The 288,358-nt window shown below is 40.2% G+C and overlaps 1 protein-coding gene across 1 annotated transcript; it reads left to right on the top strand.

Moving 5' to 3' along the window:
* The first annotated feature begins 133,910 nt into the window (after positions 1 to 133,910).
* Positions 133,911 to 276,653, top strand: LOC121961725 (pleckstrin homology domain-containing family A member 5-like). The gene is made up of 29 exons (XM_042511784.1): positions 133,911 to 134,356; positions 192,283 to 192,366; positions 201,691 to 201,744; positions 214,672 to 214,846; positions 216,689 to 216,793; positions 219,679 to 219,751; positions 226,089 to 226,189; positions 227,334 to 227,449; positions 229,716 to 230,837; positions 237,014 to 237,300; positions 238,960 to 239,198; positions 243,662 to 243,745; positions 246,475 to 246,594; positions 249,787 to 249,840; positions 253,226 to 253,306; positions 259,991 to 260,053; positions 260,134 to 260,214; positions 260,356 to 260,508; positions 261,246 to 261,347; positions 261,539 to 261,647; positions 261,810 to 261,856; positions 265,215 to 265,350; positions 267,683 to 267,804; positions 268,636 to 268,827; positions 269,039 to 269,155; positions 270,745 to 270,864; positions 272,294 to 272,439; positions 273,826 to 273,995; positions 275,131 to 276,653. Exons 1-29 carry the CDS (start codon positions 133,911 to 133,913, stop codon positions 275,196 to 275,198), a joined length of 4,767 nt encoding a protein of 1,588 aa, XP_042367718.1. The 3' UTR covers positions 275,199 to 276,653.
* Positions 276,654 to 288,358: the final 11,705 nt, after the last annotated feature.

Below are 288,358 nucleotides of genomic sequence, written 5' to 3'. Positions count from 1 at the left end.
CTTGCTTTGTCTAACTCAGCTGATGCCTCATATTATTTCTAATTGAACTGAAATTCACTTTTGCATGGACTGCTGCTGGACAGGTCCCCCAAATAACCAAAAGATAGACAACCATTCACACCCACATTCAAACTTAAGGCCACTTAGGTGTGCATGTGAGTGGCGAATACACTCCTTTCTGGGTCGGCTGTGGCTCAGAAGAAGAGTGGGCTGTCCTCTAAGCGGACGGTCAATGTTCCCATCCCCGGCTCCTCCAGGCAACATGTCGAAGTATCCTTGGGCGAGATCCTGAACACCAAATTGCTCTTGATGCTGCATCATCGGAGTGTTAGTCCATGTGAATGGTAACTGAGTAGCAGGTGGCCTCAGCCATCAGTGTGTGAATGTGCGTGCCCCTCCCTGACCTCCAGCCTGAGCCAACGTCTGACAGGCCTGTCTGTGCAGACATCCTCTCTAATCGGCTAAGGAGCTGCCGTTAACGCAGGGGCTTAATTAGGCTCCATGGAGGGCTCCTGGGGGGCACACACACACAGACACTCACACAAACAAATCTCCTGTTGTTGGGGCCCCTAACATGCACACAAACACAAAGTGTTTAACCATTTAATACAGACTTTGATGTGTGAGGCTGTTTTATGGTCATATCAGTGTAGTGTGTCATTTCATTTTCAAAGCAAAAAAAAATATTTCGATCAAAACAAGACTGATATACCTGGATGGAACCATTGAGGCTGAAATATTCATGTTTTAGTGTATTCTTTAGTGTTGAACTAAAGTTCTGTTTTTATTGCATCATTCAGTTGATCATAAAAGTTGAGAGTATGGAAGCTAAAGGCTGAAGCAGAATTCATGATGAGGACATCTTGCTGTGTCTTTTGAGTCTTCTGCAATGATTTAATGGCACCAGCTGTTTATCTTAATGTGCAGTTGTGGATGGAGATTAACATTATGTAACAATTAATTTCCAAAATGTCAATATTAAATAAATGTATTTAAAACAAGTAAATGACTAACAATTTATTAATAATAAATAGATAGATAAATAAAACCATTAAACAATACACATTTATCTATAATAAAAATAAATAAATAAATAAACACACATACATACATACATACAACATACATACATAGATGCATACAGAAAAAAGCACTTTGACTTGTTGGAAGAAAATTTCCTGAATTTTAGATCTGAATTTGAACACATAAAAAACCCACACAAAACACATTAGGTAAGAAATATAATTTTCACAGTAAAATATTTCACTACTTCAAATTCAGACGTCTAAACATCTAAATTCATCTAAATTTCAACACATTCTGTACTGATTAATCCTGTGAAACACGAGCAAGTAGGCCTGATTTCTTTCAAAAATATGGGAAGAAATGACCCAGAAATTAGTAAAAACGTCAAGAAAATTTACTGAAAATTTAGAGGAAAAAACAACAACTAAAAAAAAACAAACAAACAAAAACTGGGTGACGACCTGAAAACACTATTTAAAAATCATTATTAGTGTGTCACTATTTTTTTTGAATATACATTATAATTGTGATGATTTGAAGTGTGGTTCTTTTCCTGGCTTAAAAAAAATATTTTTCAAATTTTGCTTATTTCTTGCAATTTTAGGGACATCTCTTACTGAGTAGTTTTTTGCCGTTTTCCACGTTTTTAAAATAAATCAAACCAATGTGCCTAATATTGTGATTGATGGGAAACTAATTTTTTGAAAGAGTCTTTTTGAAAAAGGTGTTTTGTATATAAATTATCTTGTCAATGAAGAAGGAAAACTTGTTCATTATAACCAATTTTTGAAATGTATGGCACTATTTGTCCCCTCCAATTGTTCAGTCAATTGATTTCCACTCTTAAAATGCTCTTTAAATGTAAAAATACAGATGGGAATTTTAAACTATTAGCTTGTCAGCCAGCTATAAAAAATAGCTTATTTTTATAAAACAGGAAATGGGACTAGAAAATTTCGGTGGATATTTTGAAGGGTGCCTGCCGCTGAGGAGGAGGAGGGGGGTGGCCACACTTTCACACAGGGCCACAAGGCAGAGGGGCCAATTAATGGCCATTAATTACTTAATGGCATCTTTAATGGAACATAAGAGCCAATTTAGGGCCCCATCCACCTGAGGGGCCACAAGGGCCAATCAATGGTTCACTTGGTTCACTTGTGGGCCCTCCTTCAGAGGGCCCACAAGTGAACCCTTTGATTACTAACTGGCATCTTCAGTTGGCCACAAGGGTCAATAAAGGGCCCTCATCACCTGAGGGGCCGCAAGGGCCAATCAATGGCCCACGTGTGGCCCCACCTCCAGAGGGCACACAAGTGGACCATTGATTATTAACTGGCATCTTCAATTCGCCACAAGGGCCAATTAAGGGAGCTCTCTACCTGAGGGGCCAACGATGGAAATACAAAGGGTCAGTTAACCATTAATTACTAGTGGACAAGTGGACGAGGTATCACTTTGTATTGGAAAGGTCACACACGCATCACAATGGCTCTGTGTGTGTGTGTAAGTGTCCGTTGCTATAGTAATTAAGGTCCAACTGCACCCCACCCCCCCTCCTCTCAGGTCAGCACAAAGGAGGCAGTTGAATTTGATGGAAATGTCCCTGTCAAACTCGTCCATTTCACAGCCATACCTTTCACCAAATAGTCAAAATATTACAACAAGGAGAGAGAGGAGGTTGTAACGAACTCATCCCTACCATTTTTTTCTGGAAAAATACCTGCTACATATTCCAAATCAGTTTAAAGAACAGTTTGCGGCAGCCAATTTCCAGAAATTTCTAATCTCAGTTTGTATAGGAGTAAATGGGGAATTTTTTGGGTCTCCCTTCGTTTAGAGGTGCACTGAGACAGCTGTGTTGGGTTGTCAGTTTTCAAACCAAATTTTATCCGACCGCCACAAGTTGTTATGTTCAGATGTACAAATTGTGTATGACAACCTTAAACTGTGGGCAGCAGAAGACTTTGTTTGAGACATTTTTGTGAAAGAGCAGAGACAGAGATATCCAGAGTGCGGGAGCTTGTTAGTGATGTCACGTGCTCTGACCTCCAACATTCCGTCTCCATTTGACTCCATTATAAACGCAGAAATCTGAAATCTGAAAAGAGCATAAAACTTAAATCGCCAAAACTCCAAAACTGTAAAAGATACAAAAGAGCTGAATCATACCAGAATACCAGTTGAAGGCCTAATGAATGGAGTCTCTAGCTGAAAGTATGCTGAAGCAGTAGACTTTGAAAGTGGAGTTGGTTAAAGAGAATTTGAAAAATGTCCCCGTTCATTTAAATGGGAAAAAAAGTTTATAAAAGCTTAATATTTTAAAAAGTATAAAGAGTAGAAATGAGAAAAGTCACGGCAGTCGATTCCTGAAGAAGCTGAACATAATGATGACATAATGAATGCTGATAGTTTAATGGTTTAAATAGCACAAAGTATGCAGAACTAGTTGAACGAAAAATGTACGGAATTGAAATAAGAATAGAGAAAAGAAAAACAATAGCGTGACTGCTGAAGCATCCACACTGATAAAGAAAAGAAGAACAATAGTGTGACTGCTGAAGCATCCACACTAATAAGTATAAGTCAAATAAGTATGATGAATAACAGATAGCGACCCCTTCAGGACCAATTGTGGTTCAGTGAGACAGTCGGGGGGCACTAGTATACACGTTTAGTGTGTACTAATGCATGTGCACTTTGGGTTATGTGTTGCGCTGAATAGTAATAGGACGACAATTGGCCCCTGCAGGCACTTCGATGCAAGTATTGCGCCGAATAGTAATAGGTTCCTTGCACTGCTATGCAGTGCAGGCACCCTAATTATATATCATTTTTATTTGACAAACCGGCCTTTGAGAAATATTCCATACAATACCTTTAAAAAAGGGGAGGATATTCTAGACTGCCCTATACCATGGAAATTGGTCTTTGGTCTGATATATAAAACAACTGTTGACTCATATACAAGGTACTTTCAGATAAAATTCTTTATAATTTCCTGGCAACAGGAAAGATGGTAAACATATGGGGTCTCAGAAAATCAGATGAATGTCGGTTTTGTTGTATGGAACCTGAGTCAACAGTCTGTCTTTTTTGGTATTGTCAGGCTGTGTCTGCATTTTGGGGAGAGGAAATGTGTTCAAAAAAGACTTTGAACATGGAGTTGGATCTTTTCTCTGTGATGTTGGGAGATGTTACAGAAACAAAGACCTTTATTGCAAATTGAATTATCTTATTGGGGAAAATGTTTATTTACAAGGCAACTGAGGCAGAATCCTTAAACATCTACAGATTTAAGGGTTTCCTTAAACACCAGTTTATTTTGGAGGGATTCTGTACAAACAAGCAAGATAGATGGGGGAAGTTTATTGAGTCTGAGGGGTGGTGATTAAGGATATACTGCCCAAATGAGACGTTTATCAGTCCCTGTTTTCAGAAAGAATGTCTTTCTGTCAACCTTTTGTGACAAAATGTACATTTTGAGGTTAAACTAGCTTGGAATCTTTATGAAGTCCCTAGGGATGTTTTTTTGTTTATTTTATGTTTTGTTTGTATTTTTGTTTGTTTGTTTGCTCGTTTGTTTTTTTAAATATGAAGTGATGTGGTCTGTTTGTGTTTTGTTTGTCTTGCATGTAATTAATAAAAAAACAAACAAAAACAATATGCCCAGGGTTCAAAACGTTTAAAACACTTGTAAAAGGCACCTAAACACAGTACAAGAAAAGTGATGAAGATCCAGGTTTCAAAGGGTTAAACAAGGCACTCAGTAACTTTAAAGATTTAATCCTTACGGCCTTTCTTTGATTCTGTAGAGAGAGGCGTGTGTGTGTGTGTGTGTGTGTGTGTGTGTAAGCAGGGTGGAGGGCCGGAGGGGGGGGGTGACGAGTTGCGCAATATTTGCAGTATTTGGCCAAGACATCACAGAGGGAGGGGATCTCCTCCTCCTAGAAGAACATATGACCTCTGTGTGTGTGTGTGTGTGTGTGTGTGTGTGTGTGGAGGAGGGGGGGGGGGGGGTCTGTGTGAGCTATTTCTGACCTCGGAGATAGACTTAACAATCTGTGTGTTTTTGTCTGGCCTCATTAGGCAGTGTATGTGCACACTGTGGGACTGGGGGTGGGGTGGGGATTTGTTTGGGTGGTGGGGTGGATTTCCAGCCAGTTGAGTTTAAAGTGTGACCTCCCGCAGGACTGATCAATACTTGAGCAAACAATCAGGTCCAAAATAAGCTCCCTGTCATCAGAGGCGGGCAGGGCCCCTGAAGGAGCCCCTCATTACTGAGCATTAACGCTGCAATGAGCTCTCATTAGAGCTTTGCTGCAGAAAAGTGGGATTTTCAGATTAAACATCAGTGCTTTTGAAGGATATTGCTGATTGACTGCTGAGAAGTGGTTCTGCAATAAGACAGCTCTGCCCCTGACTGAAGATATGCGTAATTTGTGTTTGAATATTGGTAAATTGTACAAGAACTGTGAACTGCTGCATTTCCTTCATCAAGACAGACAATAATTCACTTTGAGAGAAACACGCTGGTACATGAACATACACAGCAGTGACAAATAGAATGAAAAATCTGAATATATAAAGTGTAGAAATGTAAATGGATGCTGGGTGCTTCTAATAATACAGTTAATGTATTTGTAAAGGCTGAACAGGAGCAGAGAGCACTGAAACTCCTTTTCTACCAAAATTAGGGCATGTAAGTTGATTATTTTCAAAACCTGGGTGAATCCACTAAATGTGTCCTTTCCAATTTCCAGTAGAGCAGAGCTTTGCACACGGCTCTTCAGCACTCAAGTAAACCTTTCTGTGTCTTGTCTGTGTTTCTGTTGTTTTGTTTTGTTTTGTTTTTGTAACAAGTGGAGTGTGGACCCAAATGCAGCACTCGAAAAACCGGGGCTAATTGGTAAAGAGCTTTAATGGCGTCATAGCGAAGTACAGAGCAAAACAGCAAAGAGGCAGAGTCTCTTCATTTCTTCACCGGGAGGCTGGAAGGTGAAATCAGCGATGTTGAACCCGGAAGCAGGTGAGTAATCACCACGAGTCCGGAATGCAGCAGATGTGATGACCAGGAACGTACCTCCGAAACAAAGGTAAGCACAGAAACACACAAACTGGAAATGTGTTTCTGGTGGAGATCTCCAAACAGCAGCAGGCAGACAACAAAGCCGAGTAGAGAGTTTGTAGTCGGGGACAGAAGACAGGTTCGTATCCCGGGAGCAGGCAGACACGATAGGATCAGAGGCAGGCAGGGTTGGCAACGAGAGATCAGTCCAGGAAGTGCTGGGGGGTATTCCAGAAAGAAGGTTCAACATACTCTGAGTGAAACCCTGAACTCTGAGTTGACTTACTCCGAGATAGGAAACTCTGAGTTTCCGGTTCCAGAACAACTGATCTGAATTAGTTCAATCAACTTGAATATGTTCACCCTGAGTTCAGCACGTGCACATCCTCAATAAGAAGCCATCATCAATGGAACCCACAATACCTCAATTCACTATGGCAACCACTGAGACACAGAAACCAAGCTACTTTACCCCACTGGAACTAGAGGTCCTCATGCTGCCTACAGAGAATATGAGCCCATATTTACGAAGAAAACCGTTGTAGCGGCTAAGAAGAGAAAAGCGGCATGGGAGAAAATCACTGCCCGTGTCATTTGTGTCAATGTGTAAGTTTGAATGCACGTGTCCATGGACTTAACATTAACCGCACTGTATTAAAATCGTAGTATACATCTGAAAAAGTGATGGATTGAATAAATTTGATTTTCATTGGGGTGCAATCCCACAGGGGGAAAATGCACTTTGAAGCAACTAAAAATTAAATATAAAAACGTAATTCAGAAAGGTAAGGCATATTTTGCTCGGCCATGATTGTAGGCAGACTTCACTTTGGTTTTATTCTTATTTGACGTTAAACAAAGTAAATATTCATTCAGTTGCTATATCAACATGCAGTCATTTAAACCCCCAACAGAATGCTGTTTTAACACATATATGTCCTCTCGCCTAATATCCTGCTGAGTAGATTATCATTTAATATTGATATAAGTCACACACCATGAACACATTATTAACTTTCTCTATGGGACTGAGAATTACTAAGATAAATGTGTATTAGATTGTGGTGCATATGTGGGGATGGTATTTTATTTCACTATATTTGATCATTGATTTTGTTTTATTTCTTTTATTTTATGTTGGTATGTTAGCCTGTTGGATGCTTTTTAAATTCAATTCATTACTGGAGTTTTGTTTTATTTTATTATTTTGAATATATTCATGTTATATTTCCTTCAAATTTTTATTTATTTTTCCTGTTGGAATCATTGATTGGTGTACTAAAATGTGGTGATGTGTATACAAAACTTCTATGAAATACTAATTATAAAAACGTAGCACGATGCACAAAATTTGCTCTGATGTGAGCGCACGTCTGCGGTGTGTGACATTGGATATTTACGGCCGCATAATGTTGTTAAGATAAATTATTGATTGTAATCAAAAAATGGTGCCATTCTAACAGATATTCATCAGAAAATGGGAGCACATCCAATTGAGATCTGTAATCCTCTCTTGACGATGCTTACTAATTCTGCTTGGATATCGATCGGATTGCAAAAGTACGGACAATCCATGTCTGACAGTTTGCTTCCTAGAAAACCTGCCAGCAAGCAGGTTATGTTCACAGAGTCAGTTACCATGGTGATTGACTCAGAGTTTGACTTAACTCTCTTTCTGGAATGGATAACACAGAGTATCCCTCCTCTCAGGGTTAACATACTCAGAGTTTTCACATAACCCATACCCCCCTGGAGAGTCTTGCATTAAGTCAAAGAACAATCCGGCAATGGGCGTCTTTTGAGCCGGGGAATATATAAAGGGTAGATTGGAGATGAGCTGCAGCTGTGTGTGCAGGTGGGAGGAGGAACTGATTGACTGATAGGCAGGTGACAGGGCAGGCAGAAAAAAGGGACTGACCTGCAGAAACCATGACAGTTTTGTTTTGTTTTGTTTTGTTTTGTTTTGTTTTGTTTTGTTTTGTTTTGTTTTGTTTTGTTTTGTTGACATCATAAACAGTCTGGGAAACAGATGAGTGAAAACTTTACAGAGTTTGGTTCTTTTTATGTATCTCTTATTTTTTCAGTCTCTCTTTCAAACTTGTGCAGACTGATCTGGATCAATGTTTGAGTGCTGCTTAGGAGGACAACAGCTCAGGGCCTCCCATGACTACAGCAGAGTCATTTGACCCAGGTGTGACTGAAGATTGTAACTGTTTCCATTACAGTAAAAAGCCAGTATTTGTTGTTGTTGTTTAAGCATTGATGGAAACACAACACCCACATGAACATGCTAATTTCAGCTTCTTATCTGGTAAGTTGCAATGACACACCATAACTAATTAACATCCGTCTCTACTCAAGCAGTGCTAAAACACAGCGATAATTAATTTATTCCCCAATATTTCTGCATCTGGAAATATGAACTTCATGTAGGATATTAAACTAAATTTGTTGAATTTTTACATTTTATGAAAAATAAAGTATATTGTATTCATGGCGTTGGTTTGAGAGTCTGTGAATGTAAGAGAAATCATTTTTCTGGAATGGAGAAGTTGTAATTTGAAGAAGTTGTGAAAGAATAATAATATCTTATGGATGAATGCTCTCCATTCCTGTTGTAAAGTTCCACTGATTTGGGAAATCTATAAAAAAAAGAGCACTGAGGCTGTTCTGGAGGCTCCTTGTGGAACAACAATTTCAAAACACATTGTTGATTTTAACTGTAGAAGTAACATATAAACCAGAGTTATGTGCATAGTTTAATGTATAAATAACACTTTGCTTACTTTTTCCCGTCCTCTGTGGCAGCCAGTTGTATTTAATACATAAATGAAAAACTGACAACAGAGGGAAAATGAATAAAATGGTAATAAAAATGATTATGGAAACTATACATGAACATATTGCATGTTACAACCCGTAACTCACCTGCTCACATTTTATTAAGTCTTGCAGTTATGCACATTTAGTGACAGGCGGGATGACAGGCTGTCTGTGGTGAATCTGTGAGTCAGATCCACCCCTCACTACTCCATAGCTCCACCCTCTTGTCCAAATATGGTCACTTCTGTCTCCAAAACAACAAGATAGTTACGCCTGAAATACCAAATTTGAGGCTTTACAATGGCAGTCCATGAACCAATGGGTGACATCATGGTCAACACAATATCATCCCAACTTGTCACATGTTGCAGCTTTGCAGTGGACTTTCACATACACATATTACAAGTTAAGTATCTTTCTGCATCTGATATTTATGTTCAGGGATGCTGCTATCGTGATGTCTAGTCTCTATTTGACCTGTCAAAGTACAGCAGTTTTTGATCTGGACCTGGTCCAATGTGGTCTACATGTTAAAATGCCATGAAATCTCCCTGTTTTGCATTTTCACAAATGGAATAAAGGTTTCATAAATGTGACAGTGGGTTACGGATAACGTTGAGGTTTTACTTAAAACATCTAAAATGATTTCACCACAGTAGGAAATGGAAAATGCTGAGAATCATTTGTTAAGCTTTGCAAATTACTTTTCCCTTAACTGCTGAATTGGAAGCTGTGAATCAGACACTAACTTCAGCATTAAACACTTTATGCTCTTAGATTTATACACATACTTACACAATACTATACACAATCCCTCTGTTTTTTATATATGTACAGCACATAATGTTTGTCATCATATTTACAGTCATTTTAGCTTCTCATTATGAACGTGTCTCCATTCTCTGCATTTTAATGATTAATTTGATTATTACATTTGGACTTATTTGTTGCAACGTAACTGACTGATTGATTGGTTGACTGATTATAAAACAAAATCCAGAGGTGGAAGAAGTATTCAGATTCTTTACTTAAGTAAAAGTACTAATACTGCACTGTAAAAATAGTCTGTTACAAGCAAAGGTCATGCACTCAAAATTTTAATTAAGCAAAAGTAAGTAACTATATTCAAGAAAGAGTACTTAATTAAAAGTAAAAGTATCCAATGCAGAATAATCTAAAAAATAAAAAACAATCCAAGAAACATGCAAGCAAGTAGGAAAACAACTAACCAAACAAAAAACTAACTAAAAGTCAAAAACCAACAAAAAATGTAAAAAAATGTTTTAATTCCCCAAATCCAAAATTATTAGAAAATTGAAAATACCCACCCCAAACGCAATATTATTCAAAAAAGGAAAAAAAATACCCCAAACTCAAAATTATGAAAAACAATAGAAACATTTGCAAAAGACAGAGGAATATTAAAAGCATCCCTCCAATCAAATGTATTTTTAAATAATATTAAAAATCACCCCAAAATAATAAAAAAAACAACTGTAAAAACTTAATTTTTTTTTTTTAAATAAGAAAAAACGACCCCAAACTCATTTTTTTTGAAGAAAAGGAACAAAAACCCCAAGACTCAAAATAAAACTAGAAAAAGGTTTAAATATGTATCAAAATTGCGGGAAATTAATTGTCTGTGTATCAAATGATTGATTAATCAACTAAGCAGTGCAGCTGCACTTGTTTAAACAGTTTGAAAATTAAATTAATTACAAAATATAATTTATAAACTGTTCTTATCTTTTTAATGCCAAATTCTAATTCTATAAAATAACTAAAGCTGTGAGATAAATGTACAATGTAAAAAAAAGTACAATAATTCCCACTGAAATGTAGTGGAGTCAAGTCAATTTTATGAATAAAGCCAATTATCACAAATCACAATTTGCCTCAGTGGGTTTTATTACAGCATATGACATCCCTCTGTCCTTAGATCCTCACATTGTCTTAGGAAAAACTGCCAACATCTGAGCCATAAGCCATAAGGCAAGTCCAGCAGCGTGTGCGGGAACACACTGATGGTAGCTGATTCGGTCCCTAAGTACAGAACGCCATTTTAATCAATATTAAATAAATTTTTAATACAACATAAATAAATAAATATGACTATGAAGTAAATCCATCAATAAATAAATGGGGGCATATACTGTATACATCCTCTTCTACTTCTCCTCCCCTTTCTTCCTCTCCCTCTTCCTCCTGGTGAGGAATTGCTTTGAGTCTGTGAATGTTGGGACCACGCCCACTTTATTTGCATATTGCTAATGCAAAATAAAGGAGTGTGTGTATATATATATTAATATATATATATATATATATATATATATATATATATACAATATATATATGCTATTTTTGATTAAAATAGCATTTCATACATAAGGACATGTGCCAAAAAAAAAGCCCTTCGCCTGCCCTCACTCGGCAGAAAATCCTTACTTGTGTCTTTATCCTCTCAGCGCGCTTTCGTCTTTCGCGGAGGACTGTGCGTGCGCGCGCTTGGCACGGCGCCGCGCACTCCAGCCCCTGTGTGTAGTAACCCAGAGCAGTGAGCTCTCATCTAGACATGGCGGCGGATCCGAAGCCGGACTGGCTCTCCTGCCTTCCCTCTTCTTGGAGTTATGGGGTGACTCGGGATGGACGCATATTCTTTATCAAGTAAATATCACGCGGACACATGGATTATGGATACGCACTGCTTACTTCTGCGACGTATTTTTGCTGTTTGTCTTTTTTCGCTGTTCACCTTTTCCCCCGTTTTTCTTCCACCAACAGCGAAGAAGCAAAGAGCACAACCTGGCTGCATCCTGTTACTGGAGAGGCTGTAATCACAGGGCATAGGAAAACTCCAGGTAAACAATCTGACAATATGTTTTTTCTTCAATCCTTGCACGCGCACGCAGCACCTGGGAATAGCGTCTCGGCGCGCCATGGTGGAGAAAAAAAGGGGCGACAAGTTGCGGAGAGCCGTGGAATACGCTGAGGGGAGATTTCTTCTCTGCAGCAAAGCAACAGCCTCCCCTGCTCCTCCGCTCCCCTATCTGCTCCCCTCTCCGCTCTACTCTGGCGGCCCATTACGCACGGCGCCCCCCCTCCCCACCTCCCCCCTGCTCGCTCCACCTGGACACTTTGCGACACACTTTTTAAAAGTTCCGTCACGTAGTCGTGAACCGATTTCGGAGCCGATTCCCTGCAGTGACATCTGACATCTGTCCCAGTCGGCTGCAGAAACACAGCGTTTATGAGCACGTACACACACCGAATCTGCACAGAGAACAATGCAGTGCGCCGAGCCTATATTCCAAAATAAAAGACATGACAGGAAAGACATGACGGGTGGGAGGGCATGGATCCATGCGCATCAGCAGTGTGTGCAAACAGCTGGAGGCTGAGCCGTGCACGAGACACGTTGATTGAGTAATCCTGCGATATCTGCTCTGGTTATTGGGGAGGGGGCGCGGAATTAAAGGGCACAAGCCCAGTGAGCTATTTGTGGTCCAAACACTGCATTGCTGTGCAGGTGTGCGTGTGCGTGCGTGTGCAATCAGCTTCATATCTGTGTGCACAGTTGCTGATTTCTCTGTTTTTTCTTTTCCCTTCTCCTGTCCTGGCAGATTTACAACAGGATGGGAGGAAGGATACACATTCGAGGGAGCTCGCTGCTTCATCAAGTGAGTTGGAATGTGTGCTGACAGACAAACACAGAGAGAGAGAAGAGACAGAGAGATGCAGAGAGGCAGAGATGCAGAGAGGCTGAGAGGCAGTTTGAATCTCAGGCAGTGAGGGGCTGCTTTGTTTGGTCGGCAGACACAGATATGTCCCTAAGCTCTCATCAACACCCACCACTTTGTCTCATTGCATCTCTGCTTCTTTTCTTCTCAGTCTCTTTGTCTCTCTGCCTATTTGCCTCTCTGTCTCTCTGTCCTGCTGGAGGAATCATGAATATACGTTTGCTCGTCCTGTTAAACACACACAGACAACCAGTGTGAATGGACAGCTACACCATCATGACTCTCTGCTTCTGAGGTCTTCTCCTTCTATCAGTTCTGCTCTCGTCCTTCACCTCTCTCCTCACACACACACACACACACACACACACACACACACACACACACACTCCAATAGAGGGATTTGTTCAGGAACAAGTCTTTGCTGTCAGTGGGACGCAAGTTTGACAAGCAAGTGTGACTCAGCGCTGCTCTCCTGTGCTGAACAGGCTCTACTTGTTGGGATGCCGCGTGTGCATGTGTGTGTGTGTGTGTGTGTGTGTGTGTGCGTGCGTGGGTGCGTGTGTGCGCCCAACCTTCCAGGGTTATTAAGAACAACAGCTCCGCGTGCACATTTGTGCTCATGTATGTTTTGTGGACCTGTTTGACAACAAAAATGCCCTGCAGCTCCCAGCCTTGCACACTCATGTCTGACACACACACACACACACACACACACACACACACACACACACACACACGCTGAAGTTGTGATCAGGCACTTTTGTTTGTTCTGCCTACTTTCCCACCTAGTTTTCCGGCTGTTGCTCGTGCTTTCTGTGGCCATTTTGAGAGCAGCAGCTGACACATACGATGAGCTAATATAGCCGCTCTATAAATAACCCCAGAACCGCTGCTCATTGGTATGTATGAATGCATGCAGAATGTGCACACGCACAGCCTACTTGCATGCGTGTACACAGACATGCAAATACACTGGCAGAGGTACACATGTTAAGTGCTCGCATGCAAACACAGACAGTCACGCGAATGAGTTGCTGGCAGTCCAATGTGACAAGTGGACAGCTGTGAATGCAGGTGTGAATGCAGCCAGAGGACACAGTGGGATCACAACAGGACATGTAGAGATGTGGTGCAGGGAGGCATCAGATTGTGTACAGCAGCAGGATGAACAAATTCAAATGGTCAAAGGCAAAAACACTCCGTTCGACTAGCACTGACCCCGACAGTTTCTGGCCCTTAGAGCACAGTGAATATCCTCGCCTCCAAGTTCCCAAAGTGCTACGTAAACAGCAGTCACAGACCATGACAGCTTCAAGACAGAGCCAGTACCCCTTACTGAATAATAACCCCCAGCCCCAAGTTTAGGGTGCTTTGATGAAACACAACTTTATTGAGCAATATTTGGGCCAAATATATTGTAAATTAAAACCGTTAAAACTAGGTTTTGACACAGGGCCTCTACAAGACAGACCCACATACTCATATAATAATGCAGGACTCATAGAAGTTGTTTTTTTTCTTTACTGGTGCAAATAACGTTAACTAATTTGCACCAGAGGAATTCACAAAACCTGGTTAATATGTAGAGCACCTGGGCCTTAAAGGGATACTTCCCCAATCTTTAACCAGCTTTATATCAAAACAGTGTTGGCAGTGTGTGCAGATGAGCTGTGCTAAACCCAGCGAAACTCCACTGGATGACACAAATTGGTGCAGAAGACATCATCGGGCTGAGTTTCACCAGCTCTTGAGACTGTTGCTCAAACTACAGGCTGTACTTCTTCTTTTCCATATCGCCCGCCACCCATGGCACCGCCGTGGACAAAAAGAGTAAACAAGCAGATTAAGAGACACACCTGGGGGCTATTGCACAAAAGTAGAAATTTAGAAATCCAGGATAACGCAAAAAGCGAGACCTGACCTAGTCTTATCAGTGAGTCCTGGCTTAATCCGTTGCACATTTGCTAAACCAGGATGAGGAGGTGTGACTATGCCAAGCCAAGGCTGATAAATGCATGTTCACTGCTGTCATGAGTAGACCACATCTGTCGATCACAGATCGACGTGATGCAGACGTGGTGAAAATGCGTGCAGCAGAGTTTCCAGTGAGTGAGCAGCAGCTTCTCATGGAAATGTATGGGCGGGTGCAAAAAGGTAAATATGGATGTTATAGTCAAACAGAGAAAAAACAGTAAAGCAGATAGTGGACTGACTTAATGCATAAGTAATGAGACTGATGATCAGTGTGCATTGAGAAATTATGGATGATGCAGTGCAGCGGATAATCACTAATCAATAATTTTCCGCATGCGGGTCCTGGGTTCGAGTCCCTATTAACGCGATCTTTGTCACTTTAGATTAAAACTTACATTGATTACTCATTACCTTTAACTTCAGCTGCACTGACACGTCCTTATTACCACACAAGGAGATACTTGTTTTTTTTTACAAATCAGTTGGACACTTTTCCTTAAAAGAAAGTAAGCAGTGGAAATTAATAATTAATTAAATCTACTATGAAGACTAATTACTAACACTTATAAAGGTAACAAGTATTTATCAGATGCTTTTATCCTCTTCCACCGCGCTCATCCACAATCTGTGTAGCTAGCCTGCTACCGACCAGGCTGACAGCCAGGCTTGTTTAATCCTGGAGCCGGATTTATTCAGTCAGCTGTCACTCTGATCAGAAATAAATATGTTTTATAATCCTTCCATGGTCTTTTTGGCCTCTTTATTTTTATTCATTTTTATTAGCCTGAATTAGAATAGATTCTGTAATTCATTAAAATGGGCCTGGTTTAAATCTCCCTCAGTGTGCATGTTACCTTTAACTTTACACTGAAAATGATAACAACAGGCCTATTTTAATGAATTACAGAATCTATTCTAATTCAGGCTAATAAAAATGAATAAAAATAAAGAGGCCAAAAAGACCATGGAAGGATTATAAAACATATTTATTTCTGATCAGAGTGACAGCTGACTGAATAAATCCGGCTCCAGGATTAAACAAGCCTGGCTGTCAGCCTGGTCGGTAGCAGGCTAGCTACACAGAATAAATCTCCATGGTAATTTATGTGCCTCTGCTTTCACGCAACTGAGTCAAGGCTAAATTCAGCCTGGATACCTGAAAAATCCTGGCTTAATCCACTATCCTAGAATTGTGCAATATCCCTCTGTCCCTCTCTCTGTCTGCCAGTCACCTATCTGATCAAATGGTAAAACTAGGCAGAGCTGATCTAATATAAATCAAGATGTTGTTACTGCACTGCCTTTCTCTCCTCAAATGTATTTAGAAACACATCTTAGTGTCCTGTTTAGCTGTGATGGTAAGAGTCAAAGGCCAAAAAAACAGATGAAACAGTAAAACTAAGCAGCGCTGATCAAATTCAATCAAGATTCTGTTATTGAGTTGCATATTTATCACCTTAAATGTTTTCAGAAATATGCTTTCGCTTACTGTTTAACTGGAATATGAGCATGTTTCTTGCCAGCTAGATGCCATGGCTTTACATGTAGGGCTGCAACAACGAATCGATAAAATTGATTATAATCACTTATTAAATCTGTTGACAACTAATAAAAATATCGATTCGTTGTGTCGCGCAATTATTACTCACAGTTTCTCTAGCAGTGCTTGTCAGGCGCATCTCAGCTGGGGGTCAGCTGCAGCACATCTAGAGAAATGGTGGTTTGCCAATTTTTTAAGCGTGATACACGCGGCAGAAATAGACCGTGGAGATGGTGTTTTGATGATTATATTGACTCTATACCACTTTTTACTGCAGTTTAAGAGTCACACTCTGTCACAGAGATGAGGAAATACAAAGACGGCTGTTTTACTCCAACTTCCCGCCTTCCCTTTCAAAACAAAAGCCTTCTGACAGGGTCTCTGTGGACAGAATCCCATCAGTTGCTGATATAAGGCATTTCATTTTGAAACATTTACAGGACTGTATTGTCGGCTGTGCTTTTTGGCAGGAGCTTGCATGACTGAGTGGAATTTGTGCTTATAAATGTGGAAATACATTACTATTATTTGCGGGCCGTGACGCAGCAGTGATGCAGTGACGCGGCAGCGACGTTGCAACAACGCTGCATGTGTGAACACCACAAGCATGAAACACGCTGCAGTTCGACCAGGCTGAAGTCAAACTAAACATATGTCGTTTTTTGTCGACTCAAAGTAAGGAAGCGTAACGGTATGTCAGCATTTAGTTTTTGAATTGTTTCATTTTTGATTTTGTAGTTATTTATAATGTATAATTTCATATCATTTTGACAGCTCAGGGATGTTCAAGCAACCGCTTGTTTTACACTGTTGTCACTGATAATGTTGACAGCTGTTTTTGAGAAAAGTGATGGGAGAAAAAAAATGCTTATTTTATTATTATTTCTGTTTTATTTTTTTAATCCAATTATTGATTAATCGAAAAAATAATTGACCGATTAATCGATTATCAAAATAATCATTAGTTGCAACCCTACTTACATGTACAAGTTTGCATTACATCACCCACCAGTGGGAGTGTTTATTGGTCTGGTGCGGCGCTGTACATTATGGTAGTTGTAGGTTTTCTACTGCTTAAAGCGAAAGTGTCCTTTTTCTCGGTTTCCTCTGCTCATGTAGCACCAGTTCCATCTTTTTACTGCAGAGACAGCCCAGTTTCATTAAAAGGCCATCTCTCCTGCAGTGAAATACCTCTTTAAACACAACTTTATTGAGGAATGTAAACTAAAAGCCTTAAAACTAGGTTTTAAAACAAGGGCTCTACTAGACAGTGCCACATAATTACATAATAATATAAGACTCATATAAGTGGCTATTATACCTTACTGATAAAAAAAAAATCCCTCAACTAGTTTGCAATTACAGTGTTTCCTCTAGGATTTTTTTCAGCAGCGGGGGCAGGCTCTCCGGGGAGCCGTGGCGGTGTAAACAAATGACGCTTTTTAAAGGCTGAATGTAAAAATAAAAAATAATAACAAAAATTCAACAATAAAATAATAAAAACAATAAATAATAATTTCTTGATGGGGCTGTAATCAGTGGCAAAGTTTGCACCCAGGCTCAGAACAATGGATTTTTCTTGTTTTTTTGTAGAACAGCTCTAAGGCTCTGTTGTACGGAAATTCCCCAAGAGGTGGCCCGCTGATGCTCAGCAGCATACATGCTGCAAGGTGATCCCCCTGCAGCCTGTTTCTCAAGTCAGTCTTCACCTACAAATAGAAACAATCATTTTTTTAATTTTTTTAATTTTTTTTTTCAACCCATTTAGGGTCCCAGCCTGATAGCCTGTGTTTCCCTTTATGTTTTTCTCCTCTACTCTCATCTCTCTCTCCTGCACCATCACTTTGCTCTCCTGCTCCTTCACTCGGCACTCCCCCTCCTGTACTCTGCTCTCCTTCACTTTGTTGCACTGCTCCTCCCTGTCTGTTACTTGTCTTATACGATTACATAAAACATTAACGTTAGATAATTTACACTCACGTCACATTTGATTACAAGTGTGAACATAATTTTTTACCTAACCATCATAATTTGAGTCAGTAAAAAGGCCAATGATACCTGACTAGCGCCATCCTCATCAGGTGTCTTTCTCTTCTTTGAAAAATATTTGAACAAGCTCATCTGAAAATGCAGTCAGCAGTTACATCATGGCGTGTATATCGCTTAATGCTATCGATTAGTTTACTCACGTTAGCGACACTGAGTTGAGTTGGCACCGGGCCCAATTAACTTAAGCTACGTAACCTTAGCTGGCCATCAATATTTTGCGAATGTTTATTTAACTAATAAAATCTATTATAAGTTTTCTTAAGCTAATAAGTCTACCTTTTCTCCGGTAAGTTGCACGCTATTTTCAAGCCGACACTCCTCTGACTCTCCGACCTGATGCCTGGATGCGAGTAGCTAATTAACGTCGGCACCAGTGAGTTCTGTTGGGGGGTGGGAGGGGGCGGTGGTATCTACCCCAAAGAGTAGATACGGAGCAAGATAGTTATCTGCCTCAGCACTCGCGACACCCAACGCAGTGCAGGACTGTGCTGTGATGCGGCGGTGGTGTATTTGCAATTTAAAAAAAAAAAACGACATTTGAAGGAGCGGCGGGTAGGATTTAGGAGTGGCGGGCCGCCACTCCTAAATGAGTGTAGAGGAAACACTGAATTAACCAAACCTGATCACTATGCAGTAAATCTGGGCCTTATGGCCTGACCTGATGAACTCAACTTGTACTGCCAAATTTGAAAACTCAACCTGAGACCTATGGGTGTAGTTTTGATTTATTCCAGCCGTTACTTATTTTCCAGGATAATTCAACACATTGGCTCTCTTCCGCTGATAAAAGCTCAAAGCTTTATGCAACAAAACAGCCCAAAGTCTTTATTATTACCACTATCGATACTTTTATATTATTTGGTAGGAAGACAAGGGCACATTTTTTAATTGTTAACATTTTGATTAAAATATTTACATTGAAAAATCTGTGCATCAGTAGTTTTAATTGTGTATTATTAGTTGAATAGAGCTCATGATAGGACATTTAACAGGTTGCAATTCCGTCTCTACTATCCCTTTTATATCACTGGGAAACAAGTTTCTCACCCAAATAGCTGTATTATTAAAGTTTCTCGCCAAAACTGTATTTGCTTTTTCGTGATGTTACATTTGACTCATCACAATGACATTTTATTTCCCTTTTGCCTTATAGTCATTGTACTGAGCTAACCTTGAACACCTCACAATGAAACCCTATTTAACCTTGTTTATTACATTAGATTACTATTTTTAACTCGTGGGACTTACTACAAAGTTTGGGTGTGCTTCCCGGATGATGATGAAGACTGTGCCGGCTGTGCTACAGCAGCAGCTGATGAAGTTGAAGGAGTTGTTTCAACCTGAAGACAGTTGAAGGTTCTGCATTCAGGTTGAATTTGATGCAAATTTTGACGTGCTTGGCCGTGCAGGATATGCCCCCCCCAGATTTCTTCTTCTCTTGGTTTAATACCTGCTACCTGGTCATTCAATTGTATTAAAAAACTTAATTGGACAATCGATGTATGCGGACCAGTGTTTTAAATTCAACTTGAGATGTGACGTTATGTTATAGGACTCATGAGATTCTACAAGAGTATCAGCAACTACAAATGTTATCGATTTTTGGGTGTTGGATAAAGTAGAACAGGGCCCTCAATAGAACCGGGTTTTGATCCCCATTCCTCGTGACTGTGAGGACAGGCCTTGATAGAGGACGTTAGTCCTGAACAGACAGGTCCTGGTCTTTCTCTGGTATTGGCTGACTCAGACTGGACTGAAGGCGAAGGATTCATGCAGCCACATCCATAGTCCTTAACACAATGAGCAGCATTTGACTGTGAACAATTGGGCTCAGTCTCATGTTTGCTGAACAACACTGAATCATCACCAGTCCTTCAAATCCTTAAAATTCCTCCCAAATTCCTGCTCAGTCACTTCTCTATCAGCCCATTATTGTAGTCCTGGCCCTGCTGCTCCCTGCATATCCATGTGTTGAAGGACACTGCTGCCCACTCAATAGTCCCCGGGCCTGGCCCTTCAGGGTACTGGTCAACCTGCCTCTGTGGGATCTCCAAGCTCCTGTTTGCAGTATGTTGATATCCTGGGTTTCATTGTAAAACCTGTGGGGATTCCTTTAAAGATGAGTAGCTGACATGTTGTTATAAAGCCCACTCGCAGCTAAACCGACTCAGCTGAAATGTCATCACGTGCTAACACTGAAGACTAAGCATTTGGTTTGAAACCACGCTGATTCAACAATAAACACTGAAGCTGTCCCGATTTCAGAGCGTGCAGAGCTCCAGTGGAATATGAGGAAGAGACATCACTGGCCTTGTGGCGACTGCGTCTTCAGTGCAAACCATGGTTGTTTCAGGGAGAACTCAAACATGGTGTGCTGGGCAACAGTGTCTTTCAAATGCCTTTCAAAACATTTTTTTTCTTTGATTGCAAAGAGTTTTAAGGTCTGCCAAAGTGTTTAGCTCTGCATGGCTAACTAACTGCTCCTGCACTCATCCGTGGCACGCCAAAGAAGTTTTTTTTGGAATGAAACGTAGCAGCTTCTTATGTGTGATTATACAATGTTTTTTACTTTCACTCAGGTGAACAAGCATTACAGCATGTTAGCTGCTCTTCCTACTGACTGCAGGACAACATGAAGTAACTGATGCTACGCACTGGTTATACTGGGCAAACATGTTGGGCTTAGTGCTCACTGCTGCATCAGACAAAAGAGTGGAGCTCTTGTGATAGACTGACACACCTGTCAGTCAAGGCAGCACACTCCTAAACCTTTTAAACCTCAGTATCTTCTTCATGAAAGAATAGCTATCAATCTTTTCAACTTGAGGCTATTTTGCTCTGCTTTTTTTTCCAGGCTTCTGGCACAATCACGACATGGCATATATTTTTTATTCTTAGAGTAATTTGAGTTATTCAAAAGCAGTTTAAAGATGTATATTTGAATGAATTGAAGGGAGTGTGCGGTATGGGATATGTTTTCAAAGGGGATCATGCATTAATCGAGTGTATACAGGTTTGTGTATGTGAGTGTATCTGGACCTTAGTCTAAAAATTGTGTGCGCATGCATGACACTATGCTCAAGGACCTCTTGTGGTTTCAATGATTCAGTATGTCAGTGTTTTATTGAGTGTTTTATACCATTATTGACTGCTGATTCCTTACTCCTTTTATCTGGCCGGTTGGGGCTGCAAGAGATAAAAAGAAATCACACTGCAAAAGCATTCTGCAAAAGAAGGCTTAAAACAAGAACATGTATGGTCTGATGCAGGACACATTTTGGCCTTTGTCATGGCCTAAAAACTGATATCCAGGGCACCCGGTAGCTCACCTAGTGGGGCATGCACCCTATGTAGGCCTGTGTCCTTGCTGCATTGACGGCAGGTTGATTCCAGCCTGTAGCCCTTTGCTGCATGTTGTCCCCGCTTTCTGCCCCTTTTATTCCAAAAGCTGTCCTATCAATCAAAGGCAAAAGCAAAAATATATAATTAAAAACAACTGACATCCATAGAAAAGTTTGGTCATATTTTGACCAGGAGCATCTGCAGACCCTCTTTTATTATCTTTGCCACATTCTTGACAGTAAGGGAGCCAGGAAGGACAATTCCACCCTACTGAGGTCATTTTTATGCCATGGTGTTGGTAGTAGCTGTAGCTGGAGGAATTATGTTTTCAGGTTGTCCATCCATCCATCCGTCTGTCCAAGTCTTTTGAATGAATCATCTCAATCAACTGCGACCATGTGTCTGTCACATGCTTGCGAATGTGATATCTCAAGAGCTTTTAAGAGAATTTACTCAAATTTGACACGATCAATGATAAACTGATTAGAATTTGGTGGTCAAAGGTGAAGGTCAATATGACTCACAGCATGTTTTTTTTGCCACATCTCAAGAATTCATATGCTTAAAATGATGAAATTTTACATAAATGTCTCATAGAATAAAATGAAGTTTCTATTTTATATCCATAAGATCAAAGATCATCTTTACTGTGACATTGTAATGCTCTGCAAAAATGTCATAACTCAGGAGCAGAAGGGTGAATTGGTGACACTAATCTGTAAACTGTGCTGATTGTCGAGATCTTCTTTGCTGCTGGGTGAAGATTTGTGTGAACCATCCATGTTTTCACTGACATGGATGAATGAAGTGTTGTGCAACTTGACTGATTCGCAAAGGCATACAACCTCAAGGCGGTTATTCTATTTCCAGTTCACACTGTTTTTCTAATTCCATTTGGTATACATGTGTTCTGTGCATGTTCATGCTTTGAGTTAGTGAGCTAGGTGAGGACTGTATTTGGTGACACTGCAGCAACATGACTTTCCATGGTTTGTCCAAGGATTCTGTGATTGAACATTGGGAGTTTTTTTTAATTTTTCTTGCAGACAGATTTTTGTGGTAGAAACTAGTAGTAACTTCCACATTGTTTTCACCACTCAGCTGGTGTTGTTGCTTCAGATTCTTCAAAAACATGGAAAAAAAAATGAAAAATGACTCCCACTTCCACCAAGTTTTATCTCAAACACTAAATCCAATGCACTATGTTTGTGCTGTAGTAGCAGTAAACTGCACTGTAGCTTTGGGTTGCTGTGGGCCACTTTTTGCTCACAAATAGAAGAAGAGAAAGTGGAGCTGGTTTGATCTTTCACCATCAGAAGGAACTGACAAAGGTTGTCATACAGTGATTTGAAAGATCATAGTTCTGTATCTCAGGATGCCTTCTCAGTACCACCCCCCACACATACAGTGCTACAGCTGTTGTTGCAGCAGAGAGTGATGGTGAGAGGATGCAGAATTGGGGATGTTATAGATGCGTAGTGTCAGGTAGAGTTCAGCAAATATTGGTAATGTTGAAGTTAAGCTGTACAAGAAACATGGCTGAATAAATTCACTGCAACAAAGCATGCAGTCAGTCCCAGCTCTCTGTAAAGTAACTTTAGCAATTGTTATGTTTTGTCATTGATTTATTCAGGTTCATCCTTCAGTCACCAGTGTGTATATAGCCTGCAAGAGCTGGTGAATTCTTTGTTGATCTGTCTTCTAACACTCTCTGTCTCGCAGAATTTCTCTCTACGATAAAAAGTGACACTCCGTGGACCATCTAATGAAGACCTGGTTGGGTCAAAAGGTTGGCAGATTTGGGAGCATTAATCCAGAGTGTGGATATCATCATTTTTCTTCTTTCAAAGTTGGTTTTATGTTTCGGAACCTTTACTACTACTCAGCCTGTGTGTCACTGTTTCTTGTGGCTCTGGTGGAGTTTTGTCAAGTCTGAGAAAATTTCTGAAGTGACATCACTTGCATATCTCATCTTGGCCTCAGAGGCTTCTAATTTGTAACAGAAAATCTGCATCAGAAACTGAGAGTGTGGAGTTTGACTGAAGAGGCAGAGCCTAATGCTCAGCTCCCATTACATGGAGTGGATGGTAGAGATGGAAAAGATTCAATGTTTATGACTTTGATGCATTTACATCAACAGACAATCCAAGATTGTAGGTTGATCTCAGAATTGGTCATGTGATGGTCAAAAATACTATGAATTGAGTATGATGGACTGCTTTTTAGTCACTCTGTATCATTGGCCCTTTTAACACAGAGATGATACTATAAATGCCACTACCAAGTCCCTTCTTTACACCACCTTTGCACTTTTACACAGAACAACAATGTTGACCTCTAGTGTGACATATACCATACCCATCTGTGGCACTTTATAAACAATAATAATGGCATAACATGACAATTACAAACTTTTAGCTTCCCTTATATGGTGGCTGATCTCGCCCCCTACATGGAGGTTAAGCAACTCCTGAATCTCATTGTTTACCCAATTTGCAGACATTTCAAGGTATGTTTTTGTCTGTCATAAATTTGTCACTTCCCTTTCTATTAAACTCATTGTGTGTAGTGCACAGCACACACCACTATAGCTCAATCTCTACTGGTGAAACAGGCAGCTGAGCTGAAATGCAACACGACAACTACTGGTGGACAGAGAAGTTACAGTACTTTAAACAGCCGGCAAAATGTAGAGTTGGGTCGATATCTGGTTATGCCTGTTCTGGTCCGGTTTACAAGCTTAAACCGGTTTGATTTTATTTAAACCGGTTGAATCATCATTTGTCCTTATGTCCCGATCTGGCAATTTTAAAAGTAGCCGTCATCAAAGCTCTAAATCCAAGTCAAATTGAATTAGCAATAAGCAGTATGACAGTGTGATAAATACAAGATAATGCTTCTTAACAGACTACTGGAGCCACGGGTGTCCAACTGTTTGTGTGTAATTTAATGACAAGCTGAGGCAGCGGTGTCTGCAACATTAAAGAGATCAAATTTCAGCTCTGTACACTCAGGCCGTCAGATAAGGTATACCATTGTATACCCATGCGATATTTTTGGAAGGTATGAAGTTATGATATATTAGATATTGCCCCAGCCTTCCAAGGCCCCTATAATTGTGTTTGTACACGAGAGGTCATTATTTTGGTCGTGTTCAGGATTAAGTTTTGAAGAAATCTCAGTTTCCTGTGAGAGTAGGCGTGTGTGCATTCCTTTTCAAATCTGAACTCTCTGTGTGTGTGTGTGTGTGTGTGTGTGTGTCAGTGGGAGCCATCCTGCCCTGCTCTCCTCTCAAGTCTAAAATCCCAGGAGAAATCTCTCTGCTGCTTCGTGCGTGCACGCGCGCGCGTGTGTGTGTGTGTGTGTGTGTGTGTGTGTGTGTGTGTCTCTTCTCCCTGGCTGGAGCTGTTTGATGTTTGCTCCCTGCTTCACCGAGCACTCCCTAAAGCCTTTACCAGCTCCTTGCATCTCTGTGAGTGTTTGTGTGTGTCTGTTAATATGTGTGTGTGTGTGTGTGTTTTGCACACTTTCAGCCTGACCTCGCCTCTGCATTTGTTTGTGTATGAGCCTGGCAGGTATCAGAAGTGTGACCTTGCTGCTCTCACACCGTGTGTGTGTGTGTTCACTGATGCAGATCCATTTTGTATACAGACTGTCACTTTGCTTGACTATATTCTCAATATATACAGTTGGATTTGATTAAATTAGATATGCACCAAGGAAGTTATTATTACACTCAGGACTTACATGTGCTCACACACACACACACCTCACAGTCATCAGCTGGTGTGTTGTAAAGCCCTGCCTCTCTGCGTGACTGGTGCAGTGTGTGTGTGTGTGTGTGTGTGTGTGTGTGTGTGTGTGTGTGTGTGGATGTGAGGAGTAAGGGACAGATTTCTAGCATCAGAGACACAGAGGACAGTTCCATGCGTGATGAGCACAGCTGATGAAGGATGGTGATGCGATATATCCCAGGGGGAAGGACACACACAGGAAGACCGCATAGCGACACGTTCAGTCATAACAGGCAGTCATGGAGGCAGCTGGCAGGCTCCTCACTGCAAACATGAATGATGGTAAAACAGCAAAACATAAAAACATACTTTATTCTGAAATTAGGAACATGTAACATCTTATTAGCTATTGGCTGGTGTATATGTTGGAGACTGAAGTCACTATCAAAACAGCAGCACTCGTCGTATGCTTGAACAATAAACACGCCGTGTGTTTGTGGTTTCCTGAGTTGTTTCTCATTTTGTTACTGTTGCAGAGGTAGCAGCAGAGTAACATTGTTGTCATAGCCCCATAAAGCCGTTTAGAGCGGATGTCAGGGGGATGGTCGGACATAAAAGTTCTGTTTGAATTCCATGTTCAACAGGCAATCGTAGATTCTTCTTACCCTGACTACAACTACAACTACTGGCAGTGGTGAGTGAGGTTGTAGTAAACTTTGCACCACTGTCCTCTCCTCTCTCCTCTGTGTAAGGCGTGGATCACCATGTGCTATGGTTGAAGGAAAAACTGAGCTGAAACAAGGGCTCATAACTTTGATAAACACAGTAAATAATCAGTCTCATACTGCATTTTTCTTTACGTTGTGTGGTGTTTTGCGGCAAGTGGGTCTCATCCACTGCTCTCTTATACACATGGAGCTTAACTGGAGGGAGACAGAGACAGCTGATTGGAGTGTTGGTGAAGGTTGCACTCCGTGTTGCTGTAGATGAAAGTAAAACATCTGTGTGACAGCTGGCATAAAACAAAGATTTGGCAAAGCTATATAATCCTGATCCCAATCACTCAAAAAATGCCTTGGTAGGCCTTGATACTTCATCCACACTGAGGTGTCATAATGGTGCAATATTCCTGCCTTGGAACAGTCAATGTAAGAAGGGCAATTGATGCTCCTATCAGGCCATTTTTGCCACAGGAACTTTAGGGCATTTAACCTGGAGCTTCCCATATTGTGTAAGTGGTAAGAGCCTCTCTAGTTTTTAGGTTCCACCATGTTTTTCACTGTTTTACAAACCAGAGCTTCTTAGATCAGTCAGTGAAAAGGCAGCACCAGGACAAACACTGTTTTGTTGCTGAATGCTGTTTAATGTTGTTTAATTTTTGTGATGACTTGTCCCACCCACTGTCTCTGCTCCATACTGTCATATAGAAGACAGAGAGGTGACAGTGTAGAAGCAGCTAGAGAACAGACTGTAGGATGCAGCCAATAATTTCTTCAAGGGAAAATAAAATATACTGATACTGGTACTTAGTGTAGAAAATAAACACTCACGAAACCTGAACCCAAAGAGGGAGATGTAATTAAACCAATAATGTTCTCCCAAACACTGCCAACCATCTCTGGTTTACAAGGGCAAATGCATAACACTGGTGCCAAACATGCTTTGGATAATCTGAATCAAAATACCACCTACTCAGTGCTGTGCAGTAGGGCACCCATGCATTTCCAAATGAGATATAGGATGAGACAATGCTGTTTATATATATATGTTGCAATATATAACCTTTCTCCTCTGTGAAGCCATGCCAGTGTTTGCATCTCTCTGTGCAGCCCTGCAGGGCCACCCCCACCTGCTCACAAATTCTCCTGTAACCGAGCACGGCTGCGATACAGCTGCTGGAGCTGATCGCTGCCTCGCTAGATAATGCTTGTGATACAACCAGACATGCTGCAGCGTCAGAGAAGCTGCTCTCTGCTCTGCTTTGCTAAAAGACTGAGCTCTGTGTTTTTTCTGCATAAACACCCTGTGCAAACTCCCAGTCACATATGACATCAATTAGCATACATCATCACAAAGGCAAACAGGCACCGTATGTGAAATATAGATCATTATGAGAATGAATGTATTTTTAACAACTTGTGAGTATGATGTTACATAGTTCAGAGTATTGTCCATGGTGACAGCTACAACTGCTTCTCAGGAGAATTCAAATTCCTCCAGTGTGCTGCTGATGTTTTCTGGACTGCTGTGTGGTTTCCTCTCAGCTCCTCAGTGCACCCAACATACTGTCAATTCCTCATGAGTCTGAAATACAGTGACCTGTGAGTATCTTCTGTGTGAGCAACTGTCCCTTTGTCTTTGGTGAGAACGAGTGTTTTTTACTTAAGTATAGTCTTTAAGTTTTCCTTTGTGATGTCACACAGCTGCACTAAGCGTTTTGAGATTGTGGCGTGACCAGTTCTATCATGTGATTCTGAAACCCCTCTGCTGAAACAATGGGCTGCAGATCCCTGCACGTAACTCTTGCTATCTTAGCAGTGATGTCATTTTTCTGAGCTTCTGGCCATGTGATATGTTCAGATGATCAAATTTTAAATAAAAAGTGACAACACTAATGTAAGAAGGGTTTATAAATAAAATAGAAGTAAAAGGTGTGTGGGTGAGTTGCATACCTGTCTGCAGAGGGCGATGATACTGACATGTTTCCATTAGGTGTATTTTATGATCACAATTTCAATTTTTACAATTTTAGGGTTAATGCAAACCCACCTATTGTCCCACCTTAAGAAGAGAAAAGCTTGTTTTGATTTGCTGAAACATTTTCTAATATTCTGAATACTCTGCACTGGAGGTTCTTAAAAGCATGGATTTTTATTATGGCACGCATTGAAAAGGAGATCAAATTTTGAAGTTTTTAGCTCAAGTGGAGCTCCCAAAGTTGCCAGAGTGAGACTGTATGTGAGAGTGAAGCATGGGAAAAGGTGGATAAACTGATGCACGAAGTTGCAAGGACTTCCTCTTTGATGTAACAATGCAGTTTGGATTGAACTGTTTCACTGTGTAAACCACATACAGCTTCAGCAAGCAGGTAGAGCATGAGACGTTCCTCGGTCTCTTGAAAGGAGCTAAGATAATGAATGTTATTATTATTACTGTGATAGGCTCGTGATCTGACCTGCCTCTCTCCCACTGGCTGCTGGGATAGGCTCCAGCCCCTGCCACCCTCTACAGGAGAAGCGGTTACGAATAATGGATGGATTATTATTGTTAGTGTCTTTCACTGTGGCTGGTTGGGATTCTGACTTACTGACTCTGACCTGCAGCTGACCTTTGACCTCTGCAGTGGGTCAGTTAACAAACAGAGTCTGGCTTATGGAGTTGTCATGTAGTCTGTGTGCGTGGAGATGAAAGAGGAATGAATAAAGAATGAAAAAGAATCCCAGTGAGGAGTGAGGACTTGTGATTGTGTCAGGCCACCACGGCTGTCTGCCGTTTTCTCTCGAACATTTTCAGTGTGTGTGTACATGTCATTCTTTCCCTTGTGCCTATATGTGTGTGTGTTTTTGGTTTAGCTCTGCAGCTGCTTAGTGTTTTGGGAACACCATGAAATAAACAGTTAGAGTAACATGAACGCAGTCTTGTTGCTCCCCGCCCACCAGAAGACACAAGTTGATCCATCCTGTGCAGCAGCAGCTGAATGTGAGTCACTGTGTGAAACTGAATGATGCTCAGACAGACAGTGAGACTCTGAATGAGTGCAGTTCTCCCTGATGTGTGTATGTGTGGAAGTGTTGGTGTGTGTGCAGACATGTGTATGAGGAATATGAGGAAGGATTTCTCAGAATTCATCTTGCGAACTTGATGAACTTGAACTAGAAAAATAGCCAGTCTTTGCGGTGTCCTACACTGTTGGCCTTCGTCAGTCCTTGTTGGCTTTTTTTCAGCACATTGAATTGGCAATGTCAGAGCCTGTCGGTGAATAAAATCACTCTGATTGGCTGTTCAGCTCAGCTCACGAAAGGAGAAAAAGAAGTGAGGAGAGTAAGCAGCGAGCTAAAGTCCAGAGGGAGTGAGCTGGAAATAAACTTCTTCTATAAGGCCAGATAGTTTTTTCTTTAACCTTTGAGCTCTTTAGCAGAAATGTTTCCTGATAGTTTGTGTTGTTGGTAAATAAACTTTTTTCTTCCAACACTGGATTGTGTTATTATCCTTTAGGGACTGTCTGGTGCATTTTACATGTTTTTCCTTCTTAATTTTTTGATAATTTTGGCTGTGACCATGCATATGGCATACATTTTGACAAGATTGTTTAAGTCTAATTAATCTTGGAATTTCCAGCCCAGCTGCTAGAAAAAAAAATGCTCCATTGAAACCCATACAAACTGCAATTGTTGGTCCAATGACAAAAAAAATGGCATTTAAAGGGTTAAAATTCTAAAGATGTATGAATATTTGATATATATTAATCATAAAAAAGATCTTTAAAAAAAATTAACTCAATGAAAGTAGAAAATAATATTAACGTATCATTTTTTAAAAGCTTGATTTTGAAAAGCATGTTTTGTGCTCAGAGCGGTATAATAGTTTGTAATATTACTCTGAGGGTCAATGTGTTAAATGGCATCAAAGTCTTCCTTTTTCCCTTTTTGAATGATGATTACAGACGACTGCTGCCTGCTGGTATGGACAGTTATTTCCTCTCACACGTGCAGACTGTATGTGTTGGTTGATGGTTGGCTGTTGTCATGGCAGTGTGTTCATGTGCAACTTTTTGGCTGAGACATGGTGACATGAGATGATGCAACAGTTGCCTTTTGTCACCGCCAGGTTTCTGAAGACTTAAAACTCTCTTCATGAGGCCGACAGTGTTATGAATGCAAAATTATCCAGTACGTTTTTTAAAGGGATAACATATCAGCACAGTTGCTCAGTGTTGGACAGGTGGTTCAGTGGGTTTATCAGAGCTTCTTCGCTGACAGCCACCTGCTGTTAGAATAAGATAGCAGATAATAATATTTATAATGAGTTTATTTTAGGAGGATATGGGCAGTTAAGCACTGTGGAAGTATTGTGTTCTGTTCTGTGTGTCTGTGCACCTGATCAAACTCTAACAGGGAAGCTCTCAAAGTGAAGTCACAGTTCCATACTTGTGTACAGTATGTCTGCTCAGAGGTATGATGGTTGTATGACTAATGAGTGGGCCCAGCAGCATGCTGGGACACATTCAGCAGCATAGAACAGGTTATGAGAGCAAACAACGACACAAGTGTAAGATAAATGGATGTGTGTGGCTTGAGCGAGTTTCGCTGTCTTTAGAGTTGCATGTTGTCATTGGTGGCCATTAGTACAGTATGTCATTTTTAAACAGATAGGCACAAAATTTAAAGCTACAGTACAATTAACAAGTTCAGTGTGTAACACATCCAATGGGAACAAAGGAGCTTTCCTAGCTAACTGCCAGACTGTTAGCTTCAGATGATCATCTGCCTCCCAAACTTACTTAACAGCTCTTTAAACTGGATTCTGCAGCTGCATGGCCCATGTTTCATCTCAGTTATTCACAAACTGATTTTGTTAGACATGGATGGGTGATATGTATGATATATACACACTGTGAAGTGCAAAAAGTTTGTCAACAGTCAGTGATTTCCAGGTCACCCACTGTGAGGCTTCTCAGTCTGAACTGTCTTGAAACTTTACCTCTGAAAACCTGACTCCATGCCTGGCCTCGCTCATTTAGGCGTTTTATTGATGTAGTTAAGTGACACATGATCAGACGTAAACATGGAGTGTTTTATTCTGAAAATTAACCGGATGTTTTAATGTTGTATCGCTGTCCGATTTCCTGTCTGTTGTGTCTTAAATTTGCCTAACTTTATGCGGAGTGATCCGGCGTCCAGCAAAAATAGGAGGCTTGCGTATCTGATCCGCAAGCCTCCGGACTGCGGGAGCTGAGACGGAGTCGATCTGCAACGCAGCGGAGCCAGTGGAAATTCACACATAGACTATCCTGCAATCTATTTGCTCTGTCTGCCATGACGGAGCGGAGCCGGACCGCACATGGATCTGGTGGAAATCCGGTGGAATAAAATAGAGGCGGATCAAGATAGAGACCCACCCCTCTTTTGCAGTCTTGCTCAAACTTGCATCAAAATCCACTAAAAGGTAAAACTAGCAGTGCTGATTAAATCAACATTATATTACTGCACTGCTTATTATGTTAAATATGTCTTCAGAAACATTTTTTACTGCCCTGTTTAGCTGTAATAACCATGGATGTGTTAAGAAAGCCTGGATACAGCATGTAGAGGCCCTGTTCATTCCTATGAGAGCTCATGAAGCAAAACAGCACTTTATTTCTGGGTATGAAAGTAGATGGATCTTCTGCATGATGGGACCCATAAGGCATGCACACTAGAGACCTACGACAGGTTAGTGTGCCCAAATGAGTAACTTTAGCTGGTGGAGTGGCTGACTTCGGCCAGACTTTTCATTTCCTCGCTCCTTGATTCTTACTTGGACCAGAAGTCGGTGTTGATGCGCCATCTTGAAGGACATCCCAAAGTGCATATTTGTGCCAAGGATCAAGAAACAAGAAAGCGTCTCTGAGGAGTGATGAGCGAGGATACTTGAGAGCAGTCTTTACGGAAGTCTTTTATCAACCGACATGCCTCCATCAGTTATCGATTGACAGTTTCACACCGGATTGAAGACATATCAAAGATTACACTCAAGTGTATCACTCCTGAGTTTAATATTTCATTTATCTCCGGATTCACTATCAGAACAACAAAAGGGCCAAAAACAACTGTCTTCACTTATTTTTTCACTATCGATTTGCCCCATCTATTTTTATGGAGACAGTTAAAGTCCGAGAGTCTGTCTGTCAGCATACAACACTTTTCACTCTCATGTACATTCAGTCACATGTGAGGCTAATTATCCCTGATCATTCGGTTTTAGCCCAGAAATAATTTCCAGCGTTCAAAAGACACCATGACCACACTCTGGGTTATTAAATAAAGAATTTACAGAAAAAAATCAGAAAATAAATAAATAGCCTGCACATTCACCTGTTCACACACACATTCACAAACTGGTGGCCGAGGCTACCGTACAGGTTGCCTCCTGCTACTCAGTAATCATTCGCATGCACTCACACTACGATGACATGGCATTGGGAGCAATTTGGGGTTCAGTATTTTGCCCAAGGACACTTCGACACGTTGCCCGGAGGAGCTGGGGATTGAACCACTGACCTTCCAAGTAGAGGACGACCTGCTCTACCTCTGAGCCACAGCCTAAATAAGATAAATGCACTCTGCTACTCTAAACGGGACACAGTACAGTATGAATACAGAGTGCAGGTTATGTGTTGGTGTTTGTTAAACAGAGAAACTCTGCTGCTGTGCCACTGACATTATTTATCTGTAAGTGTTGATGTGACATCAACTCTATCAAAAGTCTCCGCAGCTGTAAAAGGTGACTGACAGCTAATCCAGTTGTGGTCAACTGCAGTGCTGCCGCTACTGGCACGTGCAATCACGCGCTGTGCATATGGCATCAGTACCGAAGGGCGCACCAAAACAGCCCAATAGCATCATCATCAATTGTGATCTTAAGTATTGCATTAACTCTCTCAGTGAAGGCCCTCTCAGACACAATGCTGCGGCTGGTTCAGTGAACACAGCAGCTGCAGCGCCAGCTCCATTTTTGGCTAACATTATTGAAGTTGTTTGGGTCTATACAGTCTGTTGCCTCTGCAGAGCAAAGTTTTTTGGAAGCTCATTGAAACATACATGCGTTCATCAGTGAGACAGAAACATCAGTGGTCTTGCTGTCATCAGTGCAGAACTCTTTCAGAAAGTGTCATATAATCATATAATTACCTCATTAACGACCTGGCAGCAGGTAAAGTAGACGTGTTTCTCTGCAGAGCAGAGTAAAGTTTTGTGGCTTTTCTTCTGTTCTGATACATCAAATTATGCCTTCATCTGCGGCCTTCATCAGAGACAGGCATTGCTTCACATGAGGCTTCAAAGGTTTCCTTGTGTCTCTCCATGTATCCCTGGTGGGCGGGGCTCAGACTCAAGGAAAAGATGCAAGTGAGGGAAGCAAGGATGCAGTTTAAGGGACTTGGGATCAAGCCTTCAGTTGGGTGCTGAGATAGTTTGAATGGTGTCCAGATAATTTAATCTTGGCTATCTGGGTCTGATGGGCAAATTCTGATGTTAAAGTGACATTTCACAGAGGTTTTTTAACTCACAAAATGTATTTACTGATTTACAGACTTCTCTTTCCCAATGTAAGTCAATAGGAAAAAAGTCTTTCTGGTTCCCATGGCATTATGTGATGGACCCAAACAGAGTAATTCCACTTGTAGCCACTGTGTAAAAAAATTACTGTACTATGAGATTGTTTGTGACTAGCTGGCCGCCATTGTGTATAATAGACGAGTTCGCATTACGTCACCCACCAGCGGGAGCTTTTATTAGGTTTTGGTTAGTTAGTTAGTTAGTTTTCTCCCTCTTGAGCAAAAGTCTATACAGTCTCTTTCCTCTGTCGTCTTAGGTCATGTAGCACAGCATCTACTGCAGACAGCCCCGATTTATTAAAATACCATTTTTTAGTGGTGAAATACTTCTTTAAACTACACTCATTGAGTCTAACCCAATACGTTTCTTGTCAAAAAAGAAGACAGAGGTTAGACTTGCACTTTGCTTTGTGATCAGCAAGTCACAACCAAAAAACACCAAGGCACTCTGTTTTGCAAAGATTAAAAAGCCTTTAATAAATGGGCTGTGCGCATACACATACAACTCCCAGTCTTCATCATACACATATATCATGGCTGCTGTCAGCTGCAGTCAGAGGAACACACTAACCATCACAGGTACAGTGGGCACCAGGTCAACTCCAACACAGCATCAATATCTCCAAGACCAGCAAATCCATCATGTGACATCAGATATTTTGTCAAAGAGATGCTCCCATGGTGAGCACATCAGCAGATGCAGACAGAGACAGACAGAGGAGAGGACATAAAGAGAACGAAGACGCAGAGGGGGAGACAGACAGGTGAAGAGTCACTCAGTCAGCCACTCTGCAGGTGTTTCCATATTAATGCTGTGACAGCCAGGACACATGTTTGTATGTATGTGTGTGTGTGTGTGTCTGCTTTCCATAGTTTTACTAGCTCTGCAGTATGAGGAGTGCAGTGGGGGTTTTTGGGACAAAGAGTTTCTAAGTGGGTCGTTGACTGGGTGGGGCACATCTACTCATGAACAGTTTCCTGTACAATCTAAATACACACACACACACACACACACACACACACACACACACACACACACTCACACTCACTAATTACCACCATTACATCATACTACATTCTGACTGTACATTGATGATTTGAATAAATTCAATCCCTGCATTTGGCCTTCGCCTTCCGACAGCTCCTAGTTGTATGATTGGATCTTTATAAAATGACACACATGCTCTATATTTGTTCAAAATCATTAGCTATCAAAGGATTTGAAATACTTTGGCTTCACTCAGATGAGATATCAGCAGCTGGAATCATTCCTGAGGGGACACTGGGTCACTGCAGGATTAGGGAGGAACAGGAAAGGACACTGAAAACCAAACTCACAAACAATAGATTACGGTCGTTGATAGTAACATGACTTGCTTGCAACTGTTACCTGCCTCTTCTCAAAGTCTGATTCACAAACGATTTTTGCAATGATGATATTATGGCGCAAACATACCCATAAAGTTTTGAAGCTGAGTGCAATTTACCCCTTTTTTTTACATTTGCTTGCAATTATCCATGTGATAAAATCTAAATGTTGTCTTAGTTTGCGCCAAGAACACAGTTGGCAGAACAATGACAGAGAGAAAAAGAAAATGGACATTTTCAGACAGAGCTCCAGGTTCTGCCCGGCATGGTGCAGCCCCAGTAAGCAATTTTTGGTTCTAAAAACGTTCTGAGAACGGTACAATTCAACCAATACAATATTTAAGTAATGCTGTGAGGCAAGTTTTCTTTTACCTCCCAGAATGTACTTCTTAAATTTCGGTTAACATTATGTATAAACATAAATAAATGTACGTTTCTTCTTTTTTTTTTTATCACACTGCTTTAAAATTGTTTTTCTTTTGTTCTCATGTAACATTGTGGGAGCGTTGTATAAAATAGCATTGTATGATCTTTTACTTCAACATCACCAAAACATCCTGAGGATGTTGCAGTTCTAACGATATGTCTTCAGCATTTAACCTTACAGGGACATGATGTGAAATGATAAACACCCGTAAGATGTTCTTTGAACATTAGATGAAAGTATTTTCTTTAAAACATTATTGCAGCTTATAGGTAACATTAGCTAATGTCGTGGGAACATTCCCTGCTAGCTGAGGAGGTGTTCCTCCAAACTTCAGGGAAGGAATGTAGTGACAGAGAGAAACAGCACTGGGGTCAGTGCTGGGCATGCCACCCCTTAGAAATGTGCTTTAGTTCCAACTCTCTGAAGACATGAATAACTTCTCTGTGACTGTGGATGAGACAGGAAACGTCTGCCAGAAAATCAAGCAAGTCCAGTTCCCCACGATTTAGCACCTAGAATAACTCTCAGGAAATGATTAGAAAGACTGGGGGGGGGGGGGGGTCTTCATCCGCCTGCTGTGTTTCAACCCTAATCATGGTATCTCATTTCCTTGAGAGGGACCTTTCTGTCCAGTCTCTTATGATGTCTTTAAAGATCCTGCTCTCCTGTCATGCAAGACCTCTCTGCAGAGCTTGTGGGCTGAGAGAGAGATCCATGAGCGTCTGGTTTATAAAAGAAAACATCTTCAAGGAGTGACCTGCCTTCTAACTTTGTGTGACGACTTCTTACTGGAGAGACATCAGATAGTTTCAGAAGCTCTCTGCAGTCTCCTCACTGAAAAACTCAAGCTTATCTCTGTGAGCCACCAACAGCAGCTGTCAGTTGTCTGTTGAGATTTACAAAAGCACTGAGTACAGGTTCAGACCCAGCAATGAAGCTGCAAAGGACTGAATTCCTCACATCAGGAGACTGACCGAACAGTGGAAGACAAGGTTCAGACTCAGCCAGTAATGACGTAATATACGGAGCATAGAGGGCCCTATAGGGCAGGTGGGAGTGTTGGCGGATGGATCTAACAAACCTCTGACTTTCCTGCGAGAGTTTGTTGTTCGCTTCCCTTCTAAATGTGATGGGTTTTGTTTTTTACTCCTTACCTTGTGCCTCTTTTAACTAAACCTAAGCATCCGTGCCAGCATGTGCTTCAGTTGACAGCACAGTAGCGGCATCCCAGAATGCAAATGCAGAAGGATACCTAGAGCGTAATGCTACACTATACTACACTACACTGCAAAGCAGCAACATGTGACATCTTGGGATGTTGGTGATTCTGGACCCTCGCATTGCTGCTCCACAACTCCTCCGGTCTGAAAATCTTTGTGTTGTAGTAACGGTTTGCCACCAGGACTCTGTCAGAGAGCTGACTGGCTGTGCCGTATCCTGCTTTCTCAGCACATCCATGATTGAAGTACGTCAGAACTGAGAAATGGGACATATCAGATAACCTGACATGTTGACACCATGGGATAGCGTACATCAGGACACTGCTAAGTGTTAACATGCATCAGAGCAGCTATAACACTAAAATGCTATTTACATAGTATTTGATCCATCATAATCCGTCTGTCATTGTTCAATTAATATTCACTTGAGAATCAAAAAAACGATAAATTAAAAAACGTGTTGTTTTCCGTTTTTTCCTTTTTTAAATGAAAACAAATAAATGAAAATTAGTTTGTTTTTCAATATACAGTTTGTTAATCAGGATTAAATAAAGGAAAGTTGAAATACGGACCATGGGCCAAATTTAATTTTTTATTTAATTTGTCTGATCTGCATGACCTGGAAGTTAGTATTTTTTGTTGGCAAACTCAGAAACTAAGAGGAGAAATGTGACTGTGGGCAGTTAAGTTTAACACCATGGCCAAACTGTCTTCATCTCCAGCTATCTGTCTTCAGTGGGAGTGAGTGCAGGAGAGCGTCGAATTGGAAAAATTTTCAGAGACATTCATTAGCCGTATCATGATTTCTGACCACAGGCAAACAGAATAATAGACATTAAATGGAGCAGTGTACATTTTTATGATTTAATGAAGGTTCTGTCTTTGTCACATTGGACTACAGTATTTACAAACGTTTACAACAAGCAACATCACAGGGGCCGATTATAACAGTGCCATTATAACAACGCTACCAGCCGTTGGAAATCATGATAAGGCTTATTATTGTCTCTGAGAATTTTTCCAACTCGACCCTCTCCTGCATGCACTCCCATTGAAGACAGACAGCCAGTCATAAATTTGCGGCTATAAGATGGGCCCGTCTGTTATGAGAGAAATAGCCATTTAATCAGTGTTTTAATTTACAGACAGTAGGCTATGCACGGAACATCAGGTTAGCTGATTAACTGTAGACCTAAACAAACAAGAAAACTTACCTTATATATTGAGCCATGCACCTCCCTCTCCAGCTCTCAGTCCGATACGTGCCCTTTTCGCTTGGGTCCGTGCTGAGAACAGAATCTTCTGACACTAGTTTCAGAGCATTAAAAATACTAACTTCCGGGTCATGCAGATCAGACAAATTAAATAATAAAATCAAATTCCGCCCATGGCCCGTATTTCAACTTTTCTTTATCTGATCCTGATTAACAAATGATATATTGAAAAACAAACTAATTTTCATTTATTTGTTTTCATTTCAAAAAGGAAAAAAACAGAAAACAACCTGTTTTTTAATACATCGTTCTTTGTTTCTCAATTGAATATTAATTGAACGAATGATACACGGATTCATCATAAAGACACCATTATGTATTGAGAAAAAATCAAATTTCATCAAATCAAAATCGATTTTTAAAAAAAATCAAGAATTTAAAGACTTCCAAGTGTACTATCCAAATAATTTAGATAATGGTAATTTACACAATCATCCATCTATTTCATAATTGGGAATGCAAAAATATTGATTTTATGAATCAGCTATTAATCGTTTGCACCAAAAGGAGGATAATGCAGCAACAGATTTTCTCTGTGGCATGACTGTCAGGCTGTTTTTTTTTAAAATTATTTTCTCAGATAAAAAGTAACATATACTTCCAAGTAAGATCTAGTTGCATTCACATGTCTTTTAATAATTTTTTTCTGTCTGTCAGCTGGATATGTCAGATAGTGCATTACCAATACACTTGCAGGACTGGTAGGCCTTGACCCAAAGAAATGTCAATTAGAGTTTGGTGGTGATCCAGATCTGGGAGTTCCATTATTTAACAATTATTGATTGGTGTTGTAACTGTGAAACTAATGGAGATAGAGGCTTGATTGTAATTCCCAAGGGGATAATTGCAAAGTCAAGGAATTGATTGGACTTCAAATTGAAGTGGTAAGAATGATGTGTATGGTGGAACAGTAAATTGAATGAATTCTAAGTGCCTTCTTGTTTTGAAAGAGTGGGCTTTGCTTTTCCTTTCTGTGTGGGTATCTGATTTCAAAATGAAACTTGTCACAGAGTTGTTTTGCAGCCTGTTCTGTGTGTTCCATGTCTGGGTGACTCTGCATGCCTCTTACACCCTATCAAAATTCTAACCTTGAAACACGGACAGTCTGGTCCACTCTCACAGCAAAGGGAGTAATAGAGCCCGAAAGACTCGGCTAACCCCATTTAACCTCATGCTCTCTGAAGATGACCTTTCTGATTCTGCCTCGGCTGATCGCAGGCGCCTAGATATTTGCATGTAGGCTGCTGCTGCTCAGAGGGATTTAAATACTAAGTGACTTTCCGCCACGGGGCAGACTGGAATCAGGCCACAAATATCTCCAGCCACCACCATTTATGATCCTTTCCTTTACTGGTGATTTAGGGTCCTGATCCTAATTATGATCTTGTAGTTCAGAAGGTTCTGCAACTTCCGTGCCTCATACAACGCTTTTCTAATTGGGACAAAGGCAACCATCAACCATAAATAAGACTGAGACACTTATACACAGCTCTTTCTTTTTCTTATGTGTTTGCATGCATGTGATGGCCTTCAGAGTCTTTGTGATGCGCATCCTTAGTAATTTATAAAAAAAAAAAAACGTGGCAAAAAAAAAAAAACAGTGGCAGGGGCATGTCTAGGGAGTGGCCTGGGGTGGCACAAGCCACCCTTGAAATCTTGACTGGCCACCCAAGGTACCACCCCATTATGATTGGCTATCTGCTCAGTCAGTCTGAGTGTTGACAAGTAAACTGTCAGTCAGTCATTTTCTGTAACCGCTTGTCCTCGTAAGGGCCGCGGGGGGGCTGGACTATTATACTACCAGACTATTGCAGGGCCGACACATATAGACAGACAACCATACACGCTCACAGTCACACCTAAGGGGTGCAATTTAGAGTTAATGTCTTTGGACTGTGGGAGGAAGCCGGAGACCCCGGGGAGAACATACAAACTCCGCCCACGGACCGAACCCCGTTCCAACCGGGTTTCGAATCAGGGACCCTCTTGCTGTGAGGCAACAGTGCTAACCACGATGCCACCGTGCCGCCCACAAGTAAACTGAATTTTCATTTATCAGTGCAATTCAGTCTTAATCCTGAGAGGCAGTAATGTGCCAGGGTAATGTCTAACCGAACTAATTTACTTTTAATTTAATTAATTTCTTAAAAAAGAAGAAAAAGTATGGAAGCTTTATTTTGAATTTGTGTGATGTCATTGTGTTGTGTTGTTATTGGTAGGTCTATTTATCTTTTAAACTAAACTATAAGCAGGAATGTAAGACACTGCAATGTTAGTAATTAAAGTAGGCATGGATAGCAGAGACAAAAATGGTAAATTAAAGCTATGTCGATGTGTGTGCCTGCGGCAGTGCTTGCACCTCATGCCCCCCCTGCATATGTCAAAGCCCCACTTGGGCCACCCTAGTAAAAAACATCTATTTCTCACAATTCTTCTTACAATTGAAGCTAATTCAGCTGTGATCCTATCAATAATATAGAAATATTTTATTTAATTCACCAACATTTCGGCCAAAATAATGGATTTTGAACGTGAAATAGAAATTGATTTTTTTCATGTGAATTGTTCACAGATTAAGTCTACCATGCACCTAGAGCTGTGACATATTTAAGTCACTGTTGCAGAGATTGATAGGATAACAGAGAGACCCTAAATTGCCCTTGTTAAGGTGGGAAAGAAAGGGGTCCCAAATAGTCTGAAAGGCCTTGATCGAACCAGTTCTTAGAAACCTAAGTCTTTCCAGTTGAATAGCTGATATCATATTGGCAGCCCATTTTTGAAAAGGAGGGAGATTTCCAGTGTCTTAAGATGAGTCTCTTAGCAATTGTCATCCCCAGTGTCAGTGATTGTTTCACATGTGCAGGGACATTTTCAGTTGACTGTGAACAGCCAAGATAGTGAGTCAGCGTCTGGCTGAGTACCTGTCAAATATCTTGGACCACTTAGAATAGCGCAACCCGTGCACAACGTTAAACTGGATCAACTGGTGTTTACTGTTCACAGAACAAGAATGTATCATAGATAGGCTCCTGTTCTGTATAACCTCAGATAGTTCAGTGCCTAATTCCTCTGTCCAGTCGTCTCTGATCTTTGCTGTACATGCTGGAATGCTGTCATCAAATAAATACATAAACTTAGAAATGAGATGTCTGGAGTCAGGAGGGTTTTTCAAAATGTCAAATAAAGCATTTTCAACTGGGAGAGTACCGAAAATTTTTGATCGAACATAATGCCTAATTTGCAGGTAGCGAAAAAAGTGTGACTGAGACAAATTAAGCTTTTCTTTTAGTTGACTAAATGATGCAAATTGTCCGTCTATGTAAAAATTCTCGATGGAGGTTATACCCTTCTCCCTCCAGACACAGTAGGCTTTGTCCAGCTGTAGTGGTAAAAAAGAATGATTAAGACAGATTGGGGTTTGCACAGAGCTCTCTAGTAGATTTCGAAAGCTCCTAATCTGGTTTCAAATTTTGAGGCTGTGTTTTATGGTAAAACTCAAACTTTTGGAAAGCTCTCTTTCTCTAATTTAGAGAAGAGCAGGGTAGGCAGGGATGAGATGCGAACTGAGCTAGCCTCCATTCTAAGCCATGAAGGGGTTCCGGTGGGCAAAAAACCTGGAGCCCCCAGCTGCCAAAAAACAAGAGCCCTAGCGTTGGCAGCCCAGTAATAATGTCTAAAAACTGGTAAACCCAGCCCCTCCCCCTTCTGATCTGGACTTCTGCAGGTGCTTTTTTGAAATCCTGTGATTCTTGTTATTCCACTCAAAGGATAGGATCACAGAGTCCAATTCTTTAAAGAAGGCTAAGGTGAGAAAGATTGGGGGGTTCTGGCAGAGTTAAAGGAATTTGGGAAGGCAAATAATTTTAATTGCATTTACATGGTCTATCATGAAGAGGGGTAGGATCTTCCAATTGCCTATGTTCTTTTTAAGTTTCGAGATAAATTCAGCACGGTTAGGGTTAAAGTTCACTTTGAATAATAACTTAGGTATTGTCAATCCGAGATAAATTATTTGTTCCTGGACAACTCTGAATGGAACACTTTCTAGGAAGCCTACTGAATAATTATCTGAGAGCGGCATAAAGTCACTTTTTGCCCAGTTGATTGTGTACCCAGATAGCCTACCAAAAGAGGTGATCAATTCTAGAAGGAAGGGGATTGATTTTCCTGGATTGTGTAAACATAATATTATATTGTCCGCATATAGACTGATGATCGATTCTAGGCCTTCGACTTTTAGACCTTCTGTGCCTGGGTGGCGTCTTATTTTTAAAGCAAGGGACTCCAGCACAACGGCAAAAAGGGCTGGCAAAAGAGGGCAACCCTGCTGAAATGATCGATGCAAAGGAAATGAGACCGACTTGTCACCATTTGTTATACAGAGCATGTTGGACTAGTATACATCAGCTTTACCCAGGATATAAACGTTTCCCCAAATCCAAACCTATGCAATGATTCAAACATGTAAGGCCATTCAACCTGATCAAAAGCTTTGTGTGCATCTAGGGATAAAATATCTGTTCCGGAGACCTTACTATGGTCAGCGTACATAATATTAATAAGAGGCCTAACGTTTGAAAAGGAAAACCTGTCAGGTATGAACCTGTTTGATCAGGACAAATGGAAGACAAATGTTTATTCAATCTTCTTGCAAGTATTTTAGTAATAATCTTCCTATCAAAACTCTGAAGCTTGATTGGCCTGTCTCGGTCTGTTTCGTCCTTGCCTTTTTTTCAAAATAAGAGAAATATTAGCTTCATACAAAGATTTGGGCAAGGTCCTGTCTTTTTCAGAATGAGATATCATTCTAAGGAGAAGCAGGGCAAAGACGTCACAGAATCCTTTATAAAATTTACATCCAAAACTTGCCCGATGGAAAAGATTTTATGGCTGAAATAATTTAATTCAAAGTAACATTAGTATCAAGATCCTCCCTGGCAGTATTACTCAGCTTAGGCAGGGATAGTGAGTCAAAGAAATTGTTCAGGTGTGAATGGGTAAAATTGCATTTAGAGGAGTATAACTCTCAGTAAATTCCTTGAAACCATTATTTATATCCTTGGGATTATTTAGCAGAGTGTCATTCTTAGAGTTAATACAATGAATTGATCTTGCCGCTGGGCTCACTTGAGTTGCCGTGCTGGGAGTGCTCCAGGTTTGTCTCCAAGTTCAAATTGTTGTTGTCATAATTTTAAGAGAAGGTTATCAACTTGACCTCCCAGAATACAATTATACTCAGATTTGAGTTTCAATATTTTTCTGTAATCATCAGGGGATCTGACAGTTGGATATGCTGCTTCTAAGGGGAGGGGGTTCTCAATTTCTGTTAAACATCCTTCTCTTTCCTTCTTGACAGCAGTTTCATATGAAATCATTTTTCCACGGTTGACAGCCTTTAGTGTCTCTCAAAGTGTGGAGTCGGAGACTTCATTGTTGTCATTGACTTTTAATCTTGTGTTAATATATTTTATGAAATGGCATTGCTGAGTAAGGTAAGATAAGGTCACCTCTGATTATTATATTTGAATTGTCAACAGCAGCAGGTCAAATTTTTTTTTAAAGAAATTGGGCTCATCTGTACTTGGACCATAGATATTGAGAAAAACTAAAGGAAATTAATTAATATTGCCAGACCATAATGTACTTGCCGTAAGGATCAGTAACATAGAAGTAAGCTGGAATGGAATATTTTTTTTCTGAAAAAGCTTAGCCACGCCGTGGCACAGTGGTGTCGTGGTTAGCACTGTTGCCTCACAGCAAGAGGGTCCCTGGTTCAAACCCAGGTTGGAATGAGGTTTGGCCCGTGGGCGGGGGGCCTTCTGTGCGGAGTTTGTATGTTCTCCCCGTGTCTGCGTGGGTTCTCTCCAGAGTCTCTGGCTTCCTCCCACAGTCCAAAGACATGCAGGTCATGTTGATTGGTGACTCTAAATTACCCTTGTAATTTTTTTGTAACTGTGAGCGTGAAAGGTTGTCTGTCTAAATGTGTCGGGCTTACTATAGTCTGGCGACCTGTCCAGGGTGTACCCGCCTTCTGCCCAGTGACAGCTGGGATTGGCTCCAGCCCCCCCGTGACCCTTGCGAGGACAAGCGGTTACGGAAAATGAATGAATGAATGAATGAAGGAAGATTAGCCACGCCATGGGCATGAGGAGTAAATGAAGACTGGTATACTTGTGAGATCCAGCTACATCTCAGTTTGCTCTGCTCAGTTGCCTTAATATGTGTTTCTTGCAAGAAAACTTGCAAGAAACTGCTGACACAGATTTGAGGTATCTGAACACTTTCTCCCTCTTAAAACCATGTCCATTCATGACATTCCATGTGACTAATAAGATATCCCTTCCTCCCACCTCTGTTTTACCAGGAGACCTCTCCATCAAAAGGTATAAGAGTGATTGCCACAGTTGAGTTTATGCGTATTTACCAGTGTATAACGACTGCCAGTGTTGTACGAGTATAGTGTAACAAGGTTAACAATATAAACATGCCCAGGCCACAAACATATACAAATACAACCCCCCCGTGTCCCCCTGAACCTGACACGTAGCAACCCATTTCCATCTTAGTAAGAGCTCCCGGACAAGTAGTAAACTTCATCGCGGCGTTCCCTCTCAGTGACCGCTTTACAGCACACAAAAAATGTTTGTTACCACTAATAAAAGGAGCAGTAGTTATTGAACTTAAACCTTCTGACACCAAGAGCTTTGTTTGCCGTCTCAAGCACGGCTGCAATCCACTGCGGTCACAAATATATGCAGTATTTTGAGTTGCAAGAGGATTCTTGTGCAGTGAGTCGTGCTGTCACACCTTATGTAAGTGTCTCTCATCTTTTCTCACTGCGCACACAAGCATAACAAAAAAGGTTAGATGTGCAGATATATTTTACTCCCCTTCACATGTATTATCCTTTCCAGGAACCTTGCTACATCGTTTGGGTCATCGAAGATCATTGGCACTCCTCCATCATGCCGATGAATGCATAGCCGGGCAGGGTACCGCAGGGAGTGCTTGATTCAACTGCCTCACAGAGTTTGCATTACCTTCTGGAATGTACGCCGTTGGGCCATTACTTCAATGGTGTAGTCTGGGAAAATCAGGACTTTGCTCCCCTTATATTCCATGAGCTGTAGTCTGCCGTTACGTAGTGTCAGCTCTTCACCTGGAAACGGTAGTTGCAGGCTAAATTGGTGCAAGGCTTTGTGCCGGCGACTGGCGACGGCTGCAGCAGCGATGTGCACGGTCGACTTTGACCGGGTGAGGGAAATGTTCATCCCCTAATAGCTGGGGGATTAGCTTGGAAACAAATTTGGTTGGTTTGCCTTCTTCAGCGCCCTCTTGCACTCTGATGATTTTAATGTTGTGCCTCTGAGAGCGAGCTTCAAGGTCCTTCGCTTGTAGCTGGCTGTTTTGCTTAAATAGCTTGACATATTTAGCTTCAACCTCTTGCACATGTACATCAAGGTGACTTGTTGCTACCTCCTGGTTAGACAAACCAGTGACTGAACGTTAGCTTCAAAAGTGTCGAAGCGTTCATTAATGCCACGTAGGATAGACTCAGACATCTCTTTGCATAGTTCTTTACACATGGCACATGATTTGTTGGGTGGCTCCCTCGGCATGCCGACAGGGTCTTCTTGGTGGCTGCTAGCAGTTTGCATGTTAGCGTTAGCTTCGGTGGCCTGACATTCAGTGGTTCTGGCTCTGTTGGAAACATTCGGCCTTGGCATTGTTGAACGTTGTTGTGCGCGCATTAGGGATGGGGAAAGCCCACAGTTATCCCTACCAAAGAAGGTGATTGTTGCGTGGTAAAATATAAACTATCAAGGTTGCGGAGAGAACTGACTAAACATGTCTACATTTCACACTTGAGCACTAGCGCCCCCAGAGGGCTGCTTTCTTAAAAAAAATAATTAATTAATTATTAATAAATAAAATAAAAATTTTGACTTCTGTAAATGAACATAGAAAATTAATAAAGAAAAATACAACAAACATTTAAAGAAACATCAGTACTGTATGTCCGATAATAGTCGCTCGCTGACCACTTAAATTAGCAACAGTTAAAAATAAAGTAGCTACATTAACATCAGTAATGCATGCTTATTGTCCGTCAATTGCTGACCATTTAAATAAAGAATCAGTAGAGAAATAAACAGCAGCAGCAATGTAGTACTGTAATCTGCTTTACACATTCAGGGGAAATTTTAAACAACGCAAAGCCAGACTTAAAATTATAACTTTATATATTTAAATATAAATGCAAAGCGAGTCCTGAATAAAAGAGTTTGGTGATAAATAAATGAATGTGTAGAAGACCATGTTGCTATCAGGCCATGGTCAATCAGCATTCAGATTAGAGCCATTTGGTTTTGCAGGTATTGTTGAATTAGGGTTGGGTACTGAATCCACTGCTTGTAAAGTCACCAACTGAATTACATCTGCACCACCAAGTACGGATTCAGTTCAATCCAGTTGATGCCAGATGAGGATACATTTGGGTGAAAATGCTGGCAAGAGGTGAAAATGCTGCTAAACACCTTAAATCCTAGAAGCCAGCCTTGGAATTCTGAGGCCAGCAACAGAGCTCTGCCGAGCCGCCTGGTTTCCCCAGAGGTGGGAAGCTGACCACAGAGGCCTGTGGTGGCTCTGTGTGCTTCCCAATAAGTCCAAATTATCGCAGAGGTGATCTGCAGTGTTTTCAGCGTCTGTTTTCTATATTATATTAGTAAAAGCCAAGTTTTACTGCTAGATGAGCAGACACACACACGCACAAGCAAGCAGAAGATGGAAGATTAGCTCTATGTGAGATTAGAAAAGAGCAGAGGAGCAGGATTGCTTTTTAATCAGTCACCCCTGCAGTTTAGTCAAAAATTACATTTTTGTTATTACAGAGAAACTGTATTACTGAAAAAAGGTTTCATTGCTTAGCGATACTGGAATCCCAACCAATATAGGTTCAAACAGGAATGATATCCAACCCTATAATGAATAGACTTTCAACGGATACTCATGAATAATCCTGGCTGCAGCAGCCTACATTGTTGATGATTGAGAGAGATAACTTTGATTGACCTCTCCTGGGATCCTGCATTGTTTCCTTTGTAAGGCTGTGCGTAATGTATGATCAGAAGGTATGTTTGTGCCTGTACCTGCACCTCCTGGCATCATCATTACTCTTGTTTGTGTATGTTTGAGGGGTCCCACAGTGGAGGTCATTGTACCAAAGACAAAGACAGACATGAGGGAGAACAAAGCACACCGGGGGACCAGTACAGGGCTGGATAAGCAGACTGAGATGAAGCAAAGCTGGAACATTGAAATTCAGACGTAGTTTTTCTTATCTGCCCTCCTCGCCCTAGTCGTAAGATTTTCACATTTTTTGTTCTCAACTGACTGATAAGACCTTTCTTTGGGAAATGGATTATGAAACATGGCAGACTCTGAGCAACTCTGGGGAGGAGAGGCAGTCTGTGTGGAACTTTAGAGCTCTGTCTCTCAGCTTGCTGCTCAGTGTTCTCCACCCTAAAACTCAATGATGAATTTGTTTTGTCACTTAGTAATAAGTGTTAGGACAAGTGTCTCAGAGTGCATTCTCAGCCAAGGATTAGTCTCCCATTCAGTTTGGGTTTGGCCTGTTTGCTCACTGCTGGTGTGTACTTCATACTTTTCTTCTGCAGAATGCCAGGAATACAAAGAATTTATTTTCTGTTAATGCTTTTTAAAAACCTGATGTCAAGTTTTCCTGAAAAGTTGCCATTCATAGTTTCTAGAACTTTTTAACATTCAATTTGTAAAAATTGAATCAATATCTACTTCCTAGGCTACCCTAACACTACCCTCAAGAACAACTTGAGGGTAGGGTTTTCTTTCTTTTTTTTTTTTTTTTCTTTTCAAATTTGGCACAAATGTTCAAGTGGACTAAAGGATGAACAGATTAGTTTCGGTGGTCAAAGTTCAAGGTCATGGTGGCCTTAAACTTGTCTCATTGTGAAAATTATATCTCAAGAATACCTTAAAGGAATTTCTTCGAATTTGACACAACAAAGAGCCGTGCCATTCACACCTTGAAACTGTGGTGATTGCAGAGATCTTCTGTGCTGCTGGGGGGCAGGTGTGTGTGTGTGTGTGTGTGTGTGTGTGTGTGTGTGTGTGTGTGTGTATGTGTATGTGTGTGTGTGTGTGTGTGTGTGTGTGTGTGTGAAGCATTATGTTTTTACTGGCATGGATGTAAACTGTAAGTGCAACTTGACTGGTACATATATACTGTATTATTCACTGTACAGGCAAGAAATCATTTTATATTATAACCAAAGTCCAAAGTGTTCTGATGAAATGACATAAACTAATGCATGAGTTAATATAAAAAAACATCTTTATTTAACTATTGAACTGTATGACCCTTAAATCACAGTGGAATATTGTAGCTTTTAACTTCAAGCCATGTTAACATCTAACATAACCATCATGCCTTAACTGAAATAAAATCTGAAAGGAGAACATCAAACCACTGCAGAATGACTGGAGGTGATTAGCCATCATTACTGTTACCGCAATTCCACCTTAACTTTTTCTGCTATGATACCTCAAAGTGACTGCTGTGAAATAGGTCTTTACCTGCCTGGTTTGGTTGTGTGTGAATGTGTGTGTTAATGATTTATGGCTCCCCAAAGTGATCCTCAGGACGTGAGGTGAGAGGCTGCAGGGAACAGAGCAGAATCTTTCTCCTACCTTCCTCCACCTGTGCTGCTTCTCAATGCAGCATTCTTGTTCCCACACTGTTGTGTGTTGGTGTGTGTGTGTGTCCATTCAGGTCAGGACACAGTGGTTGTGCTTGCTGTCCAAACACACACACACACACACACACACACAGTGAGTATGTGTGTGTACAGCCTTTAAACTTGGCAGTCTGGGCTGTGCGTCCTTACCAAACTTCTGTCTTTGACTCTCTGCTTGTGAACATTCTCTAACACAGAATCCAGGTGTTAGTGTTCCTGACACTCCTCTGAGTCCAGACGCTGAATAAACATTGTGACTGTCTTTCTGTGATGGTAACTCACTGCTCTGAAACAGTACTTTAATTGGTACATAACAATTACATATGCATTATCTGAAATATTATCCCTCAAGTGGCACAACAGATCACCAGCAAGCGCCCTGGTTATTGAAAGTGTTGCCATAGCAACCACTCTGGTTGGGGAGTTACCAGTGTGATTTAAAAGAATCGTCGAGCAGTCTGAATCTTTGTCTCTCTGTCTATCCAGGATGACTGCTCTTATTGAATGTGTCAAATCTTACATGTGACACATTTGTAGATTCCAAACCTGCATTCTTGTCTGTGTCAGTAAGTAGCATAACACCAACAGAGGCTGAATGATGTCCCAGGAGGGGTGGGGGGGGGGCACTCAATCTCTTTTCCACACTCGTGCTGGCTTGGTTTGGTTCGGTTCCGTTTGGATTGGATTGGTTTGGATTGAACTGGTTTGGTTTGGTTTGGTTTGGTTTGGATGGGATTAGATTGGATTGGATTGGATTGGATTGGATTGGTTTGGTTTGTTTTGGTTCAGATTGAATTGAATTGGTTTGGTTTTGTCCATCAGCACAGTGAAGCAGGGACTTGTGTCTCCTTTACAACAGGGCTACCTTCTTAAAGGTGTGTCTTTCACAGATGACGACTTGTCTTGAGTTTTTTATTAAAGAAAAGCTGCTAACAAATTTCCGCTAACTCAGTAATCAGCCCATTTCATTTTCTGTAAGTTCTTCACTGTAAAAGTCCCTCATTATTTTGGCAAAAAAGGTCACAGCTCCCTGCTAAGAGGCAGTTGGGCGTCCTTTTGGCCCTACAGCAGAGAAGATCTATCTCTGGTGTGGCTCGGGGTGACTTGGCATGTTAAAACTAGCAAAGTAAACACAAATTGGTTTGACTTGGCAAGGCCATATGTGCCAAAGGAAAAAGCCGAGCTCCATACAGAACCTGCTTCACAGCTATGATTGCTTGTTCATCCACAGCACCTTTGCAGGTTAGGTCAGTCAGAAGGCTGGACAGCTCTGAAAAGGATAAAGAGCCTGTCAAAGCTGGCTGGTGAAGATAGCTTGCAGTCGCTGCTTTTTATCGAACTGAGGAGGTGCCAGTCCTCCTGGCCAAGTCTTACTGAGATACCAAGCCTCCTGCCATGCATCTGCACACTTTTTTGGGTTGGCTTCCCACCCCACCCACCTCAAGGATTCAAGTACTGCTGCCATCTGCCGCATGTGCTGCCCTCAGTTACTACTGTGATGGATGATGTACATCCAGATGATTATAAATATAGCAATTTGTTCCACCAGAGTTGGTTGAGTGAAACATTGGAAGTTGGCAGCACCTTAACCCTTTGAAACCTGGATCAACATCACTTCTCTTGTACTGCCCTCTGTTGCATTTCACAAGAATTCAAACCTTTGAACCCTGAGTAAATGAGTAAATTGGCAAGAAATGTCCCACAAATTGAAAAAAGTAGATTTAGAAAATAGTTTTTTAGAAAAGCTTAGGAAAAATTTGTTTGTTATACACTTTTTTGTTTGTTATACAGTTTTTTTTAAGCTATATTAGGGTTTTGGTCACAAGCCCCCCCCCCCTTGTTGTTTGATTTTTTAAATTTTTTTTTCTGGGTCATTTCTTCTTAAGTCACTCATAGGCTTCTTACCATGTTTTTGAAATAATCAAGCCAATTTTCACAGGTTTTCAAAGGTTACATTATCAGATGGGACATGTTGACTTAAACCAAACTCCACACATCCTGGCCTCCGCAGAGCCCTGTACATCCAAACCCACCCTGTCATGTTTATTACCACTGCAGCGCAGTGAGACAAGTTTAAAAAAGTTCTCATAGTGTGAAGATTCTCACATTGGGTCTTTGTACTTTTTCCCAATCCTATAAACATTTGAATATAACCTGTAGAAACTTGCACGTACCTGGAGGCGGACAGTTACATTTTCCTGCTGATCAGCAGCTGAGTCAACCTGCCAGGACACACACACACACACACACACACACACACACACACACACACATGTCCCTCACAGCAAAGACACACTCATCCTGGCAGTAACAACAGCATTTTGATGATTATAAGGTGTGTGTGTGTCTGATGAAGAGTCAGCAGCCTGATGCAGTCACAGTCATGTGTCATCAGCCTGATTGTGTGACAGGAGGAGATTGTGTCCTGAGACCTGACGTAACATTACTGACAAGAAAATGTACAGATTCAACCAACTGGCTGCTTCACTGCGGCCCTTATGCAAGAGCTGCTTTGTCTGTGTTTGGAGGGATGGAAGGAGCAGAAAAACACTCATCTGTGTGTCTGTGGAAGGGTGTGTTTGTACCAGTGAACGTATAAATATTAGGTTTGGAAATCAGAAAACTAGAAAATCAAATAAACTCAAAGGTTTTAAGAGTTTTTGCTTTGATATGTGTGCATCAGTACGCAAGTATCAAGTATCAGCTGCATCAGTTTTATTGGCGGCTTGTCACAGGTGGATGATTGTATGGATGCAACACTGAGCAGTATGCTAAACATGGCAGCTAACAGATTCTCATCGTGTCTTTTCTTTCTATGTCCATCTGCTGTACGACTGCATCACACCTCTGCTGCTTTTGTTTTGGTTTTTTAAAGTCAAGTCACATATATTGACCAGTCTGTTGCAGGATGCTGCTGTTGCTTCTATTGTGCGTGTGTATGTGTGTCTGTGTGTCTTTGTGTCTTTTGCATATCACGAGAACTGTTCATCTGATCTCCTTCACACTCAGTGGGTGTTTTGGACATGCAGTGTTGAATTTGGTGCACTTTGGAGACACACAACACATTCAGTATGAATAAAGTTTGAATTATCCAACAAACAGCACTGTGTGCAGCAGTGGGGGAGGGGCTTCAGCGCTTATGGACTGCAGTTCACTGTTGCTGGTGGATGCTGGATAAACAGACGTTACAACTCTAGATGTTGGTAAAGGGTTTATTTTGGGTTTATTTTGCTTTGTTAATGTTAATGTTTTGTGATGTAAATATTTGCCGTTTATTTCATATTCATATTCACCCCCCCCCCCCCCCGTCCACCCCCACGGGAATAAGCAGCTTCATTCTGAGCTGCAAAACCCTTTTAGCATTATTAACTTGGTTAGCACCACTAACTAGTGTCAAGACGTTCTTCCTGTTTACAGACGACTGCTGTTTGCTGGTTTGGAGTTATTTCCTCTCATGCAGACACAGAGCGTACATGTTGGATGGCCGTTAGTTTGGTGTGTTCTTATACTACGTTTTTGCTGAGACATGGCGGCGTGAGGGGATGCAGAAGGGGGTGCCATCACCACAAGTTCTCTGATGTCGATTGGTTATGTCTGGGGTCTTTTTTCCTCTTGCATCCAGTTTGACTCTGGAAATAACACACACACCCACACGATTCAGAGTTTGCATGTGAGTTCACAAGAGCTAATTACCAACACGTGAACAAAGTTTTTGAAGTTGGCTGGTTGTCAAGTGTGTCAAACACCTCTTCTGCTCTCCTACACACACACACATGCATGCACGACGCATCCATGTGCGTGCACACACACACACACACACACACACACACACACACACACGCACACGCACACACACACACACACACACAAGTTTGTAAGTAAACTTCAAACTATAGTTACTTTCTGCATTGCAGTGTTACAGTATCTTATATTATGTTATAGCGAGTTTAAGTTTTTACTGTGTGTCAGTTTGTTACTGTGTGTTGCAGGGTGTTGTAGTCTGTTATAATGTGTTAGAGTGTTGCAGTAGGTTGCATGGTATTACAGTGTGTTAAAGTGTGTTACAGTGTTACATTGTGCTGCAGTGTGTTCCAGTGTGTTACAGGGTCAGTGAGTTATAGTGAGTTATAGTGTGTTAGAGGGTTGCAGTGCGTTGCATGGTATTGCAGTGTGTTACAGTGGGTTACAGTATTATATTGTGCTGCAGCGTGTTAGTCTGTTGCAGTATGTTACAGTGTGCTACAGGATGTTACAATATGTAATAGTGTGTCACAGTATGTTACGGTGTTACATTGTGCTACAGTGTGTAACAGGGTGTTGCAGTGTGTTACAGTGTGTTACAGTGTGTTAGTGTATTGCATAATATTACAGTGTGTTGTAGTGTGTTACAGGGTGTTGCAGTGTGTTACAGTGTGTTACAGTGTGTTAGTGTATTGCATAGTATTACAGTGTGTTGTAGTGTGTGTTACAGGGTGTTGCAGTGTGTTACAGTGCGTTACGTGTGTTAGTGTGTTGCATGGTATTACAGTGAGTTGTAGTGTTACAGTGTGTTACATTGTGCTGCAGTGTTGCGGTGTGTTACAGGGTGTTGCAGTGTGTTTGAGCGTGTTAGAGTGTGTTAGAGTGTTGCAGTGCATTGCATGGTATTACAGTGTGTTACAGTATCACATTGTGCTACAGTGTGTTGCAGTATTTTTACAGTGTGTCACAGGATGTTGCAGTGTGTTAGTGTTACATTGTGTTGCAGTGTGTTACAGAGCGTTACAGTGTGTTAGTGAGTTACATAGTATTACAGTGTGGTGTTACAGGGTGTTGCAGTGTGTTACAGGGTCTTCCAGTATGTTACAGTGCATTACAGTGTGTTAGTATGTTGCACGGTATTACATTGTGTTGCAGTGTGTTACAGTCTTACATTGTGTTAGAGTGTGTTAGAGTGTGTTATATTGTGCGGTGATGCTCTCACACAGAGGCTGATTGTTAGCAGTACAAGTTGGTGTGACGCAAAGTGTGATTAATGGCTGCTGGCTGGAGAGAAAGGTGGACTTTTCTGCTGCGTTGGCTGTGGCTGTGCTTCCTCTGCCATCTGCTCGTGCTCTCCAGCTTCCTCACTTAGAGAGATGCAGGGAGGTTTGGCAAAAAGTGCGGCTCATTGCAGTAGTTCTATGTGTTTTAAGAAGGAATAGGTTAACCTATGTTGACCTATGTACATAACAGATGTGACATGGGTCAACATGCCGCTACTTGGCTTGTTTTCAGGGTTAAAGAGAGGAATGGTGGGTGCAGCTGCTGCTGGCTTTGTGTTGAGGGGATCAGATAAAGTTTATGCCTAGGAGCAGAGAGGCTCACCACAGGAGCTCAGGCTGCAGCTCCGACCTTCAGCTTACAGAAGAGACACTACAGAGGGAACAATTTGACATTTTGAGAAGAAAGTCACAATGGTGGTAGATATTACATTAAATTAATTTGGTTTTAAATTTGAAAAAGCCAGAAAGGTCAAAATTATAAGACAAATATATATTTAACCGTAAACAAGTCAGAACATTATAACATCAAGCTGTAAATCTTGATATATTAAAAATGATCTCCATTTCAACAAACAAAAATCATTATGAGGAAAAATTTCTAATTCATTTAGAAAGTAATGACATGGCATGACGTCAAAATTGACAAGAAACTGACTTATTATTAGAGGAAAAGAGTTATAACTTACAAAAATTACAGTTACAGTTAATCATAGTTGAGTTGAATCATAATCATCGAGTTGTAGCGATATGAAAAGGGCATGATATGAAGTTGTAATTTTACAGAGGTCGTATTGTTATGAACATGAAGTGGTACTTTCATGAGGAACATTTTACAAAAAAGTCTTATTTTAAAAGTATGATTTTATCCAATAAAACTGAAGTTCTAAATACACATTTTTTAAATCTAAATATTTGGAGAATTAAGTTTAATGTTTGCAGAAGAAAAAGTCATTGACAGGGCATAGTTTTTGGACGCTAACTTATGCTAGAATGAAATTAAAGATTTTAGAGAAAGACATAATATTAAAAGAATAAAGCTTTAACTAAGAGGCCATAATAATATATTAATAATATAGAGTTTTGTCCCTTAACCAGTGAGATGTGGTGATCCACCACCACAAAATACCATCCATCTCTGTCCAAGCAGCACTTAAACATTGATCCAAAGTAGTCTGCACAGAGTTTAAAAGAGAGACTGAATAAGTAAAATAAATATAAAAAGAAGTCACCACAGTAACATTTCCACTGGCCTCCATGCTGTTCTCTGAGTTTAAGTTTATGGACCTGTTTTGTAACTTGCGATCACAGAAAGGTGGGACAGAATGGCCTCGCCTCTAAGCCGGAGCCAGATGTAGTAACAGGGCCATAAAGGGTTGAAAGAAAAAGCTGGAAAGACATGTCCATGGGCCACACGGATGTGACATTTTGTTGACGTGTTTATGTGTGCCACTGCAAGAGATTAATAACGCAACTGCTAGCATAATTAATAATTAATTAAAAAAAGAAGAACAGCTGATGTTAATGTCCACAAACTGGAAAAACAAAAAGGTTTGGGGGCTTCTTACCCTCTGAGGAGAGGGAGAGATCAGCTGCCATGAAACAGGGAATGTAAATCATTGTGACTGACATACCATTGTTCGTGTTTTTATATATATAAAAATATATATATATATTATTATATATATAAATATATATATATATATTATATGCATGTATTATATGTCACGCTAAAGGCCTACGCTGTTGTGTTAAACATCACGCCCATCAGCCTCCTCGATTTGCAGGATATCACAATGCAGTGTATAATCACACAGTGAAGCGGAACGATGCCACTGTTATTTGGTTCTGTGTAAAAATGCACAGGAGGTATAAAGAAGGAACCTTGTTGCGGCCATGTAGCGCCATCTCTGTGTAAAGGCAGCCACACACACACACACACACACACACACACACATACACACAGAAAGAGGTTGCTGTCTGCTTCAGAGCATGTACACAGCTCTGCCCTACTGGCAAGAGAAAGCAGTCAGTAGTCTATTTTAGCAGGTTTGCTTGTGTTTAAAAGACTTGCATGAGCGTATTGTTGAAAAGGGGTATTAGCAAATTATAATATGTAACTTGAAGGAAAAGTCAATGCCAAAACATGCACATGTAGGCTGCTTTACTCATCTTATTTTGCCAGTTTTCAAGATATCACTAATATATCTTGTTTGTAAAAGCAGTGGTTTCATCAAACTGTTACTGCTGAGGGGTCTTTTTACAGTTTACAACCTCCAGAGGTGCAGCAGTGAGCTAGCAGGCTAATCCACACAGTGGCACCACGCTGCCTCAGAGCTGGCTCTGTGCCCTCTCTCTGCTCCGCCATCACTCTGCAGCAGGATGAATAGGTAATCTGGTGAGACTGCCCAGGATTACAATGATGGAGGGGATCGGAGCTGTTCTCTGCCAAGCTTCTGAAATTTTCTCAATCCAGGCTGGCAGCTGCCAGACCTTTCTCACTGCGCTAATGTTCTCAATCTGGGTTTGGAGAGCTGAGCTCCTCATTGTGTGTATGTGTATGTGTGCACATACAGGTGTGTGTGCAAAACAAACAAATGGATAACATGAATAGGATTTTGGAGGTGAGCCTGTATCTGTGGACTCAGTGGGGGTTTATGTTTGGTTTATGATTATAAATGTAAAAGCAGGAGATGGCAGCACAAAGAGCTGCTTCTGCGTGTGACACTTTCAACATGCAGCAGTTACACTGAGGAGCTGTGGTGGTCAGCGTGCAGGACGCTGCACGGCCACTAAAGAAAGGTTTTTCCTCTGACACAGAGAGACAAGAAAGACTGAAGACTGAGAGGGACAGGGAGGGACAGGAAGTCCTGAGAGGGTGTGAATGACATGAATCATGTTTTGGCCTGATGAGAGCTTGTTTTTCTGTGGACAAAACACACAAAGGCTTTTCAAACAGCCTGACATCACAGAGTGCTGAGACACAGTGAATCCTGCAGGTGGGTACAGTGTCAGTTTACTTGTTTACATAAAAAGTGAGCTGAAATAGTGAATAAAGAGAGAAGACCCTGCTCACACAGCTGGCCCTTTACCCTGTAAAGTGAGTGTGCATGCAAAAACTGTCTTAAGCCTGATGTCCAAAAGGTTGTTGTGGAAAAATAAAGTGATTGACACTGGGAATTGTTTTTGTACTTTTAGTATACACAAGGTGCCAGAGTGCATAAAATATTATCAAAATAGAACTTGTTGATCAAGAAAAAGTGCCAATGGAGGATCCCCCACACCCCTCGATAGAGGTCTTAAGGTCTTAAGACCTAATGTCCTAAAATCCTCGAAATGTCCTGAAATCATAGAAATATCTAAAAGTCCTAAAAACATCCTCAAATCCTCGAAACGTCCTAAAATCATAGAAATGCCCTAAAATCATAGAAATGTCCTGAAATCTTAGAAATGTCCTAAAATCATAGAAGTGTCCTGAAATCTTAGAAATGTATTGAAATCCCAGAAATGTTATACATTCCAAGAAATGTCCTAAATTCCTAAAAAAAATTCTAAAATTCTAGAAATGTCCAAAAAAGTGGAATGGCAGTTGTGGTCAGCAGCATGGAGAGAGAGGGCGACCTTCACTCTTGTGAACGTGCACTACTGTTGCTGAGCTGATGGTTGTTTTCCATCTTACTGCCATGGCAACCTCAGAGACGAAGTTTATCACATCGGTCGGCTACATTAGATATCCTCATATTCCCAAATATGACTTCTTCTGAAGCTGCACCCCCCTCTGGTTAACTTATGGTAGAGGTTGCTAACATAATCAGATGTACAGTTGCCATGGTAACAGAGTTGCACCCTGCTGCGGCACACACATGTAACTGTGTGCTGTCTAAAAGCACCTTAAAAGACAAGGTTCATGTATTCTGTATATTTCTTCTTGTTAACAAATCCCTGTCTCTCAGCCGGTTCCTGCTGAGAGCGTCTCTGTCTTCAGAGTTTTCCATTTCCACCTAAAGTCTCAGTTCTTCCCTTAAACAAATACTAATGAAGGAACATGTCACCTGTGTGTGCGTGCGTGCGTGCGTGCGTGCGTGCGTGCGTGCGTGCGTGAGTGCGTGCGTGCGTGTGTGAGAGAGAGAGAGAGAGAGAGAGAGAGAGAGAGCTCTGTGGCACACACTTAGTTAACATAGTAGTTAACATGTCATCACAGCATGAAAAGCATGATGGGAGGTTTGTAGAACAGCAGACTTTATATTTTTATGGGCCTAACTGTGTCACTTTGCTGCGTTTTTCCGATACAGAGTGGCTGTCAGATGGAAATGACCCTTCCATTTGATTCCTGGTGTCAAAATTATGTGAAAGAGTGGGTTCATTTGTTTTGACTGTTGTTGGCTTAGAAGTTTTAGAAACTGGTGTTTTTTGCCATTTGCGTGGATCAATTCAAGATGGCCAAAGCCAAACGAACCCCATGCGCCATGAGTTGACCTTGGCAACAAGTTTATAATAAGACGCATTTAGGGTCCTAAAAAACAGGTTTCAAAAACATTTAATGGTGGTACATGGGAACCTGTTTCTCCTGCTAGACTTTAAAGGAAACTTTACTTGGATGAATTTGTATGAGATTTCTCTTTGGCTGTGATGTCAGTTCATGTCTGACAGAATAACACTGTGATAATGATGTCATCAGGGTTATCTCAGTTTGGGTTCGGAGTCTGCAAATGTAGGCCACAAAATAAGCTCACCTTACAAACTGTAAGACGTGCAGTTTGCATGCACACACACAGACACATACTCAGTGAATTGTGCTCCGAGTGGAAAGAATGTGAGGTCACTGAGTGGAGGTAAAGTCATCATTTAGGAAGCAGAGCTGGTTCTGAAAGCAGACACAGAGAGCTCAGTGCTCTGGTACTCTGATGCCCATCATGTTTCACTACTCAAAGTGTAAAACACACTAATCCATTCATAATCTTTGACAGTGCATTTCAAATCCTGTCATATCTCATCTGTGCACAGATTAAGTGTGTTCACACACTCACAGGCTGATTTACAGTGGGGACAGGGCTCCTACGCTTTTCCACTGCCACTGGGAGTAAATGATTTCTGTCACCTTGAGTGAATAATTTTGACCAAGGACAATGTAAGTGACAAAGTGCATAGTCTTGCAGGCCCTGAGTCACTGCAGCCTGCTGCTGCTCACTGAAAAACATGTCCCTGATGTGCAGAGGGCCAGAGAGAACAAGGCAGAGATGACCCTGTAAAGAATGTGCTGTTGCCTGATCTGATCTCAGAGAGGTTTCATTATGTGCAGGAGATGAGAACATGTTTTTTGTGATGAGATAACAGAAAGGCTATTCATACAGTAATTTCTGTGATATTACTTCCATAAGTTATCCAAAACATTTTCTGCTCATATAATTATTTAATCATTAAAAAAAGCAATCAGTGAGAAATATTCATATCCTGTCTGGCCTTCATTCTGTATCTTACATTAACCCTTTGAAACCTGGAGCGACATCACTTATGCCGCTTTCAGATACCTTTCAGGTCATTTCCTCTTCTTTTTTATTTTAAACTTAATTTTCAGGTAATTTTCTTGTACTTTTTATTAATTTCCTGCTAAATTTGGGGTAATTTCTTCTTTGCTTTCTCATTTATTGCTTTCTTCCCATGTTTTCAAAAGAAATCAAGCCAGTTTCCTCAGGTTTCAAAGGGTTAGGCTGATGCGTTTGTCCAAAGAGTGTTATAAGAACTGAATTTAATCATGTGGATAACAACCAAAAAGTGCGAGGACAACCGTTTCATCCATTGTGCCGATCTACTGTGAGTGCTACATTAAGTGATAATAGGGAGAGATGTAACTGCAGAGAAATGCTTATATGAAAAGTAAATATGCTCAGTCTAATGCTGTGAAAAAAGGCGTTCAGAGAAGAGAGCTGTCGGTTCAACATTTATCCAGACTACGTTCATTTGAAATGTTAACCTCGGCAACCATCATTTAAATGCTTCTTAAACAGACTGAATAACATTTTTTACAATGTCTTCCAGATAGAAAATCCTCGCATCATGTCCATAAATTCAAACTGCGCTGATCAAAAGCTGCCTCAAAAGGTTCGTTTTTAGCCACCTTTAAAAGGCCAACTAATATCAGTTTAAGTATGCCTGAAATTCAGACTACTATATTCACCATTTCACCTTGACATCAGACGGCCCTTTCCAGCAGGGAACTGAAGCTGTTAATTCAAAGCCATCAGACTCCACTGACAAAAACAGGCATTTTAGGACAAGGGAGTTGCTGCTCTACCACTGCCTCCATCAGTCAGTGTTTAAGAATGGTGAAAATATTACAAATACTATGTACACTTAAACTGATATTGATTGTTAAGAGCAACTGTTGTCTTTGTTCCCACTGAGCTGCGTGTCAGTGTCAGAAAAATCATTTTTATGAAGAGAAATTGGGGTGTTACCTGTCTCACAGTGAAATACTGCAGGCCATTAGGTTAACTTTAACAAGTTGGACCCGGTGCAGCCATACTGTAGCTGTACTTTGGGGGGGGGGCACAGATCTGCCGCTCAGCACTTCAGCCAGGTGAAAAACAAATGTTGGCAAGCAATGCACTCATTAGCACTGACAAATTGAAAAAACAGCACTGCTTTAATAAGCACAACCCCACCTAGCTCCATCAGTACATCCTCCTTAGGGACCAGTTCATAACGCTTTGAGAGAGAAAAGATTTCTTTTACTTTGCCAAAGCATTAACTGATACAGTTTGCGCATCTCACACTTGAGATATAACATGACACCTTTGCAGTGAAAACAGGTTTTCTGATGTCTGTCCAGTATAGATTTTTGACCTCATTGTGGAAAGAGAAACCAGCTTAAAGGTGGAATATTTTTAAGCACACGTAGGATTACTATCTACTTTTGTCACAGGGCCTTAGTTACACTTCAGTATCATCTGTTTTTTTTTTCTAAATTACCCAAATGCATCCTAATTTGGTGTGTATTAGACACACTATGGAACACTGACACTGATTTTAATACATATGCTTGGCATTTCTGTTCCTCTGTAATTTGTCGACTGGCATACACACTGCTGCCGACACACAGTGTGTGCACTAACACGTCTGAGTGTGTCAGACTTCATGTGCAATAATGTGAGGTGGGAATAAGCATAGTAAAGCTGTTGTAACACATCCAGTAGAGAAAGGATGAAAGTGTCAGTGTTTCTGTAAAGATGATCTCCAGCTCAGCCCACGCTTGGCAGCTAATGTGAATGCAGCAGTGCTGGCCTATTGTTTGTATTCAATATGCTGAGACACACACACACACACACACACACACACACACGAATTTGAGGATGAGCAGAAAATCCACGGTGCAGGTAAGAATCCAAGCACACACTCCGTCCATCCAGTCTATAGATGAACATGACTCTGTCAACAGGATTTACAGGATTTATTCTGTTTAATAGTGTGTGTGTGTGTGTGTGTGTGTGTGTGTTGAAAAAAGTCTTCACTTGAAATCTTACTGTCTTTCTGCTTTGCAAACTATGTCAAAGATAACCAAGTGACATCATATGACCATATATAATTGTGATAGTGAATGTGGTTTTTAAAAAAATCTGTGTTCATATGATAACATTATGAGAAAGATCCTTGTGTACACCGATTCACAAAAATGCTGTATTACGTATGACAGGCCAGTAGTTGGTGGTGTAACTTCGTAATGACACACTATAGAGGAAGACCATGCACATGTGCAAAGTGCAGCTGTGATGTCACAGTTCTCACCATAGGTCTCACAGAATGTGAGCATTGTCAGTTTACACATTGACAGAAGGGGTGGCATTTTTAAAGGATTACACTCTGGAACCCAGTTACAAAAGTTTACATTTTTTCATGCCCCAGAAACGCCATTGTTGCATGAATGAAAGGCCAAACTGCAACAAAAGTTTATTGTTTCATGTAAGAACCGCTGCCATGTAAATGGCCTCTTAATGTAAAACTGATCTGTCAGTTTTATTTCTTTGATACAACCATAGACTGTATAGATAATGGATGTAGCTTGTCATTCGGGGGTTTATGGACTCCCGTGTTGAAGCCTCCAGGTCAGCATTTTGTCTGTCACCATCTTGGGTTGTTGGAGTCAGAAGTGACCATGTTTGCATGAGAGGGTAGAGCTATGGAGGAGGGAGGGGTGGATCTGACTAACAGACTGTGGTGAGAACTCACAGACAACCTGTCACCCAAGCTGCCCCACCCTTCATTATGCAGAACTTTGAGCCTTATTAAAACGTTAGTAGGTGAGTTATATAAAAATTCACCCCTTACAGGATTGTTGAAATTAGCTCCGTATATAAACCAAAACTGTTTTTGTACCAGGCCTTAAAGGTGTTTATTTCCACTATAAAGTTGGGAATTTTAAGATGGGAGTCTATGGCAGGCTTCGGTGGTATGTGATATTTTATACCTTCATACCTTCCTGAAATTTCATCAGGGTAAACATTATATGCAGTGCTAACATTTCCCCCCACGACGGCTAGAGTGCTACTTACTTTCAGCTTTTCATACTAATAAACATACACAATAGAGACCCACAAAATGTTAAGAGAAGTAATATTCTATATTCTCTATTTCCTTATGAAACAGCACCTTCTGAATTCAGCTTTCTCTCGGTCACAGAAGACTAAGAAGGCTTAATTGCCTCATTAACTTAATTAATAAATTCATCATAAAACACACTTCATTTAAACTAAACAAAAAAAACAAAAACAAAATAAAACTTAGCCAAACTTGGCTACTCTTGTTAGTAATCTCATCAGTAAGTCCACTGTTCCAACAATCAGCAGCTTCAGTTTTGTTGAAATATATCCTTACTTTAAAAAGTTAGATATAAAAAACATAATTGTTATTTACATGTTATGCAATTGTTATTGTTAAAGAGAGCCGCTGACACATATGTCATACATAAGACAGATGCCATTGTGTTAAATGTTAGACAGGTCTAAAAAATTTTTTGATTCCACGATGCCGGCATGCAGTTTAAAATCACACACTGGAGAGGAATGATGTTGTTTGGCTGTTTTGGTTGTTGTTTGGTTCTGTGTCAAAATGCAAAGGCAGAGCAGAAGGGACTTCACAACAGGCCTACGGTGCAATCTCTGTGTGAACAGAGCTAAAATGTCTGCGGTGAAAAAGTTCTATGATCCACAAAGATAGAGCATCACTGTAGCACCTAATAATGTCATAATGTACTGAAAATGGATTCACGCCTGGAATTTTAATAACATGGGCACTTAGCTTTATTGAAAATGTAAAATAACCCAAAATGTAAGAACTAATGCAATGTAATGTCCTGGCTAATAATGTAACCATTTTTTTCCTGGATATTGTAAAAAAGTAATCATCAGTATGGAATTTTTGTATACTAATAATGTAATACTTTATTACATAAGAATAATGCAATAGCATATACATTTTTGAAAATTTACCACATAAAATTATTATAACACAAAATGTAGGACTCTGGACATAAAATGAACATAGTGTTACATTATCTGTTAAGTATCATTAGCTTTAGGCAAAAAAACCCACCAGATAATATATTCAATTCTCAATAATGCAATAAGGCATTTTATGACATTGGTCAAGTTATTACATTATTGGGTTTTATTCCGCTTTTGATCAAATTATGTGTACATATTATTACATTTTCAGGCTTTATTTCGTTTTTTTAGGAAATTATTACACTGTCGGAGGCTACACACCACTAACTCGCAGGCTAGATATCTAATTAGCTTGTCAGCTGCTGAGTAGCTCAAAATACATATTAACCACTCCTAGTGTAACACACAAATGAGCCAACTGTCAGTGATCACGTGGAACATAATGTTATTTCCAGGTTTTGACAGAGAAGATAGGTACGGAGTAAAACAGATATATGTCGTTGTGCTTCATCGATTTTGATCCTTTTTTTCACTGTGAGTCTGCCAATTCAGTTTGATGCTAAATCACTGGTGAACCCCCCCATTCCAACCCGGTGCAGATGTATGTGGATCAGTGTTTTAGCGCTGCTCAGGAGGAGAGGTAAAGGAGGAGGATGGTGATTCGTGACAGCACGTCATTACACCGCGTTCACCTGGGTGTTGCATTCTCATCAATGCTGATCGGAGAAAGAAGCAATAAAAACCGGTGTCTGCTGCAGAGTTGCATTCCCATTGACTCAAAAAGCCAGATGTTAGCAGGTGTTAGCAGGATTTTTGTGTCGTGGAAATGAGGCCCTAGTTTCACGGCCTGGGGTGGGGGAATGGGTTGGGCTGGTAGAGGATGGTGTCACGTAGGACCCCTCCATGCAGCTCCTATTACCAGCTAAAAAGAAAACTTAAATAATTTCCCATTCATTTTCTATGTACTGTATTCCTCTGTACGCTCCGAGCTCCTCCCAGATGACCGAGCTTCTCACCCTATCTCTAAGGGAGAGCCCGGCCACCCTAAGGAGAAAGCTCATTTCGGCTACTTGTACCCGCGATCCTGTTCTTTCGGTCACTACCCAAAGCTTGTGACCATAGGTGAGGGTAGGAATGAAGATCGCACGGTAAATTGAGAGCTTTGCCTTTCGGTCAGCTCCCTCTTCACCACGACAGATCGGTGCAGAGTCCGCATTACTGCAGACGCTGCACCGATCCACCTGTCGATCTCCTGCTCCATCCTTCCCTCACTCGTGAACAAGACCCTGAGGTACTTAAACTCCTCCACTTGGGGCAGGATCTCATCCCCAATCTGGAGGGGGCACTCCACCCATGGGCACTCCATGGCCTTGGATTTGGAGGTGCTGATTCTCATCCCGGACGCTTCACACTCGGCTGCGAACCGATCCAGTGAGAGCTGGAGGTCACGGCCTGATGAAGCCAACAGGACCACATCATCTGCAAAAAGCAGGGACCCAATCCTGAGGTCACCAAACCAGAACCTTCAACACCCTGGCTGTGCCTAGAAATTCTGTCCATAAAAGTTATGAACAGAGTCAGTGACAAAGGGCAGCCCTGGAGGAGTCCAACCCTCACCGGGTTGTTGATTATTCTTATTTTCATTCATTCTTTTTTTTTTACCAATGTCAGTCTTGTAAAGCCAGGAGGAGCATTTCCTCTCTGACAGCCGAGTTGGTTAAAGCCTGTCATCCTCAACATGATTCCTGTGCTGCTTGTCAGGGGAGCCAGTTTCAGCAGGAGAGCTGGTTGTGTCTGCTCGGGTGTTTGACTTTCTAAATACATCCATGACTTGAACCGGCAGGAAGGCAGCTGCTGGCATTCTTGCTGGTAGGGCTAGCAGCAGGGCATTCTTGCTGCTGATGCTAGTTTCATGTTGTGTGTGCCTGAAGAATGCTGATATTTTTGCCAGCTTTTAGGATGGTTGGGGTCAGCGTCTCTCCTTTAATGATTAACTCATTGGCTTTTAGACTGTTGGTCTTTTTGAGGTGACATATCAAAAGCCGCAGTGCTTTGCAATACACTTAACATAACACATGTAGAAGTTCTCCTTTGGTCCGCTCTACGCTGTCTGATGGTGGGTGGGTGCAAACGTGTGTGTGTGTGCGCGCGCAAGCACGTGTGTGCGTGTGAGTGGAGGAGAATTGACAGTGTCGCAGTAGAGACTGAAACAGAAATTAGATAAATAACATAATATTTAGTTTATTTAATAAAAAAAAAAAACACGGACTAGACCTCTTCTATATGAAAAGTGACCTCAGATGGCTTCTGTTGTTATTTGGCACTGTATATAAAATTAAATAAAATTATTTGACTTTCCAGGGGATCTGATCTGTCTGGATGTGTAGTCAAAGACTGACCACACATCACTGACTGACCACTGACTGACTGATCTTTGAAGTCTGAATGTATGAATTGAAGAGTCATGCTTTTGCACTGGTGTCATACCGTATGTGGACTAAGCAGAAGACAGGAAGCAGAGCATCCGTAAGGAGCAGAGGAAGAACAATAAGAGGAGAGGAAAAGGAAGAGCTCTTCAGAGATGTGTGAATCAGTTTGATAGTGTTGATCTCTGTCAGCTTAGTGTCAGCGCCACTCTCTGCCTCCTCTATCTCTGGCTCCTCATCTCTCTTACTGAATCCTGTGTCTCTTTATTGTAATCTGTCCCATTTCCTCCTGCTGCTGGCTCCTCTGTGTTAAATTGCTCGTACTACATATTCCTGTGAGGCTGGACTTGTGCGTGGGCGTCTAAATATTGTGAAAAGGAACCCCCTTTACTGATGACTTTACATAAGAGAGTAAATCTGTGAGTAGGCAGTGAAACAGAGGAATGAAGAGAAGCAGAGAGGATCTAAGCATTGTTCTCAGCAGAAATGAACCACCTGTGCTAATGACTTTATGTAAGATGGTAAATCTGTGAGTGGGCAGCGACACAATAGTACTGCAGAGGTGAGGAGAGGAGCTGTTTGTAAGAGCAGAGGAGGTGCTCAGAGTGGACAAGGTTCGGAGGGGAGGAGGCACTGTTAATAAAGGAGCAGTTCCGTTGATTTCTAATTTACCAAAAAAGTGAGTTGAAGAGTCGGTTAGGAAGTTATGGACTCCAGCAGCTGTCAGGGCTGAAACTTTTTTTTTTTAACATCATGCACATGAATTAGTAAAACATCCTGTTGATATTGTGTTCATTACTCTATCAGGAACTGCTTCTATAATTTGATGTTTAAGGGCCATTTAAGATTTGGGGCTTAACTTTCTTAAAGAAAGAACAGAACAAAAAAGTAAAACAGGAGTATTTTTCGTTAGTAAGAAATTACATTGACATTTGGAATAAAACAATTTATTAAAAATCCAGCTTTGGAATACAACCTTGTCCAACAATAGCTAATTCAGTTTATTCAGTTTGTCAAGAAAGGAATTTGTACTTGAAAAAAACCAAAGTGCAACACACACGAGCCAAACATGCCACATAGTGTCAAGGCACTCATAGTAGCATCATAGTCTAGCATCATGTCCTAGCGTCACTGTCATATGGATTTTAGGATTTTAGGGCATTTTTAACCATGTTTTTGTGTAATGCATGTTTTATAATATTAGCCCTTTGAATCGTGGAGCAACATCAGTTTTCTTCTTTTCTGAGATGCACCTCACAAGCTATTTACCCATTTGAAACCTGAGCAAACTGGTTTAATTTCTTTAAAAGAAAAAAAAAGTGGAAACCTGGCAAAAAATGTCCCATAAATTCCAAGAAATTAGTAAAAGTTGACAAGAGAATGACCTCAAAATTGACTGTAAAAATAAGAGGGGGCTGTATATTAAAAAAAGGACAAAAATGTCCAGAAAACTGTTTTTTTTAATAATTTGTATAATTCTCCATTTAAAATCGTGTTACATTAAAAAATTAAAAAATTAAAAAAAATAATGTATTTAAAATATAAATGCCAGCATTTTGGGTAGATAATATTTTTTGTTTGTCCAGGTTTCAAAGGGTGAAATGATCAAAGGCCAGACAGTGTATTTCTAAAGTATGTTTCTTACACAGAGGCAGGTTCAAGATGCTGAACAGACAAGCTCAAACAAACACAATTTCAAAGAGCAAAATGAAAGACCATATAAGACTAAAAAAGAAGTGAGATAATAATACAAGGACGATAAGACCTTAGGTTTCATCAGATAGTTCCATTGCTGAGCTGCATAATGACAAAAAATTGAAATCTAAGAATATTTAGTTGACGTCTAGAGCTGAAACTAGTGTTATTTTTCCCTACAGACTCCTCAGCAATTGAAAGTTAAGATAGGAGAGACGTAGCTCTGAGAAGAGATGTGAAAGAAGAGGAAGATGAGGAGTACTTCTGAGATGATATTAGAGGACAGGGAATAGAATTAGTCATACCTGAGTAAAACAGAAGAGGAGAGGGGACACAAGTGACAAGATGAAGTACAGAAGGAAGCTGGAAGAGACGGAGGAGACACATACTTCTCTCAGGAGGGGAAGGTAGGAGAAGAGAGAAGAGAGTCAGCTGGCGAGCGGATGAGAAGGAAATGCAGAGCAGGGATACTTAACCTGCTTTGTTTGGGGGCCAATTTTGCAAAATGACTGGAGGCCAGGGGCCAGCCGCAGCAGCCCCATACGTGTTTCTAGGATTTCAGGATGTTTCTGGTATTTAAGGACATTACTTGGTTTTTGGGACGTTTCTAAGATTTTAGGACATTTCTAGAATTTAAGAACAGTTCTTGGTCTTTAGGATATTTCTTGGTTTTTAGCATGTTTCATGACATTTCCAGGATACATAGGATTTCTACATTTTTAGGATTTTTGGAATTTCTGTGATTTTAGGACATTACTAGGATTTTAGGATGTGTTTCATATTATAGCAGGTTTTGAGGATTTTAGCATGTTTCTGGGATTTTAGGATTTTTCTAGGATTTTGGGACTGTTATAAGACTGTGGGACATTTCTCAGATTTTTAGGATATTTCTTGGGTTTTAGCATGTTTTTGTTTAAAGACGTTTCTTGGAGTTGAGGACATTAAGGTCATAGCTACCTCTGTCAGGGGGTGCGGGGGATCATCTACTGGCACTTTTTCTGATTAACAAGCTCTGTTCAGATGCTGTTTTATGCACCTTGTGTAGGCACCTTGTGTATCCTAAAAGTATAAAAACAGTTCCCAGTGTGAATCACTTCATTTTTATTGTGAATTAGGAAATGGTTGAGGGGAGGCGCACCTGGCAGACTTGGACGGTTGAGAATCACTGATGTAGAAGACGAGAGGGGAACAGGAAGTACGTTAGTAAAAGTAGTTGGAGGAAGAGGACAGACTGAGAGACATGAGACATCAGAGGAGAGGAGAAGAAGAGGAGCAGTTCTTAAAAAGGAGGAGGTGGCTGAAGAAGATTTGAAAGAGGAGAGGGACTGATCAGAGAGGAGAGGAGTGTTTTCTGTCCACAGTAGCAGCAAAGCTTAACGAGGCTTCAGTGTGAAAAGGTTCTGAATATTCCATCCATCCAGAGAAAGCTGGCCCTGCTCTCTCTCTGGAGCATGTGCTGTGCTCAGGACCAGTCTCTCTGCCTTAATCCACTCAGCCGTTGTGTGTATTGGCATCACACTCTGCCAGAGCTGTGGAGGGGAGTTGGTGGGTGCAGGAGTTTTTGCTTCATTGTGGTGTGTGTATTCTTGGTTGACTGTTTACAGTATATAAAGACAATCTTGGCTCAGCTGGATGTCTTCTCTGCCAAGCATCTTCTCTGCAGTACACTCGAGGCCAGGAGCTGACGTAAATGTCCCAGATTTGCAGCCTGAGCACTGTACATTTTCTTCACTTCATGTGTTTAACATGTAGTTCAGAATCATTTGAGTGGTGGGTGGGAAATACGACTCTAGCATTCCTGCTGCAGAAAATGTAAAGCGATAGAAAGGAAAACATAAATCAGCTTTCATTTCTTCCTAAACATGTGGGCTTGGTGTGTAGAACCAGGGACTGTCTCAACAGAAAAACACTCTGGCATTACAAACTTAATCTGAGCCAAAGCAGGGAGGGCTGATGGATCCAAACCAAAAGTATGGTTACAGGAATAGTTCCACATTTTGGGAAATATGCTTAAAACTTAATATTTATCTTTCATTATATCTATTTTTTAATCTCTATGAAAAACAAAGTATAAAAACAGCATTGTAGATGTGTAGAACAGTGGTACTAATCTTCCCACTTAACAAGAACAGGCTTTCTGTAGTGCTTAAAAAGTCTTAAAAGGCATTTAATTCACTCATCTAAAAATGAGGCCTTAAAAATGTCTTAAATCAACCTTTTAAAAGTCTTAAAAATGCTAAAGTATGATTTTATTTGTAGTTTTTTACTGATAAATCAGAATAGTGAAACCGACAACACTCATCTTGTTTTTGGCTGAGATGCACAAATCCAACTGGCCTCGAGGTGTGAGAGCTCTGAAGAAAGCAAATACAGCGAGTGGATTTTCCAAAACACAAAACATGGATTGCTTCTTTAAAGCAGTTGAAGGAAAAAATCTGTTCTTCAACGCTTTTAAGAATCAGAGTCCTGGAAGGGACATGAGGAGTAGTTACTGATGGGAGGGGAACACGTCAGTGCTTTTTTCAGCATTTTCCTTGAAAAACTCACATCTGTCTCAACGTTGCTTTAGCGCACATAGCACACACTTGTTAATTAGCTGGGACAAAGAAGAAGTTGATGATGTTTTCTATGGCTGTGTGTGTTGCCCTTAAGGTTGTAACAATAATTACATTTTACATAATTCGGCATACTCCTGTTGTATTTGTTTGGGAGAATGTTACAGATGGTAGGGGAAATAAAATCCATATTCCTGTGCCATCTTTTGGCATTCTCCTGAAAACTCACCAGTGTACATGTATTGTTCAGTTTAAGGGTCTGAATGTTAAGCAGAAGCATCTCAGTAATAAATGATGTATTGAACAGTTTTGGTTCGTTCTTTCTCTGTCATATGCCTTTCTCTTTAAGAAACAAACTGAAAAGAGAAAGATGCTTGCCTCTTATGCGTCTGCTAGCACTCTGTAAGGTCTGTATTGCCACATGTAATACTCTTGTTGTTGGTTTTACTGCGGTGTGTAATACAATATTCAGGTTTCATCACCTGCATCAGTTTTATTGGCGGCTTGTCACAGGTGGATGATTGTATGGATGCTTTAACACTGAGCAGTATGCTAAACATGGCAGCTAACAGATTCTCATCATGTCTTTTCTTTCCATGTCCATCTGCTGTACAACTGCGTCACACCTCCTCACCAGGTAAGACGTGCTTTTTATTCTGTTTTTGCCCCAATGCTCAGATGTGTTGCATGCTAGGAGGGATTTTGGGGTTTATTTGTGGTGCTGCTGCTGCTTTTATTTCGGTTTTTAAAGTCAAGTCACATATATTGACCAGTCTGTTGCAGTATGCTGCTGTTGCTTCTACTATGTGTGTGTATATTTGTGCTTAAAACTTGCTACCTTGGTGTGCTCCTCTGATATCGGTGCAGAGATGAGCAGGACTTGTCTAACCCTGCTGTGACTCATGCACTCAGTGTAAGCCCGTTGGTCAAGAGTGAGATATCCAGTTAAATATTGGACGGTTGTCCTGAAATCTGGAACAGACATTCCTGGAGCAATTCATAACCAAATATCAAAACTAATGACATTCCACTCAACCTCAGCTGTGGCCTACTTTGTTTGGAGCTCTAATTAGCAAATGTTAGCAACGTAGTCAACTAAGATGGCCTTAAAATGGCCAGTGACAGCAAACTTTCTCTTTTTTTTTCCGTCTTGTAAACACAATTGTTTATCATGTTTTTGTCATGCTGTGTCCTCTCTCTAAATTCTGAGGTTTTTGCGGGTCTGTGAATGCAGCACAGGCAGAGCTAAGTTCTTGTTTTACTCAGTAGCAGTTTGTGACTTGCAAGGATAGATAATCTGTTGATCTGTTCAGAGCTGATCTGATCAGATTGATGGATGAAAAGAGCAGCTGTTTGTGAGTGAAAGTAAACTTTTAGACTCAGCAAAATGAAAATTTAAGTTTCACTTTTACTCTGTGCTCTGACGGTGTGGTGTCATATATAACTGAACAGTATACATGTATTCCTAAAGCGCTCCTAATCAGGGCTAGACCCAAATATTTAGCAATCCAGGTATTCCTTAATTGGGTAGGTATTCAGTTTTCAATTTAAGCACTCAGATATTCTTTTTTCTTCTTGTTGCAGAGAATTAATGCCATTTCAGTGTTGTTGATCCTGTTGCAGCGCCTGTCACACACACACAGTGACAGGAGTGATCATCTTACCCACCAGTTATCAGCGGGGTTATTGACTGAGTTGAGCCATTTCTGTGTCGTGTGAGCAGCACTGGAATGCAAATATGTGAGCTGGGACGCAAGTTGTTGGCATAGCCATTTGACTGTAGAATGACAATTTGTGAACAGGAAGTGGGCGCCATATTGTGTCCTGTATTGTAAAAGCAAAGGTTCAACATTCTGAGACTAAACAGTAAAACTAGCTGCGCTGATCAAATAGAAATCAAGATTCGGTCGCTGTGTTACATATATCCCACTTCAAATGTAATCAGAAACATGTTTTAGCTTACAGTTTAAATAGAATACAAGACTATTTGTAACCAGCTGGCTGCCATATTGATTTCTGTGGATAAACGTGCAAGATTGCATTATGTCATCCACCAGCAGGGGTATGTATCGGTCCTGTGTGGTGGGGTGCATTCTGGTACCCGTCGGTTTTCTAATTCTTGAGCAAAAACAAAAGCCACATTCCTTTTCCTCTGTTTTTCCTGGTCACATAACATCAATATGGACTAAACAGACCAGACCATCAGAGAGCAGACACCATGTAGCTGCTAATTAGCTAATCTCTTTTTGTTTCCCTCTCTCCCTGCCTACTAGAGGGAGGAGCGGAGCATAGCTATATTTAGGGCTGTTTGTAAGACTAGAGGAGTCACCTGACGGACGCTCGCCGGCGGGAACTGATTACCATGCACGCACAGCCGGCTAACAAAATGATTGAACTCTGGAATAGACTGCAGTGGGAGTGGAGAGACATCTGGCCAGATAAATTAATTAGTGTAATTACTCAGTGATAAATGATGCAGAGTTATTGCCTCTTACCTTGACTCTGGACTTTTTTTTTGCAGTCACCTTCAGGGAATGAAATGTTGCCTTTCAAGGTGGAGTTTGAGCTGATTATTATTTCAAGACTAAATTGTCCTAGAATAACTGAATTAATGTGGTGAGTCATGGCACGGTCGTGATTTATTCTGGCAGTGTGTGTTCTAAGCTTCCATCATTTGTGCTAACTGAAGCTTCAACTGAAGCTTCAACTCAGCAACCACTCTGCCAGCAGGCAGAGAAAGACTGTGGGGAATAACAGCATTTTTTAGTAGCTGAAGCCTACTAGTCATATCACCAACAAATTCACAGAGGATGCTCCTGTTGGCCAGAGGTTGGTGACTCCTGACCTTTAATCTAGGGCCACCACGTGCTAACATGTCTCTCTGTACCCAAGAACTGGGTGGGAATTCACTGAGCATATACATGCTCTGCAGTGTGAGATATTTTATTTTATTTTATTTTAACATGACTTTTTCTTTTCACTTTCAGTCCAAAATGTCTTTGCAGACAAAATAGCTCATAATCTAAAAGGCACACCATGAAATTAGCCAAGCATATTCATCCGTAGGGGGTAAACCCTTTAGATTTTAACAACCTTTCCTTTAGTGCTTCCCTTTTAGTCCTCTCTTCCTGTAAGATAAAAAGCATCACTATGCTGGTTGTTTTGTCGAACATGGTGTGTCATTTAGTGGAAAGAACTGCATCCGACAGAGGCTGATAAAGGGGTTTAAGACTGTAAGAGAAAACCACAACATCAGGCTTTTTTAAGTACTGTATGCCTAGCGTTTATGAAATGATACTCTGGTCTGTCTTATGGAACAGATACACTTCCATCTCAACATCTATCCCAGTGTGGACGAAGGTACTTTGAAACTGCATCTACAAGCAACTGCAGTTGAATGTGGATGAGCTACAGAAGCCAGTGTTTCAAGTGTTTGTGGCTGGTTCTTGGAAATAACAGTCAAGTGTCTGTAAGATAAACTGCTAAAGTCAGTTGAACAAGTGAAGTGAAGATAACACTGAACGACAGTGCTGAGGAATTCTATGTTTTTATATTTTAAGGAAGAGCAGAAAATATTTTGTGTTGTTTGTTTTGGTGTTGCTGTTTTGTCCCCATTACCAGATGTTGTGCTCGACTCTGTTTTATAAAAAACAGCCCTTTAAATGTGACATTGCTTGTCAGCAACAGGTCACCTGCCCACTCAGGGGGCAGCGTGGCTTTGTTTGCTCTGATTTATTTAGGAAGCTCAGGTGGTGGCACTTACTTGTAGTGTTCTTTACCAGTGTTTGAGAAGATCAGGAATAACAGGCGAACCAGCATTTAAAAAGACATATTGTCCTATTAAATGAGAGCAGTGTGGAGAATGTAATTTATGTCAATGTGAAGAGTGGTTCATGTGGACTGTTGAATATTGAAGGAAACTTTAAAAAAATTGAAAGTGTGAAATGTTTGAATGGAATATGATGTGGTGGTAGAATATGTATTTAACTGGGCTATTATATTTCCTTCCAAAACTGGTGAAGTCACCAAACAATTAATAGAAGTAATGAGCCCTATTTTACAATCAGAGTAAAGCAGCGCAGAGTGCAGCCAAACTGTCATTGGTAGTTTCAGACAGACACAGTTTTCATTTTCATAGCCAATACCCATGTTGTGTAAGTAGCAAATGTAGCTGTGCCCATTGATATAGAAATGTAGACACCTCATTGGCTGCTGCTCTATGCTCACCATGATGTGTCTGCGTGGGCACCATATTGGGGAGGTCAAGATGTGCTTTATTTTTAATATTGGAAAGTGAACATGACAGTGGTTAATTGTTTGAATGAATTTCAGTTACTGTAGGCAGTCTAATCAGTTCTATGACAAAACAGCCATCTTTTGAATACCCACAACATTGAGACATACAGGCTCTGACTTCTGAATGAGCAACCTCCAGTGATAGAGTGTAGCAAAGTACATTCATTAAAATACAGTACTTTAGTACAGTTTTGAGGTACTGGCACTTTCCTTGAGTATTTGCATTTTCTGATACCTTAAATTTAATGCAACTTAGCATAATTCAACTTCATGCTTCCACTACATTTCAGAAATGTCACACAGTATCTAATTTCTTTATTTATGGTCGTGCCCATCTGTGTGCCCACGAGTGTGTATGTCTTAACATGAGTGTGTTCAGGCACTTTGTTGGTGGATTGGTATTTTGAGGTGCAAAAAATCATGATCTTAAGTCAGAAAGGTGCAAAGAACAGCCTCTGTTAGTTCTTTGGAGGAAACATGCAGTGATCACATTTCTCAGACATTTTGTTGTTCCTTTTACTGAATAGAAGGTCTGTTGGTCTGAAATTCTAGTAGGCCTCTGAGTTACTGTATAATTTCTCTATAGTCAAGTGCATTCCCATTAAGAGAGCCGATGTGAGTATTTAAACACTACAAGCATAGAAACTTAATTGATTATTTCAGAAGCTAAACGTTGAATTCTGTTTTCTTCTGTCATGTTAATAACTACAGTTTCTAGATTTGTTTTTCAAACATTCCACAATATTTGCTGCAGTGACATCACTGCTCTTACAGCATCACTCTCACCAGAAAATTACTCACTTATGCAGTTTGTCGAAACCACTGTATAAACAGCAATGCACCAGGTGCAGGCACACCTGGCTTTTAAAGGGAATGGTAGAAACACTCTGATGGCTAAATTCAAGTCACTCCCAAAATACACTGATTAATTAAGGAAAAATTATAACTCCTTTATCTCTTGTTCCTAACTTTACGCTCAGATTATTCGTTGTTTAACAACCAAATGTGGTTGGACACATCCTAAATGTACTTGCGCCATTCACTTTAACCCTTTGAAACCTGAGCAAATTTAATTGATTTCTTTCAAAAACATGGGGAGAAGGCCGTGAGCAGCGAGAAAAGAAATTCCCCCAAATTTGGCAGGAAAATAGTTAAAAGTACAACAAAAATACCTGAATTGCCAAAAAAAAAGTACATGTAAAAGAAAGTTAATACATAATACATAATGTAGTGTAGTTTAATATATTTTATCTCTAGCATTTTCTTTCCCTGACATTTTTCCCTAGCTTTATTAAAGATAATTTTAGAAATATAATAATTTGAAAAATATTTTTTATCAAGTTGCTCATTGCCTTTTCACATGTTTTGGAAAGAAATTGCACCAGTTGTCTCAGGGCTCAATGTTTTAAATACTAGGGGTGTAACAATCCATTGAGCTATATTGATAAATCGATTAAATGAGCAACAATCACTTAGCACCGATGCAAAAAATGTTAAGATCGATACATATGATCCTCTTTCAGATGCGCTTTTATTTTGAAAGTCTGTGTCACTGTCACACAGGGTCAGGCAGATGATGGTGAGCAGCCCAGAGAAAGACAAGGAGGAGAACGTCATTAATTTGGTAATAAATCAGGGTGAAAATGTTTTGTTTTTTAGAGAAAGTCGGGGTTAACAGACAGAGCGCATGCCGTATATAAACAAAAGCCGTACTCCAGAAACACAACTTACATGTTGGCATCTTATTTCTCTAACTTCTTGCTAACGTCAGCAGCTGAAATTCATCTGTGTATAGGCTTATGCTAATGATGTTCGCATGTTGTATTTGAGTGGGAAACATGACTTACAAAAGATAGTTGTTTTGTCTATAATCCTTGGCAGTAATGATTTAGCTGATTTTAATACTTTTGTTTAAAGATCTCATTATTAGTCCTCGTTTGAGGATGTTTAATAAGATAATATTAAGATAATATCTGCTTATATCAATCGCAGACCACTAAATTGTCATTGCCCAAATTATCGATATAATATTGTATCATGACAAAACCAGTGATTTACACCCACATGTGAAAGGCGCCTGAATGCAGCACAAGAAAAAAGTGATTTTCCTACAGGTTTCAAAGGGTTAAACCATGCATTATAGATAGTTTAAGTCAAATCAAGTCAAGTCAGTTTTATTTATAAAGCCCATCATCACAAATAACAATTTGCCTCAGAGGGCTTTAGAGCATACAACATCAATCTGTACTTAGACCCTCACATCGACTAAGGAAAAAGTCTCCCAAAAACCCAATAATGGGGTGAAAAATGCTAGAAACCAGTGATTTATGCTAGAAACCTCAGGAAGAGCGACTGATGATGGATCCCTCTTCCAGGATAGACAGATGTGCTTTAGATGTCGTAAATATCAGTTATTTAACTTTATATCTAATTGTTAAATTTACTTAAAAATTAGCTATGTTTATTTTATTTTATTTTTGAAGTTGTTGCAACTTAAAAATGATGTGGAATTACCTTGTTCTTTCTTAGTGTTAGCAGCTTCACTAAATAGAGTTAGTCTGATTTAACTTGGTCATCACAAAGAGGATTTAGCCAATGATGACATTAGGAGATTGGCCAGTTTTGGTTTGTTAACGAGTTTAGGAAAATACAAATCTGACTAGTATCATACCAGCAGAATACAGATATACAGCACAGTAAACTTGGTTTACTGGAGTTAATTTAACTTAGAAAGATTGATTTAATTGAACTACATTTTTAATTTGCAATAACTTCACAGAATTGGTTAAATATAAGTAAATGTGTAGTATACTTAACAAATAGATATGAATTAATCATAAATCAAGACCAATAGTTATATTTATGTACATTTTCCAAGGCAATCTGTTTTCAAAGATTTTTTTTAAGATCAACTTTAACAGTGTGCTCACTCCCCATGGAGCCTACCTGAAGAGTATCTGTATGGATTGATTTGCTGAAATAAACCTGCCTGATAGTGAGTGGGGACAGTATATCAGCTGGATCTGAGGAGTGCGGTGCTGAGGAACGTTAGAGCAGGTGTCGATTAGATTGATTTGCACTCTTGCATCTCAAATCTGGTGTGAATTTTGGGGTTAGTCCAGCTGACTTTTAGATTTTCAGCCCTGAGTGTGTCCCTTGTCCTCTGCAGGAGTGTCCTCACAGCTCAGTGTGCTGCAGAATGTAAAGTATCTGTAAACCCAGCAGACAGGCCAAGCAGTTATTCAGCGAGCATTCCTTCCTGCGCCTGGCTGTCAGATACAAATGCTTCTGTTGGGCACTGCACATAAACATACAAAGATGTTTGTATTGTTGAAGCAGATGACTGCATCTGAGGGCCTCTCCCTCCCTCAGTTTCTCCCACAGAGCCATGAACACCGACTTCCAGGTAAAGAATGATGGAAAGTAGGAAATGAGGTTTCGGTGTCATGTCCCCTCTCTCATTTAGCTCTGATCAGGATTTACTGGGAAATAAAAGGTGGTGATTATCACGCTAGCGAGCCTGCCTTACTGAGAGCAACTGAGCTGTTATCTTGTCAGGAAATGGATTGCCCGTCACAATAGTCTAGACATAGTGGGTTTAAGGTCAGACCACAATGTGGAGACATATGAATTGTGTGATAGTTTAAATCCACGAGGTATGTGGCCTGCTCTGACCTGTTCAGCCGCGCTGCCTTCACTTCTGCCTGGTTCTCAAAGGCTCACATTCGTCATCAGAATGAATATCAGGGGGAGAGGAGGATTTCTGTTTAAGTTGAGCATTAGGAAAGAAGATGTTAGAATGGATGATTTTACAAACTTGATGGCAGCCTCGGAGTCATTGGGAAACTGGCTGCAGACTTAACTTATAGACGGAATGACTTCAAACAGAATGAGGACGGCAGTTAGACCTCATGAATAAGACTAATTCTTTGACATGTGGTTGGAGTGACTCCGCTTATATTTGACCTTCAGATGACTAAACTCTTTACCTGTACCTCCTCTAAGTGTGTATGTGAGGACTTGTTGCCCTTAGCTTTACTCAGCTGTGAACTGTGGTATTCTGAGGCCTGCAGAGGATACACTGCTTGTGTCTTTGAGCATTTAGCAAAAGATTGTCTCCTTTCTTGGCTACATTCAATCAAATCTTTGCAACTGGACAAACTTGTTGAGCAGTATGGACATGTGCAGTTTGTATGCAAAATGTGATGTGATAAAGATGGCCGCTAAAATGAAACACAGCTAAAGAGGAACTGCATCAGCACAAAGGAAGGTTGTCACAAGTTTAAACCAGAAGAGATATGAAAGACCTATGTTGCAAATAAGTTGATGTTCAAACGCTGTAGTTGGCATATACAAGACGTTTTCATCCCATGGCGTCACATTTTTTGCCATTAAACGTCCGTGTCTATAAATTACATTGTAGGTATCCTTCTGCATCTGCTGTTGATGTTTAGGGATACTGCTACTGATGCCAGCATGTCAGCCACAGCACATGGTAAAATTATGCTACAAAAACACGTGGTTATATTAAGACAATAAAAGTATGTAGCAACCAACCCTGAGACATCAACAAAAGCACATGCTCAGGATTACGCAACAAAGGCACAGATGTTTAAGATTCAGCAAAAGAGACACACGGTGATGTATAGGAAAAATAATCACATTCAGACAAGAAGTGAACAATGATGTCCTGCATGGAAGTCCATTTTGTTGGATCCATCCACCGGCCCTTCTGCCCACCCAATAGGGACCTTTGCCCTCCTCATGTCATTACCGAAGGCAACCTGATGCCATTCAGCGGTGTATCATAACACTGTGAATGGTTCAGTCCGGCTGCATTCTTAGCTGACGCTGCCCGGTGGCATATCACACAGCCATGAAAGCTTTTTGGTTTTTGGCATCAGTATCTTACGCCGCAATCACTGAAAAAGCATGGTATTTGACAACTTTGGATTTAAAATGTTAAATTTAATTTATACACCATAACTGAAATGACCCTTGGGGTGAAGTTTGGGCATTTTTTATTCTCTGTTTTTTTTTTAAGTCATTGTATTTGGGCTGGAAATGGACCTGCACTTCTGTCGCACTTTTCAAGTCTTGTGACCACTTTATTGTTTGGAACGTTTTGATCCTGGTGCCAGTGTGATACCTGAGTCTAGTTACAGATGCCAAAGCTATTTAATAGCTAATGCCATTTCATTACTTTAGTCTGGGGAATATTAACACATTTGAACCCTCCCAGCTAGCTTTTGGTTTTATTTAGCTATTGGTTCTAAAAATGTTACAGAATGGTACAATGCAACCAATGCAGTCTTTTAGTAACGTTTTCCTTGGCAAGTTTTCTTTTAGTTCCTAAAAGTAGTTCTTAATGTTCGGGTAACACTCTCTATGAACATCAAAAAATGTATTTTATTTATTTTTGGTAAAAAATCACATTACATTACATTTTTATTTAACAAATGGCACATAATCTCTGGCCTTAATAACATTTTCTGAACGTTGCTTTAAAAACGTTCTGCCTTTGTTGTCATGTTATGTTTTTTAGAAGAACATTCTATGATTCGTCACCTCTCAACATCACCAAAACATCCTCAGAATGTTGCTGTTAAAACGTAATGTCTTAGTCAGCAGTTACCTTAAAGGGACATTATTTGAACGTTATATTGAAATGTTTTCTTTAAAACATTATTCCAACTTGTCCCCTGTTAGGTGGGCAATCTGTCATTCATGGAAATGACAGAGCAAACTCTGCAGTGAAGTTTAAGAGTTTAAAGTTAGCAAAATAAGATCTGGAATATTTGATTTGAGATTAAACAAATAAGCAAGAATCTGAGCAGACTGTGATTTCATTGTTCCATACTTGATGTGTGCAATGCTCTGCTGACAGTTTGGGCAGGATGAGGTTTGACCCACAGTCCTATAGTGGTAATTACAGAAGTGGCACCTTATAGCATGAACTTCATCAACCAGCCCTGCTGGTATTCTGTTTGTTGACTTTGCAGTGCTAATTCAGTTAGATAAAGCCTTATGTTCCAGCTGTTGCTCTAATAGCTGAGTGTAACTTGCTAGATGTTGATATCTGTATGACAGTGACAGGTGGATCGAGTGGAATTTGTAGTTTGATTTAATTAACACGCCTTTTCAGTTCTCCCTTTCTTGTTGAACCTCCCTCTGTAGCTGTGCTTTGCTTTTTCCTCACCTGTAGTCTATTTTTTCCGCTGTCTCTTTCATTCGCCCCTCTGCTCCCTGTGTATATATGTGCTCCATTAAAGCTGGCATGTCTCTGCAGACTCACGGCCTTACATGGAGAGAGAGAGCCAGAGAGAGGCGAGCACACAGGTAGACAAAAACAAGACACTTGACCTCTGCTAGCTGCAGCAGTCTGCTTTTGTAGCGGGCAGCTCCCGAGAGGGACTTTGTCTTAACTGTGTGAAACTGCAAGAAAAAGAGGATTAATGCTTAGTCAGCCGTCCCTGGATCAATAAAGACCAAAACTGTAAAACCAGACAGGAAGAGCATCAAAACAAAGGAAGATAAATGTAGGATTGAGTTCTTAGCATTGCTGTTAGCACGTAGATACAGAGCTGCTGCTGCCAGAGCAGTTCCTTATCAAAGCCTGAATCAACCAATAAGCCTTTAACACTGGCTACAAGATCTGTGATGGGAAAATCCTCTGCTGCTCAACAAGTGATAAGTTTTCTGTCATCTGAAGTTAGTTTTTTATCCAAAATCATAACAGTGTTGTGCAGTCAGTTGGACTGCACCTCTGCAAGCCGCTCTCAAGAAATCAGTGTGCAGAGTCAGACTCCTCAGAGGATGATTCCTAATAAACTGTTTTGCCCGCAGATCTGTCAGGACAATATCTTCAGTTCTACACACAGATTTTCCAATGAGCACATCATCATGAGATCACATTCACACTCCACAGAGGATAAATTCTTTCCACTATGGTCACTCCACAAGTTCCCCTGTTCCCTATTTACCCAGTGAACATAGCTAGAGCTTTAATAGGATTCTCCTAATGGTGTCATAATCATCTGGGCTGTATTTTTGCATCCAGTGACCTTTAAAGTCACTGCTGTCTCACTCAGATTGGACATCATGGATGCTTAACTGTCTTAGTGGTCACTCACCCTGTGGTTTCTGTAACACAGAGGGGTCAGAACATAAGCGTACACCACTCATTGCACTTGCATGTGTTTGATTGCCCAGTGCAGGTCTTACGTTGGGCATAGGTCTGCTGATGGTCAAAGTTGAGTGCCCATGGCCTTAGTTGCCGCAGTGTGGCCCTCATAGACCCTAGTTTGCTTTTTTTTCTGCTGATTCAGCATGTTGAATCACTGTCAGTGGCTGTCTGTTTGTGTATAGAATCACTGTGATTGGCGGTTCAGCTGATAATGAGGAAAATTAAAAAGAGCGCCTGGTAGCTCAGTGGGTAGAGCAGGCGTCCCATGTACAAAGCCAATTTCCTTGCCGAATTGGCTGCAAGTTTGCTTCCAGCTCATATCCCTTTGCTGCATTTCTTTCCCTCTCTCTTCCCTTTCATGCTTACATTGTGTCCTGTCAAACAAAGGCAAATGGCCATAAAAAATCCTTTAAAAAAAAGAGATAATGAACTTGTTCTACAAGGTCTGACAGTTTTTCTTTAACCACTGAGCTCTTTAGCAGAAATGTTTCCTTATGTTTCTGTTCTTTCAGCATTAGATTCTGTTGTTAATGTGCTTACTGGCTGACTGGCGTCATAATGGTCTTCCTGTTTCCTGTTGAATGATGATTACAGATGATCGCCGTTTGAATGAGATCAGGGCAGTGTGCAGTATTCAAATGAAAGCATGCTTTGCAGTAGCAAAACAATTCAGTATGACATAGTCATTTCAAGAATTTTCAGTGATGGAGTCACAAAGCGCCACCTCCTTTGTGCCTGCACTGTTTTAGACTAAAAGCCTGCAATTTAAAAACTTTTAACAGCCACTGTGGTCCACGTGTCTGCAGGATTTGACCTGTGTAACTTTGAACGGCTGTCACTTTTTTCTGGTCGTCAACTGGTGTTTTACTGCCGTCTAATGAGTGATCAGTAAAGAGCAGAACAGCTACACAGGCCTGGAGGCTGGAGTGTGTGCTGAGAGAAGCACTTCTATTGATCTGGGCCTGCATGGCTGTGTGTGTGTGTGTGTGTGTGTGTGTGTGTGCATGTGTGCGTGTGTGCGTGCGTGCGTGTGAATTTGATGGATTTTATAAAGAAAATGCGTTAATTTTCAGCGGAATATGATGAAAAAAACGTGAAAGTATTACTAAATATTGTTTATGCAGGTACATCTGTGTTTCTGTGTATTTGTGTGAATTAATCATGTTGGCAGAAACCAACAGACGCTAACAAATGTGAAGTGTTGGCTACATGTTGTGTATATTCCACTGTGTGTCAATGTGTGTGCATGTGTGTATTTGTGTGTGTTTGTCAGCACCTGCAGGGCTTACACATTGAAAACATACAGTGCAAATGATACAATAGCCAACCAGCAGGAAGTGTGTGTATGTCTGTGTGTCTGTGTGTTGTGTGTCAGCATCAAGCAGAGTCGTCTGTACCAGGGTCGACAGATGCACCGTGGGTGACTGGCCTTCCTGGAGTTTCCTTATTATTCCCCCTTTGTGTGTGTGCATCTCTGTATATGTGTGTGTGTGTGTGTGTGTGTGTGTGTGTGTGTGTGTGTTCTCTGAAATAAAAAAAAAAACAATTGAAAAAAAACACCAGACCATTGCATTTGTGATAGGTTTCTTTTAAGCAAATAAAATGTTTCTTGGATGTAGAAAAAAATTCATCTGAACAAACAGTTTCATTAAATAATTAGAATTTTAATAACACATTTACCAGTGAGTAAAGTTGAAATATGATGATTCGGACGATGACGATTACACATCCAATGAATTAATAAACTCCTTGCATAACACAGACAGTTTTAATGAATGTCAACTGAACATGTAGAAATGTGAAATTTGTCTATGAGCAAGCTGACAAATCATTATGTATAGCAATAAACGATAATTATTTAATATTGTTTTGGGTTTAAGTAGAGCTTTTCTTCAGATTTCAAAGTGGTGTCTAGTCATGCAGATATTTTTGAATTTCTGTGTCCAGGTTTTGAGATATCTGTCTCTGAGATATCTGCTGCCACAATATGATGGAGGTGAATGGAATTGAGTTTGTGCTGCTCACAGCAATGATACACTAGATTTTATGAATGCCAACAGTTAGAAATTCAACTCAACATAGAGGCAGTGAGCCCATCAAAAGAACACACTGCCACCTTTAATCATCACTAGACGGCGTCTTCCAGAAGAACTCCAACTAAGCTGAAATCGAACAAGAAAACAAGAAAAACCATAATCATTTTTTTTCTTAACCCTTTGAAGAATGACACACACACACACATACACACAGTAATGATCCTCCATTCTGGATCCATATATTGATACAATGAGCAATAATTCAGTTTTATCTTTGCATAGTAAAAACATCAATTCCTGTTCTCCTCTTCAGGATGCACCTTTATTTTGAAATTCTGTGTCGCTGTCTAACAGTGTCAGGCAGATGATGGTGAGCGGCCAAGAGAGAGATGAGGAAGAGACCATTATTTACCTGGAAAACCTGGACACAAATAACCCAAACTGTCTACTATGGGCAACCAAAACACCTGAACCTATGCCCGGTGTTCTTGACCACTAACATGAAACTGGCAGTAATATGCAGATTGATTCTACACCAGGCCTGATTAGACACCGAGTTACAGTCACCGCTCCAACAGAAACACAGTTACAGTTACAGAGTGGCACGCAGCAACATGTACTTTGTGTGTGTGTGTGCGTGTGTGTGTGAGTGTGTGTGTGTGTCTCCACCCTAACTGAGGCAAACACAGCAGCCGCTCCCAGCACTCATCTGCTCTCATGTCTCGTCAGCATCCCTGGAGAGAGAGAGAGAGAGAGAGAGAGAGAGAGAGAAAGAGAGATGCACAGACACACACACACACACACGCACAGATGAAGATGTATATGAGAGGGAGATTGAGAAAGAATTGGTGTCTGGATGTTCTCTCCAAGAAAGAAGAAAGTGTCTCCTGATTGTGCATGCGTGCGTGCGTGCGCATGTGCGTGCGCGCGTGTGTGAGAGCACATTATCTGTTTGAATTTTCATCTGTGGCAGTCGTGGTCTTGTGTTTGTAAAAGAAGTCACGCTCTCTGCTCTTACCCACCTTTTATCTCCAACACACACACACACACACACACACACACACAACACACTCACAGATTTGTCAGACCTCTGGCTTGAATTTAAGGGGATGATTACTGGAAAGAGCTTTTTGGCTCTGAATGCTATTTGATTGCACTGCCTCTTCCTCTACAGGAAGTCAAGGGAGCATGGTGTGTGTGTGTGTGTGTGTGTGTGTGTGTGTGTGTGTGCGTGTGTGTGTGAGAGAGAGAGAGTGTGCGTGTGCGTGTGCGTGTGCGTGTGTGTGTGTGTGTTGTGCGTTTTTGTGCATCTGTGCATGTACATGTGTTGCCATGGTGACATGGGAGGAATGGGTGTCAGAGTTAGTGCTGAAGATTTGTTAGGATGATATGTTCCAAACAGAATAAAGGTGCAGAAAAACATAGTTCCGACACACACTCATCATCATCATCTTCATTATCACCTGCAACAAAACAGACATTTCAGACATCATGCAACATTTCAGAATGGCTCACCACACAATATGCATGATGATGCTGTCACTGAATGACATATTCAGAGATAATAATAGCCCGATGCTCTTCTTGCAGAGCATCGGGCTGTTGTTTTAGATTGTGACCTGAAAATGAAGTGGATGTGGTACCATCCTGGTCATGTGAGCACATATTGTTTTATTTTATACTGTATATATGTTGTAAATGTAATGTTTGCACTATCCTAGATTCTTTTTTTTATTACTTGCATGATTTTCTTTGATTCAAATCTAACAAGCATTGTCAGAAGGAGCCTGAGATCCACGATTTCGACTGCCAGTGACTGCTTCCCCTTTGTAATTGTTGTGCATATGACATGAAAAGAACTTGAACTAATATCTCTCCGAAGGCGTAGCTTTGATTTCAACATCCTTCAGCACTTAGGAAGGGCTGCCTGCACGTAGCCTAAGAGGCAAGAGAAGTTCACAGAGCGCTGGTGGCGGCTCCGTGCTTGGGGCTGACGGTAATAAGTGAAGGAGACTCTGATGAGTGAATCAACACCTCTATTAGCTCTGATCTGCTTTCATGTGCACTGTGGAGGCTCAACAGTTAGAGAACAACTTTAAAAAAAAAAACTATAGTGTCAAAATGCCTTAGTTTCTCTCAGGTTACTTCTCACATAGTCCTGACATCATCTCTGCTAAGGCAGCTAATGATAAGTGATCTCTGTTGTAATTACTATTATTACAAATTATCATTTGTTTGAATTGTCAGAAAAAGTTAACAGGTTTTTTTTTTGTTGTTTTTTTTTTTTTAAATGTATTTATATGCAAACAAGAAGCAGCAAATCATCACCCACAGAAGGTTCTATGGTTCAGACTTTTCTGTGGTTTAACCAATTGATTAGTTCTTTCAGCTAAAATAGTAATACAATCTCATAACAAAGATTAGTCTGGTCTGAAAAAAAAACAAATTATACCCACCATTCAACAGTCACTATTAAATACTGGGGCAGTGCACTCTAAGAAGAACAGTGTGACAGATTTAGGGGGATTTGGTGGTGATTATCACTGAGGATTGCTGGTTGCAACCAGCTGAAACTTCTCCTGGTAAGAATTCAGTGTTCATTGTTCAGGAGGTTTTTACCAGGAATCCTCTGCAGAGGTCTCTACCTCTCAGAAGCTAACTACCCATATAGTATAAAGTATAAATGCTGAACAAAGTGGTGTCATGCTACAAATGTCTTACAGTGTCTTCCTGACTGCTAACTACAGTGGCCAGCATGAAGACGTGAATTTCCCTATCTGTCACCAGTGTTGGGTTTGTCCATTCTGGGCTACTGTAGAAAACATGGTGGTGTAACATGGTGAGTCCTATTTGAAGGGGATCGTCAACTTATTATATTGTATCCCATTTCTGCCAACATAACCCCCTAAAACCTACACTCTGGACTCTCTAAAATGGTAAGTTGACCTCCAGTTGTATGGCATTTTTCTCATCATTAAACCACCTAAAGGAGGCAGAAGCAGAGGCAGAAAACCTACAAATATCAGAATGCTATGCTCCTGATGTAATGTGGAATGGTCCGTTTGACACAATGGCAGCCGCAGGGATCTTGTATTACAATTAAACAGGAAGTTAAAACATGTTTCTGAAAACATTTGAGGCAAAAGATATGCAACTCAGAAACATAATTTTGATTTATATTTGATCAGCGCTGCTTAGTTTTACTGTTTGATCCTCATTTTTTCAGATGTTTTCACTGTGGAGGAGGCAGTGTGGCACCGACTTCCTGTTAACAAACTTTGATTATTACAGGGAAACAGGGCATTAAAATACATTTCTGAAAACATAGGAGGAGAAAAACAGGCAGACAGAATCTGCCTTTTTCGGTCCAAGTTTGAGAGACAGAGAAAAGGGCAGGTCTGTCTCTTAATCAGCTGTATACTTTTGAGTCCGTGGTGGCGGCGGCAGGTTTGGAGGCGGTTGGCGGGCAGTACAAACATATGGAAGTACAGTCTGTAGTTTGAGCGACAGCCCCAAGAGCCAGTGAAAGACCTCAAAATTAATGCAATACATCATTTGGTGGTCTTTTGTCAAGTTGGTGGAGGGATATCTAGTCACTGGTTGGATGGAGGAAAGTTTCCAAAGTCCATTTACACATTCTACCCACATTTTTTTATACAGAGTGGGTTGATAACCAGCGAAGAATCCCTTCAAAGCACTTTTAAACTGAATTTCACATTCACCCAGTCACTTGCACATTCATACACTGGGGACCGAGGCTACCAAACAAGGTGCCACCTGCTAATAAGCTTTGAAACATTAATACACAGTCACACAATGATGGCATCAAGAGCATCATAGGCTCCAGTGTCTATCCAGGGATCAAACCACCAACCTTTGATTACGCTGTAAAAATAAACTATTTGTACTTAATTAAAAAAGTGTCTGAGATGCAAATTTTTATTTCGACTGAATTTAAGAAGTCAAGTTGAATTAAAAAATTAACTCAACATTTCTCCTCAAATTCATTCAGCTGAAATCTTAAGGGCAGCCCACATGCTAACTTTTTAAAGTTGAAACAAATAGTTTATTCTTTCAGTGAAGACTCACTTTATCTATTCAGCCACAGGCAAGGTAAAGTGTTGTCACTAACCATGGTAAATATAACTTTATAGACTGAAATATTATCACTGTAACAAGTGAGAAGCCTTAGCTTAGCAACAGATGAAACCAGCAGCCTTCCAGCTGTGATTATTTGACATTAACAATCATCTCCAGCCAATCGCAATCAAGTATTCTCCATGGCCACTGATATGAGAAGGATCTCATTGTGAGATGAGTGTGTTGGCTTCTGCACTGGCACTTGGCAGAGGTGTGTGTGTGTGTGTGTGTGTGTGTGTGTGTGTGTGTGTGTGTGTGTGTGTGTGTGTGTGTGTGTGTGTGTGTGTGTGTGTGTGTGTGTGTGTGTGTGTGTGTGTGTGTGTGTGCGTGTACAATTGTGCTGTGAGACAGTGAGACTGGAAAGATTGTTTGCTGAAATCAAATGATAAGTTTCAGGAGGTTGCAATAATATTTACAGTTTTACAGATGTTCAGTATGGAAGCAGTTTGGACTGCGTGTGTGTGCATGTTGGAGGAGGGAGAAGCAGTTACAGTGTGTGTGTGTGTGTGTGTGTGTGTTTGGGTGCTTCTTGTGTGTCCTTCAGTCCTGATGGCTGGTGGTAGACTAGCCCTGTCATGACACTGTCATCACAATTTGTCCAGCAAAGGACAAGTGTTTTGTCTGTGAATCTTTTAAATTCTTTTGGAAAAGTCTCCTGTCTTTAAAATCGCACCTATAGTCCCAACAAGTCACTGGTCACTGACAAGCCAATACCAAGTCTGATCCTTCATGCACCCAATTATTTTAGTTTGAATTGAAACAGTGAGTCAACAATGAGACAATCCAGTGAGTGAATTTCAATGTTAAAAGGAAACAGTATAACCAGTACATAATAAAATATGTAAGATAGGAAGGATGATGCCACCAGTTAGACAGAATATATGGCTGTTTAATGAATTATAAATGATCAGTTGTAAATTATGTAAGATGCTCTGTACAGACCTGATAGGCCTGAGGAAGAAATTCCTCCTCATCCTCTGTGTTTTGGCCTTGAGGCAGCAGTAGACCACAGCAGAGACAAGAGTCCTGGAGGGACTTGTTACAGAGAGAGAATATAATCTAAACCACCTTATCGAGCAGCCTCCAGAATGCAAAGCTTTATGGGTAAAAGAAGATGGATGTTGGAGTCTGGCAGCCTGAAGCTATTCATTCTTTTAAAGTCTTGCATAACAAAAAAGTGAGGACACAGTGCTTCATCTGCTTTGAAGTGGAATGAGTGGTAGACAAGGTCAATTACAGATGTGCATCAGTCATCATTAACCAGATGAGGGGACTGTCTCAGTCTGTCCAGGAGGATTTGGACCAGGTTTACATAACACTGTTTAAGTCACTGTGGTCTTTTGCCATTTGATTAAATAGTGTATACTAGGCTTGTGTGGTATCACAGTATGCATGCCAGGGTGTTTAGAAATCTCAAGTGTATGTTTTTCACTATCATCATAAGTACAGGTGCTCCTCTTTCTATTAAATTCACTGTATGTAGTGCACAGCAAGCACCATCAGAGCTCAGTCTCTGATCTCTGCTGGTGAAACAGGCAGTAGTGAGCTAGTGGTGGAGGGAGAAGTTACAGGACTGTAAACAGCTGGTGGCCAGCAGGCATAGAGAGACCTTGGGAAAATGCAGCATGTTTTTTACATCTAACTTGATGAAATAAGGATGTATTTCAACCAAACTGGAGGTGGTGATTGTTGGACTTGTGTGTTGGTTAAGTGCTGCACCTTTGTACCATCATATACCGTATACCCACATGAAATTTCAGAGGGGTATTAAATATTACATACCGCCCAAGCCTAGTGTATACAAGGGATGTCAACAGTAAACCGTCAGTTGGTTATCCATTGACGTCCCTCATGTAAACTAAATTAATGTTCTTCTATGTTTTAAGTTTCTAACACGCTGCAATGGCTCATATTGCCATACTGTACCAAGCATCAAATATCATCAACCTATTCATCATTTATGTGAAATAAAGAAATTTAAACAATGGTCATCCCAACATTTCTCAGCAAAACTGATGGATTTCAGTAGAACTGCTGTGATCAGTACCAGAGCCAATCCACTCATGACATGCGTGGAGTTGAACTTCAGTGAACAATGACATGTGAATTTATGTCATTGATCAAAAGCAAAACCGTGTTTGACAGTGCTGACATTTAAGAGACGGAAAGCCAGAAAGACTATAATGGAGGACTCTTGGGAATGCCTAGGCCTGCGAGGCGAATGTCATGTGACAGACGGGTGTCAGACAAGGTCGTATCAACAGGAACACTCACCTGGGTCATTTTTGAAGGCAGTGATAAACAACAAATCAGTTTGGAGGACATACAGAGGTGCAAAAATATTAAGTCACTACTATGTCACTACTAAGACTTTTGTCCAAATTTGTAAATTTCATGATTTTAATGAATGCAAAAATAATTTCTACATTGCCATTTATCAGTCTGACCTGCTCCATGTTTCACACTGTTCACTGTCTTCAATATCCCTGCTAATAGATTCTCTGTCTGTCTTTTCTGTCCATGTCCAACTGCTGTATGACTGCATCTCACCCACTCACCAGGTAAGACGTTTGCTTTGTATCTATCTGCCTGTTTCCTGTTGTGTTATCTTGCAGGAGCTGGTTGTCTTGTGTTTTTGGACTGTAATGGCTTACTGACCAGGTGCTTAGACCTGGTGCATGCTGGGGGAGAAATACTGGTTATGTTTTCGCTGCTGTTTTTATCCTGGTTTTTAAAGTCAAGTCACGTTTGACAGTGTGTGTGGCAGTGTGCTGGGGCTTCTTGTGTGTGTGTGTGTGTGTGTGTGTGTGTGCGTGCGTGTGTGCATGCGTGTGTGTGTGTGTCTGACGGTTGTCGTTGGAAATTAAGGATATTGAAATTCGGATGTAACAATATATTGGATTTCATGATACTGTCATGGAACTGTGACAGAATCTGCCATGATATTACATAGTTATTTCATTTGTTTAGCTGCATTCTATCTCTCCTGGTCCAAAATTGTTAGACACAGTGACACCAAGTGAGGAGGGAGAAGTTACAGGACTGTAAACAGCTGGTGGCCAGCAGGCCGAGAGAGATAATAGCATTTTTTTTTTTGTTTTTTTTTTTCAACTAACTCAGTCAATTAAGGATTTATTGCAGCCAAACTGGAGCTGGTGATTGTTAAAACAGTGGACTTGCTAAATAGATGATTAACAAGTGTAGACAAGATTGTTTGGGTGAATTTTATTTTGTTTCTGTCAAATATTAACAAAGTGTGTTTCATGATGAGTTAATGAGGCAATTAAGCCTCGTCAGTCTTCTGTGACTGAGAGAAAGTTCAAAAGATGCACAGTTGTGTTTCTCTGTTCAATAAGGAAAATATTTGAATATTTCTAAATAACCTGTATAGTGTAAAACCTTGATACTGCCGAACTCTATTCTCAACCTCATACTTTTGAATCAGGTCCTCCAAATTTGGTTTATATAGCTTTTGAAAAGACACTGGGATGGATTTAGAATAGAACTGAATAGAATAGAATAGACTATCCGTATTGTCATTGTACATGTAGAACAAAATTGGATGCAATCCTATCAAGTGCAAAGAACAGTAAAGTGTCAAGCATCAGTTAAAATAAATAAATAAATAAAAGATAAATGCTTCTAAAAACCAACTCTAAAAATTAAGGAAAGACACATCATACCATGCATACAATGCAGTTTTACATTTTGCTGTTACACATTGCACAATTTATTAACTATAATTAGTTCAAGTTTTGACAGTGTTAAGTGCAATTATGGCTCTTAAAACTGTAAAAACCATCTTTTAATCTGTTTGTTTCTGCTTTTATTGACCTGCAACGCCTGCCCAAAGGCTGTTACTGTTATCCCAATGCATCAGATAAATATTTAATCAACACAGAGGGAAATATAAGTATCTCATCAGACTCAGTATTGGAAAAAAAAACAGTTTTAAGGGTGTTTGATCTGAATCTGGGCTAAAAACACTCGATTAGGACATCCTTAGTTCAAAAACTCATAGCATTATGAAAGTAAGCATTTGAATCTGGTCACACACTCAGCCAGCTTTTCATATGAAATTAGTCTTGTTTCTGCTGTTTATTTATTTATATCACTAAGACCAGCAAAGTGATGACATAACATTCCTTGGGTAGGAAAACAGCAGTTCTGATCATTGACATATTAAAGTGAGAAGAGAGGAAGCTTGCTAGAGAAACCATGGGGGCCTACTCAAGGCAAGCTGCAGGGGGGCCCTGTGGATTTGCACTGTGGCGCTGTGTGTGCATGAATGTGTGTTTGCCAGGTGGCTCTTGCCAAACTAAGCTTGCACAATGTGTTTGTGTGTGCATGTGTGTGTGAGTGCGTGTGTTTAGGCTGAACCTGAAAGACTGCCTTCGTCCTCCCACTCAGCACAGTGTGATAGGAGACAGTGAACTCTTTAAGCTTGAAAGAATCAGAACCATAAAACAGAGTATTTAGCCTTTTTTCAGTAGCGTGAGACTTTGGCAGGAAGATGTGATGTTGTGTGTGTGAGAGAGAGGAACAGAAACAGTGAACGTCACATGCCCTCCTTCTGTCTTTCTAATAATAACTTTGAATTATATCCTCTTTTATGATACAGGTCTCCTATGTATTGAGTAAATGGTAGGGTGGGGTGGAATATGAGTATAGCAGCTCACACAGGTAAAAGAAGACAAACATGGCCTCGTTGGGCAGGAAGTTTTGTTTACTGTGTGTCTGAGGGCAGGTCTACTTCAGAGGACAGTCACAGGAAGGTCACAGAATAGCTCAATTATTTAGGACCACATGCCCTTGCTACATGCTAGCCTTGCACAAAGTTATGTCAGTGAATAAGTTGCTGCAGTACCTGATTCAGTAGGTTTTCCAGGACGGGTGTATATATTTAAACCACAACAGAGTGCGTGTTTTTTGAGGCACATGAATAAAGTTTGCCTTAAACTGTAGTGGACGTAATTTGAGGCTTCATACGGCCAACATATTGCAGCTATATTCTCTCAATTATTCCTAATTAAATGTTACTGGTAGTTCCTATGCCTCCACTGTGAGATCTTTCCAGGTCCTCAACAAGATAATTTTACATTTCCTGGCCAGATTGTCATGATATTCTCCTAATATTTTTATAATGCTGCATTTCATCAAGTGTCACCATCAGGTCACACCCTCCCCATGATCAGCACTCTGATCCATAACAACAATTTGGCAACACAGATATCACTGAAATTCCCCAATTTCATACTTGTAATCAGGACTTTGGAGGGCCGTTCATGTGCTTGTAACCTGTAAATACAGTAAATGAAATATTTCTGAGGAGCTCATATAGGCCGCATAAGACATGCATCTATGCCACAGTTGACCACAGCAGCCAGCTTCTTAATGCAGCTTAATATCCAATCCAAGGACTTAAACATAACTTAAAGGTGAGTCTTTGATGTCATGTAGACACAGTTTGATGTTAGCGAATGAATCATCACAGACTCTGCAGAGCTTTTCTTAACTTTCAGCAATTGTTAACAATCATGGCGTACATCACATCATCTGCACATGCCCCTCCTTCCTCTGTTACTCTTCTTCTTATACCTCTTTCTATGTGTCTCTTCTCTTCACTATTTTTTGGTGACACCTGCTGGTGAGGGCATATAGGCGTTGCAGAGCAGCCACATTCATATCTAATGCCAGCATCAAAGAGCTTGTCTCATGTTGATAAAATCAGAAATGGTCTGCCCTTGTCTTGGTCTCCTTGTCTGATGAAAGCCTCAAACCAAAACACTCTCACTCTTTTGATAAAGTTATTCTATATACTACAAGCGGTGCTGGAGTTTCTGGATTCATCTCCTTTATCCATGCACCTTGGAAGTAGGTGAAGATGCTCCAGAAACCCTCACCCTGATTCCTGGTCTCATTTTGACCATAAATCGTGATCTCTTAGTCTCAAATGGCTAAAAGCTGATACAGATGTTAGACTGTATAAAGACTTAAAAGTTCTCTATCAAATCTCAGTCACGTGTGTGCAGGTCATAGAACAGGTTGGTTTCTAGCTTCCATAGGTGTAAAACTGTAGGATGTGCTATCTTCCATGCTGTTTGCCATCTATACTAACAATCTAGTACTAGAAATGAAGCAACCGGTTATTGGTGTCAGATATGGTGACTGAACAGTTGGCACTCTTCTATCGAAAGCATTCTTGATTATCTTGAAAGGCGCTATTTAAATCTAAGATAGTATTAGTATCAGTATTAGTATTATATTAAGATGATATAGTCCTTCTTGCAGAGATTTAAAAGGACCTTTGAAGTTGTGTACTGTTGATGTAGTGAATCTAGACTGAGAACAAACAAAGATGAAATTCAAGTTATGCATTTTGTGAAGAAGGGGGAGTTGCAGACCGAGTTTAAATTTCATTTTAGTTCATCACTTTTGTCAAGTTGGCACTGAAATACCAGACCAGCTATGACTTCATGGCTACCAGCAGAAGAAAATCCATCTGATCTGTAAACATAACACTGTAGCATGATGCTGTTGGAAACACTACAGGTATCTTTCCATTTAATAGGCGTTCCACACTCTGGACAGTTTAACAGCCAACAGTTACAGCCTGATTAAGTCCACCAAAACACCCATAGCTCCATAGGTGACTCCCAGAACAAGTCACCCATTTCCCAAGGAACTAAACTGCTATCAGATTATCATCTCCATATCCTGGTTTAAGAGCTCAGTGCTGACTTGGGATCAGGCTACAGACACTCCTTCATCCCACAATCTGACATCTGTGGAACTCACGGACTTGTTTCCTGCTCTTACACCCTGTCACTGTGTCTGACCAGCTCTGCTATTGACTTGCAGTATGATATTAGACCTAGACTTGGTTCCTTGTCATTTGAAAGCTTGACATTTTTTAAATGTGAGCTGTCAATTTCTCACACTTATGGCACAGCGGGCTGTTTTCACTCATATTGTTTGAGTGGCAACAAGACAAACTATGTTGATTTAAGTGTTGGAACTCTTTTCTGAGCAAATGTCCATTTTGCCGTGTGGATGCATGGGTCAACAAAATATGTGACTTGGACTCAGGAGACCACTGTTTGTGTTCTGTTTCCTACCAACTGACTCAACAATTAGGTTTTGGTGGTCTAAGGTCAAAGTCACCGTGACCTTGATTTTGTCTCATTCTCATGAATATGATACCTTCAGAACACCTTGAGGGAATCTCTTCAAATTTGGCACAAACGTCCTCTTGGACTGAAGGTTAAACTGGTTAGAATTTGGTGATCTGTTATGTCTAAGTTGTGCTTTTGGCCATAAGTCAAGAATTCTTATGCTAATTATGACAAAACTTCACACAAATGTCTAATGGGATAGAAAGATGAAGTGATGGTATTTATTTACATCACATCAAAATGGTCTGCATAAAACAAAATTCTGGCCATAACCTAACACCATATCTCAGGAACAGAAGGGGAGACATTTGGTTAGATACTGAATTGGTAACACTGATCTGTAAACAGATCAGTGTTACCCCTACCAAACAGGGGGGGACATGTTTTCACAGATAAGGATGTAAACTGTAAGAGAAACTTTCCTGGTCCACGGAGGCATACAACTAGTTCTCCTGACAAAGGTCTGAAGATGGTAACTTTGGCATTTTGGATAAAAACTTGCATTGGACTTGCAAGACTTGATGTTTTTGATCTTCTTGTGTCAGCACTGTCATGAACACAAAGATATTCTCAAAATGTGCTCATGCAACCATGTTGGCAGCTTTTTTTAAACTGTTTCTTTGAGGTCCAAGTTGGCTCCAGCTGCATCATGTGTTGAGGATATTAGTGTCAGTGAGATAAACTGAGGAGTATGAGGAGGAGTTTAGTGTGTTTCAGTTGTGAGTAGAAGGAGAAAAGACCTGATTGTGATGTTTGGTCTGTGTTGCTGTCTGTTTGTCAGCAGTGAACTCACATATTCTGCGTACATACATAGTCCTTGAGGATAAATTGTGTTTGTATCCCAGCTGAAGGCCAGGTGCTGTGTATTCTCTCATGCCTGAGATCGGAGTCTGATTTCAGAGACAAGGATGGAAAAGACTAGACAAGGAGGACAAATATCAGCTGATCTCTTCATCACAGATCTCCTGTGTTGTTTACAGAGGACTGAGGCTGAGCCAGTCTGTCTGTCACTTTCTGTCTGTTTTTCTCTTACTTAGCATAGATGGCCTGACCACAGCGACCCTGCAGATATTAGTTTATCAGCAGAAAAAATAAACATATGAAAGATCATTATTGACTTTTCCATCTGTGGCCGGTTGGGTTAGTATCGTCTCTCCCCCTGGCAGCCAGAGGAACGGCTCGTCTTCCATTCCAAAACATCTCTGGGAGCTTGCAGATACTCTCCTCCAAAGACACAGCGCTGCATATGACCCTGAATTCAGAGCACTGTGTGTGTGGAGCGGGACTTAGGGTGTGTGTGTGTGTATGTGTGTGTCCTCATGTTAACTCAGTGATGTCAACCTCACAGGGAAAGTCCTTTGTGTCATGATATGTGTTTTTTTCTTCTCCTCCATCTGGGCTGCTGCAGGTCAGGGGTGTAACAGGAGAACTGGTCCCTCCTTCTTTTTGGACTATGCTCTGTTTTTCTTTTGGTTCCCAACCTCAAGAGGAGCCACTCAGAGATGGGGTTATGATAAAGACAGAGAAAGACAGGAGTAAAGGAGGAAGAGTGTGATTATAAGAGTGAGATCGGAAAAAAAGGGGGAAACCTGTTGATTGAAGAAAATGAGACTCAGTGTAAGAATAAGAACTGAAAGGAAGGAAAGAAAAGATGATAGTGAAGCCAAGAGAAAGGAGGGAGAAGACACCAGGGTGGGACCAGATGATTGCTTCAGATGAGCATCACTGTTGGTTCAAACAAAGAAAAGGATGACGAAAAAAAACAGAGAAGCACACAATATTAGAGGGTGGGACCTGCTGCTGGTTTAAAATGAGATTTAGTAGTTTGGCTTAAACCTTCGAGAGGAGTGCTAGAGAGCTGCCAGCTCTCTGCTCACTTGCCAAAAATACTGAGGAGTTAAAAGCTCCATCCTTCTTCTTTGCTAACCAAGGAGCTTTGCACACACACACATTCATACACACATTTCCAAAACAGGATGAACTGCAGTCTCTCTCAAGCAGTAAATGGATGTCTTACAGTGTCCCACCTCAGTAAAGGTACTCGACTGGAAAGAACTGCAGTGCTACTTTCAGACTGAGTTACTTAATGCACACATTATGTTGTTAACAACCATTTTACAGTAGGGATGCCTGATAGATTATGGACTAATTGATCTATCACTAAGCCTCTGACGCCATGAGCCAATCACATTTTGTGCAGCTACACAATGCAATCGGACATCCTGCTTGTTAGCCCTCTATAGAAAAGCATCAGAAATGTTAATTTCCTGCAGTTTTATTTAAATGTTTGCAGTCATAACTTAAAAATGGCCATAACTTTAAAAAATGGTCAAACAATGTGCATGGGGTAAATTCAGCATTGATGTCTGATCTTTGACAATCAGACATCAGTGTTAATTGTAGCGAAAGCTTGTAGTAAAAACCCACCCAACTGAAAACATTAACTTAGCTGTAACGTTACAAAGAAAGCAAAGGGTGGCTAATGCTTACACCACGGCATAGTGAAGACCCTTTTGATGGCTTCTGTGTGAAATAAGGTGCTTCTGTCTCCCAAAGTTCTGTATAACATCTTTGGAATGTCTTTGACACTGACAGCTGACACTGTTGCTTAAAGCAGCGCAGCGAGTGCTTGTTTGAGTGAGCCAAGGGGGCGGGGCACAGCGATAAGTCAACTGTGGTTATCGACACTCTTTCTGCAGTACCTTGTGGCGTTGTTTACTCTGTTAATGTTAGAGTTAGTGCTTGTTGTTTCTGGAGATTCTATTTTTGTTCCACAGGCTTGCATTTTACATCAACTACAACACACTCCCTGATTGGCTGTTTATGTTCTCAGCGACGGTGGTGATCTCTGATTGGTCCTGATTGGGTTTCAGTTTCAAAGTTTGGAAAGTGTTTGGGACGTCAGCAAGTCAAGACTTTTAAGCAGAGGAAAAGAGAATGTTGAGCTCAGGTCGTCAGAGTCGCCTCATTAGGCTACATTTACAGCATAGATCATTAGGTGGAGATTACAATAACACAAAGCAGCTGCTATAACACAACAAATACTGTATATGATCATTATTGACTGAGTATTGACCTAGATGATAAGAAATTGGTATCTGCGGCAAAGTTGCTCGATCATGCATCCTAAATTTACAGCAGTTTTTTACATCTATTGCATGTCTGTCCATCCTGGAAGAGGGATCCCTCCTTAGTCGCTCTTCCTGAGGTTTCAACCATTTTTTTTTTGCCCGTTAGAGTTTTTCTTTAGTTGATGTGAGGGTCTAAGGACAGGGGATCTAATACGCTGTAAAGCCCTCTGAGGCAAATTGTAATTTGTGATAATCGGCTTTATAAATCAAATTGACTTGGCTTAACTTAAACTGACAGTTCTTTTATCACAACAACAAATAATAAAGTGTGTAAAAAAAAAAACCAGGAAAATAAATCAGAGGGGGCTAACAGTTACTTTCATAAGACTAATGTGTTGATCATTTTCATGTCATGACTTCACTGTTTTGTCTTAAGACTGTCCAAAAATAGTAAAGGATGCCCATCACAATTTCACAAAGCCTAAGATGATGTCTACAGTAGTCTAAAGTCAGTTCATTTATCCTCAAATGTCAGAAAACCAGCACATTTTCACAAAAAAAAAAGGCTTTTTTGTGAATGGTCATTGGAATATTCTGCCATTTATTTTTTGTTGATTGATGAATCCATGTATTGTTTCAGCTCTGGATCAGAGACTAATATGAATAAATAGGATAAGATCAAATACAGTGTAACAAATATAAATTGAATAAACACAGTAAAAGCAAAAATACTTTTTAGAGTGCTGACAAAACAATACCAACTGAAGGTCCACTTCCCTGCTTGATGGGGAGCTCCATTAGCAGATGTGGTTTGCTTGATTTGCATGTTGGCAATAAAAGTTGTGGGAAGCAGTTCACCGTTTCCAAGGTCATTGATATATATTATTATAATTTATTATATTATATTGTAGATTTTGAAATTGGTGAATCACCTTAGTAGAGAATAAGGTGAGGTAAGGTCTGATCTCCTCTGGATTCTAGCATAAATCCAGGAACTCCTAACAAAGACCTACCAGAGGGTCTCAGCCTGCCCTCATACCTTCAAATTTGATAATAGGCAGGAATTTCATTAACCCCTAAATAATAAAACAATAAAATAAAATGAAACAATATGAATAAAAAATATGCCTAATGGAAATATGTCAATTTCGATAAAACTCCCATTTGTCGCCAGAAAGTTTGTATGCTCGCATGAGGTGGCATTTCAGGTGATTCAAAAAAGTAATATTGGCAAAACTGCAATGGAAACAGTTTTTTGTTTTTTCCAGGTCACATGATGCGATGGTTATGTGCTTGTCAGTAGGAATTGGCTCCCTCACGATGCAGCAGGAGCTACAAGAGCTGTTATTGCATCACATAACTCTTCGGAAGTTGAGCAGATCATCTGAAGTTTTCAATCTGAAATTGTGGACTATCACCTCCCAGAAATCCCTCACATGTGGCCCCTCCCACATATAAGGGGCTCGCTTTTTCATTATTGCTTACATAACACACCTACGTCACCTTCGACTGGAAATGAGGACGGCTAGTGTGGTGGCTGCAATAGAAATAAAGCTGCTAATGTTTTGAACATCCATTGCCATGCTTCTTGGAATGTTATCCCCAGAGGAGAAGTCGCAGAACATCACTCACTGGAAATGCAGTCATCTCGCAATTGTATTTTATGACATTTCAAAAAATATTGCTTGAGCTTTGCACAAATCTGTAATGGAAACCTGCCTAATATCTTTAACTTCTATGAAAACATCCAGCTAACCAAAGTGGAATGCTTACATTAGGGTTATACTATGCATTCTCTGCAACAGGTTGCAATCACTTAGACAGGAATATCAAATTTAAAATATTCATTTTGTATGGGAATTTTCTTCTAACCAGAACTACAAAGAATCAAACTTTTCCATGATAATAATCATCGTATTTTTTGTCTACTTTGCTGTATGTCCCAGTCCAACACAGGGGCGGACTTTGTGATTTGAATGAAACATGACATGGAACGGGCACAGTACCTCTGTGCACCCGGGGCACTGACTGCTCTGCTGACCTCTCTACATGTTTTGGCTGCTTGCATTCTTTTCTGTGTCTCTTCATTTTGTGATTGTTGGATTATTGACAGTAATGCAGCTGTGTGAAATGGCAGCTGTCCGTGCAATCCGTCATGTTTGTCACAAACAGATCGGCCGCAGGAGGCTGTTTGGTATTCCACTGCAGTCTGAGAGGTGGACAACAAGGCAGAATGAGCTGCTGATCACATGTGGAAGTGAAAGCACCGACTGTTGTGAGTTTGTGTATTTAAGGAAGCACAAGTTCTGTTTGTGGCCTGTATAAGAGTGTGTCTGCATGCTGACACATGATCCCACACGTGTGTGTGTGTGTGTGTGTGTGTGTGTGTGTGTGTGTGTGTGTGTGTGTGTGTGTGGTATGTCTACTGTATATAGACGTAACAAAACAACAAAAAAATTAAAACAAAAAGTGAGACGTGCAGGAGAAATGAAGTATAAACATCATGTCCAGTTGTTGTTCAGGTTGTCCCGTAAACTGTGACATGCACCAACATACCTCATTGCTGCTATGACACAGACACTGTTTTCCCCCAGTAGATACTGTATTTTTGTCTGCTCCGTGAGGGCAATAAAATCCCATTTTTCAAAGTCTTGATTTACAAGAGGACCCCATACTTCACTACCATACAGTGCTATTGGTTTGATTATGGATGGAATATTTTGAGCTAGATCCTGATGGGTATATTAATGTTTGAAGACTTTTTTATAGCATAGAAGGCCCTTCTCCCCTTGTCTCTGAGATTATGCAGGGCCAGATTGAAATGTCATGTAGAGGTAATGTTTAGTCCCAAATATGTGTAGTTGTGTGTGTGTTCGATCTCTCTCTCTCTCTCTCTCTCTCTCTCTCTCTCTCTCTCTCTCTGACTTGCTCACTCACTCACACACAAACACACAGATGTTGGTTGTAGGCTAGCCAGTCGAGCCAACTCCCCAACAGCACAGTACACACCCATGCAGAGATGTGAGTGTCAGGCCAGCGGAGGCAGTAGAAAGTGCTGTGTCATGTTATCCAGCAGAGTGAATGGGTCTTTCTCACAGCACTCTTTTTGATTTATCATGGTGGGAAAAGCATCTGTGGTACTAATCACACTGAGGATGGCTCTGCTATTTTCAAGTGTTATGTTCAGTAAGTGATAGTGATCGAGCGTGCAGTCTATCATTCATTTCCTTCTTTCCACCTGGGCTTTTCCTGCTGTTTGACTGATTAGACGGCTAGGTGAAAAGTGATAGTGACGAGCAGCTGTCGCATTTTACCCAGAGGTGAATGTTTTTCAACTCTTGGCAACCAAAGAACAACAGCGTGAAAAAAAACAACAACAAAAAAAAACATGAACAAAGGTCATTGCGGTTGCTTACCATTCACTGCATTTTAGCATTGGTACTGTGGTATTGTGGCATTGCAATTATCACGAACTCCGACGGAAAATGCAGAAGAAAGAAAAAAAAATCAAGGGTCACGTTTTTTTTCATTTGTGCTCTTGCTTGTAATGCAAAAAATACAGTATATTATAGTTTGTTATTGTTTTTGCGGGTCTGTGAACACAGCGCAGCATTCAGAGCTCTCTGTGAGTTTGTTTTTTTCTTCAGCAGCAGTTTGTCACTCGCAGATAATTGAGCTGTTGATCCGTTCACAGCTGATCAGATTAGATTGGTGGATGAGAGGAACAGCTGTTTGAAGAGTGAAAGCAGACTTTTACCTCTACCCAGCAGAATGAATGCCTGAATTTCACATTCAATGCACCTAGACCATTAACTGTGGCCCAGAGCTCTGCAACAGGCTCACAATCTACAGCAATAGTTTCAGCATCTGGTTCAATGTTTCTGCAAGCCATGAGTGAGCCTGGCAGAAAAGCACACTAAATACTCTATTGTGAACTATATAATGCAATTCACTTTAAGGAGGCTTTATTTGCATGACTATAGTCAAACAGTATTGTGGAAGCACATTTTAACAGTTGTTTTTAACAGGCAGCAGTACAGAGCAAGAACAACACTATAACACACTATGTGAACAACATAATGAAATGCATAAAGAACTAAACATACAGATGGACATCAGCATTACAATAATTATGATAATAATACAAACAGGTATACACAGTGTTTGTCACTCGCTGTTCCTCAGTGTGTGGCAGGTAAAGACATATTCTGCTGCCAGACTGCAGCTCTCTCTGTGCTCTACCAACACAATTGGTAATTTGTTTCTTGGGGTGATGAGGTCAAAATCACAATGTTTGTGTTTGAATTTGGGGAAATATTCTGTTCTGACTGGCTGGAGTTCTGTAAATTCTGCTAGAGTGCAGCTCTCTTGGTTTTGTCTTGCTTGCACTACTGGCAGAAACACTCGTCTTTGGAGAGCCATGATTATATGTATCGGCCTGTCTCGATGGACAGGTTATAAATGCTATAAATAATTTATTAGATATGATATTCATGATCTGATGATGATAATGGTAAAATATGCTTCCATTGCTTCTGCAATGCTTGTCAGTTGTGACTAAACAAAGAGAGAGAGAAGCATACAAACACACAAACAGACAGGCACATGGTGACGCACACACACAAACTCACACACAGGACACACAGCCAGAGACATAGAGGCAAGCAGTGACAGAGCTCTGTGTAATTAGAAAGGAGCATAAAAGGAGAGACACTGCTGACCAGTGCAGAGAAATGCGCTCCTTTTGTGAACTGGATGGCCTGGCGACTGCTCTCAGGTGGCTGTGTGATTATTAGGGCTGCACCTAACGATTATTTTTTTTATCGATTAATCTATCGATTATTTTTTTCGATTAATCGATGAATCAATCTTTTTTTTTATTACTGGATTAATATAATTATCGACAAATTTACCAAAAATAATTTTTTTAAAACTTGTTATACACTGCAGGGCATTACTCCCCAACAACAATAGCCCAGTCTTAACTGGTAATCTGTGTTTTACAGTCTGATATAAAGTCTCTCTAAAATAAAATTAATGCAAGGGCTTGTTCCACTCATGTAAAAGGAATGTAGTGCAATCTTCATTTAACAATCCAACAGCAAAATAAATAAAACAATGTAAAATACAAGTCACTTTTAGGAGGAGTAACAAAACAGTTACTCTTTGTAACAAACCTCAAATCTAGCAGTCCAACAAAACATCTTACAGTAAAATGAGTGCATTTTAAATAACACTAGAACTTTTCTCTAACAGAATAATATTAACTTCTCTCTGTGACTGAGAGACTTTAAACTGCGGTATAAAGTGATATAGAGTTAACAAACATGAGCGTCACGTGTAAAATAATGGACGGGCTACTGTTTCTCTAGATGTGCTGCAGCTGACACGCAGCTCAGACACGCCTGACAAGCGCTGTTGGGCGAGCAGTGTGCACGCTCTAACTTGATACACGAACGCTGAAACAAAAAACACACTTGGCGCTGCATACGCTCTCATTGCGTGCGCTGTGTGATACGGTGCGACGCGTCGACACACGTTATGTGAATCGATGTATTTACGTAATCGGTTACGTTGACACGTCACCCCAGCCCGACTGATACTTAACATATCATGGTGCCTCTGCGTCCAGACTCAAAGCCGATAAGTTAATTGAAATGTGAACAGCAGCAGCAACTGACAGCATGGGTGTCATGTGAGCGGACAGGCAGCATTTGTTTGAAATATAATGCCCAGTTCTTAAAGACCAAAACCAACAGGATGGGGGGCAGAGAAGCTGAAAACAAACATGAGGCAGAGTGCCACAGATGCTGCTTGTATCTTGAATAGATTGAGACTGGAGGAGCCTGCAGAGAGGAGCAGGGCACTGTGAGGTGCTCTTATCATGGCAGAGCTAAATCTGGTCAAACTGTTCCAGCTTAGAAAGAAGACTGATAAGAGACTCGTTTGATGGACTTGGAGGTCACTGACAGATGCATCTTCACAACACAGAATACTTTAACTCAGTCACAATCCAAAAGCACAAACACACACACACAGCATGACAAGGAGATTATTGTGATTCTTAAAATCTGTCTTTACTGTGTGATTGTGTGTGTGTGTGTGTGTGTGTGAGCGTGCGAGCATTCGTGTGTGTGCTCCCTCTGTGCTGTAGGGCTCGAAGCAGAGGTTCTTGGGCCATCACCAGCAGAACTGCCAACCCCATCAAAAACACACACACACACACACACACACACACACACACACACATTCACTGGTCTTCTTCATCAAACACCAAAGGGATTCATGCAGTCCCACCGCAGCTAATTGAAATTATCTGGGCTGAAATAAATGTGTGTGTGTGTGTGTGTGTGTGTGTGTGTGTGTGTGTGTGTGTGTGGTCTTGCACTTTTCCCCTTGTTTACTTGCTGAGGAAGGACAACCACACAGTGCGGAAGGTAATATGAAGGGAGCAACATGCTCAGCCTCTCTTTCTCTCCCTCTGACTGTTCTTCCTTTCAGCTCAGGGACTGCACACACTCATTAAACATCAGACAGCTCTAAAAGGGTTGCTTCACCTCAATTACCAGAAATTTTGGAGTTGACAAATGTTTTTTAAAGGCCTATTCCGATGCGATGATCAATAATCAAGGAGACGGATTACTGATATTTGAAACAAATATTAATTTGCAGTTAAATTGAAAATCATAGTATCAAAATTAGAATAACACTAACTTAACTACTCAGAATCGTAAGGTTCTGAAATATTTGTCCAAATGTAGTTATTCATATTCTTTGACAACTTATTAACATTATGTGAGGTATTTGTTTTTTTAAAGTTATATGCATTTTTGGCCTTTTTTATTTAGTTGTTTTCTAAATGTTCATATATAAAGTATGTTTGTCAATACCATCATAAATATAGACAATTCTCTTTCTGTTAAACTCTTTGTATAAAGTGCACACAAGTGAGGAGTTTTTTCAGGCTGAATGGTCTATAAATGAGCAGTATTTTGAGTTTAATGTGAAAACTGATGCTTCTTTAAAATAAGATATCACAGCGTGTACTGTTCACTGTGTTATGATATAAATTGGCTGGCTTGTCCCACATCATCGCACTTCTGCCTGTTTGAATAAATCTTGAATTCTGATGAGGAACATCACATTACCATTGCTGTAAAAAGCTCTGTCTCAGTCCAGTTTGTCCCATTGTGTCCCTCTTCTTAGCCACAATCCCACTCCCCCTGTCCTCTGCACTGTCTGTCCTGTGTGCCTGGACTTTCTGCATGTCAGACTTCTCCCTGTCGTCTCACACTCACAAAGCCTGCCTGCACATTAGTTTGGTCTTTGTGGGCCTCGACTGTCTCATCAGGTCTTCTGAAAGACACACCTCTCTGTCTGCACCCTTTGAATGACACAGTCCCTAGAATAGGAGACAGGTTATTTATCTGTCCATCTAGGGTGCAGCCTGTGTGGTTGAACACTGGTCTATTTTCATACAAGCCCAGATGCTTCAATTTATAGAGTGATGCTTGGATCTGAGGTTGGACTCTGAGAGAAGACCTGAGATAAAGATCGGAAATGCCCATGCATTAATTCAGCAGCTTTTTAGTATTGATTGCAAGACATTTTATAGCCTGTACATGTAGACCTATTAACCCTTTAAACCTCAGCAAATTTTGCTTGGTTTTATCCAAAATCATGGAAAAAAGGCAACGAGCAACTTAACAAAAAATGATCCAAAAATTAGCAATAAATTACTAAAAGGTAACAAAAATAAAACTGAAAAAGCAAAAATAGAAAGAAAAAGGGTAACACTTTCTATGAAGACCACATCTATAATGCATTATGGCGGCATTCATAGTCAATTATAATGCATTCATAATGCTTTATGAATACACTCATAATCACACATCATGCTTACTGATGCACTATATCAATAGTTATAAACCATTACAGATTTGATATATAATAATTTATAAGGGGAAAGGGTCTTGTGGATGCTCTTGACTTGTTATAAAGAGGTTGAATGCTGGGGGCTTTTAATGCATATAAATATTTATACTCACTTATTCACACATCAACAATTAACTGTAGTAAAGACTCATAGAGTGATATAACAGCACATGCTGTATCATACGTTATCATTGTATGTGTTAAGTAAAGTGAGGTCCATATTGATGCATTAATAATAATTAATGCTTCATCATAATGTTTCATTGTAGGTGTTAAGTAAAGTGTAATCACTTTCATGCATTTATAAGAATATATGCTGCATCATAAGTGATTAATGAGTACCATTCACTAGAATACATTTAAAGTCTTACAATGTGTCAGAGAGTTTTTAGCCACAGAGTTAGATTTCACAAAGACTGGGGATCTTGCAGTGTCAGAGGTGGACAGAAACTGTTGCAGCCCTTGAAATCAACATGCTGTATTCTGTAGCTAGCTAGCTAACCACTGTCCCCATACCAAACAGGCTATTTGCAAGCTAAGTTAGCCACAGACATGTTTGCTATTAGCCTACAAGTTAAACATACATTTTAGCTGAAGATTGCTAGCTCCACTCATATACATGGATACATGATAGGATTTTTGAAGCAAGCAATTTTAAGTCCAAACATACATTTAGCTTGCAGGCTAAATAGCAAACAATCCAGTAGCTAATGTTAGCTCACAGGTAGACCCTACAGTGGTTAGCTGGGTAGCTTACAGCATATAGCATACTTGGAAGGGACTTCAGGAGCTGCAGCAATCGCTGTCCACTTTTTTCTTCTCCACTATAACACAGCACAAAATGTGAAGCTATGTCCAAGAAGAAGAAATCTTATTCCCTTTTTAGCTCCACATTGTTCTTTTTCAGTCTAAGAGAAATTTAGCTAAATATGCAAATATAAACTGTTCAACTGACTGAAGAGTTAAACCAGCAATGAGTACTAGCCAATCACAGCACAGTAGGGCAGTGATAAAGAGTGCCTCTTTGACATGGCCCGCCATCTGTACCACTAAGGACTAGAGAAGAAAGACGTGGACAGAGATATAACTCTGAAATCCCTGATGAGTACGCTGCATGCTGTAAGTTAGCGAGCTAACCACTGCAGGGGGCCTCTGCAAGCTAACTTTGGCTACTGGATTGTTAACCATTAGTCTGCAAGATAACTGTATGGTTGATTTTAAAATTGCTAGCTTCAAAATTTATATATCAATTTATATATCAAGTAATCATGTATTAACCAAGCAATCTTCAGCTAAATCATAGGGTTAGCTTGTAGGCTAATAGCAAACATCCCAGTGGCTAACTTATTTTGCAGATAGTCTGTTTGATGTGGTCGGATGCCTTTTCCCCCATGTTTTTGAAAGAAATGAAACAATTTGCTCACATATCAAAGTTTAAATGCTTTGAGAGGCGTCAATGCACCACGAGATCCACATTTCACAGGGTTAATGAGTACAGTAACTCTGGCTCTGTTTTTGTTTTTTTTTTTTTTTTTTAATGGACCTATCAGTTATCCCTCCATACCTCCATCATGCACCCACTCACCTCCTCCTCCTCCACATCCACAAAACTTTTCTCTAAGTCAGTGAAAAATTGGGTCATGCTGCTCCACAAAATGGATCTGTCAACACAGGGTTAAAACTGGAGGCAGCCGCCCTGGTGATCAATGCAAGGCATGTCTCAAACACACACTCTCACACACACAGACAGACAGTTCATCCCCTGTTTTTGAAGTGTGTGTGCTCCTTGGTTAGGGGAGAAGGATGGAGGTTTTACCTCTTCTTTATTTGGGTGTAATTGAGCAGAGACTGTGCAGCTCTGCAGAGCCTCCTCTCTAAAGCTCACGCGGAAGAGTTAAGCTGCTCTTCTGAGAGTGCTTTCAGACCTGAGCTGCTCGTCCATTTAAACTAAATTCTGGAGCATTTTGTTGGATAGTCTGGTTTGTGTTGGCTTGTGGGAAAGCTGTCACTCAAACCATTGTGCAGACCAAATGACTAAACCAAGACCACCTGAAATGGGGGGGTCTCCTCTCCGAGTCTGGTAAGGTTTGTTTGTGGTGTGAATGCAAAGGAACCAACAGCAGGATTGTATGATAACAGATATGTGATTTCAGAAGCTTAACTGCTAATAAATGAATTCGCTGATCATGAAACTTGATATAACCTGTTCATGTATTTGGTAACCATGGTAACACAAATGCATGTTTTCCCTGATTACTAGGTCAAAAGCTGGTAAAACTGCTGTTCTTGTTTCTGACTCTGTCAGCTACTTTGTCAGTTCATTAGGTCCAATCAAAAGTGTGTGTGTCAGCAATCCCACAGCCATGAGCATTGAAATATGTGGTCAATTTGCAGGCTGATAATACTAATAATGATCATAATCACTAATGTCTTTATGAGTTCTTTGTGACACATTGAATATACACATCAAAAGCAATAAAGTGTTGCATAAACTTCTGTCAGTTGCAGTAATTTGATTCCCTACATCGATCCTGATAGTGCAGGATGACAATTGCCAAAACTGTCTAACCGTCAGTTAACTGTCAAACTTCACGGTTCCTCATCATAGTTTGGTTTTTTCCTCTTTGTTCTGGACCAAAGGGGCTGTGGCTCAGAGGTAGAGTGGGTCATCCTCTAAACGGACAGTCATGATATGTCGATTAATCTATCGATTATTTTTTTGATTAATAGATTAATCTATCTTTTTTTTTTATTGATCTAACTTTTATTCTTTTATTAATCGATTAATATAACAACAAATTTACCCAAGATAACATTTTAATAAGCTGCAGGGCATTATTCCCCAACAAAAAATAGCCCAGTCTTAACTGTTAATCTGTGTTTTACAGTCTGATATAAATTCTCTCCAAAATAAAATGTAAGAGCTTGTTCCACTCAAGTAAAAGGAATATAGTGCAATCTACATTTAGCAATACAACGGCAAAATAAATAAAACAATGTAGAATTCAAGTCACTTTTAGGAGGAGTAACAAAACAGTTACTTTTTGTTGTAGTAACAAACCTTAAATCTGGCAGTCCAACAAAACAGTAAAATTACAGTAAAATTGGTGCAATTTAAATAACACTATAACTTTTCTCTAACAGAATAATATAAATTTCTCTCTGTGACTGAGAGACTTTAAACTGCGGTATAAAGTGGTATAGAGTCAACAAACATGAGTGTCACGTGTAAAATAATGGACGAGCCACTATAACTTATCTCTAAGTAATTATGACTAGTACATTTTTCTGCATCAAAATAGTCCAGCCTTAACTGGGCCTTAAGGCATATTGCTGCCTGCTGATATGAGTGCTGTATTTTCATATTTCTAAGCACATATTCCACTCATTTATAAAGTTATTCAAGCTCCTGCACAGCTGACAACCCTGTCCTATAAATGTTTCAAAATAAAATGCATTGTAGCAGCAACTGATGGCATTCTGTCCACAGAGACACAGTCAGGTAGCTTTTGTTTTGCAAGGGAAGCAAGGAAGTTGAGGTAAAACAAACATCTTTGTATTTCCTCATCTCTGTGACAGAGAGAAACTTTAAATTGCAGTATAAAGTAGTATCAGGTCAATATAATTATCCAGTTTGTCAGCAGTCTATTCCTGCTGACAAATGCCAGCGTCACATGTTTCTCAAGATGTGCTGCAGCTGACAAGCAACTTAGACGTGCCTGACAAGCACTGCTCAGGCAAGCAGTGTGCACGCTCTAACTTGATAACATGAGCGCCGAAACAAAAACAACACAACAGGCGCTGCTCACGCTCTCATGGCGTGCGCCATGTGTGAAATGGTGTGACACGTCAACACACCTTATGTGAATTGACGTATTTACGTAATCGATTACGTCGACGCGTTGCCCCAGCCCTACATTAAATGGAGTGTGTGAGTTGTTACTGAGTAGCTAGTAGTAGCTTGTATGGTAGACTCGGCCGCCAGTGTGTGAATGAGTGAATGTGACATGTAGTGTGAAAGTGCTTTGAGTGGTCACAAGACTAGAAAAGCGCTTTCCAAACTGTTTTTGATCACCAACTGAACTCTGACCTCAGCATCAGGACTGAAAATGAGCGATTTTTGAAAGTTGTTGTTAGTGTTTGGTTTGTCTTGCTTGTTTATTCTTTGGTCCATGATTGTATCTTGCTGAGGCTAGATTCTGTAGCATTGAGTAGTTTGGCTTTGGTTTGAATAAAAGGTTCAATGGGCAGCAGTGGCTAAAGTGTTTGAGCAGATTGTCCATTAATCGTACGGTAGATAGCAAATTGTTCCTGATACCCAGCTCATGTTATATTTTGACATTTAATTTCCAAACTAAGGTAACACACAGATATCACTGTGGTATCAACACTTAGGTGTGATATGGGCACCATTTTCAAACAAATGACATCCTGGGTTTTTTTTCTATACCTGCTTGTCCTGTTTTTGAGCTTATCCTGAAAATCATGTCGGCTTGTTTAGGTTCAGAATGGCTGTTCTCTTTAAGAACTGCTGACATTAGATTAAATAGATCATCTAAAAAGTTGATATCAACCTCTACATGACTTCATAGATCTGTCCTCAGAGTTCTGTTGATGGCTGTTTGGGATATGAGCTTGCATGGCGTTTGGCGTGACGGGAGGTCTGAAAAGCTCTGGAGGCATGGAGTGATGTCTCACTCTGATGGCTGACAGAAACTGTCCGATGTGTTGCTCTCTGTCTGCTGTGGCTGGAATAAATCCACTTGTCATCACTAACAAACCAGTCAGTATGGCATTTCAGTTAATGCTCTGTTGTCTTTGTCCTCTCCCTGTCTGTCGTCTCTCTGGTTGTCTCAGCAATTTTCTACTTGTCTTCTGCCTTTGTTTCTTTGCCGCTTTAGTTTCCATCTTAGTGTGAGTGATGTTATTTATGACAAGGCAGAATCTCTAGTGACATGAATTATTAATATTCATATAAAAGCACAACATACTATACCTTTTTTACAAAATATATTAAGAAACAATATATTAAGACACCCTATAAGAAACAGACCTTTCACGGATGGCCGTGAGAGATCTGATCCTGTTTAAATAGTTCTAAAATGAGAACCATAATAACAAAACATTTATTCTTTTTGCAGCAGAAAGAAAAATATTCTGTCCTCCCTGTCATCACATTGTGACCTAATGTTACCTTACCTCACTGTTATTATGCTGCTATTTCCCTGTTAATGGCTGCAGGAGGTCGACTTTTCCATAATTCTGTATATATTTATATATAAATATATATATACAGGAATATATATATGCAGGAAGAGTGTGAAAAGGGTTTAATATGACATAAAAACCATAAAAGCCAGAGCATCCATTCTTTTTACAACAGAAAGCTAAGGCTTCTGTCTTTCATGATTATTTGTCTAATCCTGTATACATGTCATTCTAAAAAAAAAAACATAATAGCTAGAACATTTATCCTTTTTGCTGTAGAAAGCTTAAGAGTAAGCTGTGTTTTTGTGTTTTTTTTTACACATGTAATGAAGTCATTGTGCCGTGGTAACACCGATGCAAAAAACGCACAGTGGCACCAGAGAAAAGAATGATGATTCCATTACAATACCTTTCCACTTTGCTCATAAAAATGAGCATATCTCAAAAACTAAATATTGTTTAGAGTTTAAATAACTTATTTTATGTCAGTGTTAAGAAATATTTTGTTTATTTTTCTACATTTAATTTTTTTTGGATCAGTATGTGTTTTGTTTATATTGTTTTAAAATCTGATGAAACACAGATTTTCTTTTTTTAAATGACACGTTACATATTATGGTTTATTGACTTATATATCCTTTTTGCTAAAGTTGTACAGAAACGGTTCTTAAGCATTTGAAGAAATTACATCATCGTAATCAAAAATACCAGTGTAGACACTGGCAGACCATTTTTATTGAGTTCAGATAGTTAAAATATATCAAAAATATATAATTAAAGCTCAGCTGTCAGATTTTTTTTTTATTGTAATGATGCTAAGAACTCAACAGGGAGGAGATTTGGGGATAGTTGGGTGACAAAATCAGAGGGTGTACAAAATGCTCCAAGTGACCAAATTAATTCTTCTTTTTCATCAACACTTTTCATGAAGAAATGTTACCTTTCATAGCCTAATGGAAGCTATCAGTTTACTCTTTCTCTCTGCAGTCGGTTTGATTGGCAGTGGATTGAAACCCCAGCTTCTGTCTGTTTCTCCGTCTCTCTGTCTGTCTCTCTGTCCCTGTCTGTCTCCATGCTGTCAAACACATGTTTAATTCACAACTTGGTACAAATCTTTGTTGCACTCCAGCAGAGGGATGAATTTATCAGCCCTGCAAGGCCTCCCGACTCCAAAGCTTATCAGCGCCGTAAAGAGGGAATCTCTTCTGCTTCATCCACACTCCATCATGAAATATTGAAGCGCTTGTCAAAAGCACGAACCTGCTTTTTCTGTGGGACGTCATCCTCTGTGTGGTGGAGTAATAGTTATTACAATGAATCCCTAAACTCCACATTGTACATGAAAGAAGGTGGACATTCTCATTTTTCTGTGCGTGTTAACACAAGAGTCTGTGGGAAATGAGTTATTAATAGAAATGAAACTTTTTCACATCTGAAACTGTTATTACAACAGTTCAACCCTGACTGGTAAACATTTCTCTGCAACTTGATGTTGGATTGAACAACATGTAAGAGCTGTTTGAGATCAGCTGAGGAGATGATGCTGAATCTCTATTCTTCTGGTGATGAAAGCAGCAGAGAGCGTTGTGTTGTTGGCCCCTGCAGGGCCTGTGCAGGATGCACAGCCTCTGTGGGGTGGCTGAGATAGTGGCAGTGACAGATGAGATGCCTTTCACTTCATATATCTTTCACAACCTTTTCTCCTGAGGAGAGGGAATCCAAAAGAACACTCTGCTGTCAGTGTGTGCAGGAAAGACAGAGTGGGGAGGTTTCTAAAAAATAAAACAACCTGTGAATTTGAACAGTGGTGCAGTGCTCCAACTAGGCTTGGTGGTATCTATTCTTTAATAGCATCATTGAATTTTACCAGGATATACGCTATATGTTTGCAACAGTGTGATCACTCAAGTAATAGTCTTACTTTTATTTATTAAATAGAAAATGACAGCCATTCACCTTCAGAATTTCTCTTTTTTTTCCCAAACTAAGAGGTTAACATAATTGTCTTGTTAAATTGTAAAACACACTTCATTGAAACTCAACAGAAACAAAAAACAAAAATGAATGAAAACCATGTTGATCAGTCTTGATCGTCATTTAGTCAGTTATTCCAGTGTTCTAACATACAGCAGCTCTGGTTAGCTTGAAATAATCCATTTATTTACCTGGTTACATATGAATAAAAGCTGTTTTCCCTGCCATCTCTCTGCCACTGCTGGGATGACATGGCCACAGTTGTTATTTATAGTCTTGTTCTCTTCAACATTCCTGGTCAGATCAACTGCCTGTTGCACCACACTGACCTCCAGTGGCACGTGACCCACAGCCATCAAAGCATAAAAACATGCATTGTATTATTTCTGGGTGTCATTCTAGGCTTTTGCCTTTGAATTTGTCAGTTTGGCTATTTTCCACCTGATGACATATTTGGCATATGGAGAAAATACATGCTGTTTCCACTAGGTGCATTGTCACAATCAATATTGCTGCAAAATAACAAAATAACGACCTTGCATGTAGTATTTTAATATAATCCATTTTTTGTTTTTATATCTAAAATCATAGTGGCATCATACCAAAAACCTGACATTTAAAGGGTGAAAATTCAAAAAATAAATATGTGATATATATGATTAGGACTGATGTTGTTTAAAAAATACAGTAAACTCAATGAAAATAGAAAATCAAAATAATGTATGATATCCCTGAAAGCTTGATTTTAAAACGCCCATTTTGTGTGCAGAGCGATATGAGTGTGTGTAAAATTAAAGCGGGCCCAAAGGGACTGGTCTTTAGATATGGATCCAGATCTGTGTTTGACATACTCAGAGCCAGAACTCACTGACTCACTCTGTGATCTTTCACACAAAATAGATCACAGACAGAAGGCATCCTTTGTTCCTGTTTGGTGTTGCCAACTCAGCCTCCACCACAGACACAAAGAGTATACAGCTGGATCAAGACATCCACCTGCTCCTCTCTCTCTAAAACTTGGACTGAAATCCGATCAGTGAACAGGAAGTGGGTGCCACACTGCTTCCTGAACAATGAAAGAGGAGGCAAAAAAAAGAGCTCTCACAATAAAACTAAGCTGCTCTGATCAAATATAATCCAAGATTCTGTTACTGAGTTTCCTAGTTCTCACCTTAGATGTTTTCAGAAACATGCTTCAGCTTACCATTTGACACTTAGAAACTTGTGCAAATGGGCTTGATTTTGAAATTCCCCGAAAGTTTGCAAAAAATTAGACTAAAATTAGAAATTAAAAAAATGTAAGAAAAGTAACAGGAAAAACACCAACAATGACCTGAAAAAAGTGCTGAAATAAAATGAAATAAAGAATAATAAAAATATAAATAATAAAAACAAATCTGTTTGTTTTTCTGTAACCCTAATTTTGAATATATAGTCATTATTTTAAATATAATTCTTGTCACCTTTTACATTTTTTGTGGCTTTTTTTTGCAATTTGCAGGACATTCCATGTAAACTTGTGGATTGCTGTCAAACCAATTTGCTTTGGTTTCAAAGATTTAAATAAGAGACAAGAAAACCGACATTGATCCAGGTTTAGAAGGGAATATGAGATTGATTTGTTACCAGCTGGCCATCACTGTGTTCTCTTGAGCACACTGCATTCTGGTAGTTGTAGCTTTTCTACCTCTTAAGCAAAAGCGTTCCCTTTTTCTTTGTTTCTATAGTCATTTACAACCAATTTCAAAAGTACTTGTGTCTTTCTACTGTAGTGAAATGCTTCCTAAAATCTGATTTGATTGTGGAATATGATTTGGAAAAATGCATCGACCCTGTAGCCTGTCATGTGATGGGCACTCTCTCCTGTTACCCTTTTTGGAGCATTTAGAGCAGTGGTTCCCAACCTTTTTTGTCTTGTGTACCCCTTGAGCCTTTTTGTCATACCATGAGTACCCCCTCACACATACGTGTTCATGATTCTCCAAAAGTAGAACATAACACAACTGAATATTCAACGCAGGTCATTGTATTTCATCTTCTTAAATTGAACAATTAATATTCAGGCATTATCTTCTTATTTAACTCAAATTAAACATAGAATTATGTTGCCTTCAAGGCAATAAAAATGATAAATATAAGAAATAATATTATAGTAAACATTTGTATTATTAAAACTGTGTTATTAATACTAATAGGCTATATTATGATTATATTGTTATTAAAGAAAAATAATAAAGTTGAAATTAGAAAAAAATAAGAATAAATAAAAATAGTAAGTAATATAAATAAATAAATACAAAACAAATAATTAACCTGCCTTTGTTATATATAACTTTTTGACATTTACCACAAAAGGAGGTTCTTTGAATATGTCCCCTTTAAACAGGCATTTAAACTTTAAAAATCAGGAACACCTCACACATATAAGTAGAACCAAAAGGCAAAAGCTCAATCCGTGCATGTTTTCCCAGCTCAGGATACTCCTTCTCCACATCACACCAGAACTCAGTCAATGTCTTCTCAGCATGTCATTTTCAGTCCCTGATCAGATGATAAATCCATCAGATGCTCCTGTAGCCTTGCAAGAAGGTTGTTGCACTCTCTCACTCACAATAAATGGGTTCCCCACCCAATCCAGTCTTTCTGACTTTTCTTCAATGTCCTGAAAATACTGTCTGAAATCTGTGCAGAGTTTGGACAGATGTGCTTGCACCAGTTTGACCACTGGACCCCTGGCAACATCAGTGGTGGCAAGATGGGAATCAAGTAGTGGGAAACAGCTGACATCTCCCTCATCACATTTCTTCTCCCATAGTTTGAGCTTTTTGGTGAATCCTTTAACTTTGTCATACATTTTCAGGATGTGTGACTCCTTTCCCTGAAGCGATATGTTGAGCTCGTTAAGTTTGGTAAACACATCAGCGAGATACGTCAGGCGCCCCACCCACTCAGCATCCTCAAACACCACAGCAACAGGATGCAGATGCTGCGTCAGAAATACAGAAACTTCACTGCGCAGTTTATAAAGTCTGAGTAGTATTCTCCCACGGGACAGCCAGCGGACATCCGTGTGAAGCAATAGCTGTTCGTGCTGTGTGCCTCTCTCATGACAAACAGTTTCAAACAGTCTGTGATTCAGTGGCCGGGATTGAATGTTTATCACCTTCACAGCATCATCCATAACCACACTTAAATCTGGGCTCATTCGCTTACTTGCCAGTGCTTCGCAGTGAATCATACAATGCATCCATTTAATGTCAGGATTTACCATTTTTACATGTCCAAAAAGTCCCTTCACACTTCCCGTCATCGCAGTGGCGCCATCAGTATAGATGTGACTGCAGGTTTTCCACCGTAGATCGTGTTCTTTTAAAAAAAACTGTCCATAATCTGGAACATTTCTTCCCCTGACCGGCTTGTTTAATTTTTTTCACCACTTGTCCAATAATATTAAGCGACATATCATCAATCCGACGGGACACGGTTTTGTTCGACAGGGGGACTTTCTTGAGTGTGTGGGTTGCTTTCTTGTCAATGATAATCTAGAATGAGCTCTTCAACAATTGAGTGAGGCTTTTTTGATTTCGCCACGAGCAGAGATCAGCGTAAGATGCCTCCAGTGCTTTGCTTGACACACTTGTGGCTTTCATCATTACAGTCTGTCTTGACTTAAATTCCGACAGCTTACGTTTGTAAAATTCCTCAGTTTTACCGACACTTTCCGAGTGTTTGGTGATCTGGTGTCGCTGTAAATGGGCTGGCTTCATGGAGTTATTTGCCAGGACTTCACCGCAAAAGAAGCACTGAGGCTGCGGTGGGTCCGCAGACGTAGAAATGAATCCATATAAAATATAGTTTTTACTATACTGCCTCAGTTTAGGTTTGGCGTCTTTCTTGCGTTTGTCGGTGGGCTCCTCTCCCCCTCCTGGATCCACAGCAGCTGGGCGTTTCAGCCATTTATCCATATTTACCTGCAGGTAAACAGGTTCCCGCTGTTTTGGTTTTGGTATGGCTGTGCCACAGGTTATTGTCTTCCCAGGGAAACAAGTCATAGCGCACACGTACCATTTTATTGACGGACTTATGCAATGACTGAGAATATTTTTTTTATTATCTTAGAAATAAATTCTTAATTTTTCCACGTACCCCCTGAATGTGGTCATGTACCCCTGGTTGGGAAACAATGATATAGAGGAGGAATAGTTTTACAAGCTGCAGAGCATTGTGGGTCGTATGGCCACAGTTTTAGCCAGGGTGACTTGTAATGATAGTGTCAATTGTCAGATAATGATTGCAGCAGGCAGGGGGGGTTCACAGCCTCAGCTCCCCAACACTCTGCACTTCCATTACAGCATACACTGAAAAAGCTCTAATGGTGAGGTGTCAGACATCACTTAAATGTGCAAAAAGCCAGTCGTCATTACAGTCAGGTCATAGTGGAACTCACAGACATTAGCAGGACATATTGGACCACAAAATCACTCAGCAAATGGAGACAGTCTGTGCAGCCAGGGATCAGTAGCAGCCTGGTAATTCTGCTGAGGACATTAATCAGAGCTCTTGTCCTCTGTCCTGTTCCCCTCTAATTCTCACTAAAGACTTACGCAGAAGTTCATAAAAGCAGACACTGAGGGCAACCTGAGAGCTGTAAGCCAGGCTTCTGTTCATCCATACTCTAATCAAATGACTTAATTCTCACCTCGACTGATGAGTTTCTCCGTGTGCCTGTTTCTGAAGGGTCTACTTTACACTTCTTCTGTCTTCTTCTTCTGTCATACAGGGAGCGCTATGAAACCTGAATTGACATCAGTTTTCTTGTGCTGCATTCAGACTCCTTGAAACCTGAGCAAATTGGTTTGATTTCTTTTAGAAACATGGGGAAAAAAGGCAATGGCCAACTTGGGAACAAATGTCCCATAAATTGCAAGGAATTATTAAGAGTTGAAGACAAGATTGCCTAAAAATGTGTTTCTAAAAAATTGGAGAGGATTATTAAAAAATAATTTTAAAAAAAGGTAAAAATGCTCAGAAAACTGTACTTATAATTATATATTTAAAATTATGTTACAGACAAAATAAAACTGAAAAATAGAAAAATATATGATAAACACACACACACACACACACACACATATAGCCTAATATATATATATATATATATATATATATATATATATATATATATATATATATATATATATATAAATTTTATTTGATATTTATTTAATTTTTTTTCACTTTCTGCACTTTCTTTTTTTCTGGGCTATATCTTGTTAAGTTGTTCATTGCCTCACCCCCATGTTTTTAAAAGAAATGAAACCCATTTGCTCGGGTTTCATAGCATTAAGTAATATTATAATGAAGTGACTGTTTCCTTGAAAAATGCCAGTATGTAATTATTGAAGCCGAAATCTGACATAGAAAATGTAAGTATTTTCATGAAATATAACCCATGCATAATTGTAAAAAATTAACAGAGAAATAAAAAAAAAAAATACTTAATTATGTCATATATAAATGTTTTTGAGCTGCTGCTGTTGATTGCAGACTGTATTTGAGCTAAAGTATTCTGCTCATGCTGCAGACACTGAGATGCTGATAACAGGGACAGGGCCTAGGATTAGTTTAATATTTGAAATATTTCTTTGCAATTTATGTTCCTATTTGAATTAGCATTGTAGTTAATCTTCTGACCAAACAGAGGGAAATGTATTAAATGTGCATGCAGCATAATAGAATGTCTGTAGTATAACTTGAAGATGTCTCTAAAGATGCGACCTCTAACTTTGAAAAAAAGTGCTTAGTGTTGCTGATGACAGTAGTCTTGGGCAGTGTCACAGGATTACAGTACACCAGAGTATTCAGAAATACTGAAGGTATGTTTTTCAATACAGTCATAAACACAAGTTCTCTTTTTACTAACAAATTCATTGTATGTAGTGCACAGCATGTAAAGCACCAGAGCCTAGTCTCCGATCTTTACTGGTGGAACTGGCAGCTGACCTGCAAGACACAGAGACACTTAATGGTGGAGGAGGAAGTTACAGGACTGTAATCAGCTAGTGGCCAGCAGGCAAAGAGAGAGTGTGGGGATTAACAGCATGTTTTTACATCAAATTTGGTGAATTAAGGATTTATTTGGACCAAACTGGAGCTGGTGATTGTTGGAACAGTGGACTTACTAACTAGATTGAGAGCAAGAGTAACCAAGATGGTTTGGGTGAGTTTTATTTTCTTTCTATAAAGTTTGAATGAAGTGTGTTTTGTGACGAGTTAAGGAAGCCATTAAGCCTTGTTCAGTCTGAGAGAAAGTTGAATTCAAAAGACGTACAGTTGTATTCCTCTGTTTAATAAGGAAAATAGGTGTGGGAATATTACTTTTCTGAAGATTTTGTGGGTCGCTATTATGTACTGTATTTAATAGTCTGACAAGCTGTAAGTAAGTAGCACATTCACCATTGGTATCCCGTCATATACCATCTACCCCTGGTGAGATTTCAGGAAGGTATGAAGGTATGAAATTTTACATCCCACCAAGCCTAGATGACGAGACATAGCAGTATACAAGTGGTTCTAACTGGAATAAGTTTATGTTGAGTGGTGGAGGTAACCTATGATTAGGCTAGGACCTCCGTACCCCTTTGGCTCTGTCTGCTCCTCAGTATGTGTACTGTTGCACTTTTCTCTCTTTCAGCCTCTCAGTTACTGTCCCAAACGGTGCAGAATGACTTCAGGACAATTGATTAAAAGTTACAGTTAGATTTACTTACTGCTGATATTCAGTGAAATGTATTAATGTCCATATGGTCCTCTGTGAGTCCAGATGAAGTGAACTGAGCTTCTCTCTGAGGCAGAGTGTGTTTGAAGCTTCGGAGCACCACACTGAACTGTGACGCAACACTGCTTTGATGTGTAACATTGAATTTCTATACAGTCGGACACTGTTGGCACTTGACTGTACTATATCCATGACCACACATGTTAAACCAATCACTTCATGCTGATGGCACAGCTCTGTTGAGAGGGGAGTGCATTACCGTTTGGTTCTGCTTTAAAGAAAGAGCACAGGTCAGCAGTCTGACTGCCTGCCGGGGGCAGCAGTGGAAATGCATAGTGTGATTATGGAGCAGCTATGGTATATTAAACTGAGCCAGTGGAGAAGCAGCAAGACTGTCCCTGTTTGAGCGAAGCTTTAGGGCTAATGCTGAACCCTCAAGATCCCAGTAAAAGTTGTCTGAGACTTCATGGTCATTGGTGTCTCAGTGCAGTGGTTGCCTACCTTAAACCCCAAAATCCCATGCCTCGGTCTTGGCCCACGGAAAAGGAAAGATCAGAGAGTGCTGAGAGAAAAAGTTCGCCCAAATTGTACCTCCAGCTTGAGGCATTTTATGTAGCTAATTGTGTTTCAATTATATGAAATGCTTGGGTCCAACCATAACAACACTGCAACTAGCATATCAAACAGGCCACAGCTCGCATGCTTCAAGAATTTTACATCATTTCTCATTTAATTGTATTCCAACACAAACAATAAATGCTTGTGGCCTTTTGTTTTGCCTCCATAGCCTTGGCCTTAGGCATTGTGTTTTGGGTTGTGCGTGTATATCCGTCCATATGTATGTGTGGACAAATGTATGGACAACCCAAAAACATAATGGCTCATGAATGCCATAATGGCTCATAAACATGATATCTCAAGAACATCATTTGTGAATTTCTTCAGATTTGGCACAAACGCCGAACAATGAATTGATTAGATTTTGGTGGTCATAGGCAAAAGGTCGGGGTTACTGTGTCGTTGCATCTGCCTTATTTTTGTAACCACATTATCTCATGAGCACCTTGAGGGAATTTCTTCAAATGTTGCAAAAATATTTGAACATTTGAATGAAGTCAAGGGTAATCTGATTAGATTTAGGTGGTCAGAGGTCATGGTCACGCTGACCTTGCATTTGTCTCATTCTCATTTGAAAGTGATATCTTCAAATTTGACACAAACTTTCACTTGGACTCAACAATGAGCTGATTAGAATTTGGTGTTACAAGGTCAAGGTCACGGTGGCATCATAAGGCATGTTTTTAGCCATAATTCAAGAATTAATATGCACAAATTTCACATTAATATCTCATAGGGATAATATTGATAATAATATAATCATAACAGTTGTAGTTGTTATTAATGTTATTATTATTAAAACTATGTTTTATTAATTCATTCATTTTTCTGGCTTTTACTCAACATCATAAATCAGGAACAGAAGGGGGGACATTTGATCAGATACTGAACTGGTGACACTGATCTGTAAACTGTGCTGACTGTAGAGATCTTCTATGCTGCTGGGGGTAAGATGTGTGTGAAGCATCCATGTTTTCACAGACATGGATGTAGACTGTAACTGTATAAGGTTCCCACACTCATGAAATTCCTGAAAAAGTAATGAAATTTGAAAAAAAATCCAGGCTAATGATGTAGTAATGACATATATATCCAAAAGGTCAACTTCCTTGTGACATCATGATGTAAATATATAACCATATAGGTGGCAATTCGAGTTCCATTCATATGGGGCTGTGGTTTTGGTCATATTAGACAACAAAGAAAGAAACTTAATACAGTTACTATTAGCATTTTAAAAAGAAGAACTGTATTGTGTGCTAATAAGATTCATAGTCTAATAAAGCTAAGTGCAGATCTGTGTTTCATCTTCTGCAGCATCACTTTTCACAGTGTCGTCAGGAGACAGAATTGCTGCAGTCATGAGACTCTGTGTCAGTGTGAGGGCTGTGCTGTCTGGGGGTGCTTTGCAGTCTGGCTTCCAGCTGTAGACAGCCAGTGTCAGACTGTCTGGGAGGTGCTTGTCAGTAAGACAGCTTCTCTACTTTGACGGGATTCTGTTCATTTTTGAAAACATCATCTCACAGAGGCACGTGGCTCACTCTCAGTGCACATGTGGTGAGGAGAGGAAACTTCGCACTGACACTGTCCTTTGATCTGTTTTGTGTCAGTTTGCTCAGCTGTTTCAGTGGAGCTGTGTCAGCTCCACTTGGCAAAGAAAGTACCTGTTGGACTTTGGCTGCTACCTGTTTTATATTAATGGGCAAGAAGAAACAGATTGACATGAATGCAGAAATATCTGCTATGGTGTTGAACTTTTTGACAGCACAAAGCTGTCAAACCAGCACACATTTTCAAGATCACATTAGGAGTAATAATTACCAATTTCCAACTTATGAATTGGGATGCCATTTTCACAGACGCATGTTTTAAACTCATTGTAAATATCCTCCCCTCTAGCTCTCTTCCTCTGTTGTAGAATTCTGGAAAGCCATTCTGACTAATGCAACAAGCTGCGCTGTGTCAATTACATTCATGAACTCAACAAAATGTAGTAAGAAAAATTCACATAAAGGCCAAAAGCTGACACACATGGGGAGATGCTTGGAGAGATACAGTCACAGAGAGTTAAACAACATCTATCCAGTGCAATGTATCACAGCATTGAAACTACTGCTTGTGTTGATTGGCTGTCCCCAGAAGAACATAAAACATGATCCCCGACAGCAAGGTGAGACTGTTCTGTTGATGTTATAGGAACAGCAGAACTCTCTTATACATATATATACATGCTATCTATCTATGTTAGATAGATAGATAGATAGATAGATAGATAGATAGATAGATAGATAGTTAGATAGATGGCTATCAAAAATTCCTCTGTTTACCATTAAGATGTGGACTATTGTAATTGTGCGTTTCCCCAACTCGTCGTATTCCTCTTTTCCTCAATAAATCCACTTTGTCAATAAAACCATATCTACAGTTTTAAAAATGTGAAAGTCATCATTTCTTAAAATGATCATTGTGAACTCCAAGTTCCACCCATAGACTGTATATAAAGATGGATGACATGACAGCTCCCCCAAAGTGAGGCTGTTCACCCTGGATCACCCCCTGGTGTCTGTCTGCAGTATAGGTCATAAAGCCTGCCCCACCATGTTAGTGAATGGGACATAGGCCAAACTAAAAACTCAAAGTAGATGCCAAATAATTTTTTCCCAAAGATGGTTTCTGGCACTAAAGGTAGTTCTCATCACCTTGAAGTGTTTCTTTTCATGATAAGTTTGGTTTATCAACATCCGGAGAAGTTGCAAGGGGTTTGGACTGAATGCAGCAGACCGCGAGAGGATCTCCATTGGTGGCCTGTGCCTAGCGGCGAGTCAGACCCGTCGGCACCCGACTTGGACCTAGAGCTGTTCCTCTACCAAGCCTTCTTCTATCTAATGTCCGCTCGGGGGAGAAAAAAGTGGATGAGATGCGATCAAGGCTCATTCAGCAACGGTTTTTCAACACCATGGCCCCTTCTGCTGAAGCACGACTTTTCTACGATAGAGTGGCACTTATCAGCATCGAAAACTTTGTTTGAAAAATGACCCATTAATCTACCTACCTACTTTCTACCTTTAGTGATTCAATTATACAAAGGGGTGATTTTCCGCCATGATTGACAGCTGAGACGGCAAATCCATGCGCTCGCATTTGATAGAGCTGCTAGTGTTTTGGCGGGAACTCCCCCATTGCAATGCAGGCTGGTCGCAGATGCAGGCTCTCAATGACATCACCCTCTCAACATGGTAATGCCCATATCTCTGTTATTTTAACCTTACTTCAGCATAGCGGGGGCAAGTCAAATCAAGTCAAGTCAATTTTATTTATAGAGCCCATTATCACAAAACATGGTTTGCCTCAGAGGGCTTTACAGCATACGACATCCCTCTGCCCTTAGACCCTCACAAATGAATTACAATCATGGCAAAAAGGAAAGAGAAAGAGAGAGGGGGAGAGAGGCACAGCAACAATAGAAACATGTGCATGTCATATTACAATAACGATAGATGTGAAATTATTAATTGCACTCTATGATGATGTTGAGGGTGATGATAAGAGTCTCATGCGTATATTGATAGGGAGGTGTCCAAAGGCAAGATCACAACATCGGCACAACCAGGACCAGACCACAATCAGGGCAAGTGCAACCGAAGGCAGGGCCACAGCATCAGCACAGCTATCACCATGGTCAGGCACAGCCAAGGTTAACAGACATGCATGATTTTCCGATGGCGGCATTGAGAGAAGGAAAAGGAGCTTAGCGTATCATAGGAAGTCTGCCATCAGGTTAAACCTATGTCAGCCTAACTATGGGTTGGTCCGGGCAACCTGAGCCAGCCCTAATTATAAGCTTTATCAAAGAGGAAGGTCTTAAGTCTACCCTTGAAAGTTGAAACAGTGTCTGCCTCCCTGAACAAAATTGGAATATGGTTCCATAGGAAAGGAGCATGGTAGCTGAAGGCTCTGGTTCCTATCCTACTTTTGGAAACTTTGGGAACCACAAGTAATCCTGCATTTTCAGATAGCAGTGATCTTGAGGGATGGTAAGGAACTATGAGCTGCGACAGATAGGATGGAGTCTGACCATTTAGAGCTTTGTAAGTAAGGAGGAGGATTTTACATTCAATCCTGGATTTCACAGGGAGCCAGTGCAAAGAAGCTAAAACAGGAGAAATATGATCCCTTTTCTTGCTTCCCGTTAGAACACAAGCAGTGGCGTTCTGCACCAGTTGGAGAGAGTTGAAGAGATTTGTTGGGGCAACCAAATAATAGGGAGTTACAGTAATCCAGCCTAGAGGTGACAAATGCATGTACTAATTTTTCAGCATCTGTTTGGGACAGGATATGTCTAATTTTTTGCAATGTTACGCAAGTGACAGAAAGCAGCAGAAGTTTGTTTTATATGGAAGGCAAGTGGGGGCGTGTCGTCCATCTTTATATACAGTCTATGGTTCCACCGCATCACTGGTCCCTTCTTCTTCTACAGTTTTTTCCCCCACCACCATGCCCTTTTATTGCTGATATCCATAAATTGTAAATCTTTGATAAGATTCGCCCATAAAAGAAGCTGCCTCAGCAGTCAGAGTGGACGAGTGCTTTCTGCTGTGTTTTCTGCCTGACAGGATGGTGATTATTACACTTTGAGTCAGAGGTTGAGCCTTCTTAAGTGTTCCTCATTCTGCAGCAGGTGTACAGTGTGTGTGCGTGTGTGTGTGTGTGTGTGTGTGTGTGTGTCAAGTCAAGTCAAAGTCAAGTCAAGTCAATTTTATTTATAAAGCCCATTTTCACAAAACACAGTTTGCCTCAGAGGGCTTTACAGCATACAACATCCCTCTGCCCTTAGACCCTCACATCACCTAAGGAAAAACTCCTGAAAAAGCACCCCTGTAACGGGGGTAAAAAAAGGGAAGAAACCTCAGGAAGAGTAGCAGGTGATGATGAGGGATCCCTCTTCCAGGACGGACCAATGAGCAACAGACATAACAGTTGAAATACAATCATGACAAGAAGGAAAGAGAAAGAGAGAGGGAGAGAGGGGGGCGGAGGGGAAGAGATGCACAGCAATAATGGAAACAGATATATGGGAGGTAAAAGATAAATCTTGATCATATAAAACTCCAAGGTTCCTTACAGTTGTGCTGGAGGCCATCTCGAGAAATTACATCCTTAAAAAAGGAGTTTCTGTGTGTGTGTGCTTTATGTATTTTATGTGTTCACACTTTCTCTGGGAGAGGACATACAGGGTTGCATGACCCCATACTCTCCAGTACCAGCTTGACAAAAAATTTGACTAATGATCCATCTTTTTGCTCAAACTGCAGTTTTAGAAAAATTCACTTAAGGCTGCTGCAAACCATCCTCTCCTCTCTGCTCCTCTCATCTCCTCTCGTCTCCACTCCTCTCCTCTCCTCTTAAGTAAATATGCAATCCTGAACCAACAACCTAGGCATTTTTGGTCACATGTTCTCCATCCCTCTACTTTGTGCATTTCATATAATTTAGTTGCACACTCACACAGCACAGGCGTACAGTATGTGAATGTCTGCTGGCCCTGAGGCTGTTATTAACTGTGTACTGTGAGAGTGTGTAAGACCACACACTGTAGCAGATGTGAGTCTCCTCTGCTGTTTTACTGGTAAACACAGGGGAGTTTTTATATTTGTTTATAGCGTGTTTAACTATCTGGGTTTTAGTCCTGCTGAATGCTTAAATTTGAACTCTGTGATTCTAATTTTAAAAAAGAAACTAGAGTAGGTAATATACACAAAGAGATATTTAAACATATTAGGCAGAGAGAGCATTTTATGATGGAAGCTAAGCAGGCTGGTAAGCAGCCATAGCCATTATTCAAAAGGCACTTCCAGTCCAGGGAAGCTCAAATATTATTGTCCATTATTACTGAGAGTGTAGAAGAGTAATGTGGGGGTGGGAAGAGTTTAATTTCCCTGGTTGTATTACTAAGAGTCTGGATAGGAGCTCCTGCCAAGCCCAGCAGGCAGCTCATGAGCTATTTACTGCAGCGATTTGGAAGCTCTTTGTGAAGAAGTGAATAGGGAATGTTGTGTGCTCCTTCAGCAGCTACTGTCCAGCTACCCTCCTGGTAATGACTTTCAACTGTAACTTAAAGTTACTATTTGGATGTAGCATTGCATTGAAACACGTTGGCTTTGACTTTTTTTATGGACTTGCTGTAGTAGTCAGTAGTTGCTCATTTAGGTTTTGTGGTCAACTACCAGACTCATTTTGGAGGAGAATTAACCAATTCCAATACTCTTTTCCCACTTTAAATAGTGTGTGCACACGGGTTTATCAAACACAGGTAAACCTACTAAATATAAGCCATTCTATTCCCACTGCCACTGAACACGCCGCATGAGTCTGCTTTTCTGTTAGCTTTCGTGTGTGTGTGTGTGTGTGTGTGTGTGTGTGTGTGTGTGTGTGTGTGTGTGTGTTGTTTTGTTGGTGTGTCCTTGCAACTGCACAGACAGGCAAGACAGCATGTAAACAGTACACAGCAGCAGGAACAGAGGTCTTTGAAACCTTTTCAATGGTGTCTTCTCTTTCTATATCTCTTACTTATTCAGGCTCTCTTTCAAACTTGGTGCAGTTGTTTTTGGATGAGTGTTTTAGCTGCTCAGGAGGAGATGGGCAGTAATTATGTATTTGCATCTCACCAGTTAAGGTGCTGAAATAACTGTGTTCACGCGAGTATCGTGTTCCCATCAATGATGATCAGAGGCGATAAAAACCTGTGTGTACTGCAGTCATTTGACCTGGGTGGGAATGCCGATCATATGCTTTCCCATTGCATTAAAAGGTCAGATGTTAGTGGGTGTTACTATATGTGCAGTGGGGATGAGGCTAAAGTCTCAACCTCCTTTAGTTATTGTTGTTAGGTCAGAAGCACTTGCTAAGGCGTATATCTTGTGTATAACTGTTTATTGCCTGCTAATTTTTCCATCTCATTGTATATACTGTGTCTGCTTATGTTTTGTCATGTAGGATTTTCTTTTAGATATACTTTTAACAGAACTGTTTGGCTTATTTAAACATTCATGTTTTCACTCGTGTTTAATTGTTTGCATGCTTTTATGTCTTTCTGTTTTAGTGGCTATCTTAATTGAAAATGAGTGTATGGCTTACACTGGCACATGAACAGCAGCGTTTAATAATGTGCACTGTTGCTGTAAAAATTAAATCAGAAATAAAATAAAGAAGTTTCAATAGCTGAAAGTTATTAACACACTCGCTGTTCAGAGGGGTGAGCGCCAAACACTTAAACCGTCATATAAGGTATACTCCAGTGAATTTTAGGTATGGAGGTATGAAAAATGACATACCACCCATTTAGATAGATGGATGCTTGACAGAAAGCCTCCCTGTACTTAAGAGTGGTAGTTTATGTGTAACATTAAGTGCTGATGTGTAATGGGGTGTTGTGCCCTCCCTCAGATGATGTGGAAGCTGATGGATGTGGGAATATTGGAGCGAGTGGTTTTATTTGCTGCTCCTCCTCTGCGTGCCCTCAGGAGATGTTGGGGGAAAACTGCAGAACATTATAGCCTTGGTCATATTGAGTGGGAATAATATCCCCAACCATTAATTTTGTATAAGTGCATGTCAGAAAGTGAACCACTTTATTGGGCAGATGTAATGAATGCACAGGCATTCGTCTTGATGACAATATTATGTTGCACTGCCAAAGAGCAGACAGTGCATCAGTCACACTGAGGGAAATGACTTCAAGCAAGAGTGTTCCTGGTACACAAGTAGATGCACAATACTCAGAGCATTTACTTTGGATATAATTTATGTTTATAGTATAACTCTGTTTATTTGTTTGGATCCTTTTTTGCAGAGCTGTTTAGTTATCATTTCTTCCCATTATGATAACATCAAAGTTATTTCAAAGATCTGAAATACACTGACACCTCAACCGGAGTCCAACAGGGAAAACCAGATAGTCAAATTTTCCAAATCCCCTATTTGGGAGGTAAAACCAAACAGTAACACAGCTGAAATGTGGTAGATCAGAGTGGAACCAGTAAGTGGCTCTGTAAACTTACTAGATTGCTGTTTACAGCAGAGAGTTTGGATAATTATTTTACTTCTCTCTGTCAATATCTCTTCCAAATGTGCTTCAGCCTGGCTCCATGCTTCCCCGTTTCTGCCCACATCTTCGATTCTTTTCAGCGATTCAGATAACATTGTGCTCAATGGCGGCTGTTACCCAGTTGGAAAAGCTTTGTAGGTGGAATTCAGAATGGGGACTTGTGCAGAACAGACAGAACCAGAAAAATGGTGATGGAAAAATTGTCACAGTCATATTGTCAGGCATGGATGAAGTTGACACAGCTATGAAGTTTGTCCTAGGTGGATTCATAGAAATATCTCCTCTCAAAGGAGCATTCACAGCAGCAGGTAAAACATGTACATTTTGAGACTAAGACAGCAGGTTTTCCCACACATTCTTTTATTTGTGGCTGGCCACCACAATGAAATCATCTGCTGCCTAAAATAGATTTTGGAGCTGGACTGTTCATAAGGAACATCATCGTCCATTGATGTGATCTGATCAGCTGTGAATGGATAACAGATCAATTATCCATCCTGTGAGTGGCAAACTGCTGCTGAGGAAAAAAAAAAGTCACGGAGAGCTCCGCCTGCTGCCCTGCCTTCATGGGCCCACAGAAACATCTTAATTCAGAGAGAGAGAGATGATACAAAGGAATAAACACACATGTACTTCTTTTTATATATCTCTTACTTTTTAGTATCTATTTCAACTTCAGTGCAAACTAATTTGGATCTATGTTTTAGCGCTGCTTAGATGGAGGCAGATGGCAATTATTGGCGGCACACAAGGATGTCATAGTACCAACACTTTAGTGGTCAGTACAGATACCACCAAAATTACATGTTTCTCAATGCCAAATTTGAGACCACTGTGAGTAAAAAATAAAATAAAATAAATAGAACAATAATATATAAAGTTTGGACTGACTAAGTTTTGGGGCATCTTATGCTTTTATATTATAGCCAGTAGAAGAGAGATAGTGGGAAATGTGGAGAGAGAAAGAGAGAGGGAGCTATATGCAACAGAGGTCCCTGGCAGCAGGCAAACTGCGGATGATAAAGTTCATGGGGCCAAAAATCTTTTAACTGAGTTCAACATGGGTGAATTCAATCATGCAAATTTGCTCTGTTGATCAACAGCAAATGCTCCTCACAGTGCTAACTTTAAAGGGAGGAAAATCTGGAAAAGAGAGGAAGCTATCCAACTCATTCATTCTAATATACATTAGGGGGCATATATAAGGGTAATATATTTATAAAAAGAATATGCATACCAAAAAAGGCTATGCTACAACAGGCAACCACACATGACTGTCCAACAATAATCACCAGCATTATTATTGATACCAGTTCCAGTACTGCAGTGTGTCGCAGGTCTGTTTGTATTCAGGTAATTGTCTTGTAACCTTTAACTAATTACTTTCTAATTTTTAGGTGCTTTCTTGTTACTTTACTCATTGTCTCTCCTTTGTCTTTGAAAGACATCAAGCTAATGTGCTCAGGTTTCAAAGGGTCTATTGTTATATTTTGTACAACCTGAATCTACAACGTAACCAGTAACAGTTCTCTGCCAGCTGAATGTAGTAGTATAATGTTTTCCTCTGAAGTACAAGTAGAAGTACACAGTAAGTAGTATACTGCTGAGTGCATATGTTGTAAGTACTTTGGGGCCCCTCAATGTGTTATTCCACTACACAGTTAGAAGGGCAACACAATTCATTATTTTTCATATCTAAACATCATAATGAATCTCGAGCTGTTTGGGGGCCAGATGTCTCGGCTGCCATGTGCATGTGTGTGGTCTTCTTCTATGGTGTGTTATTACAAAGTTATGGCCTGTCATTCATACTACAGCGTTTTCGGTTGTTTTCGCAGATCCATTAAACAAGTATCATTTTCACAATGTTATCATATGAATGCTGATGTTTTTAAAAACTGTTTTCCGTTGGGCTGTTTTTGTCTGATGGTGGCCTTAGTCAGGCTAAATTAGCTGTATACACTCGTCACTCTAGTGTTATGCTAACCTGGAGAAATGATGGCTACAGCAATGACTGTAAGAGCCTGTTAGCATAATCTGACTCAGAATGTAAACAGTGGTAATAACCTTTAAGCTCACAGACACACACTAGCGTCTTCTGTTTGTCCTCACAGAAACCTCCACTGTCCACTGACCCGGGGGGACAACTTCACATCTAATGCTGCAGGTTGCGTGTACAGTGTGTAATAGAGTGTTGAGCAGCCTCTTTTGTCCATCTCTCCCTGTAATTATTAAATAGCACTGTGCTCCAGAAAAGAAGAAACTCTGTGTGAGACTTTGCAGGTAATCAGCTGTACTCCTTGCATAGTCGTTAATCGCGTCATCAGGAGGCAGTGGAGGCTACGAGTTCACATTCAGCCGCACAACACACCTCACTAACACAATAACACCTACGATTGTGTGTGTGTGTGTGTGTGTGTGTGTGTGTGTGTGTGTGTGTGTGTGTGTGTAGCTTTATTTGGCGAGTTCTATACATTTGAGATTGTTTTTCTCTTTTTTCTCTTAATGAAAAGGGCTCCTCTTGGGGACACTTGTGTGGCCCTGTCACTGTTAATGTCGTGGCACTCCTCATCACTTGCTCAGGGCTGCATCAAGCTCTTCTTTTTCCTTTGGGAACGAAATTAAAGGATAGCTGTGTTAATAAATAATTCATAAGTCTATTTAATCAGATAACTGAATTTCACAAACCATGATACTAATTCATTATGGTAACTCCAGAAGCCCTCGCTGATTTAGCCACAGCTGAAGTAAACAGATTATCCACATGAATAACAAATAAGAGAACATTAGTGGAGTATGTTCTATGTACAACTTATTTCAGTGTGCTCTCAGATCTAACTTCTTTATTCAGAGGACACTGAAGTCTAATGAGGGGGGACCAAGACTTCGTCCTTCAACACTTCAAATTTAATCACTCACATCAGGAAGAACCACCCCGAGGCACACAAAGTGTTTGTGCAAGATGCCGGATTCAGCAAACTTGTAGAGTTCCTCGAGCCACGCTTTGCCATGCCCAATCACAAGTATTTCTCGGATGTTTGCCTCCCCAAGTTGTACAGTGTTGTTTATAGACACGTTGAGAAGTTAATTTCTGATTCTGTGGCCATTAGCTTCACAACAGATATCTGGTCTTCAAGCGTGAGCCAAGCTAGCATGCTGAGCTTGACTGCGCAATGGCTAGATCCAGACTTTGTGCTAAACAAGGCAGTGCTTCATTCTCAAGAGTGCCGTGGGTCTCACACGGCACAAGCAATCAATTGTGCTTTTGAAAAGATGTTTGAGATGTGGAAAATCTCCAAGGAGGAGGTGCATTTAGTTGTAAGGGACAACGCACGCAACATGGCTAAAGCTAAGTCGGAGTTTGGTATGCCAATTCTGCCCTGTATGGCACACACCTTGCAGCTGGCAGTGAACAGAGGTGCCCTGTCTCAATGCAACATATGCTCTGGCTGTGGGGAGGCGAGTGGTAGGTCACTTCAAACACTCACCACTTGCTTGCAGTCGTTTTGAAGATATACAAAAAGAGCTCAACATGCCTGTGAAAAAGCTGCAACAGGATGTGCCTACCAGGTGTAATTCCACCTATTGTATGAGCAGAAGAGGGCCTTGAGTGCATATGCTGCTGATTATGAACTCCCTGCAACACTGAATGCAACTCAATGGGGAATTCTGGAAAAGATGAGCAACCTACCTGAACCCTTTGAACAGCTTACCAAAGACATCACCTCTGCGGAGGCCACTGCTGCAGATGTCATCCCTGCTGTTATGTCCCTCACATGGTTGCTGGCCATGGTTCATGTATCAGACAAAGGTGTGCAAACAGCCAAACATACTCTACTTGAAGCTGTCTGTAATCACTTTAATGGTGTGCAAGGTGAACCACTGTATGCCATTGCAACTATGGTTGATGCTCATTACAAAGATCGTTATTTTGACTCTGATAAGAAGGGGGAAGCACTGAATATGCTGCTGAGTGTTATGGATGAAATGGCTGGTGGTGGTAATGATCAGCAGGAAGAGGCTGCTGGTGCCAGTGCAGATGACCCAAGCCAGGAGGACCAGAACCCACCACCTAAGAAGGCCCGAAATGAAAGCCTGCAGGACATGTACCAAGAAATCCTCACAGAGAATGGTATCAAACAAGCAACTACAGGCGAAAGAGCTTCACAGTTGAGTAAATAATAAACTTATGAAAAAACTGTTTTCATTCGCTGAGTGCTTCATATCAAAGTATACATAAAATGAAAAAAAACATTCAGCTGTCAGTGCTTTGAAGAAAAGGTAATAAATAGAATTCATTTGTTTTACTTTTTCTTTAGGTGCATGCATACTTGGGAGAAGTCACCATCCTCAAGACAGAATGCCCTTTAAAGTACTGGAAGTCCAACCAGACCCGCTTCCCTGCTCTTGCCGGTGTAGCACGCAATTACCTCACTGCACCCTGCACCAGTGTAGACAGAGAACGGCTGTTCAGTGCTGCCTCGCATGTCATTGACAAGAGGAATCATATACATCGTGACAATGCGGAGATGCTTATTATCATTTAGAAAAATCTACCTCTTACACATTAGTACAAGGATAAAAATTAGAGCAGTCCACACCAGGTGAGTCAGCATCAGTCTTTGAACCTCATTTGTTGCACTTCAAAAGAGGGCTATGTTTACTTTTTTCGCTTAAGCTGTTTTTATTTTTGTGCCTTTTTTATTTGCCAATTTTTTGTTACTCATACAAAAGAGGGCAGAATGAGCCCAGTTTATAATTTTATTAATTGTTTTAGCCAAGTTATGGACAGTTGCATAGGCCCATCAATCTTTCGGTATCATTCATTGGACATTGACAAAATGAGAACTTGACTTGTTAGACATTCCGGAGACCCACCCACGCTGACACAGAACACAAGGTGAGGATATTAGGTGAAACACAGGTGCAATTTATTTACAAAGATGATAGAGCAGGGTGGGGGATGGTGAGTGAAGTCAGACTGTCCTTTGAAGGTGACATGAGGGGGAAGGCTCCGTGCGATCTCCACGTGAAACAACCGAACCAGTTCAACCAAGTTGAGGATCCCTTCCGTGAAGACTTGAGTGCTAGGATGAGTGTGAGAAGTGAGTGGGCAAGTAGGCAGGCGGGCAAGCGGGCAGGCAGGCACACAGACGAGTGAACACCACGACAGCTGGCACAGGAAGCAAGGAGCTGCAGCGACTCTGAAACAGGAGTGGAAAAACACAAGGAAGTAAGCCACACAGGCAAAAAACACTGGAACACTTGTAAACAACGAGTAAATACTGAGAGGCCGTGAGGAACATCTACCACTTGGGCTTGAGTAATACTCTGGTGATGAGATCTGATGCAACAGCTCAAATACTCCACCAGTTCATCAGGAGATTGTCTGCACCTGGCCCAGCCTATGGAAAGAACAAACTACACCCACACTCATACACAGGTTAGGGCACAGAAGGGCATGCAGACAGGGAGAGACACACGAAGGAGGAGGAGGAGGAGGGGCAGCCATGACAGTACCCCCCCCCCGCCCCCCCCAGCAACTGCCACCAGGCAGTCGACCAATCCGGTGGACTGTGAAGGCCGGATGCCCATCAATGAGCCGGGCGGGAGGAGGGGCGTCGGAAGGAGAGTTCAGGTCACTAGTGACAACAGGCTTGAGTTGGGACACATGGAATGTGGGATAGATCTAAAGGGCAGGAGGCAGTTTCAGACGGACAACGGACTGATTGATGATCCTGTCGACTTCGTAGGGATCGATATAGCAAGCCAGCTTCTTGGATGGGACGTTAAGTGGAATGTCCTTGGCCAGCAACCACACCTTCTGGCCTGGAATGAAAGCAGGAGCCGGCACCCTATGGCTGCCATCCTCCGATTCCTTTCACAAGTACGCAGGAGCGCAGCACGTTTCTCTCTCCAAACCCTTGTTGTACTGGACCAAGGGAACCGAAATCGCCACCTCCTGGACTGGGAAAAAGAGGAGGTTGATAACCCAGGGACGACTCGAATGAAGATTTACCTGTGGCAGAACAGGTGAGTGAGTTGTGCACATACTCTATCCAGGTCAGCTGGGAACACCAGGATGTGGGGTTGCAGGCACAGACGCACCAAAGCGCAGCCTACAGACTCTGATTGGCTCTCTCCGTCTGGCTGTTGGATTGAGGGTGGTAGCCAGATGTGAGGCTGCTGGTGGGCTTGGCAGAAAGCTCTCCAAACTTGAGATGTAAACTGGGGACCCTGATCAGAGACTATGTCTGCGGGTAAGCCATGGATGCGAAAGACATTGTTAATCAGGAGGTTGGCCGTCTCAGCCGCCGAGGGCACCTTAGACAGGGCCACAAAATGATCGTCAAGATGACGGTATTACCTCTCAAGGGGGGCAGACCAGTAACAAAGTCCACTGCAATGTGCGACCATGGACGTTCTGGCACAGGGAGTGGTTGGAGGAGACCGGCAGGGGGACGGTTGGATGATTTCCCTCGGGAGCAGGTTGTGCATGCTGAGACGAATTCTCTGGTGTCCTGGGCTATGGTCGGCCACCAGAAACACCATTGGCGGTGAGTCAAAGTCCTGGATACCCTGGGATGACAGGCAAAATAGGATTTGTGCCACCACTGGAGCAACGAGTAAATACTGAGAGGCCGTGAGGAACATCTACCAGTTGGCAGGAGTAATATTCTGGTGATGAGTAGATCTGAAGCAACACCTTAAATACTCCACCAGCTCATCAGGAGATTGCCTGCACCTGGCCCAGCCTATGGAAAGAACAAACCACTCCCGCATTCACACACACAGGTTAGGGCACAGAAGGGTATGCAGACAGGGAGAGACACACAAAGGAGGAGGAGGGGAAGGGGCTGCATAGCAGCCGACCATGACACTTTGTTTACTACTCTGGAAGGTCTGGACTAAACTGTGTGCCTTTCTTGTTTTTATTGCACATCACGTTGATATTGCAGGTTTTGTTTTTGCTCATGCTTAGCAGGGCTGATTGAGCCTGGATTATATTTTCAATGACCGTTTCAGCCTAAGTAATGGGCTAAGGACTGAGTCTGTCTGTATCTGTGCACTTTTGTTTCCTTTGTGTGCACTTTGCCTTATTCCTAAAGTGTTGTTTGTACCTCATAGAAATTAGCAGCTTTAAATATAGTAGGCTGTCCTACCCTACACGTTTTTTTTTTCTTACTTGCTGTAGTTGTACAGGACAGGTACAACGTTTTTTTACAATTTGTGAAGAAGTCAGATTTGTCCTAGTTGTAATGGGCATTGTCAGGATGATCTCAGGAAGAGCGTGATTCAATCTGTTGTTTGAGACAAAATGTTAAAAATAAATAAGGTACTTTTTCCATAAGTTGAAGTAGTGTTCTTATTTTATACAGACAATGTTAATTTGTGGAACGCATCTAGTGGGACATTACTATAAAAGTAGGTAATGTGTTAATTCCACGACAGGAGATATGTGATGTGACCTAATATTAGTTTTGGGGAAAAACAGCTGCATATATCGGTATCAGTTGATATCAGAACCGTAAATTAAGCATTTGGACAATATCGACATATCGGATATCGGCAAAATGTCAATATCAGACATCCCTAGGAATTATTGTTATTATTATTATTATTATTAGGGCCTGAGTTATGGTTACCTTCATAAGACCTTTGACAGCAAAAGTCATTCAAATCATGAGTTTTCATCACACTGTGTGATCCGTATGAGGCATCTAATTTGCATGTTCTGCCATGAACCAGGAAGTAAACAGGAAGTGGTATGTAATTCTGCTGTAATTGGTCCAATATGACCCAAACTTCACATGTTTAATAGGAGTCCTGCCCTGAACACATCTATATGACAATTTTAAGCGATAATGAGAGCGCCAGCTATTGGCACAGGAAAGGCAAAGTTTTACACGAAGATGTCCAGCTTCTAGCAGGTTGACTCAATTAATCTCAAAATGGTCTCAAAAAGTCTTTAAGACATTTATGATGCTTGAAAAAGAATACTGTGAGTTTTCGTTGAAAGTCTTTACCTTGGTGGGGTGGACAATTTAGACGTTTCGACATGACATCAAAAACTGTTGTAACTTTGCCCCAGATGGTCAGATCTTTACAAAATTTCACAGAATTGATTAGAGTCTACGCCTGAAGACATCTGCAGTGCAATTTTGAATCATAGTCATCGCGCCACCTATTGATAGCAGGAAGTTACTTTTTTTACTCTTTGATTTTTCCCCTGTAGCAGGTTAACTCAATTAACCTCATATTCAATTAGAATACTGTAAAGACCTTCATGATGCACAGAAATTAAACTTTAAAGTTTTCATCAAACGCTGTTGCCAAAGTTATGCATTAATCGCCATGAAACTGGAAGCACTTTTTGAGGGGCAAAGCATGCACCAAAACTCACCAAACGTGGCGCACACATCAGAAGTCCTAAAAACATGATATTTGATATGATTTTCTTTTGCACTGATGTGCCAAAATGGCTTTTCAGCACCCCCTACAGATTTCAATGAAGCAGCCCCTGTGGTACATTTCACCTAGAGCTCGAAAAACTTGGGAGGAATGTGTAACTCCCCAAGACCTACAAAAAGCCTCCTGGACCCATATCCTAAACTGGCCATTTTGAATTGAATGTGCAATTTTAGCGTACTTTTTGCCATTTTCATGGGTCGCAATTTTTCAATCTTCTCCTACAGATTTCATGCAATTGACTTCAAAATTTAAACATCTTCTCAGAAGGCCCTGGACATCAAAAGTTATTACATTGTTCAGTTTTCGTCGCACCTTGTGGCCGTTACTGGACCACACATTTCCATGTCTCACCATTAATCAGGAAGTAGTTTATAACTCTGAGGGACATGGTCCAATCTGCATTAAACTTCATGTTTGATGACAGGCTTGCCCTGAACACATCTACATGACAACCATTATCACTGCTTTTAGCGCCCCCTACTGGCAACATGAAATGTCATGGAAATCACACGCTTTCTACTTTGATGGACTGTTCCTACAGATTTTATCCGATTGACTTCAAATCTGGTGACAAAACCTTCAAGACCTTAATGATGCCTCCCTCTGAAGAATAGGTTTACCATGAACGCTGTTGCAATGGAGACCCAGTGGCCAAAGAGGAAGTTGTTGTAACTTCACTTTGCATTGACCGATTGGCCCCAAATTTCACAGTAGTGATCAGGCTGCAGCCCTGAACACATCAACATGTCATTGAACTATGATACTCACTGCGCCACCTCCTTCCAACAGGAAGAATGGCTTCTCACACAATTATCATTTCAATACAAATGATGTAGACCAGGATGACTTTCACTAAAATTGGATGATTGTGTCACTCAGAGTCCTGCCAGTAGCCTCGACTTGCATGGGAGTGCGAGGGCCTGTTCATCGCTGCTTGCAGCTTTAATTTGAACTGTGTTCTTTTTTTTGATTTGTTGTTTTGACTATTTTCCACCTGATGATGTCATTTTGACCATATTTGGCATACGGATAAAATACATGCTATTTCCATAAGGTGCAATGTCACAATCAATGCTGCTGCTAATCATTGACATTTCCCAGACTCTTACAATCAAAAAAATGACATGGGAAGAACATGACTCCTCACAGAAGGGCCAATGATAAAGTCCATGATGTGATTAATGTTATTAACCCTTTAGACCCTGAGCACATTGGTTTGATTCCTTTGAACAGATGGGAAATAGGCAATGAGCAACTTGGCAAGAAATGTCCTGAAAATTACAAAACACAACACAACACAACACAACACAACAATTAGTAGATTTTGAAAAATTATTTTTCAAATGCTAGGGAAGAACTTCATAATTATCATAATTATATTTCTAAAATGATTTTACAGACTTATTATAATATTTAAGCAATTTTTCAGGCCATTTCCTTGTTTCCTTTTTTTTCTTTTCTTTTTTAACTTTCCCATTTTATTTTATTTTTTTCTTTGTTTCTTTGCTTGTGGGGTGGTCCTGTGCTAATTTTGAGGTACATTTATTGTACTTTTTACAAATTTCTTTTTAAGTTGGTCATTGCCTTCTTCCCATGTTTTTGAAGGAAATATACGTAAAGCCACTGCCCATTTCAAAGGGTTAATGTCAATATCATCAAACTGACTCAACACACAGAAACTAGAGTCAGAATCAGTTTCCATCTGTATGTTCTATAATTACCAGTATATTCTTAGTGTAAACAGGATTCTGTAAAATAATGTTTGCAATTCAAACAAAATCACTTAATTATCATTTTAATCCTGCCACAGAGCATTTAATTAATGTAATAATATTCCTGGATTATATTTGAGAGTGCATGTATTAAAGTCATGCTGATCTGCTGGATGTTACAGCTAAAGAAAGATTGCAGAAGTTCTGCTTTTTTTCCAGCAGAAAGCAAGAATCTCTGTGCTGAACCTCCCGCTCTCTTATCTGTCTGTATTCCTCCCTCGATCTCCCCCTCCTCTCATCTCCTCCCATCCTGCGTACAGCTTCTCCTCCTCCTCGTACTAATCGCAGCCATCGGGGGAGGTTGGGTGGAGCAGCGGGCTGCTGTCGGCACAGGGTGCAGGCGTGCAGTGTGTCTGGGCCGGCTTTGATCCTGGCGCTCTCCCGGAACGCAGCCAGGAGTATTAGGCACTTTTCCACCCTTGTCTTCTTTTAATTACGAGCCCATAATGAAGGCTGCACGCTCGGCTGCAACACATCACACACTCACAGGAGGAGGAGGAGGAGGGGGGAGCTCCTCCTCAAATCACACCCCTCCTCTCCTCAAACAGCCTCCTCTCTGTGATGTTGATCCCTCTCTTAGACCTGCTCACTCCCACCGCTGGCTGTGTTTCTCACCAGATTTGCCTTTTTACAGACTTTTGTTTCTTCCATCTGTTTGCTAATCTTTTTTTATTTTTACTTTGCTGTGCAGTCTCTTTACAAAAGGAGTTTGTTCAGTTCTTTCTTTCTTTCTCTCTAGAACTCTAGAACTAGATTTTGGTGGTCATAGGTCGCTGTGACCTCACAAAACATGTATTTGGCAATAAATTATTCATTTGTGCGCTAATTATGACAAACTTCACTGGGGGGAACATGTGTGTAAAGAGTCCATGTTTTCACAGAAATTATGTAAACTGTCAGAGAAACTTTGCTGCATGGAGGATTAAAACTTTCTTTTCTTCTCCTGTCTTTTCCTTTCTCTTCAGTACTTAAACACCAGTCTGTAGATCCATGTGTGATGCCATCTCTAGTGTAAAGTTTGGAGTCAGAAGTGTGCTGTGTTGCACCTGTAGTCACAGCTGACAGTGATGTCATGGCATGCAGGAGTTCACCTATGCATCACTGCAGCCATGTTGCATGTTAAACCACTGGAGGTCAGCAAAAACAAGATTTACAGTGGTGTTACTTTGTTATTCTTTAAAAAAGAAGAGTCTATCTTCGAACACCATTAAAGCTCACTTATTTTCTGTAAAAATGTTTCCGCTTTTACTGGGATTTACTAGTTGGAAATGATTTTTGGCAGACCAGTGTCTTCTTGCAGGCTTATCAGCCTCACAGTGATAAGGAGAATCCAGGACATCACTGAGCCCTTCCAAAAATTGTAGCATAGCTACTTGCTTTATTGGCTGTCATCGGCCCGCCTCCATGTGAGCTGCTGTTCCTCTGCTATCATCAGCTAAATCTGACCCTCATTGGCGGTCAGGCATGAGGTCAGGTCAGATCAGTAGTGCTCTCTGCGTCTGTCCTGTGCTTCTGGTAAGCTCTACATCTGTCTGCATGTGTCCATGAGTTCCTTCTGGCTGTCTCTGGAATCTTGGATTTGTCCACCTCAGGTGCAGGCTTCCTCCCAGGAGGGGGAAATGGCTGTTACACACTGACTCTGAGAGAGTGACTGTCACTTGCGAGATGCAGAATTATCATCACAATGGGCATCTTATTATTCTAAACCTGGACGGCTTCACATTTATTTAGTGTTACTATCACAGTCATCTGTTCCTGAGCGTCTTTGTTACATCAGACTTTAGGATTCCAGTTGTTCATTAGTGGAGTCCGTGTACAGAGGCTGTGTCCTCACTGCAGCAGGCCCGGGTTCGAGTCCGGCTTCGGGCCTTTGCTGCATGTCATCCCCTCTCTCTCTCCCCCTTTCACACTGTATCTGTCCTATCAAATAAAGGCATTGAAAAACCCTCAAAAATATATCTTAAAAAAAAAAAGATCCCGTCCTGTGTTTAAGGAACGATGAATGAGTGCTAACTCATATTTAACTGGCCACTGCAGGGCTGTATTTTTACACGAAGGGCTGAAGTCAGTTTGAAAGCAGCATTAGCTCAGAATTTAGCAATGTTTTGATTATACAACCAACAAAATAAAAATGTATAATCAAAATGTATTCATGCACTGGAGCAATTAGCTCTCAAAATAAAAAGCTTTTTGTGACTGTTTTCTCCATTTCCATGGAAATACACAGTCTGACTAATAACTCAAAAACAGTCACATCAGTAGAAGCCTACATGTAAGTAACTTTACTTTTCCAGAAAGTAGGTGGAACCTTAGTAACAACCTGCAAACCAGCCAACTCATGCTTATGCTTTTATGAGATGGTGGAGTTTCCTAAACAAAAAAAAATATATCGCTATAAACACAGAAATGCTCAGCTGGCTAAGATGTCTGCTGACAAAAATATATTTTTCCTATTACATCCACAGTCTATACCTGTATTTTAAGCAAGCAGCTCAGTGTCACAGCACAGCTGATGGAGGGCACCAGAGGTTGACAAATTTTTCCAATAACTCACTCTTGGTGTGTTACATCCTGTCTTCAGTCACTGTCAGGCCTTTGCTGTGTTAACACCCTCCTGTTCACCTCCAGCTGTTTTTCAAGTTCTGAAACTATATTTACATAATCCAGTCTGAACCAGTCTCAATGCATGCATTGGTTATTTCCCAAATAGACTCCACAGACCATAACAGGGCCAATAGAAGATTCCTAATCCTATTTATTGGTTTTATTTTTGAGCCCATTTTATTAATCACACAATGAAAAAACAGTTTTCCCATCTTCCCCTACAGTGCTGACAGACGATGGTCTGTGATAACAGTATCTGTACCACAGGGGTCAGTTGTGCAGTGAGATATTTGGGAACTCCTGAACAAATAATCGATAATATTCTGTATCAATGGTCAATGATTATGACAGTTTGTGGCCACAAGAGGGGGACAAAGCTCCACTACTCGTCAGTGTGAGTGAAGCTGGAAGGACTGACTGCAGGTTCACTAGCAGAGGGGTTTTAACCATTTAAAACCTGAGCAGATTTGCTTGACTTCTTAAAAAAAATAAATAAATGAAGGGGGAAAGTAGAAAGTAGAAATGATCAAAAAATGTGAAAGTAATTGATCAAAAGTACAAGAAAATGGCATGACAATTAGTAAAAGAAAGAAAGAAATAAACAAAAAATTACTAAACAAAAAATTTAGTATAAGTTAGTAAGTTATAAGTTAAACAAAGCAAAGCAAACAAGTCTTGGAAAAGGTGCTTTAAAGTGATAGCTTACTTAAATAATTTTTAATGGACACCTTTACACTTGAACATCATACACTGACACTCATGGGACAAAGACGTATAACACAAACTGAGCAGTGGACTACCTCATTCAGTACTCTTGTACAACAGGGTCAGACCAAAACCACCTCAAACACAACATACTGACTCTGAGCTCTCAGTGTCTGTGCAGCACTTCGTACTACGTGTTAACAGTCAGAGTCAATGCGAAGACGCAGACAGACACAAATTTGGCTGGGCAGCAGGATGGACGTGAAGGATGCGTATTTGCCACTTCAAGCTGAAATTTTTCAACTTGAGCGAAAATTTTGTGTGGGACTGTGTTGCGATCGTCTGTCAGTTTACTGAGACGCGTGAGCTACATTCAGCATCAGGACTGTACAGCGAGAGAGAAAATAAGGACCTGAAGGGCTCAGAGACCCGTGAGCAAAGCTATAAAGTTAGGTTACATGATAAAATCTGAAAACACACCTGTGTCTGTGTAAACTAGTTTTGTTGAGTTGCTTCTAGGCAAAACGCTGAGTAATTTAAGTTAGTCCTTTATTGTGGAAAGTAAACAATAGAGGGCGTGTGATGTGCTTCAGAGCACGAAGCCCGTTTACATCCAGCTTTCTGCTGTTTTTCACGGCAAACCATGTTAGCTGATAGCTGCCTCTCCTAGCTAACAAAAGCACAACCGCAGCAGCTGAGGGCAAATTTTTGCGAGTTTCAAAATACTTCAAAAATGAACAAGTGACCAAATACGAGCGCGTAACGCAAGGCTGTTTTTTTTTTTGGCTTGGTTGTTTTTTTCACGTTTGGTGTGAAGGCACAGTTAAAGGTCCTTCAGCTGCTTTACTTACTCCTCTCTAAGCATTATGTGTTGACTGCTGGAGCTCCTTTGGTGTGTGTACTTAGTTTGTCTGTTGTGTCAAAAAATGTCATGTGTTTAAATGAGTCTTAATGTGTGAATGCAGACAGCTCAGACAGACAAGAGTTACTCTGACTAACTGATGTAAGGTTGGTGTCATTTTGTGACTGAGCCTGAAAGAGAAATCCACATCAGCCTGGATGAGCTGCTGGATAGTGAGCTGCAGCAGGCTGCAGGTTTGACAGAGCAGAGCAGGATGGCTGACTGCTGAAATAAGGAGTGAAACCAGGAAGTTGGTCATCTTGTCCTCCAATATGATGCTGTGTATATTAACAGAAGTCATTCAGTGTTGTATTGATTGTCATGGAATGTTGGAAATCTACAAAGTGCTAAAAAAGTAATGGAACAGTATTATTATCACCTATTTTACTTATTGGACAGAGAAATACAGCTGTACACCTATAACTTTCTCTCGGTCACTGAAGAGTGACATGGCTTTATTTCCTTGTGAACTCATCATAAAACACACTTCATTCAAACTCAACAGAAACAAAATAAATTCACCCAAATAAATTATAAAATAACAAATAAATTGTCTTAGTTACTCTTGCTAGGAATCTAGTTAGTAAGTCCACTGTTCCAAAGGTCAAAGGTCACCTTCACTTTGACATCATAATATTATGAAAAAACACTTCCCTGCTATGACTTAATGTCATATCTCAGGAACAGAAGGGGACACATTTGGTCAGATACTGAATTGGTGACACTAGTCTGTAAACTGTGCTGATTGTCTAGATCTCCTGTGCTTTGGGGAGATGTGTGTGAAGCATCTGTGTTTTCACAAACAGACTGGAACTGTTAGGGCAACTTGACTGTTTTTCAGAGGCATGCTACTATGAGGCAAGTTTGTAAAGATATTTGTTTTTGACATATTTAAACTGCTATTTCGTCACCTTCCTGCATGAAGGCTCACAAATGAGCGTTGAAATGCTGTGCATACTGCCAGACTGACCTGCTGTTGTTCTGCTCAGTGTGTGTGTGGTATCACAATGCTAAACATGTCAGTTAACAGATTCTCTTTCTGTCTTTTCTTTCCATGTCTGTCTGCTGTGTGACTGCATCTCACCTCCTCACCAGGTAAGACATTAGTTTTGAATCTCTTAGTTTTGTCTGTTTCCTGTTGTGTTTTTTGAACTATAATGGCTTTCTGCCCAGGTGCTTAGCCCTGCTGATAGTGGGGGAGAAATATTATTTCTTGCAGCACTGCTGTTTTTATCTTGTTTTTTCCAGTGAGGTCACAGTTGTGTAAGGGTGTGTGTCAGTGTGCTGCTGTCAGTGTGTGTGTGTTTGTTTGAAGCTTGTGGCCGCTGCCTAGCTGTAACTAAAGGGATATTCTTCCCTGTTTATTTATTGCATTAGTCATGAACTGGAGTTGCCCGCCACCTCCCCCTCCCCCTCCCCTCTCTGTGACATAATCCATCTCTGTCTGTTGGTCTAAGCCTTCTGAATGTCACGCTGCATCTCTGCTGTCACATCTCAAGGTTCCCCATCACTTAGTGAAATAACAAAGAACTGTGTACACTCTTGGGTAGTTTGTGTGTGTGTGTGTGTGTGTGTGTGTGTGTGTGTGTGTGTGTGTGTGTGTCCTTGTTTTATGTTTTCGGGTTGTCTCAGATTTGATGGGGCTGATGGGAGGATGGCTTGATGGTGGAATGAGGAGATGGATGAGCGAGTGGATTGGACCTGGCAGTTAGTCTTTTCTTTATGCTCCCTCCATCACTGGAGCAAACACCACTCTCTTTTTCTTTATTTATCTCTCCATCTCTGTTTCCCTTTACTGCCTCCTCTGTGTGTGTGTGTGTGTGTGTGTGTGTGTGTGTGTGTGTGTGTGCGCAGATGGGTCTGTGTGTGTGTGCTTGAGGCATGTACGTGTGCGTACAGATATCGTATGTGTGGAGATAGGTAACCATGACAACAACAGCCTGAAGTAGGAGTGCTCGTGGCAGCTCAGCACAGTGCCCTCTCTGTTTCAGATACACAGCACTCCTTTCTTACTCCTCTCCTCCCTCTCTGTCCAAACACTCTTCATACATGTCGATCCCATGTAGAAACCTTGTGCAGTTCGACATAGAAACTGGCCATCAGTCATTGCTCTGCATTCCAGCATCATGCTAACACTGACCAAAAACAAGCAAATGGCTTTTTTAGTGTGCAGGCTCAGTGACTGTCAGAGTCTGAACTTAACAGACACCTCACAGCTAGCAGCAATGTCACAGTGTACTGACACACCCTGCTGTACACGCTGACATCACTGCAGAGAGGTGACACATTAAATTGCGGTGCAAAATCATGCAGTCAGATCTCCAGGAAAAGGTACATGCACTTACAAAGATGCACCACGTTTTTAAACATAGTTTAAAAAATTAAATTAAAATTTGTTTTCATCCTTCTACATGTTTGGAGTTAAAAGATGAGTTGATTAAGATCATCAGCTACTTTGAAAATTCCATCCAGTTGCTCAGGCATGTTGCTATCATACAATTCATGCAGTGCATTTTTTGAATTTGCTTCAGTCTTGTGTCCTGTCGTCTCTGAACAAGATTTGCCCATCCAGTGCAATAGCTTGATCCAGGATGTTAGGGATACAAGGTCTCTGTCAATAGTGCAAATACTGTGTCACATTGAGATTCTCTCACAAAGCAGTTGTCATGATGCATGGCTGTGGATGTTTGTAGTGTCTGTAAGACGTTTGCTACAAATCATCTTTGCAGTGAGATCCCAATCATCATTATTATTAATTGTCAGAAGGATCACTGGATCCTTGGAGTGCTCATGTTGGATCACTGGAGTGCTCATGTTGAAACTGACTCGGAAATCATTTAAATTAACCCTATGAATGTGCCTCGGATTGACATTTTACAGAACGCTGTGCAGTAACGGCACAATCAGTGATATTGGAAACGGTCTTAAAACAATGTGAACAGTCGCTTAACTCTTATTTAATGTCATCCTCATCATATCAGTCACAGCCATCTCAGCTATAATTGTGTGTACACCTGCTGTGAAGAATGTATGAGGTACACATGCTCACTGCACACTCCTCTTCTATAAACACCATAATATGTGAGTGCAAAGGCAAACACATGGTTTCTGTGTGTACACATCATTCATGGATAGGGCCCCTGGCGCCTACATCACTCAAAACCCTGCTGGTTGGATTTAATCTGTCTCTCCACAGTTCATATAAAAAATACAGAATGTAAATATCTCTCTATTTATTATCAGATGCTCAAAAAACATCACCAATAAACCAGTTTTGGAAGTGCAATAGCTGAGGCCGACAGCATTGTGTTTTCAGATTATCAGGTTAAATGTATGTATGTTCTACCACCCGTTCTCATGAAAGCAATATCTCAAGAATGCCTAGAGGGAACTTCTTTAAATTTAGCACACACACTTTTGAACTAAAGGGTTGAACTCATTTGGTTAAAGTGGTCATGGGTCAAAGGTCAAGGTCACTGTGACCTTGCATTTGTCTCATCCTTGTGAGAGAGATATTTTATTTAAAAAAACTTTAGGGAATTTCTTCACATTTGACACAAGGTACAAGGTAGATTTATTGTAATTTTTCTTAAACGTGGTTTAAGGTGAAATTAAACATCTTTTGGCTACATCTTTTGGCGTCGAAGGAGGAGTTGAGGAGTCTCACAGTCTGGGGAAAGAAGCTGCTCTGTAGTCTGGTGGTTCGGCAGGGAATACTTCTGTATCTTTTCCGAGAATGCAGCAGGATGAACAGACTGTGGCTGACGTGGCTGCTGTCTTTCAGTATCCTTTGGGCTCTGTGCAGACATCTCACTTCACCGAGGTCACTGATGCTCTGTAGATGTTCTCAGCAGTTTGAATCACCCGCTGTAGAGCCTTCCTGTCCTGGGCCGTGCATGAAACATGCCAGTTGGTGATGTTTCCAGTCAGTATGCTTTCTAGTGCTCCTCTGTAGAAGTCTACCAGGATCTTGCTCTGGAATTTAGCCTTCCTAACCCCTAAATTCCATCGAGTCCATCCGCAGCACGGCATCCAGATCCGATCGCGGACTTTCTAGTCAATGCTCGTCATTCCACTGAGCGCATCTCAGCAGCTGCTCAGCAGCGGCTCGCTGCTCTGCTCTACGTGAAATACACGGCGAGTCTATTTTTGCCGGACACGGACAGCAACTGTGTCAAGCAGCACACAGCAGATCGTACCAGGCAGGAAGTCAAGCAGTATTGCATCTGGTGAATTTTCAAATTAAAACACCTTGCTCAGACTCAGGATCATGTTTAACTTGACTAAAACGTTACATCGACCACATCCGCTGCTTCTCTGTCCAGCAGTCCTTTGTATCCTGTCCAGCAGGAAAATTAATGCTCCTGATGACAGTCACTGCACATGACAGACAAAAGTAGATCATAAATAACAAAAGCACCGTATTCTTAACAAAAACACGGTCAAAATTGTGTCTATCTCATATCTATTTAGTGTATGATTACACTATTAATTATCCATCTGTATCATTAATAAGATCAATATGTTTTTAACTAAATCACAGCCACAAATCTAATATTTTTTTCATGTGTAACTGGATTTATTTTTATTGATCTGTATAGCTATCAAGATGATTTTTTTTTTTTTTTTTTGACTGAAAAACGGCCGAAATTCTTTGATCTACTTCACCGTGGCTAAATTGCAGGCTGCAGCCCAACAAAGTGCCATGGTAGAGTCTCTAAAATCAAGGAAAAATGACCACAAAATCAAGGGAAAATGAAGAAATAAGCACAATCTCAGAGGGTCTACAGTATTAGCTGGCAAGACTTCTGCTTCTGAAACGCTTAACAGATGCTCTCAATGGGATATAGAGCCACAAGGACGGCGCAAAACCGCACCACAGCCGTAATGCTCTGGACATGCTGCAGGTGGAATCCCGTTGTAGGTTTCTGTAGGAAGTAGAGCCTTTTCTGTGCTTTTTTAACCTGGGTGGTGATGTGTGATAGTTCTCAGTGATAGTAATTCCAAGGAACCTATAGCTGTTCATCTGCTCCACCTCAGCTCCACTGATATAGACAGGGGTGTGTCTTTGCCTCCTTTCTAAAATCAGCAATCCGCTCCTTGGTTTTGCTGACGTTGAGCAGCAGGTTGTTCTCCGTGCACCACTCTGCAAGACACAAGCATGAACTTGGACTGAACAATGAATTTGGTGTTTAAAGGTCAGGATCACTGTGACTTTGCATCTGTCATTGTTGTGAACATAATATCTGAAGATGGCCTTGAGGGAAATTTCTCAAATTTGGCACAAACATATACTCTTAGTTTAAGGTTAAAAGGTCACACTGACCTCATGAAACATGATTTTGGAAATTAAGAATTCATACGTTCACATTTCATGCAAATGTTAAATAGGATATAATAATTAAGTACTAACATGTTATATTCAAAAGGTCAATGGTCATCTTCACTGTGACATCATGATGTTCTGCAGAAACATTTTTCTGGCTTTCACTCATTATATCTCAGGAACAGAAGGGGAGACATTTGGTCAGATACTGAGCTGGTGACACTAATCTGTAAACTGTGCTGATTGTAGAGATCTGTGCTGCTGGGGGCAAGTTGTGTGTGAAGCATCCATGTTTTCACACACATTAGTGTAAATTGTAAGTGTAATTTGAGGCATACTACTTTTTGGCGGTATTCCTAGTTTAGGATTGTTGGTTTTTTATTTGTTTGTTTTTTAAAATTCAATTCAATTTGTCATATTATACCAAGAAAAAAAAGATAAAAGGTAATATTCAGTGTCAACCAGATACTGGGCAGCCTACTTTTACAATACAAAACAACAAACAAAAATAAAACAACAAAACACAAACAGCTGCACAGTCAGAGCAGAGGAGGGAGGAGTTATATGGTGCAGTAGATTAGATAAGTGGTTGCAGGTTTGTCCTTCCATCAGATAGTGTTTATAAATATGTTTAGGATGTGTGATTGAAGTTCTTGCTGATGCAGTGAAGGATCTCCCTCCAGATGGCTAAGTGGCTGGTTCTTGCATTAAATGTAAAACTTTTGTTGCGATTTGGCTTTTCGTCCACACAACAACATCGTTTTGCAGACCTGAAAACACAAACTTTTAAAACCAGGGTCCAGACTGTAATCTTTTTTTTTAAAAAAAGTCACCCTTCTGTTGTGGTGGAAAGTGGCACTGAGCAGATTCTGTGTGAACAGTGATGTCATAGCGGCACTTCACGCAGGAGTATGGCCTTCTTCTATGGTGTGTCATTACAAAATAACACCGGCAACTACTGACCTGGCGTGCATCCTACAGCGTTTTTGGTTTATTTTTGTGGATCTGTGTAAACATAGATCATTCTCGCAATGTTATTATTTGAATGCATTTTTTTTTTAACGCAAAGTAAAGACTTTTCCATCTTTAGTAGAGTTTTTCTCGTCTAAAAGTTGCCTCAGTTCTTCCACCACACATTGTACAGAGGAGCGGCCTCACCATCCTGTTTCACTTTAGAAACACACATTCATGTTGTGTTCTTTAAAAAACCCTCTCCCTGCAGCTCTCTGTGCTGCATTATATCACCACACTGACACATCTGCACTCACACAACAGCGTGTGCACTCACACAGCAGGCCAGCAGCAGCCTCATGCCTGCAGCAGCAGATGCATCATGGGTGCATTTTCTCTCTAAATGTCATCCGTTGCTCTGTTTGAGCATCTCTCAGCCTCTTCCTAAAGCCAGCTGCAAACTGACCCAGTTTGGAAATGCAAGTGTGTGTGTTTGCGCGTGTGTGTGTATCTGTGTGTGTGTGTTTGTGTGTGTGTGCGTGCATGTGTGCCTGCCTGCCTGCGTGCGTGTGTGTGTGTGTGTGTGTGTGTGTGTGTGAGAGAGAGAGTGCGTGTGCGTGTGCATGCGTGAGTGTTTGTGTGTGACAGAAAGTGAGTGAGTGAGCTGCGAGCAGAGCCAACCAGTAGCAGTCATCCATTTCCTGGTTGAAGGCGAGCAGAGAGTGGCACAGACAGTGGCCTGCTGCAGGTGTGAGCGTCTCTGCTGTGTGTGTGTGTGTGTGTGTGTGTGTGTGTGTGTGTGTGTGTGTGCTGTTGGCAGTTCGTCCCCTGGTCATAGTAAGCTTGGGACGCATCTTGACATCGTGCTGGTTTAGTTTGCTGTTTCAGTGCAGAAGCTGTAGGACGCAGCAAACACTGGAGATATTTGCTGCTTTCATCTGTGTGGAGCTCTCAGGGTTGAATTCAGATTTCCACAAATACTGTCTTGATTATGTCTTAATGTGCAACATGTAGCTTATCTGTCTCTAAATACAGCTGCCTGTAAGCTTTAGGTTCATGAGACAACTAGAAAGCCTTCTGGAATAGGAAATCAGAAAAGTTCTCACATGATTCCTACATGACAGATGTTTGTTTCAAATGGAATTATCAAAAAAAGTCATATTCTTTTGGAATTCTTTCAATTTAGCTAATGACTTGACCATTTGCTCAGATACTGAATAGTTGGCACTGTAAACTGTGCTGATTGTAGAAATCTTCTGTGCTGCCAGGGGGAAGATGTGTGTGAAGCATCTGTGTTTTCACACACATGGATGTAAACTGTGACTGTACAGGGTTCTCACGGTCATGAAACCCCTGGAAAGGTTATGAAATTATAGAAACTTTTTTTTTCCCCAGACCTGGAAATGCTTTGGAATTAACTGTTTTTAATATACTTTTTTGTGTGTAACTCATGTTCATAAAATTCCCAAAAAACATTTTGTGAAATACATTTTATTTAAAATCCAGTGCATCATTGCTTCACTTTCGAAATGATCTTTGGTTTTACACCCTCCAGAAACAGGTGCAGCATTGAAATTTTTGCAGAGTACTGGCATGTGTCGCTCTGGTCTTTTGGCATATGCAGCTAGCTGCTGGCAGGAATGTCTAAGTTGCAAATACAAATAGCAGAGGCTTGCACTTTGCTTATTTCCAAATGCCTGAAAAATGCGAAAGAAATAAACAAACACACAAAAAAACCCAAACAAGAAAATGTTAGATAAACCTCTGATGAACAAGAGAGCGATCCAGAGTGACCCACTGCCAGTGAGCATTTCATCTCTGCAACATAATGATGTCATACAGCTGACACTGCCTGTATATGAGCTCCACAGAGGGACAGCCATGTAAGCTCCACAACTCTGACTCAGCATTTCAGATGTGTTATTATCATCTGCAGTGTGTGAGAAGTAACAAGCCTTATTCTGAAAAACAGAATATTATTCCCATTGGGAATCTTATTAAATGAGTTACCTGCCTGGAAGTCAGAGCACAACCATCTGAATATACTGCACTATATAATTTATATCCAGTCAATTATTGATTTTTGATGATCTGTAAAATATTCTTTTTAAAGTACAAGAACAAAATTAAACATAAGCGAGAAAAAGTCAAGTCAAGTCAATTTATTTATAGAGCCCATTATCGCAAAACATGGTTTGCCTCAGAGGGCTTTACAGTGTATGACATCCCTCTGCCCTTAAACCCTCACATCACCCAAGGAAAAACTACCGAAAAAGAACCCCTTTTTCCCTATTTCCCCAAGAACGGGCAGACGTGCAATAGATGTCATAAAAAATGAATGCAATACAATTGTGGCTAAAGGGGGAGGGGCAGCAATAGTGGAAACAGACGCATGTCATATTACAATAACGATAGGTGTGAAATTATCAAATGCATCTATGATGGTATTGTGGGTGTTGATAAGAGTCTCATGCATACATCGGCGCAACCAGGACCAAGAGCACAATCAGGGTGAGTGGGGGGTACAGTATCAGTGCAGCCACAGTACGAGCCTCGGTGTCCGCCTCGGCGAACCGGTAAAAGTCTTTAAACAAAGTCTTTAAGGGCAGGCAACAGATGCTGATAGTTTGTGCAGCAGGTGTTGCTTCTAGACCCGTGGCAGAGTTGACGGCGGATCGCAGAGTGTCCTTCTCAATTAAAACTTGCAGAAATAATCAAAAGTAGTCCCGTTGGTCTGACAAAGTCACTTTAAATTATTATTTTGAGTTTACTTAAAATGAAATGCAAGAATCTCTATATGACCAAAAACTGGTATAAAGAAAAGCGTCAAAGAGATTTAAAAAAAAATCTCTTGTAAGATTGAAGAAAAGAAAAAGATGCGAGCGGAGATACACAAGAAGCACCGCGGTGAAAGGGAAAGTAGAAAGAAGTGTTGAGCTTAGAGCTCACTAAATTTTAATCTATGAACTTTGGGGTGCGAATGAGAGGCGGCTGCACATCTGACGTTAAGTTTTAGAGTACCTAACGTGATTTAGGAGACATTTATTTCTCGTAGCTACTTTGTGATGAATTACTCAATTTGACGCATTACATATAAAGTCACCTATCTCATCACCACTAGGTTCCCATTGCAGTAATTACAAACACATGCTAGGAGACCTAAAGGCAACTATGAATGTAACACACAGCTTTGAAGGTCCTTGGTTTGACCTTATTAAGTAATCACACGTAACATAAAGTTATTCAGTGGACTATAAAGAACTTGGTATTTACTTAGATGTAGGATTACCATTTGACATTATACAATAAATGCAAAACACGATAGAAATATTAAGTTGATTACGAAATTACGCATAATTAAGGTCACTAGATGGCAGTATGGCTCCATCACAGAAAAGGAATAAAATATGATTTTACCTAACTCCCTCAAATTAAATAATAAAGACATGGGAGTTGGTTCTACTTACACAGAGATGAACTTTGATCTACTTGGAGAAAGATTAGGGAACTAGGTTTACCTTAATTCACACTTTTGTCCACGTGGTCATGTTAAATGCTGGTCTTAACAAAAGAATGTAGAATGAGTTTACAACATGTCCTGTCTCTGTCATCTCAGCAGGGGGGAAGAGGACATGAGAGTGGAGAACATGTGTTTGTCAGTGTATGTGTGGACTGAAACAATAAAGAGAGACAGAGAGAGAGAGAGAGTGAGGGGGTGGGGTGGACAGAGGATTAAATTTCAGAATGAGGATCATCATTTAATTTTGTGGGCCCTTCTCAAATTCTTGGTAGGAATTTGTCTCCAGTCCTCTACTCCAAACTTCAGTTTTTGTGTCAAAGACAAGTGACAAATGATTGTTCTTGTAGGTCCGAATGACCTCAGGAGTTCATTTGGATGTCTTAACATCCTGGTGTGAACTGGACCCCACGAAACTGTTATCTCTCATGGCATCTTGAGCAGGAAAGCGTCAAAGGCTGACGCTTTCTGTGGCTTAAAAGCAGAACCTGTTTGCAGATGTCAACTGGGGAGTCCCAACAAAGTTCATTTAGAACCCTCTGTTAACTCCTCTGGGTTCATAAAACAGTTTCTCTTGACGTGTCTTCCATTTGTACAGGGAAAGTTGAGCTCTGGAGTTCCCCAGAGGGAAAATGTAAAGACCACGCCAAGGCAGTCCACTATACGAAACGAGTCAACTGTCTTTCGTTTGAAACACCTATTGGATATTATTAGTTTGTCGAGGATTTTCAGCTCTGTACATGATTTAAACCATTTTATAATAAACCAGATCTTTGAAATTAAGTGATTTTAATTTGATAAAGTGTGGCTATGTTGGTTCTCTTTAAGTGGTTTTGTGTACAATTCCTCCTTTTGGAAGGATGAAGATTGGAGCTTTTAGATTAGAACACACAATGTTCAATGTGCTATTAATGAGACCAGGACGTGATACTGTCTGCTTGAATACATTGTGTTACAGAAGTTCTGTATTTGTCAAAAGGCAAGATTTCAGAGTTAAAGCTAATGTTTTGATTTGGATATTTTCAAGGTCACTTAAACTCTTAAAATCTGAAGCTTGATCATTTTTCTTGTGCTGCGTTCAGATGCCTTTTATATGCATCTAACTTTGACACATTAGCAAACTGGTTTGATTTCTTTTGAAAACACAGGGGGAAAGACAACGAGCAACTTGAAAAGAGATTTCTCACAAACTGCAAGAAATAAAGAAAAAGTGACAAGAAAATGACTTGAAAATTAGTTTAAAAAAACACAGAAACTAGACATAAATTATTAAAAATTCACAAGAAAAAAATTGGGAAAATATCCAGAAAACGATATTTATAGTTATTTTAATAATAATAAACTACTATTTTATCTCTGTATTTATTTGTTTGTTTAACTTTTTTCTTTTTTTCTTTTATTTCACAAAATTTCAGGTCATTTTCTTGTACCTCATACTTCCATGTTTCTGAAATCAATCAAGCCAATTTGCCCAGGCCACACAATAACAGGGAATGAGTAAAACATCTCCAATCTACTGTACAAAATAATACAATATAAAAGTACAATCCCACATGTCAAGAAGATAGCTACTTATCTAACATGAGCATGTAGCATTATCGATCTACAGGACATGTACACGCTGTGCATGATTAGAGGTTGTGGTAAAATACAGCACAAGTTGATTTTCCTCTAATGCTCCTCCTGCTCTCACGTCAAATGAATGCCGAATATATTCTGTAGAAAGGACAGAAAGACATGTTCTTATTTAACTACGGCTAGCTTAGCTGAAGCCTCTCCTTTGGATTATAATTTGGTAATCAAGGGTCAAAGGGCAAGGTCACTGTGAACTCGACCGATGCAATTCTTGTGAATGTGATATCTCAAGAACACCTTAAGGGAATTTCTTCTAATTTAGCACAAACCACTTGGACTCAAGAAGGAGGTGATTAGAATTTGGTGGTTTAAGGTCAAAGGTCAATGTCAGTGTGACCTCACAAACCATGTTATTGGCCACATAGCTTCATATCTCAGGAACAGAAGGGGAGACATTTGGTCAGATGCTGAACTGGTGACACTAATCAGTAAACTGTGCTGATTGTAGAGATCTTCTGATCTTCTGTGCTGCTGGCAGGAAGATGTATGTGAAGCATCCATGTTTTCACAGACATTAGTGTAAACTATAAATGCAGCGTGACAAGTTTGTGGAGGCAAGGCTGCTAGACAGCGATGTATCGGAGTCCTCAAGCGCAGGTGAGCTATTAAATATCTTATCAAAAAAAAAACCTTACACTTACACTACATTAATTAACTCAACGTATCTCTGTCTCTAATCATGACCTATTTATTTTACAGCTATTTTTTAATAGCCGTCTGCAAATTGAATAGCTGAGGAAATGTGTAAACATGATTCCTGTAGGATAAAGCTCATTGGAGTTGAAAAATAAAGGTCAATCGATGACATTAAAATGAAGATTACGAATGAAGTAACCAGAGCCAGCAGAGATCAATGTGCCAGCACCAAGGACAGCGTCATGGGCCCTGTCCTTTAACCCTATTCGGCCACTGTCGCTTCCATGGTGCTGGCAGATTAGGTGGGTTGGCTGTTTTTATGCACATTTTCGATTTACGCATAACATCTTAATAAAGTCTTAATTTTATAATTAAATGAACTTTGTTTAATGAATATAATCCATAGGGGAAGTTAGCTATGGCTATCGCCTGGCAGCGTGCGTTGTTCACATGAACACGCATTGCTAAGACCGGCCATTGTTAAGACTAGGCTGATGTTCTTGTTGTTGGTGCAACCGACTTAGAATCCTTTCTTAAGACTGGTCTTAGCTAAGACAGACTTAAGAGTTGCACCAGGGGCCAGTTGCTGCCGGACTAGCAACAGACTGAATGTACCCAAATACTGATCTGAAGGCAGTCACAGTCAGCACTCATCTTTAGTGATGCACTCACTTACTGCTGGACATAGTTGACTACATTATCGATCAATAATTTATTTGTCACATGGAATTTTACAGGGTATTTCTCCAGTGGAATGTGATTCCATTACCTCCTTAAACTTGTGCTCTGTCTTTTTTGTGTCTTCATACGTTGTTGCTGCTGTTTTATAATTTTCCATGTTTTATCCATGCTTTCTGGTTTTGGAATTAATTAACTGTCCACACATCACAACCTCAATGGCTGTAGTTGCTCCACCCGAACACAGGCATGGACTCTGCTCTGCAGCCACCTCTGCAAGCTGTAATACCTTCTGGTTGAACAGTACCATCCACATTTTAGCCTAGCTTCTGTGCATAAAAGAATATTACAGTTCCTGATGGAAACTGATGCGGTATGGCAGTTTATTTTCCAATGCCTGGACAGTGGAGAGCAGGATGCTAGTTTAATGTATTTCATCGCCATCCTTTACTTCATAGTGAATTAGCCTACATTTGGTGATGCATTTTAATGCAGTACAACATATCTACAATAATACTAACCTTTGTTATGCATACTTATACTGAGTCAAAGAGGATCAAAAGTGATTCAGCCATGTATATCTGAAAAAATAATCTCAAGGTCTCATTGGTAGCTTTGAAAAGAGATTTTATATGTATCTCACTAGAATAAGTCAAATTATTGTGTTAGTCCGACTAAAGCTAGACTTTCGAAATACATTTAAACATCTTAGTCCAACTGAAATCGTACTAAGTTGAATTTCTCAAAGTTAGACTAATATATCTTGATGATGTGGTTGGGGGTGGATTTACTCTGTCAGGTAAACACCTCAACTGGAGGTGAAGTGAGGAAGGGAAGAAAATAAAACAAGACAAAGGCAAAAGTAAAGTGTAAATACACATATAAATGTAAACATGTATATGAACGAAATGTAAAGCGATGAAAAATTATCCATGTTTTCACTGTTTTACATGCAACTTGTTTCTTGCTTGCTAATGTGGCATAGAATTTAATGGGAAGATCCAATAGCAACTTGTTGAAAGAAGGCATATCTCCACCTGCCTTGGAGTAGTCGACTTATTTTTGGCAATAAATTGATTCTTGTGGGTATTTGTAAACAGACAACAAACATTTTGTTTGTAATGTGTACAGCTTTTGTTGGAATTGTCATGAATACAGGAGGATGGATGTGTTAATTGGCTTACTAGAAGGAAATATCTTTAAGGACACTATTAAATGGACAATATTTAAACACTTATATACTGGAGATTATCTGTGGGCACTTGACAGTGATGCGGTTGGAATCTGTCTTTTTTCTCTCACATCATGTCAATACTTAAATCCTGATTTACCTCAGTTCACTAGTGCCCTTGCCTATTTCTCTTTGTTTTGGCTTTTGGTGTTATTCAGTCCTTATTTATTTGATTTGATTTTATTTCATTTTTTTCTGCCTCTTCTGTCTGATGTTCTTTGGGGATTGTGTTAGCTGAAATTTGGTTTGTGTTGTTAAAAAAATTGTAATATAATAAACATTAAGCCATAAAAAAAATATAAATCCATTCTCTGCTGGGGCTTGTATACTGGGACAAGGACAGTAGACCAATTAAATGACTAATGGAAATATAACCAGAGCTCCACTTAACTGTGCATGGAAACATACTGTCTGTCTTGTCTTCATCAGCAGATGAAGTTTGGTTGGTTGTCACAGAGGTTCTGTTACTTGAGCTCTGTAAAGTTCTCAACTTTTTAGGAGGCTGTTGTCATATCAAATATTCTAAACATCTTAAAACACATAAAAATGTCTCTATATGCAGACTTCAGGTGATGCTGTAGTGAAGAGCTCCACGGCATTTCCGACCATGACATTGGTCATGTAAAGAGAGTGATAAGAAGCATCCAGACCCCATAGCAGACTCTTGACCGTATGCAGAGCTCCAGACATTTCGTTCAAACATTGTCTGAGGCCAATCGGAGCTGACGGAGGCAGGGAGGTGAAAGGAGGACAGACATTAGGATGCAGAGGGATTTGTTTAAGCTGTGTCATTTCCACACTGACGCCTGATGATTGAGCACACAGGCAGAGATAGAGAGGCAGATGAGCCAAGCATTCATCTGTCTACCTGTCTGTGTCTGCCTCCCACCAGCACTGAGCTGACAAAGGAGGATACGGCTGTTGTAACACTGTTAGAGAGATTCTCCGTGCTTCCTCCCACATCATGCTCCCCTCTCTGACCTCTCCTTGCCTTCAGTTGACACTGTGAAATATCTCCCTCCTCCTGCTCATCTGCTCAGCCAGGAAGAGAAGTCGGCTGAATTTGATTAGATCGAGTGTATTACTACATATACACACACAGATATGTATGCAAACATGCAGTAGATTCAGCCAGAATGCATCATCAGTCATGTCACTGTTTCCCCTTCTATATTCAGCTATCATCTGAAAATTATGAAACCTAAATTGGACCAACAGAAAACCCCAATATTAAAAAAGAATGCAACTTATACAAACATCCCTGCTCAGTGTTTTTTATTTGTACTCTAAAAACAAATGTTCTGGCTCAAAAACCAAAAAACATGCAACTGTTTACATCAATCTTTCATGACAACTTCTACAAGATACAAGGTAGATTTATTGTCATTTAGAAATGAATTTAAAGTTCATCCTAAATCCTGCTACATCTTTTTAGCGTCTGAGGAGTTGAGGAGTCTCACAGCCTGGGGAAAGAAGCTGCTCTGTAGTCTGGCTGTTCAGCAACGGATACTTCTGTATCTTTTCCCAGAATGCAGCAGGGTGAACAGACTGGCTGGGGTGGCTGCTGTCTTTCAGTATCCTTTGGGCTCTGTGCAGACACCTCACTTAACCGAGGTCACTGATGCTCTGCAGATGGGAACCAGTGATGTTCTGGGCAGTTTAAATCATCTGCTATAGAGCCTTCCTGTCCTGGGCCGTGCATGAACCATGCCAGTTGGTGATGTTTCCAGTCAGTAAGCTTTCTATTGTTCCTCTGTAGAAGTTAACCAGGATCTTGCTCTGGAATTTGGCCTTTCTAAGTTTCTGTAGGAAGTAGAGCCTTTTCTGTGCTTTTTTAACCTGGGTGGTGACGTGTGATAGTTCTCAGTGATGTTAATTTCAAGGAACCTATAGCTATTCACCTGCTCCACCTCAGCTCCACTGATATAGACAGGGGTGTGTGTCTTTGTCTCCTTCTTTCTAAAATTAACAATCCGCTTCTTGGTTTTACTGACGTCGAGCAGTAGATTTTTCTCTGTGCACCACTCTACAAGATTGTTGATTTCCTCCCGATATGAACTCTCATCGTTGTTTGTAATACAACCAATGACAGTGGTATCGTCCGCATACTTCACAATAGAGTTCTCCTGATGTCTGGGAGTGCAGTCATGGATGTACAGTGTGAACAGGAGGGGGCTGAGCACACAGCCCTGGGGGGCTCCGGTGTTGAGCACTAATGTAGAGGCCAATCAAACCTCTCTGTGGTCTGCATGTAAGGAAGTCCAGTATCCAGTTGCAGAGTGTCATACTGAAGCCCAGAGTGTTTAGTTTTCCAATCAGCTTCATGGGAGAGACTGTGTTCAATGCTGAGCTGATGTAACAAACAGCATCCTAATGAAGCCGTTCTTATTCTCCAGGTGAGTGAAGAGCAGTAGATATGGCATCCTCTGTGGATCTGTTGTTTCTGAAAGCATACTGGTGAGGGTCCAGGCTGGCAGGGGTGTTGTCTTATAAAATATGTTGCGGTAGCATTTCTTCTGTAATGATAGACATTTTGAAGTAGTGCTTACTTAATAATTTATAATATAAAGAGAACCTTTTAAGTTGATCTTGAATCTTAAAATTAAGTTATTCAATTAATAATTACACATATATTTTTTAAAAATGCTAATTTGGTTAAAACAGCATTTAGCCTACAGTAAAACTACAAGGCTGTCTGTGTGAAGATTTTTTAAAATGTGTCTGTGAATGAACTTAGATTACAAAATGTATAAGATTCACCCACAAGCAAAATCTGAATCCTGCTTTTCCTCCCCATGGCAACGATGCACGATAGTGATTATTTCAGCCAATACCCATAAACCGATAATTCCCAGCTTCTCGTGTCCAATAAGATACCGATAATTTCTTTGTTGGTTTTTCATTACCTGAGGGAAAGGCTGAGATGACGTGAGTACAGATGAATGTAATATTGTCACTCTGACCTAACCAAAAATAAATGACATCACAACAGTCAACACAATGAAAACAAGAACAGTTCTGACTCTTAAAATGGACGTTTTGTTTTTAAATGAAATGCTCTGACAATCTGTCCTAACTGTAAATTGTATCACTCAATAAAAATATAAAAGCTTCCATACAACCAAAAGCCTATGGCTGCTTAGTCTGTAAATAAAACACTGACGAATACAGATAGATAGTAGACTGTTGTGACCCCCAGAATATTTGGGGTTTTTTTTGTAACTTTCTTTTTATTGGTGTTTTCAGGTTAAAACAAAAGAAAGAAAAGAAAGGGTAATAGAAAAACATTGCTAACATAGGCCATGTATTAGTGTGAAGAGAAAAAACAAAACACACGCACAAAAAACTTTTTTTTTGTTAAAAAAAATAGTTTGCCAATTATAACTGGTTACATTCAATACATTATATAGTCCATTTCCTCCAAAGTTTTATATATTGGTCAGATTGCAACCTTAAAGAAAAGGTCAGTCTCTCCATGCAGTTTATTTAATTAACTTTTGCGTCCAGTCGTCCTTTGATGGCGGGTTTACCTGCAGCCATTTCCGTGTGATAGATTTCTTACTTGCAGCCACAAGATTGTCCGGAAACCTGCCCAAGTATAAGACAAAAATGCGGTCAACTTTTATTCCAAAAATAGTACTCATTTCATCTGCAAACTCTTTCCAAAATGGCTGAATTAAAGAACAATCCCAAAATACATGAAAGTGGTCTGCCATAAGTTTACCACACTGCCTCCAACATCCATTCTGACCATGACCATGACCCTGTTGTAGAGATTTCACTTTTGGAGTGATAAAGAAATGTATTACACTCTTCCAACAGAATTCCCTCCAGGACCTTGAGTTGGTAGTTTAATCTGATCTTCCCAAATTATACTCCAGCCCTCTTCAGATATCTCCTGGCCCGATTCCCTTTTCCATTTCTGTCTAACCTGAACAGTGGAGTCATTTTTAGAGTTTTGTAATTCTTTATATATCTGTGATACTAGATGTTTGTTACCCTTAGTTGTATATGCCCCAATGAATATATCAATCAAGTTAGATACAGTATGCTCTGTTTGTTTGATTTATTTTTTTAAAATAGTCCCTGACCTGAAAGGTATCTGAAGAAATCACATTTTCTAAAATTGTATACATTTGAGAGATGCTTAAAAGACTCCATATTATATCAATTAACAATAGTACAGTCGGCAATTGTGCCCTTGTGTGCCCATTGTCTAAATTGCATGTCTAGGTCAGACAGGTAAAAGTCTGAATCATGAGCTACCCATTTTACTATTCTTGCATGATTTTCCAGGTGGAACCTCTTGTAGGTCTTCAACCATATCCTAAGGGCTAGCTTGGTCCACTGACTTAGTTTATGTAGTTGAGCCTTCCGGTTTTGGTAATCACCTAATACAGATTGTGTGGGTGAATCAAACTGCCCCAATTCTAAGTCTTTTCATTTGGCTGAGTACTCCGAATTGCACCAGCAGAAAAGAGGTCTTAACTGGGCAGCAGTGTACTAATCTTCAATGCACGGAAGGGCAAGTACACTGTTATCTTTGGACAATTGCAGGGTTTTATATTTAATCCGGGGTCTTCTACTGTTCCACACAAACATCCATTCACCGAATTCTTTAGTTGGAATTACCACAAGGAGTGACTGTAATAGGTATAGTAGTCTAGGGAGCACAATCATTTTTACTGTTTCAATTCTATTTGACATATCTAGTGGTAATACATTCCATCTATCGAGATCAGCTTTAATTGACTTGGTAAGAGGGCCGTAGTTACTTTCATATATCTTTGAGATGTCCCCTGGGATCCACATACCCAGATATTTAATAGCAGCAGAGTCCCACTTAAGATCAAATTTACTTTGCAAGCCAGCATTCGTAAAATTGTAACAAAGTATTTGAAACTTGTGTGTATTCAATTTATATCCTGAATAGGTAACAATTTCAAAAGAGACATCATTCGGGTATACTTTTCAGGTCAGTCAGAGTCAACAAAACGTCATTGGTAAATAAACTTATTTTGTATTCAGTTTCTCCTATTAAAATCCTCTTAATCTCTGGATCTTCCCTTATTGCCTGAGCTAGGGGCTCTATAAAAAACGCAAAAAGAGCAGGGCTAAGGGGACAACCTTGGCGGCACCCTGTCTCTAACTTGATGGGATGGGATAGGTGCCGATTAATTCTTATCTTAGCTGTAGGGGATGAGTATATTGAGTTGATGCACTGAACTGATTTCTTCTTGAAGCCAAATCGTTCTAGCACTTGATAGAGATAATCCCACCCGAATGAGTCAAATGCCTTTTCCGCATCCAGGCTAATCAGTGCTGTGCTGATGTTTTCCTTAATTATATGGTCTACCACATGCAATGTTTGTCGAATGTTGTCTTGTGTTTGTCTTTCTCTGACAAACCCTGTTTGATCAGGATCTATCAATTCAGAAACAATATGTTCAATCATTTTAGCAATTATTGATGCATACAGTTTATAGTCAGTATTTAAAATTGATATAGGTCTAAATGAGCTACATTCTCCTGTATCCTTACCCACTTTAGGGATTACTGATATTACTGTTTCACACCATGACTTGGGTGTCTGACCTTCTTTTAGGGTGTAGTTAAAGCATCTTAGGAGCATTGGAGCCAACTCAGGTTTGAAGGCTTTATACCATTCTCCAATAAAGCCATTAGAGCCTGGTGTTTTATTAGTCTTCAACTTAGAAATCACTTTATCCAGCTTTGTAATGGTTATCTCTGAGTTCAGTACATTATTTTGCTGGGCTCCTATTGAGGGAAGATCCAGATACTTCAAGAACTGGTCACTTTTCAAGGTATCAACTACATCAAGTTGGGAGTCCTCATAGTAAGCCTTAAAAGACTGTATAATTTCCTCTAGCTTGTGGCATACTTTTTATTTTACTTTTTATTTATTATTATTTCTTTTATTTCTAATTTTATCAGCTGTCCTCTCAGTTTGTTGTTTATGTAGTCTCCATGAAAGAAGCTTCATAGCCTGAGGACCAGTGTCATAATATTTTTGTTTAAAGAATCTCACTTTTTTCTCATTTTCATCATCGTAGACCTTATTTGCTTCCTGTTGGATACATTTTAATTGTGCCCATATTTGTGGGTCTCTTTGGATGGAATGCTGAGTTTCTAAATTCTTCATTTTAGCCAGTAGTTCTAGGAGGTGTCTCTGTCTTTCCTTTTTTCTTGTAAGCAGAGAAAGCTATAAGTTTGCCTCTTATTACAGCCTTACAGTCATACCACAGGACATTCAATGTTACTGTTCTATTATCGTTATTTAACAAGTATTCTTTAAGTTATTTTTTGATAAATTCTTTACAATTGCCATCATTGAGCAGACTTGTGTTAAGTCTCCATAGTGTATCTTTCTTTTTATTATCAAGGTGTAGTGTGAGTGGTCTGAAACATCTCTATGCCTATCTTGCAACCGTTTATCCTGTGTCTATCTGCAGTGTACATGAAAAATTAAACCAGTCTGGAGTATTCTTTGTGGCATGGTGAATAATAAGTAAACTGCCTTTCTGTTGGGTGCAGGCCTCTCCATACATCTATCATGCCGGGCTCTTTCAGTAATTTCCACATGATTGATGAATTTTGATTCCTTCTGTTTAAATTTGTTGGGTCAAATTTATACTGCAATTGAATGTTCCAGTCACCCCCACAGAGTACAGTTCCTGATGATTCATGGATCAATAGGTTAATAATCTTCTTAATAAATGATCATGCCCTGGTAGCATATACACATTGAGCAAAGTAACTTCTTTATGGTCTATCTTTCCTCTAATTAGTATAAAGAGACCATCCTTATTTTTAATTTTGGCTGTTAGTTGGAAGTTTACTTTATTGAGGATTAGTATAGCTATACCCTTCTTACGCCCTGATTTGTGTGAGGAATCAAATGTGTTCACAAACCCCATCTTTTTAAATTTCTCATGCTCTGCATTTGAGAGGTGCGTCTCTTGCCAAAAAATCACATTTATGTTTTCCCTTTTCATTTTAGCTATCACTTTGCTTCTTTTCACAGGATTATGCAACCCATTCACATTGAGTGATATTACTGTATCATTTTGATAGTACATTTATGCTGTTTTACTCTGTTCTTAATGACTCACAGCAACTTAAAACAAAAAAAAAAACTATTAAGTCCATATTAAGTCCAAAACATACTGACTTCCACAGAAAAGTCAGAATATTTTGTGTTTTAAATATAAAAACAATGAATACATCAAGATAAACAACAAAAAACCCATTTCATTCTATAGCTTCTTCCATTACTTTTTTATTAAAAACATTTCAGACAAAAAAAAATCACATCACATTTTTGCGATAGAGAGTCATATTCAAGACCAAAATCAATTTCACTGCAGCGAGAATGGTAATAAATGAGAGTATATTTCCTCCTTGTTCCCTGATTATCTAAATAAGTTGCTAAATGTTTCTCCTGCTGCATCTTTTTTAAAACAACACAGCTGAGAGGGTCCGAAAAGCTGCTAAATAGCGATAAAGTTTTTGGATGTGGAATGTTGTTTTATTGCACAACATCCATAACACTGTCCCCTACACTACAGTGAAAACACCAATTAACGTATAATCTCGTCAATGGCGGGGAAAGAGTTAAAAAAAAAAAAAAAGAAACAATAGGGGAAACTCTGGCGCTGACTGCGATGACATTATTTTGGACTAATCTAGTAAGCGCAGCACTTTAATGTTCCTTGCTAAATATGGGAAGTGTTAGCTATGTGTACCAATACAACATATTCCATTAACTGTAGGCTAACCTCCAAAAACTGCCCACTGTTGGTCATAAACAATAGAGAATATGCCCAAATTAACTGCTTGAAAGCAATTTATTTTTATGACATGATACTCCCCTTTGTGGTGTGGTTAAACCATCAAGCCAATTTCATGAAGTTACAATAACTTGAATTTTGTTTTCAGTCCATTAATTATGAAATTTGAGTTGAAATTGCACAGAATACTAAGTTGAAGTAATCATCAACATTATTACCTAACACAACTAATCAAATAACATTTTCAACTTCAAAGGTTAATCTAAATCAATAAATTATCTGGTGACCACATCACCCTGATCTTCTTTGCCACCCTTCACTGGTTATCGATGTGCTAAAGAACTGATTTTAAGATTGTGTACTACCTGTTTTAAAACCCAAAAATGGTTTCATAACATGCCACATGCATAGAGTTCATATTGCATGCTGCTGTATTTTGCAAGAAAACCCAAACTAAACACGAACAAGAACACATTGTAATCTAATAGCTGCCATCATCATCATCAGCATGAAGCACAGCACCTTAATCTCTTCTTTAGTTTGTGATTGAGGTCAGCATTCACTCTTATTGTGGAGGTAATTATTTCCTCTCCTTCCCCTCGTTCATTATCTCATCCCTCCCTCCTCCCCTCTGCTGGTTTGTCCCTGCATCCCCAGCCACTAACTCACCAACTCAATTAGACAGCAGTTAAATGAACGAGTCCAGCCAATATGATGACGTAATTAGCCGCCTGGAAGTAGAAAAATATCTCTGTGGCCAGTACACATTTTAAGGGGAGACGGAGGGAAGCAGAAGTCAGTGTGACAGAAAAGTGTGATTCCTGCTGACGTCTCCACACAGGCTGTTGTGATTCAGGTTTAAATAAAATGTTAGATATTATAAGTCATAAGTCATGATTTGGAGTAACTGATGGTTAAAGATGCAAGCTGCTGTCAGTCGAAGACTCTCTGAATTATTTGTCACCTTAACAAATGTGGCTCCATAGCTTCAATTTCTACACAAAATGTTTTGGACTTGTGGCTGATGATGTAGACTATTACGAAACGTTAGACATGTGGTTTGGATGATGTAATCCATTGAGTACATACTGTACATAAATGCATGTATTATAAATTTAGATTATTTTCTTCCAGACAGAAATTTGTTTAAGTTCATCTCAGTGCATGAATATCAACATGCAGAAGTTTAAACCAAAAGGCTTCAATAAATCTGATAAGAGCAGTTGCTAGGGACATATAAATACATGTATATTTAACCCTTAGGGCTCACTTTAATATTGCACACACTCGTATTGCTCTGTGCTTTTCAAAGTCAAGCTTTAAAAAATATTATACATTTTCTAATTAAATAAATACATTTATATTTTTTTTCTTCTATTAAATTATTTTTTTTACCAACATCAGTCCTAATCACTTACATCAAATATTCATTAATTAATTAAAATGTCTGGTTTTTGTTGTGATGCCACTATCTTTTTAGATGAAAAAAAAACAACAAAAAAAAAAAAACACACAGAATGAATTTTTTTGAGGATACTATACCACGTTTTTTTTTTCTTTGATGATGACAGCCTGGGATATGTCAATGATTAGTAAAAGAGTGACACAATTTAGTTTCCACCGTGTATTTTAGACTTACTGTAGGAGCTAAGATGAAAATGTTCCGATAAACAAAAATACACAGTCTTTCCTAAATGTATGCCATATGCATGAAGACAACCAAAATTATTATCATTATTAAGAGGGAAAAGTGTTTCAAATTTGCCAGTCTCTAAGGGCTAATGGAGTATATACATGTAAATGCAAGATATTGCACATATAATGTGAAAGTTTTGTGCCAGTCACTGATCTGCCGTTAACCTTCGTTCTTTCACTGCAGGGTATGAGAGGGACTGGAAAAGGCAGCAGGTTTACAGACACACTTTGTCATTTGGCCTGACATGTGTGCGTGTGTGTGGCTGAGTGTGTCAGTCAGTCAGTCATTTTCTGTAACCGCTTGTCCTCGTAACGGTCGCGGGGGAGGGGGGGGGGGCGGGGGGGGGCTGGAGCCAATCCCAGCTGTCATCGGGCGGAAGGCGGGGTACACCCTGGACAGGTTGCCAGACTATCGTAGGGCCGACACATATAGACAGGCTGAGAGTGTGCGTTGCTCAAATTTTGTGACCTTATGTGTGGGTGATTTGTGTTATGCACGCCTCTTTGTGTTTGTGTGTGTGTGTGTGTGTGTGTGTGTGTGTGTGTGTGTGTGTGGCTCAGAGGCAGGTTTAACAATGAGATAATATGTCAGTCTGGAGGACACAGGCTGCTCCTCCGTTCTGCCATATTTAACCATTAGTCATTTCTCATTAAAGTACAGCAGCCATATCCCTGTCTGTCCTATGTGTGTACGTGTTTGTGTGTTTGTGCTCACATTCAAAGGATAGTTAGCTGAGTGCCTACTTGTGCATCATGTGATAAGAACAAGGAGAAAAACACCATCGATGCAGGGTTCCTCACTCATGTAGAATTGACTCTCCAGCAGATAGCAGAGAGCTGCACAGACACATTGTGGTTAGCTGCGTCATCAATGCACATGCATGTTGATAACAGGGAACACAACAGCATTTAGTTGTGCCATTCTGCTGTATGATATCTTACATATGACTGTGTCCTTTTTGTCAGTTACACGTCTTCAGGTCTGTCTCACAGCTGAAATGCTCCTGGTATGCTGTGATACTGTGATACCACCCAAGCCTCACCCTATGTAGATATAAATAGCTCATTCCCATTCTCATAATTAAAACACAATGAGTCTTATTTTATGATGATATTTTCACACTGGAAATGGTCAAAGCAACATTTTTGTCTTAGACAAAAGGAGAAATTGTGATTGTAAGTATTCACATTAGCAAAAAGATATAGTTCATTTAATTTCCAAAGTTTTGACACAAATTACTGCAAACTTAGTATTACAGTTTCCTTCTAAAAAGTAGAGCAGCATGGTGGCCTTGTGATTAAAAGCCCAGAGGCATTCGCAGAATATTTGTCTCTGAGGGGGAGTGTGTGCAGCAAAAACAACAATTTGCGCAGCGTGTAATGTGGTAAAATGTCCTAAATTGCTGAATCTAGTTAGGGCCAGTCTGCTTTAAACAGCCATGAAAGACTAAAGACTTCTCTTGATAGTAATGGCATGCCTTTCAAACATTTTTTTTATATGAATGTCTTAATTTGCAGCCTTTAGAGGTGGTAGGTTTTTGGAATTCCTCAGCGGACTCTAACGTGTCAAGCGCAGATGAATCTGTGGCTCAGATCCTCCGTCTCTGGGTAGCAGGCAAGTTTAAAAATACAACTGCCTCCACTCCGACACAAACCTCCCAGGATGCTACTGGAGAGCAGAGGCTTGATGTGTGGGGCATGCTCGGAAACACACACACACACACACACACACACACACACACACACACGTACACCTACACACACATACACACACACACACACACACACATACATAAACACAGAATCCAAAATGGAAAGGAGAAGAGAGGAGGAGAAACCAGGGTAAGAGCAGAGGGAGGAGATGAAAAAATGGCCAATTTAAAGTAAAAAGGGAGCAAAATGAGAAAAGTGTTTTGTTCGGGGCGACTGCAACTAATACAAAACAGTCTGATGTTAAAATTACAAGTGGGGTTCCGTGCTCTGCAGCGAGGGGAGGGGAAGTTAAAGAGAGGAATGGAGAGAAGACGGTAGACAATCACAGAGAGACAGGGAGAAGACAGCCTCTCTAGCAGAGGTTACTGATGTTGAACATGAACATTATCAGCTGCTAAATTATCCATTTTACTATTTGCCTCAATATGGAAGAACTTTATATAAGGTTATATAAGGGGTTTTTATTCTTAATTTCCTCTTGCACCCCATCTCCCTTGCGAAGTTGTAAAATTTTAGATAATTAAATAATACATTAAATAATGTAATGACCTGTCCTGATTGGCTAGAACTTGTTGCCTTTGTTGGTTGGATTTTATAGGTATAGTTAGGAGGAATGGGATTGGTTATAGTTAAGGTATGAATGTCAGGGTAATATAAACTCAACACTTTCTCTATTTTAACCTGTTGTCTTGGACTAAAGGATGAATTCATGAGGTTTTGGTGGTCATAGGTCAAAGTTTAAGGTCACAATAACCTCATCTGTCCCATTATCCAGAATACAATATCTCAAGGTCACCATTAGGGATTTTGTTTTTTCAAATTTGGCTCAAACGACCACTTAGAGTGCCTTGAAGGAATCTCTGTTAATTTTACACCAATGTCCTCTTTGACTCATCAATGAACCTATTAGATTTTGGTGGTCAAAGCTCAAGGTCACTGTGTCCTTGCACCTGTCTCATTCCTGTGAATGCAGTATCTCAAGAATGCCTTGAGGGAATTTTGTTTAAATTTGGTACAAACGTACACTCGGACTCAACAATGACTTGATTAGAATTTGGTGGTCACAGGTCGAGGTCAGTGTGTCCTCACAAAATGTGTTTTGGCCATAACTCAAGAAATCATATGTAATTATGACAAAATTTCACATAAATGTCTAACGTCTAAGTAATTACATTTTATGTCTGAAAGGCCAATGGTCAACTTCACTACGACATAATAATATTCTGCAAAAATATTTTTCTGGCCATCATTCAATGTCGTATCTCAGGAACAGCAGGGGAGACATTGAGTCAGATACTGCATTGGTGACACTAATCTTGAAACTGTGCTGATTGGATCTTCTAGAGTGAACATTATTGCTGAGGTAAGCTTTTTAAATGGTTAATTACAGGTCATCTATACACTCGTCATTGACAACAGCAATGCTCTCTTTTCCAAGTTTCGAATCTGTACCGATAAGGTAACATCAGGGCAGCGGCAACAAATCTGACTCAGGAAAAATGTTACTCATAATGAAACACTTTAGAACAATCCATCCCCAACATTTTCAGCAGACTGTGCAGAGCAACCTCTTGTCTGACCCATCTGCCCAACCTCCTTCTTATGTACTCCTATGGCTGCATAACAACATCGCACTTCTTGATCTTTTGCTCGCGACAGACAAGTCGTTATTCCAGCCCGCTCTCATTCCATTTTGTTAGTGTCAGTTATCTTTTGTGTTGTCATAATATGCCCTCGGTTGGCCAGATGGCAGCTGGTGCGGCCATATAATAGGCTGACAGGCAGTGTCAGTTGATAACGCAGCCTAACAGAACCCGCTGCAGCTGTGTGATATGCTGCTGGAACGTGTCGGGTTGAAACACCGCTGGTAATGACGTAATACAAGGAGCGCTAGGGTTTTTATAGGGCAACAGGGAGAGGCAGTGGATGGGTTAAGCAAACCCTGGACTTTCACCTGGGAGTCCTGGTTCACTTCCCGAATGTAGAGCCAGACCATGATGTTTTTTCCTAAACCTAACTAAAAGCTTTGGCTGACATCCCAGGGTTGTATGCCATTTGCTCTTGTTGCCTAAATATAATCATGTGCTTTTGTTGCCTAATCGTTACTATGTGCTTTTGTTGATGTTGATTATTCACACAACTCTTAGAGCTCCTTGTTTGTTGAACATGAAGATTTGCTGTTGGTTATTTGTGAATTTTCACACATGAATTAGAACTCTAAGTCATATTTTTCACAAAATGCTAAGCAGATGTCAAGGTGGTGCACTCGGTCAGGACATGAGATGCATCTCAGTGTATGAAATGCTCAGCAGTAGCTCTGCAATGTTCACCAGGAAGCAGGAAAGTGTTGTAAAGGTGAATTTCCTTCAACATGTTGTAAATGAATATGGTAATGATATTGTAATTCTATTCTATTTGCTCCAAAGTCACTGTCTACATTTTATGCTAGGAGATTCATTTCATGCAGGTGAAGTGAGTCTTTGTGCCCCAAGGGAGCTTTTTGGGCTCTGAATACATTTCATGCCAGAAAAGCTAGTACGACTTTTCCCAGGATTCACCTCATGAAAGCAGCCATCGTCACATTATTGAATAGTTAAAAGATCACTCATCTGTTCACACATACACATTGCTGAGTGGAATGCCTTTTCTGGCGAGCTCATTCTGTACACAGCACAGCACCATGCCGTGCCTCCAGCATCCTGAGCATCGCACAGACTGATGAGTAGATTCATTATGAGACTTTGCAGGAATGTAATCCCCATCCATGTTCCTCCTTTCCTCTGCAGAGTTGCCAAACTGCTGCTCTCAGACCAGCTCACATCATCCCCATGAAAGCATCAGAATGCAGTCATGAACCCTCTTGTACACACAAGCAGATTCTGCCTTTGTTGCCAAGCAACACAAAGGATGTGTCAGAGGTTGCTGTTGATTTTTCACACAGCTGTGAAGATGCATGTAGCTACACTGTAGTTCTTGGCTGATAATAAGCCAACAGCAGCTACCAACACACACTGGAGATGTGACAGAACGGGTCCTTGACATGCTTGGATTCATGTGTTAGATGAGACCTGGAGCAAAAAGGAGCAGCTGGGCCTCCGACAGTCTGTGCAGTGATGCTGGAATACTACTGCTCCTACTTCTGAAAAGCCTGTCCTTTAAAGGGGCACACCACTGATTCTACACATGATCAATTTACTTATCGAGTAGATTGTGCTTAGCCTTGGTCTGACTCACTGGATGCAAACTGCAGCTATAAGCCTGACATTGCTGACTATTTTGGCAAGAATTCTATCACCCCACCATTATCTGCATGTCACCATTTTCAAATTTCCCTTCGCTACAGCAAGCAACAACAACATCCTCTGAGCTAAAAATGGCAAGTTTTAAACAATATGTGAATCGTGCAATAAGGCATGCGTGCTTGATTCTCCTGGTAGATTTTTTTTCTCGACAATGCCAGTTGCTGTTGATTTGCCTCATCTTCTGAAACGTCTGTGGTCAAACGATCCCTGATTACGATCCTTACTACTCCAGGGGTCTGATTTTGGTACATCCTGACTCCAAATCAGATCAGCAAGCTTTCTGTTGCTGCTGTCAACCAGGCCATTCCCTGCCCACAGAGTGTGTCCAGTTAGCACAAGTTATCATAGCAGCGGAGCTACCATCCAACATCGAGCCATTAAACAGTCCCAACAAATTCCAGCCAGTTATCACCCTGAAGTCATCAAATACCACCTTTTTGACATTGCCTTACCTCTATGATCTTTATGCCAAAAGCTATTCTCTGGGTCTGCATGAAACACTCAGGACAGCATCAACTGAGAATACGGCTGGACAGAGTGGTCAGGGTGTTATAATACGCTGCCAGACATCACCTGCCACGACAGCCTGATTTGCTGACAGATCGTGTCAGTAAAGAATGTGGCCATTGATGGAACCCATCACAACCGCATGATAAGCTACACCTATGGGGTCAGCATCATTCCACCATGTGCTACATCACAGTGGCGCCATCCCGAAACATAAATAGCAGATATAGAAGGATACCTAGAGCATAATATGTAGATATGGAAGTCCACTGCAAAGTGGCAACATGTAAGAACTTAAAATGAGATAATGTTGCAAATTCACACCAACACTGAAACTGCTTGCCTCTTTTAATTACCGTTAGGTAATGTTAGCCATGTGATGCTGACAGGTAGCGCTGTCACTGTGTTTTTTTCCGTCATATACTATTTAGGGCACTGTCACTGCATCCTGGGCTTAGTGCTGCCCAGGACAACTGTGATTGGTTAAACTTTTTCCCTACAGTCAAAAGGTAATATGTTTATTCCAGAACTTTGTCAAGTACTGACACAGCGCTGTAAAGATACGTCAGCTAGCCTTGACAGTACTGACCATTCTTTTTAAAAAAATAATTTATACACATGCAATATTAAATCATTGTGCCTGCTTTAAACCAACAGTACTTAAAAAAATGGATCTTGATCTGAAAAATGTATTATGCATAATTAACAATGTATGAAATAGTATAACACTTTGATGCCCACCGGGATGCACTCAAAGCTGACCGGAGCCAGAGCTAATAAATACTTGTGACTAGTCATTTGTCCTATTAAATACAAAAGCCATTTTCATTCATTTGTCAGATGCAGACGTTAAAAACTCAATGCACACAGGTTACTTGAGCTGCTCTCTCTCTGACACTCTCACATTTCAAAAGGCAGAAACTGTTGGCTGCCATGTAGGAATGCTGTTTTGCCCTCCAGGGCTCAGCGCTGGTCATGTGACTGAAAACTTTTAACTGTATGCAATTGGCTTCCATTTGGAATGCAACTTTTCATCTATTTGCAACCACTCTGAGCATTCAAGTATCTTTACAATTAACAGATTACGTACTGGAAAAAGAACTGCTTAAAGTGACTTGAGAATGGGTTCACTCATTTACTAAGCAAAATTACCCATCATTCTCTGTTTCTACTTTTACCAGTGTGAAGATATATTGCTGTTCTCTCTTTTATTTCAATGTAAACTGATTATCTATGGGTTTTGGACAAAACTTTACAGTTGTAGACGTCAGCATGGACTATGAGCAAATCTGATGGATATTTTTCAGTATCTCATTAACAATTCATGGAAAAAAATCATTTTAATTGATGAAAAATGAGCATCAGTTGCCATACTGGATGAATAGAATGCCTGCTGTGCTGTTTGCTTCTGATTTCCATCTTGTAAAAAATGGCAGCTGTGTTCACGTTTCCTCTGAATTATCCACTGAATTTTAATTTGTAATAAACTTGATGTGACATTGGGTTAAACAAAAGTTTTCAAGAGGTGGCAGTTGAGGTCACCATTTTCACAGTACCATTTAATGGTGCCATTAGCTGGCTTTGCAAGATTAGCTCTCCCCTGGAACATAAAGGCCCTGCTCGCTGTGTAACTACAGTTAGAGTGTTTGTGCCTGTGCCATATCTGTCCCCAGCACACAGACACATGTCCTCCCTGCTCCTCATGTACATTCAAACTGCAGTATCTCAACTAATGTGTTTTCACTCTCCATGTCCCCTTGACCTCCCATTTCTTCCTCGTGCTGAGCGCCTGCTCTGGCTTTTTTTCTTAATGTGCTGCATGTGCTCAGTCCTCTGTGGCGCTGTAGCCTAAGTGCATGGTACACTTTCAAAGGCTCAAAGTCATTACATTAGACCAACCGCTGAGCCCCCGAGTGCAGCTTCCATCGATGGAACAGTTTCTCAAGAACTTGCCTTTTACCGCCACCTCAAAGAAATGAAAAGAGAAAAACATGACATTACTTGTCCCAAATATCATACTATTTTGGTCGCTGCACAGTGCAGTGTTTACCTCTCCAACACGCTCTGTGTTTACCTCCTCACTGTCTGTCTGCTTCAGTGGAATGGAGATACATTTCACAAGCCAGGGTGGTCTGCATGAGGAATGAATAAATGAATGAATGTTGTAGATCTTTGCAGTAGGCCCTGTGTGATGGCACTTGACAGGCTGCTCTCACACACACAAACTTGTTTTCACATGTCACAGCCGAGGCTTCTCTTATTTCTGTCTGTTTATCCTCAACTCACGGACCTAACCAGATCATCTCCTTAAATGACACAAGTGTATCCAAACATAAGAAGTGTTATTAATGTGCATAAACTTTGCATGGCATACCCTTGAAGATATTTAACATTTCTTGAATGAAAAAAAGTAATTTTACCTTGCAGGAAGGGTTTAAGTGTCTTTGTCTCGCTCAGTGCACCAAAACCCTGTTTCCTTTTGATGGCACAATGAAGCCTTTTATTATGTTAGTGTGAGCTTTGAAAATAACACCACAGGACACCATTAAAAATAACAAAATGAACTACTAACTGATAGAGCAGCGTGAATGTTTATGCATTAAAACTCAAGATTCACTAGCTTTAACCATGTTACATTATATTGGCAGATGATGAACAGCCAGTTCAGCATGTTCTCAGAACTCGTAAAATAGCGCTGCTTTGTCAGTGATGCCAAAAGTTATGTTTTGCGTGCACATGAAATGCTGCTTGACGGCATCAGCCGGATGAACCAGTCGCAGTGTTATTTATACGGACAGATCCTGTCGTGTGTGCATGACATGTGGCATGATAGCAGCAGGTTGAAACGCTGCTGATAACAACATAATAAGGAGCACGAGGGTGTCTACAGGGCGGACGGGATGGGCCTACAGGAGTCCACTGTTCGCTTCCTGTCTGAATGTGATGGGGTTTTTTATACACCTTACCCGGTGCTTCCTTCCCCAAATTCTAACCATCATGGATGTGTTGGTGCAGGTGTTGAGCAGGTGTTGTTCACCATGTGCTTTTGTTACCTAAACATAACCACGTGCAGCGTCATCCTGCCATGTGCGTTTGTTTACATCACGGTAGTGACACCTCGGAACATGAACAGAAGATGCAAAAAGAATGCCTAAAACCTAATATGTAAATACAGAAGTCCACTACAAAGCTACAATGAGTGACAACTTGGGATAAGAATCCACAATCACTTGATGCAGGTTCATCTCTGATAAAGGCTGTGTGATCAGGTAGAAAGCTCTGGAAAAAGTTAGCAACTGGATCCTTGAGTTGGTATTGATTTGTTGAAGCATTCAAGTTGTTTAATGGTCTCGTAACTCTAACACTTGTTAAGGAATACTTAAAACAAAGAGAAATCCAAAACCATTTGACTGCTTCTGTTGCCGTAGGTCAGTTAATGAACTGAAATTACTCTTCAGTTCGTTCACTTTACCTGAAAAAAACTTGTTCCGACAGACATTCAAACAAAAACAACCTCAATAAAAAATATACCACAAAACTGCAGGAATAACTAAAAAGAATACTTTACAGTGAGGGTGTGCATGAAAGTGGTGTGTTTGACCATGTCTAATGTCAAAAAGTTGCTCATTGCTGTTCTGAATGGACTTTAAGTCAAAACATGTTCCATCAGTGATAGGTGCAAGCAAAACTAAACACACCTGAAATGAACACGTAAGATGACTCAGCAGTGTCGTATGAACATTAACATCAAGTCATGAATTTAAAGTGATATTATTAAAGTCCCTGTTCTAGCAGACCTGACACCTTGAGCAAAAAAAACATTCATCTATGAAGAATATAGAAAAACAGGGGAATAAAACTTGGTCAAAGTAAATACAAGCATGTGACTGCATCAAGAGGCAGTTGCAACAAGCTTCTAAACCCTCTTCCCCACTGCACAAAAAATCCGCTGACATCTGCTAACATCTGGCTTTTTGATGTAATGGGAAAGTATACTTTGTCCTTTTCACCCAGGTCAAATGACTCTGCTATAGTTATGGCTATTTAGCAGCTCTGTCTCTGACTGGCATTGATGATAACACAACACCCAAGTAAATGTGCTAATTTCAGCTCCCTAACTGGCGAGATGCAATGACGCTTCATCACTAATTACCATCTATTTGCACATACAGAGTGGAAAAATGTCAATCTAAATATATCTGCACGAAGTCCACCATAAAGTTTTTATAGACCTCTGTCCATACTGCTTTCTACTGTTTTACCTGTTCTCCAGTCTGTCTGAGATGTCTAACGGACACACCAAAACACACAAACAACATACTCATCCGCTGCAGAGCCGTGAACACAGCTCTGCTCTACTGGCAATGGGAAAGCAGTCTATAAACTGTTTTTAGCGGGTTTACCCGTGACTGAAAAACCCCATATGTGCATGCTGTTTTCAGTGGAAAAGATGTATATGATAGCAGAGGCTGCCATGCAAGGTGCCAAGATGACCAGATTCATGAACATTGTGTAGATGCAAAAACCATGCATATGCCTTCCCCCACACATGAAGTGGTGTTTATAAAGGAAGACTGTACAGTGAGAAAGTGCTACCTCATGGACACCCCAGACCACACACATACATTAATTTAGTAGAGAAAACTGAAGCTGAGGGGGATAAAATATCATTTAAGAGATGGGTAGCAATGTTTTGGAGTTGCGTTTTTCACACATTTTTTAAAATATCAAGTCCAGGCACATTAATAAATAAATCACCTTTATTTACAATTGAGCCATCATCTCTCTGTTAGTCAGTTCAACTTGAAACCAAATTGTGAAACACTGCGTAAAGTCTGTTTCATTGATAATTCTCCTAACATTTAATAATAATGATGATTCTGATTTATTCACGATGAGGAATTGATTTCAGAATGCATCTCCTTTTCTCTGAGCATTCTTAAAACCCTGAGCCTTTTTGGATCACTTAATTCCTTCAAGATTTCTACTCTTTCCTTCCTTTTTTTTTTGCTTTTTGATAACTATTTCCTCCCAATACATTTTGTGTCATCATACTCTTGTTTTGGTTTCTCAAAGAGCTTAGGTCCCAAACTGGAGTGTAGAGCAGGTCTGCAGTAAATTCTGCTTGTAGCAAGTCAGCAGAATGAGATGATATATAACCGTTCTGAGATGAGATTTCTTTGATCACAGTCAAAGTTTCCTCTAAATATTACACTGAGGAGACTGAAAACGCCTTTGGAAGTGTATCAGAGAGTAAAACACTGCAACAAAAGTCACTTAAAAGAGCATTAATGTTCAACGGCAGCCCCTGTGATCTAACAATTTGTGTGGAGGCAGTGGGTTACCTCTTTCTGCTGTTTGTTAGCACTCAGCTTGCAGCAAAAGGTGTACATGTTTAATGAATGATACATTGTTTGAATTTTAAAAGCTTCACACCTACGACATCTGTTCTGGAAATAGCTAAGTGACAGAAAAGTCGTGCAGCATGAAGGAAGCCTGCTATAGCTCGAACAATCACACAACGTGAAGATGTAGACGTTAATTTCACAGCTGAGAGGGATTCTGCAGAAACAAGTGAAGGCACTTATGCAGGACACACATCAGGAGAGATGGTATCAAAGCGTGTGCATCGCCCAGAAAAGTGTGTCTCTCCTGCTGGAAACATAGAGAGAAGAAAAACTTCTCAGCTGGTTTCCCACTTTAACAGAAGCAGAAACATCACAAAACACCCAAATCCTCACACCTGAAGGTCCCATAATCCTCTTTGGATGGAAATGAGTTTTGAGGATGTTATACACAGAGGCCAGGAGAACTCAACTCAAGGCTGCTTGTAATTAGTTTGCATGGACCCCCACTGATGTAGTGTATATAACAGACATATCTTGTTGACTGTAAGCTACCACATGCTCTTGCATTTGTAACAGGAGCAGCTTTGTCATGATGAGTTGCAAAATCAGGGGGAAGTCCAAAGTTTTGTGAACATCCACCAGCCCAACCCACCTCCTTTCAGATCGCTCGCTTCCTTGTGTATGATAACGTTGAGAACACAGCTGTCACATCCGCATGACGCTCCCAGAGTGTAAACAGCTGACACAGAAGGATACCTAAAACATCATGAGAAGCCTTGGAAGGTCGGCTCCATGTCATGAGTTCAGAGTGAGGATGTATTGAACCATCCTTGCCAGCATGTGCATTTGTTGATGTCCCGCCGTTTGGTACCATGTGCTATTGTTGCCTAAACATAACCACGTGTCACGTCATCTCACCATGTGCTTGTGTTGACGTCACGGTTGCAGCATCCTGGCATGTAAAGAGCAGATGCAGACGGCACCATTAGGAAAAGCTTCCACTTACTGATATTGTATAGTGTTTTAATTCAAAATACATTATTTCTGTTGAGAAACAGTGTTGTCATTTGTACTTACAGCATTAATGAAGCTTTAGGAAGACTTGTATGCGTTCTACACTGTTTGTTAATGGCTCAGTTGCTAATGTTAGTCTGGTGATGAAGCAGTCAAACAGCAGATAAATTAGTAAATCTTGTAGATATGTTGACAAACCTTGCGTGTTGTCCATGTAGGCAGTGCAGCCTGTACAGAATCTATAGGCTCCTATCCTCTCTGATGTGTGAGTGGACATGCTGCTTGGCTTTGCTGCCTGCACAAGGCAGTCTTATGGGTTTTTCTTGCAAGATGCAACTGTAGGTTGACACATCAGTCTGATAACATGAGCACAGTGGTGGTGCAGGCAGAGCAGGGGAGAGAAAGCAAGTGAGGGAGGAAGGGAGGGCTGTTTAGCAGCGCTCGCAGAAGCTGAGCTGCCTTCACCGGGAGCAAAGCCTCTGAACGAGGCAGCCGTTCTCCTCCTGCTCCGCCTGCCTCCTTAACTCCTGCTATTCCTCTGGTGAGTCAACAAGCTGTGGACTTTACCACTGCTGCGTTTTTGATGATGTGTGGCGTGTGCATGTTTTGCTGGTGCGCAGACACTGTGGAATGTGGCATACAAAATGGCATATGCTGAGAGGTGATTTATTGGCAGTGTAGATTGCAATGCAAGATTCACACATGCTGTTGCCAGGGCTTTCTTTCAGAATGTGAGCAAAATAAAGCGAGCGGCTTCACCGAGGCTCCGAGCTGTTTCAGCTGGCTGATTCAGAGGTGCAATTTCCTCAGCAGCTCCTGTCATGACTGCTGCTGAATCAACTGTCACTGCTGCTGGGCTTTTTCTTCTTCAGTGTGCTGCTCAGTCATTGATTTAGATTTCTCTACAGGTGGACGTAATTTTCAGAAAGCATACATATATGAAGGTATACAACATCAGATTTCTTTCTTTTGTAGACAGTTACAAGCTCAGTTTTCCTTATATCTTCTAAATGCACAAAAATTCCATTTTCTTTCTTGTGATTTGATGAAAACACATCGATATCTTTTAGGGAGAGAAAACACATCATGTTTCATGTTTAAGAAGGAGAAATACATTTTCTAACTTGGGCTTGGAAATGAAGATGTCTTTCTTTTATCTATTAGCAGGTGGAAATTTAAGTCTATTTTCTATAGCTTTTTCGTTGTCACCTCTGTGTGTGTGTGTGTATGTGTATTCCATCAATTAGGTATTAAAAATCCAAAACTCAATCTATTTTTGGATAGAAATTTGTGATTTTTCTACCCCTAATGTAGGGCTGGGTGGTATGGCGTTAAAATAATATCACAATAATTTTAGGCTATATCGTAATACAATATCATGATATTTTGAAATCTTCCTTAAAATACAAATGCAAATATATTAAATGAACTACAGTTACAATGATGTTAAATAAAGTAGCTACCAGCTATACTACCATATGATAAAGTTAAATTAAGTACTGTCATGATACAGTTCAACAAAATACTGTTATACTGAACATATACTTATACTTTGAAGGACGTAGCTTGCCTTAGGCCAACGGTTTCAGTGTTTTAGCTGTGAACTTGAAGCTACCAGTCAACAGTTGGATGTTAGTGTTAGATGATAAACGCATGAGGATTCTTTCACTGTGAGTGGCAAACATCTAACAGCTCTCCAGTTCATATATTACAAAAATTTGAAAGTAGCACTGGTGTTCCATGGTCACAAAATGTGACCAAGTATCACGGTTTGGAGCTCTGCAAAAGCCCCGCTTTGTGTGTGTGTGTGTGTGTGTGTGTGTGTGAGAGAGAGAGAGAGAGAGAGTGGCAGAGAAAAAAAACAATTCTGCAAATTGTTCTTGATATAGTCATTTTATACATCTCACGTGGAACATGAAGCGATACATAGAATATATTCAGTACATCTCTCACCGCTACCCTTATGGATAGGGAAAATAGCAATTTTCAGAAACTACCCGTCTACCTCTATATATACTATATATGCTTCCCTGCTTCCCTATTCAGAGGCAGAAATTTGCTCCCTGGCAGTGGAAGCTCTGCAGCAGCAGCATGATGTCGACAGTCACATCATATAGCCACAGCTCGGCTGACAGATCAACCATGTGGACCGTGTGCATGGCTTCATCATCGTCCTAATGGCTAATGGATGTTTGAGCTGATGGATGCTGAAGAAGTCAGAAAAAGCTTTGCCAATTAAACACAGCCAGAGTTTAATAAAGCAACTCCATCACTGCCACACAGTCACGTGCTCTTGCTGTTGGATTTCATCAAAACGGCTTTCTGGTAAACAAGGTGATGAGAACTGACTCAGGAACAGGAAATTCTGAATGGAGCTCAGGAACAGCAAACCAGTTATTTCTGGGCTCTCTTTGAAAACGCACTTCGATGCAAATTGAGTGGAAAGCTCAATTTTCTGTGTAGCTCAGTGTAGCGATGCAGTGCAGTTACCATGGGGCTGTTTATGTGACCTGTTTGTGTCGCTGCTTATTTGTGCATCAGAGTCCATGCAGAAAGCAGTGCCCTATATGTGCGAGTAAAGGCATGTTGTACATAATGTATAGATCCATATATCCTAAGAGGGCCTCTTATCTTTATGTGCCTTTTACTGCGCCCAGGTGGAATCAAAGTGCTGCATGCAGTGTTTTTATATATTAATACATCTCTGTCAAATGAAGTGTAAATCCCTAATGGAACTGCTACTGACAATTGAGACCATGGACAAGATACCTGGCAGACCAGTGGCTGTTATTGTTAGGTGAAATTCACAAAAAACTCTGGATCCTAATTTTTGTTACTTTCCATCAGTAATGATGGAATTGTGCTCACCAAGCTAACACCTGATATCTTGGAACAAGGTGATGTCTCTCAGAACAAGACAGACCACCACGTTGCACAAAATTTTGCAGGAGGTAAAGAGATTACCCAAACTGTATGGTTGGGCAACACAGTGACTGTACTGGATGTATCCCTTGCCCCGTGTGTGATGTATAAAATGACTTTATTGTGGGCAACGAGTATAAATTGTCACAGGCACCTCGGTAACAGCACTAATAGTTAACTGTCAAACAAAAGCTTGCAAACACATAAACACTTCCTGACAGAGATTAGCCAGATGCTTCAGAGTAAAAGCACCAGTGGTTCTGCTTTTATAAAAATTCTAACAGAACTTTATTTAACTTAATTATGTAACAGTAGCTACTTACTTGGTCAAAACAGTATTTTCTGATATCATATTTCTTAATTTTAACAGTGCTCTATTTTATAGTATTATATATCAGTAGCTACTTTATTTTATTGTAACTGTGCTTTATTTAAATTGATTATAATAGTGATTTATTAAACTTTATTATAACAGTGCTGTATTTAACTTTCTTATTACAGTCCTTTATTTATCTTTATTATAACAGTGCTGTATTTAACTTTATTATCACAGCCCTTTATTTATCTTTATTATAACAGTGCTGTATTTAACTTTATTATAACAGCGCTTTATTTAACTTTAATATAACAGTGCGGTTTTTAACTTTATTATGCTGTACTTTATGTAACTTTATTATAACAGTACTTTATTTAAATTGATCATAACAGTGCTTTATTTAACTTTATTATAACAGTCCTGTATTTAACTTTATTATAACAGTGCTTTATTTAACTTTATTATAACAGTGCTTTATTTAACTTTATTAGGACACTGCTATATTTAATTTAATTATAACAATGCTTTAGAACACAAATATGAATAAATATTGGGAATGTACAAGCCTGTAAATGGATATATATCTTTTATTTTTCATTTCATAGACAATAATATTTTCCATTGTATATATTTTATGTGCATTGTGTCTAACCAGGTCACACTTCCTGGTACCTCTGGATGAATTTGCAATTAATCTTGCTGGAGTCACACAATTTCTTGCATCTTATGAAAATTTTCTGTGTAGGTGAAAGGTTAAAAACATCCCAAAAAAAAGGAAACACTTTCCCTACCTTTCCCTTTTTGGAAATAGGAGGCTTCCCATAGTAATGTATAGATATATGCATTTCCAACTTTTCCCCTTATTTTTTTCAATTTCATGTACTCAAAACTGAATTGGAATAATTAATCCTTGAAACCCTTTATAGAATGTGGTGATTATTTTGCAGTAGTTTTCCAATTAAAACTAAAATATGTTGCCTGCCGTTTTTAGCATTTTTAACATTGTGCAAACACCATAATTAATTAATCAATCCTAAAACAATAATCAGTTGATTCTAAGATGAATTAGTGAGACACAGTCAGATATTGCCATTTTTTTTTCCTTCACCATTGTCTCAGAAAGTAGCAAGTAATAGTAATTATAGCTGCTGCACAGCAGTGAGTCAGGGCCAGACATTTTGAGGAGCAAGAAGCCTAACTGCTATGCTAAACATACCTATGAAAACATGTTTAGAAAGGTAGGAGAAAAAATGTAAAGAGAAGAAGAAGAAGAAGGGGAGGATGAGGAAGAGGAAATGTCATGAGAGGAGGAAGACGAACAACAAATCCATAAGAATCCATCAATAGAACTTTCTGGGACAAAAATATCATTAATCCTTGAAATCATGAATTTCTTATCCACACAGCACAATGTCTGAGGAGGCAAACGCATGTTCAGTCTGCACCCAGGACTTGGACACAAAGTTTTTAGGCACCAGTGGTACCAAGGCAAGTTGTTATCAAGTTGAGCTAACTCAGCAGTGTAGAATTTAGAGATGACTTCAAAGTGTTATACAGCCAACCAACTTGTGTCAAAAACTCAGAACTCAAAAACAAAAACTCGTGAGAATAGGCGTACTTTGTCTAGAAAACATTAAACACATCTGGAAAGTCTTTTTTTACAAAGATTGATTGATCCATAGGTGAACAAATGATGCTTGAAGATGGTATTTTCCATTGACTGCTATAGGCTACATGATGGCAGAAACCCTTCTGAAATAGAACACATTTCATCCCTTTACATTTCATTACCCTGACAGCAACATAATGTCAGTTTTTTTTATAAACACTGGAGCTACTTTATTTAGGGAGAATGTGCAGAAGTTGTTTACAGTACTGTTAACAATGTCTCACTTCGATGCACTGTGGGCTCAATTTTTTATCCATCGATAATCTGTGTGATGTGTTTGTGTAGGACAGTCCGAAGATGCTGTGTAGTGAGTTTGGTGTGAATTGTGCAAAAAAATACATCTAGATAGGTTCAATTAGTTTTACAGTTTTTGATAAAAAAAAGAGTGGACTTTATAATTTGCTCTAGGTAGGTGTATCTGCCTAGCTCCTTAAAATACATGTGCACCTTTTATACATCATCATATATACATGTACATATGTACTTGTGATTATGTGTAAGGTTTAAATGCTTGGTACATAGTATATGACTTCATCAGCAGCTGAGTGCTCATATGCAGCCCCTCACACCCTCCCTGAAAGGGTTAATGGCAGATCCTGAAGCTCAGTCTAGCGATGCCCTCTCATTGGAAGTTTCTTGTCAACCGAACATTTAAACTGTGAAAACGTGAAATGAATGGGTTTTGTCTGGCTAAAGGCCAAAAGGAGAATATCACTGGCCTTTTTTTATTCACTGAGAGGCTGTGGGCGTCGAGGCTAACTGCAGCTGACGGTGATGATGCTGATGATGACGATGATGAAATATGGAGGGGAGGATAGGATATGAGGACAGGAAGAGAGAGATGGCCTCCCAGATTTCCATCTCTCTAATATTTCTGTGGATTTTCTCTCTGGTAGAATCCTCGGCTGGCTGATAGCACTCAACTCCAGGGACCTTCATCACATCACAATCCCATCAGCCGTCTGTCGCGGTTACCAATAGCAACATGGGAGCTAATATAGGAGTGTGGTAGCAATATGAGTGATGAGATCTGTGTGGCAAAAGAAATTGTGGCAGCAAAATCCAGAAAACTTGAAGACATGAGAAACTGTCCTTTTCTGTATCTAGCTGGTTTTAGTTGGACGCTACAGCAGTTATTGATGCATGGCCAGATAATGAGACAATGGGCCCCTAGGCACAGACATGCAAAGGGCCCCACCACCTCTTCTATCAGAGCAAGACACACAGACTGTGTGGTGAGTCTGTGATGAGTGTGTGTGTGTGTGTGGGGGGGGGGGTGGGTGTAGATTACAGATTGCACGGTATCAGTAGATTTAGGAAAAAAAAAGTTTCAGAGAGCTATATTCATAATGATCATGATTATATTTTTAACATTATTTTATTTTACAAAATTTTCATAATTTTTAAGAAGTTATTTGTCATTGTTTTACTTTCCAGTTTTCTTTGTTTTGTGTTGGGGATTTTTTATTTTTTATTTTTTGTTTTTGGTTGGTTTGTTTTTTTGCTAATTTTTAGGTATTTTTGGTGTACTTTTTACAAATTTCTTGCAAATTTTTGGATCATTTCTTCTTAAGGTGTTCTCTGTCACCTTGTAGTGTTTTTGGAAGAAATCAAGCCAATATGCACAGGTTTCAAAGGGTAAACAAGAACAGTGCTGCTGTATGCCTGGTGCCATAAAACAACCATCATAACTCTTTCTCTCTCATAAGTTTTCTTCATGCTGGTTAAAATAAATAGTTTGATAGTGGCCTCCAATTTTTGCTTTTGTGTTTGTATTTGCATTTTTTACTTGTGTATTTGTGCTCTAAGTGTTGCTGTCTGTCCAGTGTCAAATGGCCATGAGTTGCAATGACAGTGTGTATCTGCATGTTACTGGTATGCACACAACACACAGCTGTGAGGTAAACAGAGTTGTCCAACAGCACAGCGTGTCTCTCAGCTAACCTGATTAAAACTCTCCCTGCTAATAATGGCAGAGAGGAATTGCTTTCTGATTGAGCAACACAGGCGATTTGCTGTGCTGCTGGGTGTCAGTGGATGAAAGGAGCTTTGGCTTGTTGCTGCTTCTGTGTGTTGGCACGCTCGTCCGGACGGCTTTGTGTGGTGGAACTGAGTGGAACAGCACATTAACTCCAGCAGCCAAGTAGCTCTCTGAGGTAGAGCTGCTCAGGATTGCCGAGCAGGAGTTTCTACATGGTGACACATGAGCACTGCTGGAAGAAAGCGCTCATGCCAGGCCAGGATCAACTTCCATTAGCCTCAGCTTGTCATGTTTAACTGGACTCTGTTGGCTTGAGCTGCTGTTGGCCAGAGACAGCTGTTGTTTGCCGCCTGCGGAGGTACTTTATCAGCCTCATCTATTATGTTTCAGCCTCAGCTGGACTTTATCAGCCTCAGTTGTAGGGCTGAATGATAAAACAGTAATTATCCTGTAATAATTTTGCTTGGTGGAGATATATTATATCCTCAATATAATTAAACCACTCATACACCTGAAGACAGGGGCCACAATACACCTTAAACATCACTTGTCACCCCATATTAACCAGAAGATGAAGTAGTAGTAGAACAAGACCAGCCACTAACATTACAACAACATTTAACATGCTTTTAGACTGATTGTTTAGACAACAATAGCACAGAGCAGCCTTATGACTGAATTCATCACATAACCTTAGCTACAGTAGCTAAACCTAATGGTGAGTAAGCATGGTAATGTGACGGAATAACTAGCTATTTCATTAGAATGGAATGATAAAACGTGACTAAATGTAACGTGGATAAATTATGGCCGTCAAACTCGCTTTTTAAATTGCTAATTTGTTTTTTATTGCTGAATTATAGTAATTAATCATGATTAAACACTTTTCTTTATGTCATGTTTACAATATCAGTATTATGCATTTCAGAACAAAGTTAAGTAATTTTACCAGTGTCTTGATTTGAAATCAAATGTACTTTTCAGGAGTTCCAGTTTAGTGTCTTCTCTGATTCATGCAGCTCCATCATCATGAGTGAAACTATTGTTCACTTACATTGACATATGACTAGTCCCAACATGCCAACCTGAGCACGCAGGAATTTAGCTGTATTTACTTAATGAGTGAAGTTGTCGCAACTTAAAAATGACAACTGAAATGACCTTGTTCTTTCAAAGTGTTTGAAATGTCAGTAAACCAAGTTAGTCTGGCAGACCTTCATCACAAAGAGAATGTTACCAATGATAAAGTTAGGAGGTCTGCGAGTTCTGTTTTGTTAACAAGTTTAAGAAAATAAAATATGGCTGGCTAGTTTTCAGCCTGCAGAATAGAGATCATAGCTGAGTAAATTTAGTTAACTGAGGTTGCTGAAACTCTGAAAGATAGATTTAATTAAACTTGTCACTTTTACGTTGCAACAACTTCACAAAGTAAAAATAAGTATGACTAAATTTTAAGTAAACTTAAGAACTACATATAAAGTAAAACATAAATTATTAATTATTTATATTTACTTACTTTGGTTTCCTAGATAATTTTAAAGTAAAATCACTTTGTCAGATTTGACAGAGTACTCTATCTTTGGATGATAATGGGAGTGAGGCATTTTTGCTGTTATTGTGTGTGCTGTATATCAAAAAGGCTTGTTTGTTCATATGGATGGCTGCAAACATCCCATCAGGCTGTCATGAGTCACTGTCACATTTCCATTATTACAATCACTTGACTGGAAGAATTCATTCATGGAGGAAATAGCATGTGAGTGCTGGGCTCATACAGCCACACCTGATCATCTCTCAGCCAGCTCATTAGACACAAGTTGTCATGGACGACAAGACATTCAAATGGGCGAGGGGGGTGGGGGGGGACTGCAGAGTTTGCTTCCATGGCACAGCTGCTGTAAACGCTCCCATTTGTTTGACAAATAACAAATGCAAATCAGACACCACTTTAGTTGTTCGTCTGCATTGAAGGTAAAACTGAAAAGATTCAAAGTGGAGAACTTGACTAAATGGTTATTCAGTGAATTGAATTTATTAGGAGATTAATTGATGGATGTTTGACTTGTTTTTATTATAGTCCTAATGCCTTTACTGGGGAAATGACAGGAAATCAGAGAACAGATACACTGGAGGTCTTCAGTTGAATTCAAATCAGTGGTTGTTTTTTTTTTTACTGGGGTGGCTTAAGTGGGGCACTAACTTACCCATTTCTCAAGGTACTGTCAGGTGTGCAAACTTGACACTTTTCAACAATAACTGCTGTTATGAATTTAAGGTCATTTGTGAGATTTGTGAGTCCTAATCAGTAATACCAGATATTCATTATAGAATTTAAACACTTAAAATGCCAGGCTTTTGTCATAATGCCACTATGTTTTTAGATGAAAAAACACAAAAAATTAATTTCAATATGCTACATGCTAAGTAGTAGTTTGTTTGTTTATTTGTTTGTTTTTATGATGACAACCTGGAATATGTCAATGACTAGCAGCAACACTGATTATGACAGTACATCTAGTGGGAATAGCATATTTTTGCATATATAGGTCCCAGACCCCTTAGACTCCCCCAGAGGGTTCGCATCTTCATCATTTCACCACTAAGGAGTTAACTCCCTGATTGTTTCGAAGTTGCATTAGTTTAACCCTTCATGACAGGTTTTATTGATGAGCTTAAAATCTGAATGATTTTAGAGTCCTAAAGAATGATCAAATCCAAGTTGCAAAATTACTGTCTCTAAGCCTGTCATGCCTACTCTGATTCAGGAAACACCCTGATTATAAGACTTTTTTTTACAGAAACCTACCTGCAATGGTGAGGAGGCTTCTGTTTGATATTTCCTGATTGTCACAGACAGTGAAACCCTCACACACTAAAGGATTCCCTGTGCATCATTGTGAGACACAGAGGGGTGTGACTAAGCATCAGCGTTTGAGGAGCTGGGACTGAGAACAGGTTGTTAGTGTAGAGCAAGGATAGGAAGGCAAAGAGAGGAGAGAGGCAGCGAGCTGAAAGGTCAGAGGGACTGGAGGGAGCAGCTGGAGGACTGGCAGACAGAGACACACCTCAATGAGAAGGTAAAGGAGAATATGAGAGGAAAAAAGGTCGGGGAGGAGGCAGCAGGAACAAAAGGAGCAGATATGAAAAGAAAACCAACAGGTGGAGTGAGGAAGGAGAGGGATGGAGGGGAGAGGAAAGAAAGGCTGGTGGCAGAGCTGTCACTGCCGCTGGCCTTTCTCAAAGGTTAGTGGCCTGGCCAGAGGGAGGGATGCTGAATGGCAGCCGCTCTGCAGGGAGGAGGAGAGCTGTGGTCAGGCAAACACACACACACACACACACACACACACACACACACACACACACACAGCCATCTGACCAGGGGGCGACTTTTTCACATGGCATTTAAAGCAGAGCAGAGTCTGTCCACACTGAGGACTAATGACATTAAACAGTAGGTGACATTTCACATGGACCGAATTAGCTGATTATTGTTCAAATAGTGTGTGTGTGTGTGTGTGTGTGTATGTGTACAAAGACATTGTTTTTAGAATGTCAGCTCTAAGGCGGTTAGGCGCCCTGTGCAGGTGTTAGTTGTGTTGAATTGTTCATGTGTGCATTGCATGCTGGGTAAGAGGAGCAATGTGGGTGTCATTTTGGGTTCAGCAGGGCAAAAATTAGACACACTCACTCTTCTTTTATGGCTTTTTAAATGGTTGTTTAGAAAAAAAAATCTCTCACTGTGTGTGTGCTTGGTACATAGTATATGTACTCAAAAACTGGATTAACCCTTTAAAACCTGACCAAATCAGACTTATGTCTTTCAAAACCATGGGAGGAAGGCAACAAGCAACATAACAAGAAATGAAAAAATTACCCAAAAATTATCAAATAATAATAATAATAATAAAAATAAGAAGAAGAAGAAGAAGCAGAAATAAAACAAAAAAGTAGAGTTATAAAACAAAAAGGAAATGACTTGGGGGGGGGGGGGGGGGGGGGGGCTAAATGTAATTAAATAAATAAATAAAGTCCCTTAACTTTTCTCCCCATTTTTGGGTAATTTTCTGTTCCCTTTCTCTGTCTCTCTCTTTTTTATCCTATTTGCTCAGGTTTTACTACATGTGAAGAGTGTCTGAATGAAGCATAAGAAAAACTGATGACCTATCAGTTTTAAGATCAGATGACCCTCAGAGTGCTGCTTGTGGTTTGTTTTGTGTTTGTTAATTCCACATGTAACCCCCTTCAAAATAAGATGTCACTTCTCAGAGGGTTTTTTTTTGATAAATGTGGACATATGATGGGATGAGGTCATGCAAAATTTTAAAAGGAACTCCATGAAAATCACCAGTGCAGCTTGTTTGGAGCAGTTATTTATTCATCAGTAGTGGAAATGGTGTTTCTTTGCCGGATTAGTGGAGCACTTCTACATGAGGTGTGATTTTTTTTTTTTTTAATACAATTTCATTGGCTGGTAGGCAACAACTTCAGGGGTAACACTACATTAGCGTGGTGTGTAGGACGGACTTTTTCAAAGCAGGAGCTGCAGTTCAAACTAAGCTGTGATTCATCAAATGAAGCTGTCTGTGTTGGTGCTGCCTGTTGCTGTTTATGTCAAAATATTTGTCTTGTGATAATGAGAATGTGAACTTGTTTTTGGCAACTCAGACAATCTCCATCTCACCAGAGCTTTGTCAGGGATTTCAGGGGGACCGGCAGCCCACAGCCAGCAAAGCATAAAAACATACATTGTATTATTTCTGGATGTTATTCTGGGCTTTTGACATGGAATTTGTCATTTTGACTACTTTTCACCTGATGACGTCTTTTAAAAAAACATATTTGACATATAGAGAAAAAACATGCTATTCCACTTGGTGCATATATTTATATATATATATATATATGATAACAGCAGTCCCAATCATATCAAATATTCATTAATTTCAGAATTTTAATCCTGTAAATGCCAGGTTTTTGTCATGTTGCCTCTGTGTTTTTAGATGAGAAAAAAATAATTATTTTCAATATATACATTCAACATAGATATTTTTCTTTTATTTTTCATGATCACGGCAACATCGATTGTGACAGTGCACCAAGTGGAATAGCATGTTTTTTCTCTATATGTCAAATATGTTTTTTTAAAAGACGTCATCAGGTGAAAAGTAGTCAAAATGACAAATTCCAAGTCAAAAGCCCAGAATAACATCCAGAAATAATACAATGTATGTTTTTATGCTTTGCTGGCTGTGGGATCAAAAATGTCAGCTTCCACAGTGTGTTTTAGATTTATTGTAGGAGCTGAGCTGGTAAATTCACTGATTACACAAAATAACACAATCTTGCCAAATTTATGCCATAATCAGGAACACAGCCAAAATTGTCAAAAATCTAAATATCCAGGCACTATTAAGATGGAGGGAAGTTTACCACAGCTCATCCACACCCATACTTACATTGTTTCATACAAAGCAGAATGAAAATAATGCAGTGTGCCTTTAAGTCCACTGTTGTGCTGCATGCGCACATGCGTTTTGTCTCTGTGTATGTGAGAGTGAGAGTAATGATGCTCCTGGTTTGAAGTGTTGCTTTAGTTTCAGCTGAAAGCTTATTGGAATCTGTCCTGATGGTTGATTTTTATTAACTTATCTTTCAACTCCAAAGATGTAGCAGGATCAAGGACAAATGTTAAAAATAACAAAATATAAATCTACTCTCTGCCTTATTCACAACATGTTTTACAGTGTTCCGCTCTTTCTCTGAGCTGTCTTGTTATCAAAAGCAGTTTTGTTTCTGCTGCTTCCACTCAACTCATGTTTTACTCAAAGACAAGACACAGTATCACAATATGTGACTAAGGCCTTCTCTTTTATTATTTTGAGTCTGTCCTTTTTTTTTGTCTTTTTTTTTTTTTTTTTTGGAGGTACACACATACATACAAATCCTTCCCTGTGGATGTGTCTTAAACTCATTGTGTTGTCGTCACACTGGCTGGCCCCTGCAGCCCTCTGGCCCTGCTGTCCTGCAGCTGCAGGGGACTGAAGTAGCAGAGCAATCCCAGCTCCGGTGATGCATGGCTGGCTAGATTAGACCCAGCAGGAGCCCCCGGCTCCCTCCAGCTCCTACACATCTGGCGTCCCCAGATGTAGATATAAAATCAGTGCGCGCCTCCATCTGCTGCCAGCACATGCTGACCCCCCCAGAGAGGCCCCAAGTTTATTTAAGGATTCTCACACAGGTGTTGGAGGTGACGTTGAAGAATCAGTCTTCTCTGGGCTCCACGATGTATTGTCTCAGCATCAGCAATGAGACATTAGCACAGCATGACGTGGAATGTCAAAAACGGAAAACATGCTAAAACTTTATATTATGTATTCGAGTTGTCAGGTGGTCTGTTGGTAGGTCAAAGGTCAAGGTCACTGCAACCTTATCATTCTTGTGAAGGCGATATTTCAAGAATGCCATTAGGGAATTTCCTCAAATTTGACACAAATGTCTACCAGGACTCAATAATAGAATTTGGTGGTTAAAGGTCGAAGGTCAAGTTAAGTGTGACCTCACAAAACATGTTTTTGGCCATAACTCAGGAATTCTTACACTAATTATGACAAAACTTCATACAAATGTTTAATAGGATAAAATGATGAAGTGATGGCATTTTATATCCAAAAGGTCAAAGGTCAGATTCCCTGTAACATCATTACTCAACATCATATCTCAGGCACAGAAGGGGAGGCATTTGGTCAGATATTGAATTGGTGACACTGATCTTAAAACTGATAGAGATTTGTGCTGCCGGGGGGAAGATGTGTGTGACACATCCATGTTTTCATAGACATGGATGGAAACTGTAAGAGAAACTTGACTGGTGTGCAGAGGCAGAGATGTAGTTCGCTGCTTGACATGAAAGGAAAATTCTTATAGTTCTCATACATAACTGACATAATTGTCCAAGTTGTCCTGTTTAAGAAAAGTTATGTGTGTATCTGAGGTGGATGACACCGTTTGTTATGAAAAGTGATGCTTTCCTGCATCTGTGTGTTAAATATTACCATTAACAGACATTATGCTGAAGTTTAGCTGTGTAAGTGAGTGTAGTGTGCTGCTGTCTCTATGGGGAGATGAGTTTTTATTGTTTGTTTATGATGCAGAGATGGCACTTTTTTAGCTGATGGTAAATCTTTTATTTCATGTTGTATGAACTGTTTCTCCCAGCAACTGAATGCCCATTCTTTCTCTCTCTCTTCCTGCAGTCACAATGAGCGAAAGGTGACCTGCAAGCATCCGGTGTCAGGCGTCCCCTCCCAAGACAACTGCATCTTTGTCGTAAATGAACAGTAAGTCTCTCTGCACTCTGACACACACACACACACATACAGTGTGCTCCTGATTTCTGTTCTGATGTGAAAGGTCAGTGGAAACACTTCCAGGTGGATTCACCCATCAGACCTGCTGCAGTTGTTCTCTGGGTAATTAAAAGAGTTGATGTCTAGAGACACAACAATCCTGCTCAGACCAGAGCCACATACAAAGCCCAGACTTGTCAGTGTGTCTTGATTACACAAGTGTACGCTAGGAATGAAGCAGACAGCACCCAGAGAAGCAACAATAGAGAAGCAAAGTAGGGCGAGCTGTGTTGGGCATCCAGGATTCCTAGAATAAAATGTTATTATTAAATGACACTGCTTGCAGAAGAAAAATACACTGCTTGGACATGAAGAGATCATCCACTGTGCAAAAATTGCTCATATTTGTTCACAGACATTAGTATTTTTCTTGCCAACTGACTGTACATTTTGCTGCACCACTTCTTCTCATTATTCCTCATCATTCAGACAAATCAGAACATCGAGACATTATGGACTAATTTACTGGAATTACAATGCTAGGCAACAGCTTGGGTCCACACTTGGGTCCAGGAAACAATAAAAGAACACATGACATTATTGACACCATTCTAATTTTGCATTGGTGCCAGACTTTGGTGCCAGTTTTGTTGAAGCCACTGGAGCGGGTACAGCAAATCACACATTTCTTTTATCGAAATGTGCACATTTGTTTTTTGTTATTGGACTACAAAAAGATCACACCATGTTTGCTCTGAGATAGCTCTTTTCATAATGATACATAAACAAGCGGGGCCAGTCCAACCTGTTGTCACTGACCAGACTGCAATTATAACCAGATCAGTTCTTAATGTCTCGTAATGGCATGTACATTTCTGCGGAACTAGGACTTGAGTGTATGCTATAATCCCTTAGAGTTTGCCTCATGAGGCCGATTTCCATTAAAGATTTGTGCAAAACCTATATATTAGTATTAGTAAAATTAGTAAAGTATATTATATTTTCAAAATGTCGATAAAACACAATTGTGAGATGACTGCATTTCCACTGAGTGATGTTCCGTGGCTTCTCCTCTGGTGATAGCATTCCAAGAAGCATGGTGATGGATGTCCAAAACATTAGCAGGTTTATTTCTATTGCAGCCACCGCACTAGCCGTCCTTATTTCCAATCCAAGGCCACGTAGGCGTGTTATGGAGCCATAATGGAAAAGCAAGTCCCTTATAAGTGGGAGCATCCACATATGAGGGATTTCTGGGAGGTGATAGTCCATGATTTCACAGAGCAATTGTGGATTCAAAACTTCCAAATGATCCACTCAACTTTTGAAGAGTTACGTGATGCAATAACAGCTCTTGTAGCTCCTGCTGCATCATGAGGTGGCCAGTTCCTACACATGACAAGCAAATAGCCATAGCGTCATGTGACCTAGAGAAGCCAAAAAAGCACATGGCATAAATTTTGGCAAGATTGTGTATTTTTGTTTAATCTTAGAATTTCTAGCTCAGCTCTTACAATAATAATAATAACACTGTAGAAACTAAATGGTTACATTCAGACTGTTAAGTGCAAAAAAATTCTCCATTGAAACCCATTCAAGCTGACATTTTTGATCCCACAGCCATCAAAGCATAAAAACATGCATTGTATTATTTCTGGGTGTCATTCTGGGCTTTTGACTTGGAATTTGTCATTTTTAGTATTTTCCACCTGATGATTTTTACCCTTTTCTGCATATGAAAAAAAACATGCAATTTCTACTAGTTGCACTGTCACAATCAGTGTTGCTGCTAATCACTGACATATCCAGACTGTGATCATTAAAGTTTCTATTTTTAATTCAAAAATGTCTATCAACATACACTGCAGAACATTCCAACAAGAAAATAAAGGAGCCATTTAGAATGTTTATGTTGTGAAGTCCATACACACTGTGTGAACTCACTTTTTACAGTGGTGGCAAGTTCTCCACTGTTAATGGGAGACAAATATCTATCTATCTACGTATGTGAAATAATAATAGGTGCCTTGTTGAAATCAGATTCTGACTTTTCCTTTTGGCTGACAATAATCTGGTGATTATTATCTGAACACTGTTAACTTAAACTGCTGGAGGCCAAAGCAGCAGGACTTCCCATCATGCAAATGCGGCAGAATTTAAAGTTGGTTACAGGATAAAACTGTTGAAACACTGCTTCAGATATGTTTGTTGAGCTGATTTTACCATGTGAACCATTATTGTACAGGTAGCTCCAGCCCTCCTCATTGTTGGCCCTTATTGGTCCCTTGGCTTTTATTTTAGTCTGAACACTGGCATTTATCTAAGAAATTGTGCAAGTTGTTCCTTCTTGCAATTATGTGAAACATGTATAATAACCCTCTATAATCAGCAGACATGAGGCAATTACAGTATTAAGTTGTCTGCGGAATGAAAACCCTGTTTTAAAGTACATTAAATGAGTTTATTTTGCATACAGTACAGCTTCTCTGTGCATAACACCCAGGACACTGCCTGTGTGAGTAGTGAGTGTGTGTGTGTGTGTGTGTGTGTGTGTGTGGCGCAACCTGTTGCATGTTTTTTTCAGCATCCATGTTAGCAGGTTAGAGCAGTGATACTGCTGGCGTGAGCAGCACTGCTCAGGCGCGGCTGCTGCTCAGCTGCGGCTGCTGCTCGGTTGCTGCTGCTCTGGCACATCTAGAAACATTTGAGTCCTGACCATTTTTTCCTCATGTTGTGTGCAGTTTTTAGCAAAAAATAGCCCATAAAAATGGTCTTTAAATAACCATATTTACATTGTACTACCTTTCACTACAGTTTTCATGCCTTCATCAGTCACAGACATGAGGAAAACATTTTTTTTTTTACTCAACCTTTCTTGTTTCCATTTCAAAATAAAAGCCCTTTTACAGCATTACTGTGGACAGAATCGCCTCAGTTATTAAAACAAGGCTTTATATTATTAAATATCTGCATGATTATGTTACTGACAATACAGTCACATGCACAGCTCCATAAATGAGTGAAGTGCTGGCTTTAACCCTTTGAAACCTGAATCTGCATCAGTCTTTTTGTGCTGGGATCAGACGTCTTTCACAAGTATTTGAATCTTTGAACCCTGACCACATTGCTTTGATTTATTTCAAAAACACTGGGAAAAATTGGCAACTTTGCTTTTTTTATAGGAAGTGTAAATGCTGCAAGCATGCGAGCCACAGCAGTTAAGTGAGGCAACCCTCCTGGGCTGTTCATGCATGCAGTGTGGCCCAGGCATGAGAGCATAGGATGCAGCTTCAGCAGTGGTGGTGTGGAGGAATGACTGCAGCATCTGCTGGCTTTCACAGTTCCATGGCTTTTCTTTGGAACTGTAAAAATTACAGGTGTGTCATGCAGCTGTGATGACATAAACAGAGTATCAGTGTGCAGAATCATGGAGAGCACAAGGATTGTCAAAATTTCTGTCAGGTTTTTATGACAGAAAATTATCATGATAGAGTTTCTTTCATTTCCCACATCTGAGCCCACCCTCTCTCTGAGGGTGCTGTTGTCTGAGCTTCCTAGAGGTGGTGGTTAATTCCAAAGTTAAGGATTGTGTGTTCTAGGGGATACAGTGGATCAGTGAAACATGTTCTTCAAACTACACAACATAATGCGGCATCTGTAATTGCCACCCAGAATGACATATGATGGCTGGACAACATGGTTTGTAAGGGCCTTTTTAACACCATCACAAATAACTTCTATAAAGACATTTATATTAGCATCTTCTTATTAGCTATAGTTGAAAGAATCAGATTTTATTTTGTTTACTTTTAATAACATTAAAAGAAAATTAAATTAACAAAAGATATTAATAAATAATAGAGGAAGTGTTCAATAAAATATATGAAAAAAAATACAATACAAACTATGCACAATATATAGTGTATGAATAAAAACAAAAGAGCTGTGCACTTGTTAAAATTAGTAATTATGTGTAGAAATGTGTAAAATGTTTGACAAAAAACATGCAAAGTTTCACAGTACGAAATGTAAAAAGAATGTCTGCGGTGTACAGAGATAATAGTGAGTGAGTGATATGAGGTCCCAGGGCCTTGTTTTTGTGGTGTGACATTTTGGGTCTGATGGACTGCAGCTTCCTGCCAGAGTTGAGTGTTTTTAAGAATTGTGTCTGGGGTGGGAGAGGTCGAACGCTACCTTTGCTTCCCACCTCAGGGTCCTGGGGGTGAACATATCCTTGAAAGACAGAGGATTGCAGCCTTTGACGCTGTTAGCGGAGAAGATCATACGCTGCAGTCTGCCCTTATCCTTGGCATTGGCAGCAGCCATTTAGAAACATGGTGTGTGAGGGTAAGAGAAAGATTTTGAGTTTTTATTTTGGGGATTTTCGCTGGGTTTCATTGGTTTGAATTCTTACTCATTTACAGTGATTTAGTGAAGTGATCTGTAAGGTTAGGTAACCTTTGTTGTCATGATTAGAGGAACTAGTGCTATGACTGATAATTCCTGCCAATTTTGATTCATCTGATGTAGTCCTGGGCGATATGTCTTTAAAATATTATCATTTTAAGGCAATATCATGATACATGATATATATCACAATGTTTTTAAATGTCCTTTAAACTGTTAACTACTAGAATACAAAATTATGAATGAACTGCAGTTACAATAAAGTTAAATAAAGTAGCTACTGCCATAGTATAAAGTAGCACAGTGGCTACAATAGAAATAAAGCTGCTAATGTTTTGATCATCCATCACCATGCTTCTTGGAATGTTATCACCAGAGGAGAATTCACAGAACATCACTTAATGGAAACACAGTCATGTCACAATTATGTTTTATTAAATATTGCACAGATTTGTAACAGAAACCACCTAATGACGAATGACAATCTTGCAACAGGTGCGTAAACCTCTCACATAATTTTAATTAACTAATCAATTTATTTATAACTGAATTCTGCTTAACATAAACAAATGAACCGTAGAACAAAATAAAGATGGAGGAAAAGCTTACATGAATCAGATGCCCATCTAATACATTTGCCCTGGCAACAGGTCTGTGTACAACTTGTCTGAATGTCTGACTGCTTGTGTGTCTTGCTCTGGTGGTGAGTAATATGTTAACACAATCAATTAAAAAAAGCATCAATTCCCCAAGTAATTACAAACAAGATGCTCCTTTGCTATGTGTCAGCTATCTCATCTCTGTCAGAGTAATAGTTCGTTATTTCCCTGCTGGCTGCTGTTGTAGATTCAGCTGCAGAAATGCTGGACTGTGTGACACTGTTGTCAAGGTACTGGCTGTCAGACTGCAAATCTTTCTTGCTTTTAAGAGTTTTGACTCACGGAGGGTCAGTGCATGCCACTGCTTATTAGACTGCCTCTCTTAAGCTCTTTGTCTGTCCATCCATCTTAATCCGTCTCCTGATCCTCTATCATCTGCTCCCTGTCTTTTAGATCTATCTGTCTTTCTGCCTCTTTGCCTCCTCTGTATCTTTGCGTATTTATATGGTTTGTTTATGGCAGCTATGCGACACAACTGGAACAGAAAATCAGTTTGTTTTCCCTTGCCCGCTCTCTGTGTCACAATGACTGACTGCTGGACGCTCCTTACCCATCCACTCTGAAATGGGATGCATTCTGCAGACGACACACACAGCTCTTTCAAATAAACTACTTCCTGCTTCCCAGGAGACAAACTAGAAAACAGCAAAAAGTCAGGATGATGGGGCTGAAATGAAATTTAGGACCGGAGCTTCTGAGCAAGACAAACAAACTGCAGCAATTACACGCACCACCTCCAAAAGAGTCGTCACGATCCTATTTCAATCTGTTCTCGTCTGCAAACTGAGCAGCTGAGATGCCACACTCACACACACACACACACACACTGTTTTACTGCTAACAAGTTCAGAGCTATACAGTCTGTGGCAGCACCTCTTTCTTTCTCACTGTTCGCTCTCCATCCTTTTCACATCCACCCCATTAATCTCCCATCCCAATTATCTCCTCTGTCACACCGTGTGTGTGTGTGTGTTTGTGGGTGAGTGGGTGGGTGAGTTTGTGTGCGTGTGTATGTGTGTGAGTTATGTAAATGACGTGTGCATGACTTGTATTTTTAAACTTGTTGAGCAGAGGGAAGGTGAGAAAGTCGTGGGGAACAAAAGGTGTTTAACTGCACTGATACTGCTAATGAGAGTTTCACCTTGTTCCGCCCCGACTGGCACAGAGATGACGGCTGGAAGTGAAATATCTTTGTTTTAAACTTCAGTCGCAGTAACTTGCAGCCATGATGAATGTTATTAGAGCTGCACACACACAAAGCTTGGTGTTTGGGGGGGATCATGTCTGAACACATGGACATAACACCCATTCTAAGATACAATGTGAATTTCTGAGGCAACGTATTCTCATAGAGCTGTTTGTATGATATCCTACCAAAATACAAATACAATAGTTTGTCTAATATCCTACAAATTAGCGTCCCATGACCTTACATCTGTAACACAGAGTTAGGGAATTCATGTAAAGTTTCAGAGATTAGGTTTAGGCAATTAAAGTTACCATGGTTAGGTTTAGGTAAAAAGACATTGTAAGAACATACCCTAAAATGACTCAAAGTTCACACAGTTCTGAACACATGCCTCCAGGGGAAAGTCCCTTTCCAAGACCACTGAGGCCTGCTTCCTCCTTTACTCCCATTAGTGTATTCATCACATGATCGCAGCCTTTCAAAATATGCGGGACATATGAATTTGTCTGCATTACTCTTCGTAGGAAAATAAACAAACAGTTTATGGAAACAGTCTGTCTGAGTACACCATTATTTTCCAGTATCCAGTAGAGAGTTTATCTCTTATAAGTGAATTCATAAATTTGGCGGAGGAGGGGCAGTGTCAGGCTGAAAAGTTGCTGCTAATAAAAAGAGCTGGAAAGTCCCTTAAGGGCCTGCAGAAGAGGTAATGGATGGGTCCAACCAACCCCAGATCTTCACCTGGATGCCCGGTGTTCACTTCCCATCTGAATACTGAGCCAAAACATTTTGTTTTTTCCTAAACCTAAGCACCTGCTTTTATTGCCTTAACCTAACCACTGTTTTTGCTCCCCAAACTTAACCATTTACTTTTGTTGCCCAAACATTATTACCCACTTTGTTGCCTAAACTTAACTACCCATTGTTGTTGCTTAAACTTAACCACCTGCTCTTGTTGCCTAAACCTAACCACCTGCTTTTGTTACCGTAACCTAACCATGTGTCTTTGCTGCCTTAACACATAATTTTGTTGCCCAAACCTTATCATGTGCTTTGATTGCCTAGAATAAACCACCTGCTTTTGTTGCTCAAATCTAACCATGTACTTTTGCTGCCTAAGTCAAAGTACTCATTGTTTGTCCATAAACCTAACCACATAGTTTTGTTGCTTGAACGTAACCATGTGCTTTTGTTGACATCTAGGCAATGATTTCGGCTTCTGAAACATCAACAGCAGATGCAAAAGGATACATACCATGTAATATGTAGATGCAGAAATCCACTGACTGCAGCAATATGTGACGGCTTGCCACTCTCCCACTTACGTCCTTTTGTAAGTGGGTGTTGTTGTTGCTGTTGGTTAAAACCTCAGTCACCTTCCCTTTGGCTCAGCTGTCAATCAAACACATCCACTGGCCGGTCCAATCAGAAGCTTAGTTTTGAATGTCCAAAGATCTTTTTTTGTTATCTTAAATAGTTGCCCTATCATTGCTTGGATGTTTCCCACTGCACTGCCTGAAGCTATTTAACGGGAGTCAGAGCTCCACAGCTCTTCAGCTATTCAAATGTCACTCACTACAGAGAAGTTTCAATTAAGAGATTTCTAAAAACCCACATCCAGAAAGTTTGTTTTGTGTCCCCTGAGGGAAGTTTTCCTCCTCTCATCTCATTAGAGCGGACTGTACGCCTGCAGCTCTTGCTTTTATTAATGACCTTCTCCTTTCCTTTTTTCTCTGTTTTGTGATATATTCAACTCCCTAATATCTCGTTCTGTTCATCTCCCTGATGTTTAGCTAATAGCCTGCTGCTCTCGCCATCCTTACAAGTTAAGAAGGAGGAGTTTTCAAAGATGTGTCAGTCTCTTCTGGCTTAGCTCTCACCCTCTCTTTTGTCTTTTTCTGTCTCTCTCCCTGCTTCCTCCGTCTGTCTCCTCACTTCATTATTTACAGATTCCGCTCAGAAATCCTAAGATGTCTGATTGTACAAACAACAGAGATAAGATGTGATTGAAACAATGGAGAGTGATAACAGACAGAGGACTGGAAATCTGAAAGAAAGCCAGACAAAGATGAAAAGAAAAAAATGGTGATAATGAGATAATGAGAGGCTCTGAACAATCTGGGAGAGCTGATGAAAAAAAAAAGTATGGCTGTAAATAAATGATCCGATTGCCTGGAAGGAGATGTTGGTCGATGGGTGTTTAGAAGAACAAAGAGATTGGAGTTTGACCATTTGTATGTATGTCTGGGGGCACATATGTACCGCCAGACATACATACAAATTCTTGTGAATGCAATATCTCAAAAACACCTCAGGGGAATTTCTTCAGATTTGACATAAACATTCATTTGGACTCAGTGATAAGCTGATTAGATTTTGGTGGCTGTAGGTCAAAGGTCAAGATTCCTGTGACCTTGTCTGTGTCATTCTTTTGAACGCAAAATCTTAAGAAAACCTTGAGGGAGTTTTTTGTGAGGGGTTTTAAATTTGGCACAAAAATTCACTTGGACATGAGGATGAACCAATTAGATTTTGGTGGTTAAAGGTGAAGGTCAGTGTGATCTTGCATCCATCTCATTTAAATTTCTGAATTTGGTCTCAACAGACTTTCCTCAGATTTGGCACAAACATCCCCTTGAGCTCAAAAATGAGCTGATTAGAATCTGGTGGTCGTAGGTAAAAGGTCAAGGTCATGGTTCTTAGATTATGAGCAAACATGTTTTTGCTCATAATCTAAGAACCTTGGGTGCCCACCTTGAAACTGTGCTGAATGTAGACATCCTCTGTGCTACTGGGGGGAAGATGTATGAAGCATCCATGTTTTCACAGACATAGATGTTAACTGTAAGTGCAACTTGACTGCTGCATTGAGGCATACAACCATGTGGCAGTATATCTAATTTGCACATTCATTCATGCATTGTTTTTTGTTTGCCCTTTTCTGTTTTTAATGTTTCATTTCATCTCATTATTTGTTTCATGTAGCATGAATTTAATTTTAAATTCAAAGTCACAGTTTTGTTTTTGTCATTCTCTCTCCCTCCCCTGTTCTGTTTCTAGTGTGACTTGTGGAAAACTTTTTCACCCTGACAAGCCCACAGAGGCTCTCAGCAGGTAATATTATCCCTCACATTGCTGAAGAGCTGCTTTGGCTTTGGCTTCTCTGTCAGCCTCATTGCTCTTTATACAAGTTTGCTCTTGTCACTGACTAAAACCACAAGCTGTCGCATGCAGAGTGTGTTAACAGGTAAGTTTGAGAACAGTTCCGCACTTACCATCTCGAGTTTTTTCAGACCTCCAATTGTTAACCTGTTCTCCGGCCTGTCTGTGATGTCAAACAGACATCCAAAAAAACTACACACACACACACACACACACGCACACGCACACGCACACACACACAAAGTCATACTGTCCTACTGCAGAGCCATGTACCCACGTCTGCTCTACTGGTAAGGAGTCTGTAGCCTATGTTTAGCGGGTTACCCGTGTATAAAAACATCCTAATTTGGCTGGAAAAGGGTATAAGACAACAAAGAATCAAGCTGTTCTATTGAATCTCTGTGGCATCATTATGCTAGCAGTATAAAGCAAAAAATAACACACTGATCCGAAATGTCAAGATGCCTCTTCAGCTCCATTCATCTGCAATTCAAAGCTTCATTCCCCTGTTTGAGAATGTGTCTTCTTCTTACTAACGCTAACTTTATTTCTCACTCGCTGTGAACTGCTTGATGAGCAGCTTTGCAACTCTAATGCAGGAATGATGTTGTGGATGATTAATGTGTGTGCCGTGAGTTGTGTCTCCAGTGTACAGTGGGAAAGTTAAAGTTTCCAAACTGAATAATAACCCTGTGTGTAATTGAATCAGAACTGATGCTTTTCTGTTGCCATCCAAATCAAATCAAATCCCCTTTTCATTCTGCAGCAGCTTGTATTACCTCTGAAATGATGGAATTAAATCCAGTGTCAAGCTGCTACTGTGACTACTCACACATTTTATTTGCTGAATGGCAGCATATAAAAGCTGAGGCCTGGTATTTTTCTTTCAGCTTTGCACTGTTGATGAATCCAGACACATAAAATAAAGAGAATTACATTACTGAGATATATACCCCAAGTCATTCACACAGCTAAGGCAACATCATGAGACATTCTGTTTTCGGGTTGACCATCCGTCCGTCCGTCCGTCCGTCCGTCCATCCTATTCGCATGAACGCAATATCTCAAAAATGCCTTCAGAGAATTTCTTCAGTTTAGCACAGCAACACTTTGGCGGTCATAGATCAAGGTCGCTTTGACCTTGACTGTCTGATTATGTTGAATACAATATCTCAAGAACAGTATGGGCTTTCTTTTTTATTTTTTTTTTAATTTTGCACTTACCAGGCATGGGCAAACTACAGCCTGTGGGCCATATATGGCCCGTTAGGCTTTTTAATCCGGCCCGCCGAACTTGTCCAAATTATAGGAACAATCTCATTCATTCTGCCTTTTCCCTACAATGCCCACGTTTCCCCAACAGATGGCACACTACAGACACATTGACTTTTGTTGGAGTGTGGTGTATTATACTCTCTACTCCACGTTTAACCTTTTCCCTTTGAGGCCTTCTGTAAAAATGAGCGGACCAAAGAAAAGAAAAGTGGACAGTGAGTGCCAAGTGATTATTAAGGAATGGACAACAAAATATTTTTTCACTGAAGTCCGATCAACGGCTGTATGTCTGATATGCCAAGAAACTGTTGCAGTTTTCAAAGAATACAATATCAGCCGTCACTTTGCCACAAAGCATGCTAACTATGCTAAGCAGTCAACACAAGAATGAGCAGCTACTGCTCAGAGGTTGGCGGCTAATTTACAGACTCAGCAAAAATTTTTTCACCAATAAACTGTGATTCAAGAGTCAAGTACTAAGGCAAGTTTTTTGCTGGCATTCAAATTAGCAAAGGCTAGCAAGCCTTTCTCTGAAGTCAAGTTTTTGAAAAGAATGCATGGTAGAGACATCAGGTCTCTTGTGTCTAAAGAGCAAAGGCAAGTTTGAAAAAATCAGTTTTCATGCAGGACAGTGACTCGCCGTGTGGAACTGATTGACGAAGACATAGCCAGTGATTTAAACAAAAAGGAGTCCTTTAAGTTATATTCACTAGCACTGGATAAAAGTAACGACCTAAAAGACATTGCTCAGCTCCTAATTTTTATCTGAGGGATTAACAACAGTTTTGAGATAATGCAAGAGTTTTTGACCATGGAGTCCCTGAAGGGGAAACGCAGGGAGAGGACTTATATGACCAGGTGTCTGCTGTCATCAAGAGAATGAAGCTACCTTGGAGTAAACATGCCAATGTCACTAAGGATGGATCGCCAAATTTAACTGGAAAAAAACAAAGAGGAAAACCCTGACTAGGATGTTATTTTCCTTCACTGCATCATACATCAGGAATCTCTGTGTAAGTCTGTATTGCAGCTGAGTCATGTCGTGAATCCAGTCATAAAACTTTTCAACTTTATACGAGCAAGGGGACTTCAGCATCGTCGGTTTATTATGTTTCTGGAGGAAAACAATGCGGATCACCAGGACTTACTTTACCACTCTTGTGTTCGCTGGTTAAGTTTAAGAAAAGTGTTTCAATGAGTGTGGGAGCTCAAAGAGCAGATTAGCTCATTTTTGGAGTTAATGGGGAAATCCGCCGAATTTTCTGAGCTGAGCGACACAAACTGGCTTTGTGACTTTGCATTTGCTGTGGACATATTTTCACGAATGAATGAGCTGAACATGAAGCTACAGAGGAAAGATCCATTTGTGCACGACATGTACACAAATGTGAGAGCCTTCAAATCCAAGCTGACTTTATTCTTCAGACAGATTTCAAACAAATCTTTTGCTCATTTGCCCACACTAACCATGCAGGAAGAGGCCACCCGAAAAGCAAAGAAATACAGCAAATCACTGGACAACCTGCACAGAGAATTCTGCCATCGGCTCTCTGATTTTGAAAAAGCTGACAAGTCACTTCAGCTGGTGTCCTGTCCCCTGTCACAAGACCCTGAAACTGCACCGCAGGAGCTGCAATTGGAGCTGATCGATCTTCAGTCTGACTTCATCTTAAAGGAGAAGTTTAACTCTTAAACTGAATGACTTTTATGCCTTACTTGACGAAGCCACGTTTCCGAACCTCCGGAGGACGGCACAAAAGATGCTGGCGTTGTCTGGCTAGACCTACGTGTGTGAGCACACATTTAGCGTCATGAACATCAACAAAGGCCATTACAGATCCAAGTTAACAGACCAACACTTCAGATCTATCCTGAGAATTGCCACAACAAAACTAACTCCAGACTTTGATGCACTGGCAAAAAAGAGAGACCAACAACACTGTTCCCACTGAAATTGAACGTTAGTTTCTCTACTGTGTTATGAAAAAATGCATTTGGAAAATAATTCATACAATAAACCTTGTATATTTATGCTCTGCTACCTGTTAAAGGCAAAAACCTTTTATGTAATGGCTTTTACATGCCTTTTATATTAGTTCACACAAACACTGGATCCATCGGCTCCTGGCCCGGCCCCTCTGTCAAATTTCAGAACCCATTGTGGCCCATGCGTCAAAATGTTTGCCCACCCCAGACTTAGACTCAAGAATGAATTATTTGGATTGTCAAAGGTCATAGGTCAAGATCACTGTGATCTTGTCTGTCTGATTTTTGTGAACACTATATCTCAAGAACAACTTAAGGGAATTTCTTTAAATTTGATACAAATGTCCACTTAATAAGGGATGAGAGAGATTTAAAGACAGTTAGAGGATTTTTGAAGCGAATAAACAGGGAGCCAGTGTAAGGATGCAAGGATAGATATGTGGTTTTGGATCTTGTATGTAACCAGACAGTAGCTTTTTGAACTAGCTGTAAATAGGGATGGTAGTAATACCTAGGTAGATGGCATTATTTTGGTACAACTTGGATGTTATGAGTGGTGATATGAAATGCCTAAGTTTGGAGATTGTCCTTGTGTTAAAATGTGCTACTACCCCTGTGTTTACTAGTTGTTTTGATAAATTCAATGGAATGTACATTTCTACATTCAGTGGGTGACGTCATGGTGGCTATGTCTATTATTAATAGTCTGTGCTTCAATTTCATCAGTATTACAGTGACATGTCATTCTGTCTGCATTGTTACTCTCACTTTCTTTGAACAGAAACAGTGTTTTCTTTCACCCATCAGTTTCAGTCACTTCAGATTTAAGCTTTTATCAATCGTTGTGAGTCTAATGTCAATGAACCCCAGCACTTCCTGTATAGATGATTAACATTAAAGACCTCCCTTTGTCAAAGACAATAATTCCTGTCATTCCTGAAAGGCTATATATAGGATGAGTCAAGTGCTGGCTTTTATTTGACAGATCACCACAGATGGAAATAATCCAGGGGTGCCACACCAATGCTTAGTAGACTTAGCTTTTCTATCACACTGGAGAGTAAAACTGTGCTGCAGGCCTGTGTTCCAGGGTAAAGGGCATTTTAGACTTGTCTGGGAATCAGATTAATGTGCAGCTCAAGTTTTATTTGCTGTGGCAAATGAGTCTGGTCCCCCTCTGCTTTGGACAGACTTCCAGCAGTGTGAGACATGCCCACCAATCACAAGTGGTTATCTAGTGTGGGATGTGTTGGAGACATTTTTTGAAAAGAGCCAAGAAAAGATTGCTGGAGCTGTAGTGGAGCAAATTGGACGGTGTATTTTCTCTAAAAGAACAGTCAGCTGCACTAAAAGCCTTTCTTGAGAAGAATGATGTCTTTGCTGTGCATTCAATAGGCTTTTGCAAAAGTAAAATTTTCTTACTCAGAATATTTCATTTCACCTCTGTAAACTGTTGTTTGTGGTCTTCTGCACGGGGCAAACCTGTGGCATGTTTTATCTTAAAACGCTGGGCACCATTTTGCTACAGTTACCAGGTTAAACAACATGTTTCTTTGAAACGGTGTGCAACAAGCTTTGAGATGCATTTTTTTTCCTATTTGGTAGGTGTGTGTCAGAGGTTTTGCCCAGTCAGCAATGATGTGGTTATAAACTAAATTCTAGGAGATCTTTACTTATTGTATATTCAGTTTTTGTGTTTTATTTAGGCATGCTTTGGCAATGTAAACCTATGTTTCCAGTGCCAAGAGAGCACTGCAATTTTGAGTCCTAAAACCTGGAAATCCGGGACCCAGCCTGTCATTGCGAAATCTTCAAATTGACAGCAAAAGCCACCTTTTGCAGCGTCAGTTTGTAATGCAGCCATTCGGAACCTTTCACAGTGTTATGATACCCCACCGGATGGCCGGACAGCACCTGCCACGGTATCATGACACACCACTGGACAATGTCATGTTGAAACACTGCTGGTAACAACATAATGTAAGGAGCTGGAAGGTTCCTACAGGTTAGCATGTCCAATAAACCCCAGACTGTAACTCAGGCACCCAGTGTTAGCTTCCTGTATGAATGTTGAATCAAACAACAAACAAAAAGGTTTTTCTTAAACCTAACCACGTGCTTTTGTTGCCTAAACGTAGCCACCCATGCCTTTGTAGCCTAATCATTACCATGTGCTGCTGGTGACATCTCTGCGTCGGTAGTGGCTTCCCGGAACATCACCAACAGATGCAGGAGGATAGAGAGCATAATATCTAGATAATAAAATGTCACAACTTGGGATCAGAACATGTCAGGGGATATTAAGTCCTTCATTAGTTCAAAGGTGTTGATTAACTGATGAAAGACTATTATTATTTAGTTATTTTGGGTCACTGACAAAAAATAAATAATTGGATAATTGGGTGCCAACTGTCAGCACTGAACAGTGTCTGATAGTCTGTGCTACATATTCTTTTGAATGCAAAGCATAGGTCCAAAGATCAGGTCTTGGATGATTGAGTTTCCATTATATCTCCATTCTGTTCTGATGATGCTTTGATAAGTGTTGTCCATTTCAAAACTAGTGTTTATAGTAACAGCAATGCAGTTATCAGAGGTATTTTTCCCTTTGACTGAAGCTACAAGTAAAAATGTACAGAGAACAAAAACTGGAACAACAGCTAAGTCATCAGTAACATCAGTCACATTCACAGCAAATAAATCCTGGTGCTCAGAACGAAGAGAAATACATCCTACAAACAAATAGATCATTCCAGAGCTCTGTGATCCTGCTTAGTTGGCTGAGTAACAGCGTGCACCGCCAGCACCAACCAGTTTCATCATCCATTCACTGAAGTGAGAGTAAACAGAGCAGCCGCAGGAAAGGCTTTATGTGGGAAACGTTAATAAAGACTAAGATAAGTGTACGAGTGAAAGATGAAACGGCAGACGAGATGAGACAGTGGAAAGGATTGAAAAGACAGACAGAGGGAGATACCGATTGGCTGTGTGATCAGTGGGTGACTTGTGTGTGTGTGTGTTTGTGTGTTAGTCACCCTGCTTTAGATGTAGGATTCTTGTGACTGGAGGCGAGTGAAGGCCTTCTCTCTCACTCACAGTGAATTGGCCAGCAATTCAGTGTCACTGACAGAGCCATGAAATGGAAGAAATTTCAGAACATTTGCCTGTGGCAACAATGGTTCTCTGTTTCTAAAGGCTAAATGCCTTCACTGGCAGACACAATTGAAACTGTTGTATGTGACTATCACCATCCCAGCAAAAACATGTGAAATTGTCCATTCTAACCCTGAACTCTTGGGCTTACCTGATAAAGTTGTGTATTGTTGCGTGTCTCAGAGATTAAAAACACATAGCTGTGTGGACAGATATCTGAAACACCTTAGACTACAGCAAAATCAACTGCAGCACATACCAACCAGGTGTCAACATGTTCTCATAACGACTTGTCACATATTGCCTCTTTGCAGTGGACTTCCACATCTACATATTACGCTTGAGGTGTCCCTCCGCGTCTGCTGTTTACATCCGGTACATGCCACTACTGTGATATCATTAAAAGTACATGGTGGGATTTTGCTGCACATGGTTATGTTTAGGCAACAAAAGCACATGGCAAACAACGCTGGGACATCAACAAAATAACATCCAGGTTTTGTTCAATCCACCGCCTCTCCTGCCTACCCTATAGTGACCTTCGTGGTCCTTAAGTTTTGTCATTATCAGCAGCAACACGTTTGCGGCTTTCTAACTTGTTGACGTAATAGTTCAACCGGAAGAAGGTCCAATAGCAACTAGCTAAAAGGGGGCATATCACCACCTACCACAGAGTGGGACATACTTCCATCAAATTAATCTATTCTCCCTTGGTGCTTGTAAAATTGGAAGAGGACAGTCATATTCTTAACTGGCCTAATGGAGCTATAACTATAGCTCCACTTAACTGTACATGGGAAAGTACTGAGTTAGAACTTGCAGTTGAGAGGTGTTAAGTCTTTGAGAACTCTACATCAAGTCTTTGAACATCTTAGTATCCTAAGCTCATGGATGACTTAGAATCCACACTAAAAATGCAGCCTAAATTCATTTTTGGAGAAGTGTAAACTTTTGCCTTTTGAATTTATGTTCGCTGTGAAGTCCTAAATCAAGAGCAGATCAGAGCTAGAATTATAACACCAAACTTGCTGTAGCTTTGAGGAAGCCCTGTTTCAAATTAGAATTGTGCCACAACTCTCTAAACTCCTCCTAAAAGGCATAATTAAAACACCAAACTTGCTGTAGCTTTGAGGAAGCCCTGTTTCAAATTAGAATTGTGCCACAACTCTCTAAACTCCTCCTAAAAGGCATAATTAAAACACCAAACTTGCTGTAGCTTTGAGGAAGCCCTTTTTCAAATTAGAATGGTGCCACAACTCTCTAAACTCCTCCTAAAGGGCGTAATTAACCAGAACCTGAAATCGACTCCTTAACTAATATTAGTAATCTATTCCCTATTAACACCAAAGTATTAAATGTGACAGGTTAACTTGCCTCAAGTGCTTTTGGCCAAACTTAGAGAGGGAGAGCTGCTGTCAGTACCCAGTGCTCTGCAGAGAATCATTTTTATTATTCATGTCATGAGGCGCTCTGATCCCACACTGCAAAGAACATGCCAATCATTCTTTTGAAAGAATACATTCATCTGATTATCAAGTGGTCATTTAAAAGAAACTCCAATATATTTAGGGTATTGACATGGAAAGAAATTGATGTTTCTGTTTGGTTTGTGAGTAAAGTCATTTAATTTGCAGAGTCAGGGTTTTTCATTTGGCTTTAGGATACTTGATGTTGCTGAGTAGGCTGAGGGGAGATTATCAGAGCTGTCATTGGGGAATATTGAAGATCTGCTAATGCATTTTAAGACATTTAAACTGCTGGCATGCCAATTATGCTTTCTGGCACAGCGGTTTTAATCAAAGTACAGTACTTTAGTTCAGTATGGTAAATTATGGGGATCAGTGGTCATAAACTGCAGATACAGGCTATGCATGATGATGAATAAGATAGGAAGAGGATGGTGTTAAAAAGAGTTAAAAAGGCAGGAATGACAGGTACTTATGACAGAGTAGAAAGTGCTTGAGGTGAGACAAAGATGTCTAGGGTCTGTTCTTGCTGCTATCCTAGTGGTTATCTGATCATCAGTGAGGACAGTCCTAGACGATACACCTGGGAGACAAAAACATGTTTTTATCTGCACCATCAGCCACTGTGTGTTTCTGACAGCTGGGGCCACACTCTGAGCTACAACTGTATTCCCAGGCATCAAAGACAGTCTGCACAGAATACTTTTCCCTAAAACTAGATAATGGAGTCTTCTGATGAGTTCCAACAAAAAATGAAAAAAAGGGCTTATCTCAACTTAGATTATGTTTTATCTTGACCTGCGCTGAAATTAATGAAGCAAAGCCTGAAAGATAATGCCAACAGTCAAGTCCATTCAAGTAAATTCAACACACCCTTTTGATTGTAGATGTGCACTTTAAGAAGTATTTTCACTGTTGGAAAGATGGTCTTTCTATGAAAGTGAGCTGTCTATTGTGTAGAAAGATGCAAATACATGTGAAACTGGTGCTACATGACATGCAGAGAAAACAAGAAAGAGGCTGTGCCATTTAGTCTTTGCTCAAGAGGTAAAAAACCTACAACTATCAAAATGCACTGCCAGAACGGACCAACAAATGCTCCTGCTGCTGGATGATGACAGCTTGGCTGGTTTTCCACAGGAAATAATATGGTCGCCAACCGGCAACAAATGATCTCGATGAAAGAGTTTGCTAAAATATGTTTTGGAAAAAATGTGAAAAGAGAAATAGGCAGCGCAACAACAGGATCTTTTTTTGTATTTGATTAGAACTGCTCAGTTTTACTGTTTGATCTGAGTATTTTCATCCTGCATTTTTACAGTGCAGTACAGGAAACAGTATTGTTCCCACTTCCTGTTAACAAATGCTTACATCACTGCCAAAAACTGCACCAGAATGAGTTTCTGTAGACATTTTAGGAGAGAAATAGGCAATATAGTATCATATATTTTATTGGTTTAAATTTAGTCAGCACTGCCGTTTACCAATTGATCTGAGTTTGGTCTTGAGACAAAGAGGGAGACTCAAAATTGCCCTTAGGTGTGACTGTGTGCGTGTATGGTTGTCTGTCTCTATGTGTCAGCCCTGTGATGTTCTGGCGAACTGTCCAGGGTGTACCCTGCCTTCCGCCCGATGGCAGCTGGGATTGGCCCCAGCCCCCACCCCCCCACCCCCCGCGGTTACAAGCGGACAAGCAGTTACAGAAAATGACTGACTAACTGACAAAGAGGGAGAGAGAAAGGCCTCTCTCTCTCTATCTGCTTCTATACTCTTTGTGTCTGTGTTAGTGTGCAAAAAATGAGGATGTTTGATCTGTACATTGAGCAATAGCCCAAGAGCCAGTGAAAATCATCAATGGCCAAGAGATGAGCATGGAGATCTGGCAGCTGGTAAGATAGATGACCACAGCTCATTTTCACTTAATACCCGCATTGTGATGATACAAAGCTGGGTGAAAATTGGAGCAGTATTTCTTTAAACTGTTGGTTTTCAGTGCAGTCTTTTGTTGCCATGCCTGCTGCTGCCTGCTGTTACTGCCGCTGCTTGGGATGTTCCAGCCTGTTCTCATTCTGAAGTTGTCAAACACTGCCACTTTGTCAGTGATTTCAGTGTAAGATACTGACAACAAAAGTCACCTCTCATGGCAGTATGATGCGCCAGTGAGTGGCATCAGTTTGTAATGCAGCTGGACGAAACCTTTCGCAGAGGTATAATACACTGCCAATCATGTGAACCATCCCTCGTATGGCAGTACAATACACAGACTGGCGGCGTATCAGTTGATAACGAGGCAGGAAGGAACGTGTCTTAGCTGTATAATACAGCAGGAGGCAGGTGTGGCAGATAGGTCCAATAAACCCTAGAGTTTCAGTTAGGAGCCTGGTGTTCAATAACTGTATGAATGTAGAGCCAAACAGTGAGGGGTTTTTTTCAAACCTAACCATGTACTTTTGTTGACATCAACAGCAGACACCAGAGAATACCTAGAGCATAGTATGTACATGTGAAAGTACACTTCATCAGGGGCGATAACTTTCAAGTCTACATAGGAGAAAGTAAGTCACTCCCCACTTCCTGCTGAGCTGAATCTTAATGGGAGTGACAAGGTCAAAGCTTAGATGTGCCATCAACAATAATGACAAAGTTTATAATGAGTTAATTGACATGCTGTTCTTATATTCTGCTGACATTGGGAGTAAAGATAGGGTTGTCACTGTGTGGTAGTTCTAACTCTGGGACCTTGAACTTCTTTCATTAACACTTGTCCTTCTACTTAACTAGAAGCAAAAAACTTTGAGCTGGTTCAATTTGTCAAACCCAGTTGGCAGGCCATTTAAATTGGTTGGAGGTAAAGGCATGTATCAGAGGTGACACCCAGAAACTAATAGCTGTGATTCATGCCACCAACTCTCTTCCCTTACATTCTCACTTTCTTTATCTTTGTTTCTGAGGCTCGTGTCTCTGTCGCCTCCCTGTCTGCCCATGCTCTTTCAAGCCACTCTACCCGTCCTCTAGTTCTCACCCTCCCTCTCTTTAATGGCCCCGACAGACACGGTGTGTCATTAAGAGTGTGAAGATAGGGTCTGCTTGATGAGATGGGGGGTTGGCTGATTTATTGGCTGGATTGTCGCAGAGACAGGCTCTGCCTTTGACATTAGAGATTCTTCTCTGTCATGCTGGTAGCACAGATTGTTCGGATACCTGCAAACATGCATACATGTGCATCTATCGCCACACATTTACAGTTATTTTAACAGAACAAACTAAATTAACCAAGAGCTTATACACACCTTTGTATTTCAGTCACTCTCTACAGTGTTAACTCCTTAAATGTGGTTGCTTTTGGGCAAGTGAAAACATTTTAACTTCTATGCATATACTTTCTGCCCATTATCTAAGTCCCAGTGCACCAGAACAGCTCCCCCATCTGCAAAAGTTACAATATAGGTATCAAATACTGGATCCCAAATAGGACACTTAACTGCAACTTGAACAAAAAACAAACAGAATAGGTGACAAGGGGAGCCCAACCCCACAGACTTCTAGACAAGAAGACACCACATGCCTCATGACCTCTCCAGAATCCCTTCAAAAGTGAAGAGCTTGTCCACTTTTCCATAACCAGGAACCATATCCACTTTTCTGGATTTTTCTGGAAGAGTGGATTTGGGAGGCTGCCAGCACCTGGTAGCCAGACCAGTGGGGCCAGCGGGCTAAGCCTGCAAAAACATTATTAACGACGTAGGTGTGGAAGCCACAAACCACCTCTCTGTCAGCTTTGCTAAAATTGTGTTTAATTTACTCCTATGTCTTCTTTACAAATCTTGGTGGTATTTTTTGTGGTTGATGTTGGACAGTGGTGTCATGTGGCTGTGAGTCACCCATCAGCTTATGGAAATGAACTCACTGGTCTTTAAACTCTCACTGGTCTTTAAACTTTAAACTCTCTGTCTTTAACACTCTCTAAACTCTCGACTTTTAGCTGGCTAGCTGCTAGTTAATATGCAGGAAAAGAAGGAGAAGAATGGACACCAGGTAAATTAGCATCCTGCTAGCCATCGCAGGAAATGCAGGAAATGAAAAATAAACCGGATTAACTTTGTGCTGCATCAGTTTTCAACAGGATATCAGGAACTATAATATCCTTTGATTCATTGAGACTTGGCTAAATCCATCAACCAGCAGACTCTTTCCATATGCTGATCTCACAGAGCAGAGGACTGTGATGAGAGAAGTAAAGAGGGCCAGTGCTTTACGGTGAAAAGGACTGGTGTGTTGGTGGGAATGTGAGGTGCTTCCCTGTTCCTGCTTTGGAAGAGTTGCTTCCCGTGTTTGGTTGAACCACCCATGAGGCCGTCAAGGTCAGGATGTGTTGACAGAAACCATGGATTACCAGAACCATTCAGAAACATGTACATTCATAAAGCAGTGGCCAAAAATATAAGTATATAATAATAGAAATATAACAACATAACATAATAATATAAATGACAGATAACAAGTTAAAGTAGCTGATGGAATAACATTTCTCTGGAGTTGTACCCTGTAAAATTCCATGGGACTCATTGATTGATTGATTGATTGATCGAAAATGTGGTACAAGTACATGCAGTTTTTTAAGGCATAGGAGTGTGATGCGAATTCAGTCTTGTGTGCTAACATCTAGCTGCATAAATAATTGATATGGCAACAAATGGCTATGCTCAAGTCTGTTTTGCGCAGTTGAAATCAGATTAAATGCTTCACCTCCCTGCTGCTAATAATTGTCACTTTGTTAGAAAAATGTCTGTCCACTGGAATAGCAGTGTGTAAATCAATGTTACTTTGATTTGACCAAATGTACACAAATAATAAAATGCATTTCTGTGTTCTTAGTGATGGTCCACCTCCTAACTCTCACTTTAACTTCTGCATGGAACTATGCTTTCTTCCTATAGAGGTAAAATGTCTGACTGACTCCCTCTCTCTTTGTCTCTCTATGTCTCTCGCCCTGTGGCAGGCCGGCTCCCAAGGCTTCGTCAGAACAGGGCAGTACCAGTGACAAGAAAGAACGTCCAATGAGCACCATGAGCGAGGCATCAAACTACACGGGAGGCTCAGACTACAGCACTTTCCCTGGCAGCCCGGCCACTACTGTCACTACTGCCACCACCACCTCCACCTCATCCACACGGGTCAGTCTCCATCCAGCCATGCCTAAAATTTTTAAGGGGAACGCCACCTAAATTAAGGATCCTAATATGTAATTTCAATGGCCTAGGAAAATTTAAACAATATTTGTGAACATTAGCCCAAAGTCCACTGTCATCTCCTTAGTTCCGTCGGGACAACTTTACAACACCCTCCATGCGCCTCCGTGGAAAGCAGAAGGCAGAAACAACACACCTATTTGCCCTCCATCACATGAGGAAAGCAGAGAGAGCAAATCTCCTTGCCCCTTCTGATTATTGAGGAGCAGATGTAATCTGTAAACAGTCGTTCAAAGCAGTCCATCACTATAGAGATGACCTAATGACTGGTTGAATATCAGTGTTAACATCAGCACCATTTGGTCTGCCCACTGAAACCGTTTGGTCCTGCTACTTTCTTGGTGTTAACATTTTTGAAAGCCCTAATATGGCAACATCTGGTTAATGGTTCAGTCATTATGTCATCTTATTTGTCTTCAATTTAGACTTAATCAAAGAACTCCTTGTATATTTCTACGCTTGCCTTACATTAAAGAGATTTTTATGCTGCAGTGCTGCATATTTCAATAAGTGAGCCATGATGTATGGGGGATGTGCTATATGCTTTGCTTAATGAGCTGAATACATCTGCTTCTGATGCTTTTTATAGCTGCTGGAAAAGCTGCTGTTTTTACAAGCTTCTGTACAACCAATGCCGCACACTCATCCCATCAGATCGTTGTGTTGAGATCCAGGGAGAGAAGATATGAAATGTGGCATTATATTTTTTCCTTCTGTGTCTGTCGAGGTCTCTGTTGTTTCCTCTGTATGAGATGCAAGATGGAAACAGCAGCGTAAAATAGGCTGATGTAGATCAGAAAGGTTTATAGATTTTTTTTTGTAAATAATGTGCATTTATCTGTAATAAGGGATGTCAGCGGTATACCATCAAGAACAGTTTTGACCTGTTCCACGTGTTGGTCTACAGGTTAATTTTGCTATGATTCAGTTCACTGCACAGCACCCCAACTGGCTCTGGCAGAAGCTAGCTAGCAGCATGGCCCATTGAGTGTATACAGCTCAGTACTAATAACGCCATACACAGACCCAACAGTGTTGCTGTGGAAACATGGTGTCCACACTGTGGTCACCCCCAGCTCACCCAGGTGAGTAAGTGGCTCAATTTTGAGCTGTAAACCTTTAGCGTTGCTTACTGTTGGCATTGTTAGCACCATGTATTGTCACCATGGGTTGTGTTGCCAACATAGTTAACAATGCTAAAGGGGTTTTGCAGTCAAAATGAAGCAGCTTACTCACCAGGGCGACCCGGGGGGGAGACCAGAAAGCGTCATAATATCCGCACAACAATGCATTCTGATGGCTCATAGTTGAATGAGTGTTGCAGCTGTTGCTACTAACTAGCTAATGTTTGCTCCCACCCAATCCTGGTGGTGTGCACTGCAGAGCAGCTGAGGAACGCAAGATGGAAGGCTTGCCATGTTCCCACCTGTTAACACAGCTGGCCGGCTGTTTGTCAGCAAAGCCAACTGAAATAATGTAAGACATTTACATCAAAAAACATTAACATTTCACCACCTCTAAATGGGTGGCTTTTTGAAATGCAGCTCTAAAGCTCACTGAGTCAATAGAGTGGCAGACTAAAGGGAGGACCATTTTGAATTTCATGTGTTTTTTTTTTTTGCGTTTGAGCCGTTCAAAAGCAAAATTAACCAAAACTGACATCCCGTCCGTAATGTAGATGTTTCTTGTGTAGAGCTGAATATACCATATACACATATATATATATACAAATGATCTATATGTCTTACCCGTGATGTGTTTCTGCAGCCCTCTAGGTCTTCCAAAAAAGTTCACAACTTTGGAAAGAGGTCCAACTCCATCAAGAGGAACCCTAATGCCCCGGTGGTGAAGAGCAGCTGGCTTTACAAACAGGTAGAGGAGGAAGATGGATTGAAAGATTATGGGATGTGTTTGAGTGTGTGTTGAACATGTGAGGGAAGGTGGTGGAGCAGCCAGTATGAATAAATATACATACTGTATATAGAAAGTAGTAATATGCAGTGCATACTAAATGTTTTCATGTGTTACCAAAGTGAATCACAATAGAAATAGAGATAGGGACCAAAAATATTAGCTATGAGATACTAATACAGTGATCATTCACAACATGCCTGTATGGCATGGGGCAAATGCCCCCACCAAATCATCAAGCACTGTTTGTCAGTGCTTGATGTTTGATGTTTGTCTTTGAAATCTTATAACATTGGGAACAATAAAAGAAAGATTCTCCAAATGTTAATTGAATATTTTGGTACACTATACTGTGTAAGACAAATTTACTGAATATTTTTTCCAATGAAAATTCACCAAAGTGATGAAAAAGCCTTTTTTTTCCTCTGACAGTCTATGGAAACCTGAAGTCCCAATGCCACTGCTGTACAGTTAGAGCAGCGCAGTGACTGTATGCGGTATCCTAAGACTTGTAGAGATTCTTTTGGAGTCCTATAATTCATTCAGGCCATCATTAAGACCCCCCAAGAGTTGACAGCTGTTTCTTCTGTCCATATCAGTATGTTCTCATGCTTCAATATTTTTCTATACAGAAGTGGCCTAGAAGTGATTCTGCTTGATTAATTGAGAACACCTTGGGGGATTTCTTCAAATTTGACACAAACATTCACTTGCACTCAACAATGAATGTATACGATTTTTGTGATCAGAGTTCAAGGTCAATGTGACCTTGGGTCTGTCCCATTCTTGTGAATGCAATATCTCATGCCTTGAGTGAGTTTCTTCAAATTTGGCACAAACATATAGTTGGACTGTATAATCAACTTATTAGATTTTGTGGTTCAAAGATGAAGAGAGAAGGTCACTGTGACCTCAAAACACATGTTTGGCCCAAATTCAAAAATGTATATATTTTGTATACACAATTATGACAACATTTTATATCTAAAAGGTCAAAGGTCAGGTTTTGCAAAAACACTTTTCTGGCCATTATGTCATAATTCTGGATCTTCTGTGCTGCCAGGGGGCAGATGTGTGTGAAGCATCCATGTTTTCACAGACATGAATAAAAAGTGCAGCTTGACTGGTGTGCAGGGGCATACAACTGCAAGGCAGTAATTCTACTTCTTTATGGAAGCAGCAGCACCGTGTCCTCACTTGATTGTTTTTGCCCTTTGCCACAGATGGCATGTTCTTCACATAACTAGATGTGAAACCTGCCTGTTGGATAAAAGTGTTGGTGGAGTGATGTGCAACAGTAACATAATTCAGACAAAAATATAAAGGGCAGAGTGATCACTTTATATAAATTATATTATATATAATACAAGTTTCAAGTGTCTGTGTGGTTTGTTTCAAATTCTGAACAGAAACATATATAAGTCAGTCGCTGCCTGGAAGGTAGGGAAAAACAAAGAACAAACGAAGAAAGCATAAAAGAAACAAAAATAAAAAATTTAAACTTGTAAAAAGTACAAGAAATTACCTAGAAAATGTGTTGTTTTTTTTTTAAAAAAAGCTGTAATTATAATATTATAATTATATAATATCTCTAAAATTCTATATTTATATAATTCTATATTTATATATTAATTTAGATTATTTATGTATTTATATATATATATATAATATATTCTTCACATTTTTGTCCTTTTCCCTAGCTTTTTAAGAAAATTATTTTCCAAATCTACTAATTTCATGTAATTTGTGCAGCATTTTTGGCATGTTTTTGAAAGAAATCACGACAATTTGCTAAGAGATTAATGGTTTTAATACTTGTAAAAGGTGTCTGAAAGCAGCCCACAAACAGTGATGTAGTACTAAGGTTTTAATTAAACATTCTACAAAACCCTGGCTTTGGAAAATGGTTGTCAGTGGTGTATAATGTTGTGTAGAAAAGAGCCAGAGTGCCTGTGGAGCCTGAGTGGATGTGAGGATGCTGTTGTGTTGGGGGGCTGGACCGGACATCATCCGTAGCTCGAGGCTCAGCTTCTCTCGTTACTTTCCCTCCCACTCCATGCAAGTTGAGCAATTTTTATCACCCCACAGAGAGCTACTGTGGGTCAATTTTTCAATTGGTCTGTGGATCTGTGACTGCTGGGTGGCTCCCTGAAGACTGGCTCATCAACACTGCTCATCTCAGCCTTCAGTCAGAGTCGCTGTCAATAACCTCCTTCTCAGCCTGGGCCCCTGCGTTGCAGCTTACATTGAGATGACAGTCAATTCACTTCACACTTCCCACAGACTTGTCAGGCAGAGTGCTCCCCCACAGAAGAAATGCCATCAGTGTGGACCCAGAGCTCCTAACCTCGGGGTCTGTTGCACAGTGAGACACGCAGCAAACGCTCTCAAAAAGTTAGTATTGTCGATGCAGTCATTACAACACTAGGGAGTGTAGAAAAAAGAAGCAGAGCAGCAGCACGGAGAACAAAGCTCAGGCCTTCGCCCCAAGCAGCACACAGGCAAATTTGTCAGTGCGTTATGAAGAGATAAAACAGAGCAATTTGTCTCATAGGGGGAGATAGAAGCTGGTTAATAGAAGCAGCCAGAGGGAGAGACAGCCGGGCTGTCAGAGGAGCGGAGCGAGGTAGATCAAAGAGACACTGTGCAGACTCTTTGTGTGTGTGTGTGTGTGTGTGTGTGTGTGTGTGTGTGTGTGTGTGTGTGCGTGTGTGTGTGTGTGCGTGTGTGTGTGTTTTTTTGTGTGTGTGTGTGTGTGTGTGTGTGTGTGTGTGTGTGTGTGTGTGTGAGTGTATTCTTCCTGTAATGACTAAACTTTGACTGACTGTGACCTTTGACTCCTGCAGGACAGCACAGGCATGAAGCTGTGGAAGAAGAGATGGTTCGTTCTCTCTGACATGTGTCTCTTCTACTACCGCGGTGAGCACACACACACACACACACAGCCAAATGTATGATGCATAAATTAAATGGGTGTGACTTTCAAATCAAAATCAAGTCCATGTTTATTTCAAGGGTATTTAAGAAAGCAGTCACCATATTAAGGATCATACCGCTCATGTCTAAAGGCCATTGTATGTTGAACTCCTTCACTCTCTGCAAACATACACATTTCTATTTAATTTCATTTACTTTATTTCTAAGGACAACACACATTAATCAACATTTCTGAATAAAAATGTATTTGAGATGATCTGGCAGTGACAGTTAAAATGAATCCGTTTAGAATCAGAAATACTTAATTAACGATTGGGGGAAAATTGGTGTTTGTTACAATTGCAGTGCATATACTGTACTTTTGATAACGTTGGCTGTTACAGGGTCTGTATTTCTATTACTGAAGGGTTTGATTACAGAAAAAGTAATGTAGCCATGCTTTGAGGTTTCACATAGATATTATTTACGGTGTTCTCATCATTTTTCATATTTCATACACCCTCAGCAAGGTATTGTTTGAAGCAGATGACATAAATGACACACTATCGTGCTGTTTAGTGTAATGAGGGCAATCAGGCTGAGGTGTCCTTGCCAGTTAAAAGTAGGTGGCCTTGCTTTCACCCACCGTTGCGACGCCCACGCTGCAGTACCACTAATTTAGAACTTTACCTTCACAAAAGCTCATCTGGTCCTCCTTTCCGTTCTCCTAAACCCTTGAGAGAGCTTTTTCCATCTACATAAATTGACAAATTTGCAGCTCCCGAAGTGCAATCAGCAGACGCTTTCATGACAAACCCAAGGGAAAATTGGATGTTTATTGGCTTAGCCAGCCAGAGACGAGAGAGAGGAGGCGTCCTCAGGAAGGACAATGATATGCTCAGCTCTCCCATAATAACCTCTTTTTTTTCTGTTGTTCTCCTGCTCGCTCTATCACTTCCTTCTAAGTACCATCTGTTGCTCAGGGTAGGGGGTGTTTGTACAATTTTTTTGTACTTAATTGTTGTTTTTATGAACAGGAATGATAAGCATCCCTCCTCCTGCAGATTTCATCATTCAGTGTATATTAATGTACTCTTATGGTTTTATTATTACCAGAGTTAGGAAATACACTGACGATTACAGCTGACATGCAAACACAGGAAGCACATAATCAACGTTATCACAATGTTTGACAGTACAACATAGCTGGAGTCAGCCTTTGAGAGATGAAACAGGCTGGAAAGAGTACAAAAATCTACTTACATTAAAGTGCTGTGACTGTAAAGAACTTTTACTCAAGAAAAGTAAGATTACTTGTGATTTAAAATCTGACCTCATGTAAATGTTACTGTTTGAAAAAAACTGTTACATGGTCCTTTTATTATATGCCTAAAGCATACAGGGTGATTAAAGAAAAACATAAAATGAATCACCTTTTGAAACTTGCCCAAACTAGTTTGATTTGGTTCAAAAACATGAAAAGTCAATGAGCAACTTAAGAGGAATTGACCCAAAAATTTGCAAGAAAATGGCAACAAAAAAAAGATCCAAGAAAAATCTCTGTGGAAAAACAAGGAACAACAAGGAAGTGACATGGGAGAAAGGTGCAAAAAACATCAATAATAAAATGAATGTAACATAATTATATATATATATATATATATATATACACACATACATGTAATTAAAACCACAGTCTTTAGGACCTTTTCCCAAGTGTTGGTTTTGGGTTTTTTTTACAATTTCATTATAATTTCTTTCTTTTTTTCAACCATTTACAAATACTTGGGGACATTTTGTTGCCAAATTGCTGATTGCCTTTTCCCCCATGTTTCAGAAAGTAATCCAACTATGCTCATAAGAGGTGTCTGAATGCAGTACAAGAAAACAGATGTCAGTCCAGGTTTCAAAGGGTTAAGGGTTAATGTTATGTTGATAATAAAAGTCTGTGTGTGTGCCCTTAAGTGGGGCAGCTGTGACTCAGGAGGTTTAGCAGGACATCAGTGTTTGAGTGTGTGTTTGTGAGTGCAGTCTTTACCATTTGATAAGGGACCAGACTGTGTGTTAGAAGTTGAAGTAGTCCCTTAGACACAGTAACATTTGACCGATTCAGTTGAATTTTTAATGATTGCAGTTCTCTGTAACTGTGTGCCCTTTGTTATTTCTGCCAAGATATTTCAGCTGACAGCCTGCTTGGCTGCTGTTCTTTCAGAAAGATGAAGTAGGAGATGTTGCTCCTAAATTTAAATTCAAACTGGATGATGAATGGAGTTTGGATATGGCAGACACTCAATCTGTGAAGAAGCCAAACTACATCACAGTATGATGGAAGTAGAATGGATCACTTAGCCCTTTCTCACCAACATGTAACTCAAATGTAGCCCTAACCTGCACCTTATTTCTAAAGATAAACTGGTTCAGAACCTAAAAAGATGTTTCTTAGTTGGAACCAGAAAACAGGGCACGGTCCTTGACCTGAAGTGCGAATGGTAACAACATCAGTGGGCTAGTGACGTTCTACAGGTTGGAAAGAGAAGATGGAAAAATGCAACAATGGAGAAGTCAAATGAGAAATTGCCAGAGAAAAAATGCTTGACTAAAACAAATATCTCTCTTAAAAGAACAAAAGTTTTAATGTCAGTCAATGTAATCCATAATTTTGTTGCTACGGTTTGCTTCTGTTGTGCAATGCACTTTGTTGGATGACACATCCTTGATCACAAAGGATCAGCTCAAAACTGGTGGGAACAATGTTTTTTTTCTGCAAGATAGCAACAATGTTCCAGGAATACTGTATAGAACCAGTTCAAGAGCCAAGGCTGATTTGGTGGGAAAAGGGGTATCTGTGGTTTCCAGAGTGGAAGCATTACTTATTTACAGTAATGACAGAAAATATAATTAGTTACCTCCACCCGTGAACGTGAACTACTTTTCCACAGTAAGCAAATTATTATGTTTACCATAACTATTATTACTATGTGTGCACAAGTTTTTGTCATGAAGTATTTTGTTTGCACAAAGGATTCTGTTGTGTGTGCACAATATAAAATATGTATTTTTAGTCTCTATAGTATAAAATAAGTACAGAATCTTGTTGTAATAAACCAAAATTATCATTTATTATCTTTACTTTAATCTAAGTGTCAGGGACTCTGATGTTTTCATGAGAGACCTGCAGCTTCCTGTAAACGTCAGTGATGCTGCTTAACTTTAACATGTCAATGGCTGTTAGGAGGCCTTCTCTAAAGCAAACACCCCCCACACTGCAGTGAATACCTACAGCAGCTCTCTGCATGCCAGCTCACTTGCTGCCTCTCTTTCTTGCTGGTTTTCTGTGTGCGTGTGTGTATTCTGTGTTTCAATAATTCAGCAGCATGATGGGGATGGGGCCGTAAGAGCTGCAGGGCTCACCGTGCAGCCTTGGCTAAAGCAAACAGCAGCGCTGGCTCCAGGCCCTGTAGGTTTTTGTTGCAGCTGGTGCAGCAGCCATGGTTCTTTCTTCATTGTGCTACCTTCAGTTTGTCGACTCTGAGCTTCCATTAGAGCAGCGTCACGCTGTACAGAGCACAGAGGCAGCAGAATCATCCAGTCATTACCACCCAGACATGAATCAGCCTAAGTCCTTGTTGTAAGGCCTTTTTTATGTGGCATCAATAAATATTTAAATATTTACTTCGTTAGAGGAGCTGACTATAATGAATTCATGGCTGCCTATCACATCTTTCGTGTTTAGTAGCTGTTTTGCTTCTAAAATGTGGAAGATCAATCAGAGATCTGTGTGTGTGTGTGTGTGTGTGTGTGTGTGTGTATGTAGTGTGTGTGTGTGTGTGTGTGTGTGTGTGTGTGTGTGTGTGTGTGTGTGTGTGTGTGTGTGTGTGCGCGCGTGTGTGTGTGCACAGGAACAGAAACTACATTGTAGCTCAGACAGAAAGGACCATGTTTGTGAGAATATCCAATCATGTCATATTATGTCTGTTTGCCTCATTCTGATCAGCCTCAGTAGGAGTCAGTAGGAGTTCCATCATCATCTGATAGGCAAAGCAAGGCAGCTTTATTTGTAAAGCACATTTCATACACAGGGCAATTCAAAGTGCTTGACAGAGTAATAAAATACAAAAACATAATAAAAGATACAGATTTACAATAAAAGAGAAAGAGATAATATATAAAAGGTGAAATCAATTACTAAATGATAAAATAAATAAATACAGTGCAGACAAGAGGTGCAAAGATAAAAAGATAAGATTTATTTTTTTAAGATAGTTTAAAATGATTTAAAATCAAGTTTAAAAATAAGTTGGTAGTCAGCAGGTGGAGCAGGCAGTGTGAAAAAGGAACATTTTTAGCTTTGCCTTTAAAGTGATCAGAATCTGGGCTTGTCGAACCTCATCTGGGAGGTTATTCCAGGTTTGTGCTGCATGATAACAAAATGCTGCTTCACCATGTTTAGTTCTGACTCTTGGACGCTCAGTAGGTCGGCCCCTGATGTTCTGAGGGTCCTTGAGGGTTCATATGTCCCAAGCATGACGGAGATATATTTTGGTGCTGAGCCACAGATTGATTTGTAGAAAAGCAGTGAGATTTTAAAGTCAGTTCTCTGAGTGACAGGTAGCCAGTGTAAGAATTTTAGAACTGGAGTAATGTGGTCATATTTCCTAGTTTTTGTCAGGAGTCTCGCAGTTGCCAACAGCTTGTTTTGAAGGGCCAACAAACAGACCATTGCAGTATTCTAACCTACTAGAAATAAAGTCATGGGTGAGCCTTTCAAGGTCTTGCTATGACATTATTCCTCTGACTCTGGCAATGTTATTAAATGATAATAGGCAGATGAAGTTACTGATTTGATGTGACTGTGAAAATTTAAATCAGAGTCCAGGATAACCCTGAAGTTTCATGTTTTACTCTGAGTTATGAGAGAGAGGGATTCAAGGTGAGTGTGGACACTGCCTTTCTTTCTTTAGACAATGATGTTGGTCTTATCCCTATTGAGTTTGAGAAAATTTTGATGCATCCAATCATTGATTTGCCCAATACAGTGACATAGATGTTCTACAGGTTCATAATCACCTGGTGAAAGTGATATGTATATTTGTGTCATCTGCATAATTGTGGTAGGCTACTTTGTTATTTTGCATGATCTGGCCTAATGGAAGCACATAGAGATTAAACAAGAGGGGTCCCAAAATGGGCCCCTGTGGGACCCCACATGTCATGGTCATCTTCTCTGACTTACAGTTTCCAATTGAGACAAAGTACTTCCTGTCATGAAGATATGACTTGAACCATTTAAGGACAGTGACAGAGAGTATTGTTGAAGGCATGACCTGACAACACGATCCTAGGGTCGTGTTGACAGACCTTCTGAGAATACTCCTAACATAGCCTTAAACATTCCAGCAAGGAGTCCTGGCTTTGTAACAATTGAAGATAAGAAGCAACTTTTTGCAGGAAAGGACAGAAACTTTCACTTTACTGAGGAGATGTGGTTGAAGCTGTTGCTAGGTATGATACATTCTTTGAAAGATGTGAATGGTTGTCACCGACATGCCCTTTTGTGAGCCTGGAAGCTCTGGAAACCCAAAACAAACAAAATGAACTGTGTCACAATATGAGTTTGTAAAAGCTGTGTGATTTTTATAGTTGCAAATGATTTAGTGTTGGGATCACCATATTTCTGGCATTATATCATTATTGTGTTAGGTTGGAGATGTGAGAGCATCTCTAATGAGATCGGCCGCAAACATTCTTTCTGCATAATCTAACCTGTAGCATCTCATTTGCTTACTGTCATCCAGCATTTAGAGAATATTTATTTCCCACCTCTTTGTCTTTGCACCATTTTCTCCTCCATTTAAGAAACTCTTAAGCCCCCTATAAGTCCCCCTACTTATTCAAAACAGTTTTTCAGTTTAGGAGCTCCCTTAAAGCAACATTAGTTGAGTCCCATCCCTTTAGGAGAAGTCTGGAGTACAAGGGTGTATCTATAGATACACCCTTGATAGTCAGTTCTTTGATGTAAGTGTCTCCATCTGTATAACAAAAAATGGGGCCATAGAGATTTCCTCCCTTAACTCCATCTGCTTATAAAGCAACCCCACCTTCAGTTCCTCCCCTCAATCACAGCAAACTTATCAAAAACTAGTTGTGTGTTAGCGGTCCATCCTTTTATTCATTCTACAGCCTCATTTGATGCTGATAAATCTTTATTGATCGTCTGTCCACTAACCCAGAGCTACAGTCGGACTCGGCTTAGCTTCCTGCAGGTGGGTGTAGCTCTGAATGGAAATTTCCCACTCTAATATGTTGACATATGACTATTCTTCTTTCTTTTTTGGTGCAGATGAAAAAGAGGATAACATCCTGGGAAGTATCCTGCTGCCAAGCTTTCACATCTCCATGTTGTCTGTGGATGACCACATCAGCAGGAAATATGCCTTCAAGGTAAAACACAAGGTCGAGCTCCAAGGTCACTACAGGTTTTTTTTTACATGTTCTCAAACAGTTAGTCTTATTGTTTTTATGTATTTTTGTCTGTAAAATTAGGACAATGGTTTATTTAATCCTAAAAATGTCCTAAAATCTGTGAAATGTCATAAAATCTTACAAATGTCCTAAAATATGGGAAATGTCCTAAAATGTTCAAAAAGTCCTCAAATCCTAAAAACATTATACAGTCCTTGAAATGCCCTAGAATGCGAGAAATGTCTTGAAATCCTACAAATAACCTATTCTACAATCCTTGAAATCCTAGCAAATCCTTAAATCAGAGAAACTTCCTTTAATCCTAGAAACATCCTAAAACCTGAGAAATGTCCTTAAATCCTAGAAATGTCCTAGAAACAGCCTATGTTAGATGTCCTTAAAAACTTACAAATGTTCGAAAATCCAAAAAACATTAAACAGTCCTTGAAATGTCCTAAAATATGAGAAATGTCCTAAAAATCCAAGAATTGTCCAAAAATCCTAGATATATATATAGTGGTTCTATGACAGGCCCCTGGCCTCCTGTCATTTGCAAAAGTAGCCCTCAAGCAAAGCAGGTTGAGTATCCCTCTATAGGTTATAAAATACCAAAGTTACCCTTTAATCCACAGACATAAGATGAATTGTTCCTTTAAGGTTGCAGTTTACTGACAGTGATCTTAATATCCATCATAGTTTATGTAATCAGCACTTGAGAGTAAGGACTTTTACTTGGAGCTACTTTACAGAGACTCACCATTACTCATGCACAGCAGAAATACACACACACACACAGTAACCTCAGTGTCACTCTTACAGATACAATTTAACCCAATGCCAAAATACACACCCCCTTGTTTTCACACGTGAAGTGTAGTACACAGATGAGCACACACACACACACACACATACCCATACACTCACACTTTACAGAAAAACCCGCTCTTCTGCCAACAAAGATGATGTTAAGATGCAGAGACTTCCTCGTGATATCTCAAGGTCACCATCACACTACTGTTTTATCTCATCCTCTCTCTTCGTCTCGGTCTGTCGGTCTCCTCCTCCTCCTCGTGTTTATCTCCCTCTCACTGTCAATATCTCCCCTCTCTCCCTGCACTGCCAGGCCACGCACCCCAACATGCGGACATATTATTTCTGCACTGACACCGCCAAAGAGATGGAGTCGTGGATGAAAGTGATGACAGATGCTGCCCTCGTCCACACTGAACCAGTCAGAAGGTGGGTACTCAGAACGGGGACATCCTCACAGACAGATGGTGCTGAAAGGAAATTTGACACACATATTTATATTCAGCAGATTAGAGTGTTATAAAATGCATGAAGGGTTTCATCATATCTCTAGAGTCCCCTAAATGCCTCTAAAAGCACAGAGTTAAGAGTTCCCTCTTATTCATGAAGACTGGAGTCAACTCCTCAGCTGAGGGGCAGACAAAGCTGAGCTTGTTGTCTGGGTGTTGTTGAGTTTAATGAAGGAGCATACCATAGTCATTGTTAAATATTTTGAATGAGAAATAGAACCATCATTTCAAAAGAAAAAGCTGCTGGAGCTAATTTAAAAATTAACAAAATAACCCAAATTTAGCTATACCATACATTAGGGCCTGCAAGGACAGGTATACCACATAGACAGACTCAGAGTTCAGGCTGGACTCTTGAGATCAGGTTTATTATAGCTTCCATCATGTTGATAGTTAAAGAATCATTTAATGCAACTTGTGTCTTATTATGCCTCTGCGTTGGTGATAGCTGAGGTCCACTCATCCACCCCACTGGCCTTTCTTGTAAAGATGATATCTCAAGAATGCCTAAAGGGAATGTCTTTGAATTTGGCACAAATATCCACTTGGACTCAAGTATGAACTAAGTAGATGGTCATAGGTCAATGTTCAAGGTCCCTGTGACCTCTCTCTCTTATTATTGTGAGCGCAATATCTCAAGGAAAGCTTGAGGGAATTATATCCAATTTGGCACAAACTTTCAATTGCCCTCAAGTATAAAGTTTGGTTGTCATAGATCAAAGGTCAAGGCCACAGTGACCTTTTATCCGTCTCATTCTTGTTAACGCCTTATCTGATTAAAGCCTTGAGGGAATTTATTCAGATTTGATCAGAAACATTCTCCTTTACTTAAAATTAACTCAGTAGATTTTGAAGGTCAAAGGTAAAGGTCACTGTGACCTTGTCTGTCTCATTCTTGTGGACACAACATCTCAAGACCACCTTCAGGGAATTTCTTCAAATTTGGCACAAACGTTTAAATAGGGTTGAGGATTATCTCATTAGATTTTGGTGGTCAAAGGTCAAGGACACAGTAACTTGCATTCATCTCATTCTTTTAAAACGCAATATCTCAAAAACACCTTGAGGGAATTTCTTCAAATTTGGCACAAACATTCGAATAGAGTCGAGAATTATCTCATTAGATTTTGGTGGTGAAAGGTCAAGGTCACAGTGACCTTGCATTCATCTCATTCTTTTAAAACACAATATTTCAAAAACACCTTGAGGGAATTTCTTCAAATTGGCATACATTTTTGAGTGGACTCTAGGATGAAATGATTGGTGGTCAAAGGTATTGGTCACCGTGACCTTGCACTTGTCACATTCTTTCAAAAACAAAATTTCAAAAATGCCTTGAGGGGACTTATTCCAGTCTGAAACAAACATTCACTTGGACTCCACTATGATGGTCAAAAGTCAAGGTCACTGTAACTTTGCATCTGTCTCCTACAGTGAACCTAGCATCTTAAAATGGCCTTCAGGGAGTTTTCTCAAATTTGGCACAAACATTCGAGTAGACTCAAGAATGAGCTGATTAGCATTTGGTGTCAAAGGTCAAGGTGACCTCATCCAACATGTTTTTGCCATAACTTTAGAAGTCATATACTTACATTTCACACAAATGTCTAATGAGATATAATAATAGAAATGTCCTTAAATCCAAGAAATATCCTTAAGTCCTAGAAAAGTCCTAAAATCCCAGAAACATGCTGAAATCCTAGAAATGTCCTGTAATTATAGAAATGTCCTAATATCCTAGAAAAATGTATAGGGTGCTGTGACTGACTCCTGGCCTCCTGTCATTTTGCAAAAGTGGCCCTCATGCAAAGCAAGTTGAGTATCCCTGCTGTACAGTGTGAGCTTGATCCTTTGTTGTCAGTGAGTGTCACACTGAGAGAGATATTCCTCTATAAGTTTCAAGTTTTGGGTTTAAATATGGAGTTATTCCTGTCAGAACGGCAATAATTGTTAACTATTGGTGACCCAATACCCAGTGGGAACTGACTCCCCCTGCACTGTCACAAGTTTCTGATAGAGATCAGAAACTTCTCAGAAGTGAATAGCCAGAAAGGAAAGATGGCAGAGATAAAGAAGCTGTCAGACGCACACAGAACTTCTGACACCCATGATCTCTTTGACATCTCTCTGAAAACTTTACTCTTTCCTTTACTCTTTGTAACATTCCTCTCTTTGTCTCTTTCCAGACTGGACAAGTTGAAAGTAGATCAGCGGACTCCTCAGGAGCTGAACAACTTGCTGAACCACCGAGTCCTAACCCGGCCCGAGATCCAGAACAACGAACGCAACCGTGAGCCCTTGCGACAACACTCCCTGTCTCGAGTGGACGACAAACGGCGAATAGACCTGGAGAAACACAACTGCCAGCGAGAGCGTGAGTACTACACCTTACAGAGAGACGGGGAGAAGTACTCGCTGAAGAAAGATGGCATCAGCTACATGCTTCAGAAGGATGGAGAGAAGTACCTCCTCCACAAGGATGGAGAGAAGTACATGCTGCAAAAAGACGAGGAGAAACCCTCGCTGCAGAAAGACGAAAGTATGTACACAATTCACAGGGATCTGGAGAAGTATGCCGTTCAGAAAGTGGAGGAAAAATGCACTGTGACGCCAACAGAGGAGAAATATGCTCCGTCTAAAGATGGAGAAAAGTACCTGCTCACAAAGGACGGAGAAAAATATGCACTGCAGAAAGTAGGAGACAGGCACACACTTCAGAAAGATGGACAGACATACGTTCCACAGAAGGAGGTAAAGAGACAGCTGTCCCTAAAGGAGACAGAGAGGTACGGCACAATAAGGGAGGCGGACAGTAAATATGGTACCATCCAGGTTGTGGACAAATATGGCACGCTGAAGGAAGTGAGGAAATACAGTACGCTACGAGAGGGGGATAAATACGCTACTCTCAGAGACGCAGGGAAGTATGCCACAGTCCGAAGCGGGGACAAATATGGTCTCCAGAGGGATCCGAGTGCAGAGAGGTCTCTTACTAAAATAAGCAGCATCAAGCTGCAACCGGCTCAGGCTGCCGCCATCGCAGCCGCAGTGTCTGCATCTCGCCAGGGCCAGGCCAACCTTACTGTCCAAAACACTGCACAAGTCAATGGCTCGGGGTCCACAGCGGGGGAGCAGACAGGAGACTACAGCCCTGCAGAGGTGGACAGCAGCCTGGCCATGGCTCCGGGAAAAACTCCTGCTCCGGTCCAGGAGACAGAGAGAGGCCTGTCCAGGACCAACTCCATGCAGCAGCTGGAACACTGGGTCCGCACACACCGGACCAGAGGACTGGATGATGACACCAGAAGGTGAGACTCTCTGACTGCATCTGTGCTTTTCTAACCGAATTTTTACTTTTAAAACATGATATCTTTTTTACTTTTGCAGTGTTAAAATTGGGTTTTTGTGCATAATAGAGAACCCCATGAATGAGTACTAAAACCCAAAAATCAGTCAGCACCTCAGCACCTCCCATTCCCAGAAAATCTGAGACCGAATATTGTTTACCTTATTCATCTGGATGTGACTCCCTGAACGACTGTATGTGTGTGCAGTGTTTTCTGGTCAATTTGTCCACAGTGACTCTAAAAAAAGCTTCTTTTAAACCACAGAACACATTATACATTAACAGCTCACTATATATTTTTAATCAGGATGATGTTGATTTCACATTAAACGTGATATAATTCCTTCAAATCATATCATACTGTTACTGCTTCTTATGTTTAGGATATGCTTGGTTTTGATTGGCTGAAGTGTGTTTTTACTCTGCTGTTGTATTACAGCTGATAGATTATCCTGTTAGTTTTTATCACAGATATTATTCAATCCATAAAATTAATTTTACTCTGATTTGTCTAAAGTGGCTTATATGTCTCTTTCAATTTGGGACATAGTCAGACTTAAATATAGTTCCTGATTATAATGTTTAAATCCACTGCATTAAGTTTCAGAGCTTGCAGAATGAGCAGCCGTCATGTTAGAAGTCACAGCCTAAACAGATTGTCTATATTAACTTGTGCATTAACCATACATCTTCTTCTGTCAGCTCTCGCCTTTGTTGAAACAACAGTGTCACTTTGTGCTGTAATACATTTTAATACTGAAGTAGGCAGCAGGCAATCAACTATTTATGAATGACATGCTGAATGCATCACTTGACTGGTTTTCTGTGAATGTGCTCAGAGTCTGAAGCAGAAAGCCTGAATTAACAGAAACAACTGACGACCATGTTTGTCGTACCCTTTTAGCTCTGAGCGAGGCTGCAGGATTTGTGGAGCCAGCTCAGTTGAGGAGAGCCTGTTCAGCTTGCTTTGTAGTATACCCCCCTGAGGAAACAGGCTTGTTTATTTCAAAATCATGGGGAGAAGGAAACTTTACCAGAAATGGACCCAAAATTAGCAAGAAATTTGTAAAAGTTACAATGTTGAAAGTTAAAAGTTATTTGAAAATAAGCAAGTGATCCTAAGAAAGTGTTAAAATAATAGAATAATATATATATACATTACAGTCTGTGAGACAGACTTATATATATATATAAATTAAGTAATATTTATTATTATTTATTATTATAATATTTATTATTTATTATTTATTTATAATTATTTTAAAGATATAATTATAAGAATTAAAAATGAAGTTTTCTGGACATTTTTCACTATTTCTTAGATAATATCTAATAATCTATCCACAGTTAATTTTCAGGTCATTTTCTTGTCACCTAATGTTTTAATGTTTTTTTTTGCAATTTGCAGGACATCTCCTGCAAAGTTGCTCATGACCTTTTGTCCCCCTGATGTTCTCTGTGTAAAAAGTACATAGAAGTCCTGAATGGAGGGCATGTTGGCACCAGTGGTGTCTTTTTCAGCCCTTACTGTTTGTTGTAGTCTGTTTCTGTATTTGGTGGCTGATCCAAACAACACAGTGATGATGTGCAGAGAACAAACTGGGTTACAGCAGTGTAGAAGCTGCAGGGAGTTTGTCCTCTACTGGGCCTTGTTTCTGATGGTGTTTCTGTTGAATAGCCACTTGAGGTGCTGGGAGATGGCGGATCCAGACTCAGTGTTGTTCAGTATGCTGATGGGGGCTCCTTATGAAGTCCACGGTTATCAGTTTTAAGCGTTTTCAGCTCCAAGTTGTTTCGGTTTTTACAAGAGATTGCCTTTGCAGAGTGGAGCTCTTTTTTTCACTTAATTTTGTGGCAGTTAAAATGTATCTTGATGTACTTTAGTTTATTTGATTTATCAAAAGGACAGCGTGCAATGACATTGATCATTTACAAGAAATTAAAACATGGTCACACCAGATTGAGAGAGATGCTAATTTCCATCAGTAGTCCTTCACTCAACAGATTGATGCAATACATACAGGTACAGTACAGAACACATGAACAGCAGAGGCCCCAACACAACAAAGGACAGTAGGCACACTGGCAAGCAAAAAACATGGTGTACACAATTACTTCATTTCAACAAGTTACTAGTGCAAACACTATGCAATGTGCAATACAACAGTCGGTGTGAAATACACAATAATGACATTTAAAATGACCAATGCAGAGTTCTTGCCCTACAAAAACAGTAGCTACAAATTGCACACTAATAAATACAACATGAAAATACAAAATAACTGGATTTAAAGATTGACCAAGTTACCAGAACAAATTCCTTGCAAACAGTAGGTGCACATTGCACATCACAAAGTGCACGTATAAATATGATGTTTTCTTCTTAAGCCAAACAAAAACTTTTTTTTTTTTTGCAAACTGCACTTTCAGGTCATAAATTTTAACCCTTATACTCCAGGAGAGGTTTGCTTCTCCCATTCAGTTCTTGTGTGTCTCCCTCCATCCTTGCTCTTAGCTTGCAGATCAGAGGAAGCTAAAAGCGCTTTGTGTCACCATAGATGTGTGTCAATTGGGAATGCTGGTGTTTAGCCTCCTGTACCGAGGAATGCAGTGGAACAGTTGCACAGAGTGCTGATGCTCTCCTCTCCTTCTTCAGCCATGAATAAGTCATAGATGTGAGAGTGTGATGAGAGCAGAGTGAGCTGAGAGCTGCCCAGACACATTAGTCATCTTTATCAGCACTTAGTGCAAAGGAGGAAAAGCGAGTTACATTGTTGTAGGACTGATTGTTATTGTTGTTAACAGCATGTCATACTAACAGCCATATGATTTTAGTGAACACAGTATTAGAACAGTAGTGACTGACCTACTGGTTCCAGCACCATATTACCAGCAACAGCTTCTGTCTGTGCTTCCCTGTATATGGATTCAGCAGAATAAAGCAGCTGCAAAGTAAATAGTTTAATACGACCACGTCTCCAACAGACAGACAGCAACGCTGCTTCGCTGACAGAGAATTGAGGACCAACTATCTCTGGAGTTTCTATGAAGAAGTTTTTGCACCCAAATGAGTAATTAACAATTGGTGGCAATTAATTCCTAGTGTTGCAAACTGATGTTCTCCTTTGCCAAATGTTCCCTCAAACTCAGGGAGCATTTCGAGTTTGTTTCAGTGTTTTAGTATCAGCAAAGAAATCTTGTTTTTAGTGTGATAGCATAAAGAAAGAAGACAGGCAATCAATAAACTGCCCCAGAGCACAGGAGTGATGTATTTTTCAGTGTTGATGTTCCCCTCAAAGGCCTGAAAAGGAGTAGTGTTCCCCTATGGCTGATTGTCTTGCTACTGACTGGCTAAGGATCAGTTTTCCTTTCAAACAGGTTCATGAAGTTCAACTTCAACTTCAACATCAAGCATAGTCACATAGGGTGGAGGACATTGTTCTGGGAATTTATTAAAATCATTATGCAATTATTGGCTTCATAGCACAAAAAGCCGTTCTAACCAGGGGTGGTGTAAACATTCAGGGCTCAGCGGGTAGTGGCCATTGCTTAATCCTTTGAATGAAAATTAATACAATATCTTGTCAAGCAACTTGATAAGAATTTCCAGGTCATTGTTTTGCTTTTACTAGTTTTACTTGTGTGGATAATTGATCTGTCGATCCAGTCTGAGCTGATCAGATTAGATGGAGGGATGAGAGGGCCAGCTGTTTGTAAGTGAATGCAAACATTTTACTTTTATTGGTGTTCTGCTGCTCCGCCTGTGTCCAGAGTAAGCTGCACTCTGACAGTGTGGTGCAATGAATAACTTTATAGTCAAATATATGTTTTTATCATGATGAATGGTCCAGACCCAAAAATAATAAATCAACACATGGTGGCAGATGTTTCATTAACAGGCTGCTACAAATAAATGAGTGTGTGTGAAACGTTGTGATTGCATGAAGAGAAACAAAGTTGCTGCAGATCAGATGAGGTTATTAGCTGGTTGCTCTGCTGAATGTTAAGGTGACATGAGAGAAAGGAAAACTGTGACGTTCTCCACTTTCATGTGACTAAAGCTGAGAGGCAGACAGAGTGACAGCCAATGTAATGTACGTATGTCCCAATGGACTGGTAAGGTCAAAGTCACTGTCCTGGAGAGTCAAGGCATCTGTCTTATGATTAGCTTCTATTGTCTGCATGGCTAACGAGCTCCTCATGACTCCATGTTCCCAGGTCAAAGTGAAAGTGAAAGAGAAGCAGAGTTCTATTAACAGAAGCAGTTTGATAATTAAACCCAGTCAAGCACACCATACATGTCAGACACACACACACACACACACACACACACACACACTGATAATTAAGATGGTTCCTGTTCAGTACACTCTGATTAAAGGCATTGATTCATCGGCTGCTGGAGAACAGCAAGCACAGGTGTTTCTGTGCAATGTGTGTAGCCCTTCACTCCGTGTTCTGATCCAGTTTCCCTCACTAGGCAGGTTTCCATTAACCCTAAAATTGCACAAATTGAGATTGTGAATATGAAATACACCTAATGGAAACAAGTCAGTTTAAAGAAAACTCCTATTTATGGCAAAAATGTTTTTACGCTCGCATGAGGTGCTATTTCAGACAATTCTAAAAAGCCATATTTCACAAAACTGCAATGGAAACACTTTTTTTGGCTTTCCTAGGTCACATGATGCTATGGTTATGTGCTTGTCAGTAGGAACTGGTTCCCTCATGATGCAGCAGGAGCTACAAGAGCTGTTATTGCATCACAAAACTCTTCAAAAGCTGAGTGGATCATCTGGAGGTTTTGAATCCACAATTCCTCTGTGAAAGCGTGGACTATCACCTCCCAGAAATCCCTCATATATCCGCTCCATATGTAGCCTTGGGTTGGAAATAATGACGGCTAGTATGGTGGCTGCAAATAAAAATAAAGCTAATCTTTTGAACATCCATCATCATGCATCTTGGAATGTTATCGCCGGAGGAGAAGTCGCAGAACATCACTCATTTTGTTTCATCGACATTTAGAAAATATCACTTAAGTTTTGTGCAATCTATAATAGAAACCTGCCTACTGTATCAACTTGAGTGTAGGTACTATAGTAACCGTGATAAAAAGCATGATTGGATGCTGCATGAATGAGGCTTAAATGTCAAGTAACTGTAATCATGTTAAAGTTTAACATAACTGTTAATTGTCTTAATTGGTACGAAGAAAACATCTCTCTGAGCATCAAAGAAAGCAGATCTGATTAATGCTGAGCTCGTCTCCTGCTGCAGGACAGGGAGGTCTGGCCACTGCAAGATTCATAAGTCACTGACTGCTTTAGAGAATGACTCATTCATTCATTTATTCACTTATTTGCACATTTATTAGTTTCTGCCAGGCTCAGTTGACTCTGCTGTCTCGCTGTGTAACAAAGAAGAAAAAAAATCTCCAGGACTATGGTGTGGATTCTAATGCTCTGACCACTGGCTTCTTATTATCTGTTGCTTTATGTTTTTGTGATTTAGGAACTAAATCTGATGCATACTTTCCTTTGTCCTTAACTGTTGTTCTTTGATTACCAGAGATTACCAAAAAAAATTTGAAGGTTCAACAATTGGCTGTGATAAATGATGTCATTTTGGCAATTTTTCTTTCTGCGGACCTGTAGTTTGGAAGGCATGTGTTCTGTTCTGTTCACCAGCAACATTTAGAGAAAAGGAAAATCATCCTAAATTTTTAAAATCACCCAAAAAAATTTAAAGGAAAAAAAAATGCACAGAAATTTAAAGAAAAAAAAAAGTATTTTTAAAAAAGAATAAAATTACTCCAAATTGTAAAGGAAAAGAAAAAACACCTCATTCTGTGATCTGTAATCACAGCACCAAGCTCTTTGCCCTCACAGCCACATACTCTTGTTAATATGCTTCTTGCTGCACTTGCAAAGTTAAATTAGGGCCCTTCATGTGGTTTGGCCCCTAGCTCAAGACTCAGATATCTTCCCATCAGTTCATGAATTCACAATACAAACAGACGCCGTTTAGAACTGCCTGACTCCCCAACCAGTGACCACAGGATCCAGATCAAAAGCTGACCGTCTCTCTGTATCAGATGCCAGTCCTCCCTCCTCATCTCTTTGTTTTCTCTCCCAGTGTCACGTCCTATCAGACCTTACCCAGGAACATGCCCAGCCACCGTGCTCAGATCGTGCCCCGCTACCCAGAGGGCTACCGCACAATGCCCCGCAACAGCATGATGAGGCCCGACAGCATCTGCAGTGTGGCGGGCTCTGTGTACGACCGCGCCCTCCGCCCCGCCTCCACTTCCACCATCAGCACGGCTGAGAAGAGACGGTCGATGAGGGATGACACTATGTGGCAGCTGTACGAGTGGCAGCAGAGACAGGCCTTCTCCAGGCAGAGTCTGGCTCAGCCAACAGGTACACTATATTATATCTACTTCCTGTAATGTAGGCAGAGCTATGACTAGAGAGTTTGGAGTTTTCAGGTGGGTATTTCTTTATGCTAGCCAAGAACTTTTGAACTTCATTGTTGATATCAGAGTAGCTGATTTTTAACATAAATTACATTGTGTATGCACAATACACTGATGCATTTCTGGGCTGGGCATATTTTAGACATATGGGGTGAACAGTAACAGAGCGAAACTAGAGTAGGACAGAGTAGCAGATAAGGTGACGTTCCAACTTTTTAAAAATAAAATAATTTTCTCAGCGTTCCAGTCAAAGTCCCTCTGCGTGCTCACTCTCAGCTCACATGCTCTGAGAGCCAGAGAACAAGACAGAGAATGTTCTTTTATAAAATAGTCCCACAATGTTACATTAGAACATAGGAAGAACATTGTCAAAGCAACATTCAGAACATTTTATTGATTACAGAAAATTAGTTTCATGAAAATGTAATGTAATGTGATTTGTTAACAATAAAAATTTTTTTTTAAAAAATTCACATTTTTTTATGTTTATAGAGAATGTAAACCTAACTTTAAGACGAACGTTCTGGGAACCAAAACAAAAACTTGCCGCTGAAGACATAACTAAAACATTTTATTGGTTGCATTGTACCATTCTCAGAACGTTTTTAGAACCAAAAATTGCCAGTTGCAGTTAATTTCAGTTTGCCAGCAGCTTTTTAGCCACTGATCCCAGATTTTATGCCTCCATACAGGTGGCAGCTGTGGCCAGAGGTATTATGTTTTCATGTCGTCCATTTGTCCAACCGTCCCTCTGCCTCATTCTGGTGAACGTAATATCTCAAGAACACCTTAAGGGAATTTCTTCAAATTTCTAACAAACGTAAAACTTGGACTCAATGATGAACTGCTTAGATTTTCGTGATCAAATGTCAAGGTCACCGTGACCTTGACTATCTCGAGAATGTCGTGAGGGAATTTTCCTAAATTTGGCACAAACATCCACTTGGACTCAAAGATGAACTCGATTTTTTGTGTTCAGATGAGGTCACTTTGACCTCATCTGTCTCATTCTTGTGAACACGTTATCTCAACAATGCCTTAAAGGTTCCTTCAAGGCATTCTCCAAGTTTGACGCAAACATTCACGTGGACTTAAGAACTGATAAGAGTTTGGTGGTTAAAGGTCAAGATGACTGATGGACTGATGCAAGCATTCACATGCTAAATATGACAAAATTTTACACAAATGTCTAAGATGGTTACAAAACAAAGTGATGACAGTTTATATCCAAAAGGTCAAATGTCAACTTTACGGTTATATCATAATGTTCTGCAAAAATACTTTTCAGGCCATTATGTAATGTCATATCTCAGAAACAAAAGGAAAGACATTTGGTCAGATACTGAATTGGTGACACCGGGGTATGGTTGTCTGTGAAGAATCCATGTTTTAGTATGTAGAACTTCTCTGCAGCAACATCTATATTTCAAGTAATGTAAACTTTCAACTGTTAAGAAAGTGGTATTGCGCAGGCTTTTTGGCCAAGTGGCCCTGAATGATATCATTTCTTGTTTCATGTTTCTTTAAGTTTCTTAACTTTTGTGGGGGGTTTTTGTTGTTGGTTTTTTTCATTTGGTTGATCTCTTCCCCTGTGTGCTTACAGCTGTGAGTCACTATGGCACCCTGCCCAGCACCAAGACCATGGGGAACATTTCTGAACACACTGTGGCACACTCCATCCCCACCTCACCGTCTCACGGCTCCCTGGCTCTCTACAGCACCTTCTCCCCTCCTCGCCAGCAGGTCGCTCACAACCCGAGCAGCACCCACTCCGAGGTGTCCTCACCCGTCTTCAGAGGGGACGTGACGCTGGACCACCGGCACAGGCCACACCTCCCCAAGGTAGTGGGCATGACATTGGAGTTTAAATCAAATTATTATAAAATCAAAACTTCATGTGCACATTTCATACAAAAATGGCAATACAATGTATCTCCAAAAGACTGAAAAAAGCCCTAAAATACAGATGTAAAAACTGGAAACCATTTATTTAGGTCCAGTGTGTAGAATTTGGGGACATCTATTGGCAGAAATGGTGTATAGTACTCATAAATGTGTTTTACCTAAATGTAAAAATTATTGTTGTTGTTACATTTGAAAGAGCCATATATATCTACATATGTAGTAGATCCTCCTCCACAGAGTCCACCATGTTGACTAATCAGACTAATAAAAACTCTGAAAGCTGACATGTTAAACAAAATGCACTTTTTCATGGCTTTTAAACGTAAATGTTTCTCCAGTGTGGTTGAGCAAAGACCCTCCCCTTATTCTTTTTCTATTTAAATCACCATATCTGTTATCTGAATTTTTTTCTGCTATAAGACCGATATTAATATTGCTTTCAAAAATCCCATATTGGTGGGGCATTCATTGACATGGTACAGGAAAAAGTCTTTTTAAGCCTCAGTGTCACTGACATAAAGACAAGCAAGCAAAACTTTATTTATATGGCACATTTTATCCTAGGTGGAAGCGCAGTAAGTAAGTGTGAGGTACAAGTTGCAGGCAAAAAACAAAGCCAGCAATTGACCATGAAAGTGAATCAAATCCATTGTGACTGTAACTGAAAACTCTTAAAATAATAATTAAGATGAAGAATATAACAATTAAAAATGCAAAGACATGTGAATCAGAAATGATTAAAAAAATAAAATAAAATAATAACACTAAAAGTAGACCACTAAAGAGGATAATACGTATGAATTAAAATGCATAAAAGAACTAAAGATAGAATAAAATAAGATAAACAGATTAATAAAAGACGATAAAACATGAGAAAAAACAACAAAATAAAATAGAAAAATAGATAAACCAGTAAAAGTAATAACACACCCAAGTTAAAAACCACTAAAAGAAATAAAATGAAATAGTTAAACCAGACTATGCAAATATGCTGCTAAAAAGGAATGTCCACCACTTTAAAAAACAAAACTGTTGGGGCTGTCCTCATGTCATCAGGTAACATGTACCAGTGGCTTTGAGCACGTAGGGGTAGGGGACAACACATGGGGGCAGTTGGTAATCACTGTACCATGACTTAATTACTTTAGTAAGCTTATTACCAGGAGGTGTTTTTGTGACCAGAAATAATCACTTCACAACTGTTTCACTTCCTCTATTGTCTCATATGGTGTTATCCTTCGCTTCCTGATGGTCACTATAAGTGCATTTACATTGCATTCTTTCTTTCTTCTTCACTGGGCTCTGTAGATAATTTCAAACAAACATGTGAAAACAAACATAAAACAAAGCAAATGTTTACAATTGGCAGAGTTTATGCAGAAATACTAGACTAACATTCTGTGAGAGAGACATGTAAATAGCAGTATTTACCTGAGACAAACATAAAAAAAACTGAATTCTTGGTGGCGGATGTTGTTAATTTCTCCGTGATTTCAGAGAGTTATACTCTGTTACAGTGGTTCTCCAGCTGCAATGTCCCTAACAAAGTCCGGAAACACAGACCAATCAGAGCAGACTGGGCTTTTTGGGAGGGAGAGGCTTTAAAAGACAAATGCTAAACCAGAGCATTTAAGATAGAGGAATACAAATGTTGCAGCAAAGACAGTATTAGATAAATAATGTTTCGTTGTTGGTGTTGTTGTTGTTTTTAACATTAAAGTATGTGAACATGTAGAAACCCAAAATAAAAGTATGAAGTTAAATATGAGCAGTCAGAGTAGACATACATACATACATACATACATACATTCCTCCCTGCTGCAGTCAGACTGTACAACCAGCACTGCTCCCAGTAGACCACACACAACAATAACTGACTCCACTTGTACAGCTTAATACCACAAGTGCAATTTCACTTTCACCCATGCAACTGTGTACATTCTTTTTTTAACTGTTGAGTTTCTCTGCGTTGTAAATACTGTATATATTGTTTGTTTATGTCGTCCTCTGTGCTTATTTCCTTCATCTTCATCCTGCACGTTTTTGTACTTATTTATTAATATAGTTTATTTTGCACAGTTATCTTGCTATTTTGCTATCCCTTTGCTGCTGCAATGTTGGAAATTTCCCCACTGTGGGACTAATAAAGGATTATCTTATCTTATCTTATCTTATCTTACATACAGGTAGAGATTACTTGCATTATAGTTGGATTAGATGTCTCAGATTATCAGATAAATCAGAGGTATAGACCTGTGTGTCTGAGTGAAAAACTCCATGTTTGCATGTTTGTGGATAAGGTGATCAGGGATCAGGTGTCGTTTGCCAAGCAGTGTACGGGGGGGAGCAAGGATCAATCCTCTGCTCCTGAACAGTCTGACAGGTCAGTAATATTAGTCGGCCGACGCAGGCTCTCGCACAGTTGATGCAGAGCCACAAGTTGATTCCCCAATGTTAGTGCCTTTTTTTCTCACAGTGCCTGCGGGAAGTGGCAAATGAAGCATCTGAAAATGCCATGGCAACATAATGCTGGACATAGGAGGTGCATTTTATGGCTGGTAGCAACTGCACAACAAGAAACGTTAGAGTAGCTAACATCAGCTGTCAACTTAACAACAGTAAAAGTACTTAGTAACCTTCCAGTTCTCTCGGTAAAATGGACTGGTATTTGGCACACAGGACTGCACAGAATCAAAGCAGTACACTTCTGCCTTATTAGCATTGTTGCTACCTTACCAGCCTCAAAGCTTTCAAACTAATCTTTATTGACAAATGTCAACAGCCAGGACGGTCCGCAGGGGCCGACAGGCTGTTTTTAAATGTACAGTGTGAGCTCTCAGGTCGTGGCTTGATGATCGGACCATACAGTGTGAGCACATCAATCATGACCTTTAACTTTACATTACAGACAGTTTACTCATACAGTATGTCTTGGATTTAACGACAACATTTCTAAAATCCTACAGTGTGTGCCTAGCTTTAGACTGTACATCTTAAATTTTGACACATTTTATCTCAAAATCTGAGAATGTCCATAACCAAATGTATAAGGTTTATTGATCAACACAGAGTCTGTGCTAACCTTAGGGACAAATACAGTGAATTTCCTGTAACTGCTTCACAACAAAAGCCAATTTTCCAAAACACTGCTTTTAATGTGAAACAGGGGTGACAGGAAGTACTCTCTTTAAATAAAGGTTATTCAGCACAGCAAATACAGGTGCCATAGCTCTGTAGGAGAGCATTTAATTCTGTCAGGTAAAAATGAAGAAACTGTCTATGAACTGAAGTGCTTTGCAATCAAGGTAAACCCTCACAGGCTAGTCATCACAGTTTAAGTGTAGAAATACACTTAACTCTTAAACACATAGCATCTCTAATCCTCAGGATGGAGTCTGACTCAGTGTTTGAAGGGAAAATGCTTCCCCAGATGATGTGTTCCTTTAAATATCATTTCATTCTGACAGTCACTGAGCCTCTATGCAGATCGACATAACACTGTCTCTTTTATCATCTCTCTTTCCAAAGCAGGATAATTAGGCAATATAGCTTTTTACTATCGAAGCACCCACTAATGTGCTTGGCATTCCATCCTCCATCCTCCATCTACTAAGGGTATCCTTGTCAACCATGGAACAGTCCTTGATCTGAAGCTCTCACAGATGCTTCTTCTGACTCCCCCATGAGAGTCAGGCAGGATAAAGAGTGGAGTTTGCAGTCAATGGATGAAAAGCCAGGTCCAATCCCCATAGTAGGCTGTGAACCGCAGTGACACCTCAGATAAAGTTTTTACTCTATGACTGAGATACACTAGACAGCTTGGGTTAATACACCAGGCTACACACGTTTTCTCAGTCAAAGAGCAGGACGCCACCATGAACACCTTCAAGTTAGGAAGCAGTGATCTTAACTGAAGGGTAATCTGGACTCTAAACTTTTTAAATAGATAGTTTAAAGTAATGGACAAACTAACACTGTTCAGTAGCATGCTCTCTTTTCTGTTCAATAACAGATATCTAACTTTTACCCCACTTTGAATTATTTATTATCCCTTTATTTATTATATATGTACTTCATATTTTATTGGTTTCTGACTATTCTATTGTATTCTGTTCTATTCTTTTGTATTTTATATTTCTTACAATATTTTATTTAAAGTAATGGATAAACTCTTGAAATAATTAGGTTACAGTCACACTCATAAAGTATTATTATTATTATTATCACTAATAAATAATACCGACTTTCAAATTAACTGAAAGAGTGAAGAGTGAAGAGTGGTGCCAATAAAGGGGTAGGTTAGCTTGAAGTCATTTCAAAAGAATGGAGCTTAATAAAGATCACCTTAAAGATAATGAATTCAACTGAAATTAATCTTCTTCTGTCCCTTTATTCCACAGTACGGCTATCCATCTGACCGACGATCTATCGCAGCTGGTGTCCCTCCTCCGAACATTACTGCACAGTCGTTGCAAGGCAAGACGGTGAGTGTTACACCCCCTCCTCTTCCTCAGGCTCCATACAATGAGACTCTATCTACTGCCCCCCTGATTTCAGTACACTTTCATAGAGTGAGTAGAATTTTGAGAGCATTTACACATCGCCCAAACAGCCACTGCTGTCCATCACTGACATTCAAACTCAGTCTCTCTGAAACACAACTCACATGTCAGTCTCAATGATGTTTTGTTCTCAGCAGGTTCTTATTGCTGTGTTGAACATGTCTCAGCAGGACCAATGTAATTACTGACAATGCCATCGTCCCTTTATGATGCAGCGCGCGCACACACACACATGCACATGCTCACACAGACACACAATACAGCTGCACAAATTAAATTATTTTTTCTCTTAAACTGAACAACAATCAAAAGTGAGGACTGATATTGTGGTTGAAACAAGCTGTGAATAATGTGATTGCTTAATGGCAGCTGAGTGCCTCTGCAGTTTGATGAGAAAATATTGTTCAGTAATTTCCCACAGTAACGTTATTTCACTGTGTCACATTAAGTCATTTTGAGTGGGTGTGGGTGTGTGAGACGTGTGTTTGTATTCATGTCTGCAGTCCGTCCATAAACTAGACCACAGTGGCCAGTAACAAAGTCACAAGGCGAATGAAAGGCGGTCACATGTTTAGGAACATTTTCTCTTTGTTTGACACATGACATTTCAGCATATTTCCTAGCCCACTTACCCTAATGTCAAATGTAGAAATTGTTTCAGATTCGAGGGATTGTAACCAAATAATATGGTAATACAGCCAAAGAGTAATCACGACTGCTGTTCTTCTGATCATTGTAGCTTCTTTGAGTTTATTGTTTAGGTTTTACTGGATTTATAGCACCTCTTTTGCCTCTGTCTTACTGCAGGCAACTGTTTTTAGGCAACAGGCTCTGATAAATGTACTGTGAAAAGAAAAAGAAAAAATATTAATACAGTTTTATATTTTATCAACTAATGTCTCACAGTTCCTAAATTGTCAATTGTTGTCAATTTTAGATGCAAGCCTCTCATGTCTTGTCTATAATATCAGTCCCAGACCCTCCTCCCAGGCTTCCCTAAATCAATCTGGGCCCATATTGACAAAGCCTCCTGGTGCTCCTGGAGTTGTGACATCTTATAAGAACTTTCTCTTAAAGTTAAGAATAGGTCCTGGTAAAGATTAAGTTATTCAAAGCGCATGTTAGTTTTTTTAAGAGAACTCCTAAGGTAAAAGGAGGAGTCTGAAGAGTTTCTGAAGTAGGGGAGAAAATGGTGGAAAGACAAAAAGTTTGGAGAAATATTCTCCAAACCCTGAATGACATGCTACAGATTAGATGATGCAGGGAGAATGTTTGTGGGCGATGTCATTAGGTATGTGCTCACATCTCTTTCCCCCTGAGTGTTCACACCCTGCAGGCTCACACAAGGGTGCATCTGTGACAACCAATCACATCAGGTAAAAAATGCATCACACTTAGCAACAGGATCAACCACACCTCACTAAAGTCAAAGTTTCCTTGTTTGTGTGTGTATTAAGATCCCCATTAGCTTCTGTGCTAAACTGCAGCTACTCCTTCTGGGGTCTCCATTATTTTTGTTAACAATATTTCATTGACAGATTAACTATTAACTTAACCATTATCTAGTTCTACAACAAGGCAACAGTAAAACCACTCTGGTGACTGTGGAGCTGAGTCATGATGTCTGTCCGAAAAAAGGGCAACTGACTGTAAAGTATTTCTGGAGTTTAATTGTGATGATATTTCTAATTTAACTCACTGAAGCAACCTACCTTTCACATTTATCCCGGCCAAATACAAGGTACAAGGTGCAATGTAGACTTTTTTTATGAATCTGTTTGTTTTTTTAATTATTTTCAAGGCTTTTGCCAGCTTAAGTATGAAAAGGGGAAAAAGAGAGGGGATGAAATGCAGCAAAGGGCTGCAGGTTGGAACTGAACCTACAGCCACTGTGGCAAGAACACAGCCTCAGTACGTGGGGTGCCTGCTCTACTAGCTGAGCTACAAGGCCTCCTGATTTATTTATTAGTAGAAACAGATTAGCCAGATTATTACTATTAAAATTATAAATTATTATTTTAAAATACCAAAGTACTATTAAAATTATAAATTATTATTTTTAAATACCAAAGGCCATACGTTTCTGTCCCTTCCTTGCTCTGAGAACTTTCCTGAATCACTCCTTAACTAGGACTCCTTGCTAGAGATTTTTAGGCTGAGTTAGGAGCTCTCTGAGAGTTTTCTTACAACATTTGCGAATACGGCCTCTGAAGTTGCATCTTTGCAACCCTGCATCATACTGTAATAGTTCGACAGGTACCACCTCTAATGTGTGTGTATGGATGGATAGCTGACAGATGGATAGCTGTCTCATGCTGCATGCTGAGTTTTCTGTTCACACTCTTTCTTGTTTGTAATTCTCCCTGGTCTTTCTTGCCAAACACATCTGTTGCAGTTCATCAGAAGAGACAGTAATCAGTGCATTATTAACTTCTGCCACCAGACTGAAAATAAAAGGTTTAAATACATCATCTTACAATTACAGGGTTAAAGACATATTTACCGGACAATGAATCAGTGGTTGCAGTGGTTCCTCCTCTCTTTAAGGTCATCAGAGTCACTGCATCACGTTTGTTTTCAAACAGTGCACAGGTACTGATGTCGTCAGTGTGGCGACTCTTCCTCTCTCCTCTGTGTATTGCTCTGTGCAGCCCGAGGAGCTGACCCTGCTCCTGATCAAGCTCCGCCGGCAGCAGGCGGAGCTCAACAGCCTGCGGGAACACACAGTAGCTCAGCTAATGGCCCTGGGTTTGGAGGGGCCCAACGCTAAGGTCAGCACTGAGTGTGTACACTACGTGTGTCTGCATGCACGCAGGTGTGTGTTGGTGTATTAGCCCGGGGAGGTTATTTGCTTGAGACATTTCATTTACTCCAAATGAAATTGCTTTTGGTGTGTTCTGTAAGATTCTGTGAGATAAAAACAGCATACTCTCCTTGACTGAAGATATTTCTGTTGTTTTGGCATTTAAAGTAATTTTTTTTATTTTGCATGAATTGTCAAGACATTTTGCGTAGACAGTTGATGATGATGATCCCTAGAGGGGGAACCCTTACAACTTTGGTGATCCCTTAACTTTTTGTATAGCACCATCAGTTGGTTGAAATATCCACTTATCCAGTGAAACAGCTTGAAATTTACCAGAAAATGTTTCACAAAATGTGACTCAGACCATAGACTGCATATAAAATGACAAAGCACCCAAAATATTCTGCATACAGCTGCCATCTTGTGCTGGTGACATCTTTTGGAGCCTAAGTCAGCAAATTTGTGATCTCCGTGTTGATAGAGTTCCCGTCCATACACTCATATGACTGCTAAGCAGCACCATTGGCACACAGAGCTATCAAAGCAGACATCAAAGCAGCCCCTTTTTATACCATCAAAACCAAACTTATCAGAAAAAAACAAAGCCTTAAACAAACATCAAGGTGATGAGAACTTCCTTAAAATGACAGAAACTATCTTCAGGAAAAAAAATATTTGATCTGTCCTCTGAGTTTTTGTTTCATGTGCTAGCATAGAGGGGGGCAGGCTTATGACCTATACTGCAGCCAGCCACCAGAGAGTGATAGAGATATTTTCATTTCACTTTTAGGAAGCTGTCATGTCATCCATCTTAATATACAGTCTATGCTCCAGACAGTCAGGGTTTCCAACAATGGATTCTTCTGACTTGGATGGTTTGCTGACATGTCCAGCACCACAACCAACAGTTTGACATTTTTCCCTATTGCCATGAAAGTGCAGATATTCATGTTGATGGATGAATTGTAATACATTTTGTAAGTTCCCGTCTACACACTGAAAATATGGCAGAATGATCTTTATAAAAATGTGTCTGTGGTTGAGTATCGCAAAACATGTGGTACAACCTCAAAATATTACAACAAAAATACTACAGGAAAGTATGACAGGAACAAAAAGTACTATTTAATTTTACCTTGAGGACACTGAGGACCAGTGCTGCAGACCACTGCACTAACACCTTACACGACAGATGAATAGAATAAATACAAGGATGTGAAAGTAAAATGATTAATTTGTCTTAAATGTGTAGCTCATTGTAAAATAAAAACAAAAACCATACAAAATAAATAAAAAAAAGTTAAAAAAAGTTTTAACTGAAAGTCAAGTCCACGTTAAGACTCGAACATACTTTACACATTGAACTGTGGATGCACACATGGTTTTATTTATCGAACAATTGAAAACTGTAACACAGAAGATGGGATTGTGACACAGAGATTGTGGACATTTGTATCCCGGTTTTGGTTTGGGAACCCCTACATGCCTACTTCACACAGTCACAAGATTACTACAGGTATCAGGTTAGTGATAGATATCATGGTCACAGGGCAACCACTTCTATGTGTACTTAGGGACATTTTAGTGTCAAATCCAGCATTTTGCTGTATAAGCACCCCAATTTTAATTTCATTTTGGAGTATTGTTTTAATGTCCATGCAGGCTGGTGTATGTGTGATTGTGTTGGGGATGTTGGGATTGATGTGTGGATGGATTTATTGGCTTTCTTTTGCAACTCTGTGTGCGTGTGTGTGTGTGTGTGTGTGTGTGTGTATTGAGCATGTCAGCTTGTGGGCAACAGCTCGGATGGATAGGTGGTGATGCTGATGCATCAAATATGGCACCTGTTGTCTCATTTCAGCTTGATGTACATGGTGAGCGGGCTGTGTTTTATTTGTGTTATTTTTATTATTATTAACCTGATCAGTTTGCAAGAAGCTTATTTGGAGTAAGTTATTTCATTTAGTTTGCAGTGTGTTTGTTAAACCAGCTTTTAAAACTGTTATGCAGACTTGCAGTGCAGCATGTCGTTATGTGTTATGAGTTGACTGCTTGAAGTTGTGTAAATTCTATGATGACAAGATGTTGCAGAATATGTATGCAAACAGGGGGAAGCCTAACAATTTGCCTGTCCTGAAACATAGCCAATAGAACACATGTATATAAAATCATATTGTGCTGTAAAACTAGATTCTATATTTTTTCGGATGTGTGATGTGGTAATATGGTGATTTTGCGCTAATTTAGTTTATTTTCCTGTACTTAAAGGTTGTATTACTGCCATAACAGCATATGTGAACTTACTGGACTGTGCCAGCTAAGTTAACGGTTAACAGTTACAGTTAACAGTTCATATTTGCTCTGGATAGGCTTGGGCGGTATCTCATTTTTTATTCCTTCCTAAAATGCCACTGGGGTACGCGCAGAATGACGGTATAAGTGTGCTTTGAGCAGTTAATGGAAAGAGGAACTCCTGTACTCATGACGGTATTAAAAAATAGACTTTTTGGATTTCTAAATACCGTGTTATACTGTGATACCATGATACCGCCTAAGCCTAGTTCTGGGGTTTTTTTGGCAGTAATATCTATTTAGGGTATCGGCCAGCTCTCCATGTACTTGCATGTGTTATGTACAAAATACCATTGTAACAGAATCCAGCTGCATCTTCTCAACAGTGCTGCATGACTGTAGAATAAGTCATAACCCTTCTTATTCTGCTGTTCTTGATTCATGATTATCAGCCACAACTGAAAGTCTGGCAATGCTGGAAACACACTTTTTGCATCTGATATTAACACCTCATATAACCCTATCAGCAGACAGAATGTTGACATGGATGATTCCAACATTTTTCTTACCATTCATCACCAACCTTTTAAAAGAATATTCTACAATATATGTGTATGGCAAATACAGTAAGGTCATTGTAAGGGAAAGGTTGTGATTATGATAAATAAACTATGTTTAGGCAGCTAAAACATATTCTCCAAGTTTATTCTCACTTAAAAATAAGTATACAATGGCTGCTAATTAAATATGCAACACTGACCTTTCCTTTTTACAATCTCTTCCTTTCTGTTGAAACGTGCCATCCTCTCTTCTTCTCCTGTCACTTTTCCTGCTTCTTCTCGTCCTTCTTCTGCGGCTACTGCAGACTGATGTTCTTTCTCATCACCTTCAGAGGAACCTTATTTACCTAGAGAGCCAGGTGAGGACTTCCAGACTCAATCCTGCTTGCCTCCATCCTCCCTAAGTCCAAAATATAGTTTTGATTCAAACAAATATTCTGGGGTGTACTGAAACTTTTATTCTCTTAGGTGTCCCTTAATGACAGCTAAATATAGATGTTTACAAAAAATAAATTTACAATGTTGCCATACAACTTACATGCATGGACATGTACACCCCCAATGCCAAAAAAGTGTTTAATGTAAGTAAAAAGAGAATGCAATAATTTGTACATCCTTTTTTACCTATAATCAGTGGAAATCAGTACACAAGATATTTGATGTTCAAACTGATTTTTTTTAATATAAACTCATCTTGAAATATTTTGTGTCTCATATTGTGCCATTCATGTTCAATTTTAGTCAGGTCTGGATTGCAGGCAGGTTAGTCTAGTAGCTGCACTATTTTACTATGAACCCATGCTATTGGAACACATGCAGAATGTGTCTTACTGTCTCACTGGAATAAGCAGGGAGGTCCCTGAAAAATACATCATAGGGATGGCAGCATATGTTGCTCCAAAACCAGTGTGTACCTTATAGCTTTCATGGTGCCTTCACAGAAGTTGCCAATGATGCCATTGGCACTAACACCCCCGATATCATCACTTTGAGCTCTGAGCTGGTAACAATCTGGATGGTCCTTTTCCTCTTTAGCCTGGAGGACACGACATTCATGATTTCCAAAAATAGTTTGAAATGGGAATGACTAAGCCATTCAAAGATGCTGCTTTTGTACCCAGTCATGAAGCCATCACCTGTTACCAATTACCATGCTTGGCTGTAAAATGTTCTAAACTGGTATTCCACAATGTTGACAAGCTTTGGTGTCCCCGTTCCAACTTTTTTGGAATGTGTTGTAGGCATTAAATTACGAATGACCGAATATCTATTAAAAAACTATGAAGTTTATCAGTTTGATCATTAAAAGTATTGTCTTTGTACTGTCTTAAGTTGACTATGGGTGACAAAAACTTGCAAATTATTGCATAGTTCACACAGCGGCCAGACTTATTAGGAATCAGAGTTTTATGATCATCTCTGTTTTAGACTTCCATTTCTGTCTCTATTTCTTGTTTTCTTTTTTCTTAACTCAGAGTCCTTTAATCTGACCAAACTATTTTCTAGTTTTTTCTTAATTCAGAGTCCTTTAATCTGACCAAATTATTAGTTTTGAGCCTAAATGCAGTATTTCAAACTCTTTTGCACAGTTTCTAGAGGCCTCTCTTTTTTTCTGTGTTCATCAAGTTACCGTAAAACTTCAATTAAAAGCCAGGCCTCGATTACACAGAGTCCCTTTTACCAGCCAGGTGTGACTGCACATTATGACAAATGAACACAGATTCCAATAGTGAATTTTTCGTAAAGTTCCTTTGATGTTTAAAACCTCTTAGAACGAACAGCTACCCACCTCATCAGCTACTCACTTGAGCTAGTTCCAACATGCTTAGTTTATAATATAAATGTGTAAACTCTGCCAATATGGACATGTTTCACATTGTTAGTTTGGTTAGTTTGGCTCCACAATTCAACTGTCAAAGAAGTATAATTTATTTAGACTACCTGGAATGGTAAACAAATGAGATTAAACCGTTGAAGAGGTCTTAAAGTCAGAATATGTGTCCATTCCCTGATTACTTATATGCATTTAGTCCGTAAGGGTCAACCAATCAAGAGAGTCAAAACGTTCTTTTCATAAAAATGAAGTTTTGAATATTGTTGTGAGGTCTACAGCTCGCTGTCTGCTAACTTCGTTCTTCAAACTAGACACACTTTAACTGACATAAACAATATTTCCTCCTCTTCCTGCACCGTGTTGTTGGGTATGCTTTTTTTCGGTATTTTGCTAGCTACAAAATAAAAGAGTCCTCCACTGTCCTCTGTTTAGTTTTTACCCCTTTCTTACTCCTTTCCTCTTGCTGCCATAACCTTTTTTAGCTTCAATCCTCTCTAAGGTAGGCTGTCGGTATTTCCATATGGGACTCTCTCTCACTCTTTGTCTACCTGTCTATTTATCTATCTATCTATCTATCTATCTATCTATCTATCTGTCTGTCTGTCAAAGATAAATTTAAAAAATGATTCACAATTAATGTTATTGCGTAGCCTCATTTTAAAAATACAGTAATATTTTAAAGTTAGTATCTCCCATAATTGCTAAGCAAGAGTTTTGTCTAAAAGGACTTAAAGGCCTGTCCCAAATAGGGGACTGGCCCAAATGAAGGCTGATGGAGTTCAGTAACTTAGTCAAAAAAGGCTCAAGGTATTAATTGGTACTCTAGGTAAAATAGAGGACCATACTAGTGTTTCTTATGTTTTAGCCATTTTACTGTATTGCTACTGATATTTTTTCAATACATACCATCATTGGTTTCAATTGAGTTCAGTGTGCCATGAAAAACTTTTCTTGCAGAGACTTGAAGCTGATTGAAGCCATGACATTGATAGTCTCCTGGTTATCTGAAGACATGGACTATGAAAAAAAGTGTTGAGAACAACAAGCATGCAGTCAAGTGTCAATTTGATAGTTCTCCAGTATTTTCTTTGGGTGCAGTGCTTGTCAGATGGCCCATTGAATTGTTTGATAAAACTGATAGCGTCTTGCATTGACTTTAAAAAATTAATGTGGTTACCTTTAGAGCAGGGTAAATATTTGTGCAGATAGGGCTGCCTCTTAAATGTTGATGACTCATTTCATCAGTCAAAAAGGTTGGACCTAAACTTGTTAGTCAAATTACAACACGTGTTTTGAGCATGGTCGTTTTATGTAGAGCATATAGTTTTATGAGAACCTGTGGACAGTTGTCAGAATTATCATGGCAGGCGTCAAAATATTCCTACATTATTGAATTCTGATTTGTTTTGAAAAGATCAGATGCTTCAAGGAGAGACTAACCTTGGACAGGCTGTATAGGAGTGAATTTCTGTTAGTTTGGATGCCAATTGTATTGATTCACTTTTTGGCCTGATAATTCCACATGCTTTTTGCAAACCCTTTTCTTGAAAAGGTAATGTCCAATTTTAGTTACTGATTTGGAAAATGCTCTTCATTAATATAAAGTATAGGTACTTATTAGGTATAGGTAATCATTTGGCTCATGTAAAGCACAGGAATGGTCCTTTAACACATCAAATTAGGTGATCAGTGAGTGTAAGGTTAGGGCTGATCTAAAGAGTTAAGCTAGAGTGCAGTAAACAGGCCCTGACAGAGTGCTGTTTATTCTGGGTTTGCTCCTGTTTGAATGGAAGGTTGATCCCATTCCAACTCCTGGGTGTCTGACATTAACCTAGGGCTGGTCCTTCAAGCAACGTGTTGTACTGTGTTATTATACCACTGTATCCTCTTTCTCCTTGGCGCTCCGCTAGACGAAGGAAAATGAGCCTCTAATCTTCATGATTCACACTATGATCGAGAACTCGGCACCAAGGCCGCAACTCTATCAGCAAGTAAGGTCCTCGGCAGGTTCTGGCTTGAGTCAAGGTCAAGACATTTGTCCTTTGACTTGTGTTGTTGGGTCAAAACCTCATGGCATTTATGCTGTCTTTAGTTTAACCTTTTTGAAAGGTTTTCACAAATGAACTATCATGTCTGTAATTTTACTTATTGGGCAAAAAATTCAAAAGCACCTCTTGAGGTTTTTGCTTAACACCAAGTACATTTCAGTGTAGTTTGATTGAAGAGTTCCACTTAAAGTATATGTACATTACAGCTGTCATAAACTTCAGGAAGCTAGAGGTTTATTTTCCTAAAATGAATGTCTGTGTTGTTTCTAAATGGAACTCTTGAATTTGAGCTTGACTGAGATGAAGCAGACTCAAAGCAGACCTTTGCCCTGGTAGCCCTCGTCTTCGTCTTCCCCCATCAACCTCTTGTCTCACCACTTTGGATGCAGAGAGTCCAATCATGAACCAGTTAATCAGCAAGCATTCTCAGACATCATCATAGCATTATTTGAAGTGTATGTGAAGTTTTTTTTTTTTTGTTTCAGTACATCTCATTTTATTGCTTTCTGTTTGATGCTGTTAAAAGTGACGTCAAGCAAGCATGGCTTACGGAACGACGCTACACAGCCATGACTGTCTTCTCTCACTCTCTGTATTCATACAGCACTGTTCACCGTTGTCATCACTGAAATGCTTAAACTGTTAATATGTGTTTGTCTTAACGTGGAGATGAAACACTGAACAATTTGACTTTGGTTTAAGTGATTTTTACCTCAGGCAAGACATTCAATGACTTCAGCCAAACCCTGCAATCTCACTTTGCTCCAATGTTTTGGCTTTTTTCAGCATATACGAGGTCACACATGTGGAAGTTAGAATTCAAAGTTAAAGTTTGCACCAAATAATCTGCAATGTGACCATTTAGATCAACATGTGATTTATATATTCAACACTTTAAAACCTGAGCAAATTGTTTTCTCTCAAAAACACGAGAAGAAGGTATTGAGCAATGAAAGACGAAATGAAAACAAATAAACCTCAAAATGTGTATAAAAACAATAATAATAATAATAACAATTTCAAGTTTTAAAAAAATACAATAAACTTTTTAGAATAATTTTCTAAATCTATAAATTTCTTACAGTTTGTGGAACATTTCCTACCGAGTTGCTTATCGCCTTTTCTTGCACCAATATGCTCCTGGTTCCAAGGTTAAATACTTAAGAAAGGCATCTGAAAGCAGCACTAGAGAAGGGATGTCCCACCAGGTTTCAAAGCCTGGTGGGACAATGCCTATATGCCTCAGTGGAATCAGCCAAATTCTGTCAGTCCAACTGATCACTGAATGACCTCAATCCAGCCAATAGATAGATCATCTCATCTCACTTATAGACAGAACAGAATAATGCCAAATCCCAAAATATTAATTTATAGCCCTAAAAGGCTTTTCATTGAGCCAAAGTTTTTAAGCCCTCGGTGACAGTAAAAATGCTTTGCAGCCGCGTTTGCAGGAGGTCACTTTGCTCTGGTATCATCGCTGTGTCAGGGTGCATACCAATATATTCACCACAAACTGTCAGTCAAGATCACCCAGGTCCAGAGTGGATGCACTGTTTAAAAATAACTATAAAAAAAGAGCAAAATGAACAATATTTTAAAATGTGCCTCATAAAGTAAAAATAAAAACTAACCACATCTCTGTTAAACCCCTTTGCCATTTCTACATATGAATCGAAGAGAGTTTGATCCCCTGCAGTGAGGCCTCTGTAAGGCTTCCAGTTGCTTGAACAGCCTTCAGACAGCCTCTAGATTTTCTCTGTGTGAGTTCGTCCCATCATCTCAGCTGTATTTCCTGGAACAAAACATAGTAACGTCCTCTGTAAAGTTCACCCGGGGATCTGTCAGAGGATTTTATCAATTCTTTTTTTTTTTTAGACTTTTTATTTGCATTTTAAGATGACATCTATCAAACATCTGAAAACATACAAATATACAAACCTAAGAAATCCAACTGAATCGGAGACATGAAAACAAAAAGAAAGGATTGTAAAGCAGGAGAAATAAATAAATAAAATAAGATAAAATAAACAGGACAATACCAAATTTTAGCTTGCTTCCACACTCAACAATATCGATTATAGTAGTCATGTTGGTGAGACACAGCGCAGGCAGATCCCCTGCCACAAAAAAATGTAATTGAGATGAAGCATTGAAAGTATACATAGGATCTTGAGTCTTGAGTCCCCTCCAGTTCATCAGCCAAGTCTGGCCCGCTGATGTTGGAGAGATACTTCCCCCGTTTCAGATGGAAACACCCCACTCTGTTCAAAGGTCTATAAGACAAGCCTTCCAATGTGTTAGTCTGCCCAATTTTATGCCAAAGACTGACTGGGGGGGGGCTCCACTCTGAGATAATGAGTTTACGCCCCAGCATCAATGCGGTCTGTACCCATTCTTCATCAGGGTCAGGAGGGTCCTCAAGAAGCGTCGGGTCCCAAGGATATACAGACTCTGAGAGAAAGGCATGTCGTGCCTAATGATTTGTGTGGCATTTCTATGAATCTAAGACCAGAAGTCTTGTATTTTGGGGCAGCTCCACAACATATGGGTCAACACACCTTCTCCATTCTGGCATCTCCAACATTTTGGGGTTTGTATTAACTTAACTTTATATAGCTTGGAAGGAGTCCAATACACTCTGTTCAGACTCTTAAATTGTATAAGCCTAGTTCTAAGTTCCCTGGACATCTTTTTAAACTTAAGTAGGATCCTGGCCCATTCCCACTCGGTAAATGACACATTTAGGTCCTTCTCCCAAGCCAGTCTAAGGGTGGATGGACTTTTGTCTGAACATTTTAGAAGCATTGAATAGCAGAGCGAGGCCTTTGCCAAAGACCCCTTTATTTGTGAGACGAAGCCTATGGTAGGGGGTGGCGTTGAAGGAGATCCAAAGGTTTGAAGTAATAAATGCCTGAGTTGTAAATATTTCCAGAACTGATGCTTAGGTAAACCAAATTGTGCCTTCATACCTCTTCTTACCTGCGTATCTCCCTCATATAGGTCCCCAAGAACCAAAATCCCCCTGTCAGTCCATGGCCTCCAGAGAAATGGTGATTTCCCTGTGCAGAGTTTAGGGTTGCACCATATCGAGGCTGCAATGTAGAGAAAGGGGTCAAATTTAAACATGAAAGCCATCCTATTTCAAATCCATTTTATGTGTTCAAGAATAGGATGAGTGCATAATCAGGAAGAAAGCTTAGTGGAAATGTAATGCATAGGGGGAGTGGGCTGCAGAGAGGGCTCTCGAGGTTAACCATGGAGGGGCTCTCTCAGGAGGTAGTTTCCAGTCCAACATGTGTCTGAGGCTGAATGCATAATGATAGAGCAACAAGTTGGGAACCCCCAATCCACCTTGATCAACAGGTCTCTGTACCTTTTTCAAGTTCAATCTCGGGCGTTTATCATTCCAAAAGAATTTGTTGCATAGCTTATCGAATTGCTTGAAATATCTAAGGGGAATTTTAATTGGAAGAGCCTGTAGTAGATAATTAAATCGGGGGGCAACATGCATTTTTATTACTACATTGACCTTGCCCCACAAAGACAGAAATAGGGGTTACCATCGGTTTATGTCAGTTTTAAATTTGTCTTGAAGAGGTTCAAAATTAACACGGACCAGGTCAGTCAGTGATCGGGGGAATGTGATGCTTAAATATTTGATTCACGACCATGGCCAGGTCAAGTCACCAGGCTGAAATAAAGTCTTAGGACAATGGGGTGACAGAGCAAGAACCTCCGATTTGGCCCAGTTTACTTTATATCCAGATATTTCAGAAAAATTATTAATGGTTTTAAAAGGGATGGGAGGGAGCGTTCTGGTTCCGTTATGAAAACTAAAGCATCATCTACATAAAGCATCAGCTTGTGATTACTATTGCCAATTTTGATACCTGGAAAGTCAGGGTCTCTGCAAATGGCCACTGCCAGAGGCTCCAGCGCTAGTGCAGATAGCAGGGGGCTCAATGGGTAGCCCTACCTGGTGCCTCTGCGAGGCTTAAAGGACTGCAAGATAACCCCATTTGTGGCAACCACGGCTCTGGGCTTAGTGTATAAGAGATTGAAACCAGCCAATAAACCCTGGGCTTCCAGGGCAGAAAACGGATACTGCCACTCTACCCTGACCCTAAAGGTCGTGTTTATCTCAGTTGGATCAGACAGCACGTTGCCACCCTCTATTCTAATGGCTGGTATAGCACTCGGCCTCGCTCTGTTTGATGTACCAGGCTAGCATTCTCCCTGCTTTATCACCTTCTTCAAAGTGTTTCTGGCTAGCTTTAAACAGGGAAAATTCAGCTTTTTGGGTCAAAATGGAGTTGAGTTCGTATTTGAGTCTTGTTAAGTTTGCTGGGTTTGAGGGAGTCATATCTTGTTTAAAGATAGCCTCAGCAATGGAAATTTCCCTCTCCAGCTCCAATTGCTTGGTGATGCTTGCTTTCTTTTTGAATGAGGCATGATGTATTATATAGCCTCTAATGAATGCTTTAAAAGCCTTCAATGCCACGCCTGCAGAAGGGGCTGATAGCAAATTGGTTTCTTCATAGAGATTAATATGAGCCCTCAAAAATTCCGTAAAACCTGGGTCAGGCAAGAGACTAGAGTTGAGCCTCCACCAAGGAGACTTGGTGGTGTTGTGGAGAGGGACCATGCGGAGAGCCATGGGGGTGTGATCAGAGAGGAGAATACTACCAACAGAGCTAGACATTATGGAGGGAATTATAGAGTTAGAGACAAAAAAAAAATAGTCAATCCTGGATAGCGTATTTTTTGGTGGGGAAAAAAAGGTGTAATCTTGTGTTGGTGGATTGAGTAGTCGCCAAGCATCCACTAATCCAGAGACCTTGCACATTTCCTGTATGCTGGGGACAGATCTGCATTGGTGCTGTGAAGAAGAGCTGGGGTCTAACGAGTATTTTATCACTTTACTGCAGACCACTAACACTGTGCCTCTGCCTGCCCTCATCTTTTACCATCTGTTTGAGCTAACAGCCAAGCTCTCTCTTTTCTTTAGGAGGAATTGGCTGAAAGGCTCATCGGTCGCTCCAGTGTAGTTAATGTTCACGTTTGTAGGAGCTGTTCTGTAGCATAACACTGCTGCTTTCAAAAGACCAGTTTTGAGTGAAGATGTATAGAAGGGACAGACTCTGCAAAGCAATGCAAAGTCATGCAACACTGTCTAACTGGTGGTAAAATGGGGAAGTTGTAGCGCGTTATTATAATGTCACCAAAACAACATCACATTCTGCATTGATGACATAGTCCCTGTCAGGGACGCATCAGAATGACATTTAAACTATAAACAGGATGTGTTGTAATATTGCTGTCTACCCGTGATCTGAGATTTGAGTAAATCAAACTGATACTGTAAAAGCAGGGGAGGCAAAACTATGATTTGGCGCACATGTCTTCACAAAATGACATTCTTGCCTTTGATAATTCTATATATAATATTTTGGGGCTTAATTTTGTCATTATTAGCGTGCATCCATTCTCTGAGGATACACCTGACTCTGTCTTTCTCTACATTATGATATTAAGCCACACTTCCCCTGGTAACACCTGGGTAAACAGCCTTAAGGGAAATTAAACAGGATTAATGAATCTGCACAGAGCACTCATCCCTTCATCCCCTTCCTCCCTGCCTACCTGTGGAATGAACAGCAGCCAGGAACAATATTAAGAGTTTCTCTCTGAAATCTGTAGCGAGATATCAGACAAATCCAATCCTTGATAAACCCACACTTTGACAGACTCCATCCTCTATGACAGTGATACTCACTTCCCCCTTACACTGGGAACTGTTAGAGCACTTTTAGTATACAGGTATACAGGTGCCAGAGTTTATACAACAGCATCAAAATAGAGCTTGTTTGTCAAAAGAAGTGCCAATGGAGGATTCTCAACCTAAAACAGAGATCCTAGCTAAGCTTCTAATGTCCTAAAATCCTAGAAATGTCCATAAATCCTAGAAACATCCTAAAATCCTAGAAACATCCCAAAATCCCAGAGTCCTAATTTTCTAGAAATGCCCCAAAATCCCACAAATGTCTTAAAATCCTGTAAATGTCCCAAAATCCAAAAAATGTCCTACAATCTTACAAATCTCCCAAAAGCCTAGAAATATCCTGAAATTCAACAAACATCCTAAAATCTTGGAAACATCCTATAATCACAGAAAGTTCCTAATATAGAAATGTCCCAAAATCTTAGAAATGTCCTAAAATCCTACAAATGTCCTAAAGTCTGACAAATGTCCTAAAATCCTTGAATGTCCTTAAGTCCTAGAGACATCTTAGCCCTAAAAATCTACTAAAATCTTACAGACATCCTAGAATCCTAGAAATGTCCTAAAATCCTAAAGACACGTATGGGGCTGCTGTGACTGGCCCCTGGCCTCCTGTCATTTTGGAAAACTCGCTCCTAAACAAAGCAAGTTAAGCATCCCTGCCATATATATTAGGACAAATTGGGTGAAACAATGAGATGTCAGGTCATTTGTTTCTCCTAAATTGCATACAGTAGCATTTTGAAGGAGAGCTCATCATGGCTGGAGCTCCTAGATCTCCTTCCTAACTGATGTGTTGCTGTCGCCCCCTGCTGTCCATCTCTGACTGTGCCTCCTTGTTTCAGATCAGTCCAGACGACTACAAAGACAGCTCCTTCATCCAGCGCACAGAGGAGCCGGACATAGATGTAAGATGAGCCCACTTCTCGGTGACATGGATACATTTCAAAGAGAATGTAGTTGATGTGTGTGTGTTTGTGTGTGTCAGACCAAGCTGAGCAGACTGTGTGAGCAGGACAAAGCAGTGAGGATGCAGGAGGATAAACTGCAGCAGCTACACAGAGAGAAGGTACAGCTCTCAGTGTGTGCACTCATTTTTCTGTCTTTGTGTAGACTCGTATGTGCAATAAGTATTTATGTGTGTGTGTGTGTGTGTGTGTGTGTGTGTGTGTGTGTGTGTGTGTGTGTGTGTGTTTGTGTTGTATGGCAGCACACTCTGGAGACAGCCCTGCTGTCTGCCAGTCAGGAGTTGAGTGAACAGAGCGGTTCCAACCCTGCAGCCACACAGAGCCTGGTCCAGCAGAGAGACGTGTTGCAGAACGGCCTGCTCAGCACCTGCAGAGAGCTGTCCAGAGTCAACAGCGTGAGCACATCCTAACACACACACACACACACACACACACACACACACACACACACACACCACAAGGACACTTACAAACTGTCAGTAAAATCCATTTCATAGAGCCTTTGGTCTAAAACTTGATGTTTTGTTTTAAATACAAGTGCAGGCCAAGAAACAGCTGGACCTGTATTTTCTAAGAATAAACTGATTCAATTTTGGTGGTCAAAGGTCATGGTCATTGTGATCTTGCGTTTGTGTCATTCATGTAAATGAGATATCTCAAAAACACCTTGAAGGAAGTTCCTCAAACTTGACACAAACAGGTCAACTGGTTAGAATTCAAGGGTCAAAGGTCAAGTTCACTGTGATCTCAGAAATAATGTTTACAGTCATTACTCAAGAATTTGTGCACACATTGTGACTAAATAATGAGGCAAGGACATTTTATTTCCAAAAGGTCAAAGGTCAACTTCACTGTGACATCATGATGCTTTACAAAAACTCTTTTCTGGTCATTAATCAGCATCATACCTCATTATTCTCACAACTCACAATTCTGTTATTTTTAATATATCAAAATAGAAATGGGACAAATGGTAGCCACAAGGAGTCAAATAGAAGGAATTCCTTCTGGGAAGCACGTTTGTTTGAGCACACACATGTAGACATAAGTCAAAGACACACAAACACACACACGCGCACACACAAACACAGAGTCCAATGAACCTCCTGTCAGTTGGTGTCCTGGTTTTCAGGAGTTGGAGCGTTCCTGGAGGGAGTACGACAGGTTGGGGGCAGATGTCACTCTGGCCAAGTCCAACTTGCTGGAGCAGCTGGAGGCATTGGGTAGCCCACAGGTAACACACACACACACATGCACACACTCAGACACACACTCACACACATCTCCTAGGGTGATTAAGCTTTTAACAGCCATCACCTATGTATGTATGTGCGTGCGTGTGTGTGTGTGTGTGTGTGTGTGCGTGTGTGTGTGTGTGTGTGTGTGTGTGTGCGTGTGTGTGTGTGTGTGTGTGTCTGTCCTCAGACAGAGCCTCCAAGCCAGCGGCACATCCAGATCCAGAAGGAGCTGTGGAGGATCCAGGACGTGATGGAGGCTCTGGCCAAAAACAAACCACAGCGGAGCATAGACAGCAGTGAGTCTCTCCAATAACATTTCATTAAGTCATATTCTCACATTCATTTTAATATTTGTCTGATGAGAATCGCATTACTTGATTGCCTGACCACAAAAGTCTTTTAGATGTCATGTTGTGGAAAATGTCTCATCCCTCTCATCTTTATATTCCCATATCCAGCAGGGTTACCTGGTTCCAAACCGCTCTCCAGCCTACAGAAGAATGAGGTAAGGCAGCATCACAGCACAGTCCAAATCTGCTTTTTCTTTTGTTTTTTTTAGCAAGTTAAATACTAGTCCCGTTAAGTTTTCCCAGTTTGCAAACCATTTTAAAAGGCACACGAAAAGTGTTTATATGAATTTCCCTTTTACCAGGCACCCACAGGTTTTACTTTAAGTCAGTACACCATGAAATAAATCTTAAAACTTGCTTGACATAGCTATTCTGTCACAAAGCTGGTTTCCATTAACCTTCAGATTGTGCAAATTGAAATTGCATATCAACATTTCAAAAAATATTGCTGAAGTTTTGCATAAATCTATAATGGAAACCAGCCTACTGTGACCTGAACCAAATTAAGTTTTCATGATGCCTATCATTACCTATACTCACCTTCTAGGTTAGATAGTTTTTTAACAATGTGTGTACGTTTTTGTTTCAGGTTTGACTGCCATCTGGCTATTCTGTTTTTGTAACTTGTGTTTTGACAAGACATTGACAAGCAGACATTAGAGCCACCCACAGATAACCATCTACAACTCTGCAGTTCCGTGCATTCTAGTGTCTTTAGCCCCATTTCCCCCTGTAATTCCTTGTTCACTGGTGGTACAGAGTGAAGTCAGCACCTCGTTTATGATCCACAGAACAGGGTTGCATGCCAACATTTTCAGAACAAAAAAGAGCAGGCTCTAGTCTCTCTTGAAAGAATATTTAGAGGTTTAGGGATTTAGTGCTGCTTGAGCGCACTGAAGCGACACACAGTAAGCACGCTACAATGCGTTTTTGTCTGCAAGCGAGGGTTATATGCCGATCACATAATCCGGTCGAAATAAATTTCTCAAACTCAGACAATCAAACAGTAAAACTACACTGATCGAATATAAAATATGATTAGTTACTATTTCCCATCTTAAATGTTTTCAGAAGTGTATTTTAACACCTAGTTTGCTGTAATTGTGAGAGTGTGTGAACAGGAAGGTGGCACCACACTGCTTCCTGCACAGTGAAAATTGAGGCTGAAAAAACTAAGATCAAACAGTAAAACTAAGCAGCGCTTATCAAATGTAAACCAGTATTCTGTTTCTAAGTTGTCTGTTTCTCTCCTCAAATATTTTTAGTAACATGTTTCAGCTTACTGTTTAACTGGAATATGAGATCTGGCCAGCCGCCATTGTTTCACAAGCCCCAGTCCACATTACGTCAGGCACGTAGTATTCTGTAATTAAAGATTTTCTACCTCTTAAGCAACAGCACCGTTTTCTCTACTCATGTAGCACCAATTTCAAAAGTATTTTGATCTTTTTACTGCAGAGACAGCCTAGTTTTATGTGAGGCCCTTATATCGATGAAATAATTATTCAGCAGACTGCAGTGTTTCTGGCTCCACCTTTTAGCATCAGATCAGTGTGCTTGTACCTCAACAAAGAGGTTACAAAAAACAGGAATGGTAAGGAAGAGTTCCATTTGTTCCATCCACAACTTTTGACAATGGAAATGGAAAAAAATGTGTACCAAACTGAACTGAAGCAAATGAAAACATTTTCAGTTCATTGTTTTGGTTTTAAACCACCAAACTACACTGTTTTAGTCGACTCTATCATTAGTCTGATTTCCAACAGCAGTAAGTATCTGAAAAAACTACTGATCCTGACCCATAACCTTGAGTATAGTCCAGGGACATGATTTCCTTTGAATGAGACCAACTGTGTTGACTGTCAACAGGCAGTGACGCTGCTGCCACTCGGTCCTCCCAAGGAGGGTGACAGCATGCCCCCCCGCCCGCCCCTCCCCCAGTACTACGACTCCTCAGAGCGCCCCCCTCACGTGAACCCCCCACCACTCACACCCGGGCAGCCGCCTGCCCCCACACACACACCGTCCCGAGGATCGCAGGCTGGCTCCAGGAACGGAGTGCACAGCGTAAGAACCAAGGGAAACCTTTATGCCCCTCCCATGTCTGCTCCCACCGTCCATCTTTGGTTTACTGAGGCCGCCGACAATGTGTGCTCACAACCATGTTTACATTCATACTCATCATTTTCACATCTCAACTCAGCACTGGAGAGATTCATTCTTCAACAAGTGCCATTTTGGATTCATTTGGATTTTATTTTCGTGTTGTTTTTCTTTTGACCCCCTCATTTCATGTTCCATCCAGCCGTCACTGTTGCTCACCTACAGGGTCGCATCCACACCCATTCTGCTCCGTGTGTATTTATTTGTGGAGTTTTATTGTTATGAGGGTGACGTTTGTTTTTGTACATTAACACTTTTTTAACCGTGTTTTGCCTTCTACTTTGAATGTGCACAGTCAAAAGTATTTTTACAGCAGCAGAGAACCCTCCTCTCTGCCACTACTATTGTGATGGCACTGTAACAAATGAGGAAAGAGAGATGGGACCGTAGGTGTTACCTTGTTGCCAAACTGAAACATTTTAAGAATCAGCAAATTTTCAGACTGAGCAAATGCTTTTGTTCCCGAATCCAAGAAAGCATAGAGTTAAGTGTGAAGCTGTTGCAGTTGGTAACTCTCTCCTGTCTCAGTGTACCAGTATCTAGAGATGGATGACACATCTAATCTTTCTCCCACTGTAGAAAAATTAAGCCAAAATATAATGGATACAGCTCCTGTCATCTTGCGCTGGTGACCTCATTTGAAGCCAGCGTCTGTGCTGTAGCAATCTCCGTAGTTTCAAGTTCTCACTAACTGACCAACTGACGCAAGCAGCGCAATTAACCTAAGGCTCTAGTGCACACAGCCTTCAATCATGAAATCCCCCTTTTTATGGCATGAAAAAGTTCTAAACAATCTCATCAGAAAAAGGTTAGGTTAGGTTAGGTTAGGTTAGGTTAGGTTAGGTTAGGTTAGATTAGGTGGCTTTATTTGTACCCGTAGGTAGATCTGTTTTGCAGCATAACAGAGAGAGCATCCGTGTTAGTTTACAACATTAAACAAGAGAAACACTGACAGAGGACACATGCATAACAGACAGGGCAAACACTGGATACTCACACGCTGACAAGAAACAGGATTCAAGAGAAGCCGCTAAAGCAAAACTGCAAAATCAAATATAGACTCAAAGGCAGATAAATTGTTCATAAATAAGTACAAGAAATTAAAAATTAGTGTGCAACCCATGCTAGGCTTTATTTAAATGAATGATAGTGGTTGGAACAAAGGGAGAGGCACTGTGATGCTGCCAGAGGAGCAGCTTATTGAGATTACTCTCAGCAAGGTGCAAAAAAAGGTCTGAAAAGTTGCAAAGTCAAGCGAGAAAGTCGCAGAGTGTGCATTTGTGTTTATGTGTGCTGACTGCTCCTGCATGGTGTGTTGTATTCTGACCTTAAGTGATCTCTTCCTCACAGCAAGCTCCAGACTACCGGCTGTATAAGAGCGAGCCTGAGCTGACCACGGTAAAGGAAGAAGTAGACGAGGCCAACACCGAGGACAAGGACAAGACGGAGACCTCAAATGAGAGTAAGGACACTGCAGCTTCAAAAGGTACTCAGGCCTCATCCACACTTTTACCCAAACTACTACTTAATTTACACCAAGCATCCGCTGTATTGCAGCATCAGGATTGCTTCCCTATTGGGTCTTATAAATTAGGATGTGTCAAGCCAAAACATTACAGCTAGGTCTGCATACCTTTTGTGATTTTGTCCTTGTGTGGTCACTCCTTTCCCTTTGCCATGGCTTTTTCCAGTGGTGCACCCAGTACTGCTCTGATATGTTGCAGTATTTTCTTTGCAAAGGCTCCCAATCTGTTTGGACCACCACTCACCTCATGAAACATTTAATTGCCAATCAGACATCTAATTCTTGAAGTTTGATTGGACGTCTAATTAAGGGGCTGATGTGAATGTTTTTCTGACACTGATGCGATTTCAATGGCTTATATATGAGATCAATCCATGTTTCTTAGTCAAAAAATGATAGAGTTAAGATATTGAAGTATCTCTGAGTCTTTTCATGAAAGAGGGTAAAATGGAGCGTGAGATGTACAGGCAGTTATGTGTGGCAGCAGCAGTGATGCAGGCATTGCACTTTCTGAGTTTCTTTCAGTTTACCGTTACATTTAGATTCCAGCCCTCGCCTATGGTCATGAGCTCTGGGTAGTGACTGGATGACAGATAGGAGCAGCCAAAATAGGTTCCCTCTGTAGGGTCCTGGCTCAGCCTTAGAGATAGGGTGAGGGGCTCAGAGGGAGCTGCTGCTCTTTCATGTGGAAAGGGGCCAGATGAGGTGGTTCAGACATCTGATCAGTCGGGATGGACCCAAATATTCGGCTATTTGTTCTTTTTTGCAGCAGCAGCAGCAGAGGAATGCCCCCTCTGTGTTTGTGTTTCTGCTGCTGCACTTGTCACACACAGTTACCCAACCGTTATTAAATTGTTCATTGACTGAGTCGAGCCATTTTGGTGTCAGTAAGAGCAACACCAGAACGTAAACACATGAGACCCCCCGCAGCTCTTTCCTGCAGCACAGAGCAAGTGAATTTCAATATCTTCCATGAGGATACATCATTTCAGATGCACAACATAATTTAACAGACTTATTTAGAACACTGGACAGATTGTTGTACTGCGTAACTGTCTAGTTCTTAACTTTACAAGCTATAAGTGTCACAACCACTGACAAGCAGTTGGAGGTATGGTATTTGTATGTAATGGTAATGGTATTCGGGACAGTCCTACTGATCAGGATTCCTCCTGGGTGCCTCCTGTCACATCCAACTGTGTTTTTTTTTTATTTAAAGGGACCATATACAAAACAAATGTTACCATTTGATGCACAGCACTAAATTATAGCTTAGGGAAAATTGCATCTGCAGTCCTTAAACAGGTCAGAACAAAGACATAGCACAATAACATAATATAAAGATGTACACTTAAAACACACACACACACACACACACACAGGGCAAACAATACAAGGCAGAGCCACACACAATATAAATGCAAATGCATTATAAAGTGATAAAGGACAAAGACAAGGCAGACAGTGCAGTATAAAACACAAAAGCACATTACACACAGAACACACAATACAAAGCTAAACACCATAGTACACTGTACTAGTTAATGCTTGTCAAATAAAAAACTAATTCTAAAGTCCAGATTTCAAGGTCAGTAAGTACAGAGCTAAGCAGCTTTGAACCGTCTTTTCAAGGTTTTGAAAGTCCTGATAGAGCTGCAGCTCCTCCCACTGTCAGGCAGAATGTTCCACTGATTTGTAGCTTTCACAGAAAAAGACGATTGCCCAGATACAGCAATGAAATGGTACATTACAGTCTTGAAACTCAGTGTGATATCACAGTGACATCATAGTGTTCTGCAAAAACCCTTCTGGTTATTTTTCAACATTGTATCTCAGAAGCAGGAGGTGAGACATTTGTTTAGATACTGAATTGTTGACGCTTATCTGTAAACTGTTCTGGTTGTAAAGATCCTCTGTGCTGCCGGGGGAAGATGTGTGTGAAGCATCCATGTTTTGCCAAAAAGTACACTTAATACTTTTTATTAAATTCCTTTAAACTCTACACTACATATATTAAAGGATTTTGGACTGACGGTGTGACCGTTGGAATAATATTGATTCTGTTATTACACTAAAACACTCATCAAACTGATTATTTTTTCAAAATGTATTACTTTGTGATAAACAGCAATGATTTCCCTGAATGTCTTAAAGTGTTTTTTTGTGAGCTTATTTTTAATCTTTTGTGAAATAGAGCATATGACCTTTTCCGTCTCAACATGAGCAATTAGCCTGAGTGCCGTGTTAGTTTGCCGGTGTATAAGTGACAGCGTTCCCTGCTTCTCTCCAACAGTGCCCCCCTACCCAGTGGGCATCATTCCTCCTCGGACCAAATCTCCCATGAGCCCTCCAGAGTCCTCCACCATCGCCTCCTATGTCACCCTGAGGAAGACCAAGAAGTCTGAATCCAGATCAGTAGGTTTCCCCCTCAGCATCCAGAGAGAGAGACAAACAAAGTTTGATAATATGAACTGATTCCAATTCATCAAATGTGGCTGAACAGAATTTTGTTTTGTATATTTTTTTGTGTAGGTGATCATTCCTTTGTGTCAGAGCTCTTTAGATTGTTAATCTGCTAATCTGCATTTACAACATGTCACTTCATCTGACAGTCAATCAATCAGAGCAGGGATCAGTTTTGCACGTTGCCTGATGTTTTCTCATATTGTTTGAATATTGTCATATGGAAGCTGGAATTTAATTAGTTGTGTCTTGATCAGTATTTGGCGGTCAAAGGTCACTGTGACCTCACCAAACATGTTTTTGGCCATAACTGAAGAATTCATACATTAAATTTCACACATCTAATAGGATAAAATGATGTGAAGACATTTTAGATCCATTTTTAGTTCATTTTAATGTACTGGTCATCTTGTTCTAACTATTTATAGCTTTTATATTAAAAATGTTCCATAAGATATTACCAAGAGTAAAAAATGCATTAGTTATGGACAATAACTGAGGATAATATCTTGAGATTTTGTCATGATGAGGACAAAGACATAATGCATTTAATTTGGTATTGTCCAGTTGTTGCACCCTTTTGGCAGCAGGTGGCAGACTGGTTGCCCAAACAATTAATTGTCATACTGAATCATACAATATCCAGCTCCAACTTGTTCTCTTCTTACATTGTAGGCCACTGCTTTATAACTGGCAGAAATCATTCCACAGTCAGAAATAATTCTCTGGACAGCTTTAATGCAAAAAGCAAAAGACTGTAACACTAAGTCTTGTCTTGTGCAGGAGCGTCCGAGGAGTGCCGTGGATCAGACGGGATTTGGGGAACGAGAGCTGGGCAGAACGAGGATGAGTGTGGAGGAGCAGCTGGAGAGGATGAGAAGAAACCAGGAGGCCTCGTCGCTCCGAGAGAAGAAGAGAGAAACCCCATCCCGCTCACCCTCCTTCAGCAAAGACAACCCTTTTGTTATTCAGCAGGTGACGTGTACCATACAAACACACAAACACATACACACAAACACTGCTTTAGCTTAGGAGCTACCTCTTGTACTTACCTAACCTAAAAAATTTCCATTTGAGTCCATCAATTAATTCCTCTGTCTGTGTGTGTGTGTGTGTGTGTGTGTGTGTGTGTGTGTGTGTGTGTGTGCGTGCGTGCATGCGTGTGTGTGTGCGTGCATGTGTGCAGAGTCGGATCCATGCGGAGGGGGCCTGTGCAGACCCTGTGGAGCTGGAGGCAGCTCTGCAGCAGCTGAAGGTGTCTCATATGGAGCAGAGTAGGACAGCTGCTGAGGCTGCAGCAAAGGTTCATGGGAACTTTTGATCTCAGTAGTTGTGATCTTTACTTTGTTCTTAGTTTCATCCACAACAAATAACATTTTAAGCAGAATATTAAAACTGAAAATCAGGGATGTCCTGATCCAATCTCAAAGACCGGCATCGGGGCTTATCGAGGTATTTTTAAACTGATCAGCCCGATCTGATCCTCAGATGAACATCAGCTGATGTTTATACTGCTGAAGGTTTCATGCTCAGAGACGACACATCCCACTCGTCGTGACACACCTTACGCCATATATGACAGCAACATGCAGTGTCTATTTATGTTATTTACCAAAGTCATGACTTGGGAAAGGGATTGGAAAGACGGGGCAACGATATGTTTTTAAAATAACTGGTTTTGCTTTTATTGCTTAACCAGTGACTGACCTTGAACACATCACAGTGAAATTTTATGCAGCCTCTTTTATTTAGCTAACGAGTTCTTATCCTGACGATTTCAACTGGGATTTCAACACTGGATTACTATTTTAAACTGACAGGACTAAAAAAAACTGGGTGTGCTTCCCACTGCTGCTGTGAGTGGATGATAATGAAGACTGACTGCTGTGCTGCAGCAGCAGCTGACATTGTTTTTTCAACCTGAATACAGTTGACACCACTGCATTTAGTTTAATTTGATAACAACTGATGTATGTGGACCAGTGATTGGATTTAAATGACGTGACTTGACTTGAGATATAATGTTATGATATAGGACCCACAGGACTCAACAGCAGTATCAATAAGCACAAACATTATTGATGTTCAGGCTTTGAAAAAAAAACAGAACTGGGTTGTCAGTTGGACTGTGTTTTGAATCCCATCATGAGCTCTCGTTTCAGCTCCATGTGAGAGTCTCTTGCGCTTTACTGTCAACTCTGGAGTGGAGACACACATTTTGTTTTTGTTTGTTTTTTGCTTTACTGTTTTTTGCTTATTTTAAGTAATTTTCTCGTAATGTTTTACTAATTTTTTTCAGGCCATTTCTTGTTAAAGTGCTCGACGCTCTCTTCTTCACGTTTTCAAAAAAAATCAAGCCAGTTTGCTCATAGACCAAAGAGGAAAGGGATAGAGACAGCAACAAGGACAGAAAAAAAGTTAAAGACGGGGTTATTTATTTTATTCTGCAAACTCTTTCTGAAATTGGATTAAAAATCGTTATTAAGGACAAGCTTAGATGCAGGGATTTATATTCTTAATGCGTTGCAGAGCTATTCAGTTGTTATATACTTACATTCTATTTTAATCATTTTAAAGTGTGCGCTGTGAAGCTGTTTTATCAAGTATTGGATCAGGATTTGGTATCAGCAGATACTCAATTTTGTATTACTGAGATCATAATTTTGATTAACTGCAAATGCAGTACTACATCATTAAATGACTACATTTACACAGACCTGGTAATAGTATTAGTTATTGATTGAAATCACTGTTATACTTAATCATTTTTCCTCAGTGTTGAGATAGTGATTAAATCAAGGGTTGGTTCTGAAACTGGCGTACTGGATGTGCTGGGAATGCATGTTGCACATAACTTGACAGCTCATGACTAAATTCTGTTTATATCTCCAGGACCTGCAGAGAGCAGAGGAGGTGAAGGATGACAAGTGTGAGGAGGTGCAGGGGGACAAGGACGTGACCCTGCCAAGTGTCAACAAGCTACAGACGGAGACCAACAGGACAGACAATGAGGTACTGTAGACACAGCCTGCTCAGCCAGGGACAACATGTTGACTAGTTCCTGCTTTAGTTTCTATTCATTTTCAGTTTTTCTTTATTTTGAGACCTAAAAGTTGCATTAAAGGATGTTTTTTTTCTCACTGATACAATCCCAATTTCAAGTTAGTCAAGTCAGTCATGACTTTGGATCATGTGGACTTTGGTTCATATGCTCATAACTCATAAATACAGTAAATAAGATATTTCCCAGGAGCACGTGAAGGCAGCATTTGATCACACAACACAATGCTGCAGAGGGAGTGTGCCATTGGCTGCTGACTGCAGGAATGTTTACCAGAGCTTCATTCATTCATTCATTCATTCATTCATTCATTCATTCGTTCATTCGTTCATTCATTCATTCACGTGTAAAGTGGTACAGAGCAGTGTCTGGAGGCTGTGGAGGAAAGTCAAAGGAATTTGAACACACAAGTCTCTGCGCCGAATCCCCATGTGTAATCCCAGCTCACTCTGCCACTCAGCAGATAATGGGCTATTGTGGCTGCAACATGTCAGAGTGTAATCTGGGACAATAACACAAGATTTGTGGGAATGTGGAAGAAGGCAGGCTGGTTTTGGAGGGTTTATCTCCTGAATTCAGCCAGGATTGATGGCTGGCTCTGGGCTGCTCTCCTGTGGGATGCTGCTCAGAGACTGTACACACATCTTCATTACACAGTAGGGACAGAAAAACATTTAATGAGTTAGTTATTATTAGTTATTAATGAGAGACTAACTCACTCAGTCATTCATGTTTTATTTCTTCTTATTTCTATCTGCTTATTTATTTTCTGAAATGACTTATTATTATATCTATTTTCTTATTTTTTGCTCTCACTTGATTTATTTATCTAGTAACTCACAAACTGACCTCTGTTGGCAGAACTCAAATATACTGACATATTTCATTGTTGGCCAATATTCATATTCATTTCTCTGGAGGAATCACTATTTCTTTTTGTATTTGAGTGTAAAATATAACAACACAGGACAGCACAGAATTAAAGCCTCGGTGACATTAAAGATGCACATCAGTAGGCTGGCACTGCAGGGAAACACACGTCAAGATTCAAGATTACTTTGTTTGTGCCTGGGGAATTTTTTTTTTTCCATACATACGTAGTGCAAAACCAGACACAGAGTGAGAAGCACAGGCAGGTGCAAACATAAAGAGCACTTCAATTCATGCAACACTGCCCATCATTTTACACCCTCCTAATGATAGAGGGATGAAAGTTTTTTTTTACCTATTCACGATTCTCCTCTTGTATTTATTAGGGACCCTGTATTATCAACCTGATATGAAGCACTATTCTTATTGCTATTGTTTTAAAAAGGTGCATTAAAGTTTGCTTTGAGTGAACGGAACTAAACAAGCTCCTTGTTGCTGTGTGTGTTTCAGCTGTGTGAAAGCCAGAGGGTGGTGATTCTTGACCTGGGCACAGAGCCACAGCATGTGGAGATTGTAAACCTGCAGCCATTTGAGGATGACGAAAGCAGAGAGCAAGATCTGACCAGCTCGCCAACAAACACCACCACTGAAAACAGGTGCGTGCACGTGTGTGTGTGTGCCTCTGTGGGTGCATGTGCGCGTGTGTGTGTGCACGCACGTGTGCGTCTGTGGGCACGTATGCGTGTGTGTGTGTGTGTGAGACGTCACCAAAGCCATCCATTTGTAAGATAATAAATATTGATTGGTGAAGCTTTTAGCCTCAGTATGCCCTAATGGAACACTTGTTCTCAGAATCATACCTTAGAGGAAATTAAATCAATGTCTGGGACCAGTTTTATGGAAAAAGTTATTTATGATTTCAGACGAAGGTGGGTCTTTTTGAACGAAATCATGTGCAGTCTGAGTTAGAAACTAGTGTTTATTAGTGAAAGCAGATGAAGGGACCATTTACACGGTAACCATTTTTGCATGACGTTAAACTTTTGTTGTGGCTTGGCATTTCAGTCACATAATAACAACATTTTAAGGGCATGAAAACACAAAGTTTTGAAACCGGATTCCTGAGTGTAAACTTTTAAAAATGCCACCCCTTCTGTCGCCATGTGAACTGGCAGTGTGCGGATCCTATGAGAAAGGTGCCGTCACAGCTGCACTTTGTGTATATGTGTGGTCTTACTAACGTATGTGTGTCATTACTTAGTCACACCACCAGCTACTGGCCTGGCATCCATACTTCAGCTGTTTGTGGTTGTTTTGATGTGGATCGGTGTACATGAGGATTGTTCTCACAATGTTATACAAGGTACAACTTACAAGGTTAAGTCAAGTCAAGTCAAGTCAGTTTTATTTATATAGCCCATTATCACAAAACATGGTTTGCCTCAGAGGGCTTTACAGTGTACGACATCCCTCTGCCCTTAGACCCTCACATCACCCAAGGAAAAACTCCCCAAAAAGAACCCCTGTAACGGGGAAAAAAAAAGAGGAAGAAACCTACCTTAGGAAGAGCGGTAGAGGATAGTGAGGGATCCCTCTTCCAGGACGGACAGACGAGCAATAGATGTCGTAAATAGTAAATGAAATACAATCATGGCAAAAAAGGAAAGAGAAAGAGGGGAGGGGGGGGGGGGGGGGGGGGGCACAGCAATAATAGAAACAGATGCATGTCAGATGCATATGTATATGTGATTTTTTAAAGTAGTAGAAATAAAAATTGTCCCTAAATCCTGCTACATCTTTTGGCATGAAAAAAGGAGTTTATTGTATGAGCATAGATTTTTTGAAAAAGGCAAAGGAGAGACTTTTACGTTTTTAGTAGGGCCGTTGTGTGGCTGGAGTGCTGTGCAACCAGCACGAAGGGATTGCAGGAGTACAAGTTACTGTGACGAGAGATGATTGCATTTCTCCTTCTTGTCCTGTCAGTAGTATTGTGTTTTGAATCAGAGTCAGTGTGTGACCTGCTCTGCTCCTGCTGATTGTAGCTTCCAGACTCCTGAGCCGGAGACGCCGAGCCCGGAGCCGAGGGAGGAGGAAGCAGATGTGATGCAACAAACCACCAGAGAGGAGAAGCTGGAGAAGAGACTGGACTCTTCCAACCAGCTGACATCAGACGACAAGAAACACAATAACAACAACAACAACATGTTGGCTTGTAAGTGAAGAGTCCCTCCATCTCCTGACTGTAGTCTGTATATAAACATGGACAAAGCATCCCCATTACGCCAACTATGCTTAAATGAGGTTAAAATATCCGAGGTACGGTCACTGCCATCTTGCGCTTGTGACGAGTTTGAGAGCTGGAATCTGTGCAGAAGTGATATTAGTTCCTGCCCAAACCTGTCTGATCAATCGTGAGCGTTGAATGCCTGGACTGGCTGTCACAGCTGTTGGAAAGTCCAGTTTTTGTAGAACTGAATAACTCATTAAAACTAAACTAATCATAAAAATAAACACTTGAACAAACATCAGAGTGATGAGAATTACCTTCAGTGACAGAAACCATCTTTGAGAAAAATGTATTTGGTGTGTACTTTTTAGTTTGGCCTATGACCATTCACTAACATGGAGGAGCGGGCTTTATGACCTGCACTGCAGACAGACACCAGGGGGCGATCCAGATTGAAAAGTTACACTGTAGGGAAGCTGTCATGTTGTCCATCTTTAAGTACAGTCTGTGTTTGTGACCTTTAAGGTTGTATCATCTGTGTCTGCCATCATTGACACCCTATTTCATGTTCACCCAAATATCTTCTGTTACTTAGAAAAACCTGAAATCATTTGATATAACATTGCAATGTTATGGATTAAACTATCCAACAGTTAATTAAGTATGAAATATGTGCTTCACCCTTACAGCTACAACACTGAAATGCTGTTGACACAGTATTGCTCCAATAATAATAACAATATCAGCACTCTGCCTTTTCATAATTTAAGGTTATGCTGTCATGGATAGTGTGATTCGGCAGGTTTTTACATGGTGTTATTGCTACAGATTGGGACTCTGGAACAGCATACACTGATCAGCCATAACATTCAAACAACTGACAGGTGAAGTGACCGACATTGCTCATCTCGTCAGAATGCAACATTGTGGATGCCATTTGACAAGCTCCACCCACCCAAAAACCATAGCAGAGCAAGTGTCCACTCCCATGGCAACAGCATTCCCTGATGGCGGTGGCCCCCTGGCAGGACAACGCAACACAACATACCATAAAAACTGCTCCACAATGGCTCCTCACTCTTATTTCTATTCTCCATCTCTTCTCCTCCCTCCAGCGCAGACGTTCACCTTGGTGAGAAGCGACACGTGAGCTACGCCAGCCTCAACATCCACACTGGCATCCTGTAAAGCCCAAATGTAGCTTGCCTGCGTAGAGCATGCTCCACGGCTTCCTGCGTTTACAACGGGACTACTTTGATACTACTGTTCCATGCCCACAAGGAGACTGAGAGCGAGAGGATGACAGCCCCGCTAACTGACTGACATCACAGACGGGACGCTGTCACATCCACACAGACAGAGAGGCAGATATACTGTATCTTTAGCACCTGTTAAATCTGTCCATACTGGCGTGTCCCTGAACAAAACACATTCTATGGAGTCCGATTGTCTCAAAACTTTTGTGCATAACAGTAAGATTGTGAAATGGTGATTACTCAAACAACCTGACTTACATGATAGTCATCACTTCACTCCTGACAGTGTTTGTTGTATAGAAAGGCTGAACGTCTTTTAAAAAACAATTGTTTTTAGAGTTTTATCTGTTGATTCAGTTTTAAATTGGGTAGGCCTCTTGAACACTATTTTAACACTAACTCAAATGAACACCTGGTGGCAGCCCAGTACAACCACAGACACAAGCAGCCAAGACGGACTATGTCTCCACAGACTGGATTAACAACAGCATGTTAGCAAAGCAGCCGCTTCAATACTCACTCTGCTTCTACTCAGCATGCACTCAGGCACAGTACTGAGGGTAGGTCATCCTTGTTTTGCAGCAATCAAAGCCCAACACATAGTTACTGTAATTATAAACAGGCTGTGAAAATATGCTTCAAATCACGGCTCTACACGTGTAACATGTGGACAGTGGTTCTCATTTATCAATCTAACCTACAAATCAGCACAAATTCAAACAGAGAAATCATCCTATGATAGAGTTTGCGTGTGATTCATGAAACATTCTAATGATGCATAGGAATGAGTTGCTGTTGATAAGCATGGCTGCTGGAAACAATCATTGAAATATCTCAGTCTGATATATTCTGGGTTTAGAGGCTTCCCCTCGAGACATGGAGAGGCGTAATATCGCCAGGAGGAGAAACATCTTCCAGCTAGAGAGAGAAATACTGCTGTCCCTGGTCCAGTTTAACCAACTGGCTCTGTTGGAAAAACACAGTCTGGAAAGAAATCACTGCCACAGTCTATGGTGTTGCAGTGGACAATCTAACTCCAGCTGAGGCAGGGATAATTAATTTATACATTCATGATATGTACCGACCTATGGGCTACATATAATAATAGCATCCACCTTTACATTATAAAATACTGATACTATGATAGTATTCATATAAAAGCTTATATGTGACCCAGGACAATGAGCCAGCTAGCAATTTGTGGTTCCAAAATTGTTCTGAGAATGGTACAATGCAACCAATGCAATGTTGTAGAAATGTTTTCAGCAGCAAGTTTCCTTTTAGTTCCCAGAATGTTATTCTTAAAGTGCCATTCCCTATAAACAACAAAAAAATCTTGATTTTTTTTCACATTATATTTTTATTTTTTAAAAAATGGTTTGTAATCTCAGTCCTTAATAACATGTTTTGAATATTGCTTTGAAAACGTTTTTTATAAAAGAACATTGTCTGATCTGTCACTTCTCAACATCACCAAAACATCCTCAGAATTTTGCAGTTCAAACGTTGAGTAAATGTCAGCATTTTATCTTACAGGGAAATTATGAGAGAGAATGCAAGCTGTTATGCAGCCTGTGCAGACGAATATAGAATTATAACTTTTCAAAGAGCAGTTTGACAACAGAAAACTCATTCAAAGCTCCTGCAACCAACGTCTAAACTGAAATTAAGATGTAAAAAGGGGATATGTTTGTGCACATGAATTTCTGACTGGAACTATTCACACCAAGGCCTCACCACATCCTGCATGTGGTCAGGAACAAAATACTTCATTTCTGGATATCCTCAAAAATCTCTTTCTACCATATTTTCAGGCTGTTGGTTGTCAGCCTTTTCATTCTTGGGTCAGTAAGGCTACGAGCTAATGTTAGCACAGACACTAGTTAGGAGGCTATTTCCTGGTTCTCTTTCTTTTTTTGTTGCTGTTCCCATTTGGCCTCTATTGCTATAAATACAAGTTACGAGGTAGATTTATGTGTAATTTTTTTAAAAACGTAGTTTAAAAAAAGAGATTAAAATTTGTCCCTCAATCCTGCTACATCCATTGGCATTGAATATATCAGATTTAGCCATTTTATAATCTTGACTGTGTGCATGACTTGTTTTGAGGGTGATATTCTGTGGATCCATAGATATGTGTTGCCAAACATATACACACAAACATCAATACACACAACTTTTGATACCTTACTAAGTATTAAAGTCATCTTAACATACTTGTTAGCATATTCTACTGATGTGGGGGAGGGGATATGAGCTGTACTGCTGCAGGAGCTTAGTGTACAGTTGCATGTAGGAGGACTCAAGAGGTCTCACTGCAGACGGGCTAAGCACCAAAACTCGACACACATGCAGTGCTTTACTTTAACCCTGAAGTGACCGCCAATGCGCTTGAATTTTAACTTGCTCTGATTTCGATTGTCGTGTTCCTTTGAGTACAGGCGCTCCCTTATCACACTGGTTTCATTTTGCAACTGCAACATAACAGATTGTCCTTCTTTGGATATACATATATAAATATATATAAAAAAGTATAAAAAGTATATATATATATATACACACACACACACGGTATATATATGAACATAAAGTAGATTTTTACTTCAACAAGGTGCCACTTCATGCTGCTGATTTTTTTTTCTTGGACAGAATTAAGTATTTTGCAGAAGTTGTGATTATTTATATAGAGCAGAGAATCTAAATCCTGAAGGCCGTAGATGACACACACACATTATGTGAATGTTTTGGATTTCCAGTCTGCTCTTTCAGTTCTGTATCTTTTCGTTTTTCTCCCTTTGGTTTACATGACTTATAGAGCATATACAGAGGCTGAGGACGTGACACTGATTTGATAGTTTGCATTTTAATGTGTCCTAGGTGGTGAAGAATTGGACAATAGCACATGTACCAAGCAATAAGTAGGACTTTGGAGCTCCAGGACATAAAAGAAATTTAAAAAAGATGTATAAACTGTAAAAAATTAAAATAAAAAAAGCAAAATAAAACAAGATAGCATAATTTCTGTACACATTGAAAAGAAGAAGAGCGAATATTATAACTATAAAATGTTATTATTAATATTATTAGGGTCAATATGCAAAAAGTTCATACCCCATCTGTTTTATATCATGTGAAATAAATGTTGATGTTCTTAAAATATCCTCGTTGCTCTTTGTTTTGTTGTCTACAGTTCGAATGATCTTTCCTGGTTCAGTTCTGTGATCCTTCTTTCTGTGCAGTTCTGACATGCTTGAAGTAAAGCTGTTGGTCCCTCTGTTGGACCTTTTGGGCTTGTGACTCCTTGAAATTAAAACATGTATAGGGGCTGTGTCCTCGCCGCAGCGGCCCCGGGTTCGACTCCGGCCTCGGCCCTTTGCTGCATGTCGGCCCCTCTCTCTCTCCCCATTTCACACTTGTGCTGTCCTATCTACTAAAGGCAAAAACGGCCAAAAAAAATCTAAAAAAAAAAAAAAACAAGTCCACCTGAAGCTGAAGTGACGTTTCATATATAGAGAATATAGCTGCTGCCAGTATCAAACTCCTGTCCCTATTTTAGCTTTTAGTAAAGAAAAAGAAGAAAAAAGAGAAAATATCAAGGTTACATATATAATAATATGCATACAATGACAGTTGTGGTAAAAAGAAGAGAAAAAGGTCAATATTTGCATCTAGATTACATATATTTATGACATACAGTTGCAATAAAAAAATAAAATAAAGACCCAAATATCAATGTTACATACACTTACAACACTCAACGAAAGGATATCATAGAATAATTAAAAATGCTCACGTCTCTGATTTTGCTTAAGCCAACCTTTAACACTTTTGTTAAAAATTTTGGGTTAATTTTTTTCGGTTGTTCGCGTGTTCCACATTTTGGAGCCGTTTATGGAACTGACTGCCCCAAGGAGGTCATCCAATTTGTGATTTTACAATTGGCGCTGGCTGTGTCCCTGGTGTTCCCACCACTGTTTTGCATAAAATATCTGGTGCTAAGATTTGAAGGCATTTAAAAAATAGTTCAAGGGACGAAGATGTTAGAAAATTAAAAGACCTGAGCAAATTGTACTGCGAGTGTGTGACAGTCATGCCAACTCATGGGGTTTTTATTCATTATTTTTAAGGCTTGGTTATACAGAAATATTAGAAATATATGAACAAAATCATTGCATGCATGTACCCATGTGCAGCTTTGATTGGATTTAATGTCTTTTTAGTTTGAAGCAAATTTATTGTTTATTACTGTCTTTGTAATATTTTTGAAATGTTTGTCAAATTTGAGTTTGGAATTTAGTGTTACACCCAAATATTTACATTCATTCACCATCTTACTTTCTTCTCCCTGAACTGTTATGCTATGTTTTTAGAATTGTAGTGGCTTTTTTTCTTGATGAAGGATGGAATGAATGGATGATGGAATGAGTTTCAGTAGCAGTTTAATCTACATTTGGCATTCTGAGCCGTTGCCTTGAAGGCAGCAGCTGATTCTCAGGATTCAGGATGTGTGCTGGGTGGTTCGTTATTTTCTGTGCTTCCTGGAGCACAGATTCCTCATAAAGAGGCTGTGTCCTGATGCTGGGTTTTTGTTCTCAGAGTTGTCTTTTCTTTGTTTTCATCTGTTTAGTTTTACTTTGTGTCATGTTACTTCCTGCCTTTGTAGGGTTCCCATCAGTTCTGTCACACCTACTCACCTATCAGCCTTGTTAGTCCTTCCCTGATCCCAGAGTCACCTGTAGTGTTCCTGCCTCACTCTTGTTGTCAGCCAATCATTGGTTTTCCCTCCTTTTGCTCGTGTCCTCCTCCCCCAGCTGTGCCTTGTTCTGGTAATTATTTCCCTGGTAATATACATATGTCCATGTCTTTCCTCTTTCGTTTGTCAGTTTGTCTGTGCTCATTGTTGTGTTCATTCCTGTGTTTATGATAGCGATGTCCAAGTTAATAACTTTGCTTTGATGCTTTGAAACTTCCATACCATAATTCTTCAATGTTTTGAAAAGTTTTAAAACCTGTCTGCTCTCTGCTGTCATGTACTGGAAGAAGCAGGCACTGCAGTCATTACTTACTGTTTGTGCTGAAGGTTACCTTTCCTCAGCCCAAAAGGCTGCTAAACAGGCTTCATGCAAATACAGTTAAACTGTCAATTATTTATTATTATTTAGTGCTCCTAGAATATGGTGATTATTTCTAATCATTATTATGGGACCTAATGATGGTGGTCCTATGCTACAGTTACTGTAGTTGTAGTGCAATTTAAAGCCTCTAGAAACATGGCTTGGAATATCATCAATTAACCAGACTTTATTTGTACAAACAGATTGTACACAAAGTGCACAAAGCAAAATGATAAAGTGATAATAGTAATAATAAAAGATAAATAACTAAAATACTCAAGCTGTAGATAAGAGGCAAATGACAAGATAACAGTACAAAGTAAAATAAGTAAACATGTTAAAAACTATAAAATTCTATTGCCTCACAGGGTCCCTGGTTCGATCCCGGGTTGGAACGGGGTTCGGTCCATGAGCGGGGGCCCTTCTGTATGGAGTTTGTATGTTCGCCCCGTGTCTGCGTGGGTTCTCTCCGGGGTCTCCGGCTTCCTCCCACAGTCCAAAGACATGCAGCTCAGGTTGATTGGTGACTCTAAATTGCCCTTAGGTGTGACTGTGTATATGTATATACATATACTGTGTATTTGTGTCGACCCTGCGATAGTCTGGCGACCTGTCCAGGGTGTACCCCGCCCAAATAAATGTTCAGTTGAAAGCCAAACTAGAAAAGCAGGTTTTGAGTTTGCTTTTAAAAATATCAACCACCTCTGCTGCCCTCAGGTCTGCAGGGAGGCTATTTAACAGATGTGGACCATAGTAATAAAAAGATGCTTCACCATACATTTTTTTCTAATTTTTGGGACTATTAAAGAGCCACTGACAAAGACCTGAGGGTACCAGAGGGCTCATAAGATAAAAGCAGATCTGACAAATAATTCGGACCAATACCATTAAGAGCCTTAAAAACTAGTAAAAGGATCTTAAAATCCATTCTGAAACACACTGGGAGTCAATGCAGAGACCTGAAGATCGGTGTCATATGAGCTCTACCTCTGGTTCTTGACAGAACACGTGCACCTGAGTGCATGTAGTGCATGAGCAATATTCTTCAGATGATGTTGTTTAGTGATGTTTCTGATGTGAGGTTCAAAACTATGATCTGAATCAAATATAACACCACCAGGTATTTTACTTGTTTACAGGGTTTCAGTGATAGTGTTTGTAGTTTAAAAATCTGTTTCTCTTTCTGTGTTCCAGGACCAATAATTAAGACCTCAGTTTTGTCCTGGTTAAGCTGAACGGAGTTTTCTGCCATCCATGATTTAGAGCATAGTAAGAATAGTAAGAATGCACATATTATATCAAAGTTAAGTGTTTCATTAAGTATCTACAAAACTCTGAGTGAAAATAAATCTTCCCAACTATTAGAAAAGTGAGTCGAAAACAGCTCATTTTTAGGTTAACAGCATTTCTCCAGACTGTGTAGGCGTGGCAGATCACGTTTTGACTGACACCTCCTTGGATTCATCTTTATCAACTGTCTCAAAGCAGAGTAAGCATTGTACAGCTCTATCTGTTTTAGCTCTCTGACTCTGGCTGTGTTCTTAAATCCAATCTGATGCTCTACACCAACATAAGAGAGCTGCTGTTTGAAGCCACGGACCATTCTGTTTCTACATGATTATTCATCACACTTTCGCTCCGACACTCCCAGAGTGCACTGCTCTGGATAACCAAATAGTACATTCCAGCAGCTCTCCGAATTTTCCAGTTTGTGCGCTCAGAGTGTTTCTGAACTTCTACTGAAAGAAGCATTAAAGGATTTCAGTTTGGCATGTTAAATCAGTATCAACTGACAGCTGACTTTTCAGTTTTTGATAATCGATATGGATCGGTGATAACCACACCCAAATCAATCCAGCTTCAGGAAACTGTGAAAAAACTTAGATGGCAATATTTAAAATTTGGATTGAGGCCAATGTCTGATTAGTTATGATGCTTTTTATTGTGCATGTACGAACCCAACTTACATATTAAGAAGGTTTTCGGTGATATGGGTTCCCAGAAGCTTTATTGTTTTCTTTAATTGACTAAGAATGACTCTAGGGCTTGAGTGTCAAACTCAAATACACAGTGGGCCAAAATTTAAAACAAAAAAAGTCACGGGCCAGACTCAATATTTACTAAAAATTGACTACAATTGAACATGTTTTCCCTTCTCTCCAGATATATAATGATAAACTTTTTCATAATGGAAACAAACTTACATTTTGCTTAAACATTGAATCTGGAACAAGCATAGCTTATTAATATTATAAACAAATGAGAAATCAAATTACAAATAAAAGACACATCAGTAGCACTCCTTTCTTATTTTTATCTAAATAAATAAAATAAAACAAAATTTAAAAATCTGTATGCCCCTCTCTCTATCTGTAGCATTTTGAGTTCATTTTCAATGGAAACCTTTTTTCACAGGCCAACAACAAAACATCCAATAAATATATAATATAATACAATTTCCTTCAATGAAAATCTAACCAGGTCTGTCCTTTATATTCATGAACAGATACTCTGCCTCCCACCTGTCTAGAAAGCTCCTGTTTTCAAAGTCCACCTTTCATTTGGCCATTTTTGGGAGGGGTACCTTAAATTTGCCCAAGGTGATTGACAGCATGAGGTTGCTAATAAATGTCAACTGCGGGCCAGATTGGGCCTTGAGTTTGATATCTCTGCTCTAGGATGTCAAGTCAAAGTCCTTGTATGTAAAAACAGCCTGGACTACTAGAAATATTATGATTCTGACTTGTTCTTTCTGCACTTCACTGTATTTATTAAACCAACACATTCTCACTCCGAAGTTGTCACATGGTGCTGCTCTGTCAACAGCTTCCGCGTCAACCTATGACATTTATGGTATCCTGCGTCAGCTGTTGATGCTCCAGGATGCAGTTACCGTGATGTTAAGAAACGCACATGGTGGGATGATGCAGCATGATGATGGTCCTTAAATTTACACAACAGCGCAGACTGTCACAATGGTTAGGATTAGGCAACAAAGTCACAGACAGTTTCTTTTAGCCAAAAGAGCAACATGGTAAGGTGCAGAAGAAAAACAAACACAGGAAGCGAGCTCTGAACTCCCACTTGAAAGTCAGTTGTGTGTGGGACCCATACATATCCCCACCCATCTGTCCTATACACACACTTGGGCTCCTCATATTATGTTGGTACTGGCAGCATTTTTTAACTGACAATGTACAAGTGATGTGGCGTTGTCAAGTGACGCCGTCCACGCATGTTGCATGTGGACGCGCTCTGTGTCTGCAAGTGTATGATAATAACAACAGTTCCATCCACATGCAACGCGCACGGACGGCCATCAATAACAAACGTTAAATGAAGAATATTCAGAAACATTGTGTTCAAAGACTTTAATTAGTAATAATATTTGCTCCATATTGTCTGGTTTCAGTCAGCTTCTCTGCTTCTCTGAAATCCACAGTGGCCTAGAAGGGCAAATGCGCTGCATATATGAAAACTGCAAAAAAAGAAAATGCGCTGCGTATGTTAAAGGCCTCATGCCTCGTGCCGCCTGTAACAGGTGTGGTGTCCTGTTTTATACAGGAAAATTAGAGACAGGAGATGTTAGTTGTGTCTTTACAACAGACTGTTTTCTGTCTTTATTCACAGAATTCATGTCATTTTTTCTCTCTCTCTTTCTTGAAATAAACTTGTACAAAAATCTGTTTCAATTCACAATAATTCCCCACATTCACAGTTTATACTCATGCATTTACATTTTTCCACAGGTTCATAAAATTAACACTGGAATAATATAACTGCTGATAGACTGATGATGAATACTAATCTGCTTTTAGATGTACAAGTATATCCCAGTTACCAAACACTGTTTTAAGGTTTTAGATGTGTATGATGTCTCACAATCAGTAACTGTTTTTTACCAGCTTCAAAATACACCTAACCAGTGTCTTAAATGCTGTAATTCAGCATACTATATTGTTTACTGCTCTGACTGTCTAGTCAGAAAACATAAACAACAAAATATTTACATTAATATACATTTGGCTACTCTAAATGATCACTTATCATAACGTGTTTACAGCTTTAATATAAACATCACACAACCTGAATGAGCAGCTGGAAACACTCAATTAGTTTTCCACAACACATAAATTCTGCTCATTTAACTCTCTCTCATATAATCTAACTTACACAACTGTGAAAAAAGTACATATGTACATACATATGTCAAGGAGCTCTGATTGAGAACTGGAAATTCACTTCTCTGCTCCTTCTCTCTTAAAATAAGAACTTGTGTAGTTGTGTGTTCTCTGGGTGAAACTCATAGAGTGGCGTTGTCGCATCCCTGTAGACTGGGGCATAAGTGCTCTGGTCACAGCTGCAAAAAGGAAAGGCTGCAAAAAGAAAACACTGCAAAGACAGAAACACAATGAAAGTGCCCCAGGCCTCTAGGAGCGCTGTGCACGTAGCTGGCCGTTATGGTCAAGCCCCCAGGAAGTACACCACGCTCTGATTTACATAATGGCCGAAAGTGGAATTACAGCATCACATGATGCACACAGGTCCATAAAGACTTTTCCCCATTTGCTTAACATTGGGAAAAAGACAGCCTTAAATCGCTGGATAATTTATTTTGAGGCATATTATATATATATATATATATATATATATATATATATATATACATATACATATATATACATACACATATATCTTCAGAATGCATTTTTAATAGACATTATTTAAAACATTAAGTCCTAAAGACGTAAAATGCTCAATTTTCCGAATATAGAGATATTTCTCCAGACATAAAATGAACGCGCATCAGCACACACATGTAACTCTTGGAGTCCCTGACACAGCACAGGCTTCATGCCGGCTGCAGTAATGGATATTTTTGAATCATAATTCATCATTTTTACCATTATACAACACATCCATACGCTGTTGGCTATAAAGCCTGTAATATGGACGTCTTACCGTGTCTGTACCAGAGACCGTACATACAGTCTACGGTCTGTATTCAAAGAAGTGACAATTATTAAATAGTACTGAACGTAGTATTTACTTAAAGTTGAGTGGCGTGATAATACATGGGGCAATGTTACAAGGCACCACCTTTTAGTATATTTCTATGGACACAACACTCTTTGATTCTGTTAATTTCATTTCTCTGGTCGTGATTACGATATGATTCCTTGATAAGTTGTATGTATATCTGTGTGCGTGTGTGTGTGTGTGTATAGAGAGATAGATATACCATTATCTGATTATTACATAAATATTAAAACTGACAGCACCGCTGTCGTTATACCATCGATTAGCGGCTGTTGCTCATAAGCTTTGAGCACTCGGGTCATTTGTGTGAGCGTGTCAGTGAGTCAGAGTAGGTGCTTGGGTAGACTCAGCCGCACTCTGCTGCGTTAAGCTGTCGTTAATCACTTCTACGCATGCTCTATGAGCCACTAGAGCCGGGTATTTTACACTTTTCTAAACCCAGAGAGAGTTTTCTCTGCTTCATGCGCCACAGAGCAGCTCTCACAGGAATGAATGAGGGCCCATCCAGATGTATAGTAGATCCATGGTTATGGTTGGAAGAAAGTTGGAGTAGAGGCCACACAAAAAAGTAGGTAAAAAGGTAAGTCCATACTTTTTTATTCTCATTATTTTTTATTTACATTTGGCTTTAATCTTTTACAGTGTTATAAAAGAGCAGTTGATTTACATAGCTAACGTTTGCATGCGTGCTTGAGACTTTGACTTCTACAAGAGTAGTGTATCCGTAGAGGTAATGTAACTTTAACCACGTGTTACTTTCTGGGAGACCCGAGTGTTTAGATTGCATTTAATGTTAGTTTTGTCTTTACCTCGTCTCCACATAAGATTGGATACTTTATCGATCAGTGAGGGGATTTTGAATAAGAGGAAGGTGGAGAGAGGTGATGAGGGGGAGCAGAGAAGGTGTATAAAGAACAAATGTAACAAGGAGAGGTGCGGAGGGCAACAAGAAGGGAAGCCATGAGGTAATGACAAATGGAGTGCAAGTGAACAACAGAGAGAGCACAGAGAGATGACGGTAAAACACTAGTTAAACACCTACATATATAAGGTCCTGAAAATTGGAAAACTTATGAGAAACTTCATTAAATATTTAGGAAAACAAAATACCCACTGTCTATGACATAACTTCACCAAGCTTGCAAACTTTCCTCTTTCCACAGATGTACTGTCCGTTCTGTGGCTCTGCCTTGACAGCTTCCCCAGGCTTTTGTTCTGTGTGGCAGAAATATTAAGTTTCTAAAAGATGTGGAAAACAAACCCCCTGAAAAGACGCCCACCACAGTGCATATCCTGATGCACATGTGCAACCCCTTTTTCCACCGGCTCGTGTATTAAGAACACCACCTTATGCTTTAAGATGAAATCTTCTTAACCCTTATGCAATATTTTGTGGTAAAAGAGACATCTCACATAATAAAACAACTGTCTAGGGTAATATATGATTCTCACACACTGTACAATGTTAATTTAGAGGCTGGCGGGAATACTCTAACCTGTAACTTATATTTACTCAGCAGTTTGAATGAAAACACCACTCAATGACACAAGATATCAGGTTTTGAAAATGTATTGCACCTGAAAAAACATTCAGACCTTTGGTTTTGAAAAAGAGAAAAAACTAAGAAAAATAACGGACCTGGGTAAATATGTTTTGTTGAGTCCCGTTTGTTCAGCCTGAGTGCACTCTTACTTTACTGCGTTGGCGCGCTTAGTTGGAGCTCCTGATGGGTCTGTATTGTCTGTGGGTACCTCTGTGTGTCTGTGAAGCAAGCGGGCCAAGCTGCAGTTGCCGATTAAATCCCCCGTTGCGGCGGCTCCCTCGTCAGCGACACTCATCCACGACGACCCGGCAATCCTCGTCTGTGATGACCAGCGATGATCCTCCGCGACGACCCTGCCGTTAGCTTTTCACAAGCTCCGACTGTTTAACTCTGCTGAACTCACTTCCTTTCCAGTAAAACAACAAAACACTCAGCTGCGCCGGAGAAGCCGACTCGCACACTCACGGCATAATTTGCAGACAGCAGTTCGATCCGACATGGATAAACTAAGATATAGCTTAGTCCCAGAGTCTCCGCTCCACGCCATTAGCACATTCCGCCTTCCTCTCCCTCTCTCGGGTCTGCCCCGGAAGTGTAAACACTCAAAAGGTCATGAACTCACACACGTAATAAGAATTACTTTTTAACTTTTTTTTTTTTTTTTTTTTTAAAAGGCATTTACACCCCATGAAATTGTGTTTTTAAAAACACTCATTTTAAACATAAATCATTTATACATTTTAACATCTTAGTTTTATCAAATAGTTATTTTAATTTTAACTTCACCTTGAACTGGCTTTTTCCTTTAACTCACCCCCCCCCCCCAAAAAAAAAAACATAAATACGACTGATATTTATCGGAGTATTACACATATGTAACCAGTGGACTTTAGTGTTGTCTGCATTGTGTTGTGATGGAAAAAGCCCAAACCATGGATATCTTTGGAGGCGGTCTCCGTTTATTTCTGACAGCAAGAGGTAAAAACCAAAATCCTCTGTCAATTATGTAAGCACAACTCGAGCCCCTACACAAATTAAGCGACACAGGAATATGTTAGAATATTGTACAGCAAGTTTAAGCTGAAAAATTAACTTATAAAAATTGTTTAGCAGCGCTAAAACCCCAACGTTACAGTGAGAGCAATGGTGCTGACAGGACTGAACTGGAACTGAACCCAAATGCACAACACCAGATTTCAAAAAATGTCAAAATAAACTTTATTTTTTAAGGCAGCAGTAAAGTCTTTACACAGGGCAGAAGCAAAAATCAAAATCACTCTGAAGAGGTAAAAAGTATCAACAAAATTTCTCAGATGAGGAAACGTATCAACAAAAAAATCACTGTAACGAGGTATCAAGAAAACAAGAGTCCAACAGAGTATCAAATGAAAATA

This window comes from Plectropomus leopardus, chromosome 22, assembly GCF_008729295.1.
Source record: "Plectropomus leopardus isolate mb chromosome 22, YSFRI_Pleo_2.0, whole genome shotgun sequence".
NCBI lineage: Eukaryota > Metazoa > Chordata > Actinopteri > Perciformes > Serranidae > Plectropomus > Plectropomus leopardus.
This window is presented reverse-complemented; position numbering and strand designations above follow the sequence as displayed.

Excerpts from the sequence above, each read along its gene's own strand:
- LOC121961725 (XM_042511784.1), top strand. The coding sequence starts at position 133,911 with ATGCCCATCAATGAGCCGGGCGGGAGGAGGGGCGTCGGAAGGAGAGTT. Across the intron at positions 219,752-226,088 it reads GTGTCTCTTCTACTACCGCG|ATGAAAAAGAGGATAACATC; the intron begins GTGAGCACACAC and ends TTTTTGGTGCAG. Across the intron at positions 261,857-265,214 it reads CCAGCCTACAGAAGAATGAG|CAAGCTCCAGACTACCGGCT; the intron begins GTAAGGCAGCAT and ends TCTTCCTCACAG.